The 211,053-nt window shown below is 37.3% G+C and overlaps 1 protein-coding gene across 2 annotated transcripts; it reads left to right on the top strand.

The window, feature by feature from the left end:
* The first annotated feature begins 217 nt into the window (after window positions 1-217).
* On the top strand, window positions 218-181,619 carry PREX2 (phosphatidylinositol-3,4,5-trisphosphate dependent Rac exchange factor 2). 2 transcript variants are annotated; one of them, XM_082755020.1, is made up of 41 exons: window positions 218-358; window positions 455-653; window positions 47,856-47,927; window positions 48,000-48,122; window positions 49,176-49,280; window positions 52,218-52,319; window positions 54,072-54,233; window positions 62,949-63,082; window positions 64,768-64,871; window positions 72,094-72,243; window positions 75,520-75,664; window positions 77,176-77,276; window positions 81,935-82,038; window positions 83,370-83,419; window positions 84,001-84,076; window positions 84,637-84,709; window positions 85,895-86,037; window positions 86,202-86,294; window positions 87,695-87,843; window positions 89,890-89,975; window positions 91,771-91,907; window positions 95,029-95,146; window positions 96,034-96,218; window positions 99,310-99,471; window positions 102,387-102,609; window positions 102,954-103,161; window positions 109,195-109,374; window positions 112,564-112,658; window positions 114,668-114,750; window positions 115,110-115,200; window positions 116,743-116,871; window positions 123,328-123,369; window positions 126,074-126,291; window positions 129,391-129,493; window positions 131,707-131,850; window positions 141,080-141,194; window positions 153,477-153,543; window positions 155,565-155,755; window positions 167,870-167,972; window positions 172,822-172,889; window positions 178,340-181,619. In XM_082755020.1, the coding sequence occupies exons 2-41, from the start codon at window positions 513-515 to the stop codon at window positions 178,383-178,385; spliced, it is 4,821 nt and encodes a 1,606-aa protein (XP_082611146.1). In that variant the 5' UTR covers window positions 218-358; window positions 455-512; the 3' UTR covers window positions 178,386-181,619. The 2 variants fall into 2 exon arrangements, with proteins under 2 accessions (XP_082611146.1, XP_082611145.1); XM_082755019.1 differs by lacking the exon at window positions 218-358 and having other exon boundaries at window positions 369-653.
* The last annotated feature ends 29,434 nt before the right edge of the window (window positions 181,620-211,053 follow it).

Raw genomic sequence — 211,053 nt, forward strand, 5'->3', positions numbered from 1 at the left:
TTTTTATAATTCTTGCGCTGTGTTGTTGGAGATCTCCAATTAGCCTCCAACCGGAGCTCGCAGCTTGTGTGCGAAACAGGCAGCTGCTGGCACGCAACCTTCCCTGAAGTTGTTTCCTTTCCTTTTTCCTGAGATTTAGCGAAGGGGGGGAAGGGGTTGGAGTCACATGGATACAAAGCTTTTGATTAATGTCCAAGTCTGTGCTGCGGCGGCGGCTTTCCAACCTCCCAGCTCACAGGGCGAGCTGGGAACCAGTGACCGCTCGCTTCCTCAGGGCCGCGTCCCCTTCCTGACGGGAAAGCGGAGCCCGCTGGAGGGAGGGGGGGGCCGCTCGCCTCCGGACCTCGGCAGGAGCCGGGTGAGCCGGGGCAGAGGCTGCTCGGCGGCAGGGCACCCGTGCGGCTCCGGGCCCGCTATGTAACCCAGCGGGCTCTTTTGTTGTCCTTGTCCGCAGCGCCGGGCCGCTCACGCCTCAGCGGGGCCGCGGGCAGCGCTCCGCCGCGCCGCGCACCATGACGGAGGAGAGCAGAGGGGAAGGCAAGGGGGAGAGCGGCAAGGACTTGGAAAAGCAGCTTCGCCTCCGCGTCTGCGTCCTCAACGAGCTGCTCAAGACCGAGCGGGACTATGTGGGCACGCTGGAGTTCCTGGTGTCGGTGAGCGGCTCGGCACAGCACGGCTCGGCACGGCATCCCAGCGAGCCGGGCTGCGGGGCTGGGGAAGGGGCGCCGTGCCCGGGGAGCCCTCCCCAAGGGTCGCGCTGCAGCGAGGGGCACCCCGCAGGGCTGGGCAGGAGGGGCAGCGGCCCCTCGGGGTGCTGGGGAGGGGGGCAGACCCTGAAGGGCGGCGGGGCGAGGGGGAGGAGCGCTGAGGGGGGCTGGTGTGGGTCATCTGGGGGGGCTGGGGCCACCTGGGGAGGTTGGGGCCACCTGGGAGGCTGGGCTCTGCTGTGGGTGCTGGGGTCGCCTGGGGAGTCTGACCCCGGCCAGAGCTGTGCTGCAGCGGGCGAGCCTCCTTCCACACCTGACTGGCACTGTGGGTGGGATTACCCGTGCCAGGTAACACCCTAATCCCTGATAAAAAAGGCAGGAGGGTGCTCTCTTTGGTAAAGCCAGAGGAACAGCTCTTATTAAGCACAGCTGTGCCGTGCTTCGTTTGCACGAGGTGTCGGTAGCATCGCTCTAGGACCCCGATGAGATAAGCGCGTCCAGCTCGTCTGCTTGATTTTGCTGAGGATCTTTCACAGGAGCCCCCATGTATTTTTCTCTCCTCCCTTGTGCCATTGAAGAGGGGAAATCCTTCAAACTGCAAACTTCCTGCTTTGCTGCTTTGAGATCTGTGAACTTTCTGCTTATTATCATGAAAGAGGAAATTCTCAACTTGGCTGTGACAGGGAGAATAAAAGCACAGACACGGGAGTGAAATAAGATCTACAGAGTAGCTTATTTTCTCCATATGTTTATCCTCAGCAGAACCTTGAAAAATGGTAAATGGTCCAATGTGTTTTCAGTTTCTAAAAAATATTTGATGTATACTTGAGAAGGTGGCTGTGTGAGTGCCTTTTACTTTGTTTCCATTTAACAATCACATTTTACTTACTGTAAAAAAAAAAAAAAAAGGAATATGCTTCAATATTTCATCTGAAGCCTCAAATTTGGTGTATTTCAGATTCTTAGGTCTCTTTAACAAGTTTAAAGAATTTGTATTGTCTTTAATTTTGGGCCCCACAGTTTCAGACATAACGGGTACTGATGTTCAAGCACTTAGTGCTCCTTCTGAAGAGCAGACTGTGCAGACTTCAAGTTGCATACAAGTAATGAATTCAGTAATTAGTCTTGCAGAAATAGGATTGAGATGATCTAAATAAATCACGTGGAGAAAGGGAGGAGCACTGGAGTTAAATGCCTGGTTCTAGGTCAAATTTTACGTATTCATTAATGTCTGTGAACAATGTTTAAGTAATAGCTCAGAGATCTAAACCCTTCACAGGGAAATGTCATGCTTTTTAATTGTGCCTTGTCCTTGGTTTGAGGAGACAACTTGGGAACTTTTCCTTGGCCTGTCTGCTAGGACTGCTGTTGGGAGTGGCTGTGGTGGTGGATTTTATGAGGAGGATGGCTCTGGACTAGTGCCAGTATGGAGACGAATCGCATTTATTACATATCAGCATTGCGCTTGTTCCTGTGGCTACTTCTTGATCTGGAGGCTGCATCTTCTCAGCATGAGGTTGTCTTAGGGCACAAAGTCTGAGTTTGTTTTGGATGAAAGTGAACTGCAAATTTTTCTCTTAGAGCATATCTGGATGGGGCAACGGTGTGGGGTCCCAGCACTGATTTTCTCTGTCCAAACCCTATCCTGTTTTGCAGGATTCCTTGTTAAATTAGAGACAGCCTAAGATGCTGAAATTATTATGAAAGTTAAGAGTTAGGCTTCCAGGTCTCATTGACACTGTCAGTGGAGCTAATTTTGGTAGAAACTGGGTTTCCTTTATGAATGGAAAGCTGGAGCCATTTGTAGTCTTTTTAACAGTTTACATGGAGTACATGCAGTTTTCACTGAAGTTTATAGGAACAGGGTATTAACTTAGATAAATGAAACAAACCGTGGTTTCAGGACTAGAGCTTATGTCTTCTGTGGAGTTACAGGATGCCATGTTTTATGATGTATGGTTCCTTTGGAAAGGTACACTAGCGTTTGTGTGGACAAGAGCTAACTTTTCACCAGTTTGGACTGAACCTTTCATCTTGTGCTCATGCCCCACTGTAGAAGCAGTTAATATTAAGAGACAAAAATTCAGGTTTCTTCCATCAGTCATTCTTGTGTAGGACAGGGACGGTACTTAAGTGGGATTTGTGTGGAAGTATAATGTTCATATCATACTTAACTCTCTTTCTTGAGTACTTTGTGCATCTTGTGGAGTGAATTGATAGCATCCCCTAGCCATTTGGCTGAGGCAAAACTAAGTTATCACAATGGGTAGTATGTAACATAAACAGGTGTGGAAGTGAAGTGTAAGCCTGATTTAACTGAGTGGTGGGAGGAGGAGACCCCTGTTGCTGATGTGATCATGTTGGTGAAATGGTGTTTTACCTGCTACAGCCTATGGCTGGCTGGAGAATGAGATTATAAGGAGGATGTGACTTTGCCAGTGTGTATCTACGTGGGAAATGCTTTGCTGGTTTCCCTGCATGGGAGCCATGCCTATTATGTGTTAGAATTATTTAGGTTCTTCACTTTATGTTGGAATTAAAGTGCGTCTCACCAAGGACAAATTTCTCACTGGTAATTTAAAGTGTTTTTGTTCTCCTGCTCCTCTGTGACTCCTCTTTCTTCAATTATCATCAGTGCGGTGAGAAGTAGCTTGGTTTGTGTATTCTGTCAGAGCTCTACAAGGCTATTAAATGCAAAGCAGATTTAATAGGTTCATTATTTGATTAAATAGATGTACCTGAGTAGTTGTTCCCATATGAGTTCATTCCCCTATTCTTCTTGCCTTTGCACTGTGTAAAGACAATGTATTGTTTTTAATCTGGTATCATCACAGATCACATCTGCATGGAAAGGTCTGGTTGTGTTAGCATTACTCTTTCAGATCTCCTGAATCTTCCAGTAATAAACTATGGTAGCACAGTATGTTGAGATATAATAATACAGAGCAACAACAATTCTGTGCCAATCTCAGTGAGGTATATAAACGTACATGAGGTGGATAAACATAAGCCCACCAGTAGTCTCAGCAATGTCAGAGGGAGTAGGCACAGGAAATTATGAAGAAAGGCTTGAATTTTTCCTTACAACACTTGGAGCTTCATTTCAATACTAGAGTTTTTGTTCTTGTTGGCATTTAGTGTTTCTTAAAATAATTCAATCTACTGATAGAAGAACTTGCCTAAGGAACTAAAATATTTCCAAAAATCATATCTACAGATAGAGTTCACTGTGAGCTACAACATGAGGTTACTTTTTCAAAGTTGGTTCTTTACTGGCTAAATCAGCTGTTGGGATTTTTCTGCTGCTGGGCCGTACTTCTCGGGTGATCATGTTATTTTACAAGAAAGCAAGCTGTGTTTTCCAGTGGAATAGAAGCTGTACTTGCAGGAGTAAGAGGAGAATCTTTTTTCACCAAAATGTTCTTGCTGGAAGGAAGTGAAGGCAACAGTTGGTGAATACTTGCTCTCTCTAAAATAATTACGTGTTATCCAACTGTGTAACTGAGTAATTAATACTATATTGAGTATTCATGGTAAAGATGCTATTTATTTTTTTCTTTTGTGATTTATCAGTATATACCTTATTTATTTCATTCTTTCCAGGAAATGAAAAAGTGTATATATTTGATGTGCTCTGTGTAAGCATGGTGAAAATTTCCTGTTTTTCTCTAGAAGTAGCATGATTAACTAGTTAGGGTAGAACTAAGTAAACTTTTCCAAGATTCTCATTGGTCCTGCATTTTATGCTGAGAAATGCACTTGACTTTTTAATGGATGTTTAATCTTTCTTTTTTAATTAGCTTAATGTGTTCTTGCAAGGTTTCATTTGCTTTATAAATCAGGGTACTCATCTGAACGCTCAATGTACTAGTAGTAAAGAGACTGGTAAAACTGGGAGTAGTTAATAGTAAAAAGAGTTTCAGGATAGTGGTTGGCTTAATTTGTCACTTTCTGACTTGGTTTAAAGCTTAGTTATGTTTTTGCATCATGCTGATGTTTGGCCAGAAAAGGCAAATGAAGCCACAAAGAGCTTTAGGAGGCAGGTACGCTGCAGTGATACAGGCTAGATACAATAGTAGGTAAAAAAAATAATAATAATAAAATATATATATATATATATATATATATACACACATACACTTAAGGAAAGAAATTTTATTTTAGAATAGAAATTGGACGTGTAATAGATCTGCTGCATTTGGTACTTCAGGGGATAGCTGTGGAAGTAGTTTATTTTTATTTGTCAGAGATTGTTTTTCTGCTGCAGTTCTGTGTTCTGACAAATTTGACGTTGATGGGAATAGAAGCAGATGTTAGCACTCGCCTGAGCCTTCCAAACCCCCATGGCCGAAGCCGGGGCGAATTGTTAGATCCTGAGGCAGCTGGAAGGAAAAGACAGCCAGTTTATTATGTAGAATATAGTATGGTTTATAGAGTCTCTTCTGTGAATAAACATACATTTCTGCCTGTTAACTCTCAAATCCAAGTTCAGTTCCATTAGATTCTACTGTATCATCTTCTCTTCTCCCTTCCGCTTTACTAAAGTTTAAAAAAAAAAAAAAAAAAAAAAAGGCTCAGTTTGCTGTAAATGTGTGCTCTGTTAAGGCAAGCAGAATCTTTGCTTTTCAATGGGCATAAATAAATGTTTATAAGGTTTATTGCCCAACCTTCTCAGTGGCTGTGTGACTCCTCGTGTCCTGTATTTCCCTGCCACCCTGCACCCTTCCTTTCTTTTGGCTCATTGTGGTGGTTGTGCAGACTAATTAGTTGGACAAGTGATTAATTGAGACTCCAGGTGAACTTTAGTCATATCCAGTGTTACCACTCCAGATCAGCAATAGATGATTTGTGTCCTAGATTGAAATTCCTCAAGTGGTTATGCTGGATGATCCAATTAGGTGTTGGGCCTTCCACAGAAGAACTGTTTTTAAATGAACTTTTATGGCTGTAGTCTGATACAACAACGTGTATGTGTCATTGTGTATGAATATATGTTATACAGGTTATTTATGTTATATATATCTCAATTACAGTAATGATTAGTGACTTCTTAATGGTTTGCATAATTACATTTGTAAAAGGGATTTAAATGAATGGAAGGGAAGGGTTTCAGCTGGCTGCATTTTTTGATAAGCTTCTGTGATTTCCTTTCTCTTCAGGAAAAGAAAAGCAACATTCTATGGCAACTTCATCATAAAAAGTCAAAAGGAAGTGCAAACACAATTACCATAGAAAGCCAATATCTTTTCTATTCACTTCCAATTTCTGCTGTTTTTAACTTGCTTAAGCATTACAAGAAAAAAAAAAGGATATGGTATTCTATTCTTTTTTGGCTTGGTTGGCTATATCAATGGCACCACCTGTGGTCTTTATCAGAGTAAGGGTAACTACTTAAAAGCTGTTTATTTCTTTGTAAACCCCATCCCCAACATCAAACGCTCGCTTTGTAGAGTGAGAAAAAGAGAGCAAGAAAAGATTATTTATGTCTCTACTAGCTGAGCATAGAACCTTGCGTAGGCAAAATGGCAAAAGCCAGACATTTTTAAGAAAGATTTTCAAGCATGTGTTTTATCTTGTTTGGAAGTGTAGGGAATTATACAGCACTATTGATGGGTATTTCATACTTTTCAATGAATTTCCCCTTACTGCTCTCAGATGTACTTGGACTGTATTTTGAAAAGCTGCTTTTTAAGGAAAAGTTTATATTTATTTATTTGTTTTTAATCTGTTCAGTGCAAAATGTAAATACAGAAAAGAGAAATCTTTGTTTCATAGCATTTAATTAGCTCTTCTCTTTGTAAGACTTATTGTAAGATGTAGCATGCTGAAGAGGACAATATTTACACAATAAATATTTATATTTACACATCTGTATTTATAAATATTGTATTTGTAGTGTTCCCTTTATTCCTTTGCTCTGTGTTATATCTCAGTCCTGACTCTCCTGGTCCATAAATTGCACAAGATTGTAATGTGAGCTACTAACTTAGAAGAGACTATTTGGAGGGACCATCAATTGATACATCCAGACTAAGTTACTATATGCTGCCTCATCCTGTTGAATGGTATCCTGTTTGGAGTGATTTTGAATATTTATGGAGACATATTTTTCAAACCTCTTCAGAAGCAATTTTTGTCACCATTTTGAAACAGCAAGTGCTTTGAAACTATGCATTCCAGGGTTAGTATTTTTTGGTAGGATTAGCATGAAGAACAATTTTGTCAAAGCAGAGGAATTCCAAGTTAGTAACAGTATTACACTATAGGAGGAACTGAGAAGTTCTTCACATTGGAAACCAAAAGGAACTGTATTTTGGCCAAAATAAACAAATCCAAACTGGCTATAGTTGACCTAAGATACAGGTGGGGGCAGCTTGCCAGTCTGTGAAAGGCTATTAACCATATATATGTCTGTATGTTAAGTATATGTCCCTGTTTGGAAAGGAATTGGGCTACCCATGAATGAAGTATAAAGTTGAGTAAGATAATCATTTAAATTAATAATTAGAATAATCTAGGCTCTACCTTTTTATTTAAGTATATTAAATACATTTGCATACATATGTACTCATGGATATTCTTTTTCAGTATTTTTGTTTAACTATTTTTCTGGCTTTACTTTAATTCTAAACTGCATTAATATTTGTCCAGTTTTCTCTTTTGTACCGAGCAGGGTCATCACTGTCTTTGGTCAATAGATGGCATGCATTGGTGTGAGACCCAAGAGAGTGCTCAGGGACAGGCTGTTCAGGAGAAATATGAAGCCATGTAAGAATGGAGACAGCAAAGGCTGAGCTCAGTTGGCACTGAAATTAGAAGTGTGAAGGGCAGCAGAAAGGACTTTATGTTGGTAGGAAAAGGAAGGCTAAGGAAAATGTGTGCCCACTGCTCAGTGGGAAGAGGACTTTGTGAAAAGCGGATCCAGAGTAGGCTGAGGTTCTCTGTGGTCTTCCTCCTGGAGTTTTCACTGATAATGGTTTCCTATAATCATCTTGAAGCCCACTTCCAGATTTTGTGGGAATGTGCCATTGCCTTCAGTAGAAGAAAGCACAGTTATGAAGTACTTGAGGAAAATGGTTATACAGAATTTGGAGACCAGACAGGATGCATCTGGGGGAGCTGGCCGATGTTATTGTGAGGCCTTTCTTTCATCATCAAATCTCATCTTCAGTAATGTCCTGGTTGGTGGGATGGGAAGGCACACTTTCAGCAGTCAGAGGGACCTCAGCAGGTTAGAGTAATGCAATGGTAGGAACTTCAAGAAGTTCAGTGAAAGCAAACATAGAGCTCCTACACCTGGAATGGAATAACCTTGCCAACCAGTATAGTCTGGGGGCTGGGAAGCAGCATTAAAGGGGCTCAAGGAGTGCTTGTGCAGAGGAACTTGAGCATGAATACACCCTCATAGTGCACAGATCAGTCAGCATCCTGGGTTGTTGCTGCAAGGTTGTTGCCATCAGGTCAGGTGAAGTGATTCTTTCTCCTGTATTCTGCAGTTGTGAGAACTTGGTGAGTCCAGTTTTGGTCTCCCTGGTTCCAGAAAGAAATGTATCTACTGGAGCAAGTTCTGTGGAAGGCCAGCAAGGTGGAGAGGGGCCTGAGGCATACTACCTGCAAAGGGAGGCTGAGAGAATAAGTTTTCTTCTACTTTAGGAATAGAAGGAATTTTTAGGAATTTTTATTGCTGTCTGCAGCTCCCTGATGGGAGGATGTGGAGCCAAACGTCTCTTGGGGTGCACAGTGGACAAAGAAGAGACGGTGGAAAATGGGAAATTCATACCCGATGTGTGGAGAAAAATATATTTTAATGTGAGGATAGTAAAACAGAGGAACAGGTTGCCCATAGCCTGCGGAATATCTATATTTTCTTCAAAGCTCAGCTGGGCAAGACTGAGCAACCTGTCCTAGCTGACACTGCTTTGATAAGTAGTTGGGCTACGTGACCTTTGGAGATCCCTTCCAACTTACATGAATCCTTAATTTTGGATTTTATTGGTGTGACAGGGAAAAAGACGGTGTCCTGAAGTTTCAGCTCTTCAGGGAAGAAAATATTTCTCTGGTTGGCACCTCTACTTTGTTTACCCTGTCTGAAATTGCAGTGCAAATGGCCAGGGTACACTGTTCAGCAAATACTCAAAATCAAAGAGAAAACTCAGATACATATATAATACAGTGGGAAAATTATCTATGTTCAGGGGACAGATAACCTGGCACTTCTGTAATATTTTCTGTTCGGAGATCTCTCAGTGCATTACTGTCATTAATAAATCAAATCTGAGTAGTACTACAAATGGGAAACTTCGAGACAGGACTTGATTTTGAGTCCCAGAGGAAGTTTGTGGCAGAGCCAGAAATATAATCTGATGTCTTGATTCCCATTTCAGTACTTTGACTTCAAAACAGTCCTTTCCCTTTATATATAATTGATGGTAGACGAGTGGATGTCTGCTTAAAATGTCTGAGAAACTGCAAGGCTAACTCCACAAATTCAGCTTCATTTTGTGCAAGCTTTACTGCTCCTGTAATTCTCTCATAGACTGTTCACAGCTCAAGTTACCCTCTTGGAGGGGCAGAACTGAGGTATTAGGGGTTGATGCTTATTTTCTCAATAAATAATTCTAGATCCTGTGAGACCTCCTGATTCTCCCTTGTGCTTTTGGCAGCCTGGCTGCCAAGTCATCTGGCATGCATCATGAGCTTTCTGTGGTTTTTAAGTCTGAAGAACATGAGTGTAGTGTGGCAGAATGGGTAGAAGAAGCAGTAGTGGACAGAACAGTAATAAGATGCAGTAAGGTGGCTTTTCCATGCCTGTGATTCAGCCCCCCTGACAAACTGATAGTATCTTATATCTTTCTGGATGCAGCAGAGCAAATAATCCACCCCTTGACCTAGGGAAGTTTTATATGAATTCTCAATTTAAAACGAAATTTGGTTGTAGCTGCTGCAATTTGCATCTGAAGTTTAAATTCATTATATGTATTGATACATTTGCGATCAAGTTTTGTCTATTATAACAGCTAGAGAAAGTGACCAGTATCAACTGACAAGTGAATTTACATTAAATACAGTTTTTATATATTTTCCCTATGAAATATACTGGTAGTTTCTCAGGCTGTTGAAATGGAATACTTCCTAGAGAGAGGGATGGATATGTTCCTGCAAGTTGATTCAACAGTCCCAGCATCCTTATGCCTAAATCAAACAGGATATGAGGAGCATATGATGGAGGAGCATTGGTGGAGTGAGATTGCTCTTAGACAAGTGTTGGAAAATAACTCGTTGCCCTCCCAGGTAGCCACGTAATTAATGTGTTCTAGGTGACCTCAACAGAAATGTGGTAATGTACTGGGCAGCTGAGTTGCTAGGAGTGAATTGGTGTCTTCTGTATATTTAAATATGGAATATTAAGAGCTCCATCAGGGATATAAATCAATATAAGTAGTGTGGATTGGGCAAGAGCCATCGGTTGGCAGGCTGAATAGGAAAGGAGAAATAGGCTGCAAACATGGAGAACATCTAGGGCAGGAAGAATTACACATTGGGTTTATGCAGATAATCCATGTTGTAACTGGTTAGGTGTGAGCTGGACCATTGGAAACTTTCTGCACTTAGGCCTTCAGCCTTTTGATAGATACTAAGGATATATTTTATTTGCATTGCAAAAAGCAGTCAAGAAGATATAACTGGGTAGCAGCTATTCAGAGCCTAAGGGTGGGGCAGGTGTAGCTGGCTGATGGGCAGTGACTAGTGTCATACACTCCACAGTCTGAGAAACAGCTCTGAAGGTGACACTTGGAATGTACATGTGGCTGTGACCTCCAAGTCCACAGCTGAAATGGCTGAGACATAATTTCAAGAACTGTAGGTCAAAAAGTTTAGTTTAAGAGAGTTGTCTCAGTTGGGCTAGAATTGTGTTTACAATTGTTATACTTGTTGGAAATGTAAGTGTCCAGTTCTTTGAAAAGCCTAATTCTTCGCTGTACTAACTTAATGAAGTTGTGCTTTCTGAAAGCCTTCAGTGACCTGTATCTTGGGGCTTGTTCATGAAAACTTTGCTGATAAGCAGCGAAGGGTGAGTGTGGAAGCCAAGCATCTGTTTTCAAGTATCTTCTAATGAGCCCAGCCTGGTGAAGTGGACAAGATGGCTGTATGTGTGTCCTCATTACTCCTCACCCCAAATCATGGCAGTTTAAAACATGATGAATGTGTATCCAAAGCAAGGCTGTTTTTATGCCGTTACAAGCTAAAAATTACAGATTGAGAAAATGTGATGCAACCCCTGAAATAATTAATTAGTTTGTATGTTCTTCAAAAAAGGTACCACGGGAATCAGGAACTTCCTATTTTACATTATTTAAATAAACTGTAAAGTACTGGATGCAAAATGGGAGAATAGAAAACACGATGTCTCTTCTTTGTCCTATAATACACTTCCAGGATGTTCTCAGGTTCTTCTGTAAACTTAATTGGCCATGCTTTTACTTCGTAATCCCTACTGTGACATTTTGGAAAGACTTGGGCACTAAAAGCCCAAAGCTATAAAGTTGAAACGATATACTGTATAACCAAGTGATTGATCTCTGGGATGCTATAAATTTGTGTAACAAGACTGGAAAATCACTTCATTTTATTGCTTAGTATGTGCTAAGTTACCTTACCCAAGGAATTTAAGCATATGGTGTATCCAGATGCCTAGAAGAAATAGTTTGTGATGTGATGCTTTGAGACATCCTTGGGTTCTATAGCATGAGTGTGGTCAGGGGACTTTGTTTTAAAAGTCACAGAGGCATTTGAGACTTAAACAGATGAGAAAGCAACTGAAGCTCTGTAGTGTACAAGCGGTGCTTTCATTACAAAGATGCCAAAACTTTACATGGTAGAGGGTAGGGAAATAGTGGCACATACCTGTAGAGTTGGTCTTTGTCACTTTAGTAGTGTCTTGTAAAATGGTCCTCTCTGATTAGTGCCTGTTTATTCTTATTGTCTGTGGGAGAGATATATTGGCAGAAGCCATATAAAGTGGGAAGACAGTGAATACATCCTGTTTCATAAAATACCATTGTAAAAATGGCCAACCTAAACTTACAATCATAGCTACTTCCTTCCACTTCAGTGTCTGTCATTTTTTATTCTTGAAAGCTTACACACTACCACTTAAAAATGAACTTGTAGTGTTCATTTGAACTTGTAGTGTTCATGTAGTGTAAAGCCCTAAAATGAGAGATGTTGGAAGGAATCTGTGAATTAATGTGGTGCATTTCATAGTAGGTCTATCACAGTAACATTTTTTTTGTAATGGTGGTTGGTAGTATTATTTAAGGAGGGCGTATTCTTCCCATCTTCAGGCATCAGAGGTTGGGGGCTGTCGGTACTGCAGATTGTGTATGGAAGACCTGGATGCAAATGACATAATCTCTGAGTTTGGCTACTTTTTTGTTGGTTTGTTTGTACACTCTTTTTTTTTTTTTTTTTTGACAGAATTGTCCTGCCTGAAAAATTCACTAAGTACTTGTGTCAGTATTTATCTTGTTGAAAATCCAAGTGTAATAAATCCTCTTATACTTTTGATCGTCTATCAGAATCCTTTGGGATGAATTTCTTTGGTGTCGGTATCATTGATCTTCACCCTGGTTTTGTTCTTAATCTTTTGGCAACAGTTTTGAAAGGGTAAGAATAAAATAACCAAATGTGTGTAATAGATGATCAAGGTACTGAATTATGATTTGTCATGTACTGAAACATGTTGAAGAATTCTAATAACCTTTTTTTTTTTCTTTTTCTTTTTTTTTTTTTTTTTGTCAAAGTGTAGTTAGCACTTTACTTAGGCCCCTACTTTCCTGTCTTTATTTATGTTAAAGTACCAAAAGCAGTATTTTTAGAGATTGGGAATGGTGCTTGAGGTATGAGCTTTAGTGGCTGTTTACTCTTCCTCACCATTCTGATTTGCAGTGTGAAACTGTATATGGGGAAAAGATGGTGTAGGAGGCCTCAGTGAAGCACAGAGGCAGCCAGTGACAGTAATAAAAATGAGGAGAAAAAAAAAAAAGAAAACCACCTTTGAAACAAATCAAGTATGAGATGACATTTCCTCCTAACATAGTATTTGTGTTAGTAGAACAGATGTGGCTGTCTTTTGCAGTGTTAAAATAGGTGCTACTCAAGGTTCCATGAATTACCTGTGTTGCTGGTTGGTTAAGGTGAGTGTGGCTAGCAGTACTGCAGAAATGCAGTTGCTTGGACATCTTCATACACTGTCAGCCTGAGGTGTGAAAATATCATCTCTGCATTTGTTTCTAGTGTGTTTATTTTCATTTATTTTATGTTGCAGTGTGGAGTTTCAATAATTATCAAGAGATAATTGAGCATTTTGTAATTAAAGGGGGGCAAAGTGTGAGCTGTCTTTAGATAATCTCAAGTTGACAAGTAAAAGGTGTTTTCAAGATGGTGTGACTGCTTTAACAGTCTGAAAGTTACAATTCGTTTATTTCTTAACAGTGCTGCAAATAGTTCCTAGAAGTATCTGTAGAAAGGTTATATCTGCCCTTTTCTCTAAGTAGAATGATTCTTCTTCTAATAAGATGTTGATTTTATAGTTCAGTTGTACAAAACAACAGGTAACTACCACTAAAAATAATACTAACGAATGGAAATTACAGAATGGACATGATTGCCACATTTAAATGCACTGCAATACACCTAGAAACATTCTTTATGTGGGCAGAAGAAGGATAGTAAAGTCCTGATAGGGATAACTTTATTTTTTGTTTACTTTAAGGTTATTCCTCATTCATTTATCTCTTTGACACTGCGTGATATCCTGTTTATTAAGAATAATGCCTGGAAGTTGGCAGTTATATTCTGTATGAGTGTGTTAATTTCTTCCCATATGCTGTGAGGTTGCCCTCACAGGAAATAAAGGGACTTTTTCCCATGTTCAGTTATTCCGAACTGTTACAATAGTCAGACCGGACAGAAACAAAGGGAAGGAAAGTTTCCTGTTTTGTGGCTGTGCAGATATTGAAGAGTTCTTCAGTCCCGAGGAAGGTAAAGCTTTCTTCATTCTGAGGATGAATGCAAAAAAAACTTTTTTTTTTTTTTTGTTAGTGTATGAAGTTGCTGTGGTCTCTGTCAAAAAGCAGTGATTCACTTTCTTAAATGTTTTACAAGCAATTTATTGCCCATTCTACCCACCCTGTTTACATTTCATCATTTATTTGCAATTCAAAATAGTAAATTTCAGAAGGGAAAGCTTAAAGTTCCCTTTTTATGAATGCTCAAATAGATTATGCTGTGGTTAAAATGCTTTTGCATAGTTGATGGAATAGTTACATTCAATAATCTTCATGCTTGTGTGACTACTATGAGCGTGACTGACATCCTCAGAAGGGAAGCAGGGGAGAATATGAATATAGGAAGCTTGGAATCTTTTCAGAATAGTAAAAAGAATTTGAACTGGAAAAAAAAAAATGCCTTGTTTTTGGTGTGCTATGCCAGGACAAAAATCGGAAAGCTGGTGAAGCAGTGACATGGCAAATATGACAAAGACAGTTTTGTGTGAAAGTGAGGATGAAGCACTGATACTGCTGTGTTTTTCCATAGGTAGTGAAAGACAAATGATCTGATTACCAAAGAGTAAGTGCAAAAGCCCTTGAAGTCAAGATTCAGCCTGATGAGTTTATAAGGGATTTTTTATCCTTAAATTTCCTATATGAATATTATGAAACACTATTGTAAGTTTGTATAAATGACCTTCAACCATGATTAAAGGTTTTTCTTTCAAGTTGGAATACATGAAAGAAAAGTTTGACAGGAGTTGTAATAACAGTACAATTTATCATTTTGTTCAATAGACCAAGTGAAGAAACCTTTCTAAGTTAAAAAAAAAAAAAAAAAAAAAAAAAAACATTTAAAAGTACAATTCTATTTCATAGTAGTTTATTACCTGCTACAATATCAATTTTTATGTCAATAAGTTGACTAGTTAGTGCTCAATCTTTGCAAATTCTTAACTTAGATTTTGTAATGCAGTTGTCAAATTAGGATATGTACAATCCAGTGAAATATAGGTTGTCCAAATTCATTTGTAGGACACTTCTTCACTAAGATGTGTTTTCATTAGTAGAATCCCTTCAGACACTTTCTTGGGTCTGAGTCAAAATTTTCAGGTGTATCATTGAGAAGGAAACATCCTTTATCTTCTGAAGCTTCTCCAGCTCTTTGTCAAACCCATTTTATATACAAATGCCACTTTACAACAGCTATCAACGGCGGTGTTACATAAAATACTCTTTTCCTGCCCCTGACATTTAAGCTGACTTTATGTAGGTTATTGTACAGGATGCATGAGCTAACGTTGTTTCTTCTGGCAACTGCTGTATCATGAAAAATTAGGTTAATTTGTGCATCTTGTGAAAAATGAGTCCTGGAAATATACTGGATTAATTAGTTTTCATCTGTATTACAGCAACCTCGAGTGCTGAAAACAAGGAATTTTTGCACTTGTAACTTTTACTAATAAAAAAATGAATATCTAGACTTGGACAAAAAGGTATTACAGTATAAAAAAATAAAATGACAGCCACTGCTAATACTATGCATTTTCATGTTATGCATCTTTGTACTGAAAAAAAATGGCCATACCTACTTGTCAAGTATAATTTGATTTTTGACTGCAAGAATTGTTGGTGTAAAAGAGGATTTGGGGAAAATGTTATTTTGCATCTAGACCGTTCTTTGTATACAGTATTGCACATTTGTCTTAATGTCCAATAAAGGCCATAATGGTTATTCCATTCTGCTTCCTCTTTCTTTGCAGCCACCAAATAGCTCTGGGCTAATACAGTGCTCAGCCTCCGACTCATCCATTTAATATTAAACCTTTTAATTTTACACAGTAAACTTTTCTTGTGTGCTGGCTAGTAGTAATGGAATGAAGCGTTCGTTGTAGTTACTCCATGGACTTCCAAAAGGAATTTACCAGTGTATCACTGCACTTGACCCTTGATTCTTCCGTCTATTCAAATTTTGTTATTTTTCTCTTGCAGAAGATGGTGCTGTTCTTAACTGGACTTTAGAGATAGGTGCATCAAGTTTTGTTCACCTATTTATCTTTTGGAGGAGACAATATTGGTTTTGATAGACTTAACCGAGAGGTGCACCGCTCAGTGGCAATAGGGCAGCAGTATGGATGAGGAGCAAGTATTTGCGTATCAAGTGTTCCTATTGCAATATGAAGTCTCTCAGAGTGAAAAAAAATTGGGATTTTTTTTTTTTTCTGGTTAATGAAAAATGTAAATGCATGGCAAACTTGCCACAGGCAACCAAATTTTAAACCTAATTCACTTCTACAGTTTTGAGAGAAAATGAAGTATAACTGTTGCAGAGACAATCCTACAATATTTTTCATCAGTAAAATACCTCTGCTAGTACAACAAAACCCAAGATTTTAGGGGACTTCTTGAACTTTCACAGAGATGTCTAACATGACTTGACCAAACTTCAGGTATTAAATTCTTAGCAGGGAATTTCTCAAGTGGAGATTTTTATTTGGGGCTAAGGCCTTCCCTAGTGTGGAGCTCATTCCAATTTTCTCTGCCTAGGAAAAAATAGAAATGTGAAAGAATGGAAAAATGGGAAGCAGGAAGCAAACATGCATGCAGGTGATGGGACAGTGCCAGAAATCCATCTTCTCATGTATCGGGATCTAGTTTTTTTTTTTTAATAGCTCAGAAGCAGCTTTGTTGGTGCTGTTGCTTCTACATCTCGAGGGCAAAAGTCCTTTCAGTTGTATTTAGTATGTTTAAGTCTTCCTATGTATCTTGTACTGCTCTCCTAAAGATCAGAATATTTCAGGTTCTTACCAAAAGATGTGTTGATCCTGGCTTCCCCTTACAGTACTGCTGATTTAAAGTGATGATGATCTCAAATAAGAGCATATTTTTATTTACAGAGCGTAAGAGTGAAAAAATAGAGTGCATATAGAATCAACAATCTTGCTTTTTCGGTATTAGAGAAATATCTGGATAGGCACACCTGTTTGTATTGCACAGGAAAACAAATTTAATTTCAATAACCCCCTCTTTATCCCAAAATATTACGTGGGTTGGAAAGCTATGATGATTCACGATCAGAACTCACATACAGATATAGTTTATCACATTTTAATTGTTACAGAAACGTACCACTAAATCAAATTTTAAGTCTTCCATTTTATCCCTTCAAGTTGTATATTATTTTATAATGCTGCTGGTTTGTATTCCTCTGACCTGCTGTAAGTGACTGCTGTGCCTGTCAGAGCTTGCATGGGCTGCGTCCAGGTACAGAGAAGTTAGTAGCCCGTGTGAATCTGCTATTTTTTAGGTGATGATTAATATCATAGTAAAAATGGATAATTAACATGAAGTATTGCATAGCCTGGGGCTATGCTTAGGCTAAGGCAAAGACCCAAGGAACCAGCTTGCTGGTTAATTTTCAGATTCTCTTCAGGTCCCCAATGCTCCTGGTGGAAAATGAAAGTGGTTCATCTGACAGCACTCGTGCTACTCACATGGGGACAGGACATTTTCAGAATATTTCATCTGAAGTTTTTTGTGTAATTACACTAGATAATTTTCTTTCTTTCTTTTTTTTTTTTTAATTATTTTTGTGCTATTTTAATAACTACTGTTCAGTACTTCATCATCTGGCCTCAGGGAAATAGATACTGCTGCTCTTACCCCACAGAGGCTCAGGTTTTTTTAATTAAAAAGTCTGTGTCCAGTTTTTCCCTTAATGAGAAATAATGGCCTCAGTGATCAGTACTCTGATTCTGCAAGGCTGAAGATAAGTTTAGATTGCTCCTAATTTTCTGTAAGCAAACTTCTGCACAATAAACTTCTGAATTTGTACGCTCATACTTAAGAATGTCCCATTGACTGGAAATCACAGGAAAATAGTTACCTTAGATTTTGGGTTGGGGAAGGGTAACAGGCTGCTGATCCCAACCTGTTTAATATCAGTTTTATCTCCAGGTTCTTTTTAGACAGAGGTTGACAAGGCAACGGTAGATCAGAATAACAAGAGAATTATAGTTGTGTAGTCTGTGTATATGCAGATATGAATATATATGAACAGATCTGTTTTACCCTGAGACATCTACTAGAGGGGCCTCTTTAGGAGCTGTTTACCTAGGTGGCTAATGGGGGACGACAAATTGCCTCAAAGACAAAGTCAGAGCACCTTGCGATGCTTTTTGAGCACTTCAGAGACTTTGTCTCTTTTTTCATACAGTTACTATACTAAGTTAAATACCCCTCCTAATTCTGACCAATAATTTTTTCCTTTATATGATCCATTTTTCTTCATTGGTGTTACTTCAGCAGCCAAGATTTCCTTCAGATTTGTCTATAGTTTTTTCATACTTCTATTTCCCTTGGAAATTGTTCTTATTCTTAAGAATTCATTTATTCATACTCTTTTTTTTTTTTTTTCTTTCATTCTTTTCTTTGTGTCTCTAGTATGGATAAAAGATGACAGTTCTTATCACCTCCCTTCTGTAACCACAAAAGTGAATTCATTAAGTGACCATGAATAAAATACTTAAGTTTCCAGAATCACAGAATCACAGAATTTCTAGGTTGGAAGAGACCTCAAGATCATCGAGTCCAACCTCTGACCTAACGCTAGCAGTCCCCACTAAACCATATCCCTAAGCTCTACATCTAAACGTCTTTTGAAGACTTCCAGGGATGGTGACTCCACCACTTCCCTGGGCAGCCTGTTCCAATGCCTCACAACCCTTTCAGTAAAGAAGTTCTTCCTAACATCTAACCTAAAACTCCCCTGGCTCAACTTTAGCCCATTCCCCCTTGTCCTGTCACCAGGCACGTGGGAGAACAGACCAACCCCCACCTCGCTACAGCCTCCCTTGTGGTACCTATAGAGAGCGATCAGGTCACCCCTGAGCCTCCTCTTCTCCAGGCTGAACAAGCCCAGCTCCCTCAGCTGCTCCTGGGAGAATATTTAATGTCTGTGGTTCCAAAGGCTTTCACAGGAGCTACTGTATGTCTGTCTGGCTCAAACAAGGACTAAGAATTTAACATTTTCTTGGAACTCCAGTGTTATAATGGAAGTGCTTTGTCTTAGATTAAATAAATATTTACTTTGAAAGTCCAAATTTACATTAGCCAAAAAAACTGTTAATGTGTATTGTAGATGTGTACTCTGATAATAGTGCTGGATAACATAATGAGGAAGTGTTCTCAAAATGCCACAGTTAGAAATTCTGAGATTTGCATCTTATTTCTGGTACATTTAGGCTTTGATCATTTGCAATGAGGAGAACTCAAACCATGCTGTTCCTGTCAGTGGTGCCACTTCTTCCTGTGGGTAGGTATTCTGATGACTGGCATCTGGTGTTGCTGCTGTATGAACCATGGAAGAACCAGAGAAAGTGGCTGGTGAATGATGTGGCAGCTGCCAGCACTGCCAGTACCAAGTTGCTAAAGAAGAGACTTAAATGTCTGGGATTTCATTTTCTTATCTTGAGCGTTATAATTATGGGTAAGTTTAAGTTTGAAGGTATGCATATGGACTTTGGAAGCTTTATACAATTTCCTGAATTTGTTTAGGGAAATAGCAGGGAGAGTGAATTTATCTGTCTCCTGCTGATGAGTCTGAAATATTGAATCTGTAGCTACTTCTAAGGCTTGCCATAGTGCAAGAAAATATGAATGTGAAAAGCTGATCTGCCATCCTGCTGAGCAGGATAACTAGTTTGAGGGAATCTAACTGTTAATACTGCTAGGGGAAAGAGCAGTAGGCTTTGGAATCCTGAGATGCTGTTGGCAACAGAAAAAGGAGAGGGCTGGTTAATTTGAAGGTAATATAGAGAAAACAGTTGGGGAAATAGAAAACAGAGTGCTTCAGGTGTTCATAGTTTAAATACAAACCAGTGCCGTATGCTCCGTGTTAGCAAAAGGTAGCTTGATAGTGTTTCAATAATTTTCAGTGTAAATAAACAACTCTCATTTGAGACCTCATGACATAGTATTTTTTTTTTTTTTTTTTTTTTTTTTTTTAAGGTGAAAAGAGGGATTTAAAGCTTTTATATTTTATTAATTTATACTAGAGAGAAAACACAATGATGATGACTTTGTACAGCACACTGAGTGGTAACTTCATTCTGCATGTTTTTAAGCACTCTACACAAATGAGGAGTTTATCTTTGTAGTTTCATGGACGACTCAGTAAAGCACACAACATTTGCTTTTAATCAACAGATTTGATGCAAGAATCAAGTTCGGTATGTGTCTGGTCAGGAAACTGGCACCTGCATGTTTCATAAAACTTTATTAAACTTGAGGAGAGGGAGGCAAAGTGGCGGGGTTATTTTCCTAACATCGGAGACATTTGCCTGTTGAGTGCAAATGCAGTCAGTATGACCAAGTGAAAAGATTGGAAGCACTCGGTGGAGGCTTGCTGGAAGCCTGCGCCGTCTCTGCCCATAGTCTCCGTTTGCACTCGGTGTTCTTGGCACCCTGCACACCGCTGCACTGATCCCACTGTTCGTCTGCCATCTCTGTACAGCCGCGGAGCCTATTTCAGCCCCCAGACACTGGCCTCAGTGGGATTTTCCCAGCAGTTACATCTCTGACAGCCTGGACCCCTCTGGTACCAAATCTGAAAGCTGGGTTGAGAAAGACTTTGTCGTCCTGTACTTTCCTATTCTTTTCCTACTCTCCAGAATGTGGGGTAGAGAAAAGGGATGCATCGCGCTGGCTCAGAGGGGTGATTAACTGCTCGGATGAAGCATTGTTGGGAGGAATAAACAGCATAAAGCAGTCAGGTGATTTAAAGCAGGATGGCTGGAGTGCGTGTTGATAAATGCAGAGTCAGGGAGAAGTATGATAGCAGAAATCATCCGAACTGGGAGACCAGGGTGGGTGATGGGTGTAGAAGCGGTGAGCAAGGGCAGGGGGATAGGTGGGAAATGCCAATAAACTACAAGCAGAAATCAGTATGTAAGAACACTTGAGTGCACTCTGCTTAAAAAGCTCAGACTGAAATTCCGGGTTCCTAGGTTTTTTACTCCTTGGCTCCTTGGCTATTTGGAAATAGTTGTGAAACACCAGGCAAGTGCAATTTCTTGCTCTGGTAAACTCTGAGGACTACTTCATCTACTATTATTACCAGTTAGCAGAGATTTCTGCTCTGAATGTGAAGACTAATGACTTATGCAGAGGAGAGTATTGGTTTACATGGAAGAATGTATGTTTTCCAGTTTAAAAAAAGATCTTAGAGCAATTACTAGAAGTTAGCATACTTCTCGGCTCATGTGAAGCGAGTTGGGCAGAGGCAGCAGGGCAGATCAGTCTCTGTTGCAATGCCAGTTGCTGGTTTCTGCTGAAGTTCTGCTAACCTTTTTGCTCTTCTTAGATATTGTTCTCATCTTAGGAACAACTTTTTGTCTTCCCAGGATCTACTTGGTATTGATAAAGACATAGGTAGATAAAGACATAGGCTGTGTAACAGTGTTGTGACACTGGAAGCAACAAGGCCAGTCCTGCTCTCTCCTTCCAGCTGGCTGTGATGCTAATTTTCAGTCTGCATCCTGCCACGACCAGTCCAGTTCTTGCAGCAACCAGAGAACAGCTGTTTTACTGAGGATCTGTTGTGTGATGAGGAATGGGAGAGATCACAGTAAAAGTCCATTGCTTTTACAGTGCATCCTCCGATGCGAAACCTTCCTCTAAATACAGCTTTGGGTCCTATATCTCAGCTTTTGTCAAAGTACCTCACCCTTGCTCTCACATTTTGCCATCCCATCTTTGGCTATGAGACAAAGAGCCACCTGGCTGGATGGAGAGAGGCAATTAGGGAAGCTACCTCTGGACTCACACATGGCCCTGTGCTTGCAAGAGTTTTCTGGCATGTTGTGGAGAACAGTAACCTTCTTTGCACCAGAAGCCAGAACATTTATTGACACTTTGGATATATCTGTTGTGGTCTTCATATGTTACTGCTAGTGTAGGGTTACTTTGTTCCACTAGAGTAAACATTCTTAGGAAACTGGGATGCTTTTATGAGTAGTTGAGCAAAGTAGTTTTTTATTGAAAAAGACAAAAGCCCAGGGATTTAGTGTTACTAAATGAAGTATAACTGTAATTTCTTTGGGTAGAGGCATAAAAAGAACTGTTCTCCTGGAACAGGAAAACTTGGATGTTATACCAAGTAGTTTCTGAAAACTGAAGTGATAAACTTGAATTGCAGGCTAGGAAGTTTAGTTAAATCCATGTTTTAAATGAGACAAAATAATTAATATTAATAATTAATAATTGTTCTGTGCAACATGGAGGTATATTATAGATGTACTGCTTTAAGTATGTCTATATGAAACTGTTTTGATGAGTCCCTTATTGAATTTGTTCTAAGTAAGGTTATTTGAGCGTAGCTAAAGACTATAGGAGAGTTAAGCAAATACATATCTGAAACAGACGTTGTGTTTGCTCTTTGAAAATTTTAATAGCCTCTTCTTGGAGCCTGGCTCAGCTCTTAAGTTAATTAAATAAGTTACATGATATCAGCTGGATCTTTTTCCAGATCCAGCAGTATCTTACATCTAAAATTTAGCTGGTTATGAACTTGGTTGTTTAAATAGGGACTACCTCTATTGTTATTTTTGAAACAAATGTAAATGCCATTAGCCCGAATAGATTTTGTAGCATGTTGTATTGTCTGTACACTCAGATGGCTGTAGTGTTTTAATCAGAAACATGTGGTTCTTACAGGTGAAGAGAAAAATAATGACTTTGCTGGTAGAGTAATTGTACAGTAATAAAGGTTTCTTGTTTGGTTGGTTTTTCTCCTCAATCAGTATGTCCTGGTACAAAGCAAAGGAAAACCTGTATGGGCAGCAGGGTACAGAGTCTCTGGGGTCAGCAGTAACTTAGGAAAAGTATGCAGCGAGGTCAAAGATCAGTTTAGGGGCCTATTTATCAAGTGAATGAGCCACAGGGGCTGCCTCACCATTGGTTCACAAGTTGATTTAGAAAACAGGAGTGAAAGCAGCAGGATGGAAAGCACAGCTGAGATCTCTCAAGCGAGCGCATTGATCGCCCTGAATGCCTTTCTGGGTCATGTTCGTTTCACGAGCAAACAGTTGATTCCCCAGTCTCCGTCCCAAAGGAAATGGTGATGGCCCCGGCCGGGGGGTGGAGGAGACACGGGGGAGGAGGGCATGTGGCTCATGCCGCTTCATTCACAAGCACAAGGATGGCACCGGGCCCAGACTCTTCATAGAAGTCCTGCACAGCAGCTTTCAGTCGAAATTCATGCCGCTGATGAGATGCAAAAGTTTCTTTTCATTCATAGCAGCCAATTCGTTCCAGTGAGCAGCGAAACATAACATAAAGTATAGAAAACACGTTGAGCGGTTGCCAATTTCTAGGCAGATTAAAACCTTTTTTTTTTCTTTTTTCTTTTTTTTTTTTTTCTTTTTTCTGTTGCTGAAGTATGCTTACCATGTAGATTTCCCTAATCATGACTTGTTTTCAAAGTTAGACACAATAGTATTGTGAGCTCTAGTAAGCAGTTGGTATGCTTTGAAACTTTGCTGCCTAGCTAATTAATGGGATTTTGGTTTGGAGGATGGGCAGTGATGCTTGTGTTATTGTCCTTGTTTTTGTAGAGACAAAAACTCTGTGGAGAATTCTGAATAAAATAAAGCTGTAATGATTGGTGTGATTGCGATCAGCTTGTGTTGTTTTTAACCTTGAAAGCTATCCATACCTGCTTTCACATGTAACGTTTTTGTGTGTTACTCATTAGAATTGTATAATTTTTATTATTTTTTTTCAAGTTATGTTAATGGATGAAAACTGCTAATTGGAACACAAAACTGTTTCCTGTAAGGACAACAAATGCTGTGGGGAGTTGAAAAATATCGCAAGAAGCGTTAGTACTTACTAGCTACTAAGGATCTGAAGATGAAAGTAGTCTGCATGACTTAGAAAATAAATCTGCTTACCAGATCTTGAAATATGTGGAGCAAATCTTCTCTGGTAATTTAACACTTGGGATAGGGTTGAATAGGTCTGCAGCGTGATAAATTTAAGCAGAATTTTTCCCTATTGTTACTCAAATGCCTGAGTAACAGGCATTCTGTAGAGACTGTCTTTTTCTAGTTCTGTGGCTTGTTTAGCATGATCAGTGTGATGTATGCAGTCAGGTTTTGGGTTAGTTTAGGTCTTAGCTGTTTTGTAAAATGAAATTACACAATTTAGAGTAGATGCATTTTTGTGTATGGATGAACCTAGACCACAGCTTCAAGAGTATTTCTGTCCTGGCTGGTAGGCAAAGGTCCTAAAAGTTCTTTCAAACAGCATGGTCAGAAACGTTCAAGTAATGCTACAGCTATGAGTTCAGTGCATGAGAAAAAAATAAGTATTTCAAGGAATTAAAGATGATGATGAATCAGAATAAAAGATCTCTGTCATCTAAATTCATAGGATGAGCTGAGTACTGTGGTGCCCAATCGTTACTAGGTCTGACCAGAACAAAAGGGCATTTGTTTGTCATTGCCATCTGAGGACATGCTTCTCCCTCTCTAGTGCACGAAGCTGTCTGTAGTTTCTTATGATGGTTAAAAATGGAAGTCTTCAGAAATGATATGTTCGTGGAGCTGTTTTGTTTAGTCTTTAAATGAAGGCCACTGTGATGAAGCACAATTGAGTGGTATTTAAATTATTTACACCCTATAGAAAAGACATTTAGGAAAAAAGGACCCCAAAATGTGTACAAAAACAAAACAGTGTCTGCAACAGTGCCCTGGATGATGATGATTAGACTAATATTTCTGCCTTATTTTTCCAGTAGTAAGAAGTGTTCTTATTGTTGGTGGGACCCAATTAAAAATAATTGCACTCTGTTATTTTCCTTTCTGAGACACAATTTGGGCTGCAGTGATTCTCCAGTCCCTTCACTAAAGTTTAGGATATGAATTGGACAGGAGTTTTTGTTTTTCAGATGTGAGGCATTAAAGATGCTTCCAACACATTAATATACTTGAAATGCAGTTCATTGTACCTCACATTCCATTGATCTTGGATTGAAGATCAGAGATTTCAGCAATCACATGCATTGTCTTGTGAAGCTCAGTGTGTCAGGAAAACTACTTGAATTCTTTATCCCTCTAAAATCCAACAGGCAGTTGCAGAATGTCACCATTATTTGTACTTTCAAAAAATCATGCCTCATAAAACCAGAGTTGTTTGAGGATTTTTTTTTTCTGTTGCTTTGTTATGCGTGGAGAATAATTTCCATTTTTTCATTTATGTATACACGTACAATGCAAAATAAAATGTACATATACAAATGTGAAGTAAAAGAAAACAGATTCTGATGCTACATTATTTTAGTGATGCTCCAAAAGGAAAAAACTCATTCTTAGAGCAGTGTACAGACTAGAGCAGTGCACAAACTGGCCTCTTACCTATACATGAGGAACAAACTTGGCTGTTCTCAGTATCTGTAAAGATTTTCGATCTCTGAAACATTCAGTGGAGCACCAATGAAGTTGAGGGACAGAACATATATTGTTTATTCTTGATAATGGTACTGTATTTTTTATTTTATAAAAGGAATACTGTAATTCACAAAATTAACCCTCAATGCTTCTGTGTGAAGCCTAGAGTTTTTCAAAGGTGGTCAAGTATCTGAAGACTGTGTCTCATTAAAATTTAGTCTGAATTAGAGATAAGATCCACTTAAGTGTCTGACATTCCAGCAGGAAGACTTTCAAGCATTTGTGTGCTATCTAAACAAAATTGTTAACAGATGACTCCAGTACAGAGGTCCCATGATCTTTGAGTAGGTGCAATTAGGAGTGCAGTCTACTCCTGATCTTCATGCTCTTTACATGTACCAAACTCAGTGATCTGAGATACAGACTTCATTGTGATGCTATTTCCAGATAAAACAAAACACTGAAAATCCCAACTGTTTCTCTGTTGTCCTACTCCACAGTCCCATAAATGTACATGGAAATGGAGAGGCTAAGAATACTGTAATACTTCAACACTGAACATTTTTTTTTTTGCTTCTGCAATGATTTTTAAAAAGGTGTCACACAAGAAATCATACTTCAAATGTTATACTTAAGTTATACTAAAATGTAATTCACTTGTGGAAGTCTGTAATAAGATAGAGTCAGGATACTCAGATGAGTTTACATTTAGCATTTATTGCCTGGTACAAGCATAGGATGATCACAACTGAAGTATTGAGTTCTTTCTGCTGTAAGTTGTTTTAAAACAAAAAACTCCGATACTTGCAATAATATTGATACTGTATTTTTTTGCACTAGGTGTGCTTTCGTTGGGTTTCTGTTGTTACATCAATCTTTTTTTGCATTAGGTGACACTTCAGTCAGAGAGGTAATAACTGCGAAAAGTTTTGAATCTTCAAATTCTAGCTATTTAAAGCAATGCACACAGGAAAAAATAATTCCAAAATAAAATATTGGAATCAATTCAGTTAATTGAAGAAGACCTCAGAGAGAGGGATTTATATTTTTATTTTGGGGATCAGTTCATGCTGTAGTAAACGAAGGGAGTCCAAATTTATGGTTAAACTTAATCATCTTTGGAATTTGTTCTGTAGGCAGAATATTAACATTCATAAGTATTTATTTCCTGTCCTAATCTTTCTGCAACTTCTCTTTCAGTTTTTTTCTTGACTAAAAGTGCTTTTAAATACATGGCTCAGTGGATAAATTCCATCACATAGCTCCTTCAGTGGTTCGTTTACTGTTCCAGGCTGGTGCAGCGTGCTTCCAGCTCTGAAATGTCTTGGTTTATATGTGCTTACTAATAGTCTGATGTTCATAAACAATTAACTGTACATACTGCAAATGTTAGTGATATTAGGAAGCAAGACGTTTACTGAGTAGACATTGATAGAAATGCTATTTAAAAATATGCTATTATAAATTCCTCTAGGTTTGAGGTGGTAATGATTTATGATGTTTTCTTCAGCTTGCAAGGCAGTATAAGTATGATAGAGTTTTCTAAGAAGTAATGAAAATTACTCTCACTGTAATTACTAGCATGCAGCAGTAACGCCTTCAGCTCCTGTTCTTATTATAGCAATCTCCCTGCTTGCTACTGAGAGATGTGGCAGAGAGAGATCATAGTCTCTTCACAAAGGCCAGCACTGGCCTCCTGTGTCAGCCAGTGGGCTCTACTGTAGAGGAGTACATGTGAGATCATGGCATATAGCAAAAGATTTCATTAGTATTGGAAGAAACTGGGACTATTAGTACTTGATGATGCTGGCTGTGCTGCTCTGGGGAAAACCCAAAGCAGCTGCTGTTGTCTTCAGACTTTAAAGATCATCTCTGGTAAGCTAAACATCATTTTAGCCAGGTCCTGGCTGGTTCTGGTCATCCCCATTAGTTGGTTTACAAGTGGTTTACATCTTACTGTTATGAGGCAGATTAAGACAATTCTCAAATATTGACCTTTTACAATGCAGTTGATGATGCAGCCATCATTTGATGTTGCTCTGGGAAGTTCAGTTTTGCACAGGTAAGAAGGCTATTGGAAGCAATAGCCTTTGAAGAAATCCAGTTTCATGCATTATTGATGTTTTGGAAATGAATTAGGAAAGGAAAACATGAAAATCCAGTCGTGTTCCCTTGATCTTTACATAAAGGGTGGGGCTAATATGATGCCTGACTTGCAAGGCCATACATCAAATATGTTATACATGGGAGAAAAATTGTTATCCTGGTTGCTTTCCTTTAGATTTACATAGTGTTTCTCTCTCCCGTATCCATGTGTTATGCATATTTCACAGTGGACTGTTGTCTGTATGACAGTGTGATGGTGTAAATTCCTGAAGAGCACACCATTCTGTGCACTGCTACCACAATTCGATGAAAGCGGGTAACTGCTAATGTGGTTAAGGTTCGTGACTGTGACACCTTTTCACAGCTGTGTCTTATTTTATTGCAACTTCTTAGTAGTTATTGGTGGGGAAAAAAAAACAATCTATCCAAGTCAATGATATGAGAATTGTCAAGAGTCAAAAACTCCTATTTCTAAAACAAAAAAACTAAATGCAAGAATTCTTATTTTATATCCTCTTATGGATTTTAAAGGATGAAGTAAGCAATTGGTAAGAAGTGGACTGACAAGTTTTGCATTTAGACTTAGTGTAGATTTTGTGATAACCACATACATAGAAAAAAGATACAACCAACTTAATTCTGATGCAAGAATTCAGGGATTTCCAAAATGGACTTCTTCCAGCTTTTAATGCGTGTACACTTAAAGAAGTTTTAAAAGAAAGCTTCAAAGCTGTATGCTTCTGAAAAGCTTGGGCGCTATTAGAAGTTCAATGTGTTCATCTGTTGTGAAATGCATTTGCTAAAAATACCCATAAAGGGTAGTAGGAGTGCTCTCAAGTTTTTAGTCCGATGTAAATTCCTACATTGTGCACATTATTATGAGTGTCTTCCATTTATGCACCAAGTGATGTGACTAATATCTGTCATATGGTCTTTGCTCTTTCATCTTTCCTGCAGGGGAAAAAGCATGTGCAGCTGAGCATTTTGTTGCAGGAGGGTGGCTATGATTTTCTTGTTTAAGTATTCTTGGTGCTATGTTTTCATTAAAGGAAGACGAAATCAGAGGAATGTGTTCTGCACTTGAAGCGGAAGGTGACCGAGACGGCAATGGGCCCTATTTCCTGCAGGAACATCAGGAAATGCTTCTTGTACAACCATCAACCATTGCCAATGCTCTGAGATACTTTTTTTTTTTTTTTTTTTTAAATGACCTAATTCGATGACTCTTACTTGCAGGGAGCCGACTGGTGCCTAGGGAGCAGCAGTGGCCATCTTAACCCTTACACCAAAGCGTGACAGTCTGTTGTACTGTCAGGTCCCAGTCTGCGTTTTCTTGAAGCTGTGTTAAACTTGTGTAGGAAGGTGAATAGGCGTGATGTTTCTAGTTTATGTTGCTGAAGAGTCTTGCCTGTGTTCTGCCCCAGTTGAGTTATTAGGCTCTGAGGACTTCCTGTTGGGGTCCACTTACAGTTACGTAGGTCTGTTGCAGGAATGCAGGCCTTAGTAAGTATTCCAGTTAAACATACATGGACTTACTGAATTACATGGCTTTATTGCCCTCAACTTCAATTATCCTTTATGGAAATTAAGCCTTTATAATTGTATCTTTTCAGAACTCACTTTTCTTTACAAAAATGCCAACTGGTTATATATATGGAAGATATATGGAAGTTGTGCTTTGTTGCACATGTGAGATAGCATCCCTTTTCTCTTCTAGTTTCTGCAGCTATGATGTGCAGAAGTTGTTATTTAATGCTGCAAGTGTTGTTTGTGAAGTGCTTCTGTACCTCTGGATGAATGTGCCTCGGTACAGAGGCAAAATTATTGTTCTCCAACTATTGAGAAGCCTTTTTTTTTTTTTTTTTTTTTTTTTTAAAAGGGGAAAGAGGGAGTGGGAGGAAAGGGGAAAAAAAAAAAAAAAAAAGCCTGCAGTAACCACTGGATAAATACAATGTGGGAATCAATATTGTAGCACTTACTGAACACTTCCTGGGGTCCATTCAGAATGGAAACCACAGAGCTCTTTTCTGTTTGATGGACACCTTAGAACAGCTCCCCAAGCCCCCCTCTGGGCAGTGCAGTGTAGCAAAGCCCAGGAAAAGCATCTTGCAGCAAGCAGAACCTCAAGCTTAGCTCTCTGGGTTGTCAGCATGTTTCTGAAAGCAGTTTGTAACTGCTACGTGATTTAAGGATTCTTTCCCCCTCCTCCCCTCCCCCCCCCCCAGAAATTCTGTTTTCCTTTTAAGATGTAACTTGGATATTTTGTAAGACTTAGTCCACAACTCTACGTAACTGCAAAAATAATTGGTTAATGCATTGAAGGAGATATGGGTGCTAAAGCCCTGATGTTGTGTATGTGGCATTAGTGCTCTAGTTTAGCAGGGAGAGATTGTCCTTGACCTTGTCTCAGACAGGAATTAACTACCACCCTCTTACCTTTGAGGTCTCTGACCTGATGCCTTGTTCAGAGGGGTGTTCCTCTGACATGCAAAAGAAGGTTTGAGTTCCTGCTTGCATCAGCACATCCTTACTGTTCTGGCTGCTTTCTCCTGCTTTTTTTTTTTTTTTTTTTTCTCTCTCTGAAGGAAGTTGAGTGAAATGCTCTTTGGGGCTTTTTTTTCACGGATCTTAGAAGAAAGTGTTGGACGTTGTAAGTTCCTACAACCTGACTGTGTTGTGGTGGGGGAAAAAAGAGGCAAGAAGTCAGTTGTTGCAAATTAAATTAATACATTTCATCCACAATTACTCTTTTCCAAATTGCCACATTAAGTTCTGTGGAAAAACAGTTGTTATTGCCTCCCATTTATCTAACTAGCACATTTACAAGCTTTGGAGACTTGAATCTGGTATGTTCAGCCTACAATATTATAAACTGAAAAAAAGTAAAACATTGCTGCTGGATTTTGCCCTGCCTAGGCTTTGACTGAAAGTTCATGTTTAAAGAATAAGTTTCAGAAAGAGCGTCAATTGTTCCAAAAAAAAAAAAAAAAAAGAATGATAGTATACCCAATTAAAAAGCCCAAGCAAAATAGCTTGATCCTGAAATATATACCAGTATATATATATATATACACACCAGTATATATACTATATATAGCATATACCTGGTATATACCTAGCCAAATGCTTGGGATCATATGAAGAGACTTTAAAACATGCTATAAAATGTCTGTGGCCATCTAAATCAAATTATAAAAAAGCATTACCATTCTGTCCATACTTGATGGAGTGCTGCAAGTAACAATATCCTGACAAAATCCAACACTGACTTCGTTTTTGCTTAGAATAGCCTCGTTTAATATCATACATGTTCATGGAAAATACGTGCCTGAATTCTGTTTTTTTTTTTTTTTTTTTTTTCCCTGAGGTCCATCACATAGCATGAGACCTATAAAGCTATACAGTTAGAATATATCATTCTTTAGCAAGGCCAAACAAAGGAAGAAACCTTTTATGCAGTGTCAACAATACCAATAAAAATAATAAAAGAAACAAACAAACAAAAACAAACAAACAAACAAAAAAACAATACCCAAGCTTAGAACAGCGTATCCTCTCATTTGCATATCAATTTAATCATATACTGACTGGTTGCGCCTGTAGAGTCTGCTCATGTAAGTGCATTTGTAAATCTGTATAATGTGCCAGGCTAGCCTCTGTGTAAGGTGGCTTTGCTGGTGAGAAGTTACTCCACTTAGTAACAAATTTGATATTTCAAAATACATAACAGAGGGTTTTATATTCACAACCTAATGTCCCACACATCAGCCTTTGTATATGCTCTCAGTACTATTTACTTCTTTAGAAAGCTCATTCAAACTGATTGTTTAGGTAGTGTTTATGCATTATACAGAGTTAAAGGAATTCTAAGAAAGTGCTTAATTCTGAAACTAGTAATTCTTAACCCAGATAGTTGCTTTTCTGCCATACCCCAGGTCACTTTTAAATTGCTAGAAACACTGGTGTTATTTTGTACATAGAATGTGTTGATTTTATTTACCATGGCGGTGGATCTGATAGCAGCTGATGTATTTGGCTTTGTATCTGTGAGTGTGATGACTGCTAGCAAACCACGGTGGAGTGTGTCTTGTACTCATAATCTGAGGCATAATGAAAAGTCATCTTTTAGCAAAATCTGATTCTAGTTATTCATAAAGTGGTCGATAAATGAACCTGTCAACTCGAGATAAACATTGAAAATAGGTGACAAAATGTTAATCTTTTCACAGTCATTTTTTCACTGAAATCAGTGACTTGGCACGTAGTACTTGTTGAAAAGCAAGAGATGGTTCATGGAAGTGAGGCAAAAGTGGATGGGTGTTGCTTCTTCTTCCTATCAAAGTTGTTGCAGTTTTGCACTCAATCCAACCAGAGGCAAGCAGTAAACATGGATAACTTTTTCCATGGTTGAAAATTAATCCATTGGTATTTGTGGAGGTTGCAAAGCATATATATAGTATATACATGAGAGCTAGGAGGGTTGTGTCTGCTTGGCTTGTCTCCAGTGCCCAGGAAGCTCCAAAACAAGACAAAAAAATACACTGGTGCAGATTCATACAGTTTTGGGAATCATGAGATCAAGTGGCCTGAAGGAACTGCTGGTGGTTTTCTTCTGGTGGGAACTTTCACAGGAACATTGCTCCCACTGGTCTAGTACAATGGGCTAAGCTCCTTCAGACTCAGTTACTTTGAATCATACAAATTCTATTTCCTACTCTAAAAAAGTTTTAAATAAGCCAGGACTTGGCAACCTACTTGTCTACACATCATAGCAGATTCTCAAAGTGCTGAAATCCAGATCTTGGCTTCTGGACTTTTTCACATGAAGAAGAGATTTGACACAAACACCCAGGTGCTGTGGGATAAACTGTCTGTGCTTGTGATATTCTTACCCATTTGACGAATGGGGACATGTTATAAAGTCTTTTCAGATCAATGTCCTGCTTTGAAAGAGAAAATAAAAATACAGAGTGTTGTGGGGTATTTACAGAAAGACTTAGTCCTGTTTTCTGGAACATGAATTGTTGTGTAGGTAGATACTTTTGTAAAGCAGTGCTAGTCGCTGGTACCTGCTCACCCTCGAGCTGTGTGACAGGCAGGTATGTACCTTCACTTGACTTCTTACTCAGATCTAGCCACTGATTTCAATTTGGCCACTAAATCTTCTCTGCATTTGCCTTGAAAGGCGGGCTGAGGTATTGAGCTGCTTGGGTGCAGCTCAGCCAAGAACAGCCCTGTTTTCACTGGGGCTTTGGCTTCATCTTGGTCCACCTTTTCTGCACATGGAGACATCTTTTTTCCCTATAATTTGTCTGTTAAGCTTGTTTATTGGACAGTGATCTGGTTGCTGTAAGTGAGCACGCTGTGAGTGTTGCCTGTTTCCGAGCACTTACCCTGTTTCAGAAGGATTTGGTAGTGGTGGGGCCTCCACCCTCCTTTGTTCCTTAGGTGAACTCTGATTTTTCAAAATAGGCAGGAAATTATGCTCTTTTCCTCTGGTCTGTTTCTTTGGATGACAACGAAAAAGAAGTGTGGTTGCCGTCTAAAAGGATAGTTGAAAAAACAATATCTGGATGTCACCCATCCCTTTGGAAAATGAGACGGGCCTTGTGGTGCTTCCAGCAGGAGCTCTGTGTCTGTGAACTCCCTGCAGCTCGCTGCATCTGGAAATTTCCACCCTGCTGTATGACAGCTCTATGCAATAAACCTTGCCAGATCGTCCTTAATACCAAAAGGAAGCATCTTTCAAAGTGTTTTCTATTATAATTGATGTTGTTTCTCTGCCTTTTTCTACTATATCTGACCGGTATGCCTGTTCATTCAGGGTTTGGTAGGAGAGCTTGAAGATATTTGCTGTGTTACCAAACTCCCTTGGAATTTGATTTCTATTCAGTCTTCTTAGTTCTGGATGCCAAGTTTCTTTAGACAGAGTAAAATGTGATGTGCACTTATTGTGCTTTGTAGATAGTGGCATAGAATACAGAAGAAACAAGGAAATGTTCCCTAATATGAAATCACTTTTTCTGTCATGCTAGTTTGTGAATTCATGTTGTTTAGCTGATTTATCTTATTAATAAGGGAGCTCTGTTTTTTTTTGTGATTACTATTGTATATTGAAAGTTGTTGCTTTTGAGTTCATCATTGAGAGAGGGCTTACAGAATCACTGATAAGGATTTAGTTTTTCTTTTTAGCTCTTGTGTGGTAGAGTTAGTACCATTATTCCAGTCTTGGCACAGAATTTGCAGAAAACCATTTAACAGTACCAGTTGTGTAGTGACCAGCATCCCATGTTGGTCATTAAAAGTTTCTTGTGGCAAAGTAAGTTGAAATGATAGTGGCAATTTTAGGGCTGAGTCTGTATTCTGGATTTGCATTTTTTTTTTTTTTTTTTGGTGCAGATGATTTGTTGATGGTAATTCTGGAGAAGTACTGTATTAATACAAAGGGAATTCCATTAAAATAGTGTTAAAATAGTACAAAAATGCAACAAAACATCCATCAAATAGAGGCCTAATTGTGAACTTTAAATCTTTTTATTTACGGGACCTACAGTGTTTTTTTCTTTAAGTGACAAATGAACAGATGAGCATCCTGTTATCTACATATTTGCACTGTATTTCATTAGTAAGTATCCAGTATTTTCAGGATACTTTTCACACAGGTGCTTTTTTTGTTACCTTTCTCTAGCTAAACATGCTCTTTCCCTCAGATTTGAGGGAAGATCTGAAGCTGTTTCTGCCCTACAGCACTTTGCAGCATCATTGGTGTGAGAAGGTTTATGGGCAGGGTAAGTTTTGGTATACAGGCTGCGAAACTCCAGGGCTTGCCCTGTTTGGAGGACATGAGTAGAAGGAACAGGAATGTGATATCAAAACACAACAACCAGATTATAGTCAGCAAACAGGATGATAAACTTCCTGGAAGCTTGTAGTTTACTGCTCAAGTTGATGTAACGATAAGATGGTTTGTGCATTTTTGATCTCTATTTTTTGACAAGAACAACAAATGCAGCAGTAAATACCACTGAATGACCATTTACTCACTGGAATTTTTTGTGACTAGTATAATTGTTTGTTTTGGAGGTATATTTTTCTAGTTAGTTTAAGTCTCTAGAAAGCTTGAGAAGTCTAGACTAGCACGTAGTGTCATAATTCAGTTAAAAATATTTTAAGGATGTGGGCTGCTGTTGCTATGTAATTGGCAATACTATTTTAGGATAGAAGGTGAAGGTCAAATCTCTTGGGAGTGATGTTTTTTCTTTTTGTCTATAGAGATAGCATCCATTCTGTAAATCATTGCACTGCAGTCTTCACAGCAGAAGAGGCCAGAAAAATATTTTAAAATGAAACACCAACACTTGCAAAAAACAAAAAACCAAAAGCAAATACACAACAAAACACACACACACACACACACACAAACACAAAAAACAACAACATGGAAATTTTCTAACTGTGGATTTGGCATCTTTTCCTCTGCACTTATCCCACTTTCTTTCAAATGCCAGTGGAAAAATCAAAGTCTAGCAATTAGTAACTTTTTAATGGTCCGTTTGATGAAAAGAAGATTAAGCCTGAAAACCAAGCAATCTACTTTTATTTTTGCTTCCTTCTGGTGGAGTTTCAGCTTGTTAGGGTAGTGCCTGCTTCATTTGTGTGTGAAGTATTAATTCTCCTCTGTGCTTGTGCTTCCTAATTTAAAGTGAACCTGTCTTTTCAGAAGTTTTCTTTCTTTTTATCTTCACTTTTGGTAAATTGGGAACGCCGCAAGCCTGGATTCATGGAGAACATCCGGCCCTGGCCTCGCTGCCTCACGTGCCTGCCAGCCGCTGGTCCTTCCTCCAGGCAGGGCCTAAGGGAAGATGGAAGATGAAGAGCTTTCTTAAGAGGGTCATGTATAGACCTGAAGGTGTTCAGATTTGCTCTTGATGTCAGCTCTCCTCCCAAAGCTGTTCCCTAGCCCTGGTATTTCTCCTAAAGCTACTTTGCCTGTATTTTCAAAGCTGTCTCTGCCAGTATGTTCATGCAGTCACGTGCCACGGATAGATCAGTCCTCTGACATAGCCTTACCCTGCTCCTTAAAATGGAAAAATCAGTAAAATGGCACTTCGCAAAAGTCTAGAAATGTCCCTGTGGTCTCAGTGGCTTTTTTTGCCCAGCGGACAGGTCTGCACACGGTTCACTGGCTGGAGTTTCAATGCCTTCAGATGCAGGGAAAGCAAACTATAGTGGTCTGTTATGGATGTGAGGGAAACTTAAAGTGGCGTCATTTCCTCCCCCACAGAGGAAGGAATGCAGGATTCAAAAGTATTGAAGATGCTGGAAAACAATACTTCATATTTATTTATGGTTTCTTGATTTCCTCATCCCACCAGCACCATTGTTCCTTTGTGGTGTTCCTAGAAGTCTGATGTCTGAAGTTTTGAATATTTTAGACCACTTTTTTTCTTTAGAAAATAGGCTTCAAATGTACCTTCCTTCCAGCAAACTGATGAATGAAAGAAAAAAATAGAAATCCCCAACTAGCCTTCCATATCCTTGGGTAACCTTGTGTGGAAAGACTCTGGGAGGCTCCAGTTTGTTTGTGTAATCGATGTGGGTGTCTTGGTAAGCTGCAGCGTGTCCCGGTACGAACAGTATGCAGCGCTGTCAAGCTCCGGCTGAGCGTTACCAGATGGCACTTGCCACCAGCATGCTCTGCCTTAACACTGCAGGTACCTGGGTGAAGAGGGTGGTTTGTGTGATGCTGTGAAGCTGACGCCTTTTTCAAGTGAAGTAGCACTCTTACTGTCCCCGTGGACTGATTGGGAGTGGCAGTTTTTCTTCTTCTACTTTTTGCAGACTTAATAGCTAAAAAAATCCCCAAATCTTCCCGGCTTCAAGCAGAAGATGGTTGTAAGTCTTTGGATTATAGCCTAAAAAAAATGAGGCTTTATTTCAGGAAAAAGTAATAACAAGCTCTCTCATCTTAAGATCCCAGCATTCGAACAAACAGTTGCATTAAAACAACTAAAATTGTACTGCAGTCAGGTTTCTGTCTTCTGTTCCTTTATGAAAAATTAATGAAAGGGGAAAAGAAAAGTCATGCATTCTTTGTGCTCCCGAAGAACACATGCTTCACAGACAGTTCAATGAAATTGTGCAATTACACTGGAAACTCGTCAAAACTGAAGACAGGCTGGAGACCTACATAAGACCTACAAAAAAAAAAAAAAAAAAAAAGAGTCTAAGAGTCTGTACTTGAATAGGGAAAGGGGAAAAGAAAGGAACAGTGAGAGAAGGAAGTCTCTGAGTGGGGAGGGGGTTATGCATGCATGTAGAATCCAGGATCATATTTTGTGAAATTATTAGTTTATTTGGCTTTAGGGCAATCCAGCTAATGTGGACAGATTCAAATGGGATGGCTTTATTCCTGCAGCTCTATTTGAGATGATCCTTTTACTAATTCTCCTTTTATTGTTGTAAAATTGTCTTTGGTGATCATTGTAACCTTCAAGAAATGAAACCTTTTTAATGGATGTAAACTGAGATTAGCATGTAAATATCCTGTGATATAGTTAATGTTCAGCAGATGTTTAGATAGTAGCATAAAGATAAAAAGTCAGAGCTAAGCATTTTTTATCATTATTCTTTCAGATAGTTGTCAAGTCAATAAAGTAATAAAAGATGAAATATTCTCGGCATTTACACACGTGAAGCAATTCGTGAATCAAATATAAGACAGAAAAATATTAATGATTGCATTTCCATGGAAATTACCTCATAACCATGCAAGCAAATGGAAATTGGCAAAGCCAGTTCATTACAGGCAATAGGGGCATGTAACAATCGTGTTTGTATGAAGCTGTGTGTAAGATGAAAGTAATTTAAATTTTGGTATGGTTGTATTCTTGTTGGAATGGAGTTAAAACAACTAACATTAACATCTAATCTTCAGAAGCCAGTAGTTTCCTCATTTACTGATCTTATTCTTTAAGTCCTGGTATGAAGTCAAAAATATGTTTTTTAAGCCAGGTTATACCCATTATTATACCCATAGGTATAATTGTGCTTTTTTTTCCTTGGTTGATACAAGAATTAGTTTCTTTTAACACTTGAAAATATTTGTTCAGAAATGTTTAAAGTCACAAATCATGTAAGTGTATATGTACCACTGCTGTGTTTATTAAATACCTTTTTTTTTTTTTCTTCAGCAAAAGTACTTTAATTAAAGTACTTCAGGTTTTTCAAGGTGAATTGTAAGTCCGTTTCTTGCCACCAGGATATATTTGATAGAGCATCAATACTAGCTTGAATTTCATCTTTTAACTGTGCCGTCATATCCAGTGGATCAAAGTCCTGTACTTTCACTGAATGTCATTGATTCCAGTGGGACCCCGATTCAGAAGTGCTGGGGATCTGTCCCTGCAAATCTGAGAGCTGGATCTGTGCCAGTATACAAAAATTAAAAGAACTCAGTTTACTGCTTCAGCCAGTTTACATATTTCAGAGTAGGCCAGTTGTTTGGTTTACTTTGTTCAATCTGTGTCTACTCATGACTGAGAAAAAGAGGGTGAAATTGAGGCAAAATATTCAAAGAGGAAAAGTAGAGTTTGCCAGCTTCTTACAGAAAAAAGTACTGTGTTTCAGCCTTTTAAACCATTTTTTTCAGACCTTCATGCCTTAAGTAATTACCATAAGGAAATAATTGCTTTGGTCAGCCTTGCTGGAAATAATTGCTCTGGTCAGCCTTGTTTACCAGCTATTGTGAGTTCAGTGTTGTTTGCTGCCCTGGGAAGAGTTTGTGTACCAGTAGGCAAGAAGATTCCACTGTCAATGAAAATCCTTTCACTTGGTTTCATTTCCAGCATCTCACAGAAACGGTAAAGGTGCAAGTGCGGCATAAGCAGCAGAAGCAGTTAATGTAGCTTGGCTTTTGTAGACGAGGCATTTCCTCATTTGGGGTGGAGGGACATTCATATGACAGGACTCCATTTTATTTAAAATTTTAAAGTGTTAAAACTAGGAGAGAGAGCAGGAGCTTTGAATTTAAACAAATATTAAAGATTTGAAGTTTTTTAAAATGTATACGATAGGACCATATTTGTCTAATGATGACATTTTCTACCGTGTGATGGTACAGCAAAAATAAGTATAATTCTCTCTCTATTTGTTTTTAATGTATTAGTAGGCATGTGTGTTTCTGTGTTTTTTTCAAACACCCACCACTGTCACAATAGTATCTTCAAAAGTAGCCTGTCAGGAAATTTACTGCAGGATACATTGCAGCTAAAACTGCTTTCTGACCTATTTACAAAGAGATCCTGCTGCCTGTTTGAATTCTCTTCTGAAGAATATCCAGTTTTCCATTGAAATTTTAAGAAGTTCTCCTTCTTACAAAAGCAAGTTAAAAAAATGGTTTAAAAGTGCAAAACCCTTTAATTTTACCAGAGTGGGTGTACAGGGCTTCTGCTTTCTTTATCTGCATGAGTTTAAATATGCCCTTGAACATTTCCATCAGAAAATAACTGCTTTACCTGTTTGTGTAGAAGGAAGACTGCTGCTAAGATAATCTGCTCTCAGAATCATTCTGATCCAAAGTGTGGTGTATATAATCTTGGATTTCAAATTGAGGATCACATTCACAGAGATGCTTCAGCCACTTTGCTCATAGGGGCTATCATTGAAGCCCACTTCAATGACTATTCTGGCTGCTCTGGCTGCTCTGGCGTTTCTGATATATCACGTCTAAATTGTAATTCAAATGCTTTATAGTTAATGCTATGCATCTAAAGTCAGTGGAGAGTTTGCAGGTTAGTATTTTCTTGGAGTTGCGAGACATTTGTTTATTGTACCTGTAGTTGTAAGGCTTTTTTTCACGATTTAAAGAAGATTAAAGCACACGAATGAAGTCGAGATACTTGAAGTTCTCTAGTGAAATAATTTCAAATGAATCAGGGAATGCTAATGTTAGTATTCTTAGATAGCAACATTATTAGACACATAAATTGTCGTTAGTGACCAGTGATGTGTTTGGGATAACTAAGTGTGAAATGACTTTAATTTTTTCTCGTATTTCTTGGGAGCTCCATTATTCTTTTTTGTTTTATTTTGTTTTCCCTAGCTTTGTTGACAATAGTAAAGCCTTGCTTTTGGTTGGGGATTATTTGCTATGCTTTCAAGGACTTTATGTGACTTACAGTTTGTATTATGCACTACTGTGTATGTTGCTAAGCCAATGGCTGAAATCTGTTCAGAAGCCAAAAGTGTCTTAATTCTCTGTGCAAAAGATAATTTAAATGAATTCTGTTTTCTTATTGCTTCTTTCTTTTTGTTTTCTTCTTGCCTTAAAGACAAAAGTAGTTTCACAAAGCATTTAATTACCAGCCTCATCATAGGTTGTACAGTCTTTGATTATGCCATTTCTGAGTTTGGTATGTTTTTAGGAGAGACCAGAGTAGATACCATTTTTGTGGAGTTTTTTGAAAATAAGACTGTTGCCTGTTGACTTGGAAGTGCTACAAATGATGGTTGCATGAAATAAGGCATTAACGATTCTGTTAATTTTGTACCATTTGACCATGCTAGCACACACATGTGAATGACAAATGATAGGAATTAGGGGTTTGTATCCCACGTATAAGATGGGTTTCATTATGCAAGGAAGTGTTCTGATTTCCTCTGGTTAGAAAAAGAGTTTAAATTGGATTTACCTGCTCTTTGTTCTGTAGTCAGGAAGGTGCTTTTTATAAATACTGTACTGAGACTTCCCTGTAGGCTTTACAAAGAATTGAAATTGTTGTGGAAAACAGCTGTTTCACACTCTTCCTTGCATCACATTTTTCTTGACCTAAGTCTGCAAATAGGGACTTGTAGCCAGACTTGACAATGAATAGTTTGAGAAGAATGCTTTATTTATGCAATGTTGGTAATAAAAGTTGTAGAACTTCTACACACTCTAATTCCTAATTAGCATCTGACCACATTAAACAAATTCACAATTAAGGACTCAGCAATCCAGTATTAGAAAAAGTGTGTTATGTGTTGAAAACTGAACATGTAATAAGGATTTGGTGGGCTTTCATTATGATTGCCTCACATTAGATTCAAGTTTTCTCAGTTTTTAGGTTAAAACATTGCTTTTTTATTTATCTGCTTGTCTTAATTATTAAGGATTTAATAGTTGCTTTTTGTTGGTGCTGAATCTGTTCTTCTCCCCCATTCAAAGGCATTCAGAACTAAGCTTTAAATTTTAATTCTGAAAGCTGTTTCTGGTTTCTTTGTCATAATTTTTGATAAAGATTATGGTTGTTGATTCTGGAGGTCATTTATGAGTCAGAAAAGACTCAAACTTGTTTTCAAACATCTTTATGAACTTTGGAAAGATAAAGAAGGGAGAAGATTAGCAAAAATGGCTTTTATGTCTTGCATTATTTCATGATTTCTAATGATTTCACTTCAAATAGAATCAGAAAATCTTAAAGACTCCAAATGGATCATTTGTGATATGGATTTCTCATCTTGACAATTTTACACTTTCTGCACGTAGTGAGTTGCTTTAAGCTAAAAGAAATATAATTCATTGTCTAGAACTTAGAAGCTGTCTCCAAAATATTTTTGGAATTGTTGACCTCTTCCTAACTGGTCTTCACCTACAAAAAAAAAAAAAAAAAGTTTAAAAGAATCGTCATTTTGGGAGTAGAAGTTAAATGAACATTTAGTTGATTATAATGAACAGACACGACTGCATAAACGGAGTAAAACACAAATCTGTGAAGTATAAAGGTTTAAAATTTAGATTCTTTTCTAATTATGATTGCAATTTAATAGGAACATACTGTTACTTTGAGACCTACAATTCTCTGGGGTTTCCTAGTTTTTTGTTTTGATTTGCTGGTAATGAACACAGCTGAATTTGTGGAGATTTACCAATAAGAACCGAGTGTTCTGTAAATTCAGGAAACTGCTAACTTTTATGAGAGGTAAACTTTGTAGACGTCATTTCTTTTCCATTCCCACTTGGGTATCACAAGATCAGTTGCATGATTAGCAGTATGTTAGTCCCTTTGTAAAATCCACCAACAGGACAATATAATGTATGTCAAAGGGAATTCCTCACATGCGAACCTTTTTCAATCTAGAGTACCTTTTTCTGCATCAGGAAATCTGCAAAATACAATAAAAATTAATCTTATGCTTCTCAAACATGCTGGAAACTTTCTCTTTTTTCCTTCTCTCTCTCTCTCTCTCTTTTTTTTTTTTTTTTTTTTCCTTTTTAAATGATGTCTTATCACTGCTTGAGGAAGGTCCATTTGAATGACAGAGCCAAACTGTGAAGTCTCTATCCATATGGACCCAGTGAAGTCTTTATCCATATGGACCCCTCTTGTTTATTTATCTGTTGAAATACCAACAGTCTGTTTGCCCTCCCAAAAACTCAGTGATGCTAAGATTGGAATCTAACCTATTTGCATTTTTACTGGGATAAAGGCCCAGTTACCAAATACCCACATTGTATACGACATTTGCCAAAAATATTAGACTCTGCCTTATGCTCAGCTTGCAGATTGGGCATTCATCATGTCTGCCAGTGTATAGCCTTTCTCTAAAGTTCTAGTTAAGCTGTGCTTTAATCAAGAAAAAAAACAGATGATCTTCTAGCAGCTTTTTACATGTGGCTTCAGTTCGTAGCAGCATGTGTGAGCCAGCCTGATGTCCAGCCTCTGATCTGGCAATTCCCGTAGGCATGTTCTGAACTGCAAACATGTGAGTAACTCCATCGTTATACCTCAGACAAACTTGTACTGAACAGCGTGACCATAGCTAGTCCTCAGAAGACCATTTTCCAAAGATGAAGCTATTAGATATCAGACAGGATTCTTGACATCTGGGAAGAAAAGGGAGCAAATGTCTTCTGATTTGGTCCAGGAAAATGATGCACTAAATCTTGTTGAGATTCAGTACAAGGAAGAGGGTGGAGATATCTGATGTCCGGGTTGGCTGAGGAGAACTGGACTTAGACTGTAAATCTCGTGCTTTCATCTGCTCTAGAGCTGAAGGGAAGGAGGGGATCGAAATTGAAGGCACGGTCATAGCTTAGATTTTAAAGGTGAGGGAGATCAGTTGAGGGGGCATTTCCTTGTCAAGGGAGGAAACTGAGTTAGGAGTCTCAGTGGGTGTGAAAGGATGAAGATAGGCAGCAAAAAGAAGCTGAAAAATGTCAGTGACAAGGGAAATGCAGAAAAGGTGATCAAGATACAGGACAAAGTGAGGAAAGCTTTTCTTGCTCTTGGAGGAAGTTTTCTGCTATGACAGAAAGCAACTTTAGCAGAAAGCCAAATATTATACATGAAAGAGAAAGATTACCCCAAAATGTGGTAACATATTTATCATGTATGACCTAGTTAGGAAGATCTGTGTTTCTTCAATGCAATCACATTTGCGTGTGTGTGTATGTAAATATTTCTAAGAATTCATGTTTACTTAAGGAAGTGAGCCAGGGTTTTCTTTCAGGCAGATTGATGCCCCTTTTGGTTGTATGAATGGGGAAGGGAATAGTTTGGTCAGCTGTGAGAAGGCAATTAGCACTAGAGTGGGAAGTATTGCAGATGTGGTCCATCTATTTCTCTGTCTTTGTAGGATCTGAAGCCAGCTTTGAAAGTAGCTGTAGGTACAGGAGGGAGAAACAGTTTATCTGACCTTGGCTGATGTTCCCTGCACTGCTTGTGATTCATCCAGTCCTGCAGGCAAGTTGGGAGAAACAGGTGGTGCCTCAGCTGGTGAATTACTGGAGAGAGAAGAAGAGTCTTTTGTTTGGCAGCAGCAGCCAGCCTGATGAGCTGTTGCCACTGTTTCTGGCACAGGTTAATGGGAAGAGGAGGGGAAATGCACACGGCGCTTGCCACAGCTGCTATTGCTGCTGGAGTCTTCTCTACTGATTTTTTTTTTTGCTTGTTTTTAATTAATTAATTAATTAACTTATTTATTTTTGTGGCAAAATCAAGCAAAAGTGCTTCAACAAAACCAGCATGGTGTTCTTCTGGGACCAGGAATATGACACATGTTAATTAACTCGAACTGATGGGGAAAATACCACCTCGATGTTTGTGAACTGAATGAGGCATGATATGAAAATAGGCTAGTCAGCTATAATCATGTGCATTTCTCTTCCCAAGTATGGGTGTCAGTGTTCTGCCCAGGATCACTCTGAATATTACAAAAAGAGCAAAATACTGCCCACCATCCAGCATGCTTATAGATATGTTAAGCACGTAAAGAGAAAACACGAGTATTTCAGCCTTGTGTTTTTGAATTTATGATGGGAAGCCAATTATCACAGACATGGATAAATTGTAATATATGAACAGTTTCCTTGTTGTGTCTTTCTTTTAGGGTTTCTTCTTTGACAGTATGAAAAATAAAGTTTTATTCAGCTTCAGTGTACAAAACATCTTGCTAGCTTTATTCAGCAGGCTTTGATGTGGTAGATTGGGTGCTTCAGTTGGGCTGGTTTTCCTAAAGTAAAAATATACAGGAAATGACCTTACTGAAAATATTTGTATATTTTTGCTGTGATAATATAAATTTAAGAATTATAACAATTTTAAAAACAGTTTGAGGGAAAAGTGACTTTTTCTTTAATTCTTCGTCCAAGTGGAAAAGAATATTTCTTCTTAACCTGACAAAAGAAGAATGATTGCTCTTAGAAAAACAGTTTTATATTTTGTGATCCAGGTGCGCTGACATAATTTTAGGACTTAATTTCTTATCTGTCAGGAAGGCAAAACCTCTTCATGCCCTGGGAATCTTCTGCAAGCAGACTTCTTTTTCTTCCCTGATTCCATTCCAGATGTCAGGGAAGTCATTTGTGCTGTTGGCAGCTTCTTGCACAAGCTGTAGTGGTGGTGCTTTTCTTTTTTTTTTTCTTTTTTTTTTTTTTTCTTTTTTTTTTCCTTCAACAATACACAGAGCAGCTATGGAGGGGAAAAACAAACAAACAAACAAACAAAAAAAACCAGAAAACAAAAAACAAAAACAAAAAAAACAACCACCCTACTCTTATTTTGATAGGACTAGAAGTGAAATCCCCGTAACAGGAACTCATTGTGCGGTCTGTATGCGACACGCTTCTTCACAAAATGGCAGCAGATCAACAAACAGGCAAAAACACATCAGTGGTTGTTTGGTACAATAAAGAAATTCTTTTCTATTTCTTTGAATTTGAGTTTTCAGTCTTTATGTGCTCTAATATGTTGTTCTCTGCTTGGTGTTGGGCTGAGACCTACACTAATGTTGACGAGTGTTGAAGTGAGCTCAGCAAGCTGCGCAGCATTCTCCAGGAAACAAAGATGAGTCATGATTTACTGACGTGTGCATGATAAATGGAACTGCATTGTTTGAGATGATTTTATTTTATAAGCATAGAGATCATGTATTCCAGTTGCTACAGTTGCTGGGTCAGTCCAGGAGCTATTCAGCTGTGTCCTCCCGATTTGTAATGCTTTGCTCCTTCATGGTGCTCAGTAATGAGTCTGGACATTGAGCAGCAGCTCCTGAGTTGTGGCAGGACGTTAATACTATCTCACAGGAGTTTCTGACTTTTTTTCTTATGTGCTTGATTCTTTAGTGAGTCATAAATTGGGTGAGATCTCCATTTTACTCTGCTTTATTTTTTTTTACCCATGCTTTTTTAGTGGTTGCTAATGTGTTATGTAGGGTATCTTCAAAAGCGTCTATAATTTTATTTCTTTTCAGTTAGCTTGGCAGCTGTCAACTCCTTAGTAGTTTCTGGGCATCACTGTATATTTTTCTTTTCATGTCTGTTATTTCTATGCCGGGTTCCTCCTTTAAGCTGTGTCTGCAAATGGCCTGCTTTTTATTTGTTTACTGATCTCGAAGAACTGTTCCTGGCTGTCCTCACTTGATGTTCAAATAATGCTGGAGTCTTTTGAATAGTCATCTCTCTCTCAGACCCACTGTGTGATCATGCAAGTTCAGAGGCACTTTTCCATAGTCACGGTGGACTGACTACCTTCTACGGACACAGTGGGCTTAAGGTTATTTTATACTGTAACAAAAAGCAATTACTTCTCCATCCTCCCACCTGATGAGAGCTGTCTGTGCTCCCTAGCAGAATCATGGAGCAGAGGGTTTAGTGTCAGTGGTGTCTCTGCATTACAGGCAGGAGGTTGGTAAGGGCATTTGGCATCAAGGGGGCATTTGGCATCAATGGGGCAAAGCCAGAGGTTCCAAGGCTTTGTATTATGAGTGATGACCGATGGATGGATGGATGGGTGGAGGTCTCCTACTTGATGTACCCTGAATTCTATCTCACCACTCTTCTGGGAACGGTGCAATAATTCATATAGCTTTGAGATATGTATGGTTTCCTAGTACTTTCATGTAAGTGCTTAGAGAGATTCAGTGCTTTGTGGGACATAGTGTTAAAACTTTTTCAAGAAGCAAAGATGCATTGATGGGAACAAGAGCTAGCAAATCTTTAGGAAAAACTAGCGTCGTGGCTACACTACCCCTGCCATATGAGGACAGCAACATAACATGTTGACTTCTGCCAAGTGGCTGGAAAGGGCTAAAGTCACCCTAGCCCATGCCTGCCTTAGTGACCTGTGGCTGGGTTCTGCGAGAGCTTGGATTTTCCTGGATGCAGTTTCTGATAACCTCTGCAGATGAGAGGTCTGAGACAGTTCTGCTTGGATGAGTGAGGAATCTGTTTATTGCAGTTGATGTATACTCTTGTTGACCTCATGACTCTCAGCTAGTATCTTGAATCGCTCAAGAATAACTAATGCCCCAGCTCCCAGCTCGTTTTCTGTTTCACCTTCTTCAGCCAGCTGAATACTCACCTACCTTCAGGGTTACGGGAAATGAACATCTTCTGGGATAACATAAATGCTGATGAGCAGTATGTTTGGTCTATGGGGAAATAATGCAAGCAGAGAGAGATTACAGATAGTAAAAGTAGACATGATTTTTAGAGGTAGTTCTTGTGATTTTTTTTCCCCCTTTCAATGTGGAACTATATTTAAAACCGTGCATTGGTTTAGTGAGAGCTTTCAGAAATGAATTTCAAGTCAAAGAGCTTAACAGGCTTTCACTATATGTGGGATTGTTTATGCACTGTACAGGCAATACATGCAACAAATTTGCCATAACCCCTGTGGATATTCATAGCAAGGAAGGATATAAAGGGCTGTTGTCCACCAACAGTTAACAAATGAATTAATGGACTATTTTGATATCAATAAAACATTAGAAAGAAAGCACAAATAGTCAGGAAAAAGAGGGATTTAATAATGCTGAAGGTCTACATCATTGTAGAAAGTGATATGAAACATGCAATATACTGGCAATAATCCAAACTTAATTCTGTTTATGTCTTGGATAACTAGATTTGTTTCGTCAGTAATAAAAATGTTCCCTGTTACATAGTCCTCTTCAGCAGAGAAAGGATCCCTGCTTGGGAATGAAAATATTTAAGTCCCAGAAGAGAGAAAAAAAGGCATGCTGTGATGGCTATCCTTCCACACAGGGGTTATTTATTGCCTCTTTTATGGAATTTGCACCATGCCAGAATTTAGATGAGTTCGTGTACAGTGTACAATGCACAGTGTCTTGGAGCTAAACAGTTGTGAAAGACATGACATTTGTGCTCTCGAGGTGCCAGTTTTTAATGACTGAAGAATATGTGTGCCTGTATGAAGGATTATCAGTGTAAGATTTTAGTCTGCAGTATGCGGATATTTTCAGAATGTGTCTAAGTCTTTGCAATGGAATGAATTCATAAAAATTATTGATAGCCTTTGGACTTTGAATGTGATTTCTTTCTTTTGGGAATGACTTACTGTAAATCTTTTCTCGTTTCCAGTTCTTGAATGTGAAACATAACAGAACTTACTCTTTTTTTTTTTTTTTAAATTTCATTAGTGATATTACTTACTTCTTATTTGATCCCCAAGGGTGATTTTCCTGAGAAGGGGAGAGTGAACACTGTCATTAAGCAAAACCAGGTGCAGCTGACTGCGTTGTTTAAACCAATTTACTTTACAATAGATTTGATTATTAATACATCAGAAATCTTACTTGTGGTTGCTATGGTAAAAGTTGCACTTCATAATAGTATCTTCAGACTAATTTTAATTTAGAAATTAGGGGTTCATTTTGGCTTTTCTTGTAGTAAATTTGTAAAGTGTTAGGACTATATTTTGAAAGTGACTCATTTTGCTCTTGCTTGATTGTAATATGAGTGCAGGGTGGAAGCTGTATTTGAGAGAACATTCAGTTTCTCAGCTTCAAGATTTCATTGTTTAACTCTTTCTGTACTCTGTGCAGATAAGCTTTTATATCATGTTAGGATAACAGAGCCCCTAAATGCTTTATAAATAAAGTACTTATTTTAGACACAGAATAATATTCTAATGTGACTCTGCATCCAGAGCATAAGAAACAAGTTGTTTTGGGAAACAAGTTATAAGCATAAAATGCCAAAAGCTATTCAAGTATTCCTGAATTAACTGTTCCCCTATTTGTCTTGTTTCATGCAGGCTTTCCTTCACCGAATGATCCAATGTGCTACAGCCAAAGTGGATAAAAATGTTACAGAAGAGACAGTTAAGGTTAGTCAGCTAATTGCATATGTGTTTTATTTTGTTTCTGTTGTTTTATTTATCTGTTTTATTCTTTTGCAGATGTTGTTTTCAAATATTGAAGATATTCTTGCAGTTCACAAAAACTTCCTGTCCCTCGTGGAGGAGTGCTTGCAGCCAGAACCGAGTGCGCAGCATGAAGTTGGAACTTGCTTTCTTCATTATGTATGATATCTTCTCTTACAGCCTTATTTCACTTTCACTTTTTTCTTTTTTCTTTTTTTTTTTTTTTCCTTTTCTGATTGTCTTTATTAATTACTGTCATGATGATGACGGTACATAGTCATGAGGACAAAATATGACTTGATTGCATAATGTAGAGTACTTTGAGGTCATCTGTTGGTTACTGCCATTGCCCAGAAAAAGGGGGGGTGGGTGAGAATAAAGAAAGAACATGTAAGATTGGCAAGCTTTTGCTATTTACTCATTTTTATATTCAACAAAGTAGCCTGTAATGTCTTTTGTAGCTATGAATTGGGATACTTTTTCACAAAATACTGACTTCTTTTATTTTAAATGCAACAAAAACTAAACCTGTTGGTGATAGCATTTTCCTTCAAACAAACGTGTAAGTTTGTATCTGCTGTCAGAGGCTTCACATAAACCCATCTTTAGGACCCTTGCAGCCAGTGAGTCAAAAGTATTTTCTTAAAACTAAGCATAGCCTTAAATGTTTTGGCTGCCAGAAACTCGAACATTTCCTATGACTCCTTCTGAATAGCAAAAGGAATGACAAAGGTCTTGCACTTGCTGAGGCCTGCTGAAAGCCACCTGAGAGCTGAGTGGTAGCTAGGGTGCTGCTGGCATGTGGGGCTGTGGGAGAGGAAGGGACCCTGTACTGGGCCACCGGTGTCTGATGGTAGCCCGCAGGAGTGCTGATGAGTCAGCAAATAAGATACTAATTGTTTTCTTCCCTTTTTATTTTTTTTCATCCCATGTTTTGGTGATAGCCCAACCTCTGAAATTTTTCAGAAAATTCTCAAGTGATGCTTCCAGACTGTTCAACTTCAAAATTCTAATTAAAAACAGAAATAGAAAGTAGAAGAAAGGCTGGAGCTCATATAATAAATGTAGGAGGAATAGCTGGCCTTCCAAAATGAAGACTATATTAACTGTTCAGCTTTCAAAACTGTGCTTTCCATGTTTTTTTTTCTTTTTTTTAATTAAAAAAAAGTCCAAATGGCAACTGAAGAACAATCTATTTCTTTGTTTCTGCAGAAAGAGAAATTTCGTATCTACGATGAATACTGCAGTAACCACGAGAAGGCACAGAAAGTTCTGCTTGACCTTAACAAAATAAGAACAGTACGGACATTTCTTTTGGTAAATAAACTTTGAATTGGTGTTCTAGCTTGGTATTTTTTGACTGGGCAGTGAATGGTTAGCACTGTTGTCTTCACCATGCAACAATAATGAGCACACCTGCTTGTAGTGGGCAGTGGGCGTTTCAGCTGGGGGCGATATTTTCAGAGGAAGGGTTATGTATATCGAATTTTCACTGCTGCCTTTGGACCCCTGCATTATCACAGCATTAGGCACTATGCCTAGATCTTGCTGGCCAAGAAATAAGGGTGTAAATCCAGCTGTGTCTGTAGGAAGAAAAAAAGAATAGAATAAGATATGTTAGGAGTGGTAGGGGAAAGAAATTAGAGAAAGGAAGCTGAAAGTTTAGGCAGAGCTTCTGAAGACATGGTACACATACTGGTACTGTAATGAAAGCTGTGCCAAACAGAAAAATGTTTTGTTATGGATTGTAGAGTAGCCATCCTGATCTTAGACACTGGCTTAAGCCGAGGTCAAAGAAAACAGCTACACAATTAGTCTTCACTTTGCAAGACAATTAAGGAGGAGTTTTAAAATATTGAGTATGACAGTCCTCATTGTTTTTCTACAGCAAAAAAAAAAAAAAAATCCGTGCAAATACTGAGTTTCCTAATAGCTGAAATTATTTGTTAAAAGAAGATTTTAGTATGGAATGATTTTTGTGTTTTCCTTCATGGCATTCTGTGATAACAAGGTCAGCTTTGAAATGCATGGCCTTCTGTGTTGGAACTTACACACTTGAGAAGGTGCCCTCAGATACGATACTGAAGTTTGGAGTGATCAGGTCTGATTATTGCATTTTGGGACTAAGAGTGAACTTAAGCAAATGTCACTATCAGCAAAACATCACAAATGTGGTTGAAAATGTCACTTTTTATTTATTTATTAATTTTTAGCATGCAGTAGGCTTTCAGTACTGCTGTTGACACAGTTCTTGGTGAAATTATCCTAGTGCATCTTACTAAATTTTGGAAGGATACTGGTTTTGACTCCCTTAACATACAGCCGAGTTGGGGGATATGAGACTCCATTAACTTACAGCCAAATTAATAGCAGTGTGGGAATTTCCTCATTGCGGGGTTGTACTGGGTGACATAAAGCTCCATCTGCTTTTTTTTTTTTTTTTTTTTACTGTTTCTTGTTCAGCAGTGTTCCATTCATAGTGAAAAACAGCTTCAAAGTTGATCTTTTCACAGCAGTTGACACAGACTTGAGGATGGGCACAGACATGGTTCTTGTTTTGGGAGCTTTGGAAGCAGTATGGCTGGACTTAAGAGGAAGGAGTGAATGGTGACTACAGAGACAAAAAGCAAAATATTCTGGAGATAGATTTCACAGAGCTTGCTTTCTGATAAAGGAACCCAAGTGTGCAGCTGTGGCAGTTCATGATATGTTGGTGTCATGTATTCCCAGGAGCAGGTATAGGGCTTCCATATCAGCTTTGTGTTCCTCATAGATTTGGGATGTGTCTGTAGAATAAGTGGCAGCAGTCTAATGTAGAGAACAGGAGGTTCTCCAGGTTTACTCTTCAATTTGAAAGCAAAATTGAAGCCTTCTAGCCAGACAGAACAGTCAAGATCATTAGAGATGTGGTTATCTATAAATAGCTGGGAGTTGAAAGTAGATTTTTGAGCCTTTAAGTATAAAGACAAATATTACACAAACGTATAGCACACATTTCCATTATCCTGTTCAAGTTAGTCAGTCATTTTTTAGTAAAGCTTTTGATTGGCAGGTTAAATGAGATCTTTTAGGATACAGGATCCTTTAGGATAGGACAGAAAGTTATTGACCAGGAATACAGAGCAGACACTTAAAGGTGAGAGTACAGACTCCCACAGCAGCACTGTGTATGGGGCATGTGCTTTGTGTGTTCAGCACTGGGCAGAGTGGTCAGGCACTTTTGTAGCCTCTGTTCCATCAACAACGTGTCTGCATCCAGATTTGTGGCTCATGTCAAGATACTATCTGGCTTTGTTAAAATACTTTTGTTTAATGTTCTTGGTTTAGATATCTTGATCTATGAAGCCTTAGTTTATCTCATGCCATTGCATCACAATTCCTTCTCATCTCTTGATAAAATAATTTCCATCATTACCATAGGTCTTTATGTACTTACACTTTAATTCCAGCAATTCCAAATATTTGCTGTGATGTCCCTTGCATACTTGGTTATTTCAAATAGCCCTTATTTTCTCTCACAGCTGCTTTTTCATGGATGCTTCCACCATTTAATTATATTATAATACATTTAATTTAGTGTATTACTTGCTTTGATGGTTGAAAGTCTTGTCTAAACTCACATATTCTTTAGTACATGACTAAGTATATTTTATTCATTGCACATCATGTTTAAATATAGAAGCATGTAAGCAGAAGACCTTTATTGTATTCAGATGGCCTTGCTGAAACCAAGGTTAAACCATTTTTAATACTACTTTCTATCTCAAACAACATATGTACTGATCACTCTGAGTTCTTGTTGTTATTGAAGTGTAAAAGCATATTTTTAGCATTTTATTTATTGCCTTTTATTGTCAGCATTTAAATAAAAGGCAACTGTTAGTTGGATTGGATGAAGAAGGGGTACCTGCATCATGATGCCTGCATAATATCGTTGCAGTTTTTTTGTCACGGATGATAGCCAATGTACCTGTCTGTGCATGTAGATCAAGTTTGTTCTTGCAAACCTCCATCATCACATAGTTAACACAGATGCATGTAATCCATACACAGGTTAGCCATTTTTTCTGTGTGTGTATGCACTTTATTTCTGATAATTTTCAATGGCAACTGCTTACGTTACAGAAACTTGGTATCTAATGGAGATTAAAACCAGTAACAGACTCCTCTCTTGAATTCTTGCATAATTCATGATTTGAGAAAGCGTAATTTTCTCAGGGTTTTTAAATCATTTGTTGAACTTTTGCACTCTAGAATTGCATGCTCCTTGGAGGACGTAAGAACACAGATGTGCCGTTGGAGGGGTATCTAGTAACGCCAATACAAAGAATATGCAAGTATCCTCTTCTTTTGAAGGTACTTAAGAGTTTTTTATCCAGGATTTCATAATCGCTATGTAAAACTGGTCACTAAGAATATTTCAGAACAGCTGGAACAATCTCCCTATGCAGTGAATAATCTCTGTTAGATACTGGACCCAGACTTGCTCTATTAAAGGTAGTGTCAACTCTTCTGACTTCAGTATCAAAAGGACTGAGGAGTCTGGCTCAATTAAGATTATTAGGTCCCTTCTGCATCTAGTGGTGAGGTTGCCTCCTGATTGTTGAGTTGAAGTGAACCATTTAAGTGAGTTTAATGAGACTAGGTTTGGCCATGTCCTTGCTTAAAAGGCTTGGGATAGCAGAGCTTGTTGCCAACATGCTTTGCTGAGTCTAATCTGCCATCAGCAAAGTGTAAATAAAAAATATTTACGAAGATGTTTTTAAAGAAACACTTCAGAATAACAGTAAGATGCTGTATGTGGTTTTATGCATGTTTGCACGTTTATGCTTATCTTACTGTTATGGCTTAAAATAATATAATGTGTTAAATGTACTAAAAAGCATTACATATTCAAATCTCCAAGTTACTGAAATTTTCTAATGTTAGGAAATAAAATAATACAATGATCAGGAAAGTAAATATTTAAAATGCATTTATGCGTAACAAATTTGAATTTAATCTTGTTTATTGTTTCAAACAGAGAGAAAAGCAAGAGCACATCCTGCTTTAGAAGCAACTTGAAATATGATTGTTAGACTGTATTTTTCACAATGCATGTGTGAGTTTAGATCTGAAACATTGCCAGTTATGAGGCATATACATTTCATTGCACTGACATAAAAACATAAAAGTAAATATGTTAAAATAAAGATTTTTTTTAAACAAGTTAAAGGATACAGTTGCAATGAGGTTTGAGTCATCCCAGATACCTGTGGTTTTATAGTTCACTTGGCCAATTATTATTTTTTTTTAATATTCTATTTTTTGAATGGAGGATCTACAGACAAAGCAGGGGAAATTGACTAATGAATTACACCAGGGACACATTGAAATGAAGATATTTATGTACAAAAAAAATCAATACAGGGTGTAGTGTCAACAGGGTTAAGGCTTCTTGCTAAGCCTCCAGAAAGAATGTACCCAAGCCTCCATCAGGATATTCACTGAAGGCTGCATTTAGTCAGTCCAGCTGTAAAAGTGGAGTTAGTAGTTTGAGATGGGAAATCTCCAATGAATACTGGCAACTCTGCTTTTGGTTTTCAGTATTGCTGCCATTACCAATAACCATCCAAAATCAGTGAGTCACCTAAGCTATTGTTCACTTCTCTGGTGTATTGCAGTAGACTAAACAATAGACTGGGGCTAAAGAAACTTTTTTTTGGTCCTAAGTTGCAGGAAAGGCAGGTGTGGATTTTGACGTCAGTAAACTAACATTTTAAAGCAGAGTTGTTATCTTTGTTGTTGAACAATTCCATCTCATGGAATAATAATAATAAAAAAAAACAAAAAACACAAATGTGAATATGAAGAAACATTGTCGGGGAAAGAAAAGTAGCAGAAATGCCAACTTTTTCCTACGTAGTGATAATTTTTATTAATAGCAATTTATTTCTCTGAGTTTTAGTGTCCTACTAGAACACAGCACTAGAGGGTTTATTTTCTTTTCCACATAGTAAAAGAGAAGTCTGCCCATGTTTTGATTTTATATTCTAGTTAATTTAAGCCTCTTGTAATGTTCATTTAGAGATCAAAGACAAGTTGTTTTTTCTTTTAATGTCTACATAGGAGTTACTGAAGCGGACTCCAAGGAAGCACAGTGACTATGCAGCACTTATGGAAGCCCTCCAGGCCATGAAAGCTGTCTGTTCCAACATAAATGAGGCCAAGAGACAAATGGAAAAATTAGAGTTTCTGGAAGAATGGCAGTCTCATGTTGAAGGATGGGAGGTAATGTCACAAGATGTGTTGCTTTTTATGAAGGAGGAAGTAACAGTTTTCAACAAGCCTGTATTGCACTGTTTTTGTGATCCCGAGGTACTGTGAAATCCACTCTTCTGTGAAATTACAGCTTTTATTTAGTATCTGTTCTCTAAATTAAGTGTTGCTCCATGACCGAGCACTGCTGTATAGCAGGCTTTCAGGAAAGATGGCAAATGCTCAGTGTTTTATTTGAAGTCTTGGTCATTTACATCAACATATATGTGTGCACATGTATACATTATATAAATCCCAATCCTAACTGCTGCTCTGACTCTACTGTTGTCAATACCTGCTTAAGAATGTTTATCTGGTAGAAAAATGTTTTGATTGTTGATCATTCTGTAAGAATCTCTATTTTTTGTCAGCTTGTACGTAGACACAGCTTGTAGCTAGTCTACATAGCTGAGCTAAGGTGACATAAATGTGTTAAGCAGACTCTATGTAAGAAGTCTTGTTTTGTTTGGTTTTGTTCATTTTTAAATGGTTAGCAAATATTATGGTTTTAATATTTTATTTTTGTGAAGAGACAGTAAGTCTGCTCATGAGTTAGACATCTTAATAGTAAAAAGAAGAGGCAACCTTTCCCCTAAATAGCAACATGATCAAGTAGTTGTGCTGCCAAAACCTTTCTTTTGCTTTATATTGAGTGCTATGATTATTTTCTACAGAAATATAGATACAGATACAGGTATTTCTTCAAGTTGCTTTGGGTGTTTTGTATCCAAATGTTTGACCTGCACAGATTGAGGTAAACACAAGTGAAGTCCCAGTAAAATAAATGTAAAGCAAGCAGTGTTAACATTTTTTTTTTGGTCATTTTTGAATATTATACACAGGATTTTTTAACACTAATTTCAACATGGAAGTACTTTGCTTTTCTGAAAACTGTACTCAAATGTTCTACTCCTCTTTCTAGGAGAGCTGCTTAAGAAATAGGGGAAGGGATTTTATCTTAGTAGTACCAAACACCAGTGGTGTTTTATCTTGTCTGAATTTGAGTCCTTTTCAAACAATAGAGAGAAACAGGCTATTTGGTGATAAGATCTACCTGACGTACTTTTGAGCAGTACTTAGCTGAGATGAGTTTCATCCTGGATGTCCCTGCTTCTCTCCACTGATAATGAGAGAACCTCATTGATTGGCATCTACATTTGGTCCAGTGAGTAACTCCATCTCCTAATGCCTCTGTATCTCTGTCCAGTCTGATAATTGACCTTCAGTTAATCACTCACGCTGGCTACCTGCCAAGCTTTAACAACTTGACTGCTGTCTACAAGATTGGTGACCAGTCTGAAGGCTGGCAAACTATAGTGAGTGGATCACGTGCTCCTCATTGTAAAGTAAGGACTAATGCAACCTCCGAAGCTCTCCCCTCCAGTCCTGTGCTAATTCTGATGTGTATAGGCAATGACTCTTTGCTTTGCTGAAGGTTTACTGGCTGGAGAAGATAGAAAGAAAAAATTACTGTTATTTTTTTGCATGCTAGTCTGTTAGACTGAGATCTGATTTTCGGCTATGTAGTGGGAAATGGCTTCATACAGTGCAGAGGAAAGAAAGGGTTAGCGACACTGGTGGGACCCTGAGTCAGAGGAGACTTTGAGATGGACCTGCCTGAACTTTAACTGACAGAGTTCCAAAGTAAGTATAACTACAGAAAATAGAATATAGGCAAGAATAGTCAGCTGTTAACTAAGCATTCATAGTAATAGAGACACCAGAGAGGAAAAATAGTTTATACATAACTCTGTTCCCTCCCTGCTGTTGCTAAGACTGTGGGTTTATGATCCTAAACAGTGTTTTCTCAGTGGCAGTAAACTTTGTACAGGACCTGCTGGTCTTCCCCAGAAACTTCCTCTTCTGTTTCGCTGTACCCTGTCCTTGTGCTCTGGCTTCCCAATTTCACATTGTACATGTGCTTACACCTGCAGCTTCTTGAACTTACTCTGCCTAAGGTTGCCCTCTGCTTGTCCAGCAGAGGATTCAGTCTCCCCCTGCCTTCCAGAAGGGTTCAATGAAGAGCCACTATCTGAAAGGAGAATAAAAATTACTGTAAACAAAGAACTCCCTAAATACTGTCCATGATGCTTTCCTATCTGCTCCATGTGTAATCTGATGATCTGTGGAATAAACCTTTCATTTATTATTAATTGAGTAGTATGGGAAGATCTGATTCATTCTAAATGTGGATTAAATAACTAATTTTACTTTAATCATTTTTTTCCGTGCTTCTTCAGTACACTTGTAGTATTTGAAATACATCTTATCCATTGTATGAAATACTTACAGTATTTTTCCTTTTCCTGTGTGACAACATTTTCAAGAACTGCTCTTCCATTTCTGTAATTGGGGTAGGTATAATTTAGAACGGAGAAATCTGCTTATTCCAGAACTCAGAGCATAGTAGTCTTGTTCTAGGACTGTTGATACAATACATTCCATGAAAATTCACTGTGCCTCAAGATGAGGAATCTTAGCAAGTACAAAAACTCTATAATTGCTGGTCTGTATTCAGGCAAACCTTTCTGCCTTTAGTTATAATACTCAGTCTCAAAATAAGCCATTAAAGACAAATAATAAATGACATAGAGTGTGTAGTCATGCCAGGATATTGTTTGCAGAATTTTTAAAAAGAAAGAACTTGGATAAAATAAAGCTTTATATGTTATCGTTGAGAAGTCTACTTGACCTAACACCTTCCAAAAGAAGCAAATATCTTAACAGCTGCTTGTTTAGACTACGTAAAAATAAGTTTCTTTTTTATAATTACCTTGAACTTGTGGCCATCATCTATATCTCGGAAAGATTAGGGCATGTAAACATTAAAATGCATGTTGTTGCTTGTGCAACACCTTCATGGAAGAAGCAATAACAAGTAAAACCATTATGTTACTAATATTTTAAGGCAAGGGAAACTTGTTAAATAATCCTTATTGCCTATCACAGATTTTATTCCTTCTGTTACTTTCAGATTTTCAATTAAGTCTGCTGCAGTGATTAAATTTTTCTACTTGCTTTCAGTGCCTTGAGTTTTATACATATGTCAAATACATCTTAATGAACACACTCAAGTATAAAGTTACAGTATGATTAACTCAGTACATTATTAGTCATGTAACTTGGTTAAGAACTGACTGTTCTCAAAGTTCTAACCCTGAAAAGGGAATCCACTTTCCTGCTTTAAGCTTCCTCTGACTCCTTAAGAAGACATCCACTAGTAAAATATGTATGCTGTTGAAGATGTATTAATGGGGGACAAAGGAACCAATATGGACAGAAACATGCAAGACGTAGACTTATTCTCTCTCTGCTCTGTATGTGTTCTGTGAACCATAACATAGTAATTTCCTTCCAATATTGATTTTTTTTCCTAGATTTAATTTTAGGATTTCACTTGTGCTTGAACTCTGAAATAGTGCCATTGTCTTAAAATAGTCTGTTTTCAGTAGAGTTATGTGGTGTTTATTGTAGCTGAGCTGATCAGGTTTGATGTTATCATATGGCAGACACAGGGTACCCAATCTGGCAAAATTGCCCTGATCTTAATATATGCATCTTTGAAATGGTAAGAATTCCAGAGCATTTGTGAGAGCTAACAATATTTTGAATGAATCCTAACAACAACTACAAAAAAATCTCTGAATGCCATGCATGGGAGTGGATTTAATTAAATAAACATCTGGTTTTCTGCATAGCCTAAAAATAAAGAGACAAACTTGTTGGAGATTTCCTTCCAGAAGGAAATGCTTAGCACATTGCTTGGCCCCAACTAGAAGGAGGAAAGGGGGAAAAAGAAAAGACTATTTTTAGAATCTGTTCAAAGCATGACTTGAATTCCTGTACATAAGTGTCATAAAATGAAGCTTGCATTTGTTATGATAAAAATACAGATTCATGGAAAAATGGAACATCTGCTTCACGAAAGAAAATTTTGAATATAATGACTTTCTTATTTAATTTCCTAAGTGGTTAAATTTATTGGCCTGAATTCAGAACTTGTGTAGGTGGCTGTCTCAGCTGGAGAATGGCTCAGCAGCTGAAGGAGCCTGTCAGTAAAATTTGCGTAGATGTTTCAGTGAGAGAAGAAAAAATAAAATTATTGCATTTGTTGTAAGCTGAAAACAGAACAACCCAGGTTGAGTCACAGGCCAACTTAATAACTGTAGCATCGAGTATTCCATCTCTTTCTATTCCACCATATCATCAAATGGTATTTTAATACAGATTTCTATTTTAAACTCCAGAATTTTTAGCCCTTTCCCCTGTTTATGTCTATGTCTCACAAACACATGAAGGTGTTCATGAGTAAGTTAAAAAGTAAGTTAATATCTGCAATTTCTAACCTTTATTACTGTTAGAGTGGTGGCCAGTGAATCAGTACACTTGGACCTCCATGTTTGACTGAAATTTGCCCAAAATATGTGGAAAAGTAATTTTTCTAACAGCTGAAATGAACAAATAACTGCTTTTAACTGCATGGTAATGAAGAACATTTTTTTACTGTCTGAGATGGGTATTTAATGACTTAAGGATGAAGGGGATATTATTTTCTCTCTCCAATGCATTTTAAATGTATTTATTTTGTGATAAGGACTGCTCTAAAGTTAGACATTTGGAGTCTTCAGTGACTCAGTAGGAAAGATGGAGGACAAACAAGTCTAAATTCATGGTAGAAGTCTGCTTTTCAGGTCTTTTTTTTTTTTTTTTTTTTTTTTTTTCCAACTGAATCCGTATGTTTTGTTGGAACGTTTTGTTTCTACAATAATTATTGTAGAATTATTGATTATTGTTAATTTTTAAATCAACATATTACATAAATTCTGGTTTCACTGATAATATCCCATCCGCTATAATTGCAGGTACTTTAAATGTATAGAAACATGAGTTGTAGCCTGGTAGCACTGACTTTTACATTTAGGTTAAGCAACTATATGATCTTCATGTGAAAGCAATGAGTATAAATGTGTGTATTCATGAAAACTTTAAAAAAGCGAATTACATTTCAGATTCAAATTGCTTACATTTGAGATTTCCTTGGTAGTTTGAGTTTAAGCATTTAATGAAAACTTGTTTGTCTCAGAAGGTTTTGATAATATTTGTTCTAAAATATTGCTTGTAGGTATTGTAGTTCATTTTTAGCTGTGGAGCCAGTAGCCTCTCCTGCTTCAGGGATAAGAGTATCCTCTCATTCGTTATTGCAGCCTTGAACCTTCCCCATGAGAAAGTCCTCCAGCTGCTGGATTAATGAATTTTCCTAATGCTCTGGGTATAAACTGTAGCTTGGGTGTTCCTGCTGTAAAGCCACGTTCAAAGTGTGGATGCATCCTTCATTAAAAAGTTCTTATAGTTTTCATTTCTCCTTTGAACTGTATAGGATATGGTGGTCTTTCATCCTAACTGCTTCGTCATTCTTTTTTTTTTTTTTTTTAACCTCTTGGGGATGCAGTGGAGTGCTTAACCCCAGGTGTAGGGACAGCAGTACTTCCATATAATACACCCTTCCTCTTTTGTCCCTTTCAGCTCCATGCCTATCCAAACTGTAGGAGCAGAGCAGGCTGACACTCACGGTGTTAAATACATAAGGCATGGTGGGGGGACCAGAAGAAAAAAAATTTTGGCACTGGCAGTGTTATGTAGGACAGCCAGATGTGACTTCTGATCCTGTTATCTTATTCCCTTGGACTTCAGTAAATACAACAGCAATAACAAAATTCACTGGCCTGCGGCCATACCACCATGGGTTGTGATCTTGTCAGAAGGTATAGGATAACTGAAGTTAACATTGTTGAGTGTTTGGAAGGGAGGTCTCTGAGGGAAAAAAAGTATATTTAGAATGGTTTTTTCATCATCTAGCAGTTTGCATTAGAACAGGAGGAAAATGAAGAACAAAACAATAGCAGAGGGTAGTAATGTGACACAGATAATACTTACTGTGATATTGCAATGCTGAACTTTAATGACTTAGGTAAATCTTAGGAATTCAAGTAACCTGAATTACATACATTTAACATATGTATAGAACATGATATTTTAAGACATGATTCTGGCATACTAGCAGAACTCGATAGGACTGTTGGGAAAAGGTTATACTTTTCTACAGTGAAAATGATTTTTTTATTTCAATAAGAAGAGATGAAATGATTTCATGAAATGCTTTCTATGAAAAAATACACCCTTTTGTTGAAAACTGAAACTGCTGAAACAGTTTTGAAGCCTTAAGCTGAAATATTTGGTGTACATAGAAAAATTATAATTTTCCAGCTGATTTTTTTTTTCTGTAAAAACAAGGAAATAAATAAAACCTTTTAAAAATCCAGCCTTTTAAAAGTAAATGCCAACAAATTTTAAAAGCAGCATAACATTGATTACTCTTTTTAATGTACAGAAGCTATGAAATGGAATGGAAAGAAACAACTTGCTTTTCTGTAGTTGTCAGCAAGAATTAAATTCAGTTCTAATTTATGCTTAATTTATATTACAGAATGTGCTAAGGTGTTTCAGTGTTTGGTTTCAAATAAAACTGTAAATTAATATACCAGCTTCTGGTGTTTATTCTGTCTTAGTGGCTAGAGATGACATTCATTTTTGCCTCATTTGATCCTAAGTGGAAACAAGAATGGTTAGTTAGCACTGATACTGAAGTTGCTTGATTTAGAGACCCAAATTATGCTCCACTGTTATAGTTGTACAATCTCTCTTATCATCTCTGTAAACAGCCTGCTTTCCCCTTAGAGCAGAGTCTGAGCTATTGCTCAATATTCAGGACTGTGACGTACAAAGGATGTATGGTAAGATGAAGAGCTGAGAACGGAACCCAAGATTGCTTCTTGGCTCTTAATTGAATACATTTTTCTTTGGGCTGCTGTGATTAGATCAAGAAGAGGAAGTAACTACAGCGACTGCAAGTAAAAGTCATTCAGAACATGTGTAGATGAAAGGAAAGCCCTGCCTTTTGCAGGTTTTGCAGGTTGAATGTTGACTGTCTGAAATTAGGAAGCTCCTTGAGCCATGGGTGTATGCATAATTATCAATAGGATTTCATGGCTTGACTCATATAGAACAAGTACAGAAGGTCACTGTCCCACAGGAGCATGGACTTGTATGGCACTCAGCACAGCTAAATGCTGGGTGCTGCACTTGGGTCATAACAACCTCTGCAGTGATACAGGCTTGGGGAAGGGTGGCTGGAAAGTTGCCTGGCAGAAAAGGACCAGGAACATCAGTGTGCTCATGTGGCCAAGAAAGCATCCTGTCTTCTGTCAGAAATAGTGTGGCCAGCAGGACTTGGGAGGTAATCTTCCTCTGGTGTTCAAGTACTGTGTTCAGCTTTGGGCCCCTTACTGTAAGACAGATACTGGGCTGCTGGAATGTGTTCACAGAAGAACAAAGCTGGTGAAGGGACTAGGAAACAAGACAAGAGGGGTGGCCGATGGAACTGGGGTTGTTCAGTCTGGAGAAAAGGAGGCTGAAGCTCATAGCTTTCTACAACTACCTGAAAGGACATTGCAGTGAGGTAGGTGTTGGTCAGTTTTCCCAGGTGACAAGTGATAGCACATGAGGAAATGACCCTAAGTTGCACGAGGGGAGGTTTAAATTGGATATCAGGACGAATTTCTTTATGGAAAGGGTGAAGAAATGGTTCGAACAGTCATTAGAACAGGCTGCCCTGGGAAGTGGTTGAGTAATCCCTGGGGGTATTTAAGAGATGTCTAGATGTGGTGCTTAGGGACATGGTTTAGTTATGGACTTCGTAATGTAAGGTTGACATTTGGACTTGATGATCTTAAGTCTTAATGGTCTTTTCCAACCTAAATGATTCAATGATTCTATGATTTTCAGAAATAGTGCACCTTGATTTAAAGGCAGGATTCTTTGAGAGGTTCATTCATCTTTGTAAGGCATTGAAATGCTAGGAATTTGTCATAGGAATATTTTTGGGAAAATGTTATTCTTTGTTAAAGTTGCTTTTTTTTTGATTAAGTTTGTTGAAAATGCCTGCCTTGTTTTCATAAAAAAAAAAAAAAAAAAATCTGCTTCAAGCAATAATGAGGCATGGGAAATTTCATTCCAAACATATAAAGATTAACAAAATTCTGATGTCTTCAGAGTACGTTAAGGAGAAGTATGCTAGTCTTACTTGTAGATGCCGCTATTATTTTTTCCTAAATTTTAAACCTTACTTTTTTTGGTTTGATTCTGTCTAGCTCAATTTAGTATGGAAGCATACATTAAATGACTTTCAAGTTTGAGGTTACCTCAGCTTCCAAATTAATTTTGGCATAGATTATGTGTTTCAAAGCCTCATTTGCAGACTTTTCTTACTAAATATTAAAATCACAAAGGATAAGACTTGTTTTATAAAGTTGGCCTGATTTGTCATGAGAGATCTCGTGCACAGAAGTGACATAATTTGGAAACTTTAATGATGAATCTTAAACATCCAATAAAGCAACAAACCCTTCTCCTAGTTAATTATGATACCTGGTGAATACAAAGCTGGTGTTAAACATTATTAAGTAAACATTAGAAATTATTATTTAGTTAAAATGTAAGAAATTACCATAAGTTTTAGTCTTGGTGTTTTCAGAGAATTGTGTTTGCGTAAGAAATTCTGTCCTTTCTTACTACAGAATCCTTCAGTTAACACAAAACAAAAATGATTGATCACTTTCCCATTAATTTTAGGGGTCCAACATCACTGACACATGCACAGAAATGCTGCGGAGTGGACTACTTCTGAAAATCTCAGCAGGAAATATTCAAGAGCGGATATTTTTTCTGTTTGATAACCTTTTGGTCTACTGCAAAAAAAAGCATAGGTAAATGGTCCATTTATACTTTGAAAAATCATTTGTGTTTTTTTCTTACAGTAGAACTAGTTCTCTGTATGCTTTTTCTTAACAACATTTGAACAATACAAAAGTGTTTACTGTAGTTAATTGCAATATAAACCTAAGTATTTTCAGAGGAAACCCTTCATCCAGTAAGAATTGCATTTAATTCAAACATTGGAAAAAATTTGTAGGAATGCAGAAACCAAATGGTGAAATAGAGGGAGAAGGAATCTGTTTCATCAGACTTCCACAACAGGTACTATGTGGTGGTCTCACGCTCTTCTAGGAAGGGTAAACAGACTGAATTTTTAGTTAAACACATTAGGATTGTAGCTTATGCTGTAAAATTAGTCTCTAAAGTTTCAAGTGTTTCAAGTCTTTGTATTTCTAATCAGGGAAAAGAGCCAGAATGCTGCTTCTTGCTGCATTGCAGGGAGTAATTCTGTAGGTCAGCAACAACCTTCTGCAGTTAATGTTCATTCAGTGCTCTTACGCTTCTGAGGAATAAGGATTCTGTGTACAGGTGTCCCTTTTTAAACTGCTTGAGTTTCTTTCTTTGATCCAGAAACTGCTTTCAGTAGCCACTGAATACGCATATTGCTAGATCCTTGGTAGATTCCTGGAAACATAATAGACCTTGGAAATGTTCTCTAATACCCCTGCCAAAATAAAATACATTTTATGTAATTTTTAAACATCCTTTTGCTGCAGAGTTGTATAACATGTATAAACATGGATCACTAAGCTTTGGTTTCATGGATAAAATGTTCTCTAGGATTACTGGATTTAACTCACTTTGTAAAGAAAAAATATACTGAACCTTTATATTTGCTGCTATTTTTTTAAAATATATCATTCAGTTTTTGAATAAGCAGCTTATAATATAATGGAGTTACTCAGACAGTAATGATTGAGAGGCAGGTCGTTTTCTGAAGATTAGTATCTCTCTGGAGTGAGGGAAGGTCAGAACTCAGATGATCATTAATTCTCAGGAACTGACTTTTGTTTGAAATACAGTATTAATTATCATTATGGGCTGAAATGGACAGAAAATCATCTCTGGTTTATCTTATGTGAGAAAAGCTGCTTAGGACTGGGAGTCTCAAAAGGCCTTGACTGCCTCCAAAATACCAGAAATTCTTAAGTACAATTTTTGGTTAACTTTTATGTGTGGAAGAAAAAATGTGTTCATAGTTCTTCCATGCATAAGTGCCACATATGAGGCTAACATACATGTACGTGTGTGTAGGGCAAGATTTACATCCAAAAGTGTTATTTCATTTTTTCAGTCATGCTAATCTTGTATTGAATTTCTTTATAAATATAAGGAGGCTAAACCAGCTAGGAGGACACGTCCTCCCAGTGCATTATTTTGTCTTTAATGACAGAGTGTGGCATGTAAGTATCAAAGTGTTGGAACAGGACATTTAGAGCGAGGCTTTGCTGATAAACTCTTGTCATCTACCAGTTTGAAGCTTAGTCTTGCCAGAGTTGGCATCTTTGCTTTAGCATCAGCAGTGGCCCATTCAGGAATGGTACAATTTGATTAGACATGTATAAATGAATTGTGACCTTGACAGTTTCCTTTAGATGCTACATGTACAAGTAGCAATACAGAAACATAACACAATGTTGTGGGTGACTTGCTCATCATCTCTTTCTCTTATCAGGCGACTGAAGAACAGCAAAGCATCTACTGATGGCCATCGTTACCTTTTTCGGGGCAGAATAAACACAGAAGTGATGGAAGTAGAGAATGTAGATGATGGAACAGGTGAGTATATTTTAGCTGCTAATTTACTAAAGTAGTCTTTCAGGGTGATAAGTCAGATGAAGCTGCATGGTTTCTTTGAGGATGGAGGCTTCTAGTACTTTGAAATTATAAAATGCTACTTTAAAAGTGCTCTTATCAAAACTCTGCTTCTGTGACACTTCACTGCTTCCATACTTTACTAGCTGGGCAGTCATAGATGACTGTTTTACACCAACATAAACAGAATAATAAAATAAGGTGACATTTATTGCTGAACTGAAATTGTATATTTAACTTCACTTTACAGCATTACAGCACTGCTAGATAGGTTATCCCTAGGAATGTGATGTATTTGTACAAGCAGATGGGAAAGTTACCTCTGTTGGAATGAAACCTCAAACACTACAAATGCTGAAATTGTAATAAAAGTATTTAAGAAAAAGGAAGTTTTTCAAAGTAGCTGTAGGGATATAATCCATATGATTGCTTGAAATTGTCTTGATAAACATTAGAGAAATGAAAACCCCAAATATTTCTATAAATGTTACTTTTTATTTTATAATCTTGAGTTTTCTGAAACTTTTTTTCCTCCTGATTATTATTTCCTCATAATTACTAAAGAAAGCCTGAAATATTTGGGGCTGTTTAATGTAAAACAAAATGAAAAATAAACTTGTAATGGCGTTGCAGATATATGTCTGAAGGAAATTTCAGCAAGTTATCTATTACTTGTCCTGATTTTAAAACAGCATTAGATTTTCCCCATATGTGGATCCCAAGCATTTTCCCTACTGTAGATCCCAAGCATTTATGAAAGTAACTTCTATTTAAAAATGAACCGAAATAACAAGTATTGTACAGCTTAAATAAGCTGCTTCAGTTCTTCACAGAAGTTAAATATTTCTTACAAGTGAGGATTTTTTTTTTCTAGTAATTTTGTGTTTATTTGTTTTCAAAATAGTTCACTTACTCTACTGTATAGAGAACAGTCTGAATACCATTCTATTTATTGGAAGGCTCTTAGGTCTGTCTTCCATCTCTTCTTTGTAAGTCTTTCAACCTTTTGTCATGTGCCTCATGTGCCATGTTTTCTACATTTTTATTATTTTTTGTGTCTTTTGGTGATTTTTTCCCCCAGTTTGTCTGCCTCTTTTGTATTGAATGGTGTCCAGAGCTGAAACTTTGCTGGTGCCAAGTAGAACAGAATAATTACAGAATAATTGTTGCTGTACATGGATTGTCTATTAGTAATCCCACAACGGCTTGGCTTCACTTTTTTTTTTTTTTTTTTTTTTTTTTAATACTTTATTGATCTAGTGTACCACCAGATCCTTTTGTGCAGTACTGCTATCTATCCCATCATATTCTATACTGTATTAGTGTATATGGGTAATTACTAATAATTGCTTTCTTACCTCTACTAAATTTTATTTTACTGAAGACCAACTCTTTCTACAATTTCTTAGGAATTTGGAATTCATACTTTGTTCCCTGGAGTTCTTGCAATTCTCCTTGCTTTGGTTCCATAAACAAACCATTTGATTTCTCGATAAAACTACTGGAAAATGGTAAATAAAAGGTATAGCAAGGGTCACGCTTGATAGGTTTTCTTTGTTTTATAGAACAAATTTCACAGTAATTCTTTGACATCTGCTTGGGCTATGTCCTTCACCAGGCCAAATTGTTAGTAGAGGTTTCTGTAAATGGACTATATTGAATTTCATCAGGCCTCACTGACTTGAACATAATTTAGCCTGCTATTTCCATTTTCTAGTTTGTATTCCCATCTAGTTGTTAGTCTTATTTGTGAGAAATATGAAACCTCAGTTAGCATTTTGCTTATGTAAAAAAGACAATTGAATATTTTGGTCTTTTATATCACCTGTTATTTACTACCATCCATTTATTTTCCTTCAGCTTCCTTGTATGCACATTAGAAATAAAAGATAGTTTTCATGTTTCCGTTACCATGTGACCTAGGTTTTCTGATTTTGTTGTTATATGCATGTGGTCTTCTCTCAGACTTGACAATAAGTATGCATTTCCACTTGTTGTATGTATTTGAATAAGTATAGTGTAGTATGTATGTATAAGTATGTATTTTCCACTTTTTTCCATTCTTGTTTGATTTTCATATATCTTTTCTGGAAAACAGATTTTTCTTTCCATTTTTCTATGGCTTTGAAAATTCTTTTTCATAGAAAACCAATCAGCTGTCTCTTTACTTAAAACTGGTGATGTTACTGTGGCCACAGAAACTTGCAGTGACCATCTTCCTGATGAATGAAGGACTTTATGGCATTTTCTTTTATTGCTTCCAATTCCACATATTGGCATGCTTTAAGTATTGTCTTTAGCAAATATTGCTTCCATCCTCCGTTTCACTTGTATTTCTCAAGTTTGCTGTAACTTTCTTCAGTTGGTTGTTCTAGCTTTCCATTCCTTGGTCTTGTTTACTTTGTCCATTTTTATTCCTGCCCATTCATCTTCATCCTCAGTGAATATTCAAGTAAAATTTAGCTGAACACAAATTATCTCCTTCTTCACTCTAAACCAGTAGTCTAATTTCCTCCAGCAAAATGAAATTTAGCAACCCTTCCCATTTCCTATAGCCTTGAAAACAATACTGAAAGCCATCTTCCTTCCTTCCCACTTCCTCTTCTGCATCATATCAAATCTTGTCACTTTGATTTTTGCAACATTTCTAAAATCCACACTTTCCACACTTGCAAGACATTAATTCATTTTTTTATTATTATTTTGTTTTGTGTATTATTCTTACCTCTTCTTTTTCCCCATCTCCAGGTTTCCTGCTTTCTCATTTTCTGTTTGTCCAATATTCTAAAATAATATTTTATTGTAATTATTGCTGCTTCGTCTCTGCTTTCTGTGGTTCTTTTTAAAATATGGAAATATTTGTGTCATTCCACTGGTATGTGGCAGCCTTCTTTGCTTTTCTGGTATACCTCCCCTCCCCCCCCCCTTTTCACCTGTTTTCCTTCCTTTTAGCCAGAAATTCACTCTTCATACTTCTATGCTGACACTTCTTTCACCCATACCATGATGCTCGTTTTTAACCTTCTTGTGTCTTGGTTTCTGTACTGTTCTCATTTGGGGCACCCAGATGTCGTTTCTCATCTCATGTAATCATTCACATTTGAACTGTAACCCAGTAATAGTCTGCTGCATTCTTTTTGCCTTATTTCATTCCCAAGTGTAGCAATCTGTTCTGAGCCTCATTCATGTTAGCTTTGCATGTGCTTTTTTGGTATTTTCCTCTCCTTAATTATCTATCATTTTCCATAATTCTTAATTTAGAGTGCAAGCTCTTAGGGGCATAGTGCTTATATTTTCATAGCTATGCATGACCCTTTGTCATGTATTATTCATGGGGCTTTTGTAAGCATTAAAGTTGTTTACTGTAACTTTTGGGATCATCTGCTTTTTAGGTATAAGGAACCTCAGAACTTCAGGTGTCTGGGTAACTGAGTATGTTTGCTGTCAGCATTGATAGATCTAGGAATGTAATCTCTGCAGCTAGTAAGTAGAGCTAGGAAAAGAGATAGAGGTAGAGATAGGAAAACAGATTCCTAGTGTGGTTTATTGTCATGCTAATGACACGCATACAAAAATTAATAAAGTTTTTCTAAAAAGAAATATTTCTGTGGTGGAGAAGCTTTGATGCTCAAGCTTTGTCGGAGCAGTAAATTGGTGAATTGGTGAAAACTTTTTTTTTTTTTTTTTTCCCAACATCATGAAGCACTTTGCTTTTTCAACTGCATTGATTAAAGTGAATTGCATATTAATTACCAGGGCAGACTATTTGTGTTCTTAAGCCAACGTGGCTATACAACCACTTGTGATTATTAGAAAGGTGCATATATTCTGAAGGTATTGTTAGGTATCTTTTTTTTTTCTTTATTCAGTTTTTAAAATTTAATTTTGAGAGAAAAGTGTATTGCTGAAGGCATTAATCAGTCATTAGATGAGTGTTATCGAGTTTATGAAGACAAGCACTTGAGACTTAGGAAATACCAGATTTATTGTATTTTATACTATTTTAATTCTGCTCCCTGTTGTCTTGAAATGAAGCATGAAACAGAAAAAAAACACAACATAATAGTAACAACCAGGAACTGAATGAAAAAATGTAAGGAGTTGGAAAGGAACTGAGATTATGCAGCAACTATGTGCTTGTGTGCTTGATGTTCCTGAGCATTGGTGCTCCTAAGAACCCAGAGTCTCTGAAACTTAGAAGTCCTTAAATATGGATTTATTTTTATTTTTATTTATTTATTTATTTATTTATTTTAAGTGGAGAAACAAATTCTATTGCATGTGGCTGTAACCAATTGCTTGGTATGCATCCCTCAAAGCTTTGAGTCTTGAATTTTGAACAACATAGTAAAGTTCAAATTGCAAGCTTTAATGTATTACAGAATATCATTAGAAGATGATGTCATCTTTCATCACCTTTTCTTGGGAAGTTAGAAGTTTGATGATTTGTTAAGCATGCTTGTTTAGGCTTTACATGGAACATCTCAAAGTCTCATGTTCTTCTTTCAGCTCTAACCATAAAGTCAGGTTTGCAAATCCTTCCCTTAGCCTGACTGGCAGATGTGATCACCTTTCTGTGAAGAGTGTGTGTGTTTCCTGTGCAGCTGGCCCATGCACACCTCCTGGCTGGCCAGCCAGACAACATCTGTGCAGATTTTGATCAGATTTTGTCCAGTAGCCAGTCCAAAAGTGGTGTGAGATCATATGGGATGGCAGCAGAATGCTGGAATGCTGAGCAGAAAATGACTGTGCCAGCAGTATTGGGCAGGACGTACTGCTTGAGGCATTGTAATCTTGGGGAACACAGTGAGCAGAAGAGAAAGCAGGGGTGTTGTAGTTAAAGGCTGAGTCAAGCCGGGGCATCACAATAGTGGGTTACTATTGCAAAATTTGCTGACAGCTACCAGTTTTCATCCACCTTAACTCATTGCCATCTGTGTAACATTCAGCAGTCTTAGCACCCAGCTAATCGGGCTTTTCAGAGAATTCCGTGAGTTTGTAATGGCACGAGATAAACGTGTTATCACACTGTCAGTGCTCAGGGTCATGCAGTTACAGAACCTCGGCAGCCAAGCGAGCTATGTGTTTGAAAAGCCATCTGTACACTGGGATATTCAAGTGGCTAGATGAGCCAATTTTGGAGAAAAACTAAGTTAGTACCAAAATTCTGTCCAGAATGAAATATCTGTGTCTAAAGCCATGTATGAGTCTGAGCTGTACTTTTTGACATACATCTTTTGCCACAATTATAACTGCCATGGTTCTCTGCATTAGTGATCATAATATTTCCCTGCCAAACAAGGGTGTTATGATGACAGATGCATAGAAACAAAGACCACAGGATTTTATTTTTAATACATATTAACCTGCAACTTAAAAATAAGTAAACAAAAAGGCACAGCTAATGCTTTATTGCCAGGTTTTTAAGTCCATGCATAAATAATACAGAGGGACCTTAACTTTCCTTCCTCCAGCAGCCCTCCTGCCTCTGATCTCCAGAAGGCTGCAATCTGTCAGCTGATAGCTTCTGTCTGAGGCTTCTTTCTTTTCACTGACTTTTTTTGGTTTTCTGAGGGTGCATGAAGGATATGATGGGTAGTTTACACTTGCTTGTGCTTATATTCTTGTGAGTATGAGAAAATTTTTTTGGTTTAGAAATAAGCCATCAGTCTCATGATTTTCTAGTAGTTCCTGACATTTCCCAGCTCACTGTACAAAACTTGGCTGCTTTCCATCTTATTAAAATGCAGAGTTATTGAAAGGATACTAGCATGTCTGCTGAGATTTATGATAAATTGTAGCAGGCATTTCAGCAAGGGTTTCAGTTTCAGAAAATCCCATCTCATTATACAAAACAGGGCTGAATTATGAAGCTGTATTTACAAAGTAAAGAGGTCTGCAGCTATTACAGTAGTTCAGGGCTGGCCCCAGGACTTTCTTGCCTCATAATGAAAGTTTTTGGTGAGAGAATGCTGACCTTCTGATTTTTGTAATAATTTGTACAATAGTTGCTAGTTCTAGTTTTAATCTGTCTTTTATGCAAAAAAATGTATTTGCTTCATAGGCCATTTATGCATCATGAATTTTCCCCCAGGAGTTGCATCTAATCCTATTGAAGGATATTCACACAGGGGTGTCAGTTTCAGAGAGGAAGTCTGCTTAGCTAATTTCTGAATAAGATTTATAGACTAGCATGTTAAAATCAAATGTCATGTAAGTCAAGAAGGAGTAAAAAGCAGTAAATGGTCTGCTTTTTATAGCATAGCAGTTTACATGCTAAGAGGCAGAAGTTCAAGATTTTTTGTTTAATTAAGTTTAAGAACATCAGCAGCAATTGTTACCTCTCTCTCACTATATGCACACTGAAATTAGGGTTGTTAGGAACATATTTCAAAAATTACACATTTGGTTATGCATATTTTTGAAGTCATAGTTGTTTTTTTTTTTTTTAATATTTCAGCTTGTGTAATCACTAAGTATATATATATTTCTTTATTCAGATAGCAAGTAAAAATGCATCAAATATCAGTGAAAATGTATCAAATATTTATGATTTGCTTACTCTTCAAACCAAAATTGCATTTCCGTAACTGTATATTTGGTCCGTTTATAAACTTAGTAGTAAATCATTCAATCAGCAGAGCAGCTCTGAATAATTTTAGGTACAAAACCACAATGCTGGTTTTTATTGAATTATTTATTTAACACAAACAAAAGTACTCTAAATACAGTGATCTTTTCTTTTAGGAGGGCTCAGCTTGTTTTAGTACTGAATTCATACCTTCTTCGATAGAATCACTTAGGTTGGAAAAGACCTCTAAGACCATAAAGTCCAACCATTAACCTAGCACTGCTGAGTCTATCACTAAACCATATCACTAAGCACCACATCTACACATCTTTTGAATACCTTCAGGGTTGATGGCTCCCATATGCCAGGCAATTCCCTTTCACATTATAAAAAACACATTAAGTTTACTAGAAGTAAAAAATATAGCTCATTAAGTTATAACAGTTCACAATCAGCACAGATAATTTTACATTCTTTATATTTGTTCTGTTTTTCTTTCTATTTTATTCTGTATTTCATGAGTTTTATGCATAACAATAGAAGGTGTTCTTAAAATATATTACCTATTTCTTTTTTAAGAGTTTTTGTTCTTTAAGCCAATTTATCTATTCCCAGCTGACTATCACAGCAGTGGCCACACTGTCATTAATGGCTGGAAGATCCACAACACAGCAAAGAACAAATGGTTTGTGTGCATGGCAAAAACACCTGAAGAGAAGCAAGAATGGCTGGAAGCTATTTTGAAAGAGCGAGAGAGACGAAAAGGTAGGTTAATAAACTTCCTTATGTTGCTGTGCCAGAAAGCCATGCTGTATTTTTATGTTGAGATATAAAGCAAAACAGCTGCTAGGCAAACTTGTGGTATCAGGTTCAACTGAAGGTTTATGAATAACAGCTTGGAAAAAAATAAATCAAACTAGTACTGGGAAGGACATAATGACTTGAATCATGTGTGTTGGTAGTGAATGTCATTTTGTAAATGGGAAGATGATTTCATCTAAGATTTTTCAGCTTATCCTCAACCAGAAAATATTATCATAATTTTACTGAGGCCTGTGAAATGTTGTGGCTTGTGGTAAATGAGGGTCTATTCTAAATGCCTTTTGGGGTCTGTATACATTTTGTGAATGGAAATTTGAAGCGCTGAAATAAACAGATTTTCTAAGTTCATGCAGATGATTCAACATGAAATGGTACAGAATACACCCACAACCACATCTTTGATCCATTCTCCCCATCCAAGAAAGTAACAAATCACCATTGCAAACAACTGTCTTTTGAATCACTGAATTAAGGTGGAAGAATACTTGGCTGAAATATAATCCTGATCTCTAATGTGACCACAAATAACCTTGTGTATTGAAGGTGAACCCAGCACAGAATAGATGACGCATCATCATCTTCTGGAGCTAATTTCATTTGCAAGCTAAAATATCCTAATCAGTGAGGATGTATGGAGCCTCAGTACTGAAAGAAAATATGACCTTGTAGTCAGATCTGTGTTTCTGTTCCTGGTTAGTGTAGATTTTCTGTGTCCTGTTTCAGTAGCCATTGTTTTGTGCCTTTGTTGTAAATGGAGGATAAGAATACTTTCTTTGGTCTTTTTAAGTTGAATACTGGATGTTTGTATAACATCTGCTGTAGGACCAGAGTTTCAACTAGAATGTCTGAGCCCTGGCTAATTAACAGTGCCTTCAAGAATTAATAGTGGAAAAGCTAAAAAGTTGCTTTAGAGGTCTAAAAGCTCAACATTTTAGAATAAAAAATGAAAACCAATGTGCTAGAGATGATGTCAAATACAACAACAACAACAAACAGATTTCATAGAATCACAGAATATCCCAAGTTGGAAGGGACCCGTAAGGATCATCGAGTCCAACTCCTGGAACCGCACAGGTCTACCCAAAGTTTTAGACCACGTGAGTAAGTGCACAGTCCAAATGTTTCTTAAATTCAGGCAGGCTTGGTGCAGTGACTACTTCACTGGGGAGCCTGTTCCAGTACGCAACCACCCTCTTAGTGAAGAACCTCTTCCTGATGTCTAGCCTAAACCTTCCCTGCCTCAGCTTGACACCATTTTTCAAAACATCTGTATAAACAATGCAGGATGTATCAACTTAATTTGGCAAGTTGCCAAATTACTCAGGAACTAAACAGATACATTTTTGGAATTCAAATATTGTATCTGAATGTAGCTATAAGCATTTTCCTATTTATTGTGAACATAAAGATGCTTAAATTGTATATTTACTTAATAAGGCGTGGAGCCTGTTCATGCGAGTATGTATTTATAGACAATTACACTGAGGTCTAAGTGACCACATGTGAGAACAGTGCTTTGTCTCCTTTGCAAGTGAGACACCAGCTAAGTCAAATGTACACACTTTACAAATCTCTTGGGCTATGAGCGGGTGTTGTTTGAGTCACTGCCCCCTTACTGCACGGTGTGGCAGGACCTGCCCACACATTCCTTCACAGCAGTGCTGTGGACCCCACATCTCAGGCAGAACCGTGGATAGCAGTGATCACCAGACCAGATAAATAAAGAATATGGGTCATGGAAATACAGCTTGAGTATGCCATGTAGCTGGAGCTTTCTGGACCATTAGTATTGGGAGATTTGGAGATTCGATGTACTTAGGGAAGCTCAACCTATGCCGTTATTTGGAGTTCATAAAGCAGAAGCTGAACAGAAGGGAGAGGATGCCCCAGGTGAAATACTTTAACAGAAATTTCAGTGGTTATTGAATTAATAACTAGGACCGCTTTATAGATTTTATTTCTTTGCTAAGAGAAATCAAGCCAAATTGGAAACTTTTTGCTGGGAAGTATTTCTTTCAGTTTAGGGGCTTTCATGTAACCATCTGAAGCATTCAAAAGGTTAGATTTTTTTCTTAATTGGTGAACATTTTCAAGGCTGATGGTGCTGTGATGCTGCTGATGATTCAAACAGTCAGTACAAATAAAAACATCAATGTCCTATTAGCTCCAAAAGAAGTATACTGGCTAGATTTTCTTTTCCTGGGAATAAGTCAGGTTTTATGTTTGTATGGCATTACCACTAACCAGTTCATGGGTAATGAGAGACACTTCTGTATCCGAGACCAATTTGTTATCTTTTTCTTATGCCATGTTACATTTTTTTTTTTTTCTTCAGAATTATAGAAGTGGCAGACTACTACTCATATTGATTATATATAGCTAAAATTTTAGAAATGTGCAAATCTAGAGAGAAGCTGAGAACATATATATAAGACATTCCTGAAATGTGTGGTTTTATCCTGAATTAAGATGGTTTATAGAGAAAATACATGGGTTATGAAGGTCTGTGGTATTCATTGGGAGAACAAGCTTCTGTGAGGGGCCAATATGATACATAATTCAACAAGAACTGTTTTCAATCATCTGTTATTCAGAAAATGTAATGATTTTCCTGAGAAGAAAAACAGGAAAAAATAAGAAGAAATGTTTAACTAACCCCCTCAATAGATTTTGGTTGTTGAGAAAGTCCCCCCAAAAATAAAAATCAAGTTGTGCATGTGATTTTGTGTAAAAGGGCTAAATTAATCCTCTATGAAACTAACAAGTATACAACAGATAATTAGTTACAGTTCATTGAAAAACTGAAAAATGTTTGTGAAAATTTTTGTGAAAATGTGAGAATTTTTATTATCAGATGACAAGAATAAAAATATGGACCTTTTACTTTAAATTTGTGAAGACTCCTTCTTTCTGAACATTCATATGCTGAAGTCATTGAAAATCACAGCATTAATATTTATTACTGCAATATCAAAAGTGATGTTAGTATAGGTGTACATTTTCAGTAACAATTTGACTTCACTGTGAGGAATTTATAGATATCATTTGATTATGCTTTATGAAGGTTAGATGTTCATAAATAGATCTTGATTCTGAGCAAAATAATGGAAAAACCTCCTTTTACTTTTTTATATGTAGAATATTAGTATTGTCTATTCTGTTGAAGACTGAAATATAATGACGGTATCACTTCATAAAATTTTATTGTATTTTTGACAGGTTTAAAATTGGGCATGGAACAAGACACTTGGGTGATGATCTCTGAGCAAGGAGAAAGACTATACAAAATGATGTGCAAACAAGGGAATCTCATCAAAGACAGGAAGAGGAAATTAACCACTTTCCCCAAGTGCTTTCTTGGAAGGTATTACATGCATTTTATAGCATGATTTTTAAGCAGCTTTTATATCTTCTTTGGGATTTTATGAAAACCACACTTTATTTGTAATGTCTGTTAGGACTATTTGCCTCCCAGAATTTAGCCAAAATGTAAATTGTTCTGCCTGAAATTTATGGATATGTACTCAAATCCCAAAATACCTTTTTAAAGGGCCAAGGCTGCAAAGGCATGTTGAACATAGAAAATGCATCAAATAAAATTGTTTCTTTAGGTAAATAATTCTCAACTGTTTTTGATGCATTTTAGAGTGCCAAATTTGCTTTAATCCACTTTAAAAATCTGACTCTAAAACTGTTCCCTTCTCCTCTTGTCTGAATATCAGGTATCGAGTTATTAAAGGCAATTTATATGCTTAAAAATTAAACCCTGTTAAGAGGAGAATCTTTAGAATGTCATAATGTACCTATGGCTTAAGGAGACTGAATGCACAAGGAGGAGAAAGCAATAGGTAGCATGATATTACATATGTTACAGAAAAACATTTTTTGGGGCAGAAAGTTTATCCCTTATTTCATCTGACTGTAAGGCAGATTAGCATGGAGTATTTTTCTATAGTACAGTGATTGTTTTACACAAGCACATTGTGATGAAGATCCTCACTGCTGTGTTCAAAAGAGGAAACGAAATAAGAGATTTTCAGGTACTGTCCAAAGTCATGTAGCTGGTGAGAGTTGAAATGAGGATTAAGATTAATTATTGAGTTGTGATTGAATCATCTCCTTAGAGCGACTGTTGGAAGGAGATAAACAACACGCTCCTGGTATGGAGCCATGTAAAACATTTAAACTGACTGTCAAAAGTTTGCTTTTCTGTTCCATCTTTGAAGTGGATCCTTCCAAACTATGCTTTTGCTTGTCTGTGGGTCAATAGTTAAAACCCATTAATATGGATGTTGCACTGCCTCACTAAACTGCTATTTTGATTTTTAACAGACATGGAAATATTTTATGTACCATAAAATTGATATCTCTGAACTGCATCAGATTTACCGTGAAATAAACTTGGTATTTCTTGGATGTGCACTATATGCTTTGTTTATGTGCTCAGGACGTCTCAGAAATAACAGGCCTACTGTTCTCTCATGCTGCATTATGGTCTGCCTTCAGAGGATATCTTCCCTGTGTAGGTGCAGTAGGTGTGCCTGGGATTTTCTTATATTTGACTGTCTAGTCAAATTTGTCTATTCTACTTTAGAAAATCATGGAAAACAAAGGCATATTTATCATGTGCTAGATAAAACTTCTGAACAGAAAAGAAAAGACATGTCAAGGGAAACCTTTATGTATTATTTCTAAATGATAAAAAGTGGAAATCATTTTTTAAAAGATGATATGACATTCTAAAGGTCATTCTAAAGGCTTAAGAAGCACTTACTAAGTAAGGAACCTTGCTTGTCTTGCAACTAAGAAGAAAATGTAGTAGATGTAGTGGAATGACATTTCAATTTTTCTTTTTTTGTATCTGTTTTAATTCAGTGAATTTGTGTCCTGGTTATTGGAAATTGGAGAGATACACAAATCTGAAGAAGGCGTTCATCTTGGCCAAGCTTTATTAGAGAATGGCATTATCCATCATGGTAAATATAATTAGTTTTAACTTACTTGTTTTCAAGGTAATTGTTGTAATTAGAGTGGACTTAATTTTGTTTTATAAAATGATGGTCTCATTAATGCAAGGCAGCTTGTTGAATCTGCATTATATCCTTACAGGGACCTCATGGGGCCCTTGCCCATGCCTGGAAGATTTACTGCATAACCTCCATGGATATAACTAGATTAGATCTGTGCTGTTGGGATCACAACGTTGCAAACAGGGACCTACAGAGACATTGCTATTCTGTTATAACCAAAAATAAATTTGAGGTGAAGAAAGGAGGGCAGAGTTTTTTTTAAGGATTTAAGCTTTTTAGTTAGGCTAGGCCTTTTAGGGACACATATTTGAATTAGCATTGTAGATAGCAAAAAATGTTACAGCTGGCTGCTGATAAATATGCCTGATCCTCTGTTAGGAATTACAAGTTTAGCAGGTAAAACCAACCTAGAACACAAAAGTTTAAACATGTGAATTTTCAGGCCCTGTTTGTCTCTGGTTTGTAGAGTTGCTAAAATTCAAATTTTTATGCTTAAATTTTCAGTCAACTATTTGTGCTAAGCTCATTCTGGAGAGAAGCATCGCTGAAATGGTTTAGTTTTTGAGCCAAAAAGGTTTGATTTCTTGAGGTAATTTGAATTGGCAGCATTTTTCATATCAAGCCTTCTTACCACAGCAGGTTCTTGTCTCTTTTCCGTTTGGAAGTTATAATCCATCAGGATTATAAGCAAAGTGAAGATGCTTCCACTTTTTAAGGCATGTTTGACTTAGGTTCAGTAACTTTAAAAATCAGTTAGTGAAAGAGTTGCAAAGTTAGGTGCTGTTCTGGCATAGATCCAGGGTGTAAATTTAGAAGGAATCTCTGATAATTTACATTTTGATACATAAATACTTAAACCAGTAATTAATTCAATACTTACTTTGTACGTTCTTTGCCACCATGGTTTCAGTGTTCTTGGCTGAAAGGAAAGCGGGAGTAACTGAGTGCCACTTGGCTATGTGCATTTTGAATATACACTGAGTAGGAGGAAAAACATTGAAGTTATTCATCAGTAGTCATGTAGTCTTTAATGCTTTAATGTCAGTCTACATGATTTTCTTCAACCATCATTCAAATGTCAGATGCTATTATGTTTACTACACACACAGAATTGTTTTCAATGGAATGATTCTGTTGCCAAAGATTCTTCTCCTGATCTTGTAATTTACATCCCAAATACATTGATAGACTTTCTCAATACAGAGTTAAATGAATATTGTGTAATTTCATGAGATAAAAGGGTAATTATATTAGAGCATAGAAATTTGAGCCAGACATGCTACTTTGAATAGTGGATCCAGCTGTGGTTCAGTGAAAATAGAACTCTTAAAATAAAGTTGAATGAACCATCTGTTTTCATAGAGGGAGCAAGGGAGAAAGAAAGTTTGGCTGTTACTCACATTGCAAATGCTGTAGGGGGCTTTGTTAGATTTAGCATATTCTAGCATATGCTTCATTCTAGCCATGCAAGACCCACACTGTGATGGACATTGTTTTACTTCCTGGTGTGTGAACTCTGGCAAGTTATGGCTGTTCCGTGTTTTTTTTTTTTCTTTTTCCAGTTTTGCAAAAGGAAAAAACAGTTTATATGTTGCTATCCTAAATCCACCTGGTGGCATTCTCTTATATCTGAAACAGCTTAAAATTAATCAGCCAATGTACTGAGATACTTTGTCTGGTCACCTGTTGCTGATGGTTAGAGGTGGAAGCTTCCTCTCAAGGCAATAAGGAGCTTTGTAGCTACAAAAATATCTGAATATCAGCTTATTTTAAATATCAGATGATTTAAAATAAAAAGGTATTTATATGGTTGTGCAGTTCCTGGATTGGTGTACTGATCTGAGTAAATATTACCGTGGCAGAAAAGCAAAAATTAAAGACCAGTTTAAACCTGATCAGTTCTCTTTTCTTGGCATATGCCCTATAAAATACTTATCTCCAAACAAAGTACACATAGATGGTTGGTAGTGACACACAAAACAACTTGGTGTTCCTTATGTAGTAATGAGCATTTTAGCATACTTAACTGTTTGAAACTATGGACTTGCAAATGTACAGCTCATACTAGTTGATACTAGTGGCTGATAGATAATCTATTCTTCCTCTTGAGCCAAATCACATCTATATCATAGAATGCTAAAACAACCTGCCTCTCCTTGTGCCCAATGAATAGTGATTTACAGCTTCTCTCACAGCTTCCCTCAATATATTTAGTAGGTAACACAATGCAGTTGAGTCAGGAGCATCCTTGTTTGGTTTCCTACAAATGACTACAAATGCTACAAAGCAATGCTCTTCAGAGTGCAGAACCTGTTCTGTTCTTCATGGGCATGCAAGAATGGAAAGGTGCTTTGCAGTCATGGTTCCTTCTCTGTGCATCTCTGTAACAGCAAGGAACAGTTTGACCTTAAGCAATATGATCCTGGCAGTGTTTTTTTTTTTTTTTTTTTTTTTTTTTTCTATCTTCTGTAGTTGCTGGTTTTAAAAACTCTTAATGTACATTGATCTACTGGAATATATCTTTTCTCCAACAGTAACAAATTATTTTCAATTACAGAACTAGAAGGTATCTTTTATTCCTGAGTTAAATGGTCACAGTTCAGTAAAATCAATTTCAATACTTATGCTAGGCGTTATATATGAGAATTTTGTAGTCTGTATCTGATGTACTGGGAGCTAATGATATGTAAAAAGCTAAGGGGTCATTGTAGATAAATCACCTCAGCACATACCATGAGTTCAAGGCAATCAGAGTAATGTCCTGGGCTTTACAATCAGTAGATATATCAAGTGCAGGTAGAGAAGTTATTTTCTTTTTCATGACACTGGTGAAAACACTGTATATATGATGTCCTGATTTTATGTCCATGTATCAGATGATTGGTGGATATACTGAAGAGCTTGACAGTGTGTGAAAAATGATGCAGTGGTTAGAGAAGACACCTTACTATGTAAAGTCTGTGGTGTTCAACTACATTTTTGAAGAGGATAATGGATTGATATTGTAGGTATAGGAATAGATATCTTCCTTCCTTGGTATAGGAAGGGATGAAGAATTACCTAACACTATCAGGCTTGTTACTCTGATAAACAAAGACATTAAAGAATTACAGAATCATTAGGGTTGGAAAAGATCTCTAAAATCATCTAGTCCAACTGTCCACCTACCACCAATATTACCCACTAAACCATGTCCCCACATCTGTCTTAAACACCTTCAGGTGTGACTTCCCTGGGCAACCTGTTCCAATACCTAACCACTCTTTCTGAGAACGAATTTTTTCCTTCCCCACATTTTCCTTTCAGGTAGTTGTAGAGAGTAATAAGGTCTCCTTTGAGCCTCCTCTTCTTCAGGCTAAACAATCCCAGTTCCCTCAGCCACTCCTCATAAGACTCAACTTATGATAGCCTCCTTTAATAGTAGATGGCATGCAAATTTCCTTTCAAATTAAAGCTTAAATTTTCAAGCAAACCAATAATAAATACAGTATCCCAGGATGGTGCCAGTGCTTCCTGCTGTCCTCAGCCATCAATTGAATCAGCTTTTTTTCAGAAGGCCTTACTGTAGTCCTGTTTCCATGAGAAGTTTTGTATCATATGATCACAGAATCACAGAATTTTCTAGGTTGGAAGAGACCTCAAGGTCATCGAGTCCAACCTCCAACCTAACGCTAACAGCCCTCCACTAAACCATATCCCTAAGCTCTACATCTAAGCGTCTTTTGAAGACTTCCAGGGATGGTGACTCCACCACTTCCCTGGGCAGCCTGTTCCAGTGCCTCACAACCCTTTCAGTGAAGAAGTTCTTCCTAACATCTAACCTAAAACTCCCCTGGCTCAACTTAAACCCATTCCCCCTCGTCCTGTCACCAGGCACGTGGGAGAACAGGCCAACCCCCACCTCGCTACAGCCTCCCTTGATGTGACTTTTGAAGAAATATTTGAAGTTGTGAGGTTTGTTGTTGAAATCTTTTAAAACTGCTGAATGGAAACCCACCTGCTAAGATCCTTTTTCAGGGGTCTTTGGTGACAAGGACCATGTATATTGACTTAACAGATGATTGCAAGTCTCTTGCACTGAAGACCTTCAGCTGGCTATATATAGAGGAAGACAGGCCTTCTTTGCTCTCAAGTGCAGGACTATTCAAATGTGTTATGAAGGGTTCTTTATTGATTCATCTGAGATTGGCCTTAGCAAGAATTAGGACAGGAAATAATGTGAAACAATACATTGATAATTGCAAAAGAAGCTGTCTTTTTGGCTATTTGATTGATAAAGGTTGCAAATGCACTGAACACACTTGAATGCCTGATGTTCTAGGCTGTTCCAGGCTGTTTGTTGTTCTTATTCTTTGCCCATTACTTAAAATTGTTTTGTTTCCTGTGGGCTACTTAAATGTTGTGAGAAATATCATCATCTGTGACATAAAGGAACTTAGGGCAGATGATTTATTCATGCTTCCTACCCTCCCTGTCTGAAATCTATCATGTAACGGACTATTATTTGAAGGAATGACTTTGACCTTCTTTTTGTGTATTTCTGTAGAAAGTAACCTGGCTATACATGTGGTGTTTTTTGTTTGTTTGTTTGTTTTTTAATTTAGTTACAGATAAGCACCAATTCAAACCTGAACACATGCTGTACAGATTCCGATACGATGATGGAACATACTATCCAAGAAATGAGATGCAGGAAGTGATTTCTAAGGTACATAATGGAACATTTGCTATTATTAGGAAGAATGCACCAGAAATTGAGATTCTGCTTGAGAAATAAAATAAAATATTATGCTAGAACACATAACATTCCTTCACGCTTGCCTGACTTTATATTTATGTGAATCAAACTTAATTTTCCATTTGTAAGGGAAGATCTTGCCTTGTTGTTACATATTTTAAATATGGAATTAAAAATGTATTTTAATTACTTCATGATTTCATATGTGGGATGCATTGCCTGTGTTTCTGGGTAATTCTGAGGCTGGCATTTCAGTCCATTGCATTTTTCAATCCATCTTAATAGATTTGAACTTACATATAGATTAAATAAAAATAAAATTCAGAGTGTCTTGTATTAGTGTCTTAACAAAGCAGTAAATCAAGAGTCACATAGATGTTTAAACATGGGTATTAGTATCCATCTACACTACTAGGTGTAACACTTCTATTGAACAAAGTTGCCTTTAAACTCATCTCATGATTTTGACATAGAAAACTGCAGTATCTTGGATATTGCATTACAATGGCACTCACTTTCTGCTGGCATTGTTAATGTAAGCTATATGTAGGAGAATCTTCAATACCAAATTCTAGCAGGCACAACAATGTAGAATGAAACCTGTTTTGACACAATTTTTTATTGTTATATATGTTTTGTCGTGCATGTTATAAAGATTTTTTTTTTTTTTTGATAGTCTGCTAAGGAATGCTTATGTGATTTGTTTTTCTTAATGCTATTTTCTGATGGTAGTATCTTAAATTCCTTCAAGCATTCTATTTTTGTTTTCAATTGAAAATGTATTACATCTTTTCACATCTTTGAATCATTTTTATTTTTATGCTGTTTAGTTGTAATTTTACTTTGTATATATATAAAAAAGGTACTTATGCGTGTAATATTTATTTTTATTTTTTTTTTTACTTTAATTGCTTGCTTTGTGTGTAGAGCACCAATCAGTGATTTGGAAAACCTTAATGCATAGACCATTACTTTATCTTTCAAGTTTTGTGTACTTTTTTTTTTTTTTTTTTCAAAATACTATACCTTAATTATTATTTTTTTAATTCTACCTTAAAGCTGATCCTTATTTCATGTGTATCAGTTGGTTATAAATGATTTATGTCTCATGATTTTTATGTCAATATTGTTATCTGGAAATAGTAAGTTTTGGCACATAAAGAAATTTGAATAGTTTTGTTTTGCTAGCTAAGTGAAACATCTAGCTTTTTTACTGTGTCCGTTCCTCTCATGTTCTCTGGGGTGTGAATATGTAACAACATTATAATCCACGTAAGTAACCTCATCTTTCTCTTTTACAGGGTGTACGACTGTACTGTCGCCTTCACAGTCTCTTCACCCCAGTAATTAGGTGAGTCTAGTTAGGAAATCCTTAGAGACTCATTCAAGAGAAGTATGTATTCTGAAGATACTGTGTTTGAATGTAGGAACCTAACCCACCTTTCTAAGATTGGTCTTTGGGGAGAAATCAAAAAAGATTGAAGGGCTATAAAGACAAAAAGTGTAACTGCATCATAAAATGAGTGCAAACTCAATCCAAGATTATCTTTTTTTTCCAGACTTTTAGAGCCATCTAGGTCCTGATAGATGTGCTTATATGCTTACTGTAGATATTAATATACTCACTTCTTTAGTAATGTTCCATTACTCATTTGTAGAATCTCAGCTGCAAGAAGGCAACTGTCTTTATGTTGCAGTGACAAAGTAAGATATGGTCAGCCTTCCCCTTTCTGTCTACACAGAAAGGTTTGACTTGCTTTACTCCAGAGGCAGCTTCTGAAGCTCTGTTTCTGAACCACTACAAAATGGTCAATTCATGCTTATACTAACTTGTATAGAAAATAAGTGTTTTTTGTTTGTTGTTTTTAGTTTAGGCTCTTTTGACCTTTTGCTTCATATATATACCTACATATATATTTTTGTTTTGGACAGGGATAAAGATTATCACTTGAGAACCTACAAATCTGTAGTCATGGCTAACAAACTCATAGACTGGTTGATTGCACAGGCAAGTGTATACCTTTGGATTTATGTGCTTTTCTAAATATTGCATTTAAATTATGATTTGAAAGGTAGTGATGTATTAGGTGGAATAACATACACTTTGTATAAGAACAGTGTGTGCGTGTGTGCGTGCACGCATATTTGTGTGTAATCCTCTTAACCAGTAAAGTAACAGAAATCAGCTGTCAACAGCCATGCTATTCATCCCTTTTGTACTTATCTTCCTTATTTGCAATTGAACTTTAAATGTTTTAATGAGACTTAGCTTTGTAATTCAGCACGTGATATTTTTCAAGGCTTAAAATGAAATGGATAGGCCCTGAAAACCCTAAATTACTAACTGGAAGTCAGTACCAATTTTCTGTTATGATTCTGTTTTATTTTAAGCAAACCAGGAACAAGAACGGGGTAACCTGTTCATTCAGTCAACATGTACCAGCTTTATAAAATAGAAGTAAAAATTCTCAATACTTTTATACTTGCCCAGTGAGGTTATACCACTGTGAATAGAATCCATTTTACTTATATATTAAAATATAAAGAAAATATGCTGTGGTTTAACAGGGGGATTGCCGGACCAGGGAGGAAGCTATGATCTTTGGTGTAGCTCTTTGTGATAATGGGTTTATGCACCATGGTAAGTAAATACATTCTATACAAGGTATACATACCTCTTGTTTAATGCCATCTACATAGTAGGAAGGAAATGCAGGCACTGTTAAAGATATTACACACAGTATAGGAAATTCATTCATTATATCACTGGAGAAACCTATGCTACAATCTTGAAGAAGAAGAAGAAAAATATGTATTGTATACTCTAAAAATTATTTTCAGTCAATTTTAAAGCATATACTGAGGGTTTCATCTTTCGAAGGATTTAGGGGTGGAATTTTGGTGAACCACATTGAAAGAAAATTCTTAAGCAGGTAATACATGTTTGTGTAGGTGAGCCTGAAGATAGACCTTGAGGAAATATGTAGGAAAATAAAGGAATAATTTTTGGAGGAATGAATTAAGTGTTGTGGAGCATGACTTTAAATATGTGAAGTGGTGACAGCCAGAGAAAGTGGACTGTACAAAAATGATAGAAAATGTAGAAATGTAGAAAAAATAATAAAGACAGCATGGAACAAAGAAGAAGGGAGAGGAGAGCAGAGATACATGGACTACGAAAAATGAGAACAGGTTGCATTTAATACCATCAGAGGGAAGATTTCAGTGAAATGATTGAAGCAGTGGGTCATTTACTGGAATAAAGAAAAAGAAATCATTTTCTCATCAGCTTGTTTAGATAAGGAGGAAGAATTAACTTTTTCTCAGACAGTGTTCACTTTTGCCTTTGATTTTTGAACATACAGACTGCATCTGTCTGCTGTTCTAGTTGCTTCCACATCCCCAGCAAACCCATTTCTAATACTGAACGTGGTGTACATCATTCATGCACTTGAAGAGTGCCAGAACTTGTTAGTGAGCATTTCCAATAGCTGTCCAACAGAACTTTTCAAAATCATGTTCTTAAACCAATTTCAGGAAGCACAAGCTTGGCATTTTCACTAAAACGAGGCTAAGCTAGTCTTCCTAACCTTGGTGAAATCTAAACACAGTAGCTGAAAATAAACTTAGTGATACCTACCTATAATGGATCCAGGAAAAAGAGAGTTACTAATGTTAAAAATTAAGTTTTCCTTAGCTTCACACAAAAAGTAGTTTGCTAGCATTTAATTTGTACATGTTCAGTATATTATGGGTAATAAAAAATATGCTATTCAAGAATTCAAAAGAAGAACAGGATTAATGTTTGTGTTTCTGTGTCATACAGTGTTAGAGAAAAGTGAATTTAAAGATGAACCACTGTTGTTCCGTTTTTATGCGGATGAAGAAATGGAAGGGTCAAATATGAAGCACAGACTGATGAAACATGATTTGAAAGTAGTGGAAAATGTCATAGCTAAGTCATTATTGGTGAGTTAAACCAAATTATCATATGTTTTGATGAGTTAAAACCAAATTGGTATTAGTGACAGTAAATTAGCACTGTGTATTGTTTTTTTTGTTAATGGAGCTATATTTACTAAATGCCTTCCTGAACAATCTTTTGAACAATTTTGAACAATTCTATTTTTCAGATTAAATCTAATGAAGGCACCTATGGTTTTGGTTTAGAAGATAGAAATAAAGTGCCAATTATTAAAGTGGTGGAGAAAGGATCCAATGCTGAGGTATTAAACATTATAAATTATCTTTCTTGTTTTATTGACTTGCTCACAGGTGTATGATTTATATATCAGTTAAGAAAATGTGTGATAGTAGATGATAATACAATAATTTGAGAACTTTTCAAGTTAGCTATGATTATTATGCTTTTTTGTTTTGTTTTGCTTTGTTTGTTTAAAATTGAGCTATGATCATTAGCAACATTTATTTTATACAGAGATAATTTGTTATGAGTTTTGAAAAAGTAATGGTTTTATTTTAATGCTTTAAAAAATATTCCTATGATTACACTACTCATGAATGGAATAAACATTCTTCAGTAGAATATGAAATGAATATAGAACAGTACTCTAGTCTGTAGGTTGCACTTGATGTATTTCATAATAAAGGATGTATCAAGCAATTCTAGAATTTAAAAATCTGAATAAATAAATCATAGCCTTTCAGTTTGTTAGTATTGCTTTAGTTGTTATTTGGGTAATTTAATATTGTTCTAGTGAATTGTATGGGAGTCTCTATAAGTGTAAATATACAGAAATAATATCTTCTATGACAGGAAAAAAAAAGACTTGGACTTCAAGCCCTTCTATTTCTAAGCCCCACATCTCATTGTGGGATAAAAATTGTGATAAAAATAGATACGACAGAAAAACAGTACAATACAACCGCAGAACTATATCCAGAGATATTTTGCTGTTGGCTTTGCATAATCCCATATGGTCTTTTTCAGCAGTTAGGTTCTGTCATGATCTCAGGTGGCACTAAGACTTTACATGTGCCTTGAGCAGTTCTGTATATTCCTGCCATCCTAGCTGGGAATGTTTTCTTTCTTGTTAGACTTCTTTAAAGATTGTATGCAATTTGGTTGCTGTACCATTGGTTCAAAAGTATGGCCATAAAACTTTCAAGGATACCATTCCATTTTGGAGCTTAATAGGTATTCTCTTATTAAAATAGTCATCAGGTCCTTCCTTGTCAAAAGAAGCGTTAGCTCCTTTGGAGAATGACATGTGGGCAAATGAGGTAACATCAATAATATAATAACAACAATAATAGCAAAAAAAAAAAAAAAAAAAAAGCCAACAACTGGATCAGTGAAGGCTATTGTGTTAATTATTACAGATATTAACTAATATTGTAATACTTCAATAAAATCTTGACTGACAGTAGGACTTGTCATTAGGTCTCTTCAGAAGGAGAGTTTACAGTACACTTGAGGTCACTATAACCAATTCCAGAACCAATTTTTTGTGTGTCTTTTGAGTGTAGTTCGTGAAGGAGGCATAAAGAATTTTCTGTAAGTGTGTGTGTCATTATTCCTATTGGGGTTGCATGCAAGCAGAAGAAAACATAATGTTGGTGGTTATAAAAGGCAAACATCTACACAACTGTTATTGTTTTCTAGATGGCAGGCTTGGAGGTTGGGAAAAAAATCTTCGCCATTAATGGTGACCTGGTTTTTCTGCGACCCTTTAGTGAAGTGGATTGCTTCCTGAAAACGTGTTTAAACAGCAGAAAGCCCCTGCGGGTTCTTGTGAGCACTAAACCACGGGAGTAAGTTGTCATTCCTTTGCGGGAATTTTTAGAAACTACAATTGAAGTGAATTTAAAAAGACAAGTGGAACTTCAAACAGCGCTATTGTAAAGTTATTTTAAATGCTTTGCCGAATCTCACTTTGTAAAGTCAAGCAATTTGATCTGCTTTGATTTTGTTTTATTAAATTTGTCAGTCAGCAAAAACAAAACACAAGTGCTTAGATCATCAGGTCTGCCACGTTAAGTACATGAAGAAACCGCAAGTGTAGATGAGGTTTCTTTGAATACATGGACAGTTTTGATCACTTATCTCTTACTTATGTTTATTAAACAAGGTCCTCTGTCTGGGGATTAGTTCCTGGTTTGGCAGAAGTTGGACTTTGTGATCTAATGGGCCTCTTTGGTATGTGTGCTGGTTGTGTAAACAACAGTAGCAAGTAAACAACTCCAGATCTTTCTGTAACAGCTGTATTTCTACACAATGATTTGACCACTGCAATCTGAGTAGAATTTTGTTACATAAAAGAAATACAAAGTGAGGCCTAATGCCTGGGTTCAGTAGATATGTTAACGAACATTGGTCTATCAGTAAAGTTGTTAATGGTTTCTGTGTAACAAAGAAAGAGGAGAATAAGAAACAGCAGTAGGGAGAAATTCTGATCAGGTTTTGCAGAGAAAGGAGGAACCCATCCTGTTGCTAGATAACACACAGAGAGAGGGCCTTGGAAATGGCTCCACTGAAGCAGCAGAACAGAGATGTATTTCTCCTGTCAATAAGCAGAGATCGCTTGAGAAATGCAGAGGCAACCAGAACAGGAAAAAGAGCAAAGAAAGAAATACGGCATAAAGTTGATCAACTGGACTGATAATACAAAAAAGAACAACAACCAAACCAAACAGCAGCAAGAACACAGTAGGTGATAGTATTGTAGCAAACATAAAAAGCATATCCTAGCATTTCTTTAATGCAGATCTTGGATCAATTTCTGATCACATTTTCTTCACAACTCACCAGTGAAGACGTGGGTGAATTTCAAGGATGACAGAGATTACCTAGTGAATGAGGAGTTCAGAGGAGTTTAAGAACTTGTTTCCTGTACTACCTGCATTTTGTCAGAAGCTGCTACTAGCACAACTGTGTTGGCTGAAGACAACTATTCTCTCATAATTTCTTAGCTGAAACTGCCAGTGATGTTCTGTTATAGTTTATTCATTAACATGTTCACAATGCATTTTTGTACAAATCTGTACAAATTTATAGGCCCCAATGGGATTTGGATCTCATGTGTGCTTCTAATTGTCTCCAAATGCTAAACATTCTGTATACCAGAAAAAAACTGAAAGTACAAGAGATGAAACAATGATACTGTTCAAATCTATCTGTAAATCCAACTTATTACAGTTCAAATGTATTTTAAATTCACTTTTCACCATCAATTTAGATTTGTCTGCTTTTGCACTAGCACATGAAGTCCAGCGCAAAGATCCCTTAAATAATAATGGAACTGACTCTGGAAGTAAAGACGGCAAAGTTAGATCAGTGCTGTGTTATTCATGACCTAACTAGCTTTGATAAGGGCTAATGCAGCTGTGTTGCTTTTTCTGGAACCTGAGCTGACATCCTGTTAGCTTACTTTGGGCAAGATCAGGGCTTCATTTTAATTGTCATTGTCATGATCTGTGATCCTGAGACTCTGTGCTCTTGCCTGATAGACTGCCTACCTTCCATTGCTATTTTACAACAACTTACCTGAATTGCAGTCCCTTTGGGAGGAATTTGAAAGCTGCAGTGCTGCTTTGATCTTAATTAGCATGCTGAAATTCTATGTGAAATAGTATTGCCTTCCCCTGGTTAGTTTTAGTATCTTCACTTGCTCTTAATTCTGATGTAAGCTGTTCAAAGTATTGGGAATATGATGCTGAATCTGAAATTGTGAATTGACTAACAGTGTGAAGTTTTACACCCTGGTATAAAAAGCACACTACTTATTGCTGTTCAATTTTATGCTAAATAACAATATGCTACCTTTTGCTATGTTCATATTGGATTTTTGCTTGTACCAGGACAGTGAAGATTCCTGACTCTGCAGATGGACTTGGATTCCAAATCCGGGGCTTTGGCCCATCAGTTGTCCATGCTGTTGGGAGAGGTAAGTCATAAGAGCTGTCAACACAAGTGGTCTTCATACATTTCATATTTAAATAGCCTGGCTGAGACAAATCAAAATGAGCTCCAGTGAGCAGGTAAGGTAAGTTAAGGCTGTGACTTCTTCACAGATTGAGGAATAGTTGACAGAAGCAAAATTCCTTTCTCCAGTGAATGGGTGCTGGGAATTTTTTCCTGGAAGTTTATTTGTTAGGTCTCCATGTAGTTCTGCAATGTTCTGAAAATGTTCTCCAGAGAGTCTGTTTTTCACAAACCTTTTCAGTGGTGCTGGTCACCTATTTTGTCACAGTAATTGCAGATGTCTTGTCTAAATACCATTTTGTTTGTTTGTTTGGTTTGTTTTTCTGTTTTGTGACATATTATTCAAATGCTTGCCATCCCTAACTTGATAAATTCTGGGTTGCTGCACTGGCAACAAAAATAGTTCAAACATTTTTTGTTGCTGTTGCATGCTGTTAATGGTAAAGCCAGATACCACTGTATTTCAGCTATTGTGGGGCAGTTGTGTCCTTTCCCCTCCTCCTTCTGTTGTAATTGAGGAATTTAAAGTGAACTGATCTGCAAAGCAGACAGATTTGAACAGAGCTTCATAACTTTTTTTTTTTTTTTCTTGGCTGTGGTGCCAGAAATTAGATTTTCGAGAGAAAGTCTAATAAACTAGACTGTTGAGCTGATGTGATAATTATTTCTGCACCTGGATCTCAATTCAACTGCCTATCCTAATTCATTAAGCACATACTTTATTCCAATTAGCCTCAATAGTAGGTACATCTTGCTTGTGTGGTTTGCTAAACCTGAAAGATTGTAGGCATATGCTTAAATACTCTGCCGAATTGGAACCCTTTTTTTTTTTTTTCATGAAGTACAAAAAAATATTTTTTGAGAGATATTTAATAAGGCTTATTTCTGTTTTTAAATCCAGACTTTTGTGAATTGCAATAGCTGGCAATGGTATCATTTCCAAAGACTATCTTTGGCTTTAGATTTAAAATGCAACTATTGTTGCAGTTTTTATATTTTTTAAGTAACACCAACACCTGATAGTGCCTAAAATAAAGGAAAACCTTATTTTATATTGTTTAATACTGAAAAACATATATAGTTTGTTATTTCTTTTTCAAATATGCTCACCTGGAAGTCATAACATGGCTTTCTTTTTGTCAGCCCTGCAAATTCAGTTTAAACTTTTCTAACAGTTGACTTCTTCACCTCAGTGTTGCATTCTCTAAGCAACAGATTTTGACTTCACCAGCACCTCTGTAGCAATAGGAAGAGAGACATAAGGAGGTGAGTGTTCAGGTAGATGGTTATAGTCCAGCAGGCTGTCTTTCAGGAATAGTCTTGAATCATACTGAAAAGACCTGGAGACAGCTGGTATTTTTATAGTACCTTTTCAGTAGATAGAGGATTTTCCCAAGGTGGTTACTCTGTTGTGGAAAGAAAATGCTGAAGCATGTGTTTTATGTTGCATGTACAATATACATATATATTACTCAAGATTATTGTTATTATTGTTAAAGTTGCTTAGATCTTCTACTCTGTTATTTTTGGATATTTCAATTAAAACTGTAAGGCACTCTGTTATGAATGAAATGGAAAATAGATGAAAACATGGATAGGATCCTCAGAAATGTCTTTGGAACTCTATTTTCTTGGAGTCCACTGACTTCAGAAGCACTCTGTGGTCAGAGGCTTTTGGGTTTTTGGACTGTAAGCTTTAAAGGAAATGGTTAGGAAAGGAAGCCTGTCAACTATGTGATTTTTATTTTTTTTAACAGGAACAGTGGCAGCTGCAGCTGGTCTCCACCCTGGCCAATGCATAATCAAAGTGAATGGAATTAATGTCAGCAAAGAGACTCATGCAAGTGTTATTGCTCATGTCACGGCATGCAGGAAGTATAGGCGTCCAATGCAGGTACACTTAACTTGTTACTCTTGCAGATTTTTCTGACTAAATTTTTTTTTTTTTTTTGGTAAAATGTTCTCTTCAACCAAAGTAAACAGTGTGGTATGTATCTCTGTCCATGCACCTGTTGCGATTGAGTGTGGTAAAGGGATACAAGTGGTGAATAAAAGTGGAAGAAAGCCAGTTGAATTACAAAAGGCGAACATTCCTCAATATATTGCTGATGTTTGAGGTCTCTTTAATTTCTGCATTAAAAAATATAGGCTTATAGCTAAGTTCTTAATATGGTATTTTTAAAGTTTTATTTCAAGTTTTTCTGCAGTTCTATGCAGAAAGCATTTTGAGGTATATTCTCATCATGATGGAGAGGGATTTACACAGTTCACTGCTTGCTCATCGGCATGAGAATGTAATTCAAAAAGCTGATCCTCTTCCAGAATTTTGTAACACTTCAGCACATAGAGAGCAGAGTGCACATATTTTGCCTATAAAAGTCTTCGTGTTCATTCTTTGTGTTCCCATTGCATTCCAGTCTTGGAAATCAACATAAATTTAAGGGCTCAAAATTTGCCTTTTTTTAATATAAGCATCCAAGCTTTGTTATCTTTCTCACGTTAGTTTAGGAGAAAATCTAATGGCTTGCAAGATATAAATTGTATGGAAGAAAACCAAAACCAGCTGGATTATATAATGTAATCTTTCCAAGTTCCTGCAAATTTTTCATAAACTGTGAACTGGTATCATTAATTAACTGTACAGACTCTTCCAGTGCATGTTAATTGAGAAGAAGAATCCAATTAAAATCAGGAGTGAAATCCTTCCCTCATACCTACTGCATAGATATGAGATAAGAATTATAAGAATTAAAACTGTTATGCAAATACTGTCTTCATGAAAATGTCTGGATTTTTTTTTTTGTTTGTTTGTTTGTTTGTTTTTTAACTGCAGTATGGAGTTGATGTTACATAACATATCAAGGTAGAGCTCACCTATTCTTTAAAGGAATACGGGCTCTGGTAAAGAAAGGGTACTCTATGAGCAAGTAATGCATGGAGTAAAAGATTGATTACTTTTTAAAAAAAAAAAAAAATTGTACCAGGCATGTTTTCTCTCTTTTCTAAGCATGGAGTTCTCTATAGATATAATTGAAGGATTGATTGATGTTGGCTGGCATGAATGCCTTCACATGCAAATTTACTGTTTTGGTTTTATTTCCATCTACTTGTGTAATATCTTGGAATACATACCTGTTTTTCTTGTGCAGATTATTTCAGTCTAAAAAAGTAGCCAATCATGTTCCGCAAATCCCATATAACTAACCCCCGGGTTGACAAGAATCTCTTAGAAAACCTGCTATCAAATGGTATGAGATAACAGTCTAGACTGATGACAGTATTCCCACTGCTGTCAAGACAGCTAAAATTTCACTTCCTATTCAGAAATGTGGGTTTTTAATTATTTGTAAGATGACTATGGATTTCTCCTATTTTGTAAGTAATTAGCGTATCATTTAATTAACACAAATATTGCAGTCTGTCTCTCCTGTGGTTGGCAATTGCATAATTGAAAGGGGATCTTTTTCTGCGTTCTGAATATTCCACTTCTCAGTGCGAGGAGTCTTCCTGTTTGCCTGGAGTATGAAGCTTCATTTCAATTTGTTGCAATGGGAATAACTGTGCAACTTCTGTTGGACAATGTCTGTATTTGTTGTCTTGTCTGGAAAAATTAAAATTGAAAGCAGATTTTGCTTTCTGATATTCCATGTAATTTCTTTGCAGTGATACTAATCATGATGCGACAGATTTATGCTTAGTGTGTCCCTCCGTAATGCATTTGGAGAATATGGTTCCAAATCATATAGTATTATATCTTATGTTAGCTTTTGAACAAGTGACTTCCAGTTGAAGTAAGTAGCCCTTCTATTAGGCCATCTTAAGTTCAAATCATGAAGCAAGAGAACCCTTTCTCCCAAGCACCAAGTAATAAGACAAGGGGAAATGGCCTCAAGTTATGCCAGGGGAGGTTTAGGTTTTATTACGAGAATTTTCTTTACTGAAAGGGTTCTGTGGTATTGGAATAGGCTGCCCAGGGAAGAGGTTGAGAGGACCTCCACCATCCCTGGAGGTCTTCAAGAAATGTGTTGATTTAGAACTGAGTAGCATGGTTTAGTAGTGGACTTGTCAGTACTGAGTTAAAGGCTGGACTAGATGATCTTAGAGGTCTTTTACAACCTGAATGATTTTATGATTATGATTGTGCCATTTGTTCTGCTGTAGCAGTTAGAGAGGGAGTGATTAATGAAGCGTCAAGCTTCTTTTGAAATGTATGAGGAAGAGAAGAACATTCTGTAGATGCCATATTTGATAGCCCTTCGAAGAGGATGTGATGGACACATGTCTAAACAAGTGAGGGGGGAAAATGAGGTGTAAGGCTTACAGGTGGTTCCTTCATAGGCTGTATGACCAAGCTACCATTCCTGTATGCACGTGTCTGTCAGTCACATAAAATGCTGGACTTGCCTGAGATTCTGTCCTTTTAGCATCTTTTGCTAATCTGTGTAATAAAGCAGATCTAATAAAATAACTATCAAAAAGACAAGTACAAGTAATGAAGGCTGTGGTGTATAAATTTTTTGCCAGTGACACATGGGTGATAGATTAGGTGGACATACTACCATGCTATCAGTTAGCATTCTGCAATCTTCCCAGCTTTGTGGACACATAGCATATTTAGCAAGACAAGAACTGTTCTCTTGATTTTTTCACAATTTCTTGTCTCAAATATTTTTCAGCCTGCAGTTTGATTTGAAATGTCTTAGATTATTTTTGGCAGAGACACGAAACTGATGGATGTCATACTGCCACAGATTTCCTACTGTCTCGTGATAGATTTAAAAAAAAAAAAGAAAAAAAAAAAAAGGTTAAATGCTTCAGATGATTCTAGCCAAAGCCAAAATTCTCTGTAATTTTCAAAACGTTATTTGGAACTCAAAGCTCAGAAGGCAGTAGATATGATATTCAGGGAATTAAAGCAACTATTATGTGTTTGAGAGCAGTGGGATAAGTTGCTATCAATTGTGCTTGTAAAGATTTCCTTTTTTTTTTTTTTTTTTTTTTTTAACTTTTTTTAGCAAGATTCTATACAGTGGATTTACAACAGCATTGAAAGTGCACAGGAAGATCTTCAGAAAACAAATGCCAAGCCCTCTGGAGATGATGGAGGAGATGCCTTTGACTGCAAAGTGGAAGGTATGTGATAGCTTGTTTTGATTTTGTTGTTGCTCAGAATGTTGGTGTAAGTAGCAAGGAAAATACAGGCAGTGGCTTTGTTTTCAGAGATGAAATTGTAGGCAGACAGTAAGTTGTGCTTTATGTAAGGATTTGCTTTTTTATGTATTGTAAGGAGGTAAATTTAACATGCTGTTCCTTGAAAATTATTGCATTTCTCATTTCAAGAAAAAGCTTCTGTGAACACTTCAGGGAAAATCTTTTCAATTTTCATTCATAGGATATGAAATCCTAGGAATTACCTGAATTATTTTCACCACCAGTAATCATTTAAAGTTAAATTAGATGAGTTAGTGACTACTGCATGAGAAATAACAAATCAGCTATCCTTCAGATTATTTTCAGGCAATTGACATTTAGATAAATCTAGATTCGTGTGCTTGTACAAAGATGATAATTAAAGAGGTGGTTTGCATGTGAACTGTATTTGTGTTCTCTGGGTAAATGGTGACATAGTGGTTTCATTTCTGATAATTTTCTTCTGGTTTATTTAGAATTTCTCAGTTTTCATATTTTTGTTGATACTGTATTTTACCTGTCTAGATTTTAAATGAAATTGAATTAGTCCCTTTCAACAATGACTGTTTCTAAAGAGAGACTGTTGTGACTTGTCTATTCATGCTTCTTTAGCAATTTTTTATTTTAGCATTCATAAAGCCACTGGTGTTCTTATTTTAAATCACTCACCTGGTAGCTCGGTTATGTGCTGTACATGTTCAAGTAGAATGAGCAGACCATTTGTATTTCTAGAATGTTTGCCTATGTCCCCCCTCCCTCCCCCCCTTTTATAATTCATTTTTCAGTGGCCAACCCTCCTCAACTGATCTGTATTACTCTCTTTATTCTAGAGGTGATTGACAAGTTTAATACTATGGCAATAATTGATGGGAAGAAAGATCACGTAAGCCTGACTGTTGACAATGTTCACCTGGAGTATGGAGTGGTTTACGAGTATGACAGCACAGCTGGAATAAAGTGCCATGTGTTAGAAAAAATGATTGAACCAAAGGGATTTTTCAGCTTGACTGCAAAGGTACTAAACAATCATATGTGTTAATTCTTACTTGGCTGAATACCAATGTAGCAACATCTTTCTTCTGCTTATTCTTGAGATTATGTGTATTTCATTTAACATCTTGTAATTGGTCACCTTTATCCCTCTGACATTTTGAAGGATGATTGTGTACTCAGGAAGCAAAGTAAATTATGGTGTAGTAATAAATTGAGCTTCTAAACTGAACAAACATTAAAGAAATTTAGTCTTCCATTCTCCCTACCTCTCTCCCTTTTTTCTTAATCATCAAATAAAGTTGCAAAGAAAGTCAAAGATTCAATGAATGTCAAAACTTTGTGAAGGCAGGCTGTAGTTTCCAAACGTTATTTTATCTCATCAAAATTGCCTGTGTAACTTTTTTTTTTTTTTTTTTTTTTTTAGTGAGAGTACTGGAAGTGGCATCATATCTGTTTTTTTTAATTGTTGTTGTTGTTGTTGTTTTTTTTTTTTTTTTTTTTTTGTGTGTGTGTATGTGTTTTAAAGTAAAATAAAGCTCTGTATGTATGGGAGGCAAACACTGGCAAAATCACAGATGAAGAAAAAAAGCAAGTGCTACTTTAGAGTTTGAGCTTTTTTCTTGGTGAATATTTCCAAATGGTAAAATCTGCAGTTGTTATGAAAGTCTTCATAAATGTTTTTTGCATATAGCTGGTGTTCTCTGGGTCAGATTGACAAATAATACAATAATACAGCTCCTTTTATTAAGTATTCTTTATCTTTTCATGCGTATATGGGTATTAAAAATATATAAGTATGAAAAGCCATACTTTGGGGAAGTGTATTTATATCTGCAAATTTCTTATTCTATTTCCTTTCCATCAGAAGTGTAAGCTAAAATACTGGTATTTTACTGAAGCTAAATATTTCCTTTCCCTAACTTCTCTTTGGAGCAGACCAGTTTGACAAACAAGGGAATAACTTCTTGCACCAACATGACAACATGACAAGCTTTGCAAGAACTGGTCAAGTTAATGCCAAAAGTCACTGTCTTTAAAGTTGTTAATTCTTGCTCTAATTACAATTTCATATAAAATATTAGAGGTATCAATTACTGACAGCTGAAGAAATCTTTTTCCCTTGTTGTATATGGAGTAGAAGTTAAGAAGAGAAGTACTTTCAGCATATAGATTGCGGCCATAAATAATGCTGTGTCATCACCCTTAGGGTTTAGGTTGGTTAATTAATTAAAGATTACATCTCTGTATTGTTTTTTAATAATGTGACTATGTTAGAAAAGTATAGTAGTGACTATACTATACAACAAAGGGTCCAGTGGAAAAAAACAAAACCAAAAAACAGGACCCTTTGCTCAAAGGCAATAATAAAAACTGTAGTAATGTTTTATCAACTATAGTTGTCTGCAAATGGTTTTCAATACCCTAAACATAAACTTTTCTGCACTTTCAAGCACTTTCAATAATGAAATTGCTTCTCTCCATATCCTCCTCTCTCATCTTGCTGTGTATTTATTGTTGCTTTGCATTTTTAAACATATTTATTCTGCATCATATGTAGTAGGTGAGGGAAGTAATCTTGGATTGCTTTCCTGTACTATGCAAAGCTTTACGGTGTTACCATGAGAAGTAACCAAAGTTGTATTGCAAAAGTTACTAGTTTTGAACACATTTAATTTAATGGACAGATGAAAAAAATCTTGAATCGTTGAATTCATATTATTAATTAAACCTGAAAATTATAAGTGTAACCAATGTTACTCTGTTGTTTTAATGCCATACTAAAACGTTGTAGCAAAGAGTTTTCCTCTTTTCATCCTGCTGGAGACCTGAGAAAAATTTCTCTCAGGAGCTTGTCGTGCATAGTTTGTGACTTCTTAAAAACTTGAGATTTTGCACTCCAAAATTTCTGTAGATTGTCATTTTTTTTCCTAAACTCTTCCAAATCAGTCAGGTTTGTAAGTCATATATTACAGCTGCAATGATGGATAGAAGAATAATGAACTGTAGCAGAAGTGAATTGTAGATGTAATTCTCATGATGGATTAATTCTGTGTGTGTTGTTTGTTCATAGTTCTTTGCAAGCTGGTGTAATATTAGTACTATGGGATTACTTTTGTCAAATTGCTGTATAGACTGACTGGCTGAAGCAGTCTGGTATCAGCTAAAAAAGACATCTCTTATATTAGGTCACTGAAGAAATTTAAGCTACTGCAGTAATGAAAATTTTTCCAGTTTTTAAGAAATACTGCTTTGAGATAGTGTAGGCACCTAAAAGAAATTACCTGCTTAAGAAAAGTTCAGTATCTCTAAAGTGCAAGCCTTTTCTATTTAGGAGCATTAATCTGGATTTTGGGTGCCTTTGTTATAATATTATTTTGAGTGTGCTTTTCAAACATATCTTCAGAGTTGGACACAACCAATGATAGGGATATACCATGTTACATGACACAGTGAATTTCGGTTCCTGAAATAAATATTTTACTCCAAAAAGGGATATATACTGCCCTCATCTGTTTAACACACTTTTTTTTTTTTTTTTTTTACTTCTTCAATTTTCTGGCACCATCATTTGCTAGTGCTATTTCTATAATAACAGGACTTATAACAGAATCATATCATAGAATGGCATGGGTTGGAAGAGACCTTAAAGACCATCTAGTTCCAACCCCCCTGCCATAGGCAGGGATACCATCCACTAGATTGGGTTTCTCAAAGCTCTATCCAACCTGGTCTTGTACACCTCCAGGGATCTTCAGTCTTTGCTGGCTGGTATAGCTTATTCTGCTCACTATTTCCTGTTTTATATATAAAGAATACACAAAAGGATAACACTCGTTTTTCTTGAATGCTTTTTTTTTTTTTTTTTTTTGTCTTGCTTTTCATAATAGGTGCCAAGTGAAGGTACTTGTTATGGGTATAACTTATGCCACGGATAAATTTAAAGAAACCATTATTGCTTCCCAGGTTGCATTAATTTTTGTGAAGCAGCATTGCCTGTAATGTTAAAAGGCAACTGATTATCTGACTGTTCAGCTTTAATTATATGAGATGGTAAGTAAGGGATTATTTTAGTCACCTCATTTTGTAAAGTAATGATCTTGTTTTTGTTTTAGATTCTGGAAGCACTGGCAAAAAGTGATGAGCATTTTGTGCAGAACTGTAACAGCCTCAATTCCTTAAATGAAGTGATCCCCACTGAGCTTCAAAGTAAATTCAGTGTCATTTGCAGTGAGAAAATTGAGCATATCTACCGAAGAATCTCTAGTTACAAAAAGGTATGACCAACATGTCTTAAGCTTTGTGATATTTCTCTTTTAAGGGAAAAATAGGTTAAAACGGCATAGTTTGAATCATTCTTCAAAATGTTTATTGCGGTGGCAAAATATGGCTGAAAGATTAGCTATAGTGAGGTGTGAATGACCAAATTAAGTAATTGCATAAATAGTTTTTAAACTGTGCTTTCTATCATCCCTTTTTTAAACACTGGTTAAATCATATCCTTTCTCCTTTGTGGTGTTCAGTTGTAGATACAGTCAACTATGTATTTCCTGCAAAAGGTCTAGCATTCTTTTAAATGCTTTAGACCAATACTGTGAATTTGCTGATGTTAACCAAAAATGAAGCAATAACATCAAAATTACTTTTTCCTTCTTAATTGTCTTAATTTTAAATACCAAATTGTTATCCTTTTATTCATCTCGTTTGCCCTTCAAATTGGTATGAGGTTTTCTAGCATGCCTATTAAGAGTGCTGTGAATTGTTAGATTAACTTGTGTTAATAAAACTTTATAGCACAAAATAAGCAGAAAGTTTCTGACTTTCATACATCTGAGAACTAGATTAAGGAGATAGAAATGAACAAATAAACTAAAGTATATGGTCTCTAGCTACCCCCATTTTCCTATAGTCGTTTAGCTAAGCAGTCCAAAAATTAAACAAGTAAGAGAGAGGTTTAGTGTAGAAGCTTCACACTGTCCTAAATGGAAAAGAGCAGATGATATTTTTTTTTTGTTCTCCAAAGGAAAAGGAGGGAAACCTGTAAGGGTAATTCAGTAAGGCGTGAAAGCCAAAAAGCTGGTTTCCAGAGGCTTCTCAGGGTGGTCTCTGCTAAGAAATGGAACAAACTCAGGAGCTGGGTCATAGAAGAAGACATTAATAGGATTCTGCTACTGCATTATTTAACATCCAGGCTTTCAGTTGTTTGCCTGACTTCCATGTTTTCAAAACTGATTCAAAATGAATATATCATTTTGAAAGCAAATTCCTTAGTTGGAACATTAATAATAGCATATTTAGAGTTTGAATAGCATGAAGTATTTTATACCTTTTTGTAACAAAACAAAACAAAACAAAAAAAAAAAAAAGAGAGAGATAATAATGTACAGTCCCTTTACAGGGGGCCAAGAAGACAGTAAGTTAAATTTTATTGTGTTATTCTGCATATTAATTGAACAGCCACAGGGAAGTTTTCATTGTGCTTATGCTGTCTAGAAGCAGACATTGCTGATACAAACTGCACTTTTAAGCTTATTCGTTCAAAAATTAATAGTTTCACAGTTACAGCTTTTAATGACAATCAATAATGCGATGAATTGCAGGGATAGATAAGTTGTTTTCTTGGCAAGGTAAAGGTAACCATGGTTACTGAAGACTTTCAGAACGCCTGAGCCTGGCTTGGCTTCTGGTTTCACTGTGAAAGTTCGATTTCTATAAATAGAAATCCCATAGATTTCTGCAGTTCCTACTATTATTATTATCAGAACATTTTGCTCATAATAAACTTGGAGTCCAGTGCCATGAGTCCCAGATGTTTCTCAACACATGTATGAAAAAAAAAAAAAATTGGGCCTGACTTATGATCTGATTAAATCTTAGCCAGGCATTTGGTCTCTCTGGAGCAGGATGTGTGGGAGATTGAGATGTGAAATATGTACTGCTTGCAGAAACATTTTCATCGTTGAATGTCCTCAGTGCCCTTCTTAACTATTTGTACATTCTTCAGCCTTTCAACAATTCCATAATTGGATTTCTTCAAACCTTCCCAATCGTGTTCTAATATGAAGATTTGAATGTAATTTATCAATAAAGTGTTCATCAGACTGAAGTAATAGGACACCAAAATAAACAGAAATTTAATCCCAGCAGAAAAGTAATGTTATTACTCAGGGGACATAACTTTGTTCATCTGAAGTGTTAGCCAAAGCCTGACTAATTGAATTGGTACTGCTGTTTAGTAGAAAAGGACCCTCTACCTAACTTTGAAATTTTTTTTATGCATGAGCTATGCTCCATGAGGTAGCATCAAAGACCTGTGTGATATTCTGTCTTTTCTTTGCTCCTTGCCTTGTCACTGGGCACTGCTAAAAAGTGCCTGGCTCTGTGCCTTCCCTTGGAGTAAATTGATGAGATCCCCCCTGATCCTTCTCTAGGCTGAGCAGTCCCAGCTCTCTCAGTCTTTCCTCACAGCAGATTCTGCAGTCTCTTCATTATCTTTGTGGCCCTTTTCTGTACTACTCCACTATGTCCAGGCCTTCCTTGTACTGGAAAGCCCAGAACTGGACACAGTACTTCTCAGGGCTCACCAGTGCTGAGCAAGGAGAAAGGGCCACGTCCCTGAACCTGCTGGCAGTGCTCCTAGTGCAGCCCAGGATACCATCGGGGTACTTCATCCTTTCTGTATATGAAATTCATAATTTATAGCTTACAATTGTGCTGTAAGGCGTATTGTAAGACAGTATCTGTTTCTATTATAGTTTAGAGCTAAAATTTTAGAAGTTCTTGCAAGACATTCACTTGAATATGTCTGTGACAGCAGATGTTTATAAATGTTATGTGAAGTACAGCACTGGATCATAGAGCAGTTCTAGACTTCTTCTCCAGTAACACTGTTAATATTTTGTTGTGTTCCCAGGAAAATAAATTCTATCTCCTTGTTACAAGGCTATTTACATTCATAAAAGGTACCGTTTACTTAAATAAATAAATAAATAAATCTACCCCTCAGAAATATAAAATGAAAAATATTTTATCTTTCCTATGTAGAGAAAGATGGAAATTATGATTTAATCTAGCCAGGATGACTGAAGTATTGTAAACTTTTGTTTTCTAGTCACATACTCAAGTTTTTACAGTTAAGTGCTGACATATCAAAAGCTGCTAATCAAAATTTTATTTTCTTTCTCACGTCTAGTTTTCAAGAGTATTAAAAAACAGAGCTTGGCCTACCTTCAAGCAAGCTAAGTCAAAGATTTCACCACTTCACAGCAGTGATTTCTGTCCGACCAATTGCCATATCAATGTGATGGAAGTGTCTTACCCTAAAACCTCAACTTCTGTTGGGAGTGCCTTTGGTGTACAGTTAGACAGCAGAAAACATTCTTCTCATGAAAAAGAAAATAAAAACACTGATCAAGGTAAGCCAGTTGAGAATAGAGGAACTAATTCTAGTACTTCTGATACAGAATATTAAAATCTAAGTTGTTTAGGTTGATGTTTCAAATATTAAAATTAAGGACAAGCCTTTATGAAATCCTCCTGTTTTCAAGACTTAGATTTGTTTTGAAACATAATAAGGGCTAGTCATAATTTCACACCAACTTTTTCCTTAAATAGCTTGACTTTCATATGCAAAATAAAATGCAAAATTAAGTAATTACACGAAGTTTCAAGCAGGAATATTTCAAATTTTATTACATTTTGCAAACTTCAAAATTTATGTTAAAAAGGTATCAATGTAACTTCTTTGTATTATTCCCAGGTAAACTGAATCCCATGGTTTATGTTCAACATACCATTACTACTATGGCTGCCCCTTCAGGACAGTCTCTTGGCCAGCAAGAGGGCCATGGTCTGAGGTACCTCTTAAAAGAAGAAGATTTAGAAACACAAGATGTCTATCAGAAATTGCTGTTCAAATTACAGACTGCACTGAAAGAGGTGGAAACATGTGTCTGTCAGATAGATGAGTAAGTGAATGTTACCATCTGGACTTGCCTTTAATTTTTCCATTGAAGATACAGATAAATCTTGGTATCCCTTTTTTTGTAGTATGGGATTAATATTGACTACAGACAAAATTGTGATATAGCAAAATATTTAAGCGTAGCTAATTTTATATATATATTTTTTTGCTTTTTTTCCAGTGCACCTATTTTTTTTTTCCACATTAGTTTATAGCTTTTCTATAGAATGGACTAATAATTTTGAGGTGAGAGAAATATGAGGCCCACATGTCAACTAAAATTTCACTCAGAGTGGAAACAAAGGCCAGAGGTACAAAAATAACTCCTACGTAACTCATCAGATATTGTTAAATAGTCCTGAAGATGAATTTATAGGCAAAGTATTTTTCATCCTTAGGAAGATAATTTAATAGACATTTTTCAAAAACAAATTAGCCTTAATGAAGGACTCTAGGTCTAGAGAAAGCCACTCTTGAGTGATTAGGACACTTGTCTTGAAGGGACACCCAGAGTCACATCACAGTTTGTTCTAATTCAGGACAAGGATTTTAAACTTACTCTTCCAGTTTTGAGATAAGTGAGTTGACTGCTTGGGATGAAGGAGGATAATAGGTGTCTCAGTTTTGAAAGATCCCTTATGTAAATATCAGAAATGATTTCTTTTGAAAATATAAATTACATACATTTTTGAGTTTAAAAGTCATCTTTCATAAATTTAATGTCATTAAATTAATTAATGACATTAAATTAAATTAATGTCATTAAATGTCATAAATTTAAACAAGTGGTATGTCTCTCCTGTTGTTTTGATGACTTTAAAACAATTTGTCCTTTCATAGTTATTTTTGAATATTTTATTTTATTTTATTTTATTTTATTTTATTTTATTTTATTTTATTTTATTTTATTTTATTTCCGTAGTAGTAATGTAATAGTTACACAGTAATAAGTAAATGTAATGTATGGTTATACTTTAATAGGAATGAAAGTAAATATAGTCTGATTATTTTTATTTCTTTTTAAAGAAAGAGTTGCTTTATGTGCCTTTAAGTAGTTCTGCTAACTATCATGATGAAGTTAGTTAATTAAATTTAATGTGATTTCAGTGTTTGCGTGTGCTAAGAAAATGACTGTCTACAAAGCCTGTATTGTCACTGCTCCTCAGGGAAGTCAGTAGATATATATATATGGAAGTTCAGTCAATATTTCAGGAAGCTCCAGCTACCAGTCTGTCACGCCTTTCCTTTCCACTCCCTTGAGCTAGTAATGTAAAAGCACATTAATTTATTAGCCTTTCCTTTGTACTCATGTATATCTACAGACATACATATGTCTACAGACACGCACGCATATTGTGTGTACATGTATAGCATATATCTATACATATTCATTCTGTGAGTCACACAGTTGTGAAAGTAAACACAAGGATTCACATTTTCTTCTTTCATAAAGTTCCAATACAGTGAACTTACAGTGAGTGGAGCGTGAGTAGGGTACACAAAGTTATTTAGCAAATTTACTTTTTACTATTTGTAAGATTAGCCTTCTCATGCTTTATTCCTCACAGACTTTGAGTGGACTGCTAGTGTATAATTGTTGTGGAGGAAAGCAGTTCTATACAGGCAATGGGATAGCCAAGGGACCTACTTGAAAGTGCTGAACAGGAAAGAGGGAAGCCAGGAATATCTGGGTGTGAGCAGTTAAGCAGTACATAGCGTATTGTATCAGAACACAGTTATAGCTACTAATTAACTTCTGAGAGAACTGTTAGGATTACTAAGAACAAAAGATAGAGTATCAAGGTAGAATAATGGAATAGCTGTGGTTTGATTAGAAATATTCATACTTCAACAGCTAAGAGCATATGCTTAAACATAATGATCTGTGAACTTTACATAGACTGTAGAACATCTGTTTTCTCTTGCAACATGGACAACAATGAAATTCATGTCTTTATTTCCTGAATTGCCTATTATAAGCAATGCTCATTCCTATAGTTTTCTCAGAAAAGGAAATAAGAACACAGTAGCACAATTCTAAATTTAAATGATAGAAATTGGGCTACTAAAAGACTATTTTGTACCTTTCATAATAGTGGCATTGAGAAACTATTGCTCCTTCATGTTACTAGATGTCTCTGCACTGTGCTGAGGTCAGCAATGGGCTGTTTCTCTACCCCCAAAATCTAGGTGTTTATTAATGTTATCTGTCCAACCTCTCCTATCTGTTACTGAAAGAAAGAGAACTAAAAAAGAAGTGTGTTTCACCTAAAGAGCAGGTCTTTAAGGGCTTGTGGATTATGGAAGAGGATATGTAAGAGACTATTGCGTACTGCTAGCATTATCTTCATAACATCCATCATGGCTCCTTGAATAAGTACTGATGGAGAGAAAAAGAGAAGTACACATAAAAAGACATTTGTTCCCTTCCCACAGCCTCTCAAAGCTCTACTGACTTCATTCAAGTAGCTTAATATTATCACAATATTTCTTTAGTACTGTTGCCAGATGCCCACCATTAACAGGAGGTGTTATGCAGGAATCAGTGCTTCTTCCGGTTGCTCTCTTATATTGTGACTTTGTTGTGTTGTTGGTTCACATGGACCAACATGCTCCCACGATCCCAGGTGTTTTTTTGAAAGATGTCCATTGGGAATATACAAGATGCTTGAACATTTTCCAATGTTTCCTCATTTTCCACTCAGGAGAGGTTGCATATTTTTTTTGTTACTGCGTGTGGATATCTATTTTTAATGCATAGACAGTCCATAATGGGTTTTAGTTTGTTTAGAACATACTTTTAGAATTGTGTTGAGTTTCATATAAGATTACTTCCACATATGAGGATTTTTTGGTGAAGTTTTAAATGTCTTGATTTAATGGAAATTTTATTCATGGTTAAAGGGACTTTCTGGTTACTGCTAATTACTGCTCATACACATGCTTCTTCTCTAAGATGTGTCTAAGATAATTTTTTTTGGGGTAGCCCATCTCCAAAGAAAGTATAAAGTTCATATTCTATACTTCAAAAAAAAGAAACGCTTTAGAAAATAAAAGTCTATTTAAGCATGATTACTTTTTTTTTTTTTTTTTTTTTTTAAGAGACCAGGTTTGGGTTTGTGTGTTTTAGACACCCTGTACTGGGTTTCTAAAAGCACTTCATTGACCTCAGGAGCTACCAGCACCAGAACTGTTATCCAGAACTGTTATCCAAAGTTCCAGCTTTCGTTCATGGTAGTTCAGGAAAAAAGTTTCCTTAGAAATGGAGCTTGCCTGCTGGGAGAAAGTGAAAAGCTCCCTTAGGAAAAGCTCCAGCTACTTTCATCAGTCTTTTACTGAGATCTTGGCAGCAGTGCCTAAACAGTCACATAAAAGAACAGGATATAATAGTCTGTCTGTGTCTTGACAAATAATTACTCAGGGGAAGATATTTTCACGAGCTGAAATTGCAATTCATTATGCTTGTTGTTTGTTTCTTACTCTCGCTTACTTTCTTGCAACAACAAAATCCACAAGAAGTTACTAGAATGTATCTACCCAATGACCATTTTGTTTTCCTAGAAATGGATGATAAGAGGAACATAAGAAAAAAAGAGAAGCATATATTAATCATTCTTATCTCACCTCATCTTCTAATAGACAGTGCTATATGGTCTTATTGGAATTGACCTTTTATTTTAAAGGCATGGTTAGAATGATCTGCCACGAATTTATTTAATCCCTTTTTGAACTCTTGTCGTATTTTGGTATTCAGAAAATTCTGTACTAATCAGTTTTACAAGTATGAAGAACTGACCCAAAATAAGTCTCTCTAGTGGATGCGTGGATTTAAAATCCAGTAGAATTATGGTTTGTTTTTTTTTTTTTGTAGATAATTTATCTACATTTTAGTTACAGTTCAGATCAGTACCTTTTCCTATATGTATTACAGAATGATAGAATATCCTGAGTTGGAAGGGACCCATTAGGATCATCAAATCCAACTCCTGGCACCGCACAGGTCTATCCAAAAATGTAAACAATGTGACTAAGTGCACATAGTCCAATTGCTTCTTAAATTCAGACATGCTTGGTGCAGGCTGTTCACTGGAGAGCCTGTTCCAGTGTGCGACCAAATGAATGACTTGGATTGGAAGGGACCTCAAAGATCATCTAGTTCCAACCCCCTTGCCATGGGCAGGGATGCCACCCAGTAGATCAGGGTGCCCAGGGCCTCGTCCAAACTGGCCTTGAATACCTCGAGGGACGGGGCATAAACAGCTTCTCTGGGCAACATGTACCTGTGCCTCACCACCCTCTGAGTGAAGAATTTCCTCCTAAGAAAGGAGATAATTTATCCTATGTAGGATAAATTGTCTCTGGTTAGCTTTTAGTAAAAGCGAGCTATACAAAAATGATGACAGACTTTGCTAGAAAGCTTTGTTTCCCATCCTTGTTTCCTTCAAGTGAATGTCAAACCCTATGTTAACATCTGTCACGTCATGATTTCAGTGAGACAGAGCTTGATATGCTGTTTGAGCTATGTGCTCATCGCTATACATTACACAAACAGCATTTTGGGTATAGTCTACCCTATTGCATTTCCAAGGTGTATGATTTCTTAATTTCTTGCCCTGACTCTGTGAGTCAGAAAACTGTGTGTTCTCAAAACTGTTGTGGTTGAACACTGTAGAAAATGTCCATGTTTTGTATGCAAAAATTCACTTGTCTGAGTCCAGAAACTGAAGCTTTCAAGAGCAGCTTAGAGTCATGTTGTTTTCTGGTAGATTCTTTGTGAAAGTAGTGGAGAAGACAATAGTTTGTTACTAGTGTAACTGTAGCTGAACAAAGTTAAGTAAATTGTCATTTTGTTAGGATTAAGAATGGGTGAGTTCCCCACCTTTCATAATGGATTGTGAGAAATTAGTGTAGAGGAAGGAATTCTGAATGCTACCTTTTAATAAAAATAAAAGCAGCATTTTTATTCACAAAAATATGCATCTCCTGTAGTTTCCCTTCAGAAGTAAAAATGTGTAACAATATCGTCTATGCATTTGGTCTGAATTTGGCAGTGTTGATCATTCTGACAGCTCCTAAGTTAAAACCCTGCTACTGTGTTTAAGTACTTAACAGAAAAAAAAAAAAAAAGCATAAATCAATGTCTTCTGATTTCAGCAAAAAAAAAAATAAAAAAAAAATTACAATTTAGAAAGTAGTTTTAGCAAGAAAAATGTTGCCATACAAATACTAGTTTGAAAATGTTATTCTAACAGTGTTGGAGTGATAGAAATTAAAGCAGAAGTGTCTGTATTAGCTGTTCTGAACTTGAAAGTAAATTAGAGCATCTCATTACCAGTATGAATTAGCCATTCAAGAATATGAACCTTTTGCTTCCAATGTCTGTGAATATTCCAAATGCAGCAGTTTGTAATGTTCGCTGTTCTTGACTGGATGTCATTTTTGTGCTTTTCACATAAGCTTGTAGATTAATCATCACTTTTACTAGTGATTGTGACTTAGACACTTTGAATGTGAGGAAATACACAGGCATGTTAGTAACGATTCTTACATGTAATACGCCATAGTAAAATAGCTTGTGATGTAGGCTGTCATATCTGCTACAGTATTAATTAAGAAAATACATGTTTTTCACAAAGAAATATTTTCTTTGGTTTGTTTTCTTGATTTATGCTGACAAGTACATAGTTCATTCTTAAAAACAGTTCCTTTAATATAAAATGTGACTCCAAGTATTCAAGAATAGACTGTATTTCTTCCCCAAGTGGAATATTGCCTTCATACAGGATTGAATATTTAGTAATGCTGATGGGTTTCGTTGATTAAACTGTGATTGAATAAACTATTACAATTTTCAATAGCAGAATGTTCCACTTTCTTTCCTCATTTCAAATAGATATGGACTGAATTAAGATACTCCCTTCACATATCTTAGAATAATATTTGAAGGGTGTTGATGAGAAATAGCCTGTTGGTATCTCACTTCTGAAAAATATTAACATATCTTGATTTTTTTTTTTTTGGTGTGTGTGTCTCACAGCCTTCTTTCTTCAATAACATATTCTCCCAAATCAGAACGTAAAACGCCTGAGCCTTTAATACCAGCAGACAGTGATAATGAAAAGGGAGAAAGGAATGGGAAGAAAGTCTGTTTCAGTGTGACAGGTGATGAACAAGAAGATTCTGGTCATGATACCATCAGCAACAGGGATTCTTACAGGTAACTTTACCAATAATACTTTTGTTCATCTGTCAACCAAGTCAAGCCTGTGGGTTTGTATACTGTCAAGTGACTATGAAGAATATCAAAATATAATGATTCTGACATTTCTAACAGAAGAATAACTGTCATCAAGATGTGTTACAAGGTGTGTAAAATAAACTCTTTTTTGATCACAATTTAGTTATTAGATCTCAGTATCCTTTACCTTAATAGGATATCACAGCCAGAGCTGTAGGGCTTTTCTTTAGATTACTCATTTCATAACATACAGAAATGGTTATGATGCTCCCCAACAATAAGCCAAATATCTGCCATAGAAAGCTAGATGCCACAGCCATCGCTCTTGCTTATCTTAAGGAAAAAAAAATAATTCTCAACATATATTCATTATCTTCTTCCACTCAGTATTGTAGAATCATCCCACATCTAGAATTCATAATACATCACAATCTGTGAATTAAAATGCAAAGAATTTTGAAAAGGAAGGAGTAATTATAGCAAGCATAGGTCTTTATAAACACCACCTTCTGATGCTTAGAGAGAATTGGTTAATTACACTTGATATAAAATCTAAATTAAAATTTTAGCTGCAAGTAAAATAAGGCTTTATTATGTGTTCATTATCATGGTTCATTATTATGCTTGTGAAGTAGAATCTCACTAGGGTCATAGTTTTTCTACAGAACGCTGTGTTGCTGAGATCTTCTCTGTGTTGCTCTTTCATAAGCTAATATTTGATTACTGCAGAGTAGTTGATAGGAACTCTTTGTCAGAGTAGAAATAGAAATATAGGTATAAATTTAAACAGAAATAAATGTAGAGGTAATTTACACAGCTCAAGTCCATCTCATTCTAAGGATGGGGAAACCACAAGCAAAGTACAGTTGCATCTGAAGTATTTTTAGGGGTTTCTGCATGTCTGGGATATGTCAAACTCTAGTCTCCTGCACTTGCTTGAGTGGGCAGTACCACAGTTGACACTGAGTTTACATGTAGAGAAAAAAACATGTGAGTTAGGACATGACAGCTAATTGTTTAGAATATTTTATTTATTCTGATAGTAGTCATTTGTAGTCTGCTTTGGCTATTTAGGAATGATAAAATCTAGGATTTCATATGGAGAATAATCACAAAATCTGTGAGTTTAGAATATTTGGTAGAATGAGATTGGATTTGTTTGTTTGTTTAGGAACCACATCAGACAATATTTAAAATTTAGAGATCCCATTATGCCATAGTAACATTATAAGAACTTGTATGCTAATCTCAACTGTTAGAATGCCCTAATTCTCTGTTGTAGGGCCTCATTCTAAACCTTGCAGTACAACATGGTAAAAATGCAAAATGATATAGCTAAGTAGTTATGTCTAATCTGTTTCTAATTTTCATGTTTTATTTTCTCATGCTTGGCACAATCCAGTTTTAAATAACCTTCATCTTCCCTTTGGAGATTTTAATATGTGAATAGAGTTAGTTAGAAAACATTCTTAATATCCAGCCAGAAATTCTTAATACTCCTTGGGACTGATCACCCTCTGTTAGGAACATGCTGTTACTGATGTCTTTTCACCTATTTATTGGATCTGATTGTAATAATGCTATATTGCTTCAATTAAACATTTTTTCCACTCACTTACCTAGCTGGCTACAAGGCCAAAATGTAAGTCAAAGCTAATAAAAGACAACTTCTATTGAAAAAAAAAAAAAAAAAAAGTAGGGAATTTGTGGATGCATGAATAACTGCAGCAATATATATATGTGTATATATGTATACCTTGGAGTATAGTACACCTGATTCATAAAACCAGATCATTACATGTAAATATACTTTAGGTACATTTATACATTATCTTGGGTTCACTAGGGTTTTAAAGACTCCCTCTGCTGGATAATTACGCTAGCATTTCCTGCAGTGAAACTAAATGGTCTTCATGAATTGAATATATCATCCACTGTTGAATTTGAATTAAAATGAGGGCCTCAGGGCCTCATTCAACCTGGTCTTGAACACTCCAGGGATGGGGCATCCACAACCCCTCTGGGCATTTTTGAGAGGATGAGATGAATGAATAGAATATCTACAGCAGACAAAATAGCAGAAAAACAGACAAGTTTTAATCCCCATATCTCCTTAGTAGAGCAATACGGGTGAAACTTTGTATGCCTAAAAATTTGCACTGAAGTCATAGACATAAATGTACGAAGAACGGCTGAGGTCACTGGGCCTGTTCAGCCTGGAGAAGAGGAGGCTGAGGGGAGACCTCATCACAGTCTACAACTTCCTCGTAAGGGGGTGTCGAGAGGCAGGAGACCTTTTCTCCATTAACACCAGTGACAGGACCCGCGGGAACGGGGTTAAGCTGAGGCAGGGGAAATTTAGGCTTGACATCAGGAGGGGGTTCTTCACAGAGAGGGTGGTTGCACACTGGAACAGGCTCCCCAGGGAAGTGGTCACTGCACTGAGCCTGTCTGAATTTAAGAAGAGATTGGACTGTGCACTTAGTCACATGGTCTGAACTTTTGGGTAGACCTGTGCGGTGTCAAGAGTTGGACTTGATGATCCTTGAGGGTCCCTTCCAACTCAGGATATTCTATGATTCTGTGATTCTATACGTCTTTCATAGAATGAACAGTTGTAAAAAAAAAAAATGGGATTATAAACTATATTTTGGCTGGCAAGGAAAAGTAGTTTGTAATTTGAGTTTGATGGATTTGAAATTGATTAAATCTGTTCTAAATCTGTTATGGATTGTAGTTTGCAAGTCATAAACCAGAGTACTTCATCATGTTGTATTAGTTATGGACTAGGAGTACACTTTTTAAATGTGGAGTTACTAAACAGTTGGAGTCCACGGTATTAAAAACTGTCCCTCATGAAAGAAAATTTGGTTGTTTGAATTGAAAGTGTATATTTTCAGTCTGCAAGTACTTGTTCACATGCAAGGCGAAGGGAGACAACTGAATCATCTATTCCGGAAACCTTGCCCTCTGAGTTCTACTAGGATTGAAAATTACATGATAGCTGAAGTATAGGGATCTTTATTGTTGATAAATGATTGTAAAGACCATCTCATTATTAAAGTAAAAATGAGAAAAGGGAGAGAATGTTCATAACATTGATATAAAGCCTGTGTAAAAAGACATGACTTTTTTTTTTTTTTTTTTTTTTTCGTTTCGTTTTCCAAGTGATTGCAACAGCAACAGGAACTCCATTGCTTCCTTTACCAGCATTTGTAGCAGTCAATGCAGTTCTTACTTTCACAGTGATGAAATGGATTCAGGTATGTCTAGAAAAGTCAGCTATGAACCTGTCATCAGTTCCTTTTACTCAGTTATATTTTTTTCATTTGCCTGGCAGTTTTGTTGCTGCTTTTGTTTTAAAAATTGCTTCCTCCTTGGTAATAGAAGTGTATCATTTTGTTTCTGCCTAGCTAGTGCTGCACTTAAGACTCCTTCTGTGAAAGACAGCCAACATTCCAGCATCTCTGTAAATAGACTGAATTAGTTAGAGCTCTTAGAGTGGCTGCTTTTAACCGCTTTCATGCCCTGACCTTGACAGCGCATTATGTTGCACAGAGTAAGGAGCATTTTAGGTGAGTCTAGAATGCTCTCCCAGCCTGTGTCAGTGCTCAGAATGCAGGATACGGCTGTGTATGTTTGTAGGAAGAAATGTGAGACCACATAGAAGCACATTCTTGTTTATGCCATGACAAATTGAATTTAAATAAATGCAGCTGGTATTAGGACTGAGATGGGATTTCACTGCATAGAGTACAAGGTCATATACTCAGGGACTAATAATAAAAATGTTTGCTCCAAGCTGGGAGTTTATCATTTGGGAATGATTTAGGAACAGAAAGAACAGGGCATATTAGTTGAATTTGAGCCACCACTGAGACTTGGCCATAAAGAAGGCAAATTTTATTACTGGTCACATCAATTTTCAGTTGGGATAGGAAAGTATTAATGACATTATCCAAGGTATCTGAGATACCTTCTGAATAATGTAATTCTAGTCAGCTACTTTCAAGAATTGGAAAGACTGGAGCAGACACAGAGGAAAAGGATGAAGGACATAAACAACTGTTAATAACGTAGGAAACACAGGGTCTTTAACTTAGGATATGAATGAGTTAATATGTCCTAATGCAGCAACAAGATGAGGTACTGGGATGCCTAAAAGTATATCTCTGCTAGCCAAGTCCAAATACAGCATTCACGTTGATTAATTTTGTCACTCAGTGAAACTCCCACTCTCCCAATGACAGAATTTTCTCCTAGTTCCAAAACTAGCCTGGCTAACTCCAGATCAGGGCTCTTTGTCACTGTGCTCCATCTGTTACAATTAAAATCCTGTGTAGGGTTATAACTGCTGTCTGTAAGGACATTTAATGGAGCTAAAAAATAAAAAATAAAAAAAAAAGCAAGGAGATAAAAGTGCTATTTAAGTGTTTCAGTGACATAAGAAAAATGAGTCTAGGTTGACCATGAATAAATTCGGGTTATAAATTATCAAGTGGCTACTTGTTATCTGTCACTGCAACAGCAAGGAGGAAAACGAGTTTTAAGCTCAATTTTTCACAGTTTTTGAAGAAGTTCAACTTGCATCACCTGTTGTCTGAGAGTGCAAGTGACTGAGGGCAGTGACCTAGGAGAGTCCTTCTCCTTTGTATTGTCTTGGGAAATAGTTTTCTCTGTACCACTAAAATCTTTGTATCAAATACAAGATTTGGATACTGTACTGTTGTTTTAATTCCAAAATATTAGAACGATTTCAATAGTAAGAGTATTAAGATTGTGAAGTGTCAGTACAATCCCTATAAAAATTTCATGATGAATGCATTTCAGTGACTTTGTGGTCTCATGTATTATTACAGTTTCACACTCCTTAGATGTTTAGTCTGGTGTTTAGGGTGTTGTCCAGCACAGAAGAATCCTGTGTTCTGGTCATAGAATTGCTGAAGATGGAAGGGACTGCTTGAGATCATCAAATCTAATCCCCTGCTCAAGCAATAATCTAGAGCCATGTTCCCCAGATCCATGTCCAGCTGGGTTTTGAATAAGAGCTCTAAGAGTCTACTTCAGTGACTGCTTAATGCAAATTACATAGGGAGAACAGTTGTATGCTGTAGGATTCTGAACACTGTAGACTTGTGTTTCTGTGCCTAGAACCGTAGTGGGTATAATCCTAAGTAAAAGTGTGTGTGCAAAGCAGATTATCCAAGCTATAAAGATTTTGGAAAATATGCTGAAACTTCTAAACAATTTTTAATTTTAAAATATTTTTCAGGCGATGAGCTTCCCATAAGTGTTCGAATCTCTCATGATAAACAAGACAAGCTCCATAGCTGTTTGGAACATCTTTTTGGTCAAGTATGAGATGATTTTTCTTGGCTTTAATACTAATGTCCATGTTTGAGCTAAGATGTCTTTAGCAAATAGCAATTCTGTGATACTTTTTTTTTTTTTTTTTTTTTTTTTTTTACTTTTGCTTTCCACTGTTTATTGGGATGGTATGTATTTACTCCTTCTACTTCTATTTTCTGTAAATAGTTCAAAATTTCATATAAAACAGGCCCTTAGATTTAGTAACATTATCTAGCCTTGAGCTTTAACTATAGCATCCAAGAAAGCATCCAAAGCTGCTTTTCTCTAGTCCATGTTTCTTAAAGAAAGAATTGCAAATTTTTGCTATAGAAAATATTCTTCTCACAGAACTTTAATCCCAACAGGTCGATTCAATTGTCAATCTTCTGAAAGGACCAGCTGTGGTGAGGGCCTTTGAACAGACAAAATACTTCACACCAGGCCGAGGCCTACAAGGTAAAATTAATTTTGTCATTAGAATCAAAAGGAAGCTTTAAAGGTATACAGGTATGGCTATGTATTCCTTGAGCTGCGTATTAAAAAACTGATTTTGCTTATTCTTGCCATATTCTACAATAATAGATTTTTGGATTTTTTGTCAAGTAGGTTATATTCTTAGTGGAAAACATGCACAACATATAAAAAAATTTCAGGTTTCTTGGAAAGTCAGCTTTAAATTGTAGACTCTAAACTGACTATAGAATTGCTGAGGTTTCCCAAGTAAGAAGCAGAATTTTTATTTTTTTTTTCAGATACTTTATTACATTTTTGTCTCAACTTAGAAAGCAATTTCCAATCTATTCTAATATTAATGCCAGTGTTTTAGTATTTTTTAGTATTTTTTGTAGATGTTTTATTCTTGAAGCTGATTTATAAATAATTTGAAAATGTAAATTTATAGTCACAGTCATATTTATATCAAATACGTACTTATTTAAGTGTTAGTGATTATTTAAAGAAATTCGGTATGTAATTTCACATACTCTGCTAACACTGTTGCTAAGTCTAAGGGTATAAATAAACAAATGGTGATAGCCATAAGATTGTGATGAAAAATGCAAAGGACTTCTCTTAGTGAACTGAGTTTAAAAAAAAAAAAAAGGTCAACAGGAGAAGACAGACTTGTATTAGTATGCATAATTGTGTAGTAGACTTTATTATGATTTTATTGAGCCCACATATATATCTTTTGGCAAAGAAAACTAATTGTAGATGGCCAGAGGGTGGATCTTTTATAGATGACTTTTATAGATCACCAAAATCCCGTTGAAGTCAATAGAACATAATTATGGTATACATATTACCTGGTCTTATGAAGCCTCACCCTTCAGTGAGTTTGTGTGGAAGTCAGCATAATTTCTTCCTCTTCCTATTTCCCTCTTCTTGTCTTTCTTTTGTTTCCAATTTTGGGACCAAGATAATCAGAATGAACCTAGAACATTTGTGCTTGCTTACTTAAGTCTCTCATTGTTTCATGTTAAGTACATGACAGACTTACAAAACAAAATGTTAACCTTTCAGCGATTTAATAAATATTCAATTAGATACAAGATATGGACAAGTTGGATGTTTTACTCTTGGTCTTCACTATCTTCAGGAACAGTATGAGGAACATCGGATGATTTGAGACTAGGTTAAGGAATAATTGAATTTTTCTCAAGTAAAATTTAATTAGTTTTCTGATTGGATTAATTTTGCCTACATTTCCCTCTAAAAGTTCTAGGCTCTCTCTTACTCCATGGAGAGACTGGCACCTTCTATCTTACATACTTCATTCAGAAAGAATCGGGAGTTTGGGAGTGCTGCTCTCTCTCTCCTTTGATAAAGTAGGGAGCTCAGACAATTGTTAGACTCTTCATCCTAACTTTAACTTTTTTAGAGTTAAAAAAGATGAAACCTATATGAGTTGTGAAAACATTTAGAAAGAAATAGTCTTCCTGTGACTTTCTCAGGAGGTTTAAACAGAAAAAAAAATATATATTTTTTGTCTTTGCATAGAGTTTCAGCAGGAAATGGAACCGAAGCTTAGCTGTCCAAAGAGGCTACGACTCCACATCAAACAAGACCCTTGGAACCTTCCCAGCAGTGTCCGCAGTCTTGCCCAGAATATCAGAAAATTTGTTGAAGGTTAGTAGGTACAACATGGCTGTAAACAAACAGTTTATGATAAGAACCTGGGAAGAGAACAGGGAAAGACACAACTGCTTCATGTTGCTGCTAGGCAAGGTTTGCAGAACACCATTATGTCCATGGGAAATACCTGAATTTGAGGACTTGTTTGTGTTTGTAGTAACAAGGTTAGTAGAGTACACCTAAGCTGCTTGATGCTCACTCTATAGACTTCAGGTATTGAAGAGAAAATAGTTTCCCCTGACAAGTTAAACCAGATGAACCATATGTTGCATGTTCTAGGTAATTTCAGGTACTGCTGAAGTCTAGTGAGCTTGACTTATTTATCACAGAACTTCATGGAACAGATACACCAAAATTTGACTTTCCTTTAAATTAAACACTTTTTTTTTTTTTTTTTTTTTTTGTACTATCTTTAATGGAAAGATGAAGACTCTGCAGGACAACTTCTGTCCCATTTCCTGTTCTTATGCGTCATTGATCTGGAATCGTTATCTTTCTGAAATCATTCTTCTTCTACTGCCACGAAGTCAAACCTCTTCCACTGATTTTCAGTCACTCATTCCATCACAACTGATGCCATATCTGTCTTCATCCTATACCTTCCTCCCACCATTGTCTAATAGTCACTTAGTACTCTGCTTTTCCTCACCACCAAGTGACAGGTTGGGCTGGTGTTTCTGCTTTGCTCCTTGGCTTCATAAGAAAGTCTTCCTTCCTTCCTGCCTTCCTCCCTCCCTCCCTTCCTTCCATCTTTTTTTCTCTCTTGCTCTTTCTCATTCTTTCTCTCATGCTGTCTTGCTCTCCCACTCTCTTTCTTCTGTAAGAAAGCTTTATTTCTTGTACTGTTTGATAGTGAAACAGAAATAATGAGCAAAATAATCTTTACAGAACTACTTGTACTAGCAGTCTATGTGGGAACAAAAACCTTTAGTCTGTCAGGTTTAGTTCTAAATGGTTTCTCTGTGTTTAGCTTCTTCCATTTGGCATTCATTTCATTTTAGCTTCTTTAAAAGGCAGGGCTTGCCTTTCGTGAACCCATGCTGGCTGGGCCTGGTCCCCCGGTGGTCCCACATACATTGTGTGATTGCATTCAAGATGACCTGTTCCATCACCTTTCCTGGCACCGAGGTCAGGCTGACAGGCCTGTAGTTCCCCGGGTCCCCCTTACGACTCTTCTAGATGGGCATCACATTAGCAAGTCTCCAGTCATCCTTTCTGGATGACCATGACTGCTGATAGATCATGGAAAGCAGCCCAGCAACCATATCTGTGAGCTCCCTCAGCACCCTCGGGTGGATCTCATCTGGCCCCATGGACTTTTGACAGTCCAGGTGGAGCAGCAGGTCTCTGTTTCCACCTGAATTGTGGGGGCATTCTGCTCCCTGTCCCTGACTTCCAGGTCAGGAGGCTGAGTACCCCGAGGATAAGTGGTCTGGCTAGTAAAGGCAGATGCAAAGAAGGCATTAAGATCCTCAGCCTTTTCTTTATCCTTAGTAGTCATGTTTCCCCCTGTGTCCAGTCTGGTTAAGTTCCTACTGACTGGGAAAGGAAGGGAAAACGTAAGCCCATTTTTTAAAAGAGAAAAAAGGAAGACCTGGGGAACTAAAGGTCAATCAGTCTTACCTCTGTGCCCAGCAAGATCATGGAGTAGAACCTCCTGGAAACTATGCTAAGGAATGGCTTTAAACTAAAAGAGGGTGGATTTAGATTAGATATAAGGAAGAAAATCTTTACTCAAAGGGTGGTGAGGCAGTGGCACAGGTTGCCCAGAGAAGCTGTGGAAGCCCCAATCGTGAAAGAGTTCAAGGCCAGGTTGGAAGGGGCTTTGGGCAACCTGATCTAGTGGGAGGTGTCCCTGCCCATGGCAGGGGGCTTGGAACTAGATGGTCTTTAAGATCCCTTCCAGCCCAAATAGTTCTATGATTCAATAATACTTCATTCACCCATAAAGAGTATTAATAACTTATTTCAACATTGGTTTTACACCTTTAATATTGGGCTAAGGTTATTTGAAGGAATTTGTTTAAACCTAACATGCAGTTTCAAGGGAAAGTTTAGCAAGATACAAATGTCTCACCACCTCTCCACAATACAAAGCTTCTCTTTTTACAATACTGCTCTAATGTAATAATGCTTTGTTAGAAAGAATCTTGATGTTTACGGAACATTTTTCTTGTGGTTCAGAAACTAGGATAAATAAAGGTTTTTTTCTGTTAATAAATTACAGTAGCTAATGTTACCGGAACTGTTGTGCTTGTAAATGATGGTGGTTCAGAGACCTGAACAGTAAAAGGCATTACTCCTGTGCTGTTCAAGGAGAACACGCGATCTGACTTACCTTCACTCATCACTGTGTCTTGGAATTTATCTGCCAATTTTAAATATTCTTGGACTCTCTTTCCATTCATGGCATCTAAGCATTTGTCAGAGATTTCCAACAACTGGCTTCTGTGCTACCTTCTTAACCAAATAAGTAGTTTTACATTTAAAGTTATCATCTGAAGCTGTTTATTCACCATTAATGGTCTCCACAGCTTTTTGCTCTATTGTAGGCATTTTTTCTTTCTTTAAGTTGATTCCTATTCCACTCCCCAAAGTGATATCACTAATATTGTTCCTGAGAATCTAGAGGAACATGGTATACATCTTCATTATCATTTTGATCTACCTGTGCGACCAAGATGTTCATGTGATAGAAAGATACCTGAAAGCCAAGGTTCTTGTAGTTTCCCTGGCAAAAATAGCGTGAAGGAGAATTAGGACAGTGGAAGTGAATAATTGCTTCTCAAGCCTTAGTTTACAAGGCATGTCTGGACAGGTATATTTAATTCAGTGTTGAAAAGATTCAGAGCAGAAACGCACCCCTCAGGCAGTTTTGGGAGACTGCTGTCATTTAAACAGGCTTAGGCTTGTATAAATTAAACTTGAGACAAAACCAGCAGCTGGATCTAACTAAAATCAGATGAGCACAAAGCATGGATAAAATACTGTAACAGCTAAGTTTTCCCTACATATCTGCACTTCTTGTTTTCTTTTTACTTTTGCCATTTTGTATTGTCCTCACATATGGTGAGGATACCTAGAAGAACCATGAGTACTGCCCTGAGCCGTTTCTAGCTGAAAGCCTAACACATGGTACAATGATTTACCTTCATGTTTTCCTCCTTATTTGCCTAATGCAGAGAAAACAAAATATGTGCCCTAATTTGCTTGGTTGGGCGTAAGACTTTCTTAGCAAGTTGATCAAAGTCTTGGCATATACAAAGCCGTTAGAAGAATTCTCTCTCTTTTTTTTTTTTTTTTTTTTTTTTTTTTCCCACCAAAAGGCAATGTTTTAACAATTAAGCAGATATATTTGTCTTTTACATCAGATTCTATAGGAAGTAGGCAAAGGAAACTGCAGATAGAACTATGTTCACCATGGAAAAAAAAAAAAAGTGAATAAAATTTCCAGTATTTATATAAATATTTACCCATTATTGGTGAATGCTAAAATAAAGACGAATGCTCTCAGTGAATGCATCTCCTTATTGAAAACTGACTCATTTTTATTTTCAAAAATATACCACAGGCTACTGTAATTTTTATTTACTCCTCTGTTGTCTTGTAGAACGTGCTGTATTAGGATCAGACTGATTAGCAACTTAATGAAGACGGAGACATGGAAGCCTCGCAAATGAAATGTTTAATTCCTAGATCTTAGATTATTTTTATTTTATTTGTTTAATAAGTATGAAGAAATGGGAAAACACAGAATGCTTGGAGGATAAGAAGATGATTGTTCTGAACTATCAGTTTTCTTTTTATTAGTATACGAATTGCGAGAACAACAACAACAAAAAGCTATGAAGGTTTTTTACACAATTAAAAAAAAAAAGCCTTCCTTGGCAGTAATTTAAAAAAAACATATGTGGAGACTGCTTTGTCTCATTTCATTTGTCCTACCATATCACTAGAGAAAGAGAAAGAAAGAGAAGTTTACTATCGTTACAGTGAAAGTGAGCCCTAGAAGGCTAATCATGATGATGGAGTTGAAGAGTTCTGATGAAATAGCATACAGATTCTGGGAGGATTTATCTTCAGCTAAGTAGCTAAAGAAAAGATGAAAGTTATTTCTTGGAGTGACTGGGCCTACTAGATTGTTAGACCAATAAAGATGAAGAAAAGTTCTTGGCAGAGGCAGATGTTCGAGGATAGAGTGTTTGATTTTCTTGCAGGAGAAAGCAGTAGCCAGGGCAAGAATTCAGAACAGCTGATGAATAGAGAATAATGAATAGAGAATAAATAGATAAGAAAGAATGATGTAGCTACAGGATTTTGAATGTATGTGAGATGTGTGATGAGAAACAGAAAGCACAGGAAGAAAAAATGAATGATGACTAGAGTAGGAACCAGGAAAATTAGCCAGACAGATGGAAAGAAAGAGAACCTTCGTAAGGAAAGTAAAATCACAATATGATGGTGTAACAGCAGAAAGATGTAAGCACAGCAAATCTCTCATGTTCCTTCTCCCCACTTTCCCTCTCCACCTTCCTTAAAATATATATAGAGAGAAAATAATGTTTTGAAGCATGTCAAATTTATAGGCAGCAAACTTGATGAGGAAGAGCATTTGTTTTGCTAACACAATAATATTAAGTATCAACAGGAAATACTATGCATTTGAGAAATTACACACTTATTTTAATTTAACTTATGAGTAAGGAGTGAAAGAGCCTTCAGTCATTAAAGACATCAAAAATGTATTTCAACTTAAATAATGAAATATGCAGTACAAATCTCAGTCTTTAGTGTTATTTCAAAAGTATCTTCAGATGTGAGAAACATAATAAATCTAAAATCTGTCCTTAGAGTGAAAAGTGTTACTGGGAAAAAACAGAATATTGTGTTGGGGAAAAAAAGTACAAAAGAATACTTAAGAATAAAAAAAAAAAGTTGAAAGCATTTTATAAAGCATATGATCTAAGGAGAAATTGCTAGGGAGTTATTTCCTTCCATATGCCATGTATCAAGAAGGGGTGAAAACTTCGGTAACATTTGGAATTTATTTAAAAACAGATGATTGACATCCAAGGTTCTCTTCTAACCCCAGGTATTTCTCTTCTTATACAAAACCTAAAAATACTCTCTTGCCTGAGGGTATATTTTGAAATGGAGAAGACTTCTAGCAATGACAAAGGCAAGTTGCTGTGTCCTGTAATTTTCCCATAAGGAGGAAATCATTATTTATAGATACCTCAAATGCTTTTGAATTCAGAGATCTGACAAATCTCATATAAAACAAGCTGCAAGTAATAGCCTCAATGTGTCTAAATTCTTCAGATAGAAAATATATTTCCCTTTATTGTATTCAGTTACTAAGCCAAATGTTTAGTCTCCAAGATCCCAAGTTATTAATCTCTAAGTTTTTCTCAAATGACAGAAGGTGAAGGCAAAGACTTTTCACCAGGCAATTTTAAAGAGTAACCATTAATTTTGGTTCTTGTACTCCATCATCTGAGATGTATGTAATGTTTTGAATTTTGAACCTATTAGATTAGTTTCAGTAGGAGATGACACATTCCCAAACTGTCCTTTGTCCCATATACTCCACAACAAACCTTATATTCCTGTTCCTGGAATATGACTACGCAAAAAATTTGATGTGTGAAAGAAAGGCTGTCACGATGTGAAAGCAAGAGAAGTGGTGTGTTCCTACAAGCAGTTACTGTAGAACAACTGATGTGCTGGAGGTTTGACACATTCTGAGGTTATGGCAGTTTTTTTATCTGCCTGCTCCTTCCAGTGATGGTTTACACATTTAAATTTGTCCTCTGGTACCAGGCAGAGGGGAAGAATCACTTCATTTATCACTAAAACTTAGAGAAAGCAAAAGAAAAAAAAAAGAGGAGGGGGATATTTTACATATAATATCCTGTGTTAGTTTTTTTTTTTTTCTTTGTTTTTGCCATTATTAAAACAGTGTAAAGACATACAAAATCTTTTTTTTTTTTTTTTTTTTTTTTTTTTTTTTTTTTTTCCCCTGGATACTTTGGTATGCATGAACAATGAAAATAACTGGATATTTTTAAGTATGGGACAAGGGGGGGGGGGGTGGGCGGAGAAAAGAATTGGTGTGGTGTGGGTTAGTGAAAACAGGTCTTGTTTTACAAAGCTTTAAGGTTGGAGTTCATATGTGGACTTGCATTGGCCAGCTGGTACTCTGAGGCAGCCTCTTGATGGGTTCTTCTTATTGTTGGTACTTTTGATAATCATAATTTTTATCAAGTCAAATATAAAATTTAGTGAAGTTGAGATTCATTACTGTTTTGAAGATATAAGTCAGGATGGCATACACAAAAACTTAGAGTGAAGCTGATTTTATACAGAAGTGCTAATGCATTATTATGTTGGTAAAAACACTTTTAACAATGGTGATCTCAATATATTTTCTTTTTTTTTTTTTTTAAGAGGTGAAGGCACGGATACTCTTGGCACTTCTTGAGTATACAGGTAATTTTGCTTATTTTTATAAGTGGGATTGAACTTTTGTTTTGTTTTGTTTTGCTTTTTGTTTTATTTTGGCCAGAACAGAGAAAGGTGTAAAAACTCAACCATGATAATCCAATAATCAGTAACTTTACCCCTGTGTTTACAGTGAGGATTCCTGAAAGACACAGTTCCAAAGACATTTACATTTAAAGCAAATGTTCTACTTTTTTAATGCAAAATGCCTTCTCTGGTTATTTACTTTGGATGTTGGCAGATGAAGTAGCTGCCAAATCTCTGAGCTTGTGCAAAGTACTTCTGTCTTCCTTCTTTTGTAATCTTCCCCAATTACAATATTTTCTTCCCATCTTATCCCCATCTTTCTTGCCTTGCCTTGCTTTTCTAACCCATATCTTTCCTTTTATCCTTATTGTGTTACCTAAGGCAGCATAATTTAGTGCTAAAATAAATTCATTTATTTATTTTTAAATACTTGCTTTTTGGAAGGGGTATTCTGTGTATCACTTTACCGTCACCTCATACAGCCTCAAATGCACAGAATATGTATGTCTGTGAAATAAATGTCACTAAATCAGTATTTAGAAAATAACTATTATAGTTGAAGATTCTGTACATGTTTTGTAGATGCATGAGTGACCAAGTAAGCAGTCGTATTTCACTATAAAAGCTGATTATTGTAACCATACGACAGCACCATAAGAATGTGTTATTTAGTGATTTTGTTATGACACATAGCAACAATTTTATAAAAGAGAGTGTAATGTTTCTTCGTTGTCAAATTTCATCCACACTTTAAAAATATTTTAATAATTCCTCAGGACAGTTAAAATAAGAAGTGACCTCACAAAATAACCCAGGCTTGATTTCCCCTCCCCCCCCCCCCTTTTGGCTGTTTTCCCTATTTGCATGATTTCTTAAGTTCTGTAATTTATTTTGTTTAAAAATCTTCTGTAATTTATTCTGTATAAATAAAAAAAAAGTAATTTATTTTGTATAAAAATCTTTTTGTGAAAAAGCCCAAAGTGCTCTTGTATGCAGTATCTGATGTTCAAGTAGTATTAGATGAGATTTGGAAATGAGGTGTCAGTGACATAAGAGAACTGCTTCAGAAGCAGGCAATACAGAGGAAGGTACTGAAATCAGCTGCTGTTGGACAAATAGAGATAAAATTGAGCAAGGCAAGACAAAAGAATGCATTTTGGGCCCAAATCCCTGAGTACTGCTATGATATTGGAAAGATTGTGACCATGTAGAAGCCAGTGGGATTTCTGAAGCGGAAGGTGGGTGGAGTTTTTCAAGACGAAAATTCTGTCTGCACTGGATTCTGCATAACTTGAGAGACTGGAGACAGAGTGAAATTTTAATAATCAAAATAACAAGGGATGAATCACAGTATAGAAGCATTAGTAATTAGACCATTTAAGAAAAATATTCTTGAGGTCCTGAGAGGCTGTCAAATGGAACAGTAAAAGAGTGGTTAGAGTTACGAATAGTTTGAGAAAAGGTTTGAAGATCTCAGAAGGAAAATGAACAGAATAACTTTCACAAATACTTGGTGTCCAAGAAAAACATAGTTTTAAAGTTAACATTAATTCTGTAAGTACAGGATTATTTTAACCAACATCTAAAGTCTTGCTAGCCCCATATAAATGTGGTAAAGAAGCTAATCTTCCTAGAGGCAAATGAATCTAAATTGAGGACAGAGGGACAGAGTTTAGGTTTTCAAAAGACCTCAATGTCATCCAGTCATGGATGACACAACTGAGAAATGTTGTCTACCTGTACCATCTGTGATTGACATTTGCCTAACAGCTCATAATGATAAAAAAAAAAAAAAAAAAAAAACAAAAAACTTGAAGACCTTCAGAAATGGGGAGAAGTAGGAAGCACTGAATATTTTACACCAGGATTTTGTGCTTTATTGAGAACACGTTTCCTTTTCCAACTGTTTTGACCTTTAGCTAATCAGATGTCTGTGCCCTCCAGAATAAATTGATAGGTTAGCTAGTCCCTATTTTAAATCTGTTGCTAACGGTTCCATAGACTAGCTAGGGACCTGTCTTGGGCTTTCCTGACTCCATAAATCTCTACTGCTTCCTGGATATGTGTTGCTGCTCTGAGCTTACTCTGTAGATTTCATATTCATGTATATGGTATTTGGATAGATTGTGTTCTGCTAGCCACACTTGTCTGCAGTTTGTAGCAGGCAATCTTCATCTGCCCTACCCAGCTGGTAGCTGTAAAATTGACCAGATGACATGGTCATATTAAGAGCTTCTGCCTGTCCTTGCTTTCTCATCGAAAGTAAATGTTTTTGTGCCTAGTTTGTTCTTACATTGCAGCAAAGAAATCTGAAACACATCACCTTTTAATACCAAAAGTACATGGAATTGATGGCATATACATTAAAATCTGAAGTATAAATATACATTGTTTATGTAGAAGTACTTTAAATTCCAGATTTTAAACACATTTCTATATAATTTTAGAATTATAGAATAATTTTTGGAGTGGAAAATGGCAGTTTGGGTTGTAGAGTGCTACTTACTTGAATAACATTAAGCTGTAAACTTGTGATTTAGTTGGACTAGGAAACAAGTTATTTTAAATTAAAGAAAAAAAATTATATCCCAGTTACTGTACTGTTAATTAATCTCCTGCTCCATCTCTGCTTTGCTTCTCCTCTTTTGGCTTTTACCCATCACAGACAGCGAGATACAACTGAGGCGAGACATGGTCTTCTGTCAAAGTCTAGTGGCCACAGTCTGTGCTTTTTCAGAGCAGCTAATGGTGGCCTTAAATCAGATGTTTGACAACAACAAAGAATATGAAATGGAGACGATGGAAGCCAGCAGAAGGTGGTTGGAACAGATAGCTAGTGCGGGTGTTCTCCTTCATTTCCAGTCACTGCTGTCGCCTAACCTGGTAAGAACCTTCATGTAATATAACCTCCAGACTGTTCGTGGGGGAACAGCCCATGTTTGTTCCCCAAACCAGGAGTGTGGTTAAACAGTCTTTGTTGTAAATGGTATTTTCTATGTCCTTTGTGCTTAGCTTGTTACTTAATTAGCTGCTATTAGGGAAGTTTGCAGTTCAGATAATTGCAGATATAGGAGATGTTTGTTTGTGGTATGAGAAATAAGTTATCCACAAAAGATAGTATTTGTTTTAAGTTAGCAGATACTGATTCCCCACCATTATCATAGTTGTTCTCTAGGAGTGAATGTAGTGAATTAGATGATAACCAGAGTTTGAGTTAGCAATAAGCAGCAATGCAAGTAAAATAAAATACCTGGTTTGGATACTTGTTTTTTATTATCCCTTCCCTCTAAAACTAGGTTTGTACTAATTGGAGGACTAGATATGCTAGTCTGCTTTTCTTCTGGCATAAGGCAAATCCTTGTAGCCTGTTGGAGTAATAGGAAATTAGCTCCTTTCTTCATAAGGCTTGGAAAAGAGCCGTGGCTTACAAAACAATTTAGAAAAGGATATAACTTTATAGTCCTCTAATCCCCAGCTATCCAAAGCATCTCTTCAGCTGTTTAAGAGATTCTCACAGTTCTCACACTGGACTTGTTCCTGCTAACCTGAAGAAGAGTAAAGCAGTCTGCAGAGTCTGCTCTGTGGCAGTCTTCTCAAACTCTAGATTTCCTCAATGAAATTAACTCATTTGTTATAATAGGCACATGGTTTTCTTGAGCTAGTGTTCTTACTGTTAAGCTTTAGGGCCATTTAATACCATGTTTGTGAACATTTCATTACTTGACTAAGCTTGGACATGGGATCAAGCATCACAAACCAGAATTGTACATCTTATTGAATAGAAGCCCACACAATGACAGATTATGATCAGAAGTTATCTTTCCTTGACTGTCTCAGCAGCAATTTGCTGATGAGTTGTCCTGATCAACTTTTAAAGCAGAAGATATCAATAAAAATAAAGATATTTTAAAATTGTAGTCATAAAGTCTGTGGTGTTGTTTGAGACCATTGTCATGAGCTAGTGTGAACAGCAACCTTACCAGCAGTTGAGCTACTAGCATGGGCCTGTGTGGGACAGGGTATGTCAGGACAAGGTATGCAGCTTGAAAGCAACTCAAGTCAGGGCTGTTTATCCACATGAGATGCATGTGAAGAAAGCATGGACAGGGGATCTCCTGCTCATGTTGTCTCTAGGATATGTAATTGCATGATTCAGCACCAGACTGCTCTGGTGCTGGAGTCCTCAGAGTTCAAGAGCAAATTCAGTTGAATCTTGTCTTATGTTTTAACATGCACTTAGTTGTATTATCACAAGATAACTTTTGTCTTCACAAAACAGAACACTTCTGTGTTTGTTTTTGTTTTTGTTTTTGTTTTTGTTTTTTTTTGGTTGTTTTTGTTTTTTTTTTTTTTTCTTTCAAGATTGTGGAGACTTCCTTTGTAATGAAAAACCATGCTACTTAGCATGAATTGTAGTCTGATACCAGCACTATCCATTGCTGAGTTACAAACAAAACAAACAAATTCTACCAAGTTTAATCTCTTCTGTATATGTATTTGCACAGAAATTCTGAATGAGTTCAGTGATAACTGTTCTTAACTAAGAGAAAAGTATTTAAAGGCAACTTTCTTAATACCTTCTCAGGACCATTTTGCTTACAAATGGTCCATGTTATGTTAAACAAGGGCATTTGAAAGAAATTATTATGGCCAGAGTTCAATAAAGAATGAATAGTTGTGCAAAGATTTCCCATGTCACTGAATGGTTTTCAGACTATTCTGCTGATAAAACATTGCTTTCTCCGGAGAGACTTCATAAATTGAACCAGGAGACAAAATATTTTAAGCACAGGTGCTTTTTCATAAATACAAGTGGGAATACTATTTCACTGTTTAGATCAAGGAAAACCATGGTGTTTGTTTTTGTTTGTTTGTTTTTTTTTTTTTTTCTTTCTATAACTCAGTAAGGTGTAGTTCTCATTTTTTAGGCAGCTAGTTGATTATTCTTTGCCTTTCACTTCTTAAAGGAGAAAAATACATGCCTCAGATTTACATTTAGCTTAATGAAGCTAGGAGAGGGTTGTATAAAGAATAAAGTTACTTTGAGTGATTATTGATTTGTCCTATAATTACTTGCATATTTAACTCAAGATTCTTGCAGATTACTATTTCTCTTTTTAAAGCTTGAGTATGCTGTCCTGAGAAGTTAGTAATTTACTTCCTGAAGCTTTTTTGATACTGGATATTCCATTTCTTTAGTTCAGGAGCACAGAGAGTGAACCACTGGTGCAAATTCCAACATTGCAGTATCTACATGTATGTACTTTATTTGCATCTAGGTTTTTGTAGGTGGAGGTACAAATGACTCTGAGTTGTACTCATTCTGAGCTACTGGTTCAGTTATTGATGCCTAGAGTGGACAAGAAGAACTTTTGTGTGTTTTTGTTTGTTTGTTTGTTTGTTTGTTTTAAATACTGAACTTAGGGCATTTTTAAAGGAAAATTGCTAAAAAGAGGAATTTGTTTTTCAAATTTGCCCTGTGTTAATTTGCAAGCTAGGCCTGGTCTCAAGGACAAGATGTTGAAGCCTGGCATCTCACATAAAGAATAATTACAATATTGTTTGTTTAAAAGCCATGAGAAGTAGTGGTAGCTATAAATTACCCGTTAATTTACTATGTGAAATGATACCATTATTTTAATAATCTTGGACTAGTAATGTAAGGGAAAGTGCCTATAGGCTCAAATATAGTTATGTTATGCAGGAGTTAATTACATTATACACTGCATCAGTGAAACTTTGTGCAATGTTCTGTAGTTTTTGTTTTTATTTTATTTTATTTTATTTTATTTTATTTTATTTTATTTTATTTTATTTTATTATTTTATTTTATTTTATTTTATTTTATTTTATTTTATTTTATTTTATTTTATTTTATTTTATTTTATTTTATTTTCATATCCTGGTCTCATGTTACTTCTGGTAGGGAAAACATCTGGCTGAAAGGACATTCCATTTTTTTTTTAATTTTGCTTTTTTTAGGCTGATGAGCAAGCCATGCTAGAAGATACACTGGTTGCACTGTTTGACTTGGAAAAAGTTACTTTTTACTTCAGACAATCAGAGCCAGAACCACTAGTTGCAAGTGAGTAATAATAATTAATATCTGGGTTTTACTGTTCAGAAACATTCTCTGTATTTCTAATATGTTTGTCTTTTAGAACACTACATCCCGTAGGAACTGTTATGTAATTTGGGATTATAGAGAATTAACTCTCCTAATATTCCAAGATTTCCTGAAATGCAGCTAACATCAGCCATGATGTAGAATCATTATCTGGTGGTGTTAGCAACCCAGCAGGGAAAAGTGTCTGCTTAACTGAAGTTTCCATTGGGGTTATATGACTGCATAAGTCCTTGGAAGATCAAGTTACTATTGAAGAGTTGCATATAAAAGAGGATTGAAGGCCATAATAAAGAAATGCAACTGAGATAAGGTGGAGAAATATTAAAACCATTTCTTTTTAATGTTACTTATCCCTTCTGAATGAAAAAGTATATCTTTGAAGAGTTCCTTAAAAAGAGGTAGCAAACACTGTTAGGGTAGCTTTAATTGTAGAAGAACGTTCCTCTGAGACCTGGTGGTGGAGACAGTCAGGGACATGAACTCCACCTTCTAATACTTGTCCAACTAGTAGGAAGGAACTGTCTTCACAGTCTGCTGTTTACACTATACCCTTCACTCTCTTCCAGCCACTTCTTTATTGTATGTTTTCAGCCAGTAGAGATTTTTCTGCAGTGAATTTTGTGTAGTGAGAAAAAAACAAACACATTTTTTCTCAAGTCTTGGAACTCCCCTGGGAAGGGAGGAAAGCACGTCTGCTTAACATCAAGCTTTTCTAAAACAATTCCCTTGCTGGATCAAGACCACACATAAGAGCACTTATGCAATAAACAAGACCAGAAGAAACAAAGCTCATCCACAAAACTACTAGTGAGAGGTTGCCTGTGTTCTGGGGCATTCATAAGCACACCCATACCCATAGGGTGCTGACAAATTTGCACATGGAAGGCTGCTGGTCAGCTAGGAACTGGCCTATATGAGACCGTTTGTAAGTCAAGTAAGGATCCTGTTCAGCCTGTTTGTTTTAAAAGGAAGCCATGCCAAGCTGGGTAAAAACATGGAACTGGAGTTATGGGAGAACTTTCTGATGGGGAGTTAAACATATACTTGTGTCATAAACTGTTCAAATTGCCGTGTCTCTTGACTGAAGTGTCTGTGCTAAAATAGAGATAAATGGAAAGCCCATGTGTTCTAGGATTGTGATAAACTGTGTTTCCTTTTAGCTTAAGTGCTGCTGCCACAGTCATCCTGACTGTGGTTTCAGAAGACAAGGAACTTCCAAAGACTTTTTTTTTTCATTTATGATTCTGTATAATGATTGCAATACAAAATGTATTTTATTACCAAAGATAGTGAAAAATGTTCCTATAAAATATTTTCCATTTAGGTGCAAAGTAATTTATGCACACTATAAAAACTACATAAGATTATTAATGCAAATTGCTAAATGTTTTACTGTTTTCATCTTGGAGACTTATTCATGGAAATGATACTTAAACAGGAAATATGGAAAAAGACATAAACTGAATTAAATGGACTTCCTCTGAGAGATTTAGCTAAATGGAAAATTTCCATCAACTTTTGCTAATGATCATTACACATTAAGCACTGCATAATACACAAAATGTGTGCTGGGGATTCCATGTAACTGCAAAATGATACTGTTGGTTGCACTGAACTCTACAGAAATTGACATATTATGACATTTAGTTTCACAAAGTGTAATGTAGTGCGTTCTTACAGTTTCTTATATTCTATCAAATTACAATTACAAACTTGTGCTCTATCCTACACAAATCTGAAGAGATGCTGACTCTGTGGAAAGGATAGCAGTATATGTCACATTGACCTTATACATCATGCACCCCAGGAAGGCATATGAAATATGGCTCTAGCCATCCTTCCAGTGGTTTCAAACCATGTGCTGCACACAGATGTTTCTTCAGATTTACAGAGAAATCAATGTAGGATGTTGCCAGCTTACATTATTTTCTTAATATTTTTGCTGTCATTGACAGGCAAAGGTGACAGCCACTGATTTATGTTGTTTTTCTACCTCCCGAAAATAGGCCAATAGTAACCGCAGCAACACTGAGTAAAATGTGAAATACTGCACATATTCATTTTATGACTGGGGAGATTTTATCTAATCATGTGAATTTTGGGTGCAGCAGTTTCTGGGAAAGGACATGTCATTGATTTTAATGAAATAGTAACACTGATTTTATTCTTAGATGTTCCAATCACATACCAAGCAGAAGGAAGCCGGCAAACTCTGAAGGTTTATTTCTACCTTGATAGTTACCATTTTGAACAGCTTCCTCAAAGACTGAAGAATGGAGGGGGGTTTAAAATCCACCCAGTACTTTTTTCACAAGGTAACTTGATTTTTTTTTTTTTTTCCAATTCTTTCAAATAATAATTAAATCTCTAAAGCACATCTTACTCACTCTAACTTTAATCCTTTGTAACTCTAAGCACATAATTCTTGTATTTAACTGAGTTGTTTAATATGGGCATTTACTGAGAATTTAGAATTAAACTGAATTTAAGAAATGCTGAGTGTTGTGGTGAAAAATAGACATACAGATATGTATTTCTAATTTTATACTTGTTATGTGATTCCAACACCAAAAAATGAATGCTCTTTCATCAATGTTGTTTTGTTCTTTTGGTTATTAGTGGATGATAGTCAGATCATGAAACTTGCTTTTTGAAGTATTTTGCAATCCTAATACTATAGTAACCTTTTCCTGTTACTTCAAATGTACAGATTAAATTGTTATCCCCTGAGAATTATGTCTCTTTAATGAAGACTTAAATAACTTTTTCAGGCTTTTGTAGTTATGAGACTGCAAACATTACTGAAATGATGCATGGTGGCACTGATGCTCAGACTGTTCATAAATTGCAGGCAGCCTGCATTAGCTGCAGTGTCATTACAGTCATCAGGAACACGGAATTTGATTCACTGAAATGGTAAATGTGAGGTGCTGATTGCCTTGAGCTACCTTTCATTTCAGAAGGAGCTGACAGTACTCTGTAACTTGCAAAAGGCTTCCAGGGTCCATAAGGAACAGGCAGAAGACATACAAATGAAGATTTCAAGGAGGGTTGATAAGTTAGGAGGATGTAAAAGGAAATCATGAACAGTAAGATACATGAAGAGATAACAGAATTTACTGTAAATCTAACCCACACTTTTTTCTTCTTTCTTTTTTTTTTTTTTTTTAAATAAGATCCCTGGAGCCTGACTTTTAAATAAACTAAAAAGGAAACTTCACTGGATTTATTTTGAAGGGATTGAGTTCAGTCATAGAGGGAAATGAGAAAAATGAGCATCATAATCATTTCCGGAAAGCAGACAAAGACGCATATGGAAGAGAATAAAAAATACCTTGGTTCAGACAAAATCTTGGAAATACCTGTTCTTTTAGATTCACAGGACTGTGGACAGGGATTCAGTGTGCTTGAGACTTTCTTCTGCAGAATTTTTTTCCTTTGTTTCTAGAGTGCCCAAAATATTTGTGTCCTAGTATTAGAACCTTTGCAGTGAGCTAAAGCAAAAGGGCAAAGATTCATTGAAGTGTCACATCTGTTTAATAATTTTCAGTAATGGGAAAGTCTTCTTTCTTTCTGATACCAATTTTCTTTAATTATCAACTGTCTTCCATCAAAATAGTCCATTAGAATCTAAGAATTAGAAGTCCTGGATAAGAAATTAAATCCCACTGTTTAAATATATATATATATAATTAAATATATATATATATATATTTAATATATATATGTATGTATTTCCCATATATATTTCCCTTACTAATGAATGTATTGAGATTACAGTTTTTACTTCATTCCTGTAAGGTTTGGATGAGCTGCCATCAAACTAACTCAGTAGATCCCCATGTTTAACTGAAATTTATTAGCTTTGAGAAGAGAAATCTTTTGCAAGTTCCTCTGTGAAGTAAATTCTTGCTTTCCAACCTTAACACAGCTAAGCTATTTTCTGCCTAAAAAATACAATGGTTTATGATGCTTTCAATTGAACATTTAGAAAATAGTGTTCATGGAATAGTTTGTCAACAGAACAAGCTAGTCTCTGTGTTGTTCTATTCTGTGTTGCATAGTTCCATGCCTAAAATTAATCATGCCTATATATTTGCAGGATTGGGATTGCAGGCATTTTTATAGTTTTAAAGTGTTTATGCAGGCTATATTATGTATCTTTCCACTTGTAAGAATAGTTTTGGACAAACATATGCTTAAATACATACATTCAAAGGGTCCTGATTTACAGTATTGGGGTCTGAGAATGGATGGTCTCAGCCATTTGCTGAGGCGATCGGCTCCGGGGCAGACATGTTCTGCAGCGGAGCAGGGGACCGAGGCGGGCAGGGCTTTTTGTCCAGCATCGAGGCCACTCGGGGAAGCCGCCGGGACCCGGCACTCCTCGCGAGGGAGGCTGACGAGGCGCGGGCGGAGCCAGCAACGCCCCCTCCCAGGCTGTTTAAAAGTTGCCCCTAGGGAGCGCGAGCGACCAGGAGCGTGGCAAACAGGACGGGCAAACAGGGCGTGGCACGGCAGTTTGCGCGGCAGTTCGCGCGGGCAGGGCGAGCGGGGGGCCCATCGTCGCTCTGTTGCAGCTGCCTCTCCCTTCGGTGCTTGTAACCTGCTTGCGTAGAACCTGACCATGGTATCGACCAGGCAGAAAAACGTGGCCTCCGCATCTCGTGCGGCATCTCCAGCCACGGTCACCAGTGTGGCTACTCAGACGGAGGGCTCGGGGAAACACGCAGCCATCCAGGTCCTGGGCTGCAGAGTGTGCCCCAGCCTTCTGTCGGTCTCCGACAGCAGTGGTGGGTATGCCTGTGGGAGGTGTGCCCAGGTTGAAGAACTGCTCAGCCAGGTAGCGGAGCTCCGGGAGGAGGTGAACAGGCTCAGGAGCATCAGGGAATCAGAGAGGGAAATTGACTGGTGGAGGTGCACTCTACCCTCTCTGGGGCAGGCTCACGAGCCTGCCACAGCACGGGCGTCTCCTGTTATGCAGAAGACGGAGGTTCCCTCCTCCTGCCAGGCAGCGGGAGGAGACCTAGATCAAGGGGGGGAATGGAGGCAGGTGCCTATTCGGGGTGGTAGGCGAGCCCTCTCTCTGCCCACCTCACCTTCTCATCTACCCTTAAATAATCGATATGAAGGACTAGAACAAGACAATCTGAATGACAAAGTACATAAAAACTCGTCCCAGTTGGAGGGGGCGCCTAAGACAAGGCGACCTACACGTTGCATTGCCACATCATCCTTCAAAAAAGAAAGAAGGGCTATTGTTATGGGGGGCTCCCTTCTGAAAGGGACAGAGGGACCGATATGCCGACCGGACCCAACCCGCAGAGAAGTCTGTTGCCTCCCTGGGGCTCGGGTGAGAGACTTTGCCAAGAAAGTCAAGCACCTGGTACGGCCCACTGACTACTACCCGCTACTGGTCTTTCAGGCTGGTAGCGTTGAAGTAGCAACGAGAAGTCCGAAGGCAATCAAAAGAGACTTTAGGGATTTGGGGCGACTACTTAGAGGATCAGGGGCGCAGGTTGTGTTTGCCTCTGTCCTTCCGATAGGGGGGATCGAAGCTGAAAGGCGTGCTGTTCACATAAACTCGTGGCTTCGAGACTGGTGTGACCGGCAGAACTTTGGGTTCTTTGATCACGGGAAGGTCTATGCTATACCGGGCCTGATGGCACCGGATGGGATGCGCCTCTCTCAGAGAGGAGTAAGGATCTTTGGTCAGGAGTTGGCAGGGCTGATAGATAGGGCTTTAAACTAGAGTCGAAGGGGGAAGGGGCTAAAACCAGGCACGCCGGTGAAGACCTAAGGAATGGTACGCTAGAATCAGAGGGGCTGTGTGCCAGTGAGGTCCTTCGGTCAGATCCACAAGGTGCTGAGTGTAAGGAGACGCACCTGAAGTGCTTTTACACGAACGCATGCAGTATGAGGAACAAAATGGATGAGCTAGAAGTCCTGGCCCAGTCCCGCAACTACGACATCATCGGCATAAGCGAAACCTGGTGGGATGAGTCCTGTGACTGGGGTGTTGCGATAGATGGTTACAGGCTCTTCAGGAGGGACAGGCAGGGTAGGCGAGGTGGTGGGGTGGCGATGTATGTGAAGCAGGGGCTGGACTGTGTGGAACTTCAGGTCGGCAATGGCAAAGTTGAGAGCCTCTGGGTAAGGATCAAGGGACGAACGAATAAAGGGGATGTCATTGTGGGAGTCTATTACAGACCGCCTGACCAGGACGATAGCGCCGATAAATTATTCTTTACAGAACTAAGAGAGGCCTCGAGATTAACTCCCCTTGTCCTTATGGGGGACTTCAACTTGCCAGACGTTAACTGGGAGTGCCACACAGCTGACACGAGCAAGTCCAGGAGGTTCATGAAGCACCTAGATGATAACTTCTTGGTGCAGGTGCTAACGGAGCCAACTAGGAAAGGTGCCCTCCTAGAGCTGTTGCTAGAAAACAGAGAGGGTCTGGTGGGAGATGTGGTGATTGGTGGCCGCCTCGGTCATAGCGACCATGAAGTGGGTGAGTTCAAAATTTACGGTGACAGAAGGAAAAGTGCCACCAAAACCTCATCCCTAGATATGGGGAAAGCAGACTTCAGGCTGCTCGGGGAACCAGTCAGCAAGGTCCCCTGGGAAACTGCTCTTGAAGGCCTCGATGTCCACCAGTGCTGGTCATTCTTTAAGCGATGCCTCCTAGAAGCACAAGATCAGGCAATTCCTAAATATCGCAAGTCAGGCAGGCGGGGCAGGAGGCCGGCGTGGCTGACCAGGAACATTCTAATGGAGATTAAGCGGAAACAGAGAGTGTTTCGCTACTGGAAGGAGGGCCAGGTGTCATGGAAAGAATACAGGGATGCTGTTCATGTTTGTAGGGAGAAAGTTCGTGTGGCCAAAGCACACCTAGAGTTGAAGCTGGCTGTGTCTGTGAGAGAAAATAAAAAGGGTTTTTTTAGATATGTGAATGGAAAAAGGAAAACTAAAGAATACATAGGGCCGCTCCTTGATAGGGAAGGTCTCCTCACAGACAATGACATAGACAAAGCAGAGACGCTTAGTGCCTTCTTTGCCTCTGTCTTTAATGCCGATGATGGGCTTCGGGACCCAGGGTGCCCTGAGCTGGAGGACCGGGACGGTGGGGATGACAAACTCCCAACCGACCCTGAACGTGTGCGGGATTTGCTACTCCACCTGGATCCCTACAAGTCCATGGGTCCGGATGGGATTCATCCCCGGGTGCTGAAAGAGCTGGCGGACGTCATCGTGGAACCTCTCTCAATTATTTTTCAACGATCCTGGGAATTGGGAGAGGTCCCGGTAGACTGGAAGCTGGCAAATGTTGTGCCGATTTTCAAGAAGGGTCAGAAAGAAGACCCTAGCAATTACAGGCCTGTCAGTCTCACGTCAGTGCCTGGTAAAATCATGGAGAAGATGGTTCTCGAACTTATTGAGGCGCACCTGGGGGACAAAGCAGTCATTGGTCCCAGCCAGCATGGGTTTGTGAAGGGTAGGTCCTGCCTAACTAACCTGATTTCCTTTTATGATAAGATCACCCGTATGGTGGACCAAGGAAAACCAGCTGATGTGATTTTTTTGGACTTCAGCAAGGCTTTTGACACAGTTTCCCATAGGATTCTACTGGACAAAATGTCCACCATACAGCTAAATAAAAACATCATACGATGGGTGAGCAATTGGCTAACGGGCAGGGCCCAAAGGGTTATGGTAAATGGGGCTGCATCAGGCTGGCGGGCGGTCACCAGTGGGGTCCCTCAAGGCTCCATTTTAGGGCCGGTACTTTTCAATATTTTTATAAACGATCTGGATGTAGGAATAGAAGGTATTTTGAGCAAGTTTGCTGATGACACCAAACTTGGAGGAGTTGTGGACTCGAATGAGGTTGGAAAGGCCTTGCAGAGGGATCTGGACAGGTTGGAGAGCTGGGCAATCACCAACCGCATGAAGTTCAATAAGAGCAAGTGCTGGGTCTTGCACCTGGGACGGGGAAACCCTGGCTGCACGTACAGACTGGGCGATGAGACACTGGAGAGCAGCCTAGAAGAGAGGGATCTGGGGGTCGTGGTAGACAGCAAGTTCAATATGAGCCAGCAGTGTGCCCTGGCAGCCAGGAGGGCCAACCGTGTCCTGGGGTGCATCAAGCACGGCATCGCTAGTAGGTCAAGGGAGGTGACTGTCCCACTCTACTCTGCGCTGGTGCGGCCTCAGCTCGAGTACTGTGTGCAGTTCTGGGCACCACAGTATAAAAAGGACATGAAACTGTTGGAAAGTGTCCAGAGGAGGGCTATGAAGATGGTGAAAGGCCTGGAGGGAAAGACGTATGAAGAACGGCTGAGGTCACTGGGCCTGTTCAGCCTGGAGAAGAGGAGGCTGAGGGGAGACCTCATCACAGTCTACAACTTCCTCGTAAGGGGGTGTCGAGAGGCAGGAGACCTTTTCTCCATTAACACCAGTGACAGGACCCGCGGGAACGGGGTTAAGCTGAGGCAGGGGAAATTTAGGCTTGACATCAGGAGGGGGTTCTTCACAGAGAGGGTGGTTGCACACTGGAACAGGCTCCCCAGGGAAGTGGTCACTGCACCGAGCCTGTCTGAATTTAAGAAGAGATTGGACTGTGCACTTAGTCACATGGTCTGAACTTTTGGGTAGACCTGTGCGGTGTCAAGAGTTGGACTTGATGATCCTTGAGGGTCCCTTCCAACTCAGGATATTCTATGATTCTATGATTTAATGTTGACAGCTCTTGGCATTCGGAATTCTCTATTTACTACATCAGAATTGTGATCTCAGCAATAAATAAGCTTAATTAAAAGATACTTTATTTAAAATTGAAATTCAATTTATTGAAAGTTTCTCTTTAGTCTTTTAATAATATAAGCTCTTTTTTATGTTTTCATAGAATAATTGAATAATTCAGGTTGAAAGGGACCTTGGGAGTTCCTGAGGTCCTGGAGAACCTGCTCACAGAAGGGTCAGCTGTGAGGTCAGACCGGGTTGCGCAGGGTTTTTTCAAGTAAGATCTCTAAACAAGAACAGAGATTGAGCAGCCACTTGGGGAACGTGTTCCTCTATTTGCCCTTGTCATGGAAAAGTGTTTCCTTTCTATCCAGTTACAGCCTCTTTTGTTCCAATTTATGTCCGTAGCCTCTTTCTGCAACCTTGAACCTTTGTAAAGAGGTGTCTTTAGTGACTAGTCACTGTCTTCTTCTTGACCTCCTATTAACTAAGTCTAGTTAGGTGCCATGTAGGTCACCAAAGCCATCAATTACAGGCTGAACAAGCTGAGGTTCCCTAGCCTCTCCTCATAATGTTTCAGGCCATGACCACCTTGGTGACACTCTATTGAACTCTCTCCAGTTGATCAACAGCTTTCTTGTATGATGGGGCCCAAAATTGGATGCAGTATTCGAGATGCTATCTAATGAATGTAAGTAAGTAAGTAAGGAAGGAAGGAAGGATAAGCACTTCTGTCAATCTGCTGACTGTGCTTCTGTTAATACAATTCAGGATGCTCTTGGCCTTCTTTTTTTGCCAGGGCACACTGCAGACTCATGTTGAGTTTGCTGACTCCCAGGTTCTTCTGAGGCTCCATGCAGGACTTGACATTTGTCTTGTTCTGTTTCACATTGTTCCTGTTGGGCAACTCCTCCATCCTGTCTAGGTCTCCTTCTAGGTGGCCCTGCAATTGCATATTACACTGCGTCCCCCACTTTGGTTTCAGCTAAAAACTTGACAGAAGTGCATTTGTCACCTCCTCCAGGTCAGTGAAGATAATGAACAATGTACATCATTATGGTGTCCTGCTTTTTAATGGGCCTCTTGATGCAGACTGTGTCCTGTTGCCTACTACACTCTGAGCCTTCCCATCCTCCCATTTTTTTTTCCATTCATCTGTTCATCCAGACCATAAAATCCTAATATTGATTCACGAATACTATGGAAGATGTTTCACTTTGTAAGGAAAGCTTGCCTTACAAGAGAGCTTTCTAATACATTGAATAGCTAGAAATACATGAAATCCTTTAAAAAAATTGGAGAGTTAAAGTGTACACTATGATATTCCCTGCCAACAACCAGTAGCATGGTCCCCATAGCGCTGGTAGAAGCAGAACTGTGTGCCCCAGTCAGTCCTGAGAAGCAACTGTTTTCTCACGTGGGTGATCTAACTGGATAAATTGAAGTTTATTCAGGTAAAACAAGACATACAGATAGTCAGCTCTATGTGTGCACTAACCTGGTATTAGAGAGTTCTGTGAATATTTCTGCATTATTATTATTATTATTTTTTTGGTGGGATAAAGCATCAAGGAAGTTAAGAAGTCTTTCTGTTGAAATTTAATATTTTTGCACAGAAGCAGAATTACAAGCTTTGAAAACACCGAAGGGGAGTGCAATTTGCATGTTCTTTCACACTGAATGAATTATTTATTAACTGGTCATATTAAGCAGTACAAGCAGAATTAATATTCTGTGTGCAGCTGAAGCTGTAAGACTACAGCATGTTTTCATCAGAGATCTGCTTATTGCATGCATTTTCTGATAGGGTGATGAATTCTTAGAATGAGTATGGATTATTAAAGTAGCAATGTTCCTAATTGTAAAATCTTTAATGCTCTTCTCCCAAAAATGTATATCACTAGGAGACTGTGTTTTGTGTTATAATAATCTCTTAACAAGCTCTTGTTATGTAGAGATCGTGATTTTTGAGGTTCAAATTTGTTTGAGACTTTTCAAACATTTGATGTGGCTTAGCTAAAGAAAAGATTGAACTTTGCTGAGTATCTAATTTAAAGGAGGGGTGGGGTGTTTTTGTTTGTGTTTGAAAAGTATTGAAAAACATGCTAAAATGGAAGGTTGTGCATTCCTTTTATGCTCCTTTTAATTTCTGTGTGATGATTGTATGAGAAGGACAGTGACCTATACTGGAAATCTTCTTTTGGTTCCTGAATTCTTGTAGCAACATTCATCCTTGTCAAGTGAATACAACAAAGATGGACAAGGAGTCCATCTATAGAGACATACCTGATCCCTGCAAAGCAGCATGTAGGGCATTTTCAGAGATCCAGAGAATTTTGCTTTACTTAATCCAGAAGAAGGCATTCAGATTATCAGTGGAAATATCTAGAGTCTGAAGTGTTCCATATCCCCTAAAACTTCATAAGAAGTTTTTAGGTCTCCCTCTGTGAAAGTGTACATTAATCCTTTCTTTCCTCTACTGCTCCCGCCCCCCCCCAGTATATATAATAGAACTAAAAAACACATTTACATGCAAGGGGCAGGAATACTTTAATTAGAGCAACAGAACTCACGCTATATTTTCCATGGGGCCAGAAATATAATTTTTGTTGTGAATGAAATCTTAAAAAGATCTGTATGAATTCAATGACATACAGAAACAGCTCAGCAATCCACAGGGATCTCAGCTTCAAGGTTTAAAAGTAATACAATAGTCTGTGAACAAAGCTACAAAGAATGTGAATACTAAATATTTAATACTGATTTTTCTCTTCTGTGTTCTTCTTTCTCTTTTCATAGCATTGGAAAGCATGGAAGGATACTACTACAGAGACAGTGTTTCAGTAGAAGAATTTCAAGCTCAGATAAATGCAGCATCACTAGAAAAAGTAAAGCAGTATAACCAGAAACTACGGTGGGTAATAAACCAACTTTCCTGAGATTACCTTAGCAAGATCGGCTTTTTGACTCAGTTTCTATGACACGTATTTAAACTAAAGTGTATTGTATGGTGGTTGTTTTTGTTGCTTGATTGAAAAAGATCCAAGACTCATGGTTCTGACTTTTTTTTTTTTTTTTTTTCGATTTCTGCACTATTAAGATTACATTGGAAAAAAAAAAAAAAAGTAAAATTATATTCTTTCCTAAATCATTTTCGTGTGAAAATTATAGCTGCAAATGCCTCAGAGTTGCTTTACTAATGCATATAGTAACAGAATTGTCTACATGATCACAATTGGTGTACCAGAATCTCTAAATATTATGATCTGATTTTTTAGATCATATTTACGTGATTTCTACAGAATAGGGCTTATAAAATAGTGCTGTTTTCCTCAAAGGTGAATGTAGTTTTTTTTCCAGTACTAATGGGAATAAGAACATTTCTGGGTACTTGCATCAGCTTCATGTGTGGATTACAGAGTATGTACTTCCCAGTATAAGTAACGATTATGCAGGTGTGTATTTTAGTAAATAATTAATAAAGAAGTTGCACATAAAGACAGAATTTCTGGTGTACTGATCTATTAGTTACAAAGTAAAATGATGATATACCTAGATATACCTAATAATACCTAGATATATCTAATGATGATAAAATACCTAGACCACTCTTGCACCTCCTTGTATCTGTGGAAAACACCTGTTTAAATATATTTATATAAACAAATAGAACAAAAAAAGGGTAACATCACATCTTTTCACTTTTTAAATCCCTGAATTGGATGGAAATAGTACCATTTGGCTAGACATGTTAAAAACGACAGAGAATTGGAGCTAAAAAGAGATGAAGGACAGCAAAGAAAATGAAAGAGTAGGAAGGAGGATATTTAAGTATCCTAAGTGTATCTAGGTGGAGACAAGCATACAAGTGAAAGTCTCAATATTATTTTTCCAATTGCTTTACCTGTTGATCTACTCCTGTCTTTGGGATATTTTCTTCATGGATCTTGCAAATATATTTCTCTAATATTTTATCAGAGCAGTGGATTTCCTAAATTCTGCTTTAATCCAAACAATATTTTAGCAAAAACAATTTTAAAGCCAGTTGTATTCAGTGAGTACTGTATATTTACTTTCTTTGTTTCATCTGTGCCACTGGAATTCTATCCAATGGCAAATGTAGTATTTATTTATGTATTTATTTGTTTATTCTGTTTTCCAAGTTGTTTTTTGTTTGGTTTTGTTTTTTTTTTTGTTTTTTTTTTGTTTTTTTTTGGTTAGCACTTAATGTTTAGGAAAAAAAAAGTTCCTCCTAAGTATTTTTTTCACAAATCTTATATGAAAATATGACAAATAGGTTTTTGAAAGCTTTGGTCATGGCAGTGTTTGGCATAGATGAACTAGCATTGGAACGAGTTTTCTCTCAGATGTGCAAGGCGAAACTTTTTGCCATTTTTTAAGTAAATGAATAGGTCTGATTTGGCCCCCATAAAAATCCTAAAATTCTTCCTGACATTGTTTCAGTGTTCCTTGATCCTATTTACCATCACGTGTTCTGGTTAGGACCTTCATTCATTCTGTGGATCTAATGAGATATAGCACTGGTATTTTGACTCACAGGTATGACCAGTTGCTAACCTCCAAGGACTAGTTTTGCTAAAAGATACTATGAAAAAGTTAGCGTTCAACAAAAATTACCAATGGTTGCTCTGTCCAGACTAAAGAATAGGAAAAATACGGATTTGTTCCAGCCTTCTAATGTCTGATGAGAGCATTCAGTAATTGATCTTTGCATTTGTGTTCTGGTGAGCTCTACCAGTTGCTTAAATGAGGCACAAGCAGCTTCAGGAATTCACTGACATAATGTGAAGAAAAGAGGAAAAACAGAAAAGCAGATGCTTTGTTCTTGTTCTGCCATTTGCTAGCCTGTGTAGGTGTTTGGACAGGAGAATCTAATAAAGTAACTACAGCAGCAAAAGCTATTAACATTTGGATAATTGCTCCAAAGAAAAACATAAAAGTGAAATTGAATACTCCCTGGAAACATACGCATATGTAATAACACTGGATTAAACTCTTCATGTGGAAGAAATCCTCTATGTAGAACCACCTAATCAGTAATAAAACAAGTCATTCAAGACACACACAATCCATAAACCATTCTTTCTCTGTAGAAAAGGAATAGACTGCTGCTTCTGAAATGATCACCTGATGACCATTTTACAATCTTCATTGATACAGCAGCAGAAAGCAAATGGGGAGCAACAACAGAGGAAAAAGTAGTCAGTGGGAGAAGAGGAGGGAGTGGGAATGAAGCCACTGGTTGGTCATGACACTGCAGCAGAATCATCCATTGATGAGAATTCTTAATGCAAGTTCAGCTTCTCTTACCACAGACACATTTGAATAATAGTATTCTCATAATGTGAACCAGAGGAGACCATTTTAGTTGTGTATGGTCCCACTGGCAATGAAACGTTAGCCTGACTTGTGATGGCTTCAAGTGGGACAACAAAATTAATAAATGTGAGGTACCCTTGCTTAGATAATTCTTAAATTGTAAGTCAAGACTTGTTAAGAATGAGTACATAAAACATTTTTGAGGAGTGCAATGCTTTTTTTTTTTTGGTGTGTGGGGGGGTGGAATTTATACTAATGAACACATTAGAATTCATTTACAAATTATTTATTTGAATGAATTAAGAGATACAGTAGTAGATGGAAGTAGTAGTGGAAAAAGGATAGCCTTTATCCTTTAAGTAAAAAACCCCTGAATCTTAGCTATTCTTGTAAAAATCATTAATTACTAAGGAACTGCGACCAGCTTTTCCACAGTATCAGAAGTGAAATAATAAATCCAGGTGCAAAGTTGTCCTCCTTGACACCCACTTGAGCAGTCATAAGAACTTCTCTTCGTGGTTCTTGCTTTGGGCCTTTTGAAAGTACTACCTGAACTACAAAATATTAATTGTAAGGTTATCATTTTTATGAAAATGCATGAAAGTTGAAAACCAGTTTTGGAATTTGATACATACAGAATGAAGAGAACATTCTTCCATCTTCTTTAACTTACTTAACCCTAGCTACTTGAATCTAATCAATTATATAGGGGAATTTTCATTCTAAGGACAGCTAAGAGTTGATTTTTTCTACAGTTCCTGAGGCCCCTGCAATATGTAGGAAGTCCTTTTTCTGAATATGATGTTATATTAGAAACAAAACAGTTTATGAAATTTCTGAAACTAAAGGGAAATTTTCAGCATCTGGCCCATGATTATTCTTAATGGTGCTGGATTTCTTTTTCACGGTCAGCTAGATTGCATTTATTTTTATATTTCACCTTTTCTGCTTCTCTGACACTCATAAGGAAAAAAAGGCTATACTCAAATTGTATTTGCAAGTTAAGCTGATGCTGGTAAGTGCCAACATTGTAAATTTAACCTTATTAAACCGTTTGCTAATGGGGAAACATGCAGTACAACCAAGTGAAAGTAATTAAGTCAGCAAAGATTTTTAAAGATCTTTATTACTGTGTGTTTGATAGCTCTACAGTTGTCTTCTAATTTAGAAGAGGACTGGAAAGAACCTGTGCATCTGACCTGTACAGAGGCTGACGTTAACTGGCTGTGTTCTGCATTCTCCCACCTTCTCTTGCTGTCCTTCATCTTTCTCCTTTGCTACTACCTGTCATTCAGATAGCTTTTTTTTTTTTTTTTTTTTTTTTTTTTTCCATCTTGAATAAGTCATTTTGCTTTTACAGATATGAGAGACCATTTCTCTTCAGCAGGGAACAATGAACAATGGTATTTGAATTCATAACTACAACAAATGCTGATAGGAATAACAATAATTCATGAGTGCAATATAATTACTTGGACTGCTTGGTTGGGTTAAATCTTCCGATGCACATCTTGAATCATACATGACTGTAAAAGCATGAGGGAAAGCTTAATTTATCATTTTTGAAATATTACTCTTAAGAATTATTTAATTAAAATACATTATGTCCTATGAATATGATTTTTATTTTTGGTAAAGGTCTCTTTCCTGCATGGTATGATTCATTATGGTATTTATTACTACACTGCATAGAAATAAATCATATAGTCGTTACTGGGACCAAAGGTTTGGTTACAATGCAGACCTGTTAGAAGCTGGGACAAACCTGACATAGAGGTCAGCTGAATGGCCATAACTCAGCCAATCTTTGGACTGAGTAGTGACTTTAAGATATAACCCTTAGTTGGATAGGAGAACTGTTTTTACCCTTGTAAGAATCAGGTTTTAGATTACCTTACTAGAGTAAGTAAGATGGTTTTAGAATGGACATTGATGAGTATAGGAATGAGAACTGAGAAAATGTTTGTTTGAGGTGTCAGAGGTTTGAGCTTGATGGCCTAGGATGGGCCTTCCAATAGTAAGGAAGCTTGCTCTTCCAGTCTTTCCTTTTTCATAAATATTTAACATTTTTTATCAGGCAGATCAGATTTATCTTTTCTTTCATTGTAAATGATTTTCTGAGAAAAATGTATGTCCCTCCTTCAACTTTCCATTAAAATGTACCTTTCCACAGGTACTCTTGGTCAGCTTCTTAATCAGAGAAGTCCAGGAACATCTGTTCTTAAGAGCTTTTTCTGGGCCAGGTCTGTGCACACGAGTGATGTGTATAAAAGATGGAAGGGATGCTGCGGGCACAAATCGTTCAGGGGGGTGCAGGGCTGTGGCTATACCAAGTACGTTAGATGGCTGCAGTATGCTCCACTGCATGATGTTGATACCAAGAGCAAACCATAGTGGAATTTATGTGCCTTGTCACTATACTCATTTGGGTTCTGAACTGTCTATGCAGCTAATTTTTAGCTGATGAGAAATTAGTGCAATCATTGGCTGTTAGACACATTAAAATGTCTATTAATCTTTAGCGCCTATACTTACATTTAGATATCTAACCACTTTTAAGATTTGGTTCCCAATAATGTGGTGGCTTGAATTGGGAAGATTGAGAGAGGAATGATCAAGGGAATATATGAAGGTGACGTTCTGCCTTCTTTTATTTTATCCTTTCTTTTATGCCCAGCATTGCACTTTCTCGTGACATCACTGACTATATGATGACCCAGTTCTTCACTCCAAAGATAAGACCGTGCTGCAGGAAAGGCAGCTGAGGATTGCTATCCATCCTCACCACTGGTGTGGGTGATAATTACCACTGTGTAGTAATTAACTTGCCTGTGCATCAATAGACAAAAAAGGCGTGAAAAAAAGCATTCTTTTCCTTCCTGCCTACCATTCTGTGTGATTTGGAACTATTCTTTGAAGTCAGCTGTGTCCAGCATTATTGGCAGTTACTTTTGTGGCCTGCTGTACAGCCATAACAGAAGAAAAAGTTAAAGCAAGCAGTAAAGGGAAAAGACCTTTTTTTCTTCTTTATCCTATGTTACTGCTCCCTTTGATATAATTTTAGGAGGTAAATGAAAGTCTTACGCTAAGGAAGCAATTATAATCAGTGAATCTAATGACAAATGATTTAGCTAACTACCCTCATTACATTGAACATCTGATTACATTGAGTGTAATATTTGTCATTTTAAAGCGTTTCATTTACAATGTAACTTCAAACAATTTCTTTTTCTAAAGCCTCCTGTACCTATTTTATGGCATAAATTGCCTTCCACCGAATGACGGCAAATTTAATTTAATCCTTTATTCAGGGATATCTTGTTATAATCCATAAGATTTTAATATATATATATATTTAATTATTTTCTAAAGACAAAGAAACTATTTCTGCCCCTAGAATTTCTGTGGGCATGGAACAAAATATGTCTGTGGAACATAACTTCTTTTTATTTATATGTGCATGTATATGCACTCAGCAGCTTCTCAAGCTGCAGGGTTCTTGGCAAGATGATGTTTTCTGTATGCTGTATAATTTAGTCAAGGCAGAAAATAGACGTGATGGTGCTCATGGCTTCAGGCTGAACTAAAATTCTCTAATAGTTACTTTGGTAAAAATGACAAAAAGGACATACCCACTTAGAGACAGTTAATTACAGTGAGAGAAAGGGTTTGTTTCTGGAACGAGCTTACAGATTCTCAAGACCATGCCTGCATTATCACAAAGACAAGATCATATATCAAACCCTGTAGGTAATGCATTAAAACCCATCACAAAACTGGCAGATTTCTTCACCCCCTGTTTCCAGTGGAGAGCTTCTCCAAACCAAATTGCTCATGCAGTTAGGAAGCTTATGTTGTTAGGAAGCTTTGTTGTCATCCCACTATTGTCCTTTGATTTTAGTCTTTCTCTCCTTTTGCCCACGTTTATCTGGTTTGCTCATTTACAATTTTCGTTATAGCCATCAAATTCAGAAAATAGTAACCTGAGAAGATTTACAGGTTTCAGAGAGTGACTGCATTAAAATATTCTCTTTTTAGTTCAGTGGGATATTTATGAAGTAGGTGAAATACTATTTTCTGGATTTTAATACTAGGTATTTGGTATATTGCATTGTGTTTAAAAATGCAACAGTAAAACTAGAGTGCAATGCTATATACACTAATTTATCATGTAGTTTATATGACTATAAAAAGTGGAAAACTGATGCCTCTTAGAATTTTAAGATGTGGTTCTAAATGAACTAGATGTTTGTGGCTGAGCTCTCTCTAAATGCAAAATCGTTATGAAGGAAAGATTGAAAATTAAGCATTCACTCTGAAGGACATAACAAGGAAATAATAGCTAAATTTGTCTCCCGACAAACATAATGAGAAACATTTTAGGTAGAACAGAAATTGAGATTCATTGCACCTAAGTGAAGCAAGACCAGAGTGAATAGAAAGATGCTGGACAAAGTAAATTAAATTGTCTTGCTGTTTTAAAAGATACACTCAGCTGGCTTGAATTTAGATATGTGTTTTTTTTCTCTTCCAGATATATACTCTTTGTGTGAGTGTAAATTCATTGTATCTTCAGACTTTTTACAAAGTATGATCAGTATTTATTATATGTAATGTTCTGAAATTGAAAATTATGCATCTTGACAGATTACAGTAAAAAAACACAATGACCACATACACTGAGTCTTTGCTCACTGAGGTGGACATCTTGTTCATTCTGTTTTCTTTATCCTCTGCAAATGTAGAGAAAGTGTACCTGCAGTGGTCAGAGGTGAAGCTTTTTCTTTCACTTCTGGTTACTGATATGAATCCAAGCCTACAGCTGTAATAGAAATGCTGACCATCCTATGACTATGTGTCCTGTTATCATTTTAACAGTATATTCCATGTCTGGAATATCGTGAGCCAATAAGGGGAAATACTCTGTGATAGGCAAATGTGGAAACAATTAGTAAGTACTAATGTGTTCAGTGTGGAATTGGCAGTTAGGATAATAATGGGAGAGGCAGAAAGGCAGCTGTAAGTGGTTTGTGGCCCAAGAAATTCCCTTTCACTTAGTAAAACAGGATGGTTTCAAGTGATCTGGGAAGTAGGTAGATGGCAGGAGGCTTGGCATACTGGGTTACCCAGGAAGGGCTTACACATCAAATATATGAGTTACCCAAGGTAATTTCAGAGCCATACGGTGTTAAAATTTTCTGTTCTGTGTTTCAGGTTGCATAGTAGTAGTTGTGAATGGTGAGAATACTGCTACGTATGCTGTTTCAGAATTTAAAATTGTGAAACTGTTGCGAAGATTTTTTCTAATAATTAAACCTTTCTCAAAACCTCTAATAATACTGTACATATGGTTGTATCATTAAGATGTTAGGGTTAGAATCCCCTTTATAAGATCCCATGATCTTATTTTATGATGAGACCAAAGCCCCATTAAATTGCCCTTTTTGCTGATGTACGTATTTTTCCAGGCATATGTAATGCAGAAGGTGGGAAGTCCTTTGTGTTATGCTGTCTGATAATTCATATGTGCACACTTCTGTGGAGTAACGCAGTATGCTGAGACTTTAATTGGTAGATTTATCTAAACGTATTATCTCTGTATGAAAACTATTCCTGTCTTATGCACCTAAATAGTGATAGAATATTACAGTTTTCTTTCTTCTGGACTTGTAGCATGAATAGAGATACAGAAATACTGCAAAGTAGTGTAAAAACACTAATAAAATTTAGAGGAATCATGCTGTGTTGAAGTAACTGTCAGTTTAAATGGTCTCCATCATTGCAAGGTATCAACTGTTGCAAGCTGAAAATTTTTAAAATATATTTTCAGATGCATGGTGTCAAGTAAATGACTTAAAATCACCACCTCTTTGTGTGGGTTTAGAGTGTAGATATACTTGGTAATTTATTATTTATTGAGATTTACCGTTTTGAGATTTACAATTGCCATTTGTTTGCTCTGGCAGCGGATTGTTTTCTGCAGTGGGTACTTGATACAACAGAAAGTTGAATTTGGAAGCATGTATATATATACACACAAACACACATGTATATATAAAAATAGATATGCTTCTAAATGTTTGAAGACATATATATGCATGCTGTACACCTGGATGCATCTATAGTTAACAATGAGATGACAGAATATAGCTTTTTATTAAAGAAAAAGATAAGTATGTGTGTATTTATGTGCATATACAGAGATACTAAATATATCATAGACATATGTATAGAAATGCAGAAGAAAATTACAGACACTAATTCCAACACTCCCCAGGTCTGCACCTCTGTATTGATGTATTCTTTGCCATGTTGTTGACCATGCTTCTTGAATAACTTGTGACTAAGGGACTGAAAATCAAGTAGCATTCAAATATATTTTGGGGAGTTGGACCCGATGATCTCTGGAGGTCCCTTCCAACCCCTACAATTCTGTGATTCTCTGATATTTCCATTCTACTTTTTGAAGGCATTTTGAATTTCTTTATATGTATGCCACAGTTATGAAGACAATATAAAAGATAGTTTTTTTTTTGTTTTTTTTTTTTTGTAAAAGCAGCAAAGCAGCCCAACTTGCCTTTATTTAATGCTATTTAATCCAATTATCTCCCCTCTGCCCCCAATTATTCTTTGCTATTCTTACATTTCAAATAAAGGATGATTGACAGATAGGATAACTAGGTAAAATGCTTGACTAAGAAAAACATCAAAACTTCAGTATCTCCTTTGTATGTTGGTTCCAGGAGAATTTCTGGGGAAAAAAAGAGAGAGAGAATAATCCTTTTGTTGATAGTGTTTTTCTTCTTGTACCCTAAGGTGTTTAGTACCTCAATCCATAGAAAGTTTTCTCTGAGATCTCTGTCCCTTAATTTGACATTTTTACATAGGAAAATTGGGACATGTCTTTAAAATTTGAACATAGCAATAATCCCCTGTTGTTCTAATGCCTTTTTTTTTTTGTTGTTGTTGTTTGCTTGTTTTTACCTTTTTGTTTGCTTGTTTTTACCTTTTTTACTTTTTTTTTTTAGTAGAATTTTTTTTTTTTTTTGTAGTAGAAAAAAGGTTTTTATACTACAACTTAGAGAAATTGTAAGGCTTTTAGTAGCAAAACCAGCATCACAATTGCAGACAAAGAACTATGATTTCATTCTTGATCATTTCAAATGGATTAGAAAATATTGTCCATATTGGGCACCATGCCAATATTGCCATTAACTTTTCCCATAAAATATGATTAAGGACCTTAACAAGCATTTAGTAATTAAGTGAAGTGCTCTGGAAATTTATATGCTGTCCACAGTTTGTCATGTTCTGTAAAATACTGAAGACAGTTTTTATGAAAAGCAATAAAAATAAAGCACTTGAGAAACATCTGGGAGTGCTAACTGATTGTGTGGGGGGAATAGTTTCATTGGTAACAGGATATTTTGATATATAAAATTAATGTTGTGTATAGTTGATTTTTGTTTGTTCTTTAGGTTAATGAATAACTGACTGAATTAATATAGTAATTTCTATAATTGTATATACTATTCTAGTGTCCGTGTTGCTTCATTTTGTACCCTGAGTTGATTATTTTCCATGTACTCTATTAATGTGTGTACTGTTCTGTATTTGGTTTTTGGTTTCATTTAATGCAGCTGAATTTGCTGAAATAATAGCACAAAGAGAATGGGAGTGCTGAACAGACTCTGAATGAAGCACGTTTTCCTGTAGCATAGCAGGAAAAAACAGTAGAGGCTTTTAGTCTGATAATGTTCAGTGGATGGCAGGATGATGCTTTGGTTTTAGCTTTGTTAACAAAGAAAAAGGTTAGCCTGTTGCTGCTGAGGTAGCTTTTATGTGCTGTGGCCACTCGTAGTGATTTATGAGTAATTTTCTCTGCAAACCTCTTTTCCTCCCAATAGTCTCCAGCTTCCTCTGACAAAGAGTACAGTCTGGATTGTGCACAGGCTTAATGGAATAACAGAACTAGATTAGTTTTCTTTACTGTGCTTTGAAAGGGGATTAATTCATACCTTGAATTTGGGGGAAGATGGTTTTCAAAAGTACAAAACTATGGGCAGCAAAATCTACTAGAATTAAAGGTGAATGGATTTATTTTTTTTAATCAGTACAGTTATTTCAGATTGTTGAATAGTAAAAGGCTATGCAAATTTGCAGTCTGCACCCCTGTTTTGCAGATATGAAACCGTGTGAATAACTTTGCTCGTGGATAAAATCATTTTCATTTTTTATTGCAATTAAAATTTGGTTAACATTCCATGGGGCAGCTGGAGTTCAGTTCCAGCCTGGGTCAAGACTTGGCTGTGACCTTTAGCCAGGTCTACTCCTTGTGCACAGGCACTAGAGCCAGATCATACCTTGAGACTTCCACCAGAAAATCTAGAAAGGTTCCATATTCAGTGTTTTTGGTTCTGTGTGTGCGTATTTGTGTTTTGTTTTTAACCTTGTCCAGAATTGCTGCAGGGGTAGGTGTTGCATGATTCTCCCTGGAGGCTTCATCTAGTCAGGGAATTCCAGTCAATGTTTCTGTTAGCAGTGGCCCCAGCAGTTTTAGGAGTTTTTCAACCAACACAATGAGTCTTGAGGTCTTGTGACTGTGATATGTAAGATATTTCCTCTGCCTATCGAACATTTAATGTTAATTCATCAATAGTGAGCAATTAATTTGCTTGTAAGGCAAACAGCAAAAATAAAAAGCCTCTAAGGTTTCTGAGTTAAAGGAGATGGGAGAAGAGCTCCTTTCTTTCCATGCTGTAGCTTTGTTAAAGTTCTTTCTGGTGTTGAAAAAGAGAACTTTTCCTGTTTTAGGAGAGAAGGATGGAAGCATGGAAGTCCTCTGCACAAAATATCAGCCACCTTTGTCTTTTAAAACAGTGCATGTAGCATTTGTCTATTTTATGGAAACTTTTAATGGTACCATTCATTGATAAGTGAAAGGTTATAGAAGAAACTGGGGGAATATGGGCTGAAGAGCTTTACTACAAAGTATATAAATCTGATACAGCAAGAATGCCTTGTTTGTCACATTTGTGTTCTGTAGGTAAATGACATTTTTCTTTAGCTTCTTCTTTCATGCACCAATGCCTTTGCAAAGAAGTATGCAGAAATTGTATAGGAAGGCAGTTTGTTTTATTTATTTATTTTATTATTATTTTTTTTTTTTAAATTTACACATGCATGCCTGAGTGCACACATTGCAAATACCATTTTGCTTGTATGATGTATATTTACCACTTATAGGGCTTTTTGTTGTTGTTGTTTGTTTGTTTGTTTGTTTTTATATTGTGAGCTTGAATGTGTATTCCTCAACATCAGTACTATGTTTCATATTTGGGATTCTGTTCTGATATTATTGCAGATATATACAACTAATATTAAAAAGCCAAACCAAACCAACTAAACAAAAACAAACAAACAAACAAAACATTGCAGTGCATGAATTTCAGGTGCAGTTTACGTGCTAAGTTACCCAAAGTCACTGTTGAAATCTAGACAGTTGCCACAAACCTTTCATTGATGAAAATGAATGTTTTGGTGAAAATCACTTTCAGAACTAGTTTTTGTACTAACTAGGGATTAAAGTTTTGCACTGTACTGTCAAAGGGCAGAGGTAATGTTTGTCTCCAGGACAAGAAAAATGGTCCTCATTACTTTAAAGAAAGGGTGTTAGTGCCTATTTACCCTTGTACTAATTCTTGATCCTCTCTTAACATGGAAATAGAACAAAACAAAACAAACAAACTAAAACCAACACATTTTTGGATGATGTCTAAGAATAGTCACCTGCATACATTTTGTTTCAGAATTAAAACAATTAACAGCCTTTGCATTGTTTTGTTTGTTTTCCCAGAGCATTCTACCTGGACAAGTCAAACCTGCCTGCAAATTCAACATCTAAAGCAGCTTACATAGATAAGGTAAATAAAAATGTTAAGTGCATAATTAAACTCTGTATGTTACACACTGCTATTATAATCCGTTCTTGAGGTGTTCTTTATTCCATTCAAAAAATGGAATTCAAAGCTATAGGGACTTTGGATATAAGGAAAGGAGGAAATCTTTTCAATCTTTCTGTTGCACCTTGCTTTTAGGGTTATGTGGTGCCATGTGGTTCTTTATCCGCAGGTGAGGCTGAAGGGCATCAACATGTCTCAGAAAGAGAACCATAGCTTTTCTTTTTCGCCACGTTGTCAGAGCAATGCAATCACACCAGGAGCATGCAAGGGGTGAGGGGGGAGCAGATGCAGGCAGATTTTTTTTGTTCCAAAAATTGGAATTGCTGTTAAAAATTAAATACTCCTTCAGCCTGCTCAGGCTTCCTTCTGAACCTCCTAATTTCAGCTTTCTCCAAATACCTTCATCGGTCTTTAAATCTCTGTGACTGAGAGATCCCAGGGGCTATGAAAATTCATTTAATGATCTCTCCTACTGTTGGATAGTTAATACCCCTACTGTAGACCAATAAGGAAAAATACAGAAATTCCTAAGGTCTTGTCTGTACTGACTTACAAGAAAAAGTGATTGAGTTACTGTGGCTTGAGAAATATAGTAATCATCAGCTGAGCTTTATGACAGACTAAAATTTTATGACCGTATCATCTAGCACAATCATTAATGGACAGATAGCTCCTGTTTCTTGGCTCTGTGCTGGACCGCTTGGAAGGGGAGGAGGATGAGCCTGTTCCTCTCCTTCCATGGTGAGTCAGGAAATTTAATTTTCTAAACAGTCACAGATGCAACAGGATAAATTAGCTACATGTAGAGTGCTTGTTACCCTCAAACCTGTTCCCTGTCTATTTTAGTAAAAAGACCAAGGGCAAGTTAAAATCATCTCGTAATCCAGAGGTAACCAAGGGATGTTAATTTAACATAGTGCATTTATTTTGCAGTTGGAGCAAGCTAAGAGTTAGTGCATGGTCTTAGCTTGTGGGCGTGACTTCTGTTATGTTCTTCATAGCTCTGCATTTGTAAATGGCACCAAGTAAAATCAATTTAAATGGATGCAAGTTAAATCAATAGGAGGTAAACCAGGTTAAATTTATTTCTGCCCAGATTTAAATATGCTGGTTGTTATAATTGATTTACTTGACCTGTATGCTTTTTTTTGAGTGAAGTTACCTCCATAAATGGGCAAGTGAGGCTAATGTTTCCTTACTTAGTTAAAGATGTCTCTAGGGAATGAATCTCTTTTTCAAAAGACTTAACCTTTGGTTAAGAGTTTAGCTGGAATCTCAAAGTGCTTCTGGAATAAAGATAAAGGGAATTTAGAACTATGGTCTTTGCAAAACTATGTTGTGAACCTCTCCTTTACACAAAGTACCATGAGATGTTACTTTTCAATGCCAGATTTCTCTTGAAGGCTCTTCTTCTGAGAGCAGCCTTCTACTTGAAGCTGCCTTTTCTAGGTGGATTATTTATTTTCCATGCAGTAATGTTGAGTTTTGTAGTATGTTTTGCGATTCCTGTTCATTTTTCTTTTTCCATGTTGTTAGTCAGGGTTAGGAACCAGCCATTTGCATAAGTAAAGGATAATGTGTCTTAATTATAAGCTGATTGTCTCAGTGAGTCAATTAACCAGGCTTGGCATCCCTCCTGTATATGTGTACGGTTGTAGGTTGTCTCTTTGTGGTTTCCCTTCTTTAGAAATACCATTAATGGAAATGGCACTGATGGAACTGTTCAGTTTAATGAAGTGAAAAACAGCTCTGTAGGCAGGACTGGGAATGAAAGTCAGTGACCGTAAGAATTTAAAAGTTTGAAAAAGTTGTCCTCAGTCATAACAGAAGACTGTGTGATCTGTATGCATGTTAAAGAATCTGGCTTTTAACTGTCCTAGACAGCCCTGCTGTTCCAACCTGTAGTTGTGAAGACCTACTCCAGGAGAGCATTTCACATGTTCTCAGTAGCAAATATTTAAATTTCTCTTTCCCTTTTGCAGCTGATGAGGCCTCTCAATTGCTTGGATGAACTTTACCGACTCATAGGGTCCTTTATCCGTTCCAAGCGCACCGCTGCCTGTGCATACACTGCTTGCAGTGCTTCTGGAGTTGGATTGCTATCAGTTTCTTCTGAACTCTGTAACAGGCTTGGAGCTTGTCACGTCATTATGTGCAACAGTGGAGTTCACCGGTATGGCAATTTATTTTCCTCTCTTTGTTTTAGTCAGTCATTCAGACATTGCAGTTTGGAGAAAGTTCTTGTACTGTCTTTCCATATATGTGACTAAGTATCTAATACACTTAAAAAATCTATGGTGAAATAGTAGAACTATTTTTGCAGTGATAGGCAGAAATGAGTAGTATGATTCTGTTTTGTGCAGTTGTGATGGATTGTTCCTTATTTGAGTCAGTAAAATGCAGGCGTCTTAATTGCTAAGGCAGAAAAAGGAATGTTTCCTAGGTGAATAACACACTGTGTTAAATTCTTGATACAGACAAGAAATGCTGAAATTTGCATTTGCTTTGTATGCTGGGTAGAGCTTATTTCAAGGAAAAGATAAATGAGACATAAGAGGTATACATTTCTGCAGGTGTACCATATGATAACGAGAAGTTCTGTCTGTAGAACAGCTGGTGTGATTAACACAATACCAGAAAATGAACTGGACTGTGATCAACTGAGCTTTGTTGTCATCAACTCTGAGATTTTAATAGACACACACACGCGTGTGTCTATTATAGATATACACACACATTTATATATATAGACACACATGTGTGTCTATATATATAAAGAAGTCAGTAACATCATTATTGAGCTCACTAGTATTTAATGATATTTATCAAAGGCAACATTATTTATATTCCATTATTTATATTTATATTGGACAGAATACAATTCTATCTACGTAACACCAAAAAAAAACAAAGACTGAATTGGAGAGGGGGAAAACAACATCAAAAACAAGCTATTACCGAAAATCTGATGTTAAATAACGACTCTATAAAATTTCCAAACTGTGCATTGCAGCTAGCAATATGTTAAAAATACCCTCCTTGGGAGTTGCTCTCCATCATCCTTCTGAGTCCCTATCAGCTAGGGATGTTCTGTCATGATATGACCTATCCGAATCCTTATTTTAGCAGACTTGATTTAATACTTTGTATTAAAATGAGTGTTGCTTTCACCTAATTTTAACTAATGTCTTTTCTTTAAAAGAGGCTTAGGGAAAAAAAATGCAGTATAACCACAATGCTATTGGGCATGAGAACCAGGAAAAGCTCTGTATACAGTCAACACAATTAAATTATATAAAAACAGTGCTTGCCATTTCTCTTAGCAGAGATTTTAATAGTGTTATATTGCAACAGACTATTCTCTTTATCATTGATACAAGAGAATGTAGCATGCTGTTTACTGTACTTGGCTTTAGGCAATTGCTAAATAAGTCTACTATTTAACACTAGACAATAGGTGGGAATACTGTCTGGGAATACTAGCCAATGAAGATGGGAATACTTTATGGCATAGATTGGCGTGAAGTTGTCATTTCAGAAGACTATAAAGATAGCTTTTCTCTGTCTCTGTATCTCTGTTTATACAGCTTCACAAGAAGTTTTTCTGATACAGATAGTCCCTCTACATGTGTCAGACCTTCAGATTTCTAAATTCATTTTTGCTTATAAACATTGCTCTGAGAGTGAACAAGGTTTGATGAAGGGGGATGGGAAATCAGCCTTTTGTAAGGCATACAAGAGAAAGCTATATTAGCTCTTAAGAATGAAAAAAAAAAGTCATTAATAATTAGACTGACCTCATGTCAGTTAGTTACTATGAGTTACCATTTTTACCATTTCCTCAAAGCCCTGTGCTTTTAAGAACAGATTCCTTATTCCCAAGTATCCTTCCAAAGACTTCCCTTTATATTATAATAAGAGAAATTTCACATGATCAGAAAAGACTATGGGTTTGATTCTGCCATTTTGCATAAAACTGAGGAACCCTACCTCTGAGTTTTCTTTTGATTTCATGGATCCTGAACCTGCCAATATAGTCGTGGCAAAAATTCTTACTATTTAAGAATAAAGTCAGAGCAATTTTAATAGTCCCAATAAAGTATTAATCTGCAGTGCATGGATCACAATCATTCAGAATTATTTAGTAGCTGAATAACTGGTGGCATGCTTGATTGAAAAAATGAGCAATTCTTAGATGAGAAGGAATTATTCATGAGATTTCTGCTCAAAACCAGGGCTAATTCAAAGGTTAAAACTTTTAGATGTCTAGTTAAGTGTATTTAAAAAACACAAAATATTAGAAAGCCAACACACACTGGATTTCAAGACACTATTACAAGCAATGGGAATGGAGTTTAAATATTTTACATGTGGCTTTCCATGTCAATGTTAAAGGGCTCAAGATCACCATTTACGTAAAGTAAATGTGGAAAACACTTTTCTGTAAAGCATGACTAGTTTTGCTTTACAGAAGAGTCTGTTTGAGCTTTTGTACAAGATACCATTACTTCATTTGTGCAATAATATTACCTTTGTGGCTACCATCTGTTCAGAGGAAAAAACCATCAACTCTTGACATTATCACAGACATTTTAAGATAGGCCTTCCAGGAGAGAGGAATGTATTCCTTAAGATTTTATAGGTACTCAAAGAGTTTTTGCTTTGAATTTTTGAAAGTTCTGGAGAAAACTCATATATTTAGAGATTGGAAGGGACTCTTGTGCTTTTATTTAAAGTGACAGATTTTGAAGAAGCTATTTTTTCTTTTCAAGAAATAACAATTTCCTGAAATTACTGTCGTACTTACAAACAGGATGAATGGAAAAGTCTTTCCTTAGCATTTCAAATTGTATTCAACATTGTTGTTTTGTCTTTTTGGCCTCCCTAGGCCATATCTCTGCAGTCCAGTTCTAAATATCCTCTGCTTTTTGGCACTCTGAAATTGCCTTTGCCCAGATAGAAAGCTTGTTTTGTCTCCAACTTGCATGCATGCTTGTGAATTTTGTTCCTGAAATTTCTGCTACTAAATTGTGCTGTGTTTTTCTGAACCTACTCCCCTTGCTGCTGCTTTGTAGAGTGAAACTGTCTTGCAGCATCATGAAGTCCTGTGAGGAGGACAAAAAGAAGAATAAAAAGCTGGATGCGATCCAGTCCCATAGACACAGAAGATTTTGCCTGTTGCCTGCAGTCTCTGAGGCTTAATTCTGCTTTTTTAACGGAATATTATTTAATCAGAGCAGATAATCATACAAAGTAAAGTTCTTTAAATTGTAAGTTAACTTTTTAGAGTTGATGTTACTGTTTTTAGTAAGAGAGGATATATTTTCCTGGTTGTATTCAGCAATACATCTGGCCTTCTGTGTCTTAGAAACTAAATGCTATGAAGTTCTGGAATGCAACCAATTGCAGAAATCCATGTTCTGTAGGTCCAATGAGCTCACAACTGAAGTTTTTAGCACTATGCTACAGGTATTTAATGAACTGAAAACTGTTATTATCTACTGATACTGCTAGGCAAGCAGATGTTGGAAAGATGTGAATAGTGCTTTCAGGTTAACTTTTAAAGTATGTTCTTCATGTATCAGTCTTCTTGACAGCTTAAAAGTGAATAATAATGAACTCATTGCAAGGTTGCTTCCAAAAGAAAATAAAAATAAAAAATCCAACACAGCCTAATTTCTGTAGTTGGTTGCTAATGAAAGGGAATCTCTGAGTGCGGAGGAGTTCAGGGCTCTCTGCTGGTCAGCATCTTTTGCTCTTGGAGAGTGGGAACTGAGCAAACCATTCATCTGTCAGTTTACATTATTTAATATACTTTAAACCTGAACTCCCTCACTCAATTTATCTGTCAGCTACTGAACTGATTGGAGAGCCTTTTCAGTGTTTTCTTAACTTAGGTGTCATGGATTGACAATGGGGGTTGATGTCACCTTTCCTCTCCTAACTGGAAGCAAATCCCAGAAAGCTTGAAGGGAAGTGCTGGCTAGCTGTCCCAATGCAGAAGAGGCCAAGCACTATGAAACAGCAGCTTTGTCTGCTTTGACAGTGATTGCTGATCTCTGGATCAGCAGTTTCTTGGTTTCTAACTTCTCTGTGATCCATATTAAATTGCTTTTCACACTGCACTAGGCTAAAACATCTTGACAGAGTTCACACGTTCATCCCTGTATCCAAGATAACACTGGAGATTTTGAATTGCCAGTGATTGCTTTGCTTTGATTTTTACTATGTCAATATGTTTACCAATTTATATGAGAGTCTGAAATCCTATATCTATTTCAGACAGCATTTCTTTTCAAATATATTTCAATCACCAGATAAACAAGGATGAGAAAAAAATAAGTCTCTTTAACCTTCTCTGTCCAAAGTGATGTAAGTACTACAAACTCCTTTTGGATTGTCATAAGTGAACATGCCTTGTTACTCAACATTAGGAGGAGAACTCTAAAGTAGTCTAAGAAATCAATAGTTTTTATTTCTGTTTTTCCTTTTTTTTTTTTTGTCATCCATAGTTATATTTCTGCCTGCCAGTCAACTGCCGCCCCATAAACAGTGCTCCGCTGTCTTGTATTCATTCTGTTTGAAGTTGTAATCACTCTGTACAAATGTAGGTGATGAAAGGCACTTTTAAATTTTATTGAATCATGATGTTAGCTCCTGCTTGAAGGAGAAGAGCAGACTATAAAGCACAGACATGCCCTAGCCTCTTTCCATGCCAAAATGAAATTAGGTGCAGCAGCTGCAGAAGCCTATTCAGGGACCATAGGCCTTACAGGCTCAAAGGAATCATTTAAAGCATCCAAATGAAACAAATCCCATGCTTGTTTAAAATTTTGCATTTCCTGAAGGATTGAGAGAAGTCTTTTATAATCTTGATGAACCACCAGAAAAATCACTGTCTTATTTTCTCTGAATTTTAATTTCCCCTCCAGAAAGTCTCTTAACGTTGCCATCCTTCAAGCTGTGGGGTTCTGGCTGGCAGGCACTCAGCTGAATGATGAGGCAGGTTTTGCCAAGCGTTGATTATGCTGTCTCTTGCAGCTGACACAGATCCCAAAACCCAGCTAAACTGGCTCCATCTTCCACACAGTGAAGCAGAGTAACACCATAAGCTGTCCATTGTGGCCAGCTGCCTTTTTTTGAATCAGATAAAACATGGTGAAAAATAGGAACCCTGGACGCTGACTTCATATTGTAGACATTCTATGATAAGAATTCTTTCTTTTAGATTATTTCAGATTTTTATTTATTTAGTTAGTTAGTTTTAGTAGGAATTTAGTTCTGAGCTAAATGACTCTGTGCCAGAAAAAACAAATCTACTTGAAGTTTTGCAGATATAACTCCTGAGCTCCACAGTAAGAAGGTTTTCGGGGACCAATAGGATACTTTTAGGTGTCTGTCAGTGTGAGCTGATGAACTAATTCTTGCTTCTCTCCATCTTTTGCTTTTAGTCCTGCTAACTTTCCATTTAGCAAAGATTTTTTTTTTTTAACTGCAGTTTTATTATGCCTGTCTGCAATTAGTGTATGTTTGTGATACTTTGCCTACTTAAACATAAACAAAATTTATGTTTTCCTAAAATTGTTTACGATAGTAGAGTATTTCATCATGCTGGTTAATATTTGCAAACAGTTCATGTGATCAATATGCAGAAATTTGTCTTAAGATAATATAAACAAGACATTTAGCACAAATAAATTGTTTCTACAGTGATAATCATTTTATTTTGATCCGTATATGCCTTTCATAGGCAACCTTATATGTTTTTGCTTTGTTCATCTCTAATATGTATGTGAAGGACTATAGTTATGGGTTCACTTACATATTTTAAATTCTGTTTAAAATGCAATCTGAAAATGCAGAGAAATGCAATGAGACAGATAGATGGATCTAACTTGTTACTAATATGGATTTCAATGTGTTCTTTTTTCTTTTTGGATTCCTTGTAATGTTATAGACCAGGATAGACATTTAACAATAGAGCTGATACACAACATGATCACTTTGCTATGTAGAAACATCCTCTTGCTCTCTTGCTCTTCAGTTCCTGCAGTATTGCCTTACCTGCAATCCAGGTCTTTGGGAGAATCTCATTCTTCCATACAAAAAAAATATTACAGCAAAAGTTGAACAAATTGTCTAGAACAATCTAGCATTAAAAACTTAATCAAAACAATCCAAATATTTATTATTATTATTATTATTATTATTATTACTATTATTACTATTATTTTATTATTTTAATTCTGAGGTGGAAGAGTTAACTGAATAACCCAAAATCTTACAAGACAAGAAATAAATTCAAATTTTCCAGCAAATTGGTTTACTTGCCTACTTAGGAAGAAACCTTTAAAGTGAAAGATGTTCTGTACTGAACAAGAGAAATGTCTGAAGTTTGGTTTTCATTTGTTTTTAGATTATTATTTTTTTTTTTTGAATTATCGCTAAGAATAAGCAACCAAAAGGCATGGGATACTTTGAATCTTCTGGAAATGCTGTTCTTTCATTAAACAAAAACATAATTAATGGTATAATTGACCTCTTGCAACATTTCCAGTTGATTAAAGGTAGCAAGACCTTAGATGAAGAGTGTTTCTGAAAAGATGTTCTGTGTAGCTTTTAAAATCTGACAGATGTGTGGTGAAAAGGAGTGCTTTTTTTTTCATTATTGTTCAGAAAGCTCTCTATCTTAAAGGTAGAACTGTCTCATGTTACTCCTGGAAATGTACTGGAAGATAGTGATCTCCCAAATAAACTACAGAAAAAGTCATCATTACTTACTGCATGTTTCATGCTTCAGGATTAAGACTAATGTTGAATTTAGTAAACTTGATTAAAACTATATTTGTAAACTACAAAAGAAGCCATTAACCATGATTAGGTCTAAAACATGGCTGATGTATACTTACCTCCCAGGGCTGATTCCTTGGCTTGATTAAGCCTGTGTGATCTACTTCAGCAAGTCAGGACTTTGTTGATAAATTGTGTTTGAAAATACCTGTTAGAGCTGGTTTTGATTATCTTCTTGTGGTATGGTTGATGTATGCCCAACAAAGGAGTTGGGATATATTTATTTTGAGGTTTGCACAACTGCTTAATCACAGTGGTGCCTCTCGTGAAGGAACCTTGTACATGCTGATGCTTAATAGCTAAGAGGCAGACATTCCTTTAATTATGAACTATTCATTTCTTTTTGGCATAGTAGTATTTTCCGCAGAGTCACTTTTTGAAGCATTGTTTATTATTACTGAGCCATCATAATGGAACAAATATATTTCACATACAGGGTAATGTCTTGCTATATGTTGGCAGAATATGAGAAGTTTTGAACAAACCTTCATTGGATGCTCTCAGTCCAAGCCTGATTTTGGAGCAGTGATCTATCCACGCTGGGAACATCTCAGCTTCATTATAAGGTTCATAAAGGGACTGAACATAAGTCCTGAACTCCAGTAAAGTTTTATTGTAATTGTAAATTGCAGTATCATAGTTTATTGTACAGAACTTCATGCACATTTTATCTCTAATGCCTATTGGCTGGCTGAACTTTCCTCTCCCTGTGAGAAAAATAAATTTCTGTTCACCAGAGTTTCAGTGTATGGGCATAGAAAACTGAAACTTCAAATTTTGCCTGTATGGAGTCATAGTCCCACAATAACACCAGCTTAGAAATCTGAGTCTAAGATAATAAATAAAGAGTCTTCAGCTAGACATATCTACAGATTTTATGCTTATTACCGATAATCCTGAGCATTTCCCTTCCTTTTTAGTTTATCATGGTCTATTTCCTTCTTTGGGTTCCTCATCAAAATTAGTATACATTACCCAGCCATCATTAGTAATTATAGAGAATTATCCCTAAAATAATAGCTGCTGTATAAGCATTAATTTAAATGACAACGGAAACAAGTCCATACTTAATAGCGTAACTGGCTTAAAAGGTGGGTGTAATTAGCTTATGATGTATAGAAAGAAAATTAATTAAAAGTATAACAATGACATTAAATTACATGTTGAGTAGGAGCTTTAAATTTTAATTAGACTAAGCACACATGCATCCTTTTCCTTTTCTGTTCACATAGCCAGAGAATAATTCATTTTGACATCTCTGCAGTAACTGATGTGGTAACTACTAAACCAGTTCATTTTACTTCATCTTTTCTGTTTAGGCATTTTTCTGAGAGATGCTCTGATGCATCTTTGGATGTGGGATGGCTGGAATCCTATTTGAAACCTGAGAATGAACTGAATGATTTAAATTCTTTCAACTCTGGTAACATAGATATACACTTCACTTGGTGGCAGCTCTGTAGGTAGTATAAATGAACTGAGTATTTTTCCTTTCAGGTGACATTAAATAATCTGTCATGAAATAATCCATTTCTCTAAATTTTTCTGTTTTCCTCTTTTACGACTCAGTTTTTCAGTGTATGTCTATCCAGTAGATTTGCTTTTGTAAAAATCAAATCCCATGAACAACCAACCAAAAAAAAAAAAACACACCACAAATGAATTCTTCTGCTGGGGACTATTGGTGATAGAAAATGGTTTAACATCTTTTATTCAGAATGGTCTGATACAGAAGATACTTGAAAGTTTGTATGCAATCTTCAAATCAATATTACCATGACTGAAGAGAGACAGGAGATAGCAGACAGGGGCTGGGAGCAGCTGCGGCCCCTTCTGTTCCCCCTTGGAAACCAAATGGGTGAAATGAGGAACTCTCAGCCCAGTTGCACTGGAAAAGCCAAATGCCTGTGCTGTGATGCTGCTGTGATCTGTCAAGGCAGGGAATTTCTGATTCTGACTGACATGAATTCTGAGATAATGAATTTGGGTCTTTTGTTTTTTTTTCTGACATAAAAGAAGGGATAATAGGAAAAAAGAGGGAGTGAAAGCAGATTTTGATTTGTTTACAGTGTAAATAGGTATGGATTTGGAATTTATGCTTTCTGTAACAGAATGTTAGGAGAGCATTGGAAGGAGTTAGTTTTTTTTTCTTTTTCTTTTTTCTTTAACTGATATTTTCCTTGTTTGGTTTGGCTGGGCTGAGTGCATGCAAATGACCAGATACTTGTGATGGTCAGAAATGCTTCCAAATTGTTTTGTAAACTTTAATGCCATCTCCTTATTAGCTCTCGAAATGGGGGAGAAGGGTGAATTACTATATATTGCATGTATTTGCTGATAGTCCTTGATACTGAACCTTGCCTAGACTACCAGGACAGTCTTACCATATTAGGAATTCCCAGCTTTCAAACTTTTTCATAAAATTGTACAAGTTGTATTGGTTTAAATTTACATTTGGATAATCTCTGTGTGCTTGGCAGTCTTATTCCTGAGGTACTTCCAGTTATGACTCTTCCATCTTACCATCTGATGTTTTGTGTGTGGATTAGTTTCTTCTACAGCTGGTTTCCAGAACAGTTTGATTTGTGATAATGAATATGTAGTGACTCAAAAACTATACTTTAAAAGCTTGGAGAAAGCACCAGCATGTAAATGTTCATCTACTCATGAGTCAGTTCAGCATAACCCTGTGGAAAGGTTTATGATCTGTTTTATAGGAGGACAATGTTTTATTGATTTACTTTACAACCAAAACAAAGCTATTTCAGTGTTGTTTTTGTTGTATTTAGAAAGTAGTATACTTATGTCATAACTACAGGACAAAAGCCATACACAATCATTTTTATTTAAATTCTGGTTTTAGGGCTGCCATTCCTCAGACCTTTTACATGCTTCAAGAGAAACAAAATCTATCAATCTCTGATGAAATATTATAATGAAATGAAATCATGCCACTGGTCTTATTTTGACATTTTTACTTTTTAAAGTATATTAAAATGTTTTTAAAAGATATAGTGGATGTATCTAACCAGTATTACTGTAGAATTTAACCTTGAATATAAAATCTTTTATTAAAGAGGTGTGCTAATAGTTAACATCATCATTGCTGTCATCTTAAGTGTCTTCACTGCTAATTTCTAATAACACGCTAATATTATTTTTAGAATTATTATTTTTGTGCCTTGAGGTGAGCTCTTCAGCGTTTGGCAATAACTACAGTATAATCATGAAACATAAACAGACTATCAGAGTAGCATATTAAAGAAATCTTCATTACAATAATTTGTCCATGTTTTTCCTCACTTTCGTTATGTCTTTGCACGTTTGGCAACCTTGTTTCTGAATTGTGGTTGGCATTATCAAAATATAGGTAACTCATAATATCCATGATCAGTGGCCATTTCTTCAGGTTTGGGATAGGGAACAGTTTGGCAGTCTTTTCCAATTACAAGATCAGTGTTTGTGTCTAATTCTTCTAGCTGACCTTCATTATAATCCATAGAATTCACAGTGTTCCTTTGTTAGTTTTGATTCATGCATGGAGAACATGATTTTTTTGTTCTTTCAGTCTTTTGGGTTCCAGGAAGATGGGATTTATGGGAAAGTTGGCAATAATTGTTTGGTTGAAAGCTGTACTTTGAGCCCATTAACCTCCATTACACCTACAGAGAGACTTTTGCCTGGCATAGATTACATCTGTCAAATTAGTTTTCAGCTACTTTTGCTTTTTCCAGTTGTAAATAGGACAAAGCTTCCTTTGCAGTCTGTTCTTGAAAGTTAGATGTTTCAGATTTTAGTGCTGTAAGTATTATGGGCATGTACTTTATTTATGCAATACTTAACCTTTCAAAGACAAGATGAAAACATGACATGGAGAATTCCTAGTCTAATGTTTAACTGTTATGCACCTTAATCAAACATATAACAGAAAAGATCAATAGACTTTTGCTCTGAGTTAACTTTGGTGTAAGTGTATACAAGAAACCAGGGAATAAAAAATATTGCATTACCAAAGAAACTCATTTAGTTTATACTTTTTTTTTTTTTTTAAACAAAAGACCATTAATAAAGATAAAGATCAAATTAAATATCTTTTGCACTAAACACTGGGAAACTTTTTTTACAGTCCATAAATTTGCTTATTGGTTTTTAAAACATGTCAGGATGGTGGACTTTTTTTTTCAGTAAGAAAATAAGTGCAGACACATTTTTCCTCCTACAGATCTTCTGCTCAGCAAAACGAGTGTTTGATTGAAACATATTGTCTGTTCTGTGTGCATAATATACGCTATGCAGAATCTTTTAGTCAGGATTTTGCCAAAAGGCTGCTCAAAAGTATGTTTGAACCATGTGTCTTAGTTTTTATTACTTGAACTTGAAGTATGCAGCTTTTGTCAGGTTCTGCTGAGGTGGGATCATTTTCTATGCACCTCATATTTCTGCTCAAAGGGATTTGATTCTTGTTGTTTGGCTGTGAAGAGAAAAATCATCAAGCTGCTTACTGGTACAAAATGCAGCCATTCTCAGCACTTGGATGGTAGCAGCCCTCAGACGTGTTGTGCTTTTCACAAAGTACCTGACTATTCCTACTCAGTGTTGTTGCCTTTATCTTGAAGTCTTCTATAGCTTTGGTTTGATTGTGTGAGAAGCTGCCTATCCTTCCTTGTTCTCACCATGACAATTGAAGGCAGTTGGCATGTCCAAAGTGACTTTCCTTACTCCTTCTTGTCTGCCGCAATGACAGGTTTTCCTACAGCAAAGATCTTTGGCTCTGAAAGTTTCCTGGTTGCTCTGACAAAGCAATTACAGCCTTTTCACTAGGATGTGGTACCCAGGAGAGGTTTTTGTCCTCAAGTGTTTACTTGAAAAAGATGGCAAAGTAGGAGAGGACAATTTATTCGAAGGAATTCATTTCTTTTCTTTTCTGAAAGCATAAATATCTCTTTATTTAAACTGCACTGTAACAACATGCCATGAGAATACCCAAGCTCAGTTCATGGCAACAGATCAGGACCCTGGCACCAAAGCTGGGGTCTGCAGCAGATGCTGAGAGAACTTCCGTGAGAGTCAACTGGAAAAGGATTTCTGCAATTAAAAAATTTTCTTCTATTTGGGTTGTCACTCTATCATGTGCTTGCCAAGCCATAGTTAGCGTTGTGGGATTTTTTAATTTTATTTTTTTAATAAACAAAAAATGCAAATGCCTTTGGTTGAAACTCAGCAGTAACATTATGCTCAAAATCTTTGCATTTAATAAACTTTTTGTGTACTTGCAAGGTTTAGAGTATTTGGGAGTACTAGGGGGCAGGTCTACTGTCTATTCTTTTTATTTATAACTTTTTTAAAAATAAAATTATTCTTAAATTATATTAGTGTATGGCAATTATTTGTAGTACACTATTACTAGCAGATGGCTGACCTCAGTTTTCTCTTGCAGCTGCACCCTGAGCGTTACCCTGGAGCAGGCAATCATTCTGGCCCGGAGCCATGGGCTCCCACCTCGCTATATCATGCAAGCTACAGATGTCATGCGCAAACAGGTAAGGCACTCTCTGTGGGTAATACTTTGCTGTTTCCTAGCAATCCTTGACCAAACAACTATAACCCCCATCTTATCATTATGTTACTGTCTGTGTGAGTTTTCTTAGCTTGGTATTTTTGCTGTGTTTTGATTTTGTTTTATTCTCTTCTTTGAATTTTGACTCAAAGGTTTTTTGTTTGTTTGTTTTTTCATGATGGAACAGGCTGTTTTTAACCAGATGCTTGCTTTCTGTGCATGTGTAAATGGTTAATAATTTTTACAGGGTTATGATTTTACTGAAGGTTTTTGTATAGTAACTGATATGGTTACTCAGAGTAGTCTGAGAATCTTTATTATAATAATTATCATCCATAAAAATAACGTAAGACCATTAGCTATCGTTAATAAAATTACTTATTCTGAATGAAGGGAAAGGGCAGGATGGGAGTGGAAGATAAATACTGCGGTTCTTAACTTTGCAGGCAAGATTTCCAAGGACATTGTGCTTGTTTCAAATTGTGTATTTCATGTTTGTCATAAGAGAATATTAGGATTTAGAAGCTGTTGTGAATGGATAACCAGCTCAACGTGACCTCTTAGTGCAAAGGCATGACCAAAAAATGCTGGATTTAAAGGAAATATCAACTGCACATGGAGAATACACTCTACCCTATAATGGAACAGCTCCTAGAATATCTTGTTATCAGATAAATGCTTTCAAAAGCATGATTGGAGTCTTGGAAAGAGTTCAGAGGAGGAGCATGAATGGTCCAGAGGTTGTTAGACAAGCCTTATGAAGTGAAGATTAAAGAGCTCAACCTATTCAGTTGATCAAAGAGAGGTTGAGTGGGTGGGGGCTTAATCAGTATGTGTGCATGTGGAACATATATCTCAGCCTGTGGTAACTTTCAACTGTATGACAAAGGCATAGCAAGACAGAGGATGCAGAAGTCAAAGAGAGACAAATTCAACATTGAATTAAAAGGAAAAAAGATAATATAATACTGGAATAATTAATCACAGATAAAACAAGATTAATTATATCTGGCTTTTAATTTGTATCTAGTTTCATTATTTTCATAAGTTCTGATATATATTCTGTGCAGAAATCACAGTTTAGTTATGGAAATGATTAAGCAACTGTATGGTATTTCTAACTCATCATAGAAGAATATGTATTCCTGGCCACACCTTTGGTTTGTTAAAGCAATCATGTAGATATTTCTATATTAGTTGAGATAAATCTCAAGCCATAGATTTTTATTTTTTTTTTATCTTATATGTAAGATTTGCTGCCTAACGCGGGTACATCTGAATAATTAGACACATTCTTGTTTGTATCTGGCTTTCACTTTATTTAGTACATAAACTAAGTTTTGAAGTGTATAAATACCCTCAAGGTTCTTGAGTCATGTAGGTCTGTTAGGAATTGTACCTTTAACTCGACATTAAAAGAAGCTAATGCTGTACAAGGATAAACATGCATTTATATGTTGATGTGTTTACCCCTGAAGTTCTAAACAAAAATCAGGTTTGTGTATTTTACAATGAAAGAACCTGGACATAGAGTTGTGATTATGTCTGCGTGTGTTCTTTCAAACAGCACATTTTCAATGTACAGTTCTAGAAAGTTATCAGAAATGCTGATTCATATGTGGGTATTCTGCAACCCACTAAATGAAAATGAAAGACAAAATGTAAGCAACTTGCTAATGGTTCAGAGCTGCTATAGCTGTACTAAGACTTGCTCAAAAAGAGATGTAGAAAAAAGCCTGTAGTGGGCCTACATTCTCTGAAGTAAAACAGCAGGTGATCAATAGCTGTTAAAGATACCAATATCTCAATACCACCCACAGACACTGTAAAAGTCTGCTGGTATATCAAGCCAGAATTTGTTCACACATCCTTCCTCTTGCAGGAAACTGCTATGGCATTTAATAGAGTAATAATCTTCTGTTGTAATTTTAAATCAGTCTTGGAGTTCTGTAGTAGAAATATAACCCTCCATTAAATTCTAAATGTTTTGGAGTAATTCCAACAGCACTCCATTGTGTTTTCTAGAAACGTTCTGGATTTAATGCTTAAAGCATCTGTAGGATTTAGCTGTCAGGAGTGTAATGCAGGCCATAAAACTTGGAGGTGGAAAAAAGAAACAATAACAAAAAAACTTCTTGGGGTTTGTTGTGGAACATCTAGGTAAAGACAATGCATGTATCTTGTCTTAGTGTGTATATATCTATGAAAGACTTTTGATATCCCATTTACAACCTGATTTTTATTTTATTTTATTTTATTTTATTTTATTTTATTTTATTTTATTTTATTTTATTTTATTTTATTTTATTTTATTTTATTTTATTTTATTTTATTTTATTTTATTTTTTGAATAAAGAGAGACTAACCAGATGGGGGTACAAACGAAAGGACATCTATTTCATCTGGTATTCTGGAGAAGCCAATAACGTTAGTTCCTAGCAGCATCAACTTTACACATAGGCATATTCTCTCTTCCAGAAAGTGGTATCTTTTCCAGTTTGGGGCACTAGTACTGAATAACTGGAGACACCCAATTGAATGGATGACCTCAAGAAGTGTGTTTTTCTTTTAAATTGAATGAGGTCATGGTCATGTTTAAAAAGACTTGTAATAGCCCTGACTGTATTGGAACAATTTTTGAAGTAATTGCCCTTGTCAGTTATAATTAGGTATTTGCAAGCACCTGTTCTGCAAGAACTAAAGAAAAGAGACCAACTTATGAGAGTTGGTATGTGCTTGGGTGTGTGGGATGGTTTTAGTTAAGTGACTTCCTCTTTTTCATTTGCTGATTCAGTCTAAATTGATGTTTTGTCAAAAAAATTTATTTTTAACATCACAACCACCATTTACAAACTTTATTTACTCATGTATGTGTATTCACATAAACACCTGTACCTATAAAACACTACATAAAGCACACTGACATAAGTGTGTCTTCAGGATACACCAAAAAGTGTCAAAGATGGAGAGGCCTAGAAAAGGAACTGCAGGAGGGCACAGGGGTATAGGAAAGAAAGGTAACTAAAAAGCTGATGAGCAGAAAAGGCTAGCAGAAATTGTGTTATCTTTTAAGTGAGTGAGGAATTTTTCCATGCCTCTCCAGATTACTTTCCTCAGAAGTATGATAATAGCACCGCATTTTGAATAGTTCTCATCAGAATGATGCTGATTTAGAGCTCTTTGAGTGGGCCATAAAGAGAATCTATTTTCTTTATGTTACTGGTTTTTGCCATCCTTAAATTAGTGTGTAGCTTGAAAATAAACCTATTATTTTTTTCTCATGGCAATAAGAATACTTGTTCCTATAAAAGAGTCCAGATTAATGGTAGCATTTCCCCAGAGCTAATGACATCTTTCATGAGCGGTCTGGCAGTACTGGTACACAGAGAAAAGCATTCTGCCACAAAACAGAACAGTCTTTTATACATACATGAGACAAACAGTCTCAATATTTACATTGTTACAGGTATTAGAATAATAGGGGAGGACTATAAATTAGCAGTATATTGAAATAAAAATGGTGTAATAGTGCTCAATAGAAACTAGGAGATGGCATGTAGGAAGTTGATAGAAATTCTTGTGTGCTTTTCTTCAAAAGAAGTAAGAATCTGATGGTTGTAAGGAAGGTCTGATTTGTACTCCTGCTAAACTATAAATTACATGGTTGTATAAAGCTAGGCTCCTTTTTAAATCAACACATTTGATTTATTATGTGAGCAAGATACTAAAATTTATCTAGTGAGTGATGTAAGTAAAAACAGGCTTTTTTTTTTTTTTTTTTTTCTTAGAGGTAGTCACAGCACTGAAGTTCAGGATCAACTTGTGATTAATTTTGATAGTTTTCCCATTTATATGTATATTTTTGCTCTCAGTTATGTTAATCGTATACCAATCTCAGCCACTAGCAGTCTGTCATGGTATTTTTTTTATTATGATAAAATTTTACATTATGGGACTGAGGAAAGGACATTGAAGGTGATGAGGGTCTGAACTCATCCTGTCCAACTTTTTAACCATCAGCTTTACTTATATAAAGTATTTGTCACTGTCCTGCATGATATCCTTGTCTCTAAGTTGGAGAAACATGGATTTGACAGATGGACTGTTTGGTGAGTAAGGAGTTGGCTGGATGGACACACTCAAATAGTTGCAGTCAATGTTCAATATCCAAGTGGAGATCAGTGAGAAGTGGTGTCCCTACGGGGTCAGTATTCGGACTGGTGCTGCTTAACGTCTTTGTTGGTTACATGAACAATGGGATTGGGCACACAGTCAGCAAGTTTGCTGATGACACCAAGCTGTGTGGTGTGGTTGACGTGCTGGAGGGAAGAGATGAACAGTGCTTTCCAAGCCATCTATTCCAGTGTTGTTAGTTTTTTTTTTTTTTATCCTTTGTATTCTTACTTGGTGCCTCATTTAAGTATTTTTTTTTTTCTTCTCCTACAGTTTACACCCCCTGTTTTCTGTCCTGTATGCTGAGAATTTAGAGACTGGATTTAGCTCCCTCTTTAGCTGTAGACTTTTGGTATTTGATGGTCTTTTCCCTATTAAACTAGGGAAAAATCATGTTACCAGTGCAGCTCAGTTTTGGATGCAAATTATTGGTTTCACGCATTTTTGTTTGTATATATTTTTAAGTAATGACATAACTTGATAGTCACTTCCAAAGAGGAGAGTTATTCTGGGACATTGACAATATGTATTTATTAGTTATAATCAAGTGTTAAATTCATCTAGAGAGTTCAGAGAACTTTCCAACTTGAGCTGCAATTAATTAAACAAACTTGTTACTTTTTTTTTTTTTTTTTTTTTTTTTTTTTTTTTTTCCACAGGGTGCAAGAGTACAAAACACAGCCAAGAATTTAGGAGTGAGGGATCGAACGCCACAATCTGTTCCAAGGTAACTGATTGTTTGTATACTAGATCATGACCTAGTTTGTGCCAAATTCAGCTTCAAAGAGGACAGACAATAACTATTTACTACATTGTGTAGTAAATTGTAAGATTTTGCTTTTAATGTACATAGAGTCAATTACATTCTCAGACATATAGTTTTAATTAAAGTAATTAGTTGCAGAAGTTTAGGCTATGTAGCATTTTGAAACCTGTGCATTTTAGAAAAAAAAATGAAATCTGGTTCATGTTAATTATGAAAACACTGGGTTAAGTCCTTCATCATTTGTGATATTTAGTGGTTTTTGTGGAAATATTCAAACGAAATCCATTACACTATTTTAATGTAATACTGTACTGCAATATCTCAGCAAAACCATGTTATAGTTGCTTTTAGAGATGATGTAATCTTTCTTTTTCACTTTCTGAAACATCCATTAGAATGAAAAATGCGTGTGTTCTATATTTATCCATCTTTTTAATTCTGTGATGGATTGCAGGTACCTGAAATGTTTCTTAACAAGCATGATACTTTTAAATAAAAATAACAAAACAATGTTTTGAATTTTATCTTAGTGATTTTATTAATCCAATTTAAACTTTTTATTCTACCAATTTAAAACTTTTTTGTTGTTGACTAATGATAGCACATTGAATGAACTAAACAGATATGCGGAATACATTATAGACTCACTGTGGTACTAAAATTTCAGTAAGGAAACAGTGAATTAGTAATACCTTATACAGATAACCATTTGAATGAATGTATGTACTATCCAAAACCTCACAGAGAGACTGTCTTCTGGATTCTGACCAGTAGTACTTGGGAACTTTTTTTCTCATGCACTTTGCTTCCCTTTTCTGAGATGTCCCTGTTTCTTCCAGTAGAGAATCAGACAACTGTTCATAATTTGTTTATAACAAGTAACTGCACATTGTGCCTTGACCATGCTGGATCTGATTCTAGAAAGGGAGCATACCTAAAGTGAAAGTGTGCAAGTAAATAATGAGTAAAATCTGCATAGCAGCATTTGTTAGGGCATATATGTGTCGTGCTTGCCCCATAAAGAATAGAGTAGATGGACTCCTCCAACTCCCTCTGGCACCTACGGCAGTGAGACAGAACCTGACAGTTGAGGGGCTAAGTAGTCTTCTAGGAAATATTTATTCGTGTTTTAACTGCTGTGGTGGTTTTACTCAGCTGGGCAGCTGAGCTCCACCACAAATACTCTCTCACTCCCCTCCTCAAAGGGAAAGGGGTAGAAAATACAATACAAAGGGTTCGAGGGGAAAGATAAGCACAGGGAGATCACTCAACAGTTATTGTCATGGGCAACAAAGACTCAACATAGGGAGACTAGTTTGTTAATAATAGGTAATAAATTTAATTAAAGTAATGACAAAAACAAACAAAAACACAAAAACACCCCCATCCACCCTCTTCTATGTCCTGGGGCCTGCTCCTGCGGGGGCTCTCCATGGGCACAGCCTCCTCCAGACCACATCCACCTGCTCCACCGGGGGCCCCTTCATGGGCTGCAGCATGGAGATCTGCTCCATGTGGGACCCATGGGCTGCAGGGGGAAAGCCTACTCCACCTCCAACTGCTGCTGCTTGCCTGGAGCACCTCCTGCACTCCTGCTGCACTGACCTGGGGGTCTGTAGGACTGGTTCTCATTCCTCACTCTCCCACCTGCTATTTCACAGCTGTTCTTTTCATTTTTTTACATCTGCTCTCACAGAGGCACACACAACATCACTTACTGGCTTGGCTCTGGCCAGTGGCGAGTCCCTTTGGAGCCAGCTGAAACTGGCCCATATCTAAGATGGGGCAGCTGCTGGACTCTCCTCACAGAGGCCACCCCTGCAGCCCCCTGCCACTAAAATCTTGCCACATAAACCCATTACAGCTGCTTTCTGAAAAGTATTTTGAGCCTCACAAATCATTGAAGGAAATCTAATTCTCATATAAACTCTAAGAATTCAAGCTGTACATACATGTATTTATTTACAGACATTTTTCAAACAGATCCAATTTAGATTTAACCTTCAGATAGGGTAGATGATCCATATTTGTGATCCATGTTAAGAAAAGGAAAACATGTAATAGCAGTACAGGTTATCTTGGGCTTGAGTGACTGTAATTAACAATGGCTAGAAAACAAACAAACAAACCAATAATATAAAGGCTTATTCAAACAGGACTAATGCTCTACTTCCATGCAAACCACAGAAGATAGACCAAGGCAACCAGTCACACTGGCCACCAAAACTTTGGCAGTGACCATGGGTATTAATAAATATCAAGAACACTTTTAATGTTTCGCTGAGTCAACAAATAACGTTAGCACCAGTACCAGCACTTTTTGTCCATTTATGCCATTATAAAAATTTCAGTAGTTTCAACCAGCAAGCTCAATGCTGAAAAACAGCGTTTGAAGCAATCTGCTGCAAAAAGACAGAGCTCTCCATCAAAATCTACAGGCAGGTAGATGAAATAAGGTCCAACAAAAGTACTGATTCTAGATCAAAATCGTCAGCAATAAAGTCATTGACCTTACTGGTAGATGAGGGAATCCCTTTTCATGGTAGTAATTAGCTTGGAGGTAATCCAGGACCACAGGTGTCTGACCAACTGTCTTGCACTGGGGGAACCTAAGGCAGTAAAATAGTATTTTATGCAGTAAAAGCTGCTTGTAGTCTTTTCTTTGAACAACACGATTTTGGCTTTAATGATACTCCTTCTTCATGACAAAATTCTGGAGAGAGTTATCTCAAATCAGGTTTCATTCTTTTCTCACCTATAAATGAGAAAGCATATATCAAGATACAGAGCTTTTTGTCATTAAGGGAAAATCTATGTTCTAAAAAAGGAAAAATAGAAGCAGTTGGCCGTGAGACATTTATTGGCTTTGCATCAGTTGAGAAAAGATCACCACTTTCCGGTTGATGCTCTCACAATATAGCAATGAAAAGTTGAAGGAAAATTATGAGATGGCTCCAAGAACATAGAACAGATGGATGAATCCAACACACAAGTAAGCAGCAACAGCGATGTCATTGGAATATCTCACTGGCCTCAGGGCTTGTGACATTTAATGTATTAATAAAGAGAGAAGTCAAGTATGTCAGAATAGTCATTAGCACAATAATACTGTGTTTTGCAATTCTTTGATACTCTGCCTATAGGCTGGCCATTAAAGTGTGGTGACATTTCACATTAAAGTGAAGTGTCAAGAACACTTCATTTAAGTGTTCTTGACAGTGTTCTCAGTCCTCTGAAGTTGCCACTTTTCTGTCTTTTCTCAGCTGATCTGTTTATACCATCTCAGACAGTTGCTCCATATATATTGACCCAGAACAGTCTGTGATCAATACCATCTTTAGGGATTTATGCAGCATCATTTCTGGTTTGCTTCAGAATTCCCGTGTTACCTGCTCTGAAGGCAGGTGACCTTAATGATTACCATTTAACCTGAAGAAGGCACAGACCTTGGTACCTGAGGCTGAGCTTTTCTGCACACTGTACCACAGAAGTTAGATTTTGCAAAAACCTCATCAGGAGCTAACCCTGTCACAATTACTGACTTTATAAGATTCTGACAGTCGTTCTATCTGTCTTTCGTTAGCTTTGAGTTTTACTACTTTATTATGCTGATAGAAACAAATAATGCAAATAAGCCTTGTTTTACCTTTCTCTGTGTACCTGGCTGCATAAAGATCAGGGCGTCTCATTTTCTCCTTGGTGTACAAACAGGAGTGATGTCTGTTGGCTTATATATAGCCCCTAACAAATATATTGGCATCTGCATCAACACTTATGTGACCTTAAATAACCATGTTTCTGAATCTTCCATATGACAGTGGGGAAGAATCCAAAGATCTTCAGAATGCATTATGCTGGAGATTTGAAAGCAGGTTTGCAATTGCTGTCTGGCAGAAGTGGTGCTCCCCATTCTTACTATCCAGAAACAGTACTGATTGCTAATCGCTTCCAGTGAGACTTCAGATAAAAGTTATGTAGCCCACCACAGTGGTGTGTTGTCAGTGTCCCAAGGGTTTTAGCTTGCATGGAAAATGAAATCAGAGAACAGCAGCTATCCTGCCCTGCTTTTGCATAGCCACAAGATGCTTTATCTGACAAGATGTGTCTCGATATTGAAACGACCTGCAACTCTCAAAGGGTAGCCATACAGACAGTGCTTCAAATACCTTCAGTGGCAGTGTCATGCCAAGAAAGCACCAGCCTGTTGATCTTGAATTGTTTGTGGAGCTCAGCCACATGACCAGGTTTTTGTTTTCTTTGATTTGTAGTATGAGTTTGAAATTCCCGATTAGTTAAAATGTGGTGATATAAATTAATGTGATGTTTAGGAGGCAAATTGGCAAAATATGCTTGGAAAACTCAGGTATGCCAAACATCTTAAATATCTCTAGCCACCAGGACAGTGGATGATGATTCATAACCCTGCTTGTAGCCAGACCTACCAAGTCTGTTATTTATTTTGTGTTAGCATTTCCGTATCAAGTACTTTTCATGGTAAGTATTAATGCACATGCTGTATCATTGTCTCTTCATTTGGTTTCTGATGCTTTTTTTTTTCTGCTTGCCACACTGAACTCAGTCTCTTTACTTTGTGATACTTCTGTGATACGCCTTTGGTGATATTCCTTTCCATGAGGAAAATATATATTTAAGCTCCAAAGGAGATCATGTCTACTGCTGGTTTTAATTGCTGTTATTGTAGGGGAGATACTGTATGCTGGTTATACTTATAGAACAGAGATGCCTCTTTTAATGAGCCTGAGATCAGAAAGACTGCCACTTTCAGTATTCCTAACATAAGTATACCATTTCTAACACTTGCTAACAACTAAGTCCATGAAACGGGCTTTAATAGAAATTCAGAAGCCTTTATAAATGCATTGGTAAGAGCACAAAGTCTTCACAATGACGTTGTGTGTCTGAGAACTGTCTTGGGTTCTTGGGCATCAAGACTGAATAACAAAATTTTTATAGGAAACTGTGTTAGACTGAGTTCAGATTCAATGCCAACACAACACCAAAGTGGAGGCAATTGCATTAACCATGCAGCTTTTCCAAATTACAGATTCACAGCAACAACTGGTAATTGGATTAGTGAAATTTGGCTTTCAGGGGTCTTATGGTGTAGTATTATGAAAACTTGACTAAACTGGGATATCTTTATAAGATTACTTATAGATGTATGTTTTAATAATATCACTGTCAATGTCAATTTCATGCTCATGAATAAAATTTTACTGGTTTTTATAACAATGTTACTAAACTAAATTCAGTACATTTTGTTTTGCAGAAGACTTAATTTGTATTCCAATTTGTATTCCTTAAATTTACCTTCATATTCCTTACATTTTCCTTCCTTTTAATAATGACCAAGCTCCCAGAGTGATGACTGCTTTTTTTTTTTTTGTCAGATTATACAAGCTCTGCCAACCACCACCAGCAGCTGGAGAAGAATGAGGAAAACAATCAAATAATGGCTTTTAGAACACTGGGACTGTGTGACAAAGTCTAACTGCACTATAGCAGTATGTGCCTGGGCCTTTGATAAATGAAAAATAAATAAATAAATATATATATATATTAAAAAAAAAAAAAAGAACTTTACTCAGGATACAAGAAAAAAAAAAAAAGAAATACCCTATATATATTCTCTATTGCCATTGCAAAACGACTTCCAAAAAGCATTTCTGGAATCTGTGCACTCCAGCCTTATGCTAGTAGAACAGGAGTCTTCCTTGGGAATTTTACACTGGAATCAGGTTCATTTTGATTTGTCTTTTTCAGCCACACAATAGGCATACGCAGCCAGCAGCTTCAAAACGAATGTCTTGTTCAGAGAGAATGGCTTCACTTGTACACTACATGGGATATGTTCTTGTGGAAGGAATAAAAGCCTGGATAAACTAGGCTTTATAATGAGCATGCACTTCATATGGGGCTCTTTGCACTGATAATACTTTTTTTTTTTTTTTTCTTTCCTGTCAACATCATAACTTCTGAGAACAATGACATTATTGTTTCAAGGATATAATGTAAGCGAGGTTGAAGGATTAAAACTCATCTCTGAACTGTGCCTAATGGCTACAGACTGCATCTATAAACGTTTGCTTGTAATCACAGTAAACTCAGCCACATCTTAAGTAGTCCATTGTCATATTCTTTTGGAGGGAGTACATGTATGGCATATGAGGTGATGTTTTACCCTTTTTCAGTTGCCATTATATTTAGATTGAATTTCAGATTGTCTAGTGGATGTTTCACATTATTGCACCTCTGCATTTCAGAGTTTTTCAAAGCTGTGTATGTTCTTGTACAGTATTATACTAGCAGGTCTACATAGTGTGAGGATGAGACAATGTTGTTATGTTTAACTGGAAATGTCTGTATTTTAAGTTGAAATATGGTTTGGGGTTTTAATGTCTTTGTCCACCATTTCCCTTCTTTTGGTCATACTGGTCTGTATAGCATTTCAGTTCTTTCTTGTGAGGTGGCCATAAGTGTTACAGATATATTTTTTAAAAATGTACTGAGTTTTAGAGGGCCCATAAAAATACATATATGCATTTGGCTGTTCTTTCAGCCCAAGTATTTTCAGAGGAAATGCCCCTAAATGAGGTTTCATGTGTGAACATATTAAAGCAAAAAATATATTCTGAAATAGTTTTACTTGTAGCAGTAGCTAGCTACACATTCCATTAGAGCAGGGCATATACTGCCTGAGTAAAATTTATTTTTTGTATAACAACCATCTATAGTTATGCTATAGCAATCACTTCACAGCCAAATTTTTGCATATTGTCTAATTATTTATGAAATTTTCAAGAAATATATTAATCCACAATGAAGTGATGATTCAGAAGAAGATGTACTCTTGCAAAGAGTGTTCTTTACATAGGAAATCTAGGGGACTTGTAACTTTTCTCCAAAGGAGGAATTAGGGCTCCTACCTTTTTCAGTATTCTTAATGTTTTTACACAGACTTTAACTTTGCTAAGAAAATAAGTATTTTTATATATCCACAGAAATATATGTCTGCACATATATTTTAGTTTTAAGATGTGTATATGTAGTCATATGTAATCATATAAATTACCATTCAAATCACAAATATAGAATGTTTTCCTTAAACTGTGACAAAAACATGCAATAATGAACACTTCAGTAACAATTTCTCCTTTGTACTTTGAAGTTTACACTCCTTAGTATTTGTTGGAAGCAGTGGGACTTTAATCTTTTTGTGTAGAAATAAAAAAAAATATAACTTAACCTTTCTGTCTAGGATGACCTAATGCATAAGAATGAGTCATGATTTATAGAATTGCTATTCCAGTCAGAATCTCATAGTTTTCAATGTGTTTTATTCAGACAGGCAGTATTGGCTAGGGTAACTCCTGCTCCAGGCAGAAGTGCCAAAAATGTTTCAGTTTCTGCTTGTTCAGACATCAGAAGTACACAGAAGCCATAACCTGGTGATGCCTAGGTTGGTGCCACAGACCCCGTGTGATGGTGATGTGGTCTGAACTGTGCTGTCATTCACTGCTGTGAGCTCAGATCTTGATGTGAGATTTGCCCACATGAATATTTATTATTATTTTATTTTATTTCTTTACTATGATGCAAGTCAGCTCTTGGCTGAATAGAGCTACTAATCCTGTATAATAGAACAAATTACACAACCTAGAGGATAAAAGTTGCTGCATGCACACATTACTGTAATTGGCTGTATCACTTTTTTTTATCTCATTGGCAATTGTACAAATACAAATATGCCAAAACAATCTCCTGTATAACATGGCAATTGTCTACTTTGTTTTGCTCTTGAAAGCTGGAGGTAATTGACGTTGGCAACTACTGAGGGACAAATAGTTATGAGCCACTCCCTGGACCAGATTTTTCACCTATTGATTCATGAGTGTGCATCAGACAGAAATCTTGGCCTCTAATAACATTGGATGGGCATATAAGAAGCTCATTCATAAATTGTAAATGTACATACGTTCATGACTACAGCTATTTCTCCTGATTGGTAACAAGGTGGTAATAAGGTGTATATATTCTTTATGCAATGCGCAAACTTAAAAAAAAAAATAAACAACACAATTGTCCACACTATGTTTATCCTTTTATAAACTCTTAGACTTAGAGATGATGGGAAGAGATGGCCAAGAGTGGTGATTTACAAGAAGTGTAACACCCATAGCTTGTGAAATCTTTACCTCTGCTGCAACAGATTATGCAGCCCATTTTTATGAGAATGTGTTGCACTGGCTTGGTTTAGGGAAAGCATTCTATATGTAATTTTTGCTTTTTCACCCAAGACAAGTGTAATTCTTCTGGGAATAAATTAAAGGATCTGGGAATAAATTCAAGGATGTTAACGTATGTTACCAAATGCTGACTGCTGTAATTCTGGGTAGTCTATAGGAGATTTAACAACTAGAAAAGGAGGGTTAAGGGCCAAGTAACATTTAAGTTGCCATAGTGTTCATCCTGGAAGAAAATTGACATTTTAATTTGAAAGTAGAGCCTCAATCTTTGGCCTACCTTTGTAAGCATCATCACTAAACAATCTTTATTTTATTTTATTTTATTTTAAGAAATGAGTATTGATTCTGTCTTGTTCCCATAATTATGTATTTCATAATGCTTATCATCTCTGTAGATTGTAAATAAATAATATATATATATATATTCCAGTTTCTAAATGTCAAACTTTTGTTGTTGTTTAGGAATCCACTTTAAAATAAATATTCTTCTTTCAGTTGAACCAATCACCTAATTGTATGTCCACTGAGAAAGTTGCTATCTTCTGTGTCTTTTTGGGTAGTTTTTCCTGGGTTTTAGTAAATGCATCAAGTTTTGAGGTTGTTTCTTTGTTTGTTTGTTTTCAATGAAGTCAGCAGCTACCAGAACTGCTATTCTTTTAGAGGCAAAAAGTAAACGTGTTAACAAGAATTTATAGTAATCATATTTCATTTATAAGAATACCCTAATGGGGGGGGGGGGGGGGGGGGGGGGGAAATCAACCCAGTTTCATTTATCTGCTTTTAGCCAGAGAAATTCATAAGAAAATAGTGTGTTTTTTTTTTCTTTTATTAATTCATTGTCAATGTAATATATACATGTACGTGTGTAAGACAATTGCTTGAAAGTGAGTATACAAATCATGATTAAGCATGATATTTGAGAAAGGAAAGTATCTTTCATTTATTTTCATTTAAATAGTGAAATCAGTAACTTTTACATATTGTTACTGTACTTCTTATTTACATCTACTTTATGGGTATGTCTGCCAGCATTGTATGCATATTTTGCACCGTTATTGTTTAGTGTTACGAAAACCAGAGTTTCTCAAGTTAATGCATTGCTATATGTATTTTATCTCTGTAACTGTTGATAAATACAGGTAGTGCTTTTCTAATTGTACTCCAGCAGTACACTGGTGTTGGTAAACTAGATGCACAGTACATACCTGTCTCAGGATACCTGGATTTTTCATTAGGTTTTGAGGTCTAAAACGATACTGAACTCATATTTGTGTATGCTGACATTTGTTTTGTTGTTGGGTTTGTATATGTATACACACACACACACACTGTATATATCCTTTAGTTTTCCTAAAGAAAATACATTATTAGAAATGTTTCCTTTTTCTTGCTAAAAGATGTTCTCTCGTTATGTATGTGTAGATGAATATACAGCATGCACAGTCATGCAGATGTTAACACCCATGGGAAATTTCAGATTGTCCAGAGGCCAGTCAAATACTTGTTTCTTCTCCAGACACAGCTCCATGCTAGAAATCCTCTGTGGCTAGAGTGGAACAACTTTAAAAGTAACTTCTGCTTCAGTTTGGAAGTTCAATGGAGTGTTCAATTAACTAGGACATTTTTGCAAAATACTTAGATAGGGACTTCTATGGGAATATCCACAATTTTCTTTTTTCTGTGTGTGTCCTGTTTGTACAATGGGTCAGACTTTGAAAAATAACCAGCCTTATTAACTTTGTAACACCCTGTAAATAGTGTACGTATTTGATTATACTTATGTTAGACAAAAACAAAAGAAAACAAAAAATTTTTGCATTGAGTATTGCACACATTTCTTCAAACAAAGAATATATTATTTGTAATGTCTCAACAAGCACAAGAGAGCATTATTGCTTTGAAATATTATATGTAAGTACATCCATACACAGAATCTCTCAGTGAACTTACGTTTGAAAACAGTCAAACTAGCAGTTCTTATGGGTAGTTGAATTTGTTGGAAGTAACCTTTGGAATTTAACTATCCTTGAAACATGGATTTAAAATACTTTTTCCTGTTTTGTAAAGTGCCTATGTAGCATACTTTGAGTCAATTGCTTTATTGATTATGGGTTAAACTAATACTGTGTACTTTTAGATCTTTATTTTTTAGTCTACATTTATTTTTTTAGTCTACATATTAAAGACTGGAATGGTAGCAATGTATTACAAAATGTCAAATGGCAATAAAACAATTCATAATATGGCCACTGCACATTTCTTTATTTCTAAGCAAGTAAAAAGTTTGTTTGTTTGTTTGTTTTTGGTAGTCTTTAACCCCTTTGGTGTAACTGCTCTTGAAATTCTCCTGCAGGAGAATAGAAATAAAACTTCTAGAAATATATGTTTATAATAACAGTCCAAGCCTAATCTAGGTTTATTGCTGACAACTGAAGTGTATCTTTACAACTCTGTAGAGAGCTGAAGCCTCCATGAGCAGTAGTCCCTGGCTTTGGGGAGCTGTATTTTGTGAAGGCTGAAAGAAGGGAGACAGGTATGAAAAATGTTTTTCTGGCCCAGTGGTTCCACCAAGATCGAAAGCAGCCACAGTTTCTGGGATTCACGTGTGTCATGGTTTTACCTGTCAGGGAGCTCAGCACCACAAAGCTCTTCAGTCTCCCTGCCCCCGGTGGGATGGGGAGAGAACTCATGGGTTGAGATCAAGACAATTTAATAGGAAAGGAGGAAGGAATAAAAGGGCATGGTGCCCAACAAAATTGCTCCCTACCAGACAACAAATGCCCCGTCAGTCCCTGAGCACTGGCAGCCCCCTGACAACTGCCCCCACTTTTATTGTTCTCCATGTTCTGTCAGATGGTGTGGAACATCCCTTTGGTCACTGGGTCACCTGTCCTGGCTGTGTCCCCTCCCAGCTCCTGGTGCACCTCCAGTCTCCTTGCTGGCAGGACAGCACAAGCAGCTGAAAAGTCCTTCACTCTGTGTAAGCCCTGCTCTGCAACAACTAAAACATTGGTGTGTCAACATTATCCTCATCCTATATCCAAAACAGCACCATTCCAGCTACTAGGAAGAAAATTAACTCTAACCCAGCCCAAACCAAGACAGGTCTGAGGACTGAAATAGTCACCATCTGTTTATGGATGTGCACAAGGAAAACCTGACATGCATATCATGGAGTGTTGCCCTCCCTAGGCTAATTAAACACTTACAAAATGATTGATCCTTTAAATGGATTGGGAACTAGCTCCTAGCTACTATTAAGATCCTGGGGAGAGGTTAGGCTTCAAAAAATAAGAAAACTTAGGACAGGAGAAAAAAAATCTTTCCCTGTAACTCCCTGGGGGATGGAAGCACAGGATGTCAGAGAAGTATTAAGAAGCAGAAATGACCAGATGATTTCAAATATGGCCTGCTTTTCTACCATCTTATACAAGTTTTTGTTGTAGTTGTTTTGTTTGTTTATTTCAGTGCTCCTCATTTCTGTGGTCTTCACCTGCCACCATGCCTACATCAGAAATAAAATCCAATCATGAATTATGTTCATAGTCAGTGAGGATGGGCATAACTGAGACAGATACCAGTTATTGTAGGGTAGCACTTGGGTGTCCAGTAATTTCCCAGATTTCATGTTGAGAGTATTATTATCATGAGGTGAAAGACTTTGAAAGTATCTGCAAAGGGACTTGCTATACTTCCATGTCAGAGGTCTGATGAGGCACAGTGTGAGTCCACAATTCAAAGATAACGCATGTTTGCGTTACTTCAAAATATTTTTCAGCTAATCCTTGAAAGTTATTTCCTTTTAAATGTTACTCATAAACTTACTTTTACTACGTATTTAATTGTTATTGGAGTGGGAGTATTCCTGTGTCCCATTATGTCATGCACAAACAGGATAGATTATGCATACACTTTGCTTATACTAACGAGGTGAAATTGCTAACAATTATTTCATTCTTGTTTGTAGAAGTCTTAATTCTCTAAAACTGCTTTCTCAGATGCTATTTGATTTTTTTTCCCCCCACACACATTTCTACACAAAATTCCTTGGAATATCCTTGAAACCTGCACTATGGGTAGCCTTATCTCTAGTCTCATCTTCTGATGTTTCTGCCAGGACTTTCTGGATGTACCCCACACGTGATTGAATATTTCAACTTCTCTAATGAGCCTTGTGCTGTTTTCAGAGCTTGTCATCACCTTGGCTCTGCCCAGGCTGGCTATCACACTGTGGTCACCCCCAGCTCTTGTCTCCTTCTCCCCCGAGGAGCAGCTCTGCTCTTGCTGCTCCCATGAGAACACCTGCTGCTGGTACAGGCTCTGCCACAGTTGGCATGCTGCTGCAGATTAGAGTGCTGCTGGGGGCCCATTCCAAAAAAAATGCCCATTTCCAGTCACAAGACTGGTGGGAAGCCTCTTCCACTGATTTTAGTATTGGACCTAGGAGTAGTAGCATCCAAAAATGATCTATAGCACAAATTTGGTGAAAAGATTTGCAAATGCATCTCTAGAACCTGACAGGACGGAAAAGAAAAGGTTAGTGGCTGAGAAGTAATGCAAGATAGATAAATGCAGTGTCAATGATGTCAACAGAGCAATGAAATCTCCTGAATATTCAGCTTCATTTTTTTTTTCCAGGTTTTTAGCACAGTTGATATGTTGCTGAACAACTGCATCCTTTATTGAAAACTCAATGTGAATTCTTACGATTGTGACTTACAGCCAGAAATTTTTATAGAAAGATCTATGTTTAACTAGTCATGTTTTGTTCTTGTTGTTTAGATTTCTTTATCAGAGAAGGAGGGATTTTCCTTATGTAACGGGCTTTTTAACATCTGGGCTAAATAATTGGTGTCTTTCCTTTTGAAGCATAACAGCCTCTAAAAGTAGGAGGAAATTGTGCTGTATATATATTCTGGGAGCATAATCAAATATAAGGAACATGAATAGGTTTTGATTCTGCTTTCATTTAAATGAATAACCAAATTTTCATCGACTACAAAGTATGAATCCATAATACTTGGACTATTATGCCAGAACCTGACTAGCTTGAATGCTTGTCAATGTGTTTAGATCACCTAATTAATGAAACTATTCAAGTCTCAATACAGAAAGCTTGACTGGAAATGAGAAGCAGACCACGTGTGATCAATGTTTTTTTGTCATCAACCAGCCTTACAGTGGGTCTGATTAAACCAATAGAAATGAACATCAGTATTGTATTAACTAAAGTCATTGCATCATCACAAAAGTTAATGACAGTATCACACAGATTGAGAGAGAAATTCTGCCTGATTTTGATCAGTGCTGCTTCCTTGTACTGTAGTACTTTTCAGGATACACTGAGGGATAGTTGAATTCAATTTCAAGACAGAGTGAAACTTGAATGGGTGTTTAGCAATATACTAGATGCTGTTCTGAAATAGGGGAAATCATAAAGTTTTTATACGTTAAGAAATAAAGTAGGTGTTTGGAGTTTTGACAGCACACCCTGGAAAACTGGTAGCTTGGGAAACACAGGGAAATAAGTATAATTGTGCCAATTTTAAAGTACATTTGTGGGCCCAATGCAAACAGAACAGATAGTAGGCTTTCATTTCTGGACTACATCCCATGACTTTGAGTAAAAGCATTAATATTTGAAACTGTAGCATGGGACTAAACGACAGTGTCTTTGGTTGCTCATCACACAACAGTCATGACAAGAAAGAGAGTCTCTTGTAGTCTTCATAATTATCTTTAAAGAACCACAAATTCCATATTTAATCATAGCTCTTATTTTCATTTGTAACATGGGAAATAACCAGTGTCTATACTGTCAGCTAAAAAACAATGTGTTAAACAGGAGTCTAAGACTCCCCCCTCCCACCTCCCCCCCTTTTTTTTCCCCTGTCTCATTTACTAAGCTGATTTGTTCATGACAGGTGAAGTGCCTCATAGAGGAACAGTGGAAATTATGAGTCCAGTCACATTGATGTTTTGGGCATGTTGTGCTTTCAGAATCTCTCTTGAAGGTTAGAGTTCATATGGAGCTTCCTCTACATGCACTTGGCCTTGTGGTGAACAGTCACGCAGAGGACCCTGAAGATTTGCGAAAATCGTGGGTAAAAATGCACACTGTTTCTGTTGGAATTGAGCTATGATCTAAATGATCATAGAAAAAAAAAAAAAAGTCAGTTGTGGAAGTAGAATATCAGATTACTGATGGTTATGTATCTAATTGCTAGAAAAATAGAAACAGACCTTCTGTACCAGTTAGAATAAAAGTGGAGCAACTTCTTACATCACATTTTAGGACAGTAATAATAAAGTTTGTAATGACAAGGGGATTAAAAAAAGAAAAAAGTGGAAATTTCTAGTTTGTCCCTATGTAACCTTAATATTTAAATTTGCTTTAGGACATACTAGATCAAAAGAATGAGGGTTTATCCCTGATTACAGAGTTTCAGTAAAGTTCAGAACAGTACAAAAATTTCTACAAATAGAAAACTTGATCTAAACAGGGGAACTCATTCTACTGGTCTTCCACTCTCCAAGTCCTATTTCCTTATTTCCAAACACCAATAATCCCTGTGAATGTAACTCACAGCAGACTCAGTAGGGAGGCCAAAGAATAAAACAGCATGGAAAATGGACTCTGCTCATGTTCAAAGGAAAGAAAATCATAGGTGCCAAAGGCTTTTCAAATGCGCCGAGCCACAACCATTTTCTGTTTCATGCAGCATTGGGCTGATGTATTTCACTGAGCAGGTCTGCTGTTGCAGTACAGAAATTCAAGTTGCGCCAGATTGTTTCAAAGTTGTGATACACAGAAGCAGGTCTGTTCTGAATGAGGTGGGATGAAATGGAAGAAAAGTGATTTCTCCGTTTGTTAAACTTGGTGTTTGGATTACATCCAGGACTATTCATATATGCTGCACTGGGAAATAAGACTTTTTGTCAGTCTGAGTCTAAATGGTCAGTCTGCTGAAAAATATTCTGCTATCTGCATCCTGAAGTGACAGTGTGTAGTGTTTCAGCAACTGGATAGTAGCAGGAAGATGTGGGAGGACAGAACAGAGATGATGCCAAGGCTCCTCTGGCTTGTACCCTGTTAGCCCCCCAGCTCATTGTGTATAGCTTCAGCAGGAGGGATAGGGAACTGATCCTCTTTTAGAGCACAGCCAGGCCACTAGGGTGGCCTTGGGATAACCAGGCAAAGGAGAATCAAATATTTATTCTGGACTAAAAATTTTGGATTGCCAGGCCAAAAACTCTTAAGAAGAATTGATATCCCTTCAGCATACGGCCCAGTCTTGTGTGTGTTAAATGTTATAAATGTGTTCACCTGAGACCAGGCATGCTTTGTTTCCACATTCTGGAGGGACACAATTGAGAGTTAGGCACCAAGCTATTTCCCTGTCTCCCCTAGGCATACCACAGCACAGCTACAGTCATTTAAGAAGGGTTTAGCCAGAAGGGAGTCATCAGGAGGGCTTAGGCAGACTCATGAACCATTTTGCATAACATCTTCAGGCTTTACCACTGATGTACCTCTGATCTTCTCAATGATTTACATCATTGATGTTACCTCTGATCTTCTTCCCCAAAGATGATCAGAGGATTGTAGCACCTCTCCTATGATGAAAAGCTAAGAGAACTGGGGATAGTCAGCCTGGAGAAGGCTCTGGGGTGACCTCATTGCAGCTTTTCAATACTTAAAATACTTATAAAACAGATGGAGAGCAACTTTTTCCTCAGGCAGATAGTGATAGGACAAGGGGGAATGGTTTTAAAGTAAAAGAGGGGAGGTTTAGAATAGATGTCAGGAGGAAACTTTTCACTCAGAGGTTGGTGAGGCACTGGAACAGATTGCCCAGAGAAGTTGTGGATGCCCCATCCCTGAAGGTGTTCAAGGCCAGGTGAGATGGGACCATGAGAAACCTGATGCAGGGGGGTAGGAACTAGATAATCTTTAATGTCTCTTCCAACCCAAACTGTTCTACGATTCTATGTCCTGGTATAGGTACTGAGTACATCATTATCTAAGATAGTGAAATCACAAACTGAGTAATATATTTCAAAAGTGACACAAGGTTGTTGGGTTTTCAGAATCCATATATTTAACAGGGGTTAAGATCTAGATCAATAGATTTATCCCAGCTTTGGAGTTAAATTCTGATGTGCAACCTGGCTTCTCTTCATTTAATCACTGTTGGCAACAAATGCTAAATGTCTAGGTATATTGATCACTTCTGAAAATAGAACTAATGCTCCCATTCCCTTAGCCAGCTCTGTTAATTTTACAATGAATACACAATTCTTCTGACATGCATGTCTGAAATCCTTTTTATGGGGCACTTGTAAAAACGTATCTTTGTAAACCAATGTCACTGAAGGGTGAGAGACTTTTGGATACCTAATCATGAAGACAACCACTTCTTAAGCTTTCTAAAGTCCAGTCCAAATTATTTCCATGACAGTTAGGCATCAAAATGCTTTAGTAAATCCCACAAAGCTATCTGCACCATTTGTAATAAGGTAGCTCTAAAAGGCTCATCTAGACACAGGCAAAATATAAGATGAAGAAAAGAATTTTCAGAGTGTGATAAACTTTCTTTAGAACAGAAATGAAATACAAATTCTTATAAAAAATCCAGATGTTTCCTTCATGATTTTCTAGTCATACTCACACAAAACTCCAGTATTTAATATTATCAAAACAAGAAACTTTTACCTGCAGTTCAATTCACTATTTGTCTAATTTGTCTTGAGTCACTGCTGTAGAGAGACCTTTCCCTGTAACTGCCAGTTCCAGTGCATGGCAAGTTATATTTAAATCCTTGCTGGCAAAATGATCAGTTATTCAGAAATCCTGGATTTTATTCAGAGCTTCCTCTTCCCTAACCTTCTTTCCAAATGTCCTTAAATATAAAAATGTCTCAGCTAAACACATAATGACAGGCTCTCTGTCTAGCTCCCACCAACAGCTAACCTCATGACTCACATTTGTCCCACCAAAGGACTCCCAGGTACCTCAGCTATCCAAAGATATATATATATATATATATATATTTAAAGTGCATAATCTGGAAGGTCAGGACTTGAGCAAATCAGTGTTGAAACAGTATGGATAAGACTAATCTCCAACAAGTATTCCCTAAAGAAACTGACAGGCACCATAACAACCTTAAAGTATCGCTATCACATCGCAGTCATCATATTTGTGCTGTTCAGTCCTTTAGATATTACATTGTTCTAAGATGCCTATGGAAATGTTATATTTAGCTCGTCTGCCCTGCTGCAGGATTGTACCTAAGTAAGGAAAGAAGGATATTTTGTGACCATGGTGAGGAATTAAGAACTCCAACTGTTGGCTTGCAATCACAAACGTGCATTTATTAAAGGTACTGAATAGAATCTTGTTTGTTTTTCTGTAAAATGTGAACAATACTATACCTTCAACCTTGTCCTGGTTTCAGTTAGCACAGAATTAATTTTCTTCCTAGTAGCTGGTGGAATGCTGTGTTTTGGCTTAGAATGAGAAGAGTGCTGATAACACCCCGATGCTTTAATTGTTGCAGAGCAGTGCTTATACTAAGCCAAGGACATCTCAGCCTTTGCTCTGTCCTGCCAACGGGCAGGCCGGGGGGTGCAGTAAGAGCTGGGAGGGGACAGACCCAGGACAGGTGACCCAAACTAGCCAAAGGGGTATTCCATACCATCTGACGTCATGCTAAACAATATATAGGGGTGGCTAGCCGGGGGGAGGGGGCCGGACTGCTCGGGGTTAGGCTGGGCATCGGTCAGCGGGTGGTGAGCAATTGCATTGTGCATCACTTGTTTGTACATACTATTATTACTTTCGTATTATCACCATTGTATCATCATTATTATTATTATTATTATTATTTTCCTGTCTTATTAAACTGTCTTTATCTCAACTCACGGGCTTCACTTTCCATTTCTCTCCCCCGTCCCAGAGAGGGAGGGGGGAGGGTGAGCGAACGGCTGCGTGGTGTTTAGCTGCCAGCCGGGTTAAACCACGACAGTCTTTTTGGCGCCCAACGTGGGGCTCGAAAGGTTGAGATAACGGCAGATCTGACCAGAGTGTGTTAAACTAAAATTGGTATAAGTATTAGACCTGCTTAATAGTCACTTGTCATAATGCTGATTGCTTTAATCTCAACTGTGCTGCGCCTGTTTTCCAAATTGAGTATTATAGCACGTTATTTTCCGTATGTGCTCTCTGTCATGCTGTTTATCCTCTCCGGGCCCTGGTTTCAGACCATTATGGTACTGTGTGTTGTATCAGTGGCTTATGAGATGATGAAATATCTGGCCATGACTCTAACCTGGTATTTGTACTCAGTAACATCTTCGATTCTATACTTTGGAAACTGTATTTTGGAAACTATTAGCAATTGTATCTGTTGCCTTTTTTCATTAGGGAGTCAATCTGTGGAGGGGAAAGGGGAAGATAATTTTTCTTACTTGATCACTCTCCCTTTCTCCTTCACCACCCCTGTACCCTCCTCGATCACTCTCCCTTCCTCCTTCACCACCCTCTTATCCTCCGAGTTTATTACAATAGCTCTCCAAGATATTGAATATCCTTGGGATACTCAGACCAGCATAGTCCTGTTGTTCTGCCTCCTGAATGCACTTCAGGTTCTGCTTAAAGTTAAACAACTACTTAGGAAGCTCATCCGGAGATCTGCCCGGAGGCAGTATAGTTGTGGGTGGCAGGGAGTATGGGAGGATATGGGCAGGCATCTAGACCAGTTGGCACCCCCAGTGTTTTGGAAATTCACCCCTGAACAAGTGCAAAATCCTCAAAAACTGGCAGAATGCTTGAATAAAAGGTGTCGCGATTCGGGAAGTTCCAAAGTAACACAAATCATTGTAACATGCTGGGGCCTGGCTTACGCCTATCGAGCTGCCATGGATACTGCTATCAACTTAGTGACAGACCCTGCGGCCACTCCAAGTCCCGTGACAGATCCAACGGCCACTGTGACCCCTACGGTGGACTCTGCAGCCGCTCCAGTCCCAGCTCCTGCAGCCGCTCCAGTCCCAGCTCCTGCAGCCGCTCCAGTCCCAGCTCCTGCAGCCGCTCCAGTCCCAGCTCCTGCAGCCGCTCCAGTCCCAGCTCCTGCAGCCGCTCCAGTCCCAGCTCCTGCAGCCGCTCCAGTCCCAGCTCCTGCAGCCGCTCCAGTCCCAGCTCCTGCAGCCGCTCCAGTCCCAGCTCCTGCAGCCGCTCCAGTCCCAGCTCCTGCAGCCGCTCCAGTCCCAGCTCCTGCAGCCGCTCCAGTCCCAGCTCCTGCAGCCGCTCCAGTCCCAGTTCCTGCAGTCGCTCCAGTTCCAGCTCCGGCCGCTACTCCAGTCCCAGTTCCTGCAACTGCTCCAGTCCCAGCTCCTGAAGCTGCTCCAGCTCCAGCTCCTGAAGCCGCTCCAGCTCCAGCTCCTGCAGCTGCTCCAGTCCCAGTTCCTGCAGTCGCTCCAGTTCCAGCTCCGGCCGCTACTCCAGTCCCAGTTCCTGCAACTGCTCCAGTCCCAGCTCCTGAAGTCGCTCCAGCTCCAGCTCCTGAAGCCGCTCCAGCTCCTACTGCTGCTCCAGTCCCAGCTCCTGCAACTGCTCCAGCTCCAACTCCAGCTCCTGTAGCCGCTACAGCTCCGGTTCCTGCAACTGCTCCAGCTCCTGTAGCCGCTCCAGCTCCTGTGGCCGTGTCAGAGAAACGAGCTGTAGCAGTGCAAGTTGACCCTGCAGAGGGCATTCCAACCCCTGTGGCAGACCCTGTAACAAAGTCAGAGAAACGAGCAGTAGCAGTGCAAGCTGCCCCTGTAGAGAAGGTGAAAATATGGTATAGAAATTCAAGTCGTTTAGAACGCAGAGAGTCTTCTGCCAATCCAGGCAAGGCTTCTGCCAAAACTAAGTATAGAGATGACGAAGATGATGACGACGCTGGGCCGTCAAGGATTCAGGAGGAGGAAGATGAGGATGCCGAAAGAGCAACAGTAACTACCCGAAGCCTAAACGAGCGCGAGCTACGAGATGTGCGAAAAGATTTTGGTCGCTGTATAGGTGAGCAGCTTGTCACCTGGCTGCTCCGGTGCTGGGACTCTGGAGCCAATTGTGTGGAATTAGACAGCAGGGAAGCCAAGCGGCTGGGATCCCTTGCTCGAGACGCCGGCATTGACAAAGCAATTGCAGATGGAGCACGACCCACCAGCCTCTGGAGGCGTCTCCTCTCAGCTGTGAGGGAAAGGTATCCCTTCAAGGAAGATATTTTATGTCTACCAGGCAAGTGGACCACTATGGAGAAGGGAATCCAGTACCTGAGGGAATTAGCCGTACGGGAAGTGATTTATGAGGATCCAGACCTCAAACAAACATCCACAGATCCAGATGAAGTCAAGTGTACACGACCCATGTGGCGGAAGTTTGTACGGAGTGCACCATCATCATATGCCAGCTCATTGGCAATAATGGCCTGGAAAGAGGATGAGGAACCCACAGTGGGTGAAGCGGCTAAACAACTCCGGCAGTACGAAGAAAGTCTCTCCTCTTCCTTACAGGCCTGCGTCTCAGCTGTGGAGAAACTTTCTGAAAAGGTTCACCAACTTGAAGAGAATCTATTGTCCTCCCCACCTGAACCAACCAGTGCCCACCGACCAAAGGAGAACACTTGGGAGAAACTTTCTGAAAAGGTTCACCAACTTGAAGAGAGATTATTCTCCTTCGCACCTGTACAAAGCAGTGTCTCAGCTGTCAGGGGTAGGCGTTCACCCACACAAGGAAGACGATATGGTGGGTACTCACCCCGTGCCACCCTGTGGTTTTACTTACGAGACCATGGAGAGGACATGAGAAAGTGGGATGGAAAATCTACCGCGACCCTAGAGGCACGGGTACGTGAGTTGCAAAAGAAAACAATCAGGAAAAAGGGATTCTCCGAAAAGTTTGCTGCTCCAACTTCCAGCAGACAGTCCTTCAAACACAGAAACGAGGAAGATTCTGACCAGGATTAGGGGGGCCCTGCCTCCAGCCAGGGGGAGGAAAGGGACAATCGAGTTTATTGGACTGTGTGGATTCGATGGCCTGGCACATCACGCGCACAGAAGTATAAGGCTTTAGTAGACACCGGTGCACAATGTACTATAATGCCATCGAGCTATAAAGGACCAGAGCCCATCTATATTTGTGGAGTGACAGGGGGATCTCAGCAGTTGACTGTATTGGAGGCTGAAGTGAGTCTGACTGGGAATGAGTGGGAAAAGCACCGCATTGTGACTGGTCCGGATGCTCCATGTATCCTTGGCATAGACTATCTTAGAAGAGGATACTGCAAGGACCCAAAAGGGTTCCGGTGGGCTTTTGGTATTGCTGCCTTAGAGACAGAGGGCATTAAACAATTATCTACCTTGCCTGGTCTCTCAGAGGACCCCTCTGTTGTGGGGTTGCTGAGGGTCGAAGAACAGCAAGTGCCAATTGCTACCACAACTGTGCACCGGCGGCAATATCGCACCAACCGAGACTCCCTGATTCCCATCCATAAGCTAATTCGTCAATTGGAGAGCCAAGGAGTGATCAGCAAGACTCATTCACCTTTCAATAGTCCCATATGGCCAGTGCGAAAGTCTAATGGCGAGTGGAGACTAACAGTGGACTATCGCGGCCTGAACGAAGTCACGCCACCACTGAGTGCTGCAGTGCCGGACATGCTGGAACTTCAGTACGAACTTGAATCGAAGGCAGCCAAGTGGTACGCCACAATTGATATCGCTAATGCATTTTTCTCCATCCCTCTAGCAGCAGAGTGCAGGCCACAATTTGCCTTCACTTGGAGGGGAGTCCAATATACCTGGAATAGGCTGCCCCAGGGGTGGAAACACAGCCCTACCATTTGCCATGGGCTGATCCAGTCTGCACTAGAGCAGGGGGAAGCTCCTGAACACCTGCAGTACATCGATGACATTATTGTGTGGGGTGACACAGCAGAGGAAGTTTTCGAGAAAGGGAAGAAAATAGTCCAAATCCTTCTGAAAGCCGGTTTTGCCATAAAACAAAATAAAGTCAAAGGACCTGCACGGGAGATCCAGTTTTTAGGAATAAAATGGCAAGATGGACGTCGTCAAATCCCAATGGATGTGATCAACAAAATAACAGCTATGTCTCCACCAACTAACAAAAAAGAAACACAGACTTTCCTAGGTGTTGTGGGGTTTTGGAGAATGCACATCCCAAATTACAGTCTGATTGTAAACCCACTCTACCAAGTAACTCGTAAGAAGAATGAGTTTGAATGGGGCCCTGAACAACGACAAGCCTTTGAACAAATCAAGCAGGAAATAGTCCATGCAGTAGCCCTTGGGCCAGTTCGAACAGGACCAGATGTAAAGAATGTGCTCTACACTGCAGCCGGGGAGAATGGCCCCACCTGGAGCCTCTGGCAGAAAGAACCTGGGGAAACTCGAGGTCGGCCTCTGGGGTTTTGGAGTCGGGGATACAGAGGATCTGAGGCCCGCTATACTCCAACTGAAAAGGAGATATTGGCAGCATATGAAGGAGTTCGATCTGCTTCGGAGGTGGTCGGTACTGAAGCGCAGCTCCTCCTAGCACCCCGATTACCGGTACTAGGCTGGATGTTCAAGGGAAGGGTCCCCTCTACGCATCATGCAACTGATGCTACATGGAGCAAGTGGGTTGCACTGATTACTCAGCGGGCTCGAATAGGAAACACCAGTCGCCCAGGAATATTGGAAGTGATCATGGACTGGCCAGAAGGCAAATACTTTGGGATATCATCAGAGGAGGAGGTGGGTCGTGCTGAAGAAGCCCCACTGTACAACCAGTTGCCAGAGAATGAAAAGAAATATGCCCTGTTCACTGATGGGTCCTGTCGTATTGTGGGGAAGCATCGGAGATGGAAGGCTGCTGTATGGAGTCCTACGCGACGAGTTGCAGAAGCTGCTGAGGGAGAAGGTGAATCGAGTCAGTTTGCAGAAGTGAAAGCCATTCAGCTGGCTTTAGACATTGCTGAACGAGAAAAATGGCCAGTTCTCTATCTCTACACCGATTCATGGATGGTAGCAAATGCCCTGTGGGGATGGTTACAGCAATGGAAGCAAAACAACTGGCAGCGTAGGGGCAAACCTATCTGGGCTGCTGCATTGTGGCAAGATATTGCTGCTCGGGTAGAGAACCTGGCTGTGAAAGTACGCCACGTAGATGCTCATGTGCCCAAGAATCGGGCTACTGAAGAACATCAAAACAACCAGCAGGTGGATCAGGCTGCTAAGATTGAAGTAGCTCAGGTGGACCTGGATTGGCAGCATAAAGGTGAATTATTTATAGCCCGATGGGCCCATGACACCTCAGGCCATCAAGGTAGAGATGCAACATACAGATGGGCTCGTGATCGAGGGGTGGACTTGACCATGGACGCTATAGCACAGGTTATTCATGACTGTGAAACATGTGCTGCAATCAAGCAAGCCAAACGGTCAAAGCCTCTTTGGTATGGAGGACGATGGCTGAAATATAAATATGGAGAGGCCTGGCAGATTGATTACATCACACTCCCTCAAACTCGCAATGGCAAGCGCCACGTACTTACAATGGTGGAAGCAACCACCGGATGGCTGGAAACATATCCTGTGCCTCATGCTACCGCCCGGAACACCATCCTGGGCCTTGAAAAGCAAGTCCTATGGCGACATGGCACCCCAGAAAGAATAGAATCAGATAATGGGACTCACTTCCGAAACAACCTTATAGACACTTGGGCCAAAGAACATGGTATTGAATGGGTGTATCACATCCCCTATCATGCACCAGCCTCCGGGAAAGTTGAACGATACAATGGCCTGTTAAAGACTACCTTGAAAGCAATGGGCGCTGGGACGTTCAAAAACTGGGATACGCATTTGGCAAAGGCCACCTGGTTAGTCAATACTAGGGGATCTACCAACCGAGCTGGACCTGCCCAATCAAACCTGTTACGTACTGTAGATGGGGATAAAGTTCCTGTAGTGCATGTAAAAAATATGCTGGGTAAAACAGTCTGGGCTACTCCTGCCTCAGGAAAAGGCAAACCTATTCGTGGAATTGTTTTCGCTCAGGGACCTGGATATACTTGGTGGGTAATGCAAAAGAACGGAGAGGTCCGGTGTGTACCTCAAGGAGATTTAATACTGGGTGAGAATAGCCCATGAACTGAATTGCACCATGTTAAATAGTATATTATACTGTATATTATCACTACCATGATTACTATAGGTGACTAATTAGAATGTATGGAAAAGAGTGTAACCTGAGCATGACATAAATGGTATGGAATAAGGGGTGGATAGATGTCCTGGTTTCAGTTAGCACAGAATTAATTTTCTTCCTAGTAGCTGGTGGAATGCTGTGTTTTGGCTTAGAATGAGAAGAGTGCTGATAACACCCCGATGCTTTAATTGTTGCAGAGCAGTGCTTATACTAAGCCAAGGACATCTCAGCCTTTGCTCTGTCCTGCCAACGGGCAGGCCGGGGGGTGCAGTAAGAGCTGGGAGGGGACAGACCCAGGACAGGTGACCCAAACTAGCCAAAGGGGTATTCCATACCATCTGACGTCATGCTAAACAATATATAGGGGTGGCTAGCCGGGGGGAGGGGGCCGGACTGCTCGGGGTTAGGCTGGGCATCGGTCAGCGGGTGGTGAGCAATTGCATTGTGCATCACTTGTTTGTACATACTATTATTACTTTCGTATTATCACCATTGTATCATCATTATTATTATTATTATTATTATTTTCCTGTCTTATTAAACTGTCTTTATCTCAACTCACGGGCTTCACTTTCCATTTCTCTCCCCCGTCCCAGAGAGGGAGGGGGGAGGGTGAGCGAACGGCTGCGTGGTGTTTAGCTGCCAGCCGGGTTAAACCACGACAAACCTTTAAGATCCTTCTTTTTCTATTCTCTCTTTCTCAATATAAAAGGATATAACTGCTGCTTACAAGCATCTGTATTATTCAAGTTTTTGATCCTCTTAATACCATCCAACCTCTATAGTCATGGTATTTGCACCTGTAAAATTCCACAGTCAACTGTCTGCTTTTTTTGGCATCTCCAAAACTGAGCAAGTAGTTCATTACCTATTAAATAATTTAACTTTGTGGGAAAAACAAAGTAGATATTCTCCCATGTCTTATGAGCAGGAGTTTTCTTAGAATGTCAGATCAGAGCTCACACAACCTTGGGAGTGAGGTGGTATAGCCAGCCAATGGATAGGTAGTTGACTACTTGTGTTTATTATGTGACTAGTAGCAAAGCACTACATAGAGTTATGTGGAAGTGGAAGAGGAAGATTCATGTCTGGAATTTCTGGAGAGTGGATGCCTTTTCAGAAGTACCATCTGAGTGAGTTGGGTGCATTGAATGATTCAGTTCTTCCAACAGACCCTTCCATGAACAGCTGAACCCTAATTATTTCACCACATTGCTATAAATTATTCCTATAATAAAGGCTTACATAGACAAGACAAGCCCAGTCAGGCCCTTGTCAATACTGTTCAGGCTAACTATTAGGATGGTATTTATTCTAAACCTATCAAAAGAGAAGCTATACAATTTGCTGAGTCTATAATTCTGCTGGTGATAATTAGCTCTGTTTTGCCCTAACCATTAAAAGAAATGGGTCATTTGCAACAAAACATGTTCAGTGATATTTCTGTATTCTGTCTACATAGTGAGCAAGATTTATATGAGTATATTCGTTATTTAACATGTCCTCATAGTCTGGGCATACAAAACATTTTTTTATATTTATTTTTTTTCCAAGTGCCTCCAAATTGCCTAAATTAGTGAGAGAGGAGAGAGCAGCTAAGAAAGGGGAGATAAGTAAGCTGATAAGACAAGTAAGCTCTTTAGATAGAGGCAATGCTTAAAACCAATTAACATTAATGACAAAAGCTCTTTTTGACCTCAGGTGGCTTTGAAGGAGCCTTTATTTGAATGGGAAGATGCAGATGAAGCTCTCATTCTTTTACATATGAAACTACAAGGATAATGAGAATGGCAATATACATTTTTTCAAACTTGAGATCTCAGAGCAGGTGGGGGCTTGATGATGGAAAGGAACATAGAACATTGTATATTCAGGAAAAACAGACTCTAATACATGACATAAATCACTGTTACATGGATGAAAAACAGTTATGGAAAAATTGGAACAACTGATTCACTTCTCCATAGATTTGAAAATGTTTTGGATTGCATTCAGGGTGATATTTTTCCCTTTTCTTTGTGAAATTTCCTTATGTAACTTTGATATAACTTTGTTGTCTTACTATGACTTGGGCTGAGTAAGCTATAAATTGAAATTTGTAATTCTCCAAAGAAGGATATTGAGGATTTGGCCATTCATATTGCTCAGAGGCTGTATTAAACTTACATGATTTCTGTAGTGTTGTCTATGCTGAAGGGAATTCTGGGAACAGGCTTACCCATACAATCATAGGAGAAGAAAACTTGTGTGGGAATTATCTACCATTTTCTGTTGTTGGAGAATATTTTGTAGAGTTCTTGAGGATGATCAATGTGCAGAAGCATCTTCCAGGCTCAGATGGCCAAGCTGATGGTGGTTGGCATGTAGATTTGACTGAACCTTAAAGTGCATAATAGCTTTAATTTGTTTGGAAAAAAAAAACAACACTCTCTATGATCTGTACATGTAACAAAGTATTCTTTCTACTTTTTAGATATTTAGAGAGCTTTAGATACTGCTGCTTGTGTGTATAAAAGTTGTGAAATAGTTTTTTTTTTTTTGAAAAAAAAAACCCACTCATTAATGCATTAGTTACCTCTTAGTTATGTGCAGAATTTCTGAAATATATATATATATTTAATACACAGACTCTAAATTTGATCTTCTTTGATCTGTTTATTTTCATTCCTTCAGAGATTTCCTTGCTGTGGTTGCCTGGTATCCAAAAACTTGTTAAAATTAATTTTAAACAATTTTTCAGAATTTGCAAAGAGAAAAGTGTGGTAGAAGAATGTGCAGAAGGAAACAACATATCTGTAAAACTTTAACAAGAAACAACCTGAACACTTAAGTAGAAAATTCAGTATGGTTTGACTGCAATAAGTAGAAGTAAACTAAGCACCACAGAAATGTGAAGAACAGGGAGTTATTACATAGTGAACAGAACTTTAATTTCAGGAAGAGGAGGATTCTGCTTTACTGCAACATTATTTATTTTTTTAAATCTTTTTCCTACTGGAGTTTATGCAACACCAAATAGCTTTGTCTCCTTTGGAAAAATTATATATATATATATATATATATATATATATATATATATATATATATTTCTGTGATAAAGAATACATTAAGAATTTCCTTATTAGAGAGGGACTTGACTACTGAAAGACTTGATTTGGTAAGTAGCTGGGACTGAAATCACTAAAATTGTATGTAGGGCTGTTGGTGACCATTTGGAGTGAGTTCCTATATTTTCAACGAAGCATTTAAAGTTGCAGGGGTCACCCCTCTTAGGGAACTAGGAAAAAAAAATTAAGATCCTCTTTCCTTTTTGCGCTGTTTTCAAAATTGTCAGACATTCTGGTTCCTGCAAATTCAATTCTCGGAAGGATGTTTCAGAGCTCAAACTTCAGTGCAGCACAGAGAACTCAGGGGGCTAGAGCACATGGTGCACAAGGTGAAGGATCTGAGTTTGCTTGGCCAGGAAAAAAAGGAGGTTGCATTAACAAAACAAGAATTCTTCTCAGAAATGCAGAGCTGAATCACGAGTTGTGATGATCACAAGTTAAAATAAGGGAAATGCAGCATGACCAGCATTGAGGGAAAGAACATTCTTTTTACCTCAGCCTTAAACACTGGGACAATTTGCCCAGGGAGGCTGTGAAATCCACTCTAGGCCTTAAAGATTTTCAGTGATCATCAGATCACCCTAAACAACCTGATCTACCTTTGAAGTTAGCATGGCTTTCAGATCCCCTTTGACCTAAATTACTCTGACTGATGAATCAATCAGCTACCAGCTGTATATCTCAACCACAAGCATGCTGAACCCAGGCTGACTGCCAGCTGATCAGCACAAATAAGGGCTGTAGCCTCTATAGGCTTCCTGAAGGTTCTGGGTGTTGTGAGCCGCATCCTTGGATACAGTTGCCTGCCTTTGGACAGGCTGCCTGGTCATGCCAGGAGTACTGAACAATGTGTCCTCACCAAATAACACTGACCTCTTGGACAGAAACTTCCTTTTAATAAGGGAGCCTGGCTAGAACAGTCCAAGTCCAGTGGTCAGAGGCTTGAGTTATGTGTTGAAATAATTCCTCTGTGTGCTGCCAGTTTCAGTCATCAGGTTTTGCACTGCATTGACTATATACTATCTATTGACTATCAGTGCTTCATGTTTTGTCGTTCTGGAGGATAAGGAAAGCCAGATGTGCTTCACCTGGCATACACTGCTATTGAGCATGAGAAGCAAGAGCAGCAACAGCAGGTAGTAATTACTGCTGAACTCAAGCATAAGTGGATACCTCTGGTTGTCTACTGCATGATGTTACAAAAGAGATCTCTGTGCAGGCATGAATAGATGCAAGGTAAGTGCAATCCTGCCAAGCTGCAGTCTAGCTGCTTTGCAGTGTGAAAGTCAGTGTGCTCAAGAAAACACTAGTCTTGAGTTTGACCTTGAAATAATGGCCAGAGGTTCTTATGAAAAGGTCCTCTCACTTCTAAGGATCTTGGAGATAATGAGATAATGTATTTATTGTTCTTTACATACAAAGAACATGATTATATAACACTTTCCTGATTATAACTATTCACTTCAAATGTCTGTTGGGCATATCAACAATTTCACTAGACTGTTGGGTGAAAGGCAAAGAAATACAAATGCTTCATCACTTCTAGATAAAACTCTTCTAAGAAGCAAAACAGTGGAAGGGTGAATGCCATCTTGAAATTGATAACACACTTCCAACCATTCTCAAATAAACCCGGACACCTGCATTGGAGTTGAAATTTCATTTCCTGTAGTGAAATGAGCTAGAAAAAGCATTAGAAAAAGCAAAAGTAGGAGGAACGAAAAGTCCTAGACTGCTAACTACAGTCAATACCAGCAAACAGTTACCTTATGGCAGTTACTGAAAGTAAACTGTAAGTAAACCATGAACACAACATGATTTTTTGACTAATTCAGAACATATATACTATAATTAAAAATAAATAAATAAATCCAAGAGCATATAAAGTTATGACTTGATCTTTTAAGTTTTAGGGCCTAGATGTGAGATGGAGAACAGAGTCCTAAAATAGAGTTTTAAAAAAGATAACATATGCATATAAATATAAAAAGGAGAGATGTTTGAATATTTGGTTCTCTTTGCTGCCAATAAAAACAGTGAATGGGATCCCTCAATGGAACTATAATGCAGAGATGGAAATCTGGTTAAAATATAGTCTCCCCATAAGGGAGAAGACTCTGCTTCCTCCCTTTTTGGAATGGTCTTGGTTACCTATTGAAAAATTAATAACAGAATGCAGAGATAGTGATGATAAAGGATACATGCTTTCATCCTTTTAGTGTAGCAAGTGGTGACAGCACAATGATTCAATGAGATTCAGAGAGCCAAGAATCATTAGAGAAAGAAAAAGCAAAGAGTGAATTTGTGCTTTCCTGCAATGAAACAGCATTTTTTTTTTTTTTTCTATTAGCCATCTGGATTTTCTATAGAAAGCTGGAAATTTGGGGGGAGATGTTGGTTTACTCTAGATACGTTTTTATGTTAAATCTTTTTCACAGTGTTTTTTGTTTGTTTGTTTGTTTTTGTTTTTCTTCCTCAACTAGACCTGAGTTTCATATATATCAAAAGCTGCTGCAGAGGATAATTTTTTCCCCTCTATGTTTTTCATGTGAGAGATCTAAAATAGCAGGGAAAAAAACAAATGAAAATTAGGAAATGCTTTCTGTCATAATGTGAAGAGCTGGAATAGGAGAAGTGTGCAATCTCTCACACTGAAGGTCTTTAGGAATATATTTAACGAATCTATGTCACAAGTGATATAGATGTAGTTGATTTTGCCTTTTGACTACAGAATAGCATAAAAGACTTCTTAAAATCCTTACTGTCCCTATTTTTCAATGTTTCAATGACATTCTAGTATGAACCTGAGCTTGCCCTGACCCACAGGCTGATAATGAAACACAGCCAATATTTATTTTACATCACTTGCGGTTTTGCACATCTGCTGGCACCAACAGAAAACAGTTCTTTCTTTAGTTTGAATGGTCAAAGTCACATTTTGGAACTGATAGTATCTGGTCAATTAGAAGAAACATAAAACTACTTCAAAAGCAACCATTACCATAAAATTTCTATTTTAGACTTGAGCTAAGTTGCTTTGTGATAATGTAAAGTTATGCAAAACAGAAATTAAGCATGAAGATGCCCACTTTCAACTGGTACAAATCAAAATTATTGAGATCAATTAAACCATTGCTGTTTGCTCCGAAGGGTTATCTACTCATAAACACTTAACTATACAACTGGGTGTACATTAGAGAAGTAAAAATTGTTGGCTTCCATGGATTTGGGGAAGATTCTTATTATCCTACCTACTTACCAGGACTTTATTCTGAATAAATTGGGTAGCATGAAATATATAAATCTAAAATGTAGATTAAAACAGAAATATGGGAGGTCTACCTGTGGGGAAAAAAAAAAATGGAATCAGGACCCAAAGGAACTGGAAAGGGTATTGGTATCCTGCACTCTATAGCAAACATTAGTGATTGTTACATCTGAGCCTAGCCTCTGGAATATCCACAGCTTCCAACAGTACTTTGTTGTTATCTTTTCAAGGCACATATAACCAGGCATATAATCTTGTACTTCCTTACTTCTTTTCCTTCATTGCTTGGGCATTAATTTATATGTCTATGTGTATATGCTATGTGTGTGCATGTATGAATATGTATAAATCTGTTCTTTTTACTTGTATTTGCCCCCGCTTTCCAAATCATCTGCCTCTGTGAACTGATCTCGTGTTTCCTGAGCAGCAGACCAATCAGGTCCTGCTGACTCCAAACTCATGAAATTATTAAGTGAATAATAAAAATGTCTGACTAGTGCATCTAACTGAGTTTATAGTTTCTATGACTTCTATTATAACCAGGCTAACCTAATTGCCTATGTGCTCCTACTGTTCCCTTATTAGATATCGGGAATACTTACACAGTACATTTTCAGTCTTTGCAGATTGTCAATGAATTGCAGTAAGCAATTTCTGCCTGTGTGCCTTAATGATTTGTCCCTCTTTCTCTAGGAGTTTGTAGCTATGCTGAATTCTGAAGTAAATCTCTATCTGACCAATAAAACTTGTTCCCGTCTTAATCACAGTTAGTAATTACTGACTTTTCCCTCTCACCTACATACATTTAGGATTTTACTATGTTCTGTGATTCCTGTTTTTATTCATTTATTTACTTGTTTTTATTTTTCTAAGCATTACTTGCCCTCAGAATTCAGCAGTTTTTTGGCTTGACTATGTAGCAAACCCACCAAAACGAAATCTACCTGCCATTAATAACATTAGTTCTGTTAAAATTTATCATGTGTGCATTTATATTTTATAATGCTTATAATCTGCTCATCCAAGTTCATATGCTAGTTCTTGTTTTGTTTAAAATTTTATATTGTATTTTCTGACATTATCCTGAAATTCCTAATAGCAATCACATTTTTTTTTAGCCATTCTTCAACAATGTTTACATGATCTGTAGAGCTGTACGTCTTATAGATGGGCTGCAATTTGCAATTCTATTAAAAAAATGTACTTGTTCCTTGTTGTGATATTATATCCATTCAATATATCAGTTATGATTATGGACTGCTGCAGCTAGGGAGCAAATTTCACATTTGAGGACCTGTTTCCTACAGAAATAATAGACTTCTCTTTAGAAAACAAACACCCCTCCAAACAAACAAAGAAGTAAGCTCTGTTTTTAAGATCAGTTTTAGCTGGTGGGAAAAAAAAATCCTAAGCAAAACAAAGGCAGCAAAAAAAAAAAAAAAGTTCAGACATTACAGCAGTTCAGAATACTTCAGTGAAATAGAAAATTTAAGTCATTACAGAAATAGAAAGGAGAACTGAGGATTTGGGGCAAAATGTGGCCTCCCTATTCTTTTTCCTTGCTTTTTAGGTTCTGGAACTGACTTTCATGTGTACAGAGCAGACTTGAGGGGTTATTACTCAGTATTTGAGTCTCACAGCCAGTACTTCAGGTAAGTGGTTAAAAGAGAGATCTTACTACATTTTTGGAACAAATTCTGCTACCGTTACTTATTTCAGGCAGCATCTTTCTCAACAGATATTTTGGATCTCTACGGGACTGGAAATACTTTTGGACTTTTGGAAATACTGGATTTTTATTACATTTGTTAAAGACAGTGGTATTAATTTGAAAACAAAACAAAACACAAACACTTCTGAGGAAGGAAAATTTGGTCAGAAACTGGAATTCACTTTTTATCTCGCAAGTAATGTCTGCAACAATCTAGTGTCCTCTAGCTCATCTACCAGATGAATCGTCAAGTTGCAAGTCAGTAATTTAACCTACAATAGCCCCTCTTTGTATTTTGGAAGAGCATAACCTGGTGCAGCCTGACCTGAATTAGTTTGGATGAGCTGATGAGATTACAGAACAATGATTACTACTGTTCATTTCTGCCATCATTTAAAAAAAAAAAAAAAGTGAATAGAATGATCATCTTATACAAAGCAGAGCCATAAGGACTTGTTAATTACAGGTATTAATTAAATATTAAAATATGCATAATTATCTAACAAGGTAAAGGCTGTAAAATAAGGCACTCATTTGGAATAGGAAAGTTTGATGAATTGTTGGTATAACTGTTCACTGTGAAGATGGAAGTTCATACTAACTGCCAGCTGGAGAGAGAGACAAGGGAAAATAAGGCAGAGAGTAGGTTTTTCTCCAGTGATAATCACACCTGTGAAAGGCAAGCACTTTCTTCCATGCTGCTTAGTTTCTAAGACACTTTCTCTACCCATAAATGTCTTCATGGGTAGACAAAAAAGGTTATTGCCTTTTAATAAAGGTGTATTGCTTGAAAAGTCTTGGATTTTTAGGCTTCCTCTAAATGAAGATTTAATTAATTATTATTTTTTTTTGTTTTGCTCTATTTTGTTTTGCATATTTCTATTGCAAGTATTTAAGTATTTGCTATATTAACTTATATGATGGGCTAAAACTTTGAGGTATGTATAATGATTACATACCTCTTTGTAATGTTTGAAGTTCTAACATTCTTTTTTTTTTTTTTTTTTTTTATATATATATATAGCTTTATTGGAAGATTTCTAATATGCTAGAAATTCTGAACTGGAATAGAGAATGCATTCTCAACTGCTGGTAGAAATTTGTATGGAGAAGCTTTTCTTTCACTTCATAACTGAAAGACTAGATGCCTGGCAGTCTTGTGGCCTAGTCTAATGCAAAATAGGAAGATGGCTTGGATTGGAAGGGACCTGTCATGGTTTAACCCGGCTGGCAGCTAAACACCATACAGCCATTCGCTCACCCTCCCCCCTCCCTCTCTGGGATGGGGGAGAGAAATGGGAAAGTGAAGCCTGTGAGTTGAGATAAAGACAGTTTGTTAAGACAGGAAAATAATAACAACAATAATAATAACAATAATGATGCTAATACTACTACTAATGTGTACAAACAAGTGATGCACAATGCAATTGCTCACCACCCACTGACCGATGCCCACCCAGCCTAACCCCGAGCAGTCCGGCCCCCCCTCCCACAGCTAGCCCCTATATATCATTTAGCATTATGTCAGATGGTATGGAATACCCCTTTAGCTAGTTTGGGTCACCTGTCCTGAGTCTGTCCCCTCCCAGCTCTTGCTACACCCCCAGCCTGCCCGTTGGCAGGACAGAGCAAGAAGCTGAGATGTCCTTGGCTTGGTGTAAGCACTGCTCTGCAACAATTAAAACATTGGGGTGTTATCAGCACTCTTCTCATCCTAAGCCAAAACACAGCATTCTACCAGCTACTAGGAAGAAAATTAACTCTGTCCTAACTGAAACCAGGACAGGACCTTAAAGATCACATGGTTCCAACCCCCCTGCCATAGGCAGGGATGCCAACCACTCAGTCGGGTAGCCGAGGGCCCCATCCAAACTGGTCTTTAACACATTAAGGGACTCGGCATCCACAGCTTCTCTGGGCAACCTCTTTCTGTGCCTTACCATCCTCTGAGTGAAAAATTTCCTCCTAACATCTATTCTAAATCTCCCCTTGTTTAGTTTAAAATCATTCCCCTTGTCCTATCACTACCTGAGCAAAAAGTTGCTCTCCATCTTTTTTTATAAGCCCCCTTTGAAAAGCTGCAATGAGGTCTTCCTAGGCTGAGCATGCCCAGCTCTCTCAGACTTTCTTCATAGAAGAGGTGCTCCAGCCCTCTGAGAAACTTTGAATAACTCTGGACCTGCTTTAACACATCCACATTCTCCTTTGTGCCCCTGACCTGGATGCAGTACTCCAAATGGGGCCACACAAGGGCAGAGTAGATGGGGACGAGCTCCCCAAACTCTAGTTGCAATCCACTTTTTAAAAGCATACTAACTCTTCTTGCAGCATGTGTTTTGTACAGACCTTATGTCTGATTTTACCACAATCACTCACTTCCTAATGTTCTGTCAGCTCATATCTTTTTTTTTTTTTTTTTTTTTTTTTTTTTTCTCTCTGCTTGGCATGCTCCTTGGACTATATCCAAAATGGTCTCTTATCTTATTGTTCAGTAGGCCATGTATGTGAGAAAACATATCTGATGTTACTTCACAGCTCATCACTACCACCGTATTACACATATATTTTCTTAGTCCAACTAGAATTTTTATTTCATTTACTCCACAAATCCAATTGAAATTCCGTAGGACTGGTGAACTAATCCAGGTGACTTTAATGTCCATGCAAATATACAGGCATAACTTTTATTGCTTTTGTGGATCAGTGCTAGTAGTATTCTGTTAATTCATGGTGGCAAATCCTGTTCTCTGCAATAGTTGAGGTCTAAAGAAACAACCTTTTTTGTTCTTTCCCAAACTCCACATTAAGTGGGAGGTCTTTATGTGCCCATTAGCAAGTTCATCCTCCAGTATGTGGAGGATGAATATGTGTTTATCTTCAGTCTCCTTACTTGCATTCTGTGTGTGCGTAGAGGTGAGCTTATCTGAAGCCTGTTGAAAGAAAGGTGTGTAGTGAGTCTGAAGTATTTCCTTTATTCCATGTTGTTGTGGTGTGTCACTTTGAAATGCTCTGATTCCCTCATCCCATCCTTGCGCCCTGAACTTTGCTGGCAGTATTGCTTTCTTTGTTCTGTAGGGTGATTTTCCTCCATCACCGCCCTTGCTTCCACTTTATCCTTTACCTTAGAGTTTGAGGGAAGAATTTCATATGCAGACCGTAACGTCTTAATCCAGTAATTTTGATGTATATAAACTTCTCTTTCAACAGCCTTGTAATTATATTATACTCTCATAAAATAAGCTACAATTATAGTCAATTTCCTGATTTAGCTACTGCCCAGACCAATTGCATTATATTTGTCTTTAAACATATTGTATACATTTGCATTTCTGATACGTTGTTTTTCAAACTTCTTAAATGTGTACTGAAACTAAATTACACTGTTCTATACTTGTAAGAAAAATGTTTTCCTGCAGTATTTCCATTTCCTCCCTTTGTCCATGTGATGCTTTTTATGAGCATCTAAAACTACTTAAAAAGAATACTTCAAAATGCACTATTTTTTTTTTTTTTTTTTTTTTTTAAAGAATTCTCAGGTGACAGTTTCTTTCCTGCTCTTCTGAGTTAACCTCCTCATGGGATGTAAGAGTGATTTTGATTTCCTTCAGAAACAAGAACCAGATAATTTTGAAATATTTTGGGTTTCTTAATTTAGTGAATGAAAATTTGAAGAGGATGTCCATATGCTTGCCAGCTTTGGACTGGAATGTAATGGTTTAAGGTGCTGATTATAGCGGATTGGGGATTTGTGTTTGAAACATCATTTATATGGTGAGAAATGCTACCAGACTCAAAGGTTAGTTTCTTATTGCTAACCTACCTTTAAAGTAAGAAGAAAACTTAGAGCTCACTTTGTCACAGAAAGACATAATTTGTTAACTTCTTAAGTTAGTCTGGTGTATATCCTACCTGAATTTCTGTCGAAAAGCAATGCAGTAGAAAACAGCTTGTCAATTTGGACCAGCCAGACATAAATCTATAAAGAAAATATATTTGTACATAGCATCATTGCTGTAAGGCATAATGACACAAACAGGTGGCAATTTGTAAACCAAAACAAAGTGAAAATTATGTTATGATGCTAGCACACAAATGATTTAAAGAAATATACTGAATATTAATATTCCTGTAAAATAGGCAAAATATCAACTTTTCACCACTGCAGACTATGGATGAGATAAGAAAGGGCACCAACACTGCATAAGAGCAGTGACTGAGAAAAAATCTTGTCAAGAATGGTGGGGGAAAGGAGGCCTGAAGAATGTTGAAAACCAGTGCAACTTCACACTCAGTGCTGATGTGAATGGAATTTGATGATGAAGGGAGAACTGCATTGAAGTACTTCTTTCTACAGAGCTGGTGTTGGACAACAATTTTTTCTCTTGAAAAAATTTCTCTTTCTACTTGAGTAGAAAGACTAAAATGGTGATTTCTTGAAGCAAGATCTTACCAATGGTGGAGACAGAAGACAAAATGCTAAGGTACTATATTTTAATGTGATTCAAAGTTGTACTGAACTTGGTTATCTTCTTTATAATTGAACTGAAATATCAGGTTTGCAGCCTTTAGCAAAAGTAACCTTACTTCATGTTTCAGCAAACATAGATGAGGGGGCCAAAACACACCCTAAATTCTCAAAAACTGAGATTCCTATCCTTGGAACCCATATTAGCACCTGACATGAGTAGTAAGTGTAGATCCTGGGGTAAACAAAAAAACTTCAGTAGGAGGAATGCTTCAAATATGCTGAAGAAATGAGTGGAAAGAAAAATGTGGCATTTCAGAGGCCTCTTTAGTGCAAAGTAGGACAAGAGAGATGATATTTGCTGTCAATGAACATCTGGATTGTTCTGTATGACGTACACAGAACAAAACCCAATATCTTTGTTCTCTTTTTTTCCCCAACTCACACTGAATTTGCAGAGCATCCTTACTAATAAACAGTGAAGGAGATAATGTACTTATCTACTCTGATAGATAATGTGCTCATCTATTTTGAACACCTTTTTTAAGGAGTCATGAATGATAAATAAGAAGTGGAGTAAAGAGAAAAGCAATCAGAAAAGCCCTTGAGGGAAAGGGGTATTGGGTTCCTGAATGGGCTTATGGATTAATTATTTGGGAGAATGTTTACAACTGACTTGATTCCCAATAATTCAAAGTGATTCTCCAAACCTTTCAAAATGTTATATTGTTTCATATATATATATATTTCAAAATATATATTGTCAAAAAAATTGTATATTTTATCTAAAGCTCAATAATAGCAACCTGTGTACATGCTCACAGTCTGTTGGAGATAACAGACAATGCTGTTATCTTTCTTGTATTTTTTCCATTTTGAACAGACTGTTCGTTCAAGCATCTTTTCTCAAGTGCAGCATGTTGCTACTTAGGAAAAAAGGCTGCACCAACAAATCTGGAAATCAATTTATATCTGTTCTTTGAAATTTAACTTTTCAAAATTCTTGTTAAAGCTTTGGGCTTTCTATTCTGTTTACCCTTTATAAGTAAATG

The sequence above is a fragment of the Aythya marila genome (assembly GCF_965140915.1).
Source record: "Aythya marila genome assembly, chromosome: 2".
NCBI lineage: Eukaryota > Metazoa > Chordata > Aves > Anseriformes > Anatidae > Aythya > Aythya marila.

Excerpts from the sequence above, each read along its gene's own strand:
- PREX2 (XM_082755020.1), top strand. The coding sequence starts at position 513 with ATGACGGAGGAGAGCAGAGGGGAAGGCAAGGGGGAGAGCGGCAAGGAC. Across the intron at positions 48,123-49,175 it reads GAACTTGCTTTCTTCATTAT|AAAGAGAAATTTCGTATCTA; the intron begins GTATGATATCTT and ends TTGTTTCTGCAG. Across the intron at positions 115,201-116,742 it reads ACCAGGCCGAGGCCTACAAG|AGTTTCAGCAGGAAATGGAA; the intron begins GTAAAATTAATT and ends GTCTTTGCATAG.